Source organism: Falco cherrug, chromosome 2 (genome assembly GCF_023634085.1).
Source record: "Falco cherrug isolate bFalChe1 chromosome 2, bFalChe1.pri, whole genome shotgun sequence".
NCBI classification, from domain to species: Eukaryota; Metazoa; Chordata; class Aves; order Falconiformes; family Falconidae; genus Falco; species Falco cherrug.
Genome location: NC_073698.1, coordinates 76,164,368 through 76,452,725, shown reverse-complemented (window position 1 = coordinate 76,452,725; position 288,358 = coordinate 76,164,368). Strand labels below are relative to the sequence as shown.

Genomic DNA, 288,358 nt, shown 5'->3' with positions numbered 1-288,358 from the left:
AAGAAGGGAGGATGGGTGTATGTAAGAGGCTAGGAACGTGCATGTCACAGCATTGTTCGTGTGTTACCTTAACTTTGATGCTTTCAAAGGCATTTTGTGAGATCCCTGCTGGATGGTGAGTTGTTTGTGTGTTTCCTTGCATGTCTGCTGCCTTGGGATTTTGATGAATTCAAACCATTTGAACCTGGTGGATTATCAAGTTTATTAACGATAAAGGTGGATCAAAGTCCAGACTAACAGAGACTGCAACCTCAACTTTGGTATTTAAATTTATGGGAATGTATAGAGCCAATAAAATCTTTGCCTGCTCATTCAGAAAATATCTTGAATTTCATTTGAAGAGCAAAATACATCATATTTCAGTGTTAAATCCCAGTCATGCTGATCAGAAGCCTGAAGAGCTTGACCAGTTTGACCACTCACTCCTCAAGATCCTCCAGCTTTCAGGCAATAGCAAAGTAGCTTGAAGCCCTCGGTCAGATAAAGCAGGCGTGATCTGGCAAAGTACCAACCTCACAAAAAAACTTCATGTGTCTGCTCATCAAGCCTCACACCTCTAGATGAAGTGCACAAAAAGCCCTCCATAGCTGATGCAGCCCTTGTTCAAGCTTTCTGGAGGTCATAGGAGAGTTAGATGCACATGCCGTGCTTAACTTCAGTGGGTCGGTCGCTGCTGTATGTGGAGTTCCCTTTGCTGCTTGTGGGCAGAGCCTCTCACTGGCCAACAGCTAGAGAAGAGTTGCTTGGGAATGTTTCAACAAAAAGTATTTTGTCAGAGCTGCTGAATAAAAATTTCTCAAGAAGGACTTGTCTTTGACTAATTTCTCTCCTTGAAAAAGCTATTGAAAAAAATAGGAGTTGTCTAAATGTCTCCCTTTGTACTTTCAAAGGAAAACTGGGAGGAGGAGATTCTCTTTAAAAGCACCTTTCATTTTGTAATACAAATAAGCAATGTTTTAAAAAGCTGAAATAAAAATGAAAAAAATATTTTAAAGTTATTAAATTAAATCTTTTTTCATTTGTTTTGTTGTTTTTCTTTTTTTAATTTCAGAAAGATACTTGACATTTTCACTATTTGTCCTGACATCAATGGATTATTTGTTTTACTAATTCAAGATAGGAAAATATTCAAAATCTTGAAAATTTCCCATGGGATAGAAAAAAAAATATACTCCTCAGCTCTGCTAGTAATCACAACACGAAAAGACAATCATGACTTTATGTCTGAACATGTTCTTTTGGGATGGCAGGCGTGAAGGAGGTAAACATTACTGTTGGTGGATGCTTCAGGAAAACCAGATCTGTGCTGGAGCATATGGGAGGCAGATAAACCAGGCTGCAGGATGACAGGTCGTGTGGATTCTGTGAGGCGATTCCCTGGGATAAAAAGGTCTTACTGTAATAGTGTAAAACGGACAATTTGCTAAGCCCCTCAAAAAGTTATTTCTTAAGGCAGAAAAGACAGTCCCCTTTGCTGGTGGCTGCCTCTAATATTACTATTTAATTATAATCATGACAGTATTGCAAAGTGCTCCCATGGCAAGGTATGACTGACGTGTTTCTAGTGGGGTGGGAGAGAAAGGGATGGGAGCAGGATGGGTAGCCCAGACATCAAAACAGTGACTCCCCTAGTCCAGCTGCCCTAAAGCCTGGCAGCTCCCACCTGCTGCCCTGGGCGTTTATCCCCTCAACTCTCTCTTCCCAAAGCTCCTCTGGCCCTGTGCCTGCTTGAGGCTTCCCAAGCATCCTTCCACATCCAGCTCACTTACCTCCAGCCTTGCAGATGGGAAGCCCCCACCCTGTCCCAGCAGTCTTCAGCCCTGTGCAGCCTCCCCGCTTCAGAGCTGCCCAAGCCCTCCCTCCCACCAGCACCCACCTCACCCCAAACTACTGTCCCACAGCCCCAGCCCCTTCCCCTGACTCCCTTTTCCAAACCCCTCTTCCCCTAGCTCCCCATGCCCATTTTTTGTACAGAAACCCACCTCCCCACCTCCAAACTTTCCCTATCCCTGAAGTCTGTCCCGTCTTCCATCTGGCCTGAAATGCAGCAGATGATTAAAATTAACATAATTAATCCCATTCTCTCCATGCTAACGGAGACAAGTGCAGGCACTAATTTGTGGTCCTACCCCTTGATGTAATGCTCACTCTTGGCCCGCAGCCCACACGTACTTCCACTGGAGGGCTTTTCTCCTTTTGGTCCCTTTCCCCGTCCCAGAGTCCCACCAGAGACCCTTGGACCCCCAGTGTATGCAAGATTAGGCCCCATCCCACGGGACACAGCCTGCTGGCTGCCCTGGGGCTGCCTTGGCTGGCCAAACCTGCCTCCTTGCTTCCTCATGGAGCTGCCTGGGCTCCTGGCAGAGATTTCCAAAATCCAGACAGGAGCTGCAGCTCAAACTCCACCTGGATCGAGCCTTGAGGGAAAAGAAAGCGGACATGTCTGGGAAAAAGGAGCTTTATGGTAATTCTGCAGCAGGCAACCAGACTTTTAGGATGAGAGCCGGTTTTCTAGAGGCTTGAAAAGTGATGGGGAGCCCAATATCCATGGGCAGCAGCATGTGCAAACACAGCAAGAAGAGGACGAGACTAGTCCTAATCTGCCTGGTCAGATCTGCATCTCACACCAGATTGACACTGTCCAGGACAACAAATCGCAACATATTCTTCACTCTGATTCATGACCTGGGGCTGGCAGTGCCCATAAATTCAGGGGTGAGGGGTTCCTTGGGGAATGCGTGGAAAAGCAACACTTCTCCCGAGCACCCCGATGGCAGGGGTGGGTGCCTCGGGTAGGTGGCCTGAGGGACAATGGGCAGCATCCTCAGCCCTCCCATCAGAGTATTTCCCGCTCAGTTTTGGTAATGTACCAGCTCCGACATTGCACAGGCATCACATCCACAAGTTCTGACTTGGGCATCTCCAGGACCTGCCAAGAACACCATGAGGGCATGCATACAAGAGACAGGAGAAAATTAAACAAAATAAAGACCAGGGGAGACTCAAATGCTCCAAACACTAACAAACAGAGGTGAGAAACATTGCTGCTCTCATCCAAAGCAGAGCAAACAGGCACAGAGTGGTGAAATTGGGCTGTCGCTGAGCAAGCGAGGATGGGGCTGCCAGGCGGAATGGTCAAACAGGGGGACACCAGAAAGCTGTGTCTGCAGCACCCCCTCCTCAGGTGTCTGGCAGGGCCATGGCCCATAGGGAGGGATGAGGATGGGCTGCCTGCATGCCTCAGGCAAACCATCTAAGACCTTTGGGCTCAGTTTATTGTTTGGTAAAACGAAGGTGATAATATCTGCCTCACAGGGGAGTTGTGAGGCTTATTAACATTTTGTCTAGTGCTTTGAGATCCACCGAGTGAAAGTCCTTTATGACTATTTTATTGTTATTGTATGAAGATCAAAGTAAGAGCTCTAATCTAATGCCATCCCTTTTATGTTTATACCACCCACTTGTATCCAGAAGACAGCCTGACTGCAGAGTCTCTCTTCAGCCTCTTGGTCTTTCAAGGCTGCAAGTGTTTGTTTGTCGGTGAGGTTTTCCAGGGTAACTGGCTGCTAGTCAGTCATGATCTGAACCTTGTAAAAGAATGAGGGCAGACACAAAATTGCATCATTGTTTAGCAGGGCTGGAAGTAAACCATTGAGCTCAGTATTTTCTCTAGTTTTGTGCTATGTTAAATAGATAGGTGTGGCAGGCCAAGAATGTACAGTACCAAGGCAGTGTTCTATTTGAAATAATTTTTAATGTATTGGTGTTCATCCCTTGGCCCTTTTATTGTGCATGGGAGGTGTTCTTGTAATTACATATACATATACAAGTATACATGTGTGTTTTTAAGCCACAAAGATCTGTAAGTCAGAACAGAAGACAGCAAATGGGTAATTCATGGGTTTTCCTTACCGTCTTTGAAGGAGCTAGTGTCAGAATTGTGATCTAATCGTACAGGGATATTTTTTTTTCCTGTAAGGGAAAGCTACTGCTGGGAATCTCAATTTATTAAGTGTATGTACTTGTTTCTTCTTGGACATCAATTTTAGAAAGTGCCTTAATGTGTGAACTGTACACAAAGGGTCCAAGATGTTGAAGGGTGACAGTAAGTGCTCTGTTGACAGGAGACTGTGTGGTCCAATTATTACTAGGAGGAAAAAAAAAAGCAAAAGCAAAAGCAAAAAAAAAAAAAAAAAAAGTATGCAACTTCATGTCCAAACCTGAATGAAAAGGAGGAAAAACATGAGCTCTATAGAACAAGTCATATTCCTGTTCTTGGAAGAAGACCAAACCCCATGGCAGATATGTTTATTTTAATACTTTTATTGTGTTATATATTACTCTAAAACCTGTTCATTTGAAGTTCAGTACCAGAGGGTACAGCTCCTGCAAGCAACCTAATTCTCCACTTGTGCAGCGATTCACACCTGCCTGGGTATGGAATGTAGTGCTGTCTGGGTAATGGAGTTTTCTGTTTAGTGACTGAACTGAAAAGGGGGAACAACAAGGATTTAAGAAAGTAAGTTGTCCCACGGTGGAAATGTCTCGATTCTTGGCAAATCAAAGAGCAGCGTGTTTTATTTTGGATCACTCTCAAAAGATTCTCTGGAGCCAAAACTAAATGTTTGGGGTGGAGGGGATGTTTTGTTTCAGGTTGCTTGCACTTTGTAGTAAGAAACAAAGGAAAACCAAACTGTTAAAACAACAACAAAAAGATTATTTTAAATGAACGAGTAATTGAGATGAAAACTCAGGAGTTTCACTTCAGAAGTGCTGAAACAATGTGTTTTGATGCTCTGGAAATGTCTCTCTTGCTGTTTTTTACCTCACCTAAACCTGGTTACTGAATTCAGCTCAAATTTTTGAAGTTTCTGACAGCCCAAGCCTGTGTTTTTGACTCATTTTTATTTGGCAGAGCAAGCAGAGCATGTGTTTGAGTACTTTTTATAAATAGAGAACTCAAATCATTCACAACTGTGGCATTTATCATGCAGTGATTCCACAGCCTCATCTATCATCAAACCAAGGCACTACTTTATGAAAAAGTGAAAATGTGCATATGTCCTGGTGAAAATAAATGAAAGTCTGAGGAACATAGGCACCTCCTGTGAAAATACTCAGGCAATCAAACCCCACATTTTCCCTTAGAAGAGTAAAGGGTAGGACTTTTTAAAAAAATATTTGTGCAGTTCAAATAAAAATGTATGCAGCAGATGAACTGCGACCATGGGGGCACTTCAAAGAGACATGAACGCCAAGGTAGGTGTGAAAAGGGATGTAATTGGAGAGAGATATTTTGTGATATGGGCTATTTCCAAATGATTACCGATCTACTTTCAGTGTCCCTGTCAGCTGCCATATGTGTGTATTATCTATTCATGTAGGTAAGTATATTTACATATATAAACTATTCAACAGCACCATTACCTGTTTTTAACCATTCAAAATGTTATTCTACTGCAAGAAAACCCAAACCTACATGACTTTCAGCTCTAAGACCATGACCTTGAAAGATTCTTGGGTGTACATTTTTGAACCAGCGTTCAACGTCAGTAAATCTTGCACTAATACCCTTAGACTCATAGCATTTATCTGTCTTTTGAGGGTCAGACTTTCCAAAGTCCTGAGCATTTGCCTACCTCTCCTATCCCAAAAACGCCTTCCCCTGACTTCAAAGGCACAAGAGACAGGCCAAAACAAATTGTTCTCAAAAATCCCACCTTCATCTATTTAGCTGCTCTCCCTGCCCCATCTGAGCATCTCCTGTTACCCTGGGCAGCAGCACACACCAGCTGCAGGTAGCACAGTCCTAACTTGTACAGTAAATGAGGAAAACTACACACTGCTGCCTTGGTGTGCATGCAGAATTTCAGCAAGTCATTGGTTAGAATGACAGCAATTTTTAAAGATGATTGTGGGATTACATCACAGAAACTATTCCCCTCTGGGCTGGGTGGCACTGCTGCATTATAGGTGAGAAATTATCTTTTTTTGGTTCTTCCTGAAGTAAGGAGTCTAATAGATTTGTCAGCAGGCAATGTCCTGGGACTGCATTATCCGTAACAGGAATGCAAGCTCATTTTTTCTGCAGTTCAGCAATGGGGTTTGATTCTTTTTTTCCCCAGGGTAGCCTTTTTATGTGCTAAAAATGCCTCATCATGGCAAAACACAAAACAAGACCTTCCTTAAAATCCCACCCCCTCTCCTGGGGTGTTTGCCTCATCCAGCTCTTTGGAGATCAGTGTGACTCATGTAGGCTATATCAACATACTTCATATCCCTCCCCCTGCCTCCCCCCACCCCTCCCCCCTTCCTCCCCCCTTAATTTTCACTGCTTGACGAGAGAGGAAAATGTTTGTGAAATAGTGCAGGGTGGCAGCTCTCTAAAAAAGAGCTTGTGGAAAGCTGACACTGCCATGGTATTTCCTATCCCAGGGGCAGGGATGCATGCCCAGCATTAATGCACCTTCCAATCCAGCACCAGAGCATTGCCCAAGCCCATATCCAGTATCCACCAAAACCTATCCGCCAAGGGGCAGGTGCTAGCCTGGGAATACATTTGGCCTGAACTTTGCCTATGTCCCTGCTCTCTGAAGTCCCCGTTATGGGGGGCTCCTGCAGTTCATGCCCCCAGGCTGACAGTCAGCCCTGCTATAGCAGACATGAGAACCCAACAGTGTCTTCCTCGCTAGGGTGTTTCAGCCTGTGTCTGCTTACTGACACGTGCCCTGAGTAGCTTTAGTGAGAAGAGGCTTAGCCATGGCCCCTCTGGAAACCGGGACGCTTCCACCACAGATGGTGCCTCAGCAGTGCCTTGGGAGCTTCACGTGTGTCCTCTGGGTGGCTAGCGCTCAGCTTGCGGCGGCACAGTTGGCAGCTGAGCCACAGTTCCTGGCTGTGCGCGTGCTCTTGGCCCACTGTGAAGGTACAGCGAGCCACCAGGATGGACATGAAGGAAACTCTGGCCTATCCAAATAAGTGTCCTAACCACAGGGACAGAGCTGTGGGGACACTTTCTCCCTCATCCTCTTTGTAGACCTTCTCTACTTTTGCTAAGAGAATTTATCCCTGTTGCAGAGAGTTCTGGAAAACCAGCCCTGCTTGGCAAATAAAATCTCATTACATTCCTGTTCAGAAGCAATCCATCCTTCCTTGCCTGTATGCTGTCCTGCAGGCACAGAGCTGCCCCTGTCAGCTGCACCCCACTCCTCTCCTTCCTAACAGCCTTGTGTATACAAAGCAGGGTCTCAGGGGGCTTTGACCAAGTTTTAAATTAACAGAATTTTTGCAGCTTTTGAATATATAAAAAAATAATAAAAAATATTTTTTTTAAATTTACAGAAAAACTTAATTTAGTTTCTAAGAAAGTAACCTCTTGATGGTATTAATTTGCTATACCCAGTGCTCTTGAGAAAGGCTTGTCGTCATGTTTGGTAGCAACTGTCACATTAGTGACTACATTGCAGGGTGGGTGCCTCGGCTCCCTTCCATTCACTTACCAGTTACTCATAAAAGTCCCCTATGTATCTTGTGTTGTTTTCCTGTTCCCCCCACTCCAAGCTAATAAATTCTGCTCACTTGAAGATCAGGCCATCCAAGGCAAGCTCTGTGTGTTTATACATAACTGTGTGTCTTTGTACCTCTGAAAATCTCTTCTACTACAGCAATGATTTTCTTCACGATGCACAAGTTCCTTTGCAGAAAAAAGCCAAAACCAAACCATCCTGATTTGCTTTCCCTCTGTCCACCAGATCCAAACTCTTTGTGCTTCCCTCCCCTTGCCTAGGGGATAGATAACCAGTACACCAGTGGACTCTGGCTCACCCAGTTGCACCCTGTCCCACTGGTGTGTCTCAGCAGCACCAGTGGAATTATGCTGCTTCTGCAACTGGCCTGATGTGATTTTCCAAGGCCCAGTACACATGAATTAATTCTGAAAGGCCAGGTCCTCAACAGAGGGAAATCAAAGTAAATCTGCAGTTGCTAATCACAGATAAGATAGTGTTGTGAACTAGCTGAAGTTTACACCATATATTTCTTGGGATTGTCAGCTGTTTGAATTGAGAGGCATTAAGACATTGAGAGGCATTAAGCACCTTCTGTGGAGATGCTCTGGATTTCGGTTACTGGTGGGATGCAGGACCTCAAATCTGTCCTGACTGAACCAAAATGAGCATTCATGATGTACACATAGGAGAAGTTAGTGGGGTTTTTGCCTTGTACAGTCAGACATGTTATAATTGTATTTTTCATTTTACTCTCAAAATAGAATTAGAGCCAAATTTTCCTATCCTTTACTAACTTCTAGTGTAAGCTAGATTTACATTAGCTGAAATTCATGTGAGAACAATGTGGAGTTATAATTCTACACCAAATTAAGTATAGACACTAATGGGTAGATTGTAGTAATACATATGTAGCAATAATAGAGAAGGAAATAGAAATGAAACTTGAGCTTTAGTCCCAGACCCACACCCCTATAACTTTCCTCACTCTAATTTTATTCCACTCAGCTTTAAGATAATGGAAGAGCTGAAATGCAAAGATCAGAGTTAAATCCAGACTTTGCAATAACTCACAGCATCTGGTCCCCCTGTTCCTTCCTGGATTGCTCTTTCTGTCATTCTCCAAGCATCAAGCTGACGATTTGCAGTGCCACTGCTATTCGACTACATGACCCCTTTTTCATCTCCACACTTCAGCAAGCTCATTTTTCTTAATTTAGCCAATGAATGAAGTAGCCCTAAATCACAAAAGGGAAATAAGAGAAAGTGCTTAACTGGATCTAAGAAAAATGCTGGCAGACTCCTCCCTGGAAAAACAAAATAAATTTCTTTATTTTCAGTCTAAATTTTATCATATACTTTCTCAGACTAAGAAAACCTCCCTTACTAGGTTTACAGTTTCCACATTGTGCAACAGAGTTTGCTCTGACTCATCTGTACAAATCAGTAATTTCTGGATCAAGGTCCCATTTTTGCAGATTAAGTTGCAGGGAAGAAATTTCTAAGTGCTAGAAACAGTCATTCCAGACTTCTAGTCAATCAATCCCTGCAGACGGTCAGCTAGAGTTGGTGCTTTTGCCTGCAGTAGATGTGTTAGGTGCATTCATGCTTCTGAGTTTCTCCAGGTAAACTCTTCTCTCCATTCTCACCAAGCCCTGCAGTGAGGCATTCCCCAGTGTTGTGTAAGAACCCACCACCCTCTGCCTCGTGCCTGCGTCCTGTCAAACCTGCCTGGTGGCTCCTAGCTCCTGTATGCTCGGCATCACTGGTCTCTGATACACTAAAGGGTCCTAAACTAACCACTCATTCTTGACACAGAAGCTGTTTGCACATGCTTGATGATCCTTGTTACCCTCCTGTGTGTCCTTTCTTGTCCCAGTATGGCCTTTTTTGAGAGGGGCAGCAGGACTGCACACAGTATTCAAGGCAAGGACACACCAGGATTTTATACTGCGTAGTAGTGACAGTGGTTTGGTTCTTCCTTTCCCTAGGCATGGAGCTGACATTTCTGTAGCACTCTTGCCCCAGGACTCCATTCCTGGATGCTCACAGGTGACTCAGAGCCCAGCATTGCATGTTTAAAGTTTAGAACTTCTTTTCCCCAGGGTGACATCACTTTACAGTATTGACATTCATCTGCCATTCTTATCTTCAGCTTAATTTCCTTCTGTAAGGTATGAATGAATTCCTACCTCTTAGGATTCAACAGTGTTCGCCATCATGATGCTAGTAAGCATCTTTAGAAACGGACTGGTAGTAATGCATTCTTAGTATTATAATTAATCCCTTCTATTGCCTAACATCAAATGCAGAGAAGTATACTACTTTCAAAGCCAGAATTTAAAAGAAACCTAACCAATGACCATTTGAGAACTGTGGAAGAAAAGCAAATAATTAAAAGCAATTGATGCCATCCCAGCTCCTTGCCTGTGAGCAAAGCAAATTATACACAGCACACCATTTTCTTCTGCTTTGAAAATGTGTGCACAGGGGTGGAAAAAATCACTCTAGAATTCTCAGGGTCATTAGGTCATGTTGAAAAAAGGGTGTAATTGTGTTAATATTTTTTAAATATTTTTCTCATCTTTCTCTTTCATGTGAATTTTTAAAATTTTTATTTTAAAAGTAATCATTTTTCAATTTTTGGAATCTTTCTGTTACCTCTGTATCCAGCAAGAGGAAAAAAAAAATGCGTTTTAAATTGCAAGTGACAGTTTTTTCCTCTACAGAAAGTTGCTGATGGTTATATCAAAACTACACATCCAAAAAATTCTCAACTTACTCAAAAGATGCATCTTGGAATGAAGGTGTAGAAGAACTGAAAGCAATTTAGGGCACTCATAAGCAAAAGTAGGCCAAAGTCATTGCTCACAAAATGTGTGCATGGTGATGGATGGGGTAAAGATCAAGGCTAGGAGTTTTTCAAAGCAAAATATCAGATTCCTCAGCAGAAGGACAAAGTTCAGTGTGTGAGGAAATTGGAGCTCCCTTTTGCTAAGGGAAATGGAGAAGATGCATCAAAATAATCAGCTGCAAAAGTATTTCATAGTCCATCCTTGACTTTGGCAATAAATGCAGGATATTATCTTTTCCTCCCAAAGATATATGTGTGACCAAGAAACTGGTTCCAGCATTATTATAGCCAAATGAAACAGAAAGAGCAATTAACAGAGATGAACGTGCTGCTTACTAAAAAGGATTTCAAAGGTAGCACAAGTATTTTCCTTTAGAAAGGGGAAAAACTGAGCAGAAAAATTCACTTCAAACCACACAAGTAACCTGCTTTTGAAACCTTACCTTGCTGGGTTCAGCCCTGCTCCTACAGCACAGTGAGCAGGATGGGGAGCCACGCCAGGCACTCACTGGGCTCATGGTTTGCCCAACTTGCCCCCCACCAGCCCAGCCGGCCAGTCCGTGACAGGAAGGTGTTTGGAGAAAGCAGGAGCCAAAACTGTCCAAACCGTGGTTTGCAGCAGGAAATGTCCCAGAAGGAAAAGCCGAGCAGCTCCGTGGACACAACATGAGAGCCAGAGTCGGGGGCAGAACGGCGCAGCATGGGGAGCGCCGGCCGGCCGGTGGGAAAGCCGGGCATGATAAGGGAGGCACATCAAGAAACCCCAATGTATAGCTACATGATGAGTCAGGCTGAAGAGAGAAAGGCTTGAGATCGAAGGGGAAGAGAAGTGTCTACAAGTGCTCCTGTCTGGATCTACCTGCACGGTACAAATTTATTAAAGCCTAGGCAGCATTTCTGGCTGAAAATATCATGTCTGCCTCTCTTGCCTCATCTTTAAATTCAGTTTTCTTAGACAGGTTTGGCTGGCTGTTTTAATCCCCCTTCTTTTTTTTTTTCTTTTTTTTTTTTTTTTTTTTTTTGACTGGGGCATTGAAGCTCCAAGGAGTTTACTTACAGTCACTGTGGGAAATCTTGAAGGGAGAATAAAAGCATCCCAACTTTTCCCAGGGCGGATGGGCAATGGCCAGAGAAACATCATTTGGTCACAAGGCAGGAGGGAAAGCTGATGGCTGTGGGCAACCGCAGGAGGATGGGAGCAGTGGTTCGAGAGAGCAAGTAATGGCATGTGCAACAAACAATGATGAAACATGGCTGAAATAAATAGTTAGGGCCAGATTCTTGCCCTTCTTTCCTCAAGTCAGCAAAGTTTAGCCGGCTTTACAGCAAAGCCAAGTGGGGCTGAGAAATCAGGTTCAGTGTCATCCAGTTTTAACTACCCCAAGTGCCTGCAAAGTGTACACAAGGTTAAACAAAATTTACCGTAACTCATATTTTAAGTGTCTCTGAACTTGGCCGCCCACACAGGAAACAGCTTGGAGCAGGTGGTCAGCAAAGCCTGCGGGTCACGGCTGGCTCCACTCAGGGTACTTGTGGGTTACTGACTCACTGCCGAATTATGAGCCCAAACAAAAGGCTTTAAGATAAATTCTAAGTCAAGAAATTGAAGAAGACAAGGTGAAGGAAAAGATGATCCCAGCCTCTGCCCTAAATGCATGTGATGCATGAGGATTTGGTAAAAAGCAAAATAAACCAAGGGGCTGTTGTGCTGGGGTTTGCTCCTCCTGCTTGCCCGAGCACCTGAAGGAGAAATCATGGGATCGTGACAAGAAATGGCAGGTGAGGGAAAAGCTATTCTCCATGTGTCGTGCTGCTTCTAGCCTGCTAGTAAAGCAACCCCCTGTATTTTAGAGGATATTACAACCATCTCATTGGGCTGAAACTGTTTGCTTGAACATATTAAAACCATTGAAATTCTTACCGACTCCTAGATTAAAGTCTTGTAAATACTGCCAGAAGTTACTCCCAATGCCAATATATTTTTTTTTTTTTCCTCTGTAGCTTTTTGGAACCAAAAAGTTTACAACTGTGGGAGAAAATCCTGCCAAACTGGAAAAACTTTGCTGCTTGTTTATCAGCCATGTCACATGCTGAAGTTTTATGTATTACTTTCAAGGTGCTTCATATCATTAAAATGGGTGCTTTCATTTCAGATACTATTAAAAATTACAGACATGGAGGTAAAAGAGAAGACTCTGGCTTTAGATAATAATATGTCTTTCATCCCTCCCATGCTCTGGTTTTGCTGCGAATGCTGTGCAGGGGGTGATTTTAGGCAGTTCACCGTGCAGTGGCAAGAACAGATTTGCACAGTGACTCCTAGCTCTGAACTTCCCATGCTCCCTGCCACATCTATAAAGCATACTGCATGACAGCAGAATTCGGTGGCTTATCTGGCAGCAAAAAGGGACCCCACTCAGGCATGTCCTCCTGGGCTGGTTCACAACCCTCTCTGGAAGGAAGAAAGGGCAAGCAGGAGGCTTGCGGGGAGCAGAGGCAGAGGAGGAGGTGAGCACAGCAACACTATATGCATTTATTTACTTCATTATTTCTCCCAGGCATCCCTGTGTGGTGGGGGTGGTTCTTTCATTTGAGGCCCTGCCATTTTCTTACCTGACTGCAAGGTCTTCCATCACTCCAGAAGTCCCCCACGAAGGGGCCAAGGGGACATAGCCAGCTCCAGCCCCTGACCAGCAGTGACACTAATTTACTTTCTGTTTGCTCTACTGGCAGATCTCCTTCCTCTCACCACCCCGCCTGCAGCATTCATTTTTTGACCTCCGATTTATTTGATGCATAAACCCCTGCACCAACAGTGCTTTTAATTTCTGTTGAAAAAGAGGAAAAAACAGTCACATTTCCTAAAAGAGTTTTCATTCAGAGAGCACAGATCACATCATGAGTTTGCATGCTGTAAACTAGGTCTGTCTAGATGACTCACAGTGGTTGCCAGCAGACATACCTGTATAAACACACACCCTGAAGTACTATAAATTAGTCTAGTTGTCTAATTCACTCACTGAGTGCCTAACACTGCTGGTAAAATATGTGCTGGCTTTGCTAGCAGAGAGGATATCGTAAGGTCTGACCTGAAGCCAGTTTAACTCAATGAGCTTTAGGTCTGGGTTTAGATGGTGAGGAATGCTCCAAGATAGCTCCCATTCAGCAGAGGACATCAAACTGCTGGAGCAGCTCTTTTCATGCTTCAAGGGGGTGTGTGGGGGGTTGGTGGTTAAATACCTGCTAACATCAAGGTCTATATGGTTAGCTAACGATGCTAAAAGCCAGGACCCTCCTTCCCAGATTCCCTGGTTTTGTGTTGCAGTCCTGGCCCCGGGTGTGTGCCATAAACTTTTGCCGGTGTAACAGCACAGTCTATAGGTTTGAACCCACATATACATTTTTATACCAGGGTTCTGTGTGAGCTGACCTATACCACAAAAACTATTGCATCTACAGTAAGAGCTTTGGCTGGTATTTGAAGTATTATGAAGAATTGCTGCTACTGTAAAGTTTCTGTGGCAGATCAGGACCACAGAATCATTTATTAAAACTAAAAATGTAGGAAGCTTAGTGCTGATCTGTACTGAGGAACCCCTGCTGCTCTGTGTTACGTGGGTGAAAAAAATAGTAGTCTTTCTGTTTTGGAAAGAGCAGTATATTTCCAAATATTCATACTCTGTGGTTCACCTTCCTTCAGCTGCACAATGTGTTTTAAGTCACAAAGATATAATAATGCAGTTCTGCAGAAATCTCTTTTCTGATTGATTTGTGCATGCTACAATACAACAGGAAAATTTCAAATGCTCTTTCTAAACTCTCCAATCACCAACTATAAAATACCCATCCATGCAGTGCTTCCCAAGAATATTTCACGTGATATATCCTCAGGAAAAAGCCAACTACTCAGAAGCCTGTGTGCATCAGGAATTCAGTGGTCTTTTACATCTTATTGGAGTTTAACTTGTTTGGGTTTTAGTTTCACTACCTTAGAAACAATTGTTGTGACTGTGCTTTTCATTGCAAGTAGCTGGCAGAGCTAGGAAATGGTCACCAGGCAGATTTCAGAAATACAGATTTCCACCCACACTTAGGCCATTTTTCAAGACATCCGTTTGATTCTATTTACCTGCGTGTGTTCCTTTCAGTCAGTGGAAATAGCCCGCTCTCTCAGCGAGGTGGGCTTGGTTGTGGTTACACGCTGGTCTGGTCGCAAGCAGCCTGAGCAGCCTACAGAGCTTCGAATGAGCTTTCAGGCAGCGAGCTTGCATGGTGGAGCAATTTTGCCACTGCAGCGTGAGGCTTGAGGATCTACTTGACACTTCTGAAGTGCACTTCTGGGTCCCAAAGAGTTGTGCGCTGCCTGCTAGAGCCAGCCCAATGCTGGTACACAGCTGAACGCTTTAATTGTGCAGGAACTTCTCTTCATCCCACTGTAGCAGCTGTGATAAGGCTCCTCTTGCCTAATTTGGCCCTCTAACAGGGAGGCATGCAGTTATCCCTCCCAGCTTTGGCAGCTTTTCTGCAGCCTTCTTCCAGAGGTGGGCATTTCCCTCCCTTCACTGTCCAGGGAGCCGAGGTAATTAGCTGAGACTACAAGTCTGAAGTTGGGTGAAATTAAACCTTCCTTGTGTGAATTCTGAGTCTGCAGTGCCCTAAGTGGTTCCAGCATTGGGACCCTTCAGCTTTTACTATATCTTTATTCCACAGCAATATCCAGATTGAAAACACATTGGAAGGATTGTTTGGGGCATATGGTAGTGTCAGATCTGTTCTGTGAGTTTCTGAAATTTGGTATTCCCATGTTTGTAAGACAAGACAGCAGTCTCTGCATTAAGTTTTGGCTTTGATAGTTCGATGCTGTCTCTGAAGCAGATGGGTATTCAGTTCCATATGTCATCCAGCACTTTGTTTTGGAAACACTGCGGGGGGGTCAGGCGTTGCTGGGGGAGAAGCAGCAACTTTTGTCAGATTTTAGGCTGGTTCATTGACCATCACTAGAAAGTGGACAGACATTGAACAGTTTTGTGTGTGGGTCCAAACACAGAAACTACCGCAATATAGCTTCCAAGTATATCTGCAGTTAAAAAATTAATCTGATTTTTTTTTTAATTGAAAATATTAGTGTTTTAAAATAATAAAATCTTCTGAGGTGTTTATGTCAGTTTTGCCACATTGCGTATATCAGAGGTATTTAAAGGCTGCATGACTGATGCTTTCTCTTGGAGATATCCTCATTGTCACCTCCTTCCATTATAGTTTTAAAAAAATGTAAAACCAAGTTTTTTTAAAGGGCTTTAACTACAACAGGGGGTTTGTTTCTGGGTTAGGTGAGAGAGTTTATTATACAAAATACATGGTTTTACTTGTCACACCAAAATCTCTCCAGCAAATTTTCTTGCCATATAAATTAAATCTTTCCCTATTCAGTGTATTGCCACAGAAAGGAGAAATTTTGTTCCATCTTCAGCCAAAAGGACACCTGTGGAGTCATGTACTTGGTCCCCGCAGCTTGCATCATCTTTTTTTTGGTGCACTTTTCTCTCTGGCATGTGGCTGCCCCACACAGCTGTACCTCCTGCCCTGCCGTGGGGACAACTGGGCTCCTGGTCAATCAGCACCAAAAGTGCCACAACTTGTGGCTAGATGGGTTTGGATGAGTCCCCCCCGAATGTGCCTTTTCTGACAGTGGGAGCTGGCTTCTGAGCCTCCCCAGCATCCATGCAGTGGCAGCGAGGGACAGCTGGGAACCACAGTCCTGGCAGACGTCCCAGGCTCAGCCCTACCTCTCAACCTGTCAGCCCAGCATCAGCTAATGGAGCTGTAATGGGCTCGTTGTGGGGTTGTGTGAGGTCCAGCAGCAACCTTCAGACCTTAATGTGAGCCCACCAAAGCTGCTTATAAAGCGGCTGGGTATTAAAGGGAGGAAGGCAACTGGAGCACCTAGCCAGATATCCACCCTTGCACATGGAGATCATCACAGGGGAGAACTAGAGGCCTTTAGAAGTTAACTTATAACCCTGCAAGTAAAGAAGTTGTTGTGGTTTAACCCCAGCTGGTAATTAAGCCCCACGCAGCCACTCACTCACTCCCCCCTCACCCGAAGGGATGGGAGGAGAATTGGAAAGGAATGTAAAACTCAAGGCTTGAGATAAGAAAAATTTAATAAATTAAACAGAATAAAAAAGAAGGAATAATAACAATGACAATAACAGTTATAATGAAAAGAGGGAGGGAAAAATAAAATCCAGAGGGAAAGGAACACAGGGGGCACAATGCTCACCGCCCACTGACCGATGCCCAGCCAGTCCCCCAGCGGCGATCTGCCAGCCCCGGCCAACCCTCCAGGCAGATATACCAGGCATGGCATCCCACGGCATGGAATACCTCTTTGGCTCGTTTGGGTCAGCCATCCTGGCTACCCCCTCCTGATTCCTTGTGCCCTCCAGCCTTTTCGCTAACAAGGCCTGAGAAACTGAAAAGTCTCATATCAAAGCCAAAACACAGCACCACACTAGCTCCTAAGAAGATAATTAACTCCATCCCAGCTGAAACCAGGACAGAAGTCCATACATATCTATTTTAAACCAATACCTTTGGAATAACATTGGGTGGTTTCATCACGTTTCATTTTTTGAAGACTAGCAAAGGATTTTGTAAATACCCGCAGACATGCACATGCGCACACAAGCACACACATTTCTTTTAATCATTAATCCAGACAAACTAAAGATTATGTTGTTGCATTAAAGGCTAATGTGATGAAAAGACCAAGGCATTTAACCAAGTGCAAAATTCATCCTACTTACAACAAGAAATTTTTCTCTCTCCAGGGAAACCTCTGTACAGAAAACGTGGCTTTTTAGTGAAAGTTATTGGTGTCTGTTTAGTATTCTGGACCATGAGAAAATATTGTTGTTGTTGTTTTGGCACATTAATAGCATGCAGTGCGACACCACTTCATTTTTTTTAACAGCTTGAACTTTGGCAGACAGCCCCATGCAGGAGTGGATTACCTCTCTGCTTTAATGTGATAGTTCATTAGCCGATATGGTCATGTAATTGGCGAGGATAGTAGAAAAATTTTAAGAACTTCCTAGCTGCTGTATGCTCAGTTCACCTCCTATCAAGCACTGGGAACCCAGACCCACCGCAGCCTCTGAGACACTCAGTTAATTACTCTCTGTCTTGGGGCAATTATTCCTGCCTCAGCTTCCTCCTCGCAGAGGTTAAGCAGTGTCTGATGAATGTGGAGGGAGAGTTTAAAAAATCACAGCCCTGAGCATGCAAAGATCAACTGTGTGAGACTTCTTAAGCTGCGTTGTAAAGATGGAGCTAGCAAAGTGCATGTAAAAGAGAAATCCCTTCAACACAAGCAGCTGCCCGTGACCATCACTGTGCACGTAACATCATAAAAACCTCCGAGGCAGCTCTCAGAGCAGGCTGCTTTGCAGGGATTGCTCTGCCTTACACTCACATGCATCTTGAAATACTTAGACGGAGCGATTTAGTAAGCAGCTTCATACCACACAGTATTTCACTGGCAATCAAGTACACCTATATTCCTACCCTCCAATAAATTGCAGAGAGCTAAATTTGGAATTCCTTCTCAGGGGATTTGGAGAAAAGAAATGCATTACAGATGAATGCTTTCAATAGTTTCCACAGATTCATTCTAAAGCTAAAAATCACCTGTTTGCTTTTCCTAAGGTGCTTTTCCCTTACAGCTGAGATTTGCAACTGATGATATCCTTATAGTGAGTGACAGTATGAAACTCTTTATTTCCAGTAGTAAGGAAATTATGTATTATATTACTTAAAAGAGGCATGGTGTATTCTGGTCTTGGAAGTTCATATTCATCTGTAAGTTTTACAGGAACGAGGTTGTCAGAAGCACTGAACACTCCTGGCCCACTCGTGAAGTCATTACAAATACTTGTAGTTATCAGAGTGTGATGACAGCTTGCTCTCAGGAAAACCTGAATTACAGGAGCCATGCAGCAGATGTGGAAAGCTTGGTCAACATCATCACAATCGTCTGTAAAGGAAGGAATGCTGCAGTAGGCTGATGATTATTTTTAAGTTCTAAACCTGGGATCTGTGGAAGCTAGGGGAGGAATCTTCACCAAATCATCCTCACACCTATTTTGTGTGATGTCTCAGAATAACTGGAGTTTCAGAAACAGTTTCTAGAACGGAAAACTCTTCTATAAAATTGCAGTGTTACTTTTAGGGATAAACACCTCTCATTTGGGACTTCTCTGGCTCAGAAGTATTTTTACCAGGAGGTATGGTGGTTGCTAAAGGAAAAGCAGAGACAGACCCCTCTAAAAGTTTCCGTGTATGGAGCTATAGTTGAACGCAGACATCTTTGGTGAGGAGGGCTCTGGCAGCACTGAAAATTAGACCAAGTACGTAGGGGTGAGTGATGTCACTCAGCACTGTGAAACCTGCTGCCCTTCTGCATTTCCAGACCTTTTGGTACCATCTTGTTATCCCCACCATTGGGGAGGATAGAGCAATTCTGTTCATTTAGACTGACTGAAAAACACATCACTGTGTGACACAAATCCACTAAGCAGGGAGTCAAAACTAGCTTACTAAGAAGTTAAAGGTGTCCATGGTGGTTCTGGAAGTACCTTTCACTAAGACATTGTGAAAAACACATGGGTTTCAGAAGGTATTGCCAATTTCCTAACTAGAAGCAGTGAAAGTCCACTGTTTTATTTCAGATTAGAGGCTGCAGTTGTGGTAGTGCTTGCTCTGTGCTTTCAAAAATGCATAGTCTGTATGAGAGGCATGCAATGTATAAGTAGTAATATGTGTCCAGAGTTCAAGAGAAAGAATATCGATAGGATGTTTATATACACCCCAACCTTGATTCATTACAGCTGAAATGGCAGAAGAATAGGTTTTCATAATTTATATGTTAACAGCTGGTGTAAATTCACTGTTAAGGGCTAGCCTGCCTGGGAAATTTTGCCCTAGCAGCTATGCCAGGGTAGCTTCCTTTGTGGACTCTATTCTGGAATAAAAAATCATTTTACTTCTTAATAACACTTGTACTCACAAAATGGAAATACTATTCTGGAATAAGGGAATGTTTATTCTGGAGTAGCACCCATATAGGGAGTCACACAGAATGGCAACAGAATACCAGTTCTGTCCAGAATATTTACTCTGGTTGATTTTTTTCCCCAAGGAGAGATCCTTGTGACAACCTTGTAAGGGTTGAGCATGCTGGATGCAGAAGGCATGTCTAGGGTAGGAACAGATTTAGAGTAGCTCGTAAAGAGCCATGTTTTAGGATTTTGGAAAAATGTCTTCTTAAAAATGTTGAAATTTGGGGGAAGTTCCATTATTGCAATTCTATGATTCTATGATTCAAAGAAACACAAGACCTTTAAAATGAGTGGAAAACACAAAACACTCTGCAAAGCAAAGCTGCCTTTTTAGACACTTACTAGTAACACTGGTGCATTGACTATTTATGTTGAGTGCTGATGTAGATTCATAGAATCACAGAACCATGGAACGGTTTGGGTTGGAAGGGGCCTTAAAGATGACCTAGTCCCAAGCCCCCTGCCATGGGAAGGGACACCTGCCACCAGACCAGGTTGCTCAAAGCCCCATCCAGCCTGGCCTTCGCATAGACAAGATAATTTTTACTCTCTCTGTCCAAAATGTATATAAGAGATTGCCATATTTCTGGTATTTTCTCAGAAGGTGGATAACAACCCCATAGCTCATCTGGCAGGATCCAAGTCACAAATGATAGCCCAACAAAACACTGGGGTTTTGGAGGTCTACTGAAGGAAGGAAGCAGCTTGTGGCCTGTCCTTGGTCTGCAAAAATAAATTTTTGATCAGAATCAAGGTTACAGTTTGATGGACAACCCAGATATGAGGCTTGTCTATAAAACACAAACACAGAGATCCAGCAGTTGAAAATGTTAAGACAGAGACTCCTTTTTACAGCTGCGCTTTCTGTTTTAATGCATTCTGTACAAAACCTTTTCATATGTCTGCAAGAGAAAATGCCTACTTTAAATGATTAGGGTGCTGTCCTCAGGGGAAGTTAAAGTTGTCCATGGTAACAAAATAAATAATGGAGTAAAAAATGGGTCACGCTTTATTACAGCATTTCGTGATAACACAGATCTTTTTTTGAAGTGTTAAACTGTGTCTTTTATTTAGTAAAGCATACCAGCCAACACTGGCATTCGGCAATCTGCAATTTATTAGCCATGATCCTCTTTCATCAGAAGTCATTCTAAATAAAATTGCGGCTGCTTTTTATTTACCGTAACTCATTGTTTTCACTAAGAATGATGATCTGGCAGGTGAAAGTGAACAGCAGAGAAAACTGTCAGAGATTTTTCAGGCGGGGCAGTTGCACTGGTGGGAATGTCATGGGGCAATGGCAAACATGTGGAGGGGCAGCAAGGACCCTGCGTGTGCTGGAGGTCACATGTGCTCCCAATGTGGGCAGCAGTGACAGAGACCTCTTTCCAGCAGTGAGTTTTGCTCTCCAGTACAGTGCCTCCTCAGCGGCCTGGAGAACCTGCCAGAGGACAGCAATGAGCCTAGCACTGACTTTCATAAGAGCAATTCATGAGGCAGGTACGAGAGTAGGTTCAAGTTTACGGCAAAAGCTGATGCCTGCTGGATTGTGTTGAACAGCTGAACTTCTCCTCTTGAGATGTAAAAGCTGTTGCTGGGAGCAGGGTAGAGGCTTAGCATTCCTGAAGCTATCTTTAATTAGCACCTCATTTTCTGGGAAATGGACTCTCTGGGGTATACTTTATGTAAAGGACAGAGCACCCACTTGCAACGTGCCTTGACAACCACTCCAGGGAATTGTTTTAAAATTGTCCCTTTATATTTCCAGCTTGAGGTTACATTTCTCTGAGGCATGTGGAAGGAGAAAATCATAATCAGCTTCGAGCTGCCCAGAATGATCCCAGCCTGCAAGGGAGTCTCCTGACAGTCAGCAGAGTCTGTTACTCCTTGTTTTGACTTTTTAAATTCCCTGCTGAAAAGTTGAGCCTGACAAAGATACAGGCACATCCTACCTCCTGTGTCTTTTCATCTGTGCTATCCCTGGAAGACCTTACATCCAACTTTCCCAATTTTCAAAAATCTACCCAGTCAGGTACCTTTCTCTATCATCTATGCTTTATGATGAGTGTAAGGGATATTATCTTTTTTTCTTCAAGTCCACAAGGAGGAAGGTGAGCAACATGTAAGAGGTGCATTAAGTCTCAATCTAGCTGCCATGCAAGTGGGGCAGCTGCAGAGTCATGAACACACCATGTGCCTCTTGTAACACCTTTGGTGGAGGTGCATGAAGGGTGTAAGTTCCTTGTCCTGGCCCTCTCTGAGTGAATGACACATCTAAACACCAACCTAACATACCATCACTCTTCCAGTCTCCAGCCTTCAGTTATCCTCATTTGTAATGTGGAAACATGTATTCAGCATCATCTGGAAGTGGTAGATGTAGCCCCTGGTCCAGCAAGCTTTCTGTCTAAATGATACCTCAGCAGTATAATCTGAACATCCAGCAAAGGAGTAAGATGTACAATGAAGACAAATGGAGCCTTTGATAAAGTCATGGCAAGGATTTTAATGTATTTTTCCTCTCTTCTCGGGTTACGTCTTTTGCAGACAGACACAATCTGGTTTGCCCATGCTCTAAGCTATGTATGCACAAGCCAACTGTGCACTGGAAACCACATGGCCATGATTAGTGTAGCGCTGTGCCCAAGCTAATAAACTGGGCTCTGAGGCAGGATATATTAAGTTGGGCTCACTGCCACCGTAATATGTCTACCTGGCATCCATCTGGTACAACATGCAGGCAAGGCATAGCTCCCTTTTCCTTCAAAAGATCATGTAGCTGCACCCTCAGTTATGTCCCTAGTGCCTGGGGGTTAGCTCTGGAGGAAGGTGCATGCTGGAGGAAGGAAATGAAATGGCAATGTCCCTCACCTGCCAGGCAAGGGTGAGGAGGAAACTCTATGGATGGTGGTCAGCTGGAAAGAAATGAGGGGAGATTAGAAGGAAGACACAGTAGGAACAGTCAGGACACGCAAAGGCAAACAGAGAAACAAAGGCTTCATTCATCCAGCTGTGGTAGATTTTATGGTGGTATAAGCCCAAAGTCCACCTGGTGACTGAACATGTTGAGACCACAAGAATTCATCACTCAGACTCAGCCAGGTATGACCATCCTGAGTAGAAGACACCTCTCACATTGCTGTCCACATTGCTTAGCCAAACACCAAAAAATATTTGCAGGATTTTTTTAACTGCTCCCTTCTTGGGTCCCACCCAGAGTAGCACCCCTCACTCATGTCCCAGTCCTCTTTGTACTGGTTACTGGGAGGCTCCATGGTCAGAGGTGCCTCTGACATCTGAGCATCACAGACTCATGGAATGCTTTGGATTGGAAGGGAACTTCAGACATCATCTAGTCCAACACACCCACCCCACCCCACCCCCCGTTGTAGGCAGGGTCATCTTTCACTAGACGAGTAACAGTAAGCTTAGCACCAAATAAATCTGACTGAAGAAGAGGAATGGAAGTTAGTATGGGGAATTCTTCCAGCAATTTCCTCCAGCCACGGAGGTTTGTGAGATTTCGTGTGAGAAAATTGCCAAATGAAATGTCAGACCTGTTGTGTTGGATAACTCCGGAGTTGTAGGAAAAGAAAATTTGTCTAGACCACAAACTCTGGAAGCGGAAGCCACAAAGATTTTGGTCTTCCTTTTCATTCCCCCTCTCATCCTCACAGTTTCAGTCCATCTCGTACAGCTGCTTCCCATTTCTTTCCCTCCTGTTTCTCTTGAGAACTTGCCTCATGACTATAACGTGTTTGATGGAGAAGGTCTGGCTACTTTCCAGACTGAGTCACCTCAAAGGGCAACTTCTGAGGCACCTCCACTCTCAGGTGCAGAGCATCCACTCAGTACCTCTCTGGTGAGCTAAGGAACAAGGCACGGTACAGCAGAGGTCAAATGTATTCCCTATGGATTGCTGTAAACAGCTATTTTATTTTGCTGCTACCACTAGACCACCCTAAAGCCTCCTAAGCTTCTTTGAGACAAGAAGTCCTCATTTTAGAAATAGATCCAGGGAATCGTATTAAGTCCTGGATCAAGCTGGGGTGGGCAGGAAGGCTGAGTTTTGGCCTGTTGTAGACAGAGGGCTCGCCTGAAATTTTTGAGCTGAAGCTGGACACTGCCACAAGATGGGAGGGGGGAGCAAGAGGCTGAGGTCCTCGAAGGCCCTCCTCTGGGGAGCTGTAATAGATTCCTGCACATTCAGTTAGTGGGATGGAGAGTAGATTAAAAACAGATTATTGTCACTGTAGCTCATGCTGAGCAGAATCTTCACTCTGCTCAAGATGTTGCTCAGATGTGAGCCAGGGTGGCCCTTTACCTTCCCAGAAGTGATTCAGGGGAGCAGTACCTGTCCCATCAGAACGCGTTTAGCCTGCAAATGCTCACACCATTTTTGCAAGGGTGGATCCCTGGGAACATGTGAGGCTACAGTTAGTTAAGAAGAATTGTGTTTATCCATTATTCTTTTTTTCTCCCTGACTGCTGTGTTGCTTTTAATCCGTACTAGAAATTAGTAATTTCCTTAAGCAAAATGTTCAAGGTCATTTGCATCATGACCATGCAAATATGTGCGTAAACATCCTGCTTTCTAACAATACTTTCTTCTTTGATGGAGTTTGGTTGTGAAATACTGACCTTTATTGTATTTGTGTTTGCCTCTTAACTCATTCAGCAGGACACAGAAAGAAACAGGCTGCACAAACCCTACTCATACACAAAGCACAGCAGCAGCAGTAACAACAGAAGACCGCTAAGACAAGAACATATATGATGGGAAGCTTTTCTGTCCAGACATGGGGGATGGATGGAGTATGGTATGGTAACTCAGGGAGTCTGTCAAAGCTTTAGGGGGGAACAGGAAGCCAAGCAAGATGGGCAGCAATCTGCTTCACTGCTAGCTTGCAAAAAGTCCTGTCAGGCTGCTTCCCATTCAGCCTCGGAAAAGTAATTTCCTCTCTTTTTGCCTCCAATCCCTCCATAAAATTGTGGGAGAGCTCTTCCTTCTTTCTAACTGTTCCATTTTCTTATACGGCAACTTCCTGTAGACACTGGGCCCCAAATTGCACCTGAGGATGCTGGCCTCTGTTGTTGTACAAGCAAACAAGATGGAAGAAAAACCTGGAAACAAAGGACTCATATTAATTGGTGCTATAAATTGCCCTAGTTCTTTTGACTGAATTCATGTTGAATATGCTCCTGTCAGCCTAAAGGCAGAGAAAGAAGTGATGCCACAAATAAAGACAGGGTTTGGAGAAACAGGGCCTTGTGAAGAATAACTAACCATAAGTAGGATCCTGGCAATGCAAAATTAAGGATATGACCCAGGCAACAGCTAGAACGATTTGCCAGACAGAGGAAACAGACTTCCAGGAACTCAGAGGACATGGAAATGAGGAAGAGTATAGACTGAAAAATGCAGATACTTGAAGAAAGAGAGAACATTAGACCACAAGGCACAAAGCTGGTGCTGAGAACCAGGAGGTGATTGAGAGGACAAAGCACACTTGTCTATACAAAAGATCTGACCTTAGAGATTTGTATCAAAATTGACTGGCACAAGCCAAAAATGTTCTCTGCCTCTCATGCACTCTTAGTCATTTTTGGACTAGGTAGGCAGGGAGTGGAAAAGGATATACATATATGAATGTATATTTATACTACACATATATACTCATGGTAGGACCTTTATGTTGCACAGAACAGACCATTTCTGGGCACTTCTCCATATTTAAAAATACGTTCTGGCAATTCAAGTGAATAACACCCAGCCACTTCCACTTTGGCCCGACAACTGCCTTTCTTTTCTTGATTTTGTATGTCTCCCTGTAACAATGTGCTAAGCAGAGCTCAGGGGCTTGCCAAAGCAAGCCTCCTCACCATGGTGCCCTCCAGACCCCCGAAGGCTAGCTCTGATGAACTCTTGGAGGAAGCAAATTCCAGAAGCCAGAGTTCACCCCTGGAGCAGGCACACAGACAGGAACACTCTGCTGCTGCAGAGATTTCAGATACATGGTTTCTGGCCCCTGTCTAGGACACACACTGTGTGTTGGTATATAAGTGATATAGTTGCGCTTTGTATTAGATAACCTTCCTTTTTTATGTAAATAGCTTTCTGGTTGCAGAACAGATCTTTCAAAGGCAAAGTACAGTATAATGAGGTTTTCTGGAGTTCACGGATAATGTGAACCAAAGCCTTGGGGAAGTAGAAAGCTGCCCACCCTGTAATCTCTCTGCAGTGCTCACTTAAAGGGATACATTTGAGGGGACTGCACAGGGAAAGGAGGCCAAAAAATAAGACAGAGAACAGGGTGAAAGAAGAAATATAAACAAGGCTGGAAAAGTGAAGAACATAAAAATGATACTGAATGCAAAACTATGTCACCAAATACACAGTAGTGACGGTAACTGAATCTCCCAGACTGAGAGAAGGGCACAGCGAACTGCAGTCCTGGAGACTGGCTAGAGGGTGCCCTGCTCTGTTCCCGTCACCTGGGGCCAGAGGGCACATTCAGCCTCTGGACTTGATCCTGCTGCCGTTGATACTGCAAAACCTGTGGAGTTTTCTCTGGAGAAGCAGCTGTAAGCCAGACAAGTGTGTTAGAACACCACAAATGACGCAATGTGAAAATGTTTAAGTGAATGAATATCACTTTTCTTGACTGGGCCATTTTTTGCTGCTAAGCAGAAAAATATGGTTTTCTTCTTTGTCCAAGTGTTGTGTTTTCACCCTTGCTTATCAATACTACATTGAAAAACAAAATAAACAGACAACCAAGGTGAACACTGCATTTCTAGGTTGCTTTCCAAGGAAATAATACCTGTTCAGCCACATGATCTCTCGTTGTTCCCCTCTAGCAACTACTAGAGAGGTAGCCACTTTCAATCAAAATTTTAATGGCAAGTAGAATCACCGCAGATTACCAGGAAAGGCAGGTAGAGCTCAGCACTGTCTGTCCTGGGAGACAGAGGCTGGCCAGGCATCTTGCCTACCTGTGAAGCCCAAACACCACAGGCTCTGGTGCAGCCACTGCCACCAGCTGTCCCTTGTGCAGCCCACAGCAGGGGACATGGGAGGAACAGGAGGAGTAGGGCACCTGGGAGGAAGCTGAGGGCATTGAATCTGGGGACAGGAGACAAAGTGGTGTGTGAAGGTGAGGAAGCTTAGAGGACATAGAGGGAAAAGCTGATGATGGAGGAGGAGGGAAAGATGGAGAGCTGGGGAAGATATGTGTGCTGTACTGGAGAAATGATGAGAAACCTGGCGTGACAGCTGGACGGAAGATGCATTCAGCAAAAGGCCTCACAGAATGCACAACCATAATAAATAGTTATGGAGTAACTTCTTATTTTCAGGTCAGTAAGGGAAAGGAGGCACACAGCTGGGCTTAATGGAAAGACTCTGCCTTCCTGGGGTCAAATAAGCAGTTTCTTTGGACCAAAGCTGAAGGTCTGGATCTGCACCTGCCCTCACCAGTAGTTCTGTTGTAAGGGAGTTACAAGCACCAGCTCCAAACTCCAGGTTAGCAGGAGAGGTGCTGTTTACAGGAGTGTGGGTGTATCCTCCACCTGGGGATGCCTTGGTCCCTAAAATCTGTGGCAGCTTCAAGGAATCTGTGAGGGGATTTCCTTAACTCAGCCCCTTCCCTCCTCCCTTAAACACCTTCCTCTTTTACAAAACGCAGCAAAAGTATTTAATTTTTCAGGTCCTGCAAGTTCTGGGGAGCAACATATAGCATTTGGCACTGCTCAGATTGTTAAGACCAGTCAGAGGCTCAAAGAAGATGACTTGTGCTGAGAGTACTGGAATGACTGAGCCTATCTATGGAAAAGTCTAGTTAGCAATAATTAAAGTCACAGTCATTTAAAAAGAAACTGGCCCTAGGGCTACAACAGCTAAGCACTTGCTTTAGGCAGCGGATTCAGTGCACAGAACTTTTAGGAGGAGGCTCCACAGGTGACAGTCATGCAGTGGCAGCCCTGGCCTCCACCACCAAAAGAGAGAGACTGAGGTAGCTCAGGATAGATGGGGACATCATTAGCCAAGTGGGAAAGCCATGAGCTGTAGTCAGATAACTGCATTTAACTGATTCTGTCCTGAAAGCCTAAAACCTGTTGGCTTTCCACTGCTTTGTCACTACGAAAAAATAACCAACCAGGTAGGGCTGTCTAAGGCCAGTCATGAAAGGACACACTAGTCAGTAGTTCATTCTCTGCCGTGATGGTGAAATGCCAACAATAAATTGCAAAAATGCAAAATAAATTCGTAAGTCTGCACTGGTGATTCCACTAGGAATTTTCTAATTTAGAGGAGTTAAGGAGGGAGTCTTTACAGCTTACAATTGCAGGGGAACAGGAATGGTTTACAGCAACTGCACTTCTGCCTGCAGTTTAAACATAACATGATGGCTGCCTAGGAATAAAAGCAAAACAAGAACTGTTCAAAACAATTTAACACCATTTCAGCAATGACTACTCCGCACTGGTGACAGCTTTCATAAAGTTTCACTGTGAGAGAAGTGCATGGTTTCCCAGGAGCTCCGGGCATCTAAAAAAATGTTTTGGCACTTAGGAGGCTGCCTTCATTTCAGTAATTGTTTCAAGAGTTCAAACACAAGCCTCCCTCTGGCCTTTAGCTAATCACTTCTTTTTCTGCGGAGGCTTACTTAATCATCTTGTAAAACATTTGAAGTCACATGCAACTGTTAGGTGTTAGGACTGTTGTGTACTGACTGTGGCTCCTTTGGACACCACGGTTTCTGTATGCTGAGAGCAGGCAGTGCTACAGGAGATGCTCACTCTGTAACGCTCTTTTCCTGAGAGCCACCATAGGAAAGAAGTTTAGCTGCAACAGTCATGCTCAAATAACATTAAATATCTGACTAGGTCCACAAGACAAGGCAATGTAAGAATTCTGATGGAGATTTCATCCTTATCCAACTACTTAGTGTCCTGAAAGTTAAGGTGACTGTATTTGCATTCCCTCAGGAATATGTGCAGACCATCAGGTTGGGAGCCATTTGTATTCTATTACACACCTGTAAATATTAAAATGCTCCAAGTCTTCCAACAGTAGATGTTCTTGGGTCTCCAACGGATATCTATGTACCCCTGCATAAGATGTAGGGTAAGGAAAAGGTAGGTTGCTTTTGGAGAATTCATGTTTCTCATACTGATGGAACATATTGAAGATGCAGTTTTAATTAGATCCTTATAAACACAGGTATAATTAAAAACTTAAACTATCAAGGATAATCTATGTGCTTTTAACCTGACCTTATAGATCTCTAGTATCACAGAAGACACATACCTACACATCTCCATAGATGAAATAATTTGTTATACTGCCAATGAGGCTGTGATAACTCTGCAGTCAACTCTGCCCCTACAATATTTTCCTCTACTGTAAACATTACGTATATAACATTAAAAATCAATTACTTGACAGGTAATACTTGACACTTTCCAGGTGAATAGGAATTATTTCCTGTACAAGGCAGGAGTATTTTGCTGTTCTTATCTAAGTTGTGGAGGAACCAAGGCAGAACAGTTAAAGGACTTGCAAGTTAGCACAGTGGGTGCTGTTTTCTGTCTGGTAAAAAATGCAGATGAGACATAAACTTCCAGATTTTAACCATTGTCCTGTGACAGGCATCCTTTTGGGTCTACCCCAAAGTTTGCTGAGGGATCCAGGGGATGGCAGCTGACCGAGAGCTGGCCTGCTCACAGGCCACGTAAGGAAATGCAGAGCAGATCAAAAAGCAGGAACAGAGAGTGCAAGTTTTTACTGATATTCAAAACAAGTTGCATGCAGCATTTCCAGTGTGTTTTCTGCCTTCAGTCTAGTCCTCGAAACTTTTTGAACTCTGCAGTAAATTCATGGAGGCTTTTATTCAACTTCCTCTTCCCTGAGCGCCTGGGAATAAACACCACTTACCTTGGTAGATCTCAAACTCCCAGCAGACCAGCAAGCCTGGGCAGCTTTCAGGGGAGCAGAGAAGGCTTTGGCACTGGCGTTGGGAAAGCCGGGCTCTGCCCTTAGCCATGTGGGGAACTTCTCCCAAGCAATTGCTTCAGCTCCAACATGGGGAGAATGAAACAGATGTTTCTGTGCTTTAGCATGTACTGGTGAAGACTGAAATCTTTTGAATACCAGACTCTCCAGAGGAGTCCTCTTTCCTGTGTCTTAATTTTTACTGTTGTGGTCTTTTTATTCCATCTATATTTAGTCGGAGAAGGGATTTAAAGGAATGTAAATAAGTTGAATGTATGTCTGTAAACATATGAACGAACTTGGCAGTCCACTGTCAAGTCATCTGTTAAAGGTGTTGACATGATCATACTATATTTTGACAGATTTAGGAGCCTGCCTGGTTTCCCGCTCTTACTTCTCTGTCTCACACACACACACATATACAGACTCATTCACATTTTAAAACCAATCTAACCAGGCAGGCACTGTATTTGGCTATACAACAGACAAACTGAAACTTCTTTTAGATCTTGGGCACCTTAAGTTAACCAGTTACTGTTACATAGATAGACAGATGGATCGACAAATAATGTACTTGTAGGTTACCACATGGGTAACATTCATTTTCTTTTGACATCTGCAAATAGCTCAACCTTGCAGGCTGACAAGATAGTCACAAGTGGAGTCAATAAGGATACTGCTTCTGTGTCTTACAGCTTTGTCACCCTGAATAGCTTCTGAAAGCTGTGAGGACAGCAGTTGGAGTCCCCAGAAGACAGTGCTCTTGCTTGTCTGCCAAAAGGCAGTCTATCAAAAGGAAAAACATCTTGGGCTGGGACCTCTGGAGTGCATATGCTGTCTAATATATCCTTGAGAGGAAGTATAGTCAATTCTCTGCAAACGGTCATCCATCCTACTAGCCAATAATATCAGGTGCTGAAAAAGTCCCTCCATATAAATTATCCCATATTATCTAGCCGTCTCTTGGATTGGTGAGTAAAACAGCAGGATGTTTGCCAGCTGTTTTAACAAGTTTCCCTGAGCAGCAGCAGTATCCACGTAATCAGCCTTAAACAGTGCAGTGGCCACAGTGAAAAAAAGCAAGGGTTTTGGTTTTTTTTGGAGAAAGCAAGTTTTACCCAGAAATGAAGATTATTTACTGAATTCTCCTGAAATGAGAAGACAACTGGTCTCAAAAGCCGTTTCCCCGCCTCTTTTCCCTCTGCCCCTTTTAAACAAATTGTTTTTCTGGAGTATTTTGTGAGCAGGTATGTTCACTGGCAGCAGACTCTACAGCCTGCTGGCTTCTGACCCGCACAGCCACCCTGGGGGGACCCTGGCCCCCAGCCAGCTTGCTGAGCCATGCTCCTGCAGCAGGTCCACCTCGCTGCCCTGGGGATGTGCTCAGAGACCTGCCCGCTGTGGAGACAGCCAGCCTGTTCCAGGGAATGGCTGCAGGGCAGCTGCTCTGCCCAGAAGGACCATTTCCATTGTGCTGGCAGCGATGGCTTTGAAGACTGAGCTCTTGCTGCTTTTCAGGGATGTGGTTTTCCTCCATTCATAAAAAGTATGGAAATGCTCAGTGATGTCTACTAGTGCAGAGTAAGGTGTGAGCACAGTAGACAGAGGCTGGTTTGGTGGGGTTAGCGGCTTAATTTATATGTGTGTGTGTGTGTGCGTGTTTATGTAGATATATAAATTTATATATATATATGATTTTAATAAGGAATAGCCCTCATTTGAAGGGGGATAGTTTGGGTTGTTTTCAAGCTGCTCCACAGCACCTAGTAAAAAAAAGCTGAGTGGGAGCAAGACAATAGGTATTTTCCTCAAACCTTTTTGACCTCAGTGGTTGAATTGTTGGGTTCGGTTTGTTTTCTTTTTAATGCAGGAGAACCGTGAATTTCCAGCTCTTCTGTGCTGATCCCATGAGGTCCAAGTAATTATGACATTGTCTGTGAAGCCGCTGTTTAGCTTTCACTTTTGATTGCTGAAGACCAGAGGTGACATTTCAGAGGTGACAAGCTGCTCAGTCTGATGGGAGAAAAGGCAAGAGGTACCTTCAGCTCCCTTTAACCATCCATTGCATTGCAACCAGCTGCCATGCCCTGCTGCTTGCTCTATCCATCTTCACGCATGCCCCGGACACCAGCTGAAGCAGACAGAGCCTCTTTAGCATTAAATCAAGCCTGTGGTTTGCAGGCACGTTATTTGCAAACGCGGCCAGTGACCAGCTCGTGCGTAATGTCAGAGGTGGAGTATTTGGATGATGCCTTTTTCTGGAGGAAGCGGGGAATGCTCTGGGAAGCCCCTGTGGAATGAGTGACATGGGCCACCTCTGCAGCCATCTGCAGCCACGCAGCTGGCTCCGGTGCTTGCTGACTGGGAAAATGTAGGGAAGGAGGAGGGGAGAAATGCAAAGAAAAACTGTCACTGAAAACTTTACCATCTGGCTTTAAAAAGATGAACATACAATGTTGTTTTTTTAACTGACAAGCAGAGAAACTTGAGGGGGATTCTTTTTTTTTTCCCTCATTTTACATTGGTGTCTTTGACACGGTCTCCCAAACTCCCTTGTCCTACCTCACTCCCCTTGCTTGCCGATGCAGAGCCATTAGAGGCTTATAATGGAAATGTTTTTGTATCTATGTAGTGGAAAACACCCGTTTAAACCGGATGTTTGAGATCAGAAGGACTGACCCAGAATCTGCACTGGGGCAGACATGAAAGCATGAAAATTTCATTCACAAAGGTTTTCTGGGACCAGTTCTCTTCTGCCTAAGCGGAGTCACGCACATGCTGGCTCAGACGCTCCCACAGCATTTCCAGAGTGGAGTCAATTGCTTTTAAAGTTATGCAGGGCTACATCCTTAATGGACAGAGGCCATGAGCACGACTGGGAATAATTACCAGCTGAATAAGATGTTCATCTGCAAGGGGTGCACTTTTGCCAGCTACTACCCTTGGACAGCCCAAGGAGTGAGAGGCACAGTCAATCCCACGCCTACTTGTTTTCCTTCCCTTCATCGCCACAGTTTCAACTGATTTTGATTACTCTGGCGCCATATAAATGAAAACATTTCATAGACATATAATCATCCGTCACTGTGAAGAAAGGAAAAATGCTTGTGTACTGTATGTTTATAAATATGCTTAATGAAAAAAGGGATAGCCCTACCCTTCCCAGCCTCATGCGGCTGTAGCCAGCATAGTTGCATGTCATGTCGGAAAAGCCGGTTGCTGCTTACACCCCAACACGGTTCCTGGCACGGCTGCGAAGCTGGCGGTGCCACAGAGGGGTGCGTAGCCCTGCCCTTTCCCTCCCACCAGGTTATGAAGGTTAGTGCCCAGAGAGAGGTAAGTGATGCGAGCTGTCAGGAGGCAGGAGCACACAGCCTGTGCCCATGGACCGCAGCTGAAACACAGCACCGGAGGGAGCAAAGGGAAGGGTGAAGATGGGGAGGGGGGAAGGAGGAAAATAAGTTGCAGGCACAGTCTGCTGCAACTTTCTCAGTCCCTGGAAAGGACCTGACTCGGCTCCCACTGGATCAGGGGACTTCAGCATTGCCAGGTGAGAGACATGAGCAGTCATTGCTAGAAGTGGTACAACAGCCCGCATGCCGCTCTCTGTCTCACAGGAGCATCACACAAACTGTATGCAAATGCTTGTCAGGAAGGTTTTCTGACTTTTTGGCAATGGACTTTCTTTACCTATTCATTCAATTTTTACTACGGGGAGTGTTTGGTTTGCCTCTGTTTTGAGGAGTGCACTGCTTATCACATCAGGCTAAATGCAACTCCGTACAAGAATGACATGTCCTAAATGCAACCTTTAAAAAGGCCAGATCATCTTCTGTGAAAAGAAAATAAATGTGAAAAAATGTCATGAAAAATTGCCACTAGGATCTATCTATTGAGCTCTTTTGACCCTTATTCTTTACATGTCAGATCTGCTGGTAGGTTTCTGTTTGACTCTAGCTTGGACCCATGAACACAGGCATGCTGTTGGCCTTTTCCAAACTGAGCTGCAGTTCGTAGAAATCATTCACATCAAGCTTTTTTCCCTTTGAAGGTCTTGTGAGCAGTGAGTGGGGATGAGTAAAAATTAAACTGATAAAGTGGACAAATTAAATGGATAAAATATTGTGGCAAAATGTCATGCCAGGTGCTTGTGGAAGTGGATGCTGCTGCAGGAGCAATTAAATTGCACCACACAGTGTGCACTTGCAAGACTGTAGTGGGCAGGGAAGGAGAGAGATCAGATTATCAAAGGCTCCTTCTAAGTTGTTACCCCTTGGCAGGAATATCATGCAATAGCTGAGAGATGCAAGCATAATCATTACTCTGAGCATAGTGAGTTCCTGTTTCTAAGGCACAGGCAGCTTGTAATTCACATTTTTATTCCCTCTTTTTTTTCAATGCTATGTAGCTGACACAACATTTCAGTTTTTGTGACCCTGTTGTAAAAGTAACTGTTTCATGTTGCACTGGAAGCACCACATTATGAAGAAGAGAAAATTATTTTTTCAAAGAATGCTCAATAATTTATTTTTTTTGCATCATGATGGAGGATGGCTTTAAAAGATTTTTCTCTGCAGACATGCTTCGAAGTCTGTCCTGTGGCTTTTGGCAGCTGTCTTGCCATATCTGAAGATTTCAGATGTGGGACCAACACCACAGCAAGAACTTCAGTCTGATGTAGGCTGTAGAGCAGCATCCTGCCTTCCAAAGTGGAGAATGACCCTTTTCTCTTGAAGCCAGGACACCCAGTCATGGTAACTGTCCCCTGGGTGTAGGCTGGCCAACAACACAGACTAGCTATGTGGGGGGAAGGGCTGACTAGGTTGTGTCTCCTGAATATATAAATATAAGCAGGACCATAACCTATATCAACACCTGGGACCAGTGTTTCAAGCACTCCTGCTCTTCAAAACTTCCAGTGGTGGTGAGTTTGCAGCCTTCTTAGGCAGTTTATTCTAGAATTTATTATTATTCTAAGCTACAGAAAGTTTTTCCTCATGTTTAGCTGAAGTCTCCCTATCTGCAGTTGAAGACTGAGGTCCTGTCTACCTGCAGTGAATACAGAGCACAGCTTACTCCCTTCTTAGTTGTTAGCCTGTGACAGGTTTGAAGACAAGTATCAGCTCTCCCTTAAGAGGCTGGGAAACAACCCCATCTGAATCTGTCCTACAGACTACATTTTTTCAAGGACTTCTTCATTGGTGTCTCCAGTTTGCCCACATTCTTGAGCTATGGTGATCTGTGGATGGCACAGTGCTCCCACTGGGGTTTTGTCAGTACTGACTCAAACAGAAAGATTACGTTGTGTGACATGCTCATGACACTCAGCAGTTGCTTTTCCTGTAGCCACATCACATGTTTGCACCATGTGGACTACAAGCCCTGTATCTTCCTCTGCAGAATTTTTGTGAAGCCAGTGTTTCTCCAGCCAGTATTTGTGTATCTGGTTATTGCTAAATATATGACCTTGAACTTGCATTGACTGGATGTCACCCTCTTTGTTCACACTGTTGCTCATTGGGTTAAGATCATTTTGCATTTTAGGCTTGTCTTCCAAAGTGTTTGTGGTTTCCGCTGTTCCAGTAGCATAGTAAGAGTGCAGTGTCTTTCTTTTCCCAAAAAGTTAATACAAGGGCATCACACCTGATGCTTGTTTTCTTTGCCCTTGTTAGCGGCTCCTCCACACCATCTTACCTTCCATCTGCTTATAGGCAAATGGATCAGGAAAGCATCAGATATCCTGGAGCTGTCTCCTCTCTTTTCCAGTCTTCTGGGAACTTATCTATTACCTTAGGTTCTCAAGGGTAGTTGCTAACAGCCCTGGGATAGCTTCAGCCAGCTGCCAAACTATCCTAGGATTCAATTCCAACCAGCATATGTGGTGTTGAAATACCCAAGGACACATCTCCACTGATACTTCAATGTGAACCAGGAGCGTGCTTTTGAAGCAAACCTCCTGCCTGTTCCCCTAGCAGAGCTTTGGCTCACACCATGGAGCTCTCACAGGACACATGAACAGGGTGACTTTCAAATGAAACTAAAATGCAAGGTGCATTCTGGCCCCAGTCAGTGTATGGGCCAAACTTGCCAACTGGAGGCAAACCCCCCTGAGATACGTCTGATGTAGAGGTCAAGCCCTCAGCCATTCCCTGGTACTATTAGTTCTTGCAGTTCCTTTCTATGTACGCTTGAACACTTGCCTCCCTGTCAACAATAGCACTGTGTAAGCCAGCTCCCCATCGCTGACCATTTCCATAAAGACTTACATGAAAGATGTAATACACCTTGTGGTTTCCTTGGGATCTGTTATCAGGTTTCCCTCCGCAGTGAACAGCAGACTGGCTCCTTCCTTGGAGGACGAGTGTTAGACTACTGCTTGTTTGACACACACGCATGTGCATACAATCTCCATGCAACTGTGAAAACACCCCCACTTCTCTGAACAGGCATCTGGCTGTGATTAAGGTACAGTTTAACCCTATGAAAGATCCCTTCTTCCCTCTTTCCATCATTAAATACAGGGAGTCTGAAGGTATCTGAAAGGGTCATCATCTGCACGTGTTTCTTAAAGAATTGAGAAGGGATAAAAATACCTTTCCGGCACTGATGTAGAAGTAAGCACAGACTTGTTAAAACCACACCTCTGTTCCCAGGAAAGTCATTCTCATCTGGTGACTAATGTTAAATAGTGCTGAAGTAAGTGGGCTGAGCAGGTAACTTAAAGCAGACCATAACTTAATAAAAACAGATAAATGAATATTGACTTTTATTTAGGATACAGACAAAAGTGGGTTTTCTCACATATTCCTCAACTGAGACAATTTCAGGGCTGCTGTCCAGGCTCTGATATCAAGACATAACTGGCTAACTGCTACCCTCTGGAATTGCTATTTGAGGTTTTTCTTACAATATTATGTCATTGTCCATGGCATATTTCAATACCACATAAAGTACGTGCATTATGCATTATTAACAAATGATACAGAAATACACAAAGCTCTAAGTAATACAGAAGGAAATCTGTTGTTGATCACCTCTACTCCACTTCGATGCAGATTGTTTTAATATTTTATTTAATTAGCATTTACTGTGTCTCCCATACAACAGATGTCTTTCCACTGAATGCCACAGAAATGTCTGAACAAAAGAAAAATGAAGCTAAAGTAATGGAATAGCTTCTATTTTGCATGCATGTATTAGGTATAAGGTCTTTTTTCAAAGGTTCGTATGTTCAACCTCACAGTAAATTTATTCTCCGTCTTGAAAGGGAATAAAGGAATATCCTACTTTGTACAAGCAAATAAAAGTAAATTAATAGATAAAATTCCAGTGTTTTACAGTAATTGTCTCCTACTTTGTAGCAGCACAGATCAATTTGCATTTGGGGGGAACTTCTGTCTGTAGTCATTCTTCACACTTCTGGCTGCCAGGGAACCAAGGCAGGATTTTCATTGTGCTTCACATCTGATCTTCAAGGGTGTGCATCAGCTTGTCCTGCACTGCCTTTTGGAAGAAGACAGAACTGAAGTGCCCTTTGCTTAAAATCGTAACATTCTCAAAAGGTCTAAATAGAACAGAAAACAAGCTCAGGTATTTATTAAAGGCAGGCAGAGAAAGCAAACTTAAAGCATAAGAGCTGGCATATCTTTGGCCTGTTCAGCCATCAAGAGTTAAATTCCTGAAAGCTGGTTCATTCTCGGAGCAGCTAGAGTGCAGCCACTTTGATGTTGAGTTCTCTGCTCTCTTGCGGACTTCCTCAACAAATTACCACCACTTTCTGTGCCACTTTCTGTGTCATTGTCAAAGCCTGAAGGAAGGATCACTAATGTCTTACATACCATTTAAGTTGCAAACTGTTCCATAGCAAAAGCTTGCTAAACTGTGGTAGAGCGTATAAACCCCAGAGGCTGACAGTACAGTTTCTAGGAACAAACGGTTTCAGAAATGCACACTGCTACTTCACTGATGTTCCCTCTTTTTTACTCCCTTACCTAGTCTGACTCTGAGGTACATTCCTTGATCTCTGTGTCTCTGTTGTCCCCCTCCTACCACCCCTTGCAGGTGCATGAGTGTACTTTTCTATGTCTTGACACTTTTTTCTGCACTCTATATCACAATCAGGTCAGAAGGCAACATTAACCCCTCTGTCATGCTCTCCTTCTAAAAGTAGCATGGCTTTTAGGTTGAATATATGTAGTGTCCATCTCAGAAAGTCATCCTTCCTATGCATCTGGAGCTCCTAAAGTGTTCCAGTAGCTCACAAGTGGTTGGGAACACAAGAGATCCCTCACTGGGAGCAGGCAGTGCCTCCGGAGCAGCTTCTGTTGTCAGTCTCCTGAACAGTGAGGCATTTGCACAAGCTATTTACTTGCTGGACAAGAACATATGTATATATATATTTGTGTGTGTGTATGTGTGTGCATGCATGTGCACACGTGTGTGTGTATATATATATTTATATAAAAGACTTATATAACTTTGTGTAACTATGTTAACTTTGGTAGAGTGTATCAGATAGTAAAAGCCAACCTCTGCACCACGAGTAAATTAGAATGGACTCTGTAGACAAAGCTTTGTGATGAGTACAGGGAAGGGCTTTCAGAGAGCTCAGAAGGGAAGCTTAGCTACAACACTTCCAAGCCTGCCATATCCAGAGGCTGCCCTCTCCTTGGCCTGCCTGCATGAATGGAAGATTTCTCACACCCTCAGTGAGAAGTTACTCAGACATAACTTCTCAGTGGTTTTTCATTAACTGTCTTAAAGGGAAACAGGACAAAATAGTACGTAAGAGCTGATGTGCTCCTGCTTAGCTGACGTGTTACCCTTTCTCAGACTCCGCAGAGAAAGAAATGAAGCCAAACCAGGTGACAGCTGCTCTTCAGATTTTAAAGCAATTGAAATAATCTGTAACCACTTTCAGTGGAAGTCCTAGGATTCACTGTAAGGCGCAAAGGTTCCTTTCCCTTGAATGCCCGTGTTAACACTTTTTTTGTTCTTAGCAGCTTTCACAGTCATAAGACTTTGAAGTCAGATAAATGTACAGATAAGGTGATAGTTCTTTTTTAAAGGGACAGAGCAAAATAAAGGGTGTGTAAATGCTCTCCAGCAGGACGGCTCTGGGAAGGATTAAGTTGCAGCCCCAGCATGCCTGAAGCTTCGTACAATCTCAAACTCTGCGTAGCTAGCTTTAAGCAAATAAGCCATTGCTAGCTCTCAAAGACAAAATAAATAAACCTAAACAAAATGTGCTTATTTTAAGACTATGGTTCAAAAACCAAGGGCTCCCTTCTGGTGACATTCTTTCCATTGAATTCAGTAGGCATTAGAGCAGGCCTTCAGATGTCTGAAATGGTGATTTCTGTTGATATCTCAGTAAGAAGTCTCCTTTCATGAGTTTCCTTCTGCTGGCATTTTATCCATCTGTGTGGTCTGTTCTGAAGCTTGATGTGCCGTGCTGCTGCAATCAGAGGAGATCCAAGGATTCCCCAAATGCTTTCCCTTGAGGGCACTTGGCATGAGGCTTTGCCAGGGAAGAAGCACCTTTGAACACTGTTCAGTTGTGTGTTTTCAGAGATGAACAGGCAGGAAGTAGCATTCCAAGGTTCAGTCTGGGAAAGATATCCCTGTCCCATTCACTGCCGTTTCTCAAACAGACCGCCCCACACCTCCAGCCAAGGGCTGTTCTGTTACACTGCAGGGCAAGAAACTCAGATGATACGAATTGAGAGTGAAATGTATTTTACCATTGATCCACTGGCAAATTGGCCCAGAAAGAAGTCAATGCCAGCTTGTTTCAAGGCATTTGCTCCTGGAAAGAGCAAGATCATTCTGCTGTTAATGGTGAGTAATGTGGAGCAAAGAGAAACAGAGCTCCATGCTAGCCAAAAGTTTCCACCAGTTAACCTATTGATTGCAGCAGGATTTGGAAAGATTTCTTCCTCGGTGATCCCACCTTTCATTCCAGGTCTTTGTTCCACATCACTTTTTTCAGTTAGGTCCTGGCAGGCTGGGAGACATCATAAACCCTCCAGCAAGATGGAAATCAGCACCAACATTTGCCTTGAACGTTCACTAAATCTAAACCAGGAGGAACTACTTATTAAATAGTAATATCTGCAGTAGTTATTGGGAAAGCATTCTCTGTTGCCATGATTTATATTTCAATGATATTGGGCATTAAAACATTGGAAACAGGGACTTCAAAAACTCTGATAGGTTAGTGTACACTATGACCAAGAGTTTCAGAAGCAGATAATGGTGCAGAGCGCCTTCATCTTCTAATAGCTTCTATGGACCAAATTAAGGGGACTTAATCTGCAGAAAGGACTAGACTTCTTAATGCCAAATATTTCCATGGGCTCATGGTGGGAGTAAGGAAAATTGCTAGCAGTTGCAAACAATTTTCACCATCAAGTCTAAAGGAGACTTTCTAACTGAAGGGTTATTTCAGTAAGGTCACCTTCCCTACCAAACCAAAGAGAGTTGCTTGTTTTTCCTACAGGTGTACTAAGTTCACAGCGCTAAACCTCTGTCAACATAAAAAGCAGTTTTGCATATTGTTGCTTTCTGTGTTGTGTTATGATCTTTTTTATGTATATGCTTGCAGCCTGGGATAAGAGGGCTCTGGTATGGTGTTTCAGGGAAGGTTTTCCTTATATATTTCTAGGACTGCTGCATAAAAGCTTGCAGATATAAAAGTGAAATTCTGTTCTCAGTAACTAAACATATAATAATGCAATTCCACTGAAAGCTGTGGCGTTTTCCTGTATTTAGCTATTGAACAAAGAGTAAAATTTAACAGACTGGGTTGAACATGATTCAGTGTTTGTAAAATCAGAATGAAGACTTTTCATTTGCAAGTTTCCCTCCCATTCTGGTGTCTGCCTCTTTATTGCTATGTACTACCTTGAGGCTACAGGGAATCTTGTACTGCTGTCACTGCAGCTTTGTAGGTTGGCCAGCACATGACAAGCTTATTAGTGGTATGAACAGCACTGTTACTAATGACTGGACCTCTCATCAACTCACACTCTCATTCTACGATTCACGAGCACTTCTTTCCTTTAGGAGCAAACCTTAAATGAAAGTCACATTACAGTCAACTTCCATTAACTTTCTACAGGGTACCTCATCCCGCTAACAAACATACGTACACTTAATACATCTTTTTCAAAGACTAAGAAAAATAGTGCATTGATTGTGGCACCACCAGCACTTCTGCATTACCACATATACTGATATTGGGTGAAGTACTGGCACAATATAGAATGATCCACAAAAAAAGCAGGACTGAAGCTCCTCCTTATGGAGCAACCTCACTACACCCCCCCTTGCTTTCAGCCTTTTTATCTGTTATATGAATGAGTAAAGGTGTGGATGCTTCGTGGGCGGGAAGATTGTAGTCTCTGTGAAAACAGATGCATTCTTTGCCTGCTCAAGAGGTTTTTCTCATCACAAAAATATGCCCAATGCACCAGCCACTGGATGTTTAGGAAAGCCTTCAGTCACTTTCAGTGGGGCTGGATTAGACCCAGTCGTGCCTGTCACTGAACAGCCACACATGTCACTGAACAGCCAAGCTGTCTGCAGGCCAGTAGGTGAAGGTCATAAGATACAGATACTCTCATAGCCACAGCAAATTTTTTTGTAGTCAAAAGAGAGTATAGGTCTGGGATGGTTTTTTGCCAGCCATTGCCCTGACAGGGCCCACCAGGATGTTTGTAGCAGATGTAATGGGGGAGATGTGCTCTGGCTGACAAAAGGAACTCAAACATTGTTTTGCAGGATGTGCCCAACATAGCAATTAAGATATCCAAGCATTCTATGTTGAGGATAAGGGGAAAAAACCAGACTGTGCCATGAGGAGTGCATATGGAAGAAAAAACAAGTAGGTTCAGCATGGAAAAACGAGGTAAACTACACATCTGACCACTTTTTCTTTTGTTAAGCTGTTTCGTAGGAAGTTGTCATAGAATTAAACCTTTCCTTCAAAAAGTCCGTGACAATAACTTCTTTGCACTGGTTCAGGGCAAATTGTCACTTCCACTCTGTTTCATTTGAGGCTGGATGAACAGCAGCACTCCTCTGCTTTATTTAGTGGTAAAGGTTCGCTTATGTGTTGCTACATCCCTTTTTCATGAATGTCTGGTTCTATTTTCTCTAAGACTCTACCTGCCCTCATTGCAATTCCTGCACGACCTGTCCATTTCCCTGATCAGATTCATCCCTCTTTGAATTTATCTCTGACTTACCATTTTTTCCTAGTGTCTCCCTCTCACTCTTCCCTTCTCCTCTTGACTTTTCTCATGTTGTGAACTTGCTGTTGCAAATGGATGCTCCTCAATCTGTTTACCCTTTTGCATAACAGCCATCTTTCCTCTGTGCTGCCTTTTACACCCAAAAGGTCCTCCCAGTTTCTGCTTATTAAGTATCTTCTCTGTTCCTAATCACAATTATGCAAAATGAGTGTACTAATCATGATCAGACAGGGCAGGGGGTGACAGTTAAATATTGTTAAGAATGACTTTTAATAAACACATATAGAGAAATTTGATGGGCATTTTGCGGCCAGGTTCCTTTAGTAGCTGGGTACCTGAATCATTTGTACAGCATTTGGAAAATATTCCCCGGGAATCTGCTGTTTAGAGGACCCACACTGAGTGGGCATCCATCCATCTTTCATACTGGATCAGACCGAAGCTCAGTGCAGAGGCAGTCACAGACTGTTTTGGCAGAGGATGGTAACCAGGTGCAACTCGAGGCCACCAGCTGGTTCACTCAAAGCCAACTAATGTCATAGCACCATACTGGGAAGATGTTGGCATAGCCATAAAAACAGCAGCCTTCCCTGAGAACCTGTTACCAGCTTCAGACTTAATGTATTTATCATTCGCAATGTGCTGATATTCTTATACTGAGAGCATCCTGTCATAAATGTTAAAGACTTTTCAGAGTAATTAGACAGAATAAGGTAGTTTTGCTAGAACCTCATGTGAAATACAGATGCCAAGCACTATCCTCCAAGCCCAGAGAGGAGTAGCAGATAAGTAATTTGAAATTTTATCATTAAATTGCCTGAATTACTTCTCTTTCTAATGTAGCTACTTATTAAGTGGATATTTAATTTCTCATTTTTGACATTTACAGGAAAACAATTAGTTGCTTTGAAAAATATCACCAAGTACATCCTAAAAAGTAAACAGTGGAACAATACTTCATTGCGATACCTAGGCAATCTTACCAGTGTGCCTAAAAACACATCACAAAAGAGATGGAAAACATTGCAAAATTTCCCCCCACTTTTGACTAATCCCACTGATTCCAGTAAAACAACTCACATGAACAAATAAAAGCATGTAGTACCTGTTTCACTGTTTGCTTTGTGACTTTATTGACAAAAGTTCAAATTGAGTCCTTACAGATTTAATCCAAGTTCAATTCTTGCCACTGGTTAGTGTCAGGGTATTATTTGGCTGCCTCAAACTGTTTCTCCGTTTATGTTCATCCAAACGAGGTTTTGCTGATGCAGATATTGAGATGAAGTGGTGACACTTATCAGTGTAAAGTGTGGGCTGGGACTCTGGCTGGAATTTGCTCCCCAGTAGATGAGGAAAAAGAAGATAAAAGAGTCAATAGGGTGGGGAGTTGCTGGTTTTTGCCACTGTGCATCACCTCTATTTAGACACAGCTCACTTTGTCCCCAGGGAGTAGCATATCCCTGGCACTCGCTGATTTTCAGAGAGTTTAGGGACCTGCAGGACAGATCTGAATTGGGGCTGGCCTGCAACATTTTTAAATTTTTCCAGAAAATTTAAAATACTCAGAAGTTTAATGTGAGCTACTATGTGCAAACATCTTTATGTGCTTATCTTATGATTGTTGAGACCCTTCCTTCTACCCTCCTTCCCCACAAGTTTCTTGTTATTTCTTTTTTTCCCACTTTTCTGCCTATTCTTGCACTGGCCACAAGCATTTGACTCATTTTAATCCACCAGCAAAATGTTGATGAAAAACCCTCCAAACTGTTACTGAAAATAGGTAACTGGAAATAAATAAAACAGCTCTTGTATCCAGGGAGAAAAAGGACCAGAAGTCATGGAGCGATACTGGTCAGGTTTCTGCACCAGAGCACTCTGCAGCAGCACTGATGTAGCATTTTTGGTAGGGCTGCAAAACAGGAAGAACAGAAGGAAACAGTTCATTTAGGTCAGTCCTTTTTTTAGCTTGGTTATTTAATCTGGGTCAATTTTGAAATAAAAAACCTAAAGCATTTTATTTTGAAACTGCCAGAGTGAAACATTTGGGTGGTGTTTTAAAATGTTTCCGTGCTCTCCTCTGACATGGCTCTGTCTCCTGACAGCCTCGATCCACAGGCAGCTCCAGTTCCTCTGAAATGGCATCTTTTGGTGGATTTTCTCCTTCACATTTGTTCTAATTATTATTGTCATAATTCTTACACCTCATTCACAAGGTTATGAGAGACCACCATAAACCAGAGCTCCCTGCTGATGGCAAATGAGCACCAGCAGCCTCAGCTTACTACAATACTAGTTTGCTGTACTCTAACTCATGCTTTGCTATTCCACAGTGATTTCGCAGGACTGCCTGGCCCATGATGTTCCCAGCCTCTCAACATTAACTCAATAAGTGGTTCAGACTCAAGGTTTCTGATGCTACCGTTCAATAGCATTCACCTTTGACACACAGCAAAAGTCCAGGTTGGCAGCTGGCAATTTTTTCTTTTCAAAGGCTGAAAACTTGAGGTCTCTTTCTGGCACTGATGGAAAGAGAAAGACTCGTGCAGGTGTTGGGAGCTTGAAGCCTTCACTTTGGCTTCCAGAAAAGTGGGAAGCAAGGGGGGGCATTGTGGGAAAGTACAAATTACGTATTGAGCAAAATACACAGGCAGCTTCTAAACTCCTCTCAGTTTCCTCTCTGCAAGTTCTGTGCCAAAGCTTTAGCACATAAAGCTGTGGCAGGGAGAACCTGGGTCATGGGTTTTTTTAGTATGTTGAGGGTTGGTGAGAAGGTGCTGTGAAGAGCAGTGTGGTGTGCTGTTACCCATACTGGATTGTGCAAGATTTGGGGTTTGCCCTTGCCTGCTAGCCTCAAGGAGCCTCTCACTGTGAGCATTTGCTTTGCTTTAATCTTGCTCTGTCCCATGGCTGGGACACGTGGATGTAAAGGAACAGCATTGTCCTGGTATTCTGCTTTGGCTCACCTCAGTCCATGTAACACTTGTTCATTCCTGCTCAAGTTTGAACCCAGTCACCCTTGTCTGAGGCTGGCCAGGCACACCATGCATTTCACCCTGTGCAGCCCAGGCTTTGCTCGTGGTGGAGCAGAGCAGTGGACTGCCTCTAACATGCAGATTATGCCCCAGGGTCAAACACATCCTGCTGCATTGAGATATATGGTGTCTGTCTGGAAGATCTCAAGGGATTAAAGCCAGCCTAAATTGAAAGGAGGATGAAAACTGAGATGCTGCTATCAGTGGAGGGAAGGAAGCCATTGTTTACTTACAGCCGGTCACTTGTAGGGCAGATGGAGAGACTACATGCCTCCCTACATTGTTGTGTCAAACCTCAAACTGTAAACCTGACCTCCCAACACCTCCTAAGAGTGGTCAAAATAGTCCCTAAATCATTCTGAGTTGGGCCTCTCAGTAGCTTGTGGGATTTCTGCGAGGTAGCTGGTCTCTGGTGCATGCCTTGGTGGGTCAGGTGATTACTGTGCTCTGCAAGGGGAAATAGTCAGTTTAGGTGTAGAGACTGATAAGTCTTAGTGCTCAGGTCTTTCCCTGTGTTAATTTATCATTCCTATTGGTGATACCTGAAGTATTTACTCCTAAACACTGAACTTCTATTGAGGATTTGATAGGAGTGTTAGCATTTTTTTCTGAAATTTTGGCAACCTTCTGAGATTCCAAATGGGATCTGTTGACCAAGACTCCAGAGTTCATACATGCTTAGTGTCAGTGCTTGTTTACTGGAGGTCATATTCCAGCTGACAGGGCCATGCTTTGCAGTACTGATGAAGGAAATATATTCCTCAGTACAACTAAATCTTTCAGCCCTACCCCATGCACTAAATTAAACAAATGACAACTGTCACGGTAATTTGATCTTTCCATTGTCATATGGTCACTTGTTAATTTGTTTCATGATGTGTCAGCTTCTAGAACTAAGACTGGTATTACTCGCTGAAAGTTAACCATTATCTTATTCATTAGAAGGGAAAGGATGTCTAAGTACCAGTGATGAGTAGTGGTCTTTTCTACTACTTTTCTACTTTTCTATGGGCCTCTGTTCGCAGTAACTACAGGACAGCTCTAAAGAAAAATTTGAGGCTGGCATTAACAGTGGTGCAGCTTACATAGAAACACTTGGATGCCCTTCTTGGGGCCTGAATTGTGAAATGATCCAGTTTATTCCTCTGCTCTGAGCAATGCCAGCTATGCTAACAGTACATTTTGACATAGATTTATTGTAAGGCTGTAGGAACAGCTGATGTGCACCCAGCATAAAATGGCACTGTGGTACATATAGGGCATTGCCAGCAACACTTGCCCACTTTATTAGGATTCGTGGCTTCTCTGCTGGGCGTAGCAGTGGCCTGGGAGAAGAGTCCATCTATTCTCCCACTTGAGTGTAGCACAGACACACATAGCAGTCTTTCCTTGAAAATCCCAGGTGGTTAGACCTTAATAAAGCATATTGCCATGTACTATTTGCAGCTGACTGTTGGCAGAGCAGAGACCAGAGTGGCAGGCTACATGTCGAAACACTCAAGCTTTTCCCTTGCATCATCTGCCGTAGCTATGAGATGACAAAACCAGCCCAACTGTTGCTTGTCACATAGCATAGCTATGCCACAGCCTTCATGGCAGATGACTGAGGTGAAGGCACTAACATAGCTGACATTCGCGGTGCGTGGGCATGTGGTGCTGCCGGGTGCTGCCCAGAGCACTGCGGGCACTCATGGCAGATGCTGTAGCTGTCTGGGTGTCCGTCCCAGCCCTGGCAGCTATCCTGCCCCAGCCCACTGAGTACTAGAAAAAGAGAAGTAAAATGCAGCACAAATAGTGATTTAAGGCTATAATTACAGCTGCCTTCTGAAGCAGCCGGGGACTAGAGCTCCTGCAGGGAAGGGTGTCTTTCTGGGACTCTAAGACATAGGGTCAGAAATAAGGGGGGGGGGGGGGGGGGGGCGGGTGTTGTGTTACCCTGCCACAGCAGTGAGCTTGAGCAAGCACACTTCTGCAGCAGCCTGGTCCACCAAAATATGTTGGCTTTGTCTCAGACCTCTGATGTGACTTAAAGTCTTCACAATACATCCTGCCTTTGGGACAGGGCAGATATGTGATCACAGGTAACTCAGCGCATTACACATCTCTTTTGTGTCCCTGATTTTAAAATCTCTTTTTTTAAGCGGTGATCTGTCTGAAATTTGGGGTCTTGGCTTACACTCAGGTGAATGTGCTGTAAGAGTTCTGCTTCTGCTCTCTGACCTGGCAAGTTAAACTTGTATAATTGGGTTTCTGGGGCAGTTACCCTGAGAAAGTGAAGCTGAAATTAGATTATGTGCTGTCCGAACGTATGGCCGGTTGCTTGACTTCCAGGCACGTCGTGCCGTATGGCACAACCCACCCGACAGGCAGTTGGAGAAAAAATGGAGCCAACATCTGCTCCCGGCTCAGCCACCCGCCGGTACGTTGCCGTGTCACTTAGTCTCCAGACCTGGCCCGGCTTCGGGCTGTCCCCCCGTTCCGAGGGAGCGCTGCGCCCCGGGCTGCGGGCTCGTCCCGCCGGGCCGAGCTCCCCCTGCCGGCACCGGCCCCGCAGCGCCCGCCCGGGGTACCCAACCCACCCGCGACACCCATCCCACCCGGGGCACCCACCCCACCCGGGGCATCCATCCCACCCAGGGCACCCATCCCATCCGGGGTACCCATCCTGCCCCCGCCCAGGGCACTCATCCCACCCAGAGCACCCATCTCACCCCCATCCAGGGCACCCATCCCGCCCGGGGCACCCATCCCACCCCCATCCGGGGCACACATCCCAGCCGGGGCACCCATCCCGTCCCCAGCCGGGGCACCCAACCTGCCCGGGGCACCCATCCCGCCCGGTGCCAGGCAGGCTCCCCTCAGGAGCATCCCATCTCCCAAGCAAGTGCCCTAAGGGGGTCGGTGTTGCTGTCAGGTTTTGTCTTTGGCAGATGCTCGTTGAATTGTTTACGTGGGAGTGGAAGGAGTCCAGCTCTGGGAGCGGGAAGAGGTTTATTCCGGAATGGCCAAAAACTTTGTCTGGTTGCGGTAGGCTCTGGAAGAACTGGTGAGCAAAATAGCCAAGCTTTGAGTTACTGGCCTGATTCAAGCACAGCAAGGGTTTGAGCCAGGCTCAGTGTCTCATAGCAAAGTGTCCTAACCTTCCTCTTCTTGCTGCTCAGAACTGCTCTGTTTTCCTCTGGAAATTCATTTGGGAAAAATTCCCAATTTCCTAGGTAATATGTGTCACTAGAACCGCCACATGTTTTTGCATCTTGAGAAGCTTCTGTTTCAGCAGACTGACATTTTCTGAGGAAAACCTACTACACACACACACACACACGTACACAGAGCTCCCTGCTAACTCTAGGAGGAAGCCAGGGTGCCCAGGAAGATTGCATTTATGCTGGAAATGCAGGCACCATCAGGAAAAGGGATTCCACTTCCATAGTTGCAGTAAACAGAAAAAGTCCAAACGCATTAAGCACGTAGTTTTGTCTGGGTATCCCTGCCCCTCAGTGTGGGAGGTGCTTCTGCAGAGCCCCACAGAAGTCTGGCATCAGTCAGCACAAGTGGTATCTGTGTGCCAGGGGGGTTGACTGCAAGCTCCTTGCAGGAGGAACTGTGTGTGGTTACGTATTTGCGCTCCACCTACCAGTATTTTTTACAATATCGCTAAGGCTTCTTGCTTTTCTTCCAAGGGCGCTCTTTCACGGTGGTAGTCACTCAGAGGGTGCAGGGAAGGTCTCATTCTGCCTCAGCCCTGCTGTCAGTGCAGAATTTCTATTGCCATGGGTTTTTTGGCAATGGTTACATGGGTTTCAGCATGCTGAACCCCAGGCTGTACAGGTGTGAGGCATCCTGTGGTTTGCAGTGAGGTGGGAAAGGGCTGCTGCTCACTGTTCAGAAGAGAGGATAAGGAGACAAAAACTGGCACAGCAGCCACTTCTCTGTTCTGTAGTAAGTGACTTTTCTCCCCTCTTTCTGCATTGTCACAGCCAGAGCCAGAACTGCCAGTTGATTAGTAGGCTTAGGACCCCTTTTTTTTTTTTATTTTTGTTTATTTTATTTCCTTCTTTTGGGGAGGGAGAAGGAAAGGAAATAATTTTGGACGAAACCAACTTCTCAGCACCTCAAGAGATGCTGAGCTACATATTGAGGATTTTACTCAGATTTTCTCTTAGGTAGGGATCCTTCTGATGGGAATAGGAGTTGTGCCAAAGAAGGAGTACTGATTTGACCCTATGGAAGTAATTAACAAACCTTTCCTGTCGGCTCAGCAACTAGGGACCTTCAACAACTGCTTAGAGGGTGCCATCACATAGGTTCAAAATAATGTTGGGGGATTTTTTCATCTTCCCCGACCATTTCTTTCTCTTTTTGTAATTATTTTTTTTAAACCCTCTTTATAGTGTTCTTTCCCCAGCCAGTGGTCTTTCCTACAGCTGATTCCTGATGTTTTACAGGATGAGTTACACATCCTGCCTTAGCAGCAGACTAATACCCAGGTTTGAATTACTATTGAATAAGCAGCAATGAAATCTCTATCAAAATAATCAGTAGTTCCAAAAACCACAAACAACAAAACAAGCAGAGTTGAACTAACTCAGCAAGACCATTTGTAGCATCAGGGACGGTGAGTCATTTTTTTTTTCCTTCCCTCATCAGACTCCATCGCTGCCTCTCGCAGCCCCAGGGAGGGCAGGTGGAGTGGGTAGGGCATGACTTCAGAAAGTTAAAAAAAAAAAAAAAAAAAAGGTCGACATCACTCAGGTCACATGACACAGAGGGACCAATGGAGGCAAGTTCTGGAAAGGGGAACAGTTAAATTTGTAATTTTGGTTGTGTGAAACACTTCTTTGGGCCTCATAAACAACCACAGAACCACAAGTTGGGTACAGAGGCAGTCACACAAGAGCGGGTCCGGGATATTGGTCAGCAGGCAGGGCAAATCGTTTTGACTGCAAACCACAGAGTTTCGTAGAGTGGTAAGCATCATCAACCACAACCGATCCGCTATTTTTTTTTTCTTTTTAAGAAACAATTTCGGAGTTCTTTTAGCAAAAGAACCTTATAATCCGCTTTGTGCAGCTCCTGAGGCACCAGGATGAAACAGAGCATGATGGCTGGGAGGAGGGTGTTAGCAATGACCATTCTTCATTTTTCACTCCCCAAGGTAGAAGAAATCATATATTCCTTCATTGTAAAGAGAGAGTGAGTTTTAAAGAGGAAACAATGGCTTCAAACAGCATATTTGAGTCACTTCCTTCTTACCAGCACTTCTTGAGAGGTAAGTGCCATTCAGACTTTCTAAATATACTTTTTACTTTCCCATACTTAAGAAAATGCATGCCTGGAGAGTATCTTGGGACATTCTTGTAGTACACGCTTTTTCCCACTTCAGTTTTCTTTGAGGCGCTCTCATCGAAGCTAATATCTGAGCTTGCAGGAATACCATCTCATTACTTATCGGTCCGTTAAAGAGATTATAACAAGGATTCATTTAAGCTGTTCAAACAGCCATTGCATGCTTGTGAATTTTCTCTTCATAAATCAAAGTGTGCTAGAATAACTGACACGAATTACCGCAGATACAGTAGCAGTAGCACAAGCCCCTTCTGATTCTCTTTGGCAGAATTATGATTTTTTGAGCCACTGCCATGAAAAATGACAGCCAACAGCGTACAACACATATTACAGGCTGAAGCACAGGGAGTGAGCAGCAAGCTGGTGCATACAGCCAGCAGAGCGTGATGCTGTCTCACTTATGCTAGACCATCAGCCTGGGTAAAGGCACGTTCAACGGGGAGAAGTCAGGAAAAAGCTTAGAAACCTGCTTAAAGTTAGTTGCAACTCACATGGCTCAGGAAAAGGAGCGGCGTGGACAAACTCTGTTTCTGTTGATGCCGCGCAGGTCTCATGACTGAGAATTACTGGCTGCAGCCACCCTGAGAGAAATGAAGCAGTCCTGTAAGGGCTGAGGGGGGGAATTGAAGGGGCTTCACCCAGCAATCTGTCTGTTTTCACCAGTGACCAAGTGTGCTTAGAGGCTCCTTCTAACATTCTCACAACCCCCCGTGGAGCTAATGGTTTAGTCATGGGTTATTCATACAAGTAAGCCAGGGACTGGCACAAGAATCTCGTCCTCTTCCTTGTAGCTACCTTCCTAAATAGCTCATGCTACAGCATGAACTTTTCCCCTTTCCACGCAAGCCCTCTGACCGCTCAAGCCCTTTTTGCAGCAGGGCTGTGCCCGTGCAGATGACAAGGCACACAAAGCCCGTCACAGACCGCTCATCGAGCTTGGCCAGGGCTGCAGAGAGCAGCACTTCATAACTCTTTATAGTTACAGACTACAGTTTCCCGGCCTCGCTGGCGGTGTCGGTGTGAGTCATGAGTTATTCGTATTAATAAGCGGGCTGGGGAATGCGGAAGGCTCGTCCCAGCTGCTGTGTCACAACAAGCAGCAGCTCCGCCGGCTCCCTGACGCTCCTGCAGATCAGCGCTCTCCGAGCGGGATGTGAGCGGAGGGCAGCCTGCCGAAACGCTGGCCGGCTCGCCTGCCTTGCTTCAGTTCTTCCCTTGCCCTGTGTCAAAAAGTTTTTCTACATCTGTCTCTCCTGGCACCAGAGGGGAGCTGAGTCGCAGCGGGCTGTGTGAGTCACTCGGGCTCGCAGCACCTTCTAGCCTGGGCAAGGGAGATGCTGAAGGGTGAGCAAGAAGTGGCTAACTGCTCTGCACCACTCGCAGCTGGCATTTCCTCAGCACCCCTACCAAGCAAAGGAAGCAATACTGCTAGAATAACAAGAAGGATCTTCCTGCATTTCCTCAGCCTTTTTTCTTTTTTTTTTCTTTTTTTTTTTCTTTTTTTCCTTTGTTTTTTTTTTAGCTCACCCATTTATTTACTGTTTAATCTGTAGCACAGGAAGACATCTTGAGGAAATTTTGTGCTTCTGATGAAATAACAGAGTCAACCTCATAGGGCAGTGCTTGCAAGTGCCAGAGCACAGCCAGTCTGTGGGATGGGATGGGGACAGCAGAGGCCATACCAAAGGCAGGAGCCCAGAGAGCCTGAGGGCAGTTAGTTGGAGACCAAAGACCAATTTCTCCAGAAAAGAAGGAGTTCCACTAAAGCCAGTTAATCCAGAAAGTGATTTATCTCAATGTTCCAGAATGGGTTTTATTATCCTCCTTATTACTGATCTTATTATTGTCATTAATATTTCTATAGTACCAGTATTCTGTATTTCTTTGGACTAGGCTAGAAGTCTGGCTAGGCTAGAAGTCACACATGATACTTTAAGATCTCCATCCAGTTTTGGCAACCCAGGTACAGATCCTGGTATGTACCCAGCACATGCAAGATAAAACTCCCTCTGTACAGTGCTAGAAAAGCTTGGGCAACAGTGCTTTGCTTGAGTTATAAAGCAAATGTTTAATCGTTGCGAAAGAATATTGTGTTTGAATGTGGAAGCCTGTGACAGTTTTCCAGCAGTTCCCTTTTTGTTCCTTTCTTTACTCAAATGAACTTCGCACAGTTTCAAAATCCTGGGTGCAGCAGAAGTAATGCTTGGGCCTCAGAGCAAGAAAAATAATCATCCCTAGGGTCCGTTATTCTCACCCATATTTCTCAATAGTGTTTAAATAGACTGGTCATTCGAAATGTCCAAAACCATCTCTTTTCTTTTTTTCCCGCCAAAATGTATTGCACTTTCTCTCTTAACTGAAATCGTGAAGTAAAGGGAAAAATAACAAGTTGTTTTCTACCGTGGATTTCGCTTTATCAGTCCGTGCAGTTCTGTAAGAAGGAAATCCATAACTCTTTTTTAGCCTGATACTATGTGAAAATTGGGAAAAAAGAGGGGAGTGGGGAAGCAGAACCATTGTTCCAGCCCCTGCGAGCAGTGACAGACACAGAAAGCCTGACATATTAATTGAATGTGGTACACCACAAAGGATATGGCCCTTTTTCTATCACACCACACCAGGTCCTGGCTTCTGCCACTAGGTAAAGAAATGAGGATTATACTGAAACCTCCAGTGGTGTGCTCTGCATACTGAACACATTCAAATACTTACTGGCTCTGCTTTTAATGACAGCCTCATTTTCCTAATGGCCTCTTTCAGTTTACAGTCTGGGCTTGGTGTTAGGAGTAGAGGGCAGGAACATTTCTAAGTGTCTTGCTGCACTGCAACCCGCAGAAAAACATCACTCCATCTCTTACTCAAATCTAGGACTGTATCAGCAAGGCTGTAGTTAAAACTTTTATTCTAGGAAGTTTCATAGTATAAGGACAGATTGCTGCTTATATTGAGGGTTCAGTGCAGGTTCACGTGTATTGGCCTGGTCAACACTGTGATGCCTTTTGGACAGGGGGGCCAAACTGAGACCTGTTGGAGAGTCTTGTATTAAAGAGTGCATGTATCCTTTTTAATTACTAGTAATTACATTATATAGTCCCACCCCGTAACATCTCTTAACTTCTTAAGGGTGTTAGACTACCCTGTAAGGTTTCCTAATAATTCTGCCTACAAAGCAAGACAGAACAACTAATCTTTTTGCAGTGTTTTTATGGAGCTCTAAATAACATGAAGCATAATATTTTCCAGGAGGGCACTTTGTCCTCATTTTTCCTTCTGCTGCAAGGTCTAATTATTACAATATGCAAAGAAGGTTAATTCTGGTTTTGCCTTTATTGTATTTTTTATTAATTAGTGAAGGCAATGAAGACTTGTGGAGCAACGCTTTGTTGGTTTCTTATCAAATGGAAATAAACACCAGCAGAGCACTTTTACAACATAGAAAAATACGCTGTGCATACTTTCTTCATAGTTCTAACAGGCCAAGTAGTGCCCAGACATTGTGGGCTTCCTCCTTTGCAAATGCTAAATAAAACTGTAGCAAGAAGTTCTTACTGCTCTGGAGGACATCCCTGCCTGAACCTGTGAACTACACCTAAGCATACTGCTTCTCTTTGAAAGTTAATGGCTCTGGCTTGCCTTGTGATGGGAATTGTGGTGGTAGATACCTAAAGTCCCTGGTGCTGTATGTGAGCGGAGGAGTGAAGTGATCAGAGGCTCCCTGTAACCAAAGTCTACATCTACTGTCTCACGCTCTCGGCACATGAGACCTCCCTAGGACTAAACATTTATCTGCAGAGGGTGCTGAGTGAGGAGCAGGGTAGCAAGCTGGTAATTATATTAGTGGTCCAGAACTGGTGACATTAGCAGAAGTGGTCATATACTAGAAGTAACTCTGCCAAAGACACGTTTCTCTCGGAGACACGTGGTACCCAATCCTGCCACATATTTTCATTCACTAGCCCTGTAGAAGAAACCTATCTTATCACGATAGCATAAACTACATCATCACTGCATAGAGGAGAAAGTTTTCCAGCACCTTTGCAGACTGCCTGAACTGTAACAAAGAGTTAATTTGTGTCAGCATTATAAATTACTAACTGCATCTTGTGAATAGGAAATTGAACTAAAGCTCATAAAAACCTTGGCTTACTAGAAGAAAAAGCTTGCACAATGCCTGATTTACACAGCCTTCTCTCTCTTTGAGCCTTTTTTCATTTAAAAGCCTTGAAAAACATTGCAAGACCTGAACACAGGAATTCCTGTGAAGCAAGGGGTAAAGTATCTGACAGAGATGAATACACTGCTTTGGTAAGATCAAGAGATTTTATCTTGGGCCAAAATATTAAACCGAGTGTTTAACCAGTCACACTCAGTGTACTGATGTGTTGTGATGACAGCCTTAGCAAGGACTTAGGGTTATGGCTGGCTTGCAGATTGCCCAGACTGATTTACCCTTTATCATGTGGCTGTTAATAAGAGATTGTTGGATGGCAGCTCTGCCTCAGACTGTGTTTTACCACAAGAGCCAAACTCCAGTTCTGATGTAGCTCTCTGGTGGGAAATGAAAGCATCTTCCCCACACTGCCAGTGCATGCAATACGAATAGAAAATAAATTGCATTTTTTTCATGACAAGAAGATAATTAAGGTTTAGTTTGACTGCTAAGGCGTGACCCCAAAAGAAGTCAGCTTACCTTTAAATGCATGTGAAGGCCAGTTACATTGGCAAGTTTATAACAGCAATTTATGAACCCCTGAAGACTTTTACTTCAGAACACAGAATAAGTATCTGCATCATCCTCCTATTCAAGAGGGGAGACTTATACCCAAACCAAGAGTGGAAAAGAAATTACTGTTCTTGGATTTAGAAATAGACATACTTGCTTTTAACAACTAAACAGAAGCCATCCTAAGGAAATGGCAAAGGTATTTTTTTTGTAAAAAACAATGAGGTTGTTCCACTGACAGGAGAAACTCTACTGACTTGGACACTGCCACAGGCAGAGGGGATGTGCTGGGTCCCGGTGGTCTCTGCTGCACCTCCTAAGCAGTGCCTGGAGGGCTGGGCAGGGGTCTTAGCCTGAGGTCTTCTTGTGCTGTCATGGAGCACAAGGGCGAAATGCAGAGTGGGCTCGGGAGCTAAGGGGGAATGCCACTGCCAGGGGAAGTCAGGGTGGCCTTGTGCTCCACAGAAACTGCTGGTTGCAGTGCCTCACTGAGTGATAATTGGAAGTTGTAGGAGGCTGCCACAGAGTACCTGACTGGCCCTGGTGTAGGAGGAGGGCTGCACTATGCAGCTGTAACAGCCTCCATCAGCAGCTTGTGCTGCTTGTGCCAAAATGCATAGGTGCCTGCTGGGCTTCTGGGCAAGGGCAGCAGAATGCGTCCAGATGCCCTGGCAGGAGGGCAAGGGAGAAGTAGCTCTGGCTCTGAGTAAGAGGATGGATTGAAGCTGGCTGCAGAAGGACCACCTGCTCTTTGAATCTAAATCCCACCTGGTATCTCCATCTTCTCAGTGTCCGCACAGGCCTCCTGGATGCATGGCGCAAGTTTAAATTAGGGTGTGCAGCATTTTGGGTCGGGTGGCTGCCATGACCATCAGGCTACACACAGAGACAGCACACTGTAGCATGTGGTGGGCAAGCTCAGGCCAGGCCATGCAACCCCTTCACTGGAGGGGAATGAGCCTGAAGGATTTTCTGTGTTCCTGCACATTACAGTGTGCAAGGATATGTCTGCACAGATTTTGTTTTGTGTTTTTTTTTATTTACTTGTGTTCTCTGTTTGTTTGGGTTTTTTCCTAAAACAAGTCTGACAGTCAGCTCACCCACTCACTCCTATTCCTTTATCTGTGCTTAGTCCATGGGGCAAGGTACAGTGGAGATTCTTTTAAACAGTGGCTGATTACAGCCTCAAATTCATTGTCATAAAATACCATTGAAACCAAGAGTTTAACAGGATGCTTAAAACAGCTGGGTCTGTATATACATAACAGTTTCTTAATATGTACCAGTCAGGTAAAGAAAAAGCAGCTTTGGAAGGGTTAAGTTCTCCTTTTGTCTCTCACTGCTGTATTTCAGAGCATAAACAGACCTCTGTTAAAGCTTGGAAAGAAAGCTTCCCATGTAAGCATGTCTGTCATCTGCAAAATGAGTTGTGGCTTCCTCCACGACATCTGGTACTGGCCACGGAGAGAGACACGCCACTGGCTATCTGAATCACTGGTCTGAGAGAAGGACAAGAAAACATTACACTACATCATTACCTCTTCTCTCATCTTAAGAGAACGGATAATATTTGTGTAGACTTGAGTCAACTTCCCAAATAGTAGATGAGTAGTAGGGATATCTCCCCTCCGAAGTGTATTAGTGAACTGTATGGGATGACAACAGTGGTGGTGTTTGGAGCAGTAGAGCACCTACAAAAGTCTACAGTATGTTGGTGAAGTCCCTGCATGCATCAGCACACCCACAGTGATATTGAATGCAAGACACATCATTCTTCCTGCTGGTGGAAAGGAGACTAGAAATTATATATACGGATTCCCAATGTAATCATTTTTCAAAATAAATACCTTTTCTTCCACTTAGGTCCCAGTAAAGTAAGGCCTGGGCTTATGACCAAGATACATTTTAGTCCAAAACATCAAATTCTGTATGAAGAGGTATTCAGACAATTGAAATAGGAAAGAAAAAAAAGAGCATAGGAGAGCTGACTGTGAAAGCAAGGAGGTAGAGAATGACAGTAGCTGCTACCTGGTAGAGTTTCCAATTCATCCTTAATACTGTCCGCAGGGCTCACCACTTCTGCTTGCAAATGAAACTCAGTGAAATTGGGCAGTTTCACTTCATGAAGATCTGTGAGAACGTTTTCTACAGCTTTGATCTATCTGGGGTTTTTTTCAGCCTGTGCTTTTTGTTTTGAGTTTCTGATTCCAGTGAACCCAAAAGCAGTCCGAGTCAGGGTCTTGGGGCTTTTTCTTTTGCCTTCTCAGTATTTTGTCTTGCAGTGTGTTTTCTGTTGTCTGTTTTCATGCTAAAGCTATGATTTTGAGATGTGCTCAGAAGCTGCCCTTAGGTAGGGTTTTGACTGTAAGTTGAAAGGCTCTCCTCTCTTACAAATTGTTCCATGAATGCAGTGCGAGGAAACTTGAAATCTGTCAAGTTTTATGTGATTTGCCATAAACATTTCACTTGGCTATACTTAGGGCAATCCCTGCAATGCTTGTCAAATCAGCAACCTCAGAAGACATTGACCCAGCCCTTCAAGTGTCTTTTTCTGGTCTTTAAAAGAGAAGGATGACCATTTGCAAAATACCTTGTGTGTTCGGGCCAAAGTGGCACACCGTGTTCGGGGCGAAGTGGCACACCATGGGACTGAGCGTCTGTTTCCTTTGTGACAGATGTTTTGCACCTTCTTATGCCAAGTACCACCTGCACCTCTCATAAGTCCATTTTCTAGCCAGTTTTATGGCATACACCTGCGCCGTGCCAACCAGATGCATGCCTCAGAGGTATCAGGGCAATTAGAGAAGCCTTGAACAAGCACCAAAGGATGCAGAGCTCCATAAGTGTTGCTAAAGTACCCTGCAGTCACCCACTTTGGCAAAGGCAAGCGCTGCAAGCATGCTGAGTGGGGGCTGAGAGTGGGGTGTCACAGCCTCTGCGGTGGGCAGACCAGCCTCCGTGCCTGTCAGCACTCAGGTCGCTATTTATACTTGCCGTAGTGTCAAAGGGTAGTGAAAGCCAAGCTGGCACATCAAGATGAAGGCTTTCATCTCTCTAGCAAGGATAACACAGATGCAATCACATGGGTGTAAGTCACCACCAGCCAACCCCTGGAAGATGTCGGCATACACCGTGGTGGTGCGCGGGGGCGGGACACATACCTCTGGGTTTTCACTACCGTTACTATATGAGCTAGGTAGATTTAAGCTGGCACTGCCTTACTCTCACGTGCCTGCAGGCATGCTTCCCCTTTTCTCTCTAGACATGACCAGGAGCACAAAGCATGCTCCAGAGCCGATGTTTAGGATAATATCATGGCTCCACCCAGACAGGGACAAAATGGCTATCAACTGCAGTGGGGATGTGACTGTCCTTTGAGAACAAGAAACCTGAGAGAAAAACATGAAGTTAAGAGTAGGACAGATGACCCCTGAATAATAGTGTTGACACGAGGGCTAAAAGAAACATAGCATTAAGGTGCAAGTGTAATTCATGCAATGCCAAGTAGCAGAACTATGGCTTGAGAATGAAAGTTTTTGTCTCTTTTACGTAGGAAATATTGGTGTAGGACGGTTATTTATGGCATATTTTGCAAGGTTGTAGAAGGAACTTGGGGTGGGCTGGGATTTTTCCTCTGGTTGGCAGTTGATTTGTACTTGGTTTATACATCATGGGTGTACACATCACCCAATGGACAAGTGAGGTGTATTTCCTCAGTAAACAGTGAGGACAGACTCTAAAGAAGCACTCTTTAGCATGTACCATCTCCTGGTCATATATGGAAGGACAGAGAAGGACAGGACTTCCATGAGTGCAATCGCAGCTTTGGAAAGCAACCCTGAAAGCACTTTCCCAGTAAGAGGCGATGAGGAGCAGGCCTCACCTGCACAGCCAGTCTCCTCACGGCACGGCTGCCATGGCTGCTGACCATCTGTCCATGTTGCACATCATCCAGAGCAGGCTACCGATATGAGACTACATGCTACGCCCAATTCATAGGAAGAGCAATTTATTTTATGCGCCAGTTACTAGATAATATCAGACTTCTGTAAAATGCTTCTGTTTTTCAGGACTTATACGTAAATGAGCTTTGGCTTTTGCATAGGCTGGGTGTAGCAGGATTCATATCTGGAAGATACACTTGAGTTAAGACTTTGTTAACCCCATTTGCACAGGGGGTCGTAGAATCAGTTACTGCAATGTAGAGTGGTTTAATTGCTCCTATATATATTGACCAAACACTTTGCAAAGACATTCAATACCACTTTGTCCATCACACCTCTGTGGACTTGGAGGCAGGGAGCTGTGGAGGTTACTTCATGCAGAGTCCTAGTCAGACCTACATCCACCAGATCACTCCGCACACTTCTAGACCAACCTGATTCCTGTGTTGTTGCCACCATTTAATCTGAACCCAAGCTGTGCGGGCAGATAGCATGTGGGAAGCGTTCTGCTTATGACTCCAGCTAGGGAAAAGGGGTGAGCCTGTAGGTAGGTTGCCCTCTTGCTAGAGAACGGACAGCACAGCGAGCCACCATGTGCCATGCACCCCACATGCTTTCTAAGTACCTCTACTAATGCAGCCTGGAGAGATGGCCACCACTGAAAGGAAAAAAGACACCTTAGCCTCTTCACCAGTTGGTTCTCTCTTTAGTTTCTGCACCAAGCCTGTAAAAAGTGATAATGTATGGTGTTAAAAGCACACATATTTTTTACACTAAGCATAAAATAAGTTGCATATTGAAATTAAGATTCAGGCCTTATATATGAACAGGAACTTATTCTGGCTGTGCCTCCCTGCATTGGAGAAAATGGTTTTCTTTTCAAAATGAAACAGGGTGTTTCAAGTACACTATGTTGGCGTATTGTGGAAACTAAAGTATGTGAATGGCTTGCCTAAGTAAATAGAAAAAGTGATAGGATAAACTTTTTGAGTTCAAAAGTGATGAATCACTTAAATTTTAGTGTAACAATCAGAACTTTTATTATTGTGTAGTTTTTCTACACAATCTTCCTAATAGGGGTTGCAATGGAAATAGTCATTTTTTTATAATTTCATACACAGTCCAAACAACTTTTGAGGAATGATATTATTTTGTACTGATATTTTTAGGTGCATCTATTTTATGCTATGCAGCAGAAAAGCTACATTACCTTTTCTAAACAACATTAGCTGTTTCTAAACCAAACAGCCTCTTTTCTTTACTGTGTAGGATTAATCTTTACCAGTATGAACGCTAAGTACATTCCCATTTGGGAGAGTGCTCTGCTGTAACTAGACATGTACCAACAGGTACGGTTCCCCTGTGGGGTGAAGTTATGTCATTAGAGAGATGTCTACATGAGGAAAGATGTTTTAGGTTCACATTTTACTGAGGCAATTAAAGCAGCCTAGTATTTTGTGTACATTGTATCCAATCTAAGAGCCAACGAAACCAGTGGAAAGACCTGGCTGACGTCTTTGGGCATGGGATGAGACCTGTGATGGCTGTTCTCCTCCAGGTAAAGGTGTTAACAACCTCAAGCTCTGTCACTGATGGCCTAGGTCAGCGGTCCCTTTACGCACAGCTGCCCTTACACTTTTGTACACATGAAATACGGAGGGGTGAGGCTGGCTCCCCTTCCGTGCCACAACCTGCCTTTTGCTTCAGAGCTGCATCCTGGCCCTTTCTGCCCCATTTTACCATGCTCACAAGAGCTGCGGAATAAAAAATGGCATTGTGCAAGTTAGAGATCACATTTCCAGCCAGGTGCTGATGGGCTGACTCCTTTTTACAGGCTGGCTAGGGAAGTTCCCTCGCGCTCCTTCTTCTAACAGCTCCATGATTCCGGCACGTCCCCTATGCACATGGAGAAGGGCGAAGCAGCTCCCGAGGCCCATGTCCTCCAGGTTTCACTGTGTAACTGCTTTGACTAAACCACACCAGCTGGACATCAAAAGCACTATTTAAACAGAAGCAGTTGGAGTTTTTTCAGGCTGTTTCATCTCCCCTTTCAGCCTTCAGAAAAGTCCACTCTAACCAGAAGGATTAGGAAATACAACAGACCCCCGCTGCATCTGAGGGGGTCAGCCAGTATGGGACCAGCTCGGGGCAGCGGGTGGACAACTCAGTCTGCCTGCTGCTTTCATGACATCCTGCAAAGGGCATCAGGGAGCCAGGGCTGTTCCTGTTCTCCACTTGGGTCTGGGGATAATCAGACAGGTTTGATTATCCATACGGCTGGGAGACAGCTTCCCCCCTGGGCATCTCCACCCCATTCTCCGCTCTGGTCAGAAGTGAGAGCAAATCTTCACATTTTGGTCCACCGTACCTATGGGTAAATAGGAGCTCCTTCCATGGCAGCAGTGTGGTTTGGCTTCACCACCCTGGGCCAGCTAAAATAGGTAGACGGAGGTGAAAGGGTCTTCCTCAGTAAACAGTTTTTCAACACCATTTTCCTCTGCAGCTTATGAATTATTCTCTCCCTGTCAAACATGCTCTCATTTATTCTTTGCTAATCTCTTCAGCAAACACTGCTTAGTCTCCAGCTTGTTCATGAGCAAATCCTGGTATATGCCAGAGTCCCCACAGGAGTGACTTCCCTGCATGGGTCACACAGCTGCTGACTGAGCAGCACACATGGCTAACCAAGGCAACAGGAGGTACCAGCTCCGTAGGTTTTCTTCCAGCACATGACTTAAGTCAGTGACTGAGCATTCCTGCCTAAAACTGTAGCCTTCTCTGAAGGTTCAGGCTAATACAACCTGCTTTCACAGAGGTTCTGGTAAAAAAACATCCAAAACATGGTTTAACAGGAGTTTGTTGTCAGATTTCAACTTGTTTTCAAGGAAAATCTTTTCACTGTTCCTTAACTTGTTTTCTGTCTCAAGTCCCTCACTTGTTAAGGTCTGAGCCCCTTTTCTGGCAAGGCATTGCTAGATTATTTTTATTTCCCTGCAGAAAATGCAGGCAACATTAAAGCATCCCTTATTTGAAACTGCAGTTCAAAGAATGAATGAAATGAGAATTAGAAAAATAACCTGTATAAAAACATTAGCTGTCCTATTTTAGGAGATAATTAGCTGTAGCAAAGTTTCCCTCACTTATTTTTCCTTGGTGAGAAAACAAACTACCTTGTCATTGAGGTTTTTAGAAAATGCTGCTGTTTGCAAGATTTGCCACAAACAAATTAACCCAAACATTTCTAGTGTATGACTTACATTGCTAATTTTACTGTTAGTTTTCATTTCTGCATCTGAAGACCAAAATGCTTCCAGTTATCATATAGTGAAGGAAAAATAAACAAACCAGAACAGTGGATCACAAATTTGAGTGCCAAGAAGTATGCACACAAAAAAAAATCCATACCAAATGTTTCTTACCAAAACCCAGTGGAGAAGGCAGAGTGAGAAAGGAAGAGACCAAGATGGGGAAGAAGTCTTTTATTGTGTGTCAGAAGTGGCATGTCTGACATAGCCCTTCAATCAGAAAAGCTACTTTTCCTTAGCAGACCTTTGGGATATAGTACTGTTTCCACTGGGTACTGAATTTTCCTGCTTGAACAGGGCATACTCCCAGTCAATTGTAGCTGACACGATTTCAGGGGATCAGTGGGTGATGGAGACACCAAGCCCAGCTGCTGACATTTGAGACACAGGTGCTTGGAGCTGCCTTTGCCAGTGAGCCAGCCAGAGCCAGAATAATGCAATATAGGCAGCTTCCACAGGTTCTGCCCCAAGAATAATCCACTGGCATTTGTTTGGAGTATTTTAGAAGCTCGTTGTTTGAGCTAAGTCCCCCGTTTTTCATAATGTCATCTTGCTGCCTTATTAAATTACCAACCTTTTCTTCACTGGTGTCTTCCAACTGTGGTTAGAATTAGATGGATACAGGTGGCCAAAAGAAACCATGCTTCTGTGCCTAGCACCTGGTATCACCCTCCTTTGATCATGATGTCTGCAGACGCATCCCTTTTCAGTTTATATAGAAAGTCAGAAAGGGATGGAAGGACTGGCTTCTTCTGGTGCTGGTATGCAATTCTACTCTTTAATTTCTAACCTTTCAGACAGACCTGAGACAACACATATCTGTGGTCCTTTCTATATGTTGTGAATACACCTACAAGGTTTCTGATTTTTTTTTTCCAAAATCTTAGGTTTAAAACACTGTGCATAGGGTGCCATGGGATCAACAGGTGTGTGTTTCTTTGGGTTCTTGCTTTTGTTTTTCCAGCCTCTCCTGGAAGGCTTCTGCACAAGACTTAGCCTGCTAGTTTAATTTTAGTCATGCAATGAAATCAGTGCAAAGCTCAAAGGTGATGTGTGCTGGGTGTGGGAGGGAGAGCAGAGGTAGGAAAAAGAGAAGTATTTCTAGACTAGTTTCTTAGCCTCTTACTTTTTCATGTTTAGCATACACTAATAGATATGAAACTTAGTAGGCAGCTTGTGTCAGAGTTCTGATGGAAGTTGTGATGTGGTAGATAAAAAGTGATGAGGATATAAAGCTAAAGGGTTGGTTCCAGTACTAAAAATTATACCTGCAAGATTTTTCCTACGGTAGCATTCATTACCTTTCAGTGTGCCTTACAATAAATAAATAGTACTGGTCATGCTGGCTTGTGTTCTGCAGGGGATAGCAGCACAGCACAGGGTATGTCTACCACCAAACCAGAAGCCCTTTGCAGCATTAGTAGTTAGTTTCTTTGTGAGACTCAGTGTTGGATCTCTGTGTTACTATGCCTGAGCCCTATGCAACTTTAGAATGCTAACACAAGACTTTTTTAGTGTTGTTTATTTGGGAGATAGTTGAAACTGGATCACACCAAGACTTGTCTCAAGCCACAGCAGATGCTAATGATGTGATCAGTGACATCATAAATGTTCTTGTCGTGTCGTTAAGGAATTGTTGGGGAAGCACTTAGATAGGGATGGACTGAGATCTGCCTCAAATACTGTGAGTAGTTATGCTCTGTATATTAACTCTATTGAATCCAAATGCTCTCATCATGTTGTTAATGTGGGCTTTCCCCACAACCAGTGTAATGTGGTAAAAAGCTCTCATGCTACTGTGACTGCGGGAAACCTCTCATGAGAATTTGTCATGTTCTTTTCTGGGTAAGCCTTGCTTCACTGGGAAATTTCAAAAAGCTCATTTAGGTTGTTTGATTGAAAGTGTGCAAAACCACTAAAAACCTTCTCCATGGAAATGTTTGGCTTATGGTAAAACTTCAGATGGAAGCAGCCATCTGAATTCAAGGCAAGCCTAGCCTGATGCATTTAAAAAGCCAAGATGCGCTGTCCCAGGGACAACTACTGAAGGCTAATTTCCTCCAGACATAGGTTTTGTGGCTGCATTCTCAAATATCTAGTGAGGCTTTAATCTGATCGAAAGTTTTTCTCTTCTTGAGGAATATCTAAAATCTTTCTTGGGTGCTCGTCAGCTGGGAGCACTGGCAGAGCCTCTCTGCTACTGCCATGTTTCATGAAAGCCAAAGGAACTTAAGACCGCTTCTGTTCTATGAAGTTCAGTTAAAGTTGGCCCACAAACCATAAGACTAGGGGAAGTCCAGAGAGAAGGGGAGCAATCACATAAGCACTGCCTCTGCAGAAAAGCAGGCTGATAAAGCAGCTTTGCAGTTCAGTGTGGCGTGCATTAGGCCAAAGTGACACACAAAGATAGCCAAAAACATTCAGAAGCTGCTTAAACTACTCTGGGAATACATGTTCCTCATCTTCATTGATGAGGAAACAGTGAAGAGTGGTCATATCAAAAGTCCAGGGGAGACAGAAGTGGAAACAGAAACAGAACCTCAATTTTTTTGACTTAGAGTTCTGGGCCCAGCAATCTAAAAAAAGATCTTGTTTTCTTTGAATTTCAAATCTGATCAAGGCAACGTTTTCATTGGAAACTTACCTTAACATTACACTCATTATTTCAGGGCCTGGATATTGTACAACTCCAGCTGCAACTGGGCAGTCCATTTCAAATAGCAAAGCATAAAGAAAATCCAGGAAAAAATGTTTCCAATTACTTGTGAGCAGCAGGCAAATTTGAAAATATTGAGCTACTTGTGGGCAGTATGGGAATGGGAAAAGAAATAAGACTAGCTGATGAACAATTTATGATATAAGACTTGTTCAGCATGTTAGAATTTCAGATTCAGGAGGAGTGGTGCAGTAGGGTTTTCTCCAGCCTGGCTTAGCAGCATCTTGGCAGTAGCTGATGCTATGCTCCTCCTTGTGCCGGGAAAGCAGGGGGGATGGCCATGGGCAGGGAGGGCAGAAGCAGGGTACAGTTCAATCCCACCAACACACGTGGAAACATCAATGCTTGGAGACTCCCTAAAATCCTCCTCGGGTCCAGCAAAGCTGGTGGTTGGTGTTGCCAGGCAGGGAGATGTAAGAAGAAGAAACGATGCATCCATTTAGAAATGTTCCTTCTTCTTTTTTTTTTTTTCCCCCAGAAAATATTTCAAAAGGAAAGCTTCATTTCTCTGCAAATTTAATTTGAGAGCTGTATTTGTTTTCTGCTTTCTCTAGTGTTGATCTGCCACAGCACTGAGCAGGGCCAGAAAAGCTTGCAGGTTAGAAAAATCTGCTGTCAAGCCAGCTTTGGCACTGGCACGGGCTCTACCTTTGCTGGCAGAGGCTAACCTTTGGCCAGGCAATTATCAGTCTAGGGGCAGAACATGTTTTGCTTTTCCCATATCTAACTTCTCAGCAGAAACCCAGGCTGGTACCTTGCTTGTTTGCAGGCACAGCAGGCTTCTCTATAGGATAGCCCAAGTAACCCTGAAAAACAAAATGTGGTTCTTGAGGAGTCTGAGCAGCAAATCTTGGTGAAGCGGTTTTGCAAATGCTGGGGCAAAACCAGGCAGTAACAGCATTAGGAGCCCTGCCTCTGCCACAGGCTCTGGAGCTGACAGTTGTAAGGACAGTCTTTTCTGGTAGAATCTCCATTCAACCAGTCCTGCACTGTGCCTTCACTCTAGCCTGTGCAGGATGACTGCGTAGCAAAGAAACCATGCTATCCACATCTCTGTGGCCATCGTGCCATGGAACATCAGTGGCTGCTGCACCGACCAGAGAGAAGGTGAGCAGCTTGGATGCTTCCTGGTGCCTAAACGTAGCACAACCACTTCCTTAGTAACTGCTTTTAGGTGGAATAATAAAAAGCAAGCAAGATGGAAGCGCAGCCTTTCCTCTGACATGACCAAGCTTGCACCGCATGCTTCTTGTTTTGCTCATCAGCAGAGGGCTGCAGGAAGGAGATAGGTCTGTCCCTGCCCAGGGTGCACCTGAGGCCGCCCTCCCCGCAGCAGAGAGCCGAGTGGTCCTGGATCAGCCAGAAGGACCCATGCTACCCTTCGCCTCGAAGTTACGGGGAAGCTGTCAGCCTAAGCGGAGGCATCCTGTTTGTTGAAAAACAAGTGACAGTTGAAGAAGGGTTGCAAGAGCGAGCAAACCGCAGGCCCTGCGCGGGGCTGATAACAGTCCTGCGCTGCTTTTGCAGCAGTTCCGTCCCTGCCGAGCGCCGGCGGGGGGGACGGTGGTGCTTTCCTGTTTCGCGCTTTTTCCCGCCACTGTTTCTTGCTGTTGAGTTCTGCTGCATTTTTTCAGTAACTTGCTGGTTTCTCAAAAGGGCCCTCCCTTGCTATAAACAGCGTGCTGGGGGCAGCCGGGTGCCTGCTCCCACCAAGGGGGGACCGCAGGCACCCACGGGGCTGAGCAGGGGGACGGGACCTGGTGTTCAAGAAGGTGGCTGCAAATAAGGGCTCTTAAAAGTGTGTACCTGTCACGGCTTGGGGTTTTGTAGGTTTGCACCCACGCCTGCTTCCCTGCCAGCACTCCTCAGCCTGAAATCTCAAAGCACTTTATGAGGCTTTGTTTAACCCTATGTTCAGAGCACTTCTGGAGGAGACCAGGACTGGTAACACAAAGGGAAAAGCATTTTTGGGCTCAGAGGCCTGCAGTTAGGCAAATAGATCTGTATTTAAATCTCAGTGCAATGCAGATTTAGACCCCTCCGTTCCGCAACTGCACCTGACTTTATTGCCATGGCCACCGCTGGCTCCCTTGGGCCTGACGGAAACTCTCTTGCGGTGGTGAAGTGTATGCGTGCGTGCATGTGTGGTTTCTGTTTGCAGCATGAGAAGCCTTGACTTTGTGTATAACTATGTAAATGATACTATTCACCCCTTCAAAGCTAAGCACAACATGTGTGAGGCTTAGAAAGCTCAAGCTAACAGATGCACAAGCTACAAAATTGTTGGACACGTGTACCTCCCTCTGTGAGAAGCTGGTATGTTCACTGGGCTTCCCATGTCAGGTTTACTCTGTTTTGAACATCTTACCCTAAGGTTCAGGCATTAAAATAAATGCCTTTCCACCCCTCTCTCTGGACAGAATGTTGGGGCTAGCAGAAAAAGAGTTTTCTGTCTTCAACCAAGAATGTTATTTTTCTTGAACTTTGCATAAAATTCATTGGTATGATCAGAGCGCTCTTGCTCTAGAAAGATATCTCAGGACATGCTTGTTTGAAACAGCTTGACCAGCATTCTTATCAGCATCAGTTACATAATCCTGATAATTTTTTTTTTTTTCATTTGCTAACAGATGGGCTTCTAGTAAGAAATTTTATTTCAGGGAAAAAATATGTTGGAAAATTGCTTCAATAAAATGTCAATTCCCTTTGCTTTTAAATAATAGTAATAACAACAACAACAATAAAATGTAGATAGCATTTTAATTTAAAATGTTGCCCAGACTACTAGCTTTTGAGTTTCATGGTTTTCCCTGTGACTTTGTACTCTTTCTTTTTACTAACAAATTCCACTGCTGTGCTAGGAGCCATACAAATGTAGGGGAAAGCCCCCTGAAGAATTTGCAACCAAGAAACAAAACTAAAGATAGGTGAAGGGTATGGGCTTACTGGACCAGTACTGTTGAAACTTTGTTTTAAGAAGCATGAAATGAAACAAAAAGATAAAAATGGTTTTGGCAAAAGCTGATGTCAGTCACACAAATGTGTGGAGGAAGTTAGAGAGCCCTCTGTAAGGCAAGGCTGTCTGAAGTCACCTCGCTCTCCTCAAATTACTCTTCACCCATGCTTTCATTTCTCTCCTAGCTGCAACAGAAGTGCTCAAACGTTGCTGGGTTGTTTGTCTTTTTTGTCCCTGCCTCTGTCGCTGTCGCAGCCGGGATCCCTCCGGCCCTCCCAGGGCTCTGTGTTGTGTGGGGTCCCTCCCCAGGCACATGTGTGCTCCTCTCCCCTCTGCTCCTTCCCAGCACAAGTGCAAGAGATTTCCTGGCCCCGGCTCCTTTCAAGAACTCCGCTCGCAGTAAGGGCATCACAACGTGTCCTCCTCTGCAGCCACCTCCTGCCCCATCACCCACTCTGTTATCCAGCCAGCACTGCCCGCTGGTCGCTTCCCCTCTCCCATCTGCTAACATGATTTCTGGGACTGCACACCCCCTATCTTCCACCCTGCATGGACCACAGGAATGTTTGAAATTTTTCTTTGCCTCCTAAGTGGGAAACCCCCAAGAAATCTTTCTGCAGAGCTAAGACATTAGAAAACCATTGATATTCACATGCTAGCAAGCATTTAGACTGGGATCTTCAAAAGAATCTAGGCAAGCCACTGCCAATAGGCTTCCGAGTAACTCGCACATCCCACTCCTTCAGCCCCTCCAAGTCTCAGGGCTTGCTGCGGTGTCTCAGCATAGTGAGCTGTGATGAGAAAGTGGAATTGGGATTCATGAGAAACTGCTGCTGGATCAAATTTACCTACTTCAGTTTGTTTAGTGCTTCAGGCTATTTTTTAAGTGACAGACAATGAAGAAAGTATGCTTTCCTACGTCATTTATTGGTAAGTAAGGGAAACATATATGACCTACTATATTTAGTAGCCCATCTGTATTGATTTCTCTTTTTAAAAGACTCTTTTAGGGTACAAAATCTTCTTTCCATTTTCAGACTTTCCTTGCCACAAAGCATACCTAGAGAACAGGCAAATAGTGAGCTGCCGCTTTGGCTGTTGGAGCCAATTAGCAAAACTTGTTACAAACAGCTGTTCTAGCCAGCGTGGTGGTTTCCAAGGGCTTGTTTTCCAAGTCTTTGAATATGGAGTCAGGAGGTGAAAAACAAGCTGGCAGTTCACCACTCTCATTCCCCTTCCCACCCCATGCACCCCCAGGTGACGGAGGATCCCCCAGAGACCAGGGTCCCACAGAGATCAGCACCCAGCTGCTGTGAACACACCAGGCCACTGTTCCAGGCGGTCCGGCCAGCCCGTGACCAGGGTTAGGGCATTGCTGCCCTCGCTTAATAGAGACACTGTTGCTTCATAAGTTGTGGCGGAGTTTTATTTTGCTGGAATAAAAAGATAGCACTTTGGTGTGTGGCTTGCTTTTGCTGAAGCCTTTTGTGCCCCCCTCAACAATAAAGAGTGGAGAAACTTCCAGGTTATCCAGACAAAGCTTTTTACAAGGCAGAGTTTAAGGATTGCAGGGTACTTGCTCTGATGGGGTTTGAATGCTGTGGTAATAAGGATTCTTTCCATCCCTTCCCTTAGGTCATTCACTGGAGAATTTATGGTTAGGGATTTTTCCTTAGCATTCAGCAAGTTTCTCTTCTTTTCATCTAAGTTGCCTAGTTACTATATATTATTACAGCTTATGAATGTGTGTTTGCAGTACACAATATAAAGATATATATGCACATGTGTGTATGTATAGATGTGTCCATACGCTATGTGCATGCACATTGCATTTTATTTACTTTACACCCTAAATAGTACCTCTCCTGTGTTTTACACCCTCTAAGTGTTTGCAGGATGTGCTGACCACGCCATGTACTCATTACTTGTCCAAGGACAAGCTCTCCAAGCTGTCCTCATAAAGCTGTTCCTTGAGCCTCCTGGCTACACACTCCTCAAATCCCCTGCCCACTCTGCACCAAGAGGCTGCCGCAGCCCACTGCCTGGGTCTGCCAGGAAGGTGGCTGCAGCTGACGCCCTGCTCACGTCTCTCACACTATGTCTTGCCAGCATGTGTGACAGTGTCCCACTGTGCCACTTGCAGGGGGAGTGTGCAGAGGCGCAGGGGGCAATGGTTTTGCAGCCCGTAGCTGCAGGGGTGAGCCAGGAGGAGAAAGCAGCTTCTTCTGTAGCCCCACAAGGGCAGCTACATGAGCCAGGAGCCTTGAAGACTGGGCTTCAGGTATTTAGTTACTAAATTACTAAGTTACTAAATCCCTAATAATATTAGTATTATTAATATTTTACTATAAAATCTTATTATTATTAAATACTATTAATAATAGTATTTAGTAACCTAGGTTACTAAATCCCTAATACTAATCCCTACTAGGACCTTGAAGACTGGCCCATATCAGCCCTGTAACAAAGCCGGCAGCTGTCCTCTGCATAAATCCCAAAAAGGAACTTGCTCTGGGGAGGATGTCCTTCTCCCCAGGGCTGGTTCAGAGCATCCTCTGAGGTGATGTGACCCTTCTGCTTCAGGCCCATACTCCTCTGTGTGGACATGGATGGAGCAAGAAGTCTGGAGCACCTGCTCCAGCACTAGGACGGAGCATGCATGAGGGTGAGGAGGAGGCAGGGCTGGGAGGTGGGAAGGAAAGGTCTGAGATGAGTTGAGACAGGGCAAAAAGCACTCGCAGCAGGCTGCCCTCTGGGAGGAACTCCCATCGTCCACCCCAAATAAAGCCCCAAATACTCTGGTTTACATACCTCTTCCCTTCACCCCTTCCTTTGAATTTGCAGCTACCCTCCCAAAATCAGAGCAGGTAACAATCCCTTCATTCTGAACTGAGACTAGTTCTCCTCGCTGAGCGGGGTGCTGCGTAAGAGCAGATGAAAGAAAGCATCCCTGCCTCAGACAGTTTCTCAGCTTAAAAATAAAGAAACCAGAGACAACAAATGGATGTGCTGGCAGCTGAGACAGGCTGGCAGGGTAGCCAGTGCTCCGACATGGCAGCAGCTTGCACCAAGTTTTTGTAAGTACCACAGCAAAGGAGGACTCGGAGGAGGATAGTGGGACAGTACTGCAGGTGTGCAACAAAGTGAGGGCAGCAGCGGGAAAGGGTAGAGGCATTTGTTTGAAAACATCTCCTAAGTGGTTGAGTAACAGCACAGGGCACCACAGGCCCTTGCATTCAGCCCTTTGATCCTAAAAGGCAGGTGATAAGCAGGGTGGGGCGGCTTCAAGCCTGTCTTTATTCTGTCAAGGGAGCACCACAGGTATGCGGCTGCGCTGCTCACTGCCTGGTCCACATGGGGATCAGAGGAAGCGCGTGGCAGGTGCTGTGGAGCTGATAGATGGTGCAAGTGTTCCTCTCCCCATTCCCCCGCTGGCACTGGGGTAATCCCGGGCTGTGCCTTTGGTGATGAACCTGCCAGGTGTGCATGTGAATCACAACCCTCCCAAGCAGATGTGAATAGTCGCTGGCTTCTCCCAAGGGGAGGCAGTGCAGAGTGGTCCTTCCTGGGTGCTACAAGCTGGCACTTGGTACCCCTCTGCCCAGGTTTCCAAAGGAGCCTGCTGGTGTCTTTATCTGTTGCCAACATCAGTTTGCTTTGCTTTTACTTACCCTTTCTATTCTATCAATGGAAGAAGCTGCTCCTTAGAAGACAACTATAGTCAGGAGGTTTGACTTTATGGCTGTGATTAGCTTTGATTTCATCTTGTAGTTACCAGAAGCGTGACTGGATGCCGTTTACCCCAATGAGTTTCATAGAAAGCGAAGCTGCAAAAAGTATTAGGTTTTCTCTTGTGGGATGGCAAAAGCCACGTACACCACTAATTCCACCACAACCATTCCTTGGTTGCTGATGATAGGCAGGCTGGAGGTAAATGGGGTACCCTGCTGGGCCACAGATAGGGCTAGCTGACCTCATTTTTTCCAACAGCATTTCAGATTTATTTTGCCATATCCCCAACACATCCTTTTTGCATTGGACAGAACAGTAGAGAAGTGAATGGGTGCCACCCTTCATCTTCCAAAATTATCATCCGTGCTGGGGGAGAGGAGCGTGGTGCGGGAGGGTGGACTAGAGAGCTGATGGTGTATGGGAAGAAGCTCGCATCTGCACTTGTGGATGGGCCTTCCCTGGATGGAGCAGTTTGGGGCTTTTTGTTGATTTTTTTAGTCTTCTTCCTAGAAAGTGTTTCTTTACTAAAATGCAGTAACAGAGCTAAGGCTGGAAAAAAGCATGACAAATTTTAAAATGTTGAAGTTCAACCAAAGCCTGCTTTAGGCATGAGATTGCCGTCCTCTGTTTTGGCTGGGGCACACAGTTCAGACTGCAGTTTTATTTCATACAAAAATACCATCCTGAAAGGATTACTAGATTTAACTACTTATCTGCAGTGTCCTGAGGGAGCTTCACCTCCAGCCTCCTCACTCCGAGGTCTCCACAAAGCTCTCCCTCTCCTGCCTGATTCAGCACAAACTCTCATACTCTGAGAGGGAGGTTCAGCTTCAGTACTTCAAGTTGTAAAGCTCAGGTCAGAGCTTCCAATTTAAGCTGTAGGAAAAAAAAATACAGTTTGTGTTTTACATTTCTGACCCTCAATAGACGAGTTCCTTAGGTGTGACCTGTGAACACCTATCAGTAGATTTTAAAGCAGACTATGGTGGATTGTTGTCTATTCCCTAATTTGCAATACAAATGCCTTTCTTCTGATAAGGGTTTTAACTCAATGACCACAAAAGCCATTATTTGTTAACCTGACCTACTGTCAAAAATAGGTTGGTTTCCCTTACAGGACTATCTAAAGGATGTCACTATTACACATCTCTTTAACATCTTGCTGTCCCAGAATATTTTGTTTTCTTCACAGAAAGCCATACCACAGACGGCATGTATTAATGACTGACCTGACAGAGCCATTCCACAGGGATTTCATTAAAATTCAAGAGGTATCACCTCTTCTGGAGAATTCAGACCATCAGTTTAAATGGAGATTAATCCCTCCTAGACTGTGGTTATCCCTGGTTTTCTGGATGCAAATCCGCCCCTAAAAGGCAGTAGTTTAGGATGAAGGGTATTTGTCAGCTGCTACAGTCAGCTCTTCTAAATCAGATGTTTTGGTAAAGGCCAGGCCTCAAATGAATGGACCCCCCTGTTTTTTTAAGATTACTGAACTTCGTTGCACTGCTTGGGAAGCCACAAAGGCTGTACCAGTGATGGCAAACCTGGAAGTCCAAACCTTCTACGGTTTGGATCAGATGAAGCAGAGGCAGCAAGTGTACATCCCTCCACAGAGAGCCCGGCTAATAATTGGTATGTCTTTAAAAGAGAGAGGGCAGTTCATTTACCCATTCCTTGTCATTTTAGGAGCAAACTGTGGGTGAGAGAGGAGCCAGGAAGGGTCTTGCTTGAGGGGAGGCCGTTGCTGGATAAGCCTTGAGCTGTGCTGCCTAGTGGGCACGGAAAACCCATGGTAGACTTGGGCATCAACTAAAGGATCAAACATGGCTCACATCCTTGTCAGCTCTCAGTGCAACAGGAGGGTACAGAGTGCTGCTCATGCTGTCCTTATCAGGTTTGCAAAGCCGAGTCACTCACTCTAGATGCACTGTGTGGTTGGTGCTGGTGGGCTGGATGCATGGCTTCCTAGAAACCGGAGGGCAAAGTCTGCTTATTGTGTGCTTGGTGTATGCCTCTGGGTAGTCAAGAGCTTTTTTACGCAGTGCTAGAGAATCTATTTCAAAAAGTCCCTGAAATACAAGTGCCTGAATTCTATGAATTACCCTGAATCAGCCTCTGGCAAGCTTGCTACTGAGTAAATCAGGAAATGCGCAGAGTTGTGCAGCCTGCTTGTGCGCTTTGGGGTTTGTGTAGGCTGTGAGTAACTAACGCGGGCACTGAGGGTGGCTCTGCCAAGGGGATTTCGGAGCAATCCCTGCTGCTGTCTGGATATGCCTTATGGAGGGTAAGAAGCAGGGGGCAGGGAGGCACTGATATGTTGATATGATGGCACCGCTGGAGTAGATTAAAGTTTCTCCTCTTGTGTAAGAGGAAGCTGCCAGGGAGCAGCCTCATTTGCCGTGAGGACAGGTGCATTTGCTTTGTGTGGGAGATGCTGTTGTGAGCTCTCCTTTTCATGTGCCTTCACTAAAGTGAAACGATACAGCTGATAGAGAGGAGGGTCAAATGTTTGTAGATGGAAAAAAGGCATAAAAGATGTGAAGACAGATAGCTGTAAAACTAAATGCTGTTATTCCTACTTTAAAACAAACAAACAAAAAGTCTCTCTGACCTCTATGAAACAGTTTTCCTACTATGCTGAATTAGCTATCTTTTCTTATCAGTATGAAATAATTCCTTCCCTAATGCAAACAGTATGCTTGCCATAAGAACAACAAATAGCTGTGAAGCTCACACTGTAGAAATTTCTCAAGGATCAGCAATACCAACATGACTCCTCTCCTTATGAATTTGCCCCTGCCTTTTCAGGTCAAGTCTTCAAATTCAGCTCTTCAGATTCCGCATTTAGAGCAGAAAAAAAGCAAGCAATTAAACCAGAGCTGTAAGAAAGCAAATAGTAGCGCGTGGGCAAGGGGGCTTGGGCAAAGCTGCTCCTCTGGATGAGTTCCCGCTTGGGGCAGATGTGGCAGAGATGATCACAGAGAAGGAGAAATACAAGGAGAATCAGAGAGGGTTTTGTAGGGGCAAAGGGAATCATGAGGGATAGGAGGAAAAATGAGGGAAAAGGCCTGTTTTAGAGAAAAGGGAGTCCCAGCAGAAGACAGGAAATAGAAATGGAAAAGGTGGGAGGAAAGGAGGAGAGAATCCACTGAAGAAGGATGCCTTGGGACAGGCAAGGAGTTGGGGCACACCTTTCCCCTCATATCTCCAACACAAAAATCCCCCTCTGGGCTTTTGCATTTTTGAAATGTGAAGCAGGTTCATGTGCTCCTGACAGCAAAGAAAAGAGTCTCCCACAAGTTTCCTCCTACTGCAGCTCTGCTGCTACACGGGAAGTTTGGTCTTTTCTGCGAACATGTGACTTGGTGAGCTTTAAAACCTAAGACCCCAGCTATGGGGTTTGCATGTTTATACAGTCAGGAGACTAGTTCCTATTATTTTCCCACTCTGATGCCGCAGCTTTCTAGTGAGCACAAAAAGCTGGCGTCCCTTATTTGACAAAAGGATTAGCTACAGCTCTGAGTCTACTTCCCTAGGCACAGAGCAGCAGAAAGCAAGCTGAGTGTCCTTGCCCTTGCTGTAGCACCCCTTTGAGCACAGGCTGGGGTGACTCCTGCCAAAAGCAACCGTTGTGCTGGCTCAAGTTTGGGGATGTTTTTGCTCAGTCTTCAGGAGTGAATTAACAGTATAGTGTCATGGAAGGTATTCAGAATGCCAGCATGTTATTTCTTAATTGCATTCAAGAAAACAGAACTGTTATACATATTTTTAACGAAAAACGTACACACAAAAACCCCCACCTTTCTGCTACAAAATCCCATATCCCTGATAGGGGATAAGGATGGTTACACAGCTAGTGATGTTTACTGAAGTAGTGCAGAAAAGCCCCAATTCAGAATTTGTGCACGGCCCCCTTAATCCAGTAGCACCTGCCAAAGGACATCCAATAACCCACTCTTTAGCTGGGAGGGCACACACAAAAGAGAGCAGAGGGTGCAGGACTCGTGTTACAGGCCAGCTGCTCACTAGGATCGTTAGGCTTCTGGAGGAAAAAGGGTCCAGATCACTTTTGTGGCTTCCAGCAGAGTTTATTTAAAAGCTGGGAGGGGATGGGCGGAAGCTGTATGTGTAAGTGCTAAAGAAGTAGTAGTTTATAAGCAAGCTGAGAAGAATGTCTAGACTTCGATTTTATGCATCTTGATCATTGGTATTAACATGAGATTTTAAATGTTAGATAGTATTTATTCACTATGTACAATTCGTCCTTCCATGGGAAACAGGCTACAGCTGACAGTGGTAGAAGGTTATGGTGCAGCTCTGAAGTGATACACAATATTTAGTCTGCTTAGGGGCACAACTTTGCATTTCCACAGGTTCCCAAGGGAATTAGGAATCCATCTTCCTGTTACTTTTAGTGAGGCTTAGGTGCCAATCTTGCTCCACGGCCTTTCTGAATCTAAGGCTGGGATGGAGTCTCAGCTCCAAAGGGACCCTGCATTGCCACCTGCCCACAGAGGACTCGACCCAGTCAGTATCAATGGAAGTGCTGTGGAAGGAGAACAGAAGATGGGTTTATGAGAAAAATCTTTTATTCTTGTCAGATCCCAGCTTGAAACAAGTGTGGCTTTGACTGCTTTAGATTTTAGCCACAATTGCAGATACAATAAGGCTGGAAGTATTTTGTGCAGTCTCTGATTAAAAAAGCAAGGGCCTCATAACATGGAAGCATAACCATACCAGGTCCAGCCAAAAATCCATCTGGTCCCTTATCTTCTCCCCGAGAAAGGCAACTCGCAGGTACTTAAAGAAACTATATAACAAACATAGCAAGCATGATGCGATTTCCCTGACTTGGGTAGGGGCTTTTTCTGCCATAAACTTGCATAGTTGTTTTCAAAACTTTTTATATCCCCAGCTGACTGTAACTTAAATAATGCATTGTGTGAAAGTTATAAACCCCTGTGATAGGTGGTGCTCAGGATTGGCATGGGTAGATTAAATAGCTGGTATTTTTCTTCAGCTTTGTCAGTCCTCCATCATTTTTCTTAAGGTACTTACGGTTCTATTCCTCTAATAAATTGAAGAGGGCTTGGATGGATGTGTCCTCTTTGGAGATATGAATATATAATGGATTTTTATGTAGCGCAATAAAAAAATTGAGTCCATTTTTTTAGTAGAAAAGCTTTCTTTTTGGAAACTAGCTTCTTAGAAATGGTAGTTGCATAAGAAATGGAGGTTTCAAGGGTCCTAAAGACTCTCTAGCTTCAAATAAACATGCAAGTGATTGTTTTCTATGACAATATAATGCTAAAAATATACCAAATATATCTATTAAATCTTTTATTTGTATGTCTTCAATGAAGTGTTCCTTTTAAAAGAAAAATAATGAGTCATAGGCTTGGTGGGGGTGTTCTTTTCATTTACTGTGGAAGTCTAAATAGCTATTTTTCTTCCACTTATTCCTTCCTCACAAACACCAAATTCAGTGATAGGAGGTTACCAGCTTTTCTCTTCCTCCTATTTGCCTCAGACTTCACACTGAAGAAGTTTAGAAAGCTATAGTCTCAGAGACAGAGATGCATGTTTGCTTTAGTGAATCTGTAACTCTTCAAAATCAAGGAAGTTTAGCAAATTGGCAGAATAGTAAAAGAAAAAAAAAAGGCAAATGGGAGAAAAAAATTAAGAACTCATTCAATAGATTGCACTCAACAAAGAGGGGAAAAGTCTGGAAAGGGGAGGTAAAACTTTAAGATAGAAATTGTTTTTTTAAGCTAGTGTTGAGAGTGCCCAGATGTTCTGTTTCAACACATTTCAGATGTTTTGTAAAATTTTTCTCTATTTTTGTCTGCTTGTAATCACCTGAAAATCAGTATGCTCTTCAGTGAAAGGATACACCCAATTTAAACCACTTGAAGTATGTTTTTTAAAAAGTAATCTAATCTATTGATTGCACTAAAGAGAAGGGGGAAAAATTTCAAGGAAAGATTACTAAAACATCCCAATGAAAATGGTTTGCCTGAGGTTAGAAGCAAATGATCTCCAGTACATGTTCTCCTTGCAGTTTTTAGTAGAGGCATCATTTCAGTCTGTAATTCCCATCACTGAGCACCTGGTAACTTTAAAAGGAAAAATACCTCTGGACAGAGATAGGGTCAGCGTAATGGCACCATATCCTGTAGAAAACATAGACAAAGGTAGATTGATTTCTATTTATGCTAATAGCTTGAATAGAAATATTAATCTGAACTTCAAAATTTAGTATAGTAAATACCAAAGGGAGCAACAAAATCACTTGGCTGAGAAATATGTTTCTTTAAATATTTTATTTGTTGTAACACTTCATGATAAACACACTTTACATTTATTTCACAGGCCAATGCTTGAACACGAATAATAGTGTCTTTCATACCTTGGTCTTCCTCTAGGGTAGAGAGCACAGCTGCCAGATATGGCAAATAACTTCACATCTCACAGCTTGAGGCCAAAGAATGGGGTTTTTACGCAGGCTGTCAGGTAACAGTGCTGTGCCAGTGTGGGACCTACCAGCAAATGTGGAAAGGTCTGTCTCTGTCTGGAAAACGCTCCTGTGCTTTCTCCTGGCCAGGCCAGGGTGTGTTGCTCCCTAACACGGGGACAAGTCCTGCTGGGGACAGCAGTTTTGTGAGTAGGGACATGCAGATTCTTCCTTGCTGGTACCTCAGTCCTGGTGTTTCTCCGCTGAGTTTCTGACCAGTCCAAATGGGTCTGCACTAAGTAACTGCACATGCATACAGGTGGACTAGCAAAATTTTCTTTGAGTTTTAACAACAAAATTGTTGTGAAACAATTGGACCCTGGTCCAGCCAAACTGGCATAGGCTTAAGGATGCCATACTATTTTTCCTCCCATAGATCAAGTTTCCACTTGATACTTTTCTACATTCTTTAGGGCAAACAGTAAAACCACTGATAATTGCCTGTTATTCAATGCACACACGACCAACTTTCCCTCTGAGAGCCATACATCTGCCTCTCCATTACCATCATGAGATTTATATTGTCTTGGACCAGTGGCTCTTTTTATGTACATGTCTGTTTGATGTCCTATGACAGCGAAATTTCATCTTGCCCTCTAAGCTGGTCCTGTTCAAAACCATTAATTATCATGCCATAATTACTAGGGCCTGTTCATTTGGTTTAACAGCATGTGCTCACTTGCTATTTAGAGTATACACTAATTATGTTATTACTTTGTCAAGAACAGGTACTGGGATAGATGAAGTGAGTCTGTGCTGGGTGTCCAAGGGGATGCTCAGGAAAAGGTGGAGTCTGGGAGGAGTAGGGATTGCAAAGGCTGTGGCAAGGCACCACTGGCTTCTCGCAGCTGGGTCTGTGGGCAGGGAGCTCTAGCAGAGATGTGGTAGAGGTGGATGCTGGAGCAGGGTGAGAAACAGCCAACAATCTGCTTATTTCTGTGCAAAAGGATTCATTCCTTTTCCCCCAGCTGCTTTGGAGATGGGGACAGATAAGCTTAAGAGACTGTCCTCTATGCAGCTGGAAAGGGCTTAAAAGGGCTGTCAGGCAAGCCTTATCTCACAGTGCTGGTAAACCCAAGCAAGGTAGACAGACAAGGAGTGGCAAGTGGGGACACACCACCTCCTATTTTACGAAGGGGAACCGAGACAGGGGGAATAACCGTCTTGCACAAAGTCATATGGGAAGTTCGTGCAAAGCAGAGAGTTAAAGCCAAGCTGCGTGAGGAGGGCTTTCTGAAGAAACAGCATAAGTGGTCAAGTCCAACTCTTTTTTTTTTTTTAATTCCATTTCAGGAATTAACTGTAAAAACTGTAACAAAAATCCATGTATTTAATATACAATTTAATAGCATATTTATTTCTTTCTACCAAAGTAAGAAAAAAAAAATGCTTGGAAAAAAAAATATTTGGCCTTGAATGAAACTTTCAATTAGATCCCAAAACTTTCCTCATATTTTCAGTGACACAAGGTGTTACTGGGACTCAGGTGCTGTTGTCAGCAGCAGAGCAAAGGGGTGATACAGGACATGCACTCTGGAGTTCAGGGCTGCAGACTCATGCACAAGACCCAGAAAATACTTTTTGCAAACCCTGACTCAATGGCTTGGTGACTCCTGCCCTGTCAGGAATTAAGTGTACAGCTCAGTATTTCACACTTGTCTTTTTGTTTGGTTTTCCAATGAGCAGCTGAGGTGCAGGCAGCAGTCTGCATATACAAGGTTAGCCATAAAAAAAAATTAATCATTAGGAATCATGAAGAGGCTTCACTTGCTTTGTTTTTAAAAGCCCAGAGTGGATGTTTTCTTCTTGGCCTCGTCATGTTTTCATAGCCACTTGGAAACTCAGCCCTAGCATCATCTGCAGTGACCCAAGCTCCCCTGCTGCCAGTGTAGGATAGTATCCTACTCTGCCTTCTTGATTGCTTTGTCCTGTGTAGTTTTAAGTGACTCAGGCTACGGTGCTTCCTACCACTTCCCTTGGGAGACAAGTTTGCAGTCTAAATAGGCTATATGGTAGCAAATTTTCCTCCTATTCAGCTTAATTTCTTTCCCCTCAGTTTCATCCCATAATGCCTATTCCAGACAGAGGAAATGTTGTTGGAGCAGAGGGAAGCAGCCAGAAGAGCTGGCAGGACTTGCGTCGGCACCCCTTGGTGATGGAAAGTGTGACTACCTTTTGTAACACAGGTGCATTACTTGGGTGTGATGATAGGTCCTGTGCTGCTCCTGGATACTGAGGGCTGTGACCGAATGTCAGAGAGCGAGCAAGAGCCAAACGCCTCTGTTACCCTCTCCAGCATCACTGTAAGAAAATAATATGGAGAAAAGCCAGGGCTTTCCCTACCACAGTCTTATTTCCTCTCCTTCCAAGAGTTTCTTTCCACAGGATCACAGAATTGGTTGGAAGGGGCTTCTGGACATTACCTAGTCCAACCCCCTGCTAAATCAGGTTCACCTAGAGCAGGTTGCACAGGATCATGTCGAGGTGGGTTTTGAATGTCTCCAGAGAAGGATATTCCACAACCTCTCTGGGCAGCCTGTTCCAGGGCTCTGTCACCCTCAGAGTAGTTTCTCTTCATATTCATATGGAACCTCCTGTGTTGCAGTTTGTGCCCACTGCCCCTTGTCCTGTCTCTGGGCACCATCAAAAAGAGCCTGGCCCCATCCTCTCTACAAGTGCCCCTAAGATATTTGTATGCATCAATAAGACCCCCTCTCAGTCTTCTCCAGGCTAAACAGGCCCAGCTCTCTCAGCCTTTCCTCATAAGGGAGAAGCCCTCAGTCCCCTCATCATATTCCTAGCCCTCTGCTGGACCCTCTCCAGTAGTTCCCCATCTCTCTTGAACTGGGGCACCCAGCACTCCAGATGGGGCCCCACCAGGGCAGAGCAGAGGGGCAGGATCACCTCCCTCGACCTGCTGGCCACGCTGCTCCTAATGCCCCCCAGGATCCCACTGGCCTTCTAGGCCCCAAGGGCCCACCGCTGGCTCAGGGGCAACCCACTGTCCACCAGAACTCCCAGGTCCTTCTCCGCAGAGCTGCCTCCCAGCAGATCACCCCCAGCCTGTGCTGGTGAATGGGGTTGCTCCTCCCTGGTGCAAGACCTTACACTTGCCTTTGTTAGAGTAGGTTCCTCTCCACCCAGCTCTCCAGCCTGTCCAGGTCTAGCTGAGTGTAAGCACAGCCTTCTGGTGTGTCAGCCACTCCTCCTAGTTTTGTGTCATCAACAAACTTGCTAAGGGTACACTCCATCCCTTCATCCCTTTTCCTTTAGTCAGGCAAACGGAAACAACTTCAGATCTGTGGTGTGCATTGACCTCCTGGTTTTAATTGCCTTCCCACCATGAAGAGGTTTCTCATTCCTCACAATTCCAATCACAGCATCACCCTGTCCTCTGTCTTCCCAAGCACATCACCTAATCCCTTCCCTAAACTGTACATTCTGCTTTACTAATACAAAAAAGTTAGTCTAGGTCACTTGTACAGGTTTCTAAGATTATTTAGCTTGGGGGAGGGGAAAGGAAAGGGTTTCTTTTCCTTCAGTTCTGTACTTGGCAGATTTCTGGTTTAAAAAAAAAAAAAAAGAGAGAAACTGCCTGAACTGAAAGGAGGAAGGGGAAATCTTGCTTACAGGTGGTTCTAAAAACAGTAGTTTTGAAGTAGGTTTCCTGAAAATTGTGTATTATGTGCAGAAAGCCTGTTGTGTACTGTAAAGGTGTTATTGCTATTGGATGGACGTGACCTCAGTCAGTGGCTTCATCACTCACAAATAATGCAAGTTTTTCAACAATCAGCAATTAATTTAATTTCGTATGTAATACATTAGAATCTGTATGCATATATTTTATTTCCATATTGCTATTACACAGCAAGGAAAGCAGCAAAACCCCTTACCCCCATTTTAAATTAAATTCTCAGGCCTCGTTTTCCAGTGCTGGTGACAAAGCCACATGGCCATGGAGTAGGAAAGGAGGGGACTGCGCAGATACATGGCTCTAGCCAGATCATACAGTTTACAGGTTTCTGAGAAACTGGCAGGGCAACTACAGCTCGCTGGGTCCCCTCCGAGGGGCTTAACATAAAGACTCGAGGGACCCATGTAAAGATCTCACATAGGTCTTTGGAAATTGCCGTGCAGGGGAACACGCACCCTGCAGAGTGAACTTCTCGTTGCTGACCTCCCCTGCTGCGAGGGAAGAGCGAGGTCCACTTTTCACAGAGTGCATGCTCATGTGCCCATGTTTTGGGTAAATGCACTGCTGGCTGCCTACAGCTTTGTGCTACCGCTTAACCACCCCTGGCTGCCCGCCCCACCTCGGGCCAGCATCAACTGGTGTAGAAATTGGCCGGCTGCGGCTCCTGGTGCCTGCACATCTCCCCAGCCCTGGCACAGGGGCAGCAACTCCTTGCAGAGGGACATGGAAGAGAGTTGAGGACTTTAAATCCTAGAATTGATATGGGTTTTCTGGAATCCTCCTAAATCACTAGGTGAACAAATGGGCTTTTGTTTTTCTGCCCTTTGTTTTTTGTTTGGTTGTTTTTTTTTCACGAGAGCATGGAAGTGGACCAAGGAGGGCACAGAGCATGAGAAACCGTTCTGCCCTTGTGCCCACAAGAGAAAAGAGGTCATCCTGGTAGCCGATAAAAGTCTCCATGCAAAGCCCAAGCTGGAACAGGCAGTAAAATCAGGTTTTTAACTTTAGACATCTTCAGCTTAAGAGAAGTATTCTGTTTCAAAGGCTTAACATGGTGGAAACTGTCTCAGGTAGAAACAGAAAGATGAAAGATACAAAGTTGTGTTCAACTAGTTCAGCTAGTTCAGCTGTGTTGAAGGGAGAATGTGGGTCGAGGGGAAGGAGAGTAACCTGCTAAAACAAAACCACGTTTTTCAAGCTGCTTTACGAACTGGAGGCTGTGCAATGACATGTTCCTTGTACCAAAGCAAGTTTGCTGTGTTGTCTAGTCTGGTCTAGGGAAGGATTTACACAGCTAGGAGTGCTGAGGTTGTGCAGTAGCTTCGTTCCAACACTTCGTTGCCAGTGTCAAGGCATGACTTCTGAGCATGATGTCAGGACACAGCTGCACATCGTATTTGTGGACACATGCACCCCTAAAATGCCCACAGGTACCAGACAAGTAGTGTGAAGAGGAACTGCCTTTTAGAACTGAGACATGGGATAAATAACCATGTTATCTCCGTGTCCAGTAAATAACCCAGCAGGTATTTATTGTAAAATGTGAGGATTTATTTTATTTTCTTCCTTTTTTTTTTTCAGATGTGTAGACTAATTAAATTACTCAGAGAGGGGGGAAAAATCAGTTTGATCTGACTTCAATTTGGCTGAAGTCTGGAACTAAAAATGTGGTGCTTTGAAAGACAGAATAAGCAGTTTCCTGAGTCATAAATTGAGTCACACAGACCCCTAATGGTGTTTCCAGGACTGCAGACAAGCTGTTGCTCTTAAGACAAAAAGTAAACCCTTTAAAAATAAACTAGAGTTTGTGGCAGATTTCCAGGGAGATTTGTAATGTCCTGTGAGAGTCACTTCAAAGGTACAGATCCTGCCCCTGTGAGCCTGCATCTTTACATGAAGCAGGCAAAGGAAAGCTCTGGCGATGTGCAGAAATGGGAGCTACATGATAGTAACAGTGAGTTTGCATCCAGGGAAGCCCAACAGCAGAGTACTTTACTGCAAGCCTGCAGCACGCTTGAAAACAAAAAATTAGCTGCCACTGCAAACACAAACCCTTGCACGTTTGCTTGTGCATGTAGTAATACAACCAAGAAAAACATCCCTATACCTTAATCTGGCTCATTCTCTCAGAGGCTTTTCAACAACAGACTGCTACCTGTCTGTCCAGCAGCCATTCCCGAATAAATAGAGAGCCCACACTAAACAAGGAGAAGAACCGTTATGGCTCAGTGTGGATAGTGTAAGGCACCCGAGCCTAATCCAGCAAATGTTTTAGGAATGACCGAGTGCCACAAACTGTCTGCTAGATCAGGGAGCTCCTTTGTGGAACAAGTGGGCTGCTTCATATCCTAACTGTGAATTTGTTTGCTGGCAGTCCCAGAGGAGAATGGGCTGCTGTGTGTTCTGCAGCGTCTCCTCTTATCTCTGAAGCTGGTCCCTTACAAAAGGAGATGCATTGTGGGGAATGGAGAGTGGGAGAATTGTTTGCTTTTTCTCCTTTATGGATTAACTGAGGATCTTAGTCTCCACAGCTATTGGTGAGTCACTCTTCACAAGCAATAAATTCACACAGCCACAAAAATGCTGCTTTATATTAATGCTTTGGTGCCATTGTTGATGATTTCTTACTGCAACCTGTGCCAACACCGCAAACATTCAAACATGGGAGCTTCCAAGCCAGCTGATGGAAAATATTTAAGATAAGAAGAAAAAATTTGCCAGAATGAACCCAGAGGCTCCATATTTAATTAAAAAAAAAACCCACACCATACCCAAAACACCCAACCCTAGAGGAGCTATCTTACACCTTTGACTTATCTATATTTTCTGAAGTAGATTTGGTCTTTGGCATTGGCTGCAATTCTTTGCTGGTCATCATAATTAAACTGTAGGCGTTTGGGCAGGAGAGACTGTCTCTATGATACAGAAGTAGTCCACCACCTCATTCTGATTTCAGGTATGACACATGCATTTTCCTTGAGATTATGGTAAGAATTTAGTCTGTGGAGGATGCTCCAAAACAGCACCTGAAGTACTGTCCTTTGTGCTGCCTCATGCTCTGATGTGTGTCCTGTGGCACAAGGGATCTTTAAGTCTTGCAGCTGGTTCCCAAACAAGGATGTCTGTAGACCTCCCCAACCATGCGCTGCCTGTTACACCATGCTGTACTTTACTGGGTGTCTGTCCCATGGTCCTTTCTGACCTCCCTCTTACACTTTCACCACCACCACCACCCCATACCCTCCTTCCTTTCAGCCCACAGTGATTATCCAGCAGGTCTGGTCTGATTATACACACATCTCTTAGAGTACCTACTGTGTCAGAGTATCAAGTGTCAAGTGCAGCTTGCCTTGGTTTTGTGCCTGGAAATAGAAATCCCAACCATACTGTAAGGGGTTTCATTTTACTTTCTTGAATACAGTACACCACACTTTGGCAAGGGAGAACACATTTAGAGAAGAATAGACTATACACATGCATGTGGACCTGTCATAAAATTCATTTTAGTTTCCAGCTGAAATTACCCCTGCTAAAAAGATCTCGTTACCATGTGGTCTGACAGCATAAAACCCTGTAGAAGAAAAAGGCCACCACTGTGAGGCTGGGGGGTGGAAAATGACTGTAGATAAACCAGACCCATGTTTGCTCTGTTTTCACCAAACCCCTCCTGACTGATGCTGAAAATCCCATCTACTGTGTGGCCTGGGGTATGGGGAGTGATCACAAGGTCCCACTGCTGGTATTGCTTGTATGGGCTTGGGGCATCCCGTGTAAGCATATGCCTGGCCTTGCCCGATGTGGTGTATGTAGTTCAACCCAGGGTCATAGGAGTGGCTCTCTGGCAGCTTTCACACAAGATGAGAAAACTTTGGGAAAAAAGCCAGAAAAGGAATTTGTTCCCAGGAGGCCCTATGGTTGCTGCTGTAGAGGAGGACAGAGCCAGGGACCTGGGTCACCGGTGCAGCCTTAATCAACTATGCGTTTGGTTTTTACAAGCTGGATCAAGGATGCAGGAGGTGAAGGCGCAGGGAGGTGCAGGCTGCCCCCTTCCAAACCCCTGCAAACCCGGGGGGCAGCGGCCGCAGCCGGCCCCAGGGCTGTGCGCAGGCACCTTCTGCCCTCTGGTGTGCAGCGCCAGCCAAGGTCATGGGCAGCCCCGGGGCTGGGGACAGGCTGCCACCCTGCAAGGGATGGGATGCCCCTTGGGATCCCCCTTCCCGGCAGCGGGCCACTGGCTCTGGCCAAAAAGCGGGCATTTCCCCAGGTGGCCGTGGTGGCTGTGCGGTAGGTAACTGGCCATAGCACCCAGCGATACAGCCTGGCAGAAAGCCCAGCCCAGAAAGCCCCGCAGCGAGGAGCGGCAGCAGTGTGCAATGGCTCAGCTGAACTTGCTGGCACCTAAAGCCTGAGTTTGCAAAGGCGTTTAGGAAACTGTCCCAAAGATTTTTTTATTTTTTTTTGGTTTGGAGTTTCGGCTGTATTTATGAGTCTGTCCCTAAATGCTTTGCTTAAATAAGTGCAGACACTTGGGGTATTTCAAGACGAACTTGTCAGTTCCTCTGTTTCAGTGCAGGACACCTCTTCTGGCTTTGCAGTTACTCTCTGAAACACTTCTTGTGCTTTCAGGAGGAAGATGTGCTTTTTCCTCTGCGATCACTTTTCCAAGGCTTTCAGATTATTTAGGACAGAAACAATGTCCAAAGCAAAGCTGGGGAGGATTTCCTGAACACTTTAGGACATTCTTTCCACACATGTCAAAAAAAAAAGAAAAGTTTGGTTTCTTCTCAGGTATGTTAACATACCAAATTAGGCCCTCCATTATTTCCATGTCCATCTATGTCCCATAAACAGGATGTGACTGGAGTTCAGCATCCCCCAGTTTCACTCCCAAGCTGGCCATGCTGCTTTGGGTGCAGCTAACAGCAGAGCCATGGCCCTGGAACTTACAAGCAAAGTTTTCATGTATATTCCTACCATCGGTGATGTCATGCAGCAGCACTTTTTCACAAGGGTCGGGTTTTTTCCCTGCCCTTTTTTTTTTTTTTTTTTTCAAGAAAAAGAAATGGATGAGTCATGTCTTACAGGCAGCTCTTTCCCTTCTTGTTCACTCATCATCAAAGTGCAAATCATGGCTCAACTATGTGCAGTTGTAAATTGGTTTGGCATAGTTATGTCTATATCCACCGAGTTTCCCACTTGTGGGAGTCTCCCATTACCCTTTCTCCTCTCTGACTCACTTGCATGTGTACCAGTGATTTCACTAGCAGCTGTCTCACTGCTCTAAAAGGTCTAAACTGGGATATATGTATATATTCCCTGAATTAGGTATCTATCCCACTGCTATTTTGGCATTGTGTGCATAACCTAGGATACACCTCAGTCCATTGACATTTCACTCTTTTTAATATTAAGCTTGGGTGCAGTAACGGCTTTTGCAGACAGGAAAAGTGATTAGGACACACATTTCCAAAGAAGTGTGTGGAGCATTAGCCATGCAGTTCCTATTGACTCTAAAGGAGGGTTCATATCTAAAGCCTTGTGCAATTGCCTGGGAAGCTTTAGGGTAATTTATTACATTGTCTACTGGTTAAGAAGTTAAGTTACTGTTTTACTGGTAGCCATAATCACCATAATGAAGTTAAGCCTTAGAAAAAGAAGGTCAGAAAACAAAAGTGTCTTCTAGTTATTACACTAATGCTATGAAATCAGTTTGCACAGCTGCTGAAAAAACCTTTGCATGTGTGATAGATAATAACTATTTCAGATTTACATCAGTCCTGCATGCCTGGAAGTTGTGCTCTGGACCTGCGTGCTAGAAGACTGCAAGTTCCCAAAAATGCACAGGGAAAGGTGACTGTTGCTCTGGAAGGCTTGTAAAGCAACAAGATGTATGGGATGAGGCTCATCTCACCAAACTATCTAAGCTCAAGTTAGTCTGTTCTCTCTTCCCTAGTTAATGCAGGGGGGAGAGAGGGAGAGAGGCACCTCCATATAGGGCTTGTTCCCATCACAAGATAAGTCTCTAAGATAAGTAGGTTGAATCACCCTCTGGCAGTGCCTTTCTAACCTCCAGTGACTATAAAGGGAGAATAGTTTAGACTGGCTTAGACAAGACAAAGCTAAAATTAGGTGAGACGTATCCCATCCCTGAGCTTTGCACCCAGACATATTGCTGTACAACAGCATGACTGGGGAACCTGAGACCTGTAGATTAGGATTGCTGACTGTTTAGTTTCCATGCTCTGTCGTCCCTGGGCTACCATCTTGCTCTAATGGAAAGAGATCCCTACCCCACGGAGGTCACGGGAGTCTTTACTAAATCTGAATTGAGCCTATGGTGCTCCTTGGTAAGTTGCATGTGCGATTGCTCTTTCAACAGGGGAGCTATGAAATGCAGCAAAACAGGATTTGAATAGGGTGATCATAAGGATTTTTACCAGCGCCTTCCCCTGGCTTTTAAAAAAAGGAAACTTTGGCAAGGATGCAAAACCCTTGAAGATGGGTCCACCTTCTTTCTCTCTAATCTTATCTATCTCTTCTGCCCTGCAGGCAAAATGCATGGGATTCCACAGACTGACAGTTCCTCCTTAGTTCTAGGAAAGTACTTAGTTATCTCAATCACTTCATAATTGACTCACTTCCACTACTCCAAGGAGATAGAGTTGGAGTGCTAAATCCTGAGGAGTATAGCTGGGCAGCAAAAACTTGCCAGTTTCTGAACCTGTGCTTCCAGGAAACCTATCTCTGTCCACTGCTTGGCTTTCTGACTTTTGTCCCCTCATTACTGGCTATTATCTTTTGGACTGGCGCCCTTCAAACTGCAGAATTGCTGTCTGCATGCAACGTTGGTTACAATTTGGACAGTTTGTTTTACAAACAAAAAGTGGCATTGGAAATACATCCTGTTCAGTGCCAACAGTCCTAGACACCATCTTGTTTGCATACATTTTTCCCCTGCTTTCATAGAACAGCTGCCATCAACAGGAGCATCACTGGTATATGATGAGTGAGCTGTCAGCATGTTGTCATCTGTGTTTGCCAAAACGCTTATCTGAAATGAACACAATTCTTGGGCCTCCAGAACTGGGCTGGAGCTGTCACGAGCTCGGGATAGCCCATGAGCTCCCCAACACTTCCCATGTTGGGGGGGGGGGGGGGGGGGGGGGGGCGGGCTGGAGCTGCCATGAGACTGACCTGCATTAAAGGATTTGGCATCTCTGCCTTAACCCCAGGCCAAAGCTCCCTGTATGGAGCTGTGCAAACAGTACCATCTACTTGTAAATCAGCTCAGTGCGACAAGCTCATTCACACAGTTAGAAAACCGTTTCTCTGCACTTGCTGGTTTTTAAATGTTACAGAACAAAGCACAGCTGTCATTGTATCGTGGGAACTGTAGGATTTTTTAAATCGAAGGAAGTTCAGAACTATTTATAAGACGACAGCATTTCTAGTGATGAAATATGTGTACAGCCAATCAAAAAGTAGTATCATCTGAATTCTCATAAACAGGCATTCTCATTTTTTATATGGTTTTAGAATTTTTCCTGTTTTAGGAAACCCTAGAAAAAAAGGAATGGATTTACCATCAATTAATCAACACACTATAAAAATATCTAGTCATATCTATATAATTAATCATAGTGGACTATAGCAATTAACCATACAACTCTGTAAACTATGTATTTTCACGCTAAATTTTTAAAAATTATTTCTGTAGTTGGCTGGTGGCTGTTCTTTTAACTTTGACATTGTAATAGGAAGAGATATAGCATAATTTCAAATTTATTTTTATGTGCATATTGCGATGATTGTGGTAGCTATTTGAGGAGTCAGCCGATTGCTACAAAGTACAGTCTGAAATCACCTTATTTTCTCCAGTAACATAGGTATGAGCAGTGCTGACCTGGAAACTGCCTGGTTGGTTTATGCATTCTCTTATCCTATAATGGCTTTAGCCCCTCTCCTCCCATGCCAGATCCTGTTTGCAGAGGAAATACCAGAGAAGTAACTAAGAAATTAATTCACACCACATTTTGAAAATGAAGCAAACTGTCTTGCCCTGATGTCCACGGAGAGTACCCACAAGAAGATGTTAGTCTGGAACTGCTTGTGCACTGTAAACGCACGTTCTTAATTACATTGAAGTTCTTAAAGTCTGAAGCATGTTTAAAGTAAGACAATGGCAGAGGTTTAAAAAGATAATCGCAGAGTTACCTACAATTTTTTGGTGCTTTCCAGTTCACCCTTGACTTTGCGATATGATCTCATAAACCAGACCCAAAATGCATTTCCATTAGTGCAAGCTCATTAACAGGGTGACTACAGTGTATATATTAATAGCCTACTGGCTGCCAGGGAGACTGACCAACCACTTGTGCCTGTCCATAGAAAACAGAAGATTTTTTTGTGGCCAGCCATTTCTTTTGAAGGCAAGGAAGAAATCTGAGTCATCTGGATTTCCTTGATCAGTCCATCTCAGTGAGTAGTACAGGGCAAATTTTGTAAAGCTTATGGATTTCATACCCAAAACAGTCTGTGTTAAATAATTATTTTAGACTCCAGATTATTTTAATTTTCTTTGATTTATAAAAATAAAAAGATCCTTTAATGCTTAATGAGAGTAGATAAAGCTTTCTTAGTACTTTTGAAAATGATTAAAAGGCTTTTGGATGCACCCTCCTTTGTTATAGGAAATCCGTGGAATTTACTCAGCTTTTACCCAGATACATCAGAACAAAATTTTGGCTGAAGTTCTACTTGCTTTCCAGGTCAAGACGAAGGGTTTTGCGGTGTCTTTACAAGCTAAATCCCTCTCCCTTAGCTGCTGCCTCTGTCCTACACGACACCCTAGCAGCTAGGGAGAGGTGAAATGCTCAGACTGGCTGCTTCCTGAATTAAACACTGGCAGGAGAAGGCTTTCAGGGAAGGATTGCTGTCTCTGACAGCTGCTGGACATCCTGATTTATAAGCACGCTTGCCTACTTGGCCAGTCTTGCCATGAGCAGAGAAGTGTGTAGGGACAGTGGCATGTGTAGGTTGGAGATATTGAGTTTCTTGGTCAGGAAACAGGCTCCCTTCTGGACATCTCTGCTCAGCATTTTAATGCAGCTTTACAGACTGGGAGAAGACTCTATGGGAGGTTCTGGTGGTGGCTAAGGGGGGTGACATGTAGGAAGCTGTGGCTTCTCTTTTAAGAAGGGACTTGGTCCTTGGTGTGCATCATCTGCTGAGGATTGCTCCTCTGAGCACGACTGAGCTGACATCGGTGGTGCTAAGATGCACCACCTTACCTTCTTTCTGAACTGAGTGGGAAGGACTGCAGTCGGGGGCCTTGAGGGGGTTTCTGCTAGGAGTAGGTGCTGGTGTTGGAGCCAGTTATTTGTTTGCTGTAATCCTGTTTGTTTACAAACACTGTGCGAAGCCTTGTTTCCCTGAACACGGCAAGAATCAAACAGATGATGGTCTCTTTGATGGTGGCTCCAAACCTCTCTCAGCCCAACCGATGCTGAAAGCCCTCACGGGTTTTTCTTTGCAGCACCATGCTATCACTCTGTCTCCTGTAGTGCCTACTCTGTCAGCTTTGGGCTCCTCTTGTATCAGCCCTCAAGGAACTGACTGCCGTCTTCATGTTTATCCCAAATGAAAGGTTACTCCCAAGTTCTTTGGGGAACAAAGTTCCTGACTGCTGGGTGCGGAGCCCTGCTTAGACCTGCTGCTGCACAGCTCTACGTTGGCTTTTCCCTGGCTGAAGTTAGCTCTGGCCAGGGGAACCATAGGTCCATGTTAATTGGCACGGGGCTATATGTTCCCCACCAAGGGGCTCAGGATGCCTCTCAAATCCTTCCAGGCCAGAGCAGGTTCATGTCCAGGCTGCCCTGAGCAGGAGCAGAGGATCAGGGTCTGTCTGCATATGGGTCGTGCAGACATTCTCCTCAGTTATGCCAAAAAGCAAGTGATTTTGCAAACAACTTAAGAAAATTTCTTGAGCAGCAGTGTCTTCTTTGTTTTCACTAAATGGAGTTATTTGCTGGCAATTATTTCAGACCGGAATAGCTGGAGACTGCAGAGTTGTATTTGCATTTTTGTTCGAGTGCCTGCACATGTACTGCACACTGTGTTCCTTGTGAGGCAGTCATTTATTGTCCAAAAAGCTTTGCTTTCCACATCCAAGCATTAAAGCAGGAACGTCACAGGCTGACCTAGGTCTGGAGAACAAAAACTGAATGGCTGCGCTAGTGTAGATCTGCACTTTACTATTATTAAATTATTATATTATGCAAACAAGCCCTAAACCTTCTATAAAATGTTTGGGTTTTCCCTCTTCTTTATTGCTTTCCCTTAAGACTGCATGCCAATCAGTCTGAAATCTCATCTTAGTTGGACACCAGAAAGCTGCCCCTGTGGTCCCTAAAGGATATTCCCTGCCTCATACGTCTGAAGGTGAATTTCCCACTCAGCATCTTATTGTGAGGCTTTCAGGAGCTGCTGAGCTACTGTTCATGGAGGCTGTTCAGGAATCAAAGATAATTCATGTTTCAGTTATTCCCTGACATCGCCTTTAACAAGAAGTACTTTACAAGCCTGACCCTGGGCTCATGGTTTGAGCAGGTACAGGTCATGGAGCTCTATGCAAAATACTGGTTTCTGAAACAAAATGCCTAACTAGAGTGCCACCTACTCATTGTCTAGGAAACCCACAGTAGAAAAGTCTCCTGAAGGCTGTGGTTATGTGTGTTTTTTCTATTACCTAGCACAGAAAATGCAATGTAATTTGTATCAAATAGCATTGGCTGGTGGCAGCCAGTGCCAGTATTAAAGGCAGCAAGAAATGATCCAGAAAGAAGGCCTTCAGCTAGGGCTTATCCAAGAGACTCTTCCATGGGCTCTGAAACCAAGCTGAGACCAGCAAGAGCCTAGCAAGCTGGAAATCAAAAATCCAAAGTGTGATAGGAAGATTAAATCGAGAGCAAAGTCTAGCAAAAAGTCATTTATAAGCAAATGGGAGCAGTGGTCGCAGCATGTGTTAGAGTGCGAGCACTCCTTGCTTTGGTTTGGTTTTGATTTGTTTTGAGGGGACAGTCCAGCAGAAATTTTCAGCTTGCCCTTAAGGCAGTGCGTTCTCAGCTGCATTGGGTCCCCAAACCTTTTTTAAATTCACGTCTTTCAAAGAAAGGGAGTGGGGATTCCCTCCTCCGGTGTGGAAGTTTCCGAAGGCAATCCCCCACCCCTTGGTCATTAGCTGGTGATGCACTCACCAGGCTGGATGTCAGGACTTGGTATTTTTCTGGAAGAAGTCAGCTCCTAACCTGAGCTCCCACATCCAGAAATAAACATTTATATTGATGTGCATCCAAAGCACATTCCTACGACATCAAATCAGTGCCTTCCAGCATCGTCCTGACAAAGCATGGCATTTACAGCTCCCCAGTGAAATGTGGAGAAGGATTGTGGCATGGGGGTGTCGTCTGAGCAGCATCACATCGCTCAGCCCGGCAGGGTGGCGCTGGGACGGGTGACAGCAGAGGTGCTCAGTCTGCTCATTTTCCAGGAGGATAACCTCAAAACCCATCAACTAAACCACAGCAACTTCAGCCTTCAACCATTTTCCCCCTCCCCTCTCTCTGCAGCTCCCATATTCCTGAGGTTTAACAGTTTTAGATGAGGGTTGGTTTCACTGTTGCTGTTTTGGGTTTGTTTTTTTACCGTCTTTTGCTCTTTCCTTTGGGAGCCCGCAGCAGGACAAATTTGTGGGCAGCCAAGCCAGACGGCGGGTTGCAGGGGCTGCTGTACGGCATGCCAGCCGTCCCTGCCCTGTGCACAGCTGCCCTCTGAAACAGTATGGACACAGGCTGCAGCCATGGAGCAGACTAAAAGGGATTTAATTCCATCTTTGGGCAGCGGTTCACCGAACAAAGACCTGACTGTGCCTGGCGTGGCCCCTCAGCAGGGAACCTGTGGGACAGCCAGCCCGGGCTAAAAACTTGCCAGTCTGGCACTGTTTGAAGTGCAAAGCCCCACGAAGGCCAGGAGCAGTGGGCAGGGTCACTTTGTCATAGTGGTGCATCAAGGCAGATGCTGTGGGACCTCTGCCATTGAGCCTGGTTTACCTGCGGTTATCACCGGTCTTCAAAAAATGTTAATTCTGTAGGAATAATTGCTTCTCTCTCAAGCACACTTGACTAGCCAAAACTGTGGCAAGCAGCTTGCAGATTACTGCAGGTTATTCCCAGCACAGAGAAATCACCCATCATCTATCATTACCTCAACCCATTTGTTTTCACTGCCTTCAGTCTGTCTTACCCGTGACAGAATTCTAAAAGTAATCCAAGGTTTTACAGGTTTTTTGATTTATTTTATTTGTATTTTTTGAGATTTCTGACAGCTGAAATCAGGTTTGGCTGAGCAGTTGCAGTCTCTTCTCATGGCAGGACCAGTTGCACTATATCTCCCCATGCCTGGTGCATCTCCTAGCACTGTCCCTGACAGGGACAGAGCAGCACTGACAGCACCTGGAGGATGCCTCTACATTTCTTTTGCTTCTCCCACCAGGAGAACAGCATTTTTTGCACCCAGAAGTGCTGATCCCACCTTCTGTTTCCCTGGGGAAAAACAGAGCAAAAAGCAGCAGGATGTAAGGCAGCCAGTCTGGGGACTTCACACACATCATTTGCTATGGGCTGCAAGCTCCTGCTCTCTGTGCTGGGGATGGTGCTGGGGGCAGGAGGAGAAAAGTCCGTGTGCCCGCGATACAGCCATCAAAGTATTCAGGCCGGTCCTGGTTTTCCCATCTCCCTGGTGCAGGCTGTGATAAACCTATGCTGGCTTTCTGACCTCTCCCTCTGGATGAGGTGTCCTGATGGAGTCTTTCCATGGGCTGGAGCAGACTTCTGCACAGAGCTTGCTTGTACTTACAAGGTAGCAGAGCAAATAAACTCTGTTGGTACAAAGCTACGTCTGTGAATTTTTCCTCTCTTTAGGCTTTTTCTTCTCTTCCTGCATTTTTTCCTCCTCCTTTCTATGAATGCATTGTGGCTGTCTTGAAGCAAGCTGGCCAAAAGGGCCCTCCACGGCCAGGTCTTTTCTAACAAAATCTGAGGCTCAGCACTCGCTGCCACCTGGTAGCCTACATCATTTCAACACACACACTCTCAGTAGAAAAGACTAATCAGTGGCACAGAAGTATGTATTTGCTTCCCTGCTAATTGGAGTACTTTTATTCTGTGCATGTATCTTAGCCTCATGCTATAGAATATACAAAATCTAAGACACTAGCTACCCCCTGTTTAAATGTCATGCAGCTCCACAACATTGGGATGAGTAACCAAAATGAATCTTGAATCTTCCCCACCCAGGCTGCATCACATGTGAGCCTCATTAAAAGCATTTAAGCAGGCAGTCAGTCACGAGAGAAAATAAAACTAAATGAATGGCAACAACCACACTGGAGAGAATTATGCACGCTAATAATGGTGTCAGCACTTGCTGCTGGAGCACTATTAATGTGCAAAAGCATTGTCTGTGCTCGATTAGAACATAATCCTGTCCCAGCCAGGGGTCCCAGCTAGTGCCATTGGCAGCGCCCTTGCCGGGGCCCAGATGTGCTGGCCTGGGGCTGCGCTGCAGGACCCCGCTCCCTCTTGCAGCTCTCCTCTGGGATGGGGGAAGGGGAGACAGCAAGCGGTAGAAGTGGGACATTTTATTTTGGGTGTTGGAGTCAACGGTTAGCACATCACATACAATTCCAGTTTGGTACCCTCTGTGACTTGCGCTGTGCATGGGAGGGGATTGCATCGAGCATGTGCAGAGCACATGGTCACAGTGATGGAGGGGACCTCAGTTCCTTCAAAAACATCCCCTCCGGAGGCTGGTGCCAAGCTGGTGGTCACTGACAAGGTCCTCCCTGCTGGAGCTGAGCAGTGGGGCCACCCGCGAGGGACAGGTCCCAGAGGCTCTGGGCTGTGCAGGCACACATCTGTGAGCATTAATTCTGCTGGCATTGCTTTTTGTCCTCACCTAGCTCTCCAGGTCATGTCCAGAGAGTAGATGATGTCTGATCTAAATAAATACGCTGGAGAGGCTGAGTTTCCTGCCTCCTTCTCCCCCTCCTAGCACATCTGTGCCGGAAGAAACCTAATTTAAGCCCTGTGTGTCTGGCACAAACAAGCAGGAGCTCCAAGCCTTTGGAAAGGGCGGACTATTCTTGCTTTCTTAATACTTTCTTGATTCTTGCTCTTCCTTGTGGTTTCAGGTCTCACTGCAAGGTGGGTAACTGCCATGCATTGAAATGATTTTGGGGTTGTATGCTGGAGTATTCTCTGAGTTGAACTCTGCTGTGTGCAGCTTAATGCCATGCCATTTTGGCTTTGTTTATTCATTCATCAGCTGAGAGAATCCCTCCAGCCTATGCATCCATCGGTGAGCTTGCCGTGGTTTGAGGTGGATTTACCTCAATCTGCAGAATGTGTAGCAATGCATTGGTGACTCATAAAGGGCTCGGTCCTGCAAAAGCATGTGTTTAAGCACATGTTTAACTTCCAGCATGTTATTATGTCTCACAGGAGTCAATGGGACGACTCACTTTCCTAAAGTCAGGCTTGTTCTTAAGCACTGTTGAGGGCTGGAGTCAGAGAGCTCAACATCTCACAGGAGCGAGCCCATAATGATTTTCTTTTCTTGCCTGCGTAAGTCACATTCCTGAAAACACGCTCTAAAAGATCAAATTCTGCTACTGTTGAATAGCACATATTCACAGATAGTCTGGTTTTAATCAATCGGTGGATAACTTTGAGCAGATAAGATCCCTCTTCCTATAACTCAATGCCCCATGTGTAAAGTAGAGATAATGATACTTGCCTTGTTTGCAGAACACTTAAAGATTTACTGAGAATTCACTCCAGAAAAGTTCTGTATGTGGCTCTGAATAAATCAATATTAACACATTCTCACCCCAGTGAATGCAGAATAGGGGCTGGGAAGGTATTTTTGGGTTTTATACAGTTGCTGGCTCTCAGCTGTAGGCAATCTTTTCAAAAGAAGACTGGAGAGAGAGACCAAAGTTTTGCAGCCTATCTTTTAGTACAAGAGTTGCAGCTTTAGGGGAGTATGTTCTCACTTCCCTACATGTATATGTGTTAAGGTCGTTACAAGGTGCCTAAGCAGCAAAATTTAGGCTTGGTGTAAGGGAGAAACTTTCGTGCTTGTGACGCACCTTTTCCCAGGAGAGTAAAATCTGTAAGTCATAGCATTCCTGCCACTCCTGGAGGCAGATCTTTCCCCATAAAGTTTAGATTTCCTTGTGGCTTGGAGTCAATGGAATGTATTTCCTACCTTCACTGAATGAGGCAGGATGACATTGTGCCATGTGCCAGCTGCCAGGATGGAAACACATTGACATGTCCTAGCTAAGGATCTAGCTCTTTACACTTAATTGTAATAGATTTTAAGTAAAAGAAAAAAACTACCTATGGTATATACTTTGAATACAGTGTTGGAAGGATGACATTGTCTCTGTGTGTACTCATGAGTAGGCTGTTGACATTTTCCAGTAAAATTCACCTTCACCTTTTCTAATGACACCCACATCATATTGTTTAACCTTTTGGCTACGTTTAATCCTAAAGTTTCTGAAGTACTCACATTTCACTTGTTATTTCTGAGTTTTCAGTTATTAGCATATGGATAATTCTGGGTTTCCAACCCTGCAGATTTAATGTTGATTGACTCTTAAACCTGTAAGTCCAGTTTCTGCATTTTCCACATCTTTGTGTTTTCATTTCAGTAGAGATTTTGTCTGCCATGTAAAACAAAGTGATTATTCTATCCAAATCTTTGGAAAATTCTGTTCTTTGGCACAGTGTTGTGTTGTCTGATACTTTTTTTTTTTTTTAAGTTTTAAATTTCTGGAAGGGAAACCCTTCCTATGAGGAGACTTGAGTTTCCATCAGTCATGAGAAAAACTGTTCCCTCTGGAATATTAGAGGTAAGCTTGGAAGACAACATTAAACAGAAATAAAATTCCAGATTGCTTCATTTTGAATTTGAGCCCTGCTTCTTTGGAGGGGTTATTGTTTCCAGAAAACACCTTGTTTTTTAAATTTTCTTGGCTTTTTCAAGTTTAGTGCATTGATTATAGTAGCCAAGACTTTTGGATATTCAGTGGATGAGAGAAATGTACAGCATCTGTCAACAGATATACATGTGTGTGTTATACAGGACATAAAACGTTTGTGTTGCACTGCTATAAATGCAAAGCAATCCTGAAATGTTGCAACACTGGCTTTCCTTCTTGGTTGTTTTGCTTTGACCAAGAGAGGGTTGGGGATTCTTGCAGAAAGCTGTTTTGCAGATAACTTGTGAGACATATTTAGAAAAGTTTCATGTAAGCTTTCTGCCACTTTCATGGTTTGGATGAGCCTACCTTCTCCCTACAGCTTCTGAACTCTGCTTCTTCATCCTTAATGTGTAGTTCAGGCATATGCTAGTTCATTCAGATTTCCTTTCAATGATTCTGCAAATTATGTTCTGACCTTTCTTAGGGCTAACCTTAATTCCCCTGATCCCTGAGCTGCAGGCAAAAGTTTCTGTTCTGATAAAGAGGCAGTGAGGTGTAGCTATCAGTGACTGTGCTGTCTAAATGAACAAATACTGAAGCTTGCATTCTGCTTACAAGGAGTGACAGGGTTATGAATTACTCTTGGGGATAGGTGCCTCTAAATAAACATTTCCTAATGCCACCAGGGTCTTGATTTTGTTGCCTACGCATAGAAATCTGGTGCCATTTGAGGTGCCCTGGTGTTTTCCAGATGGCCTCCAGTTTCTGCTTAGCATGGCTCCCCTGTGGTGTGGGTCCCCCATTGGTCACTTAGGATGTCTGCTGTCACCAGGTGGACATCCTGGACTCCTTAAGGCATCTCAAAGGACACTAGATTCCTAGTGGGGGTATCTAAATCCACTTCTAGTAGTCCAACACAACTATCTGCTCTCAGCCAAAGACTTCCCAGAGATACGAGATTTAGGGAAAGAGCTGTCCTCAAGCAAAAGAACATTTCTTGTAGTAAATTGCTCGAGAACAGGGTTTGTGGCATAGGAAAATGCCAGCTAGCTTTACTTCCCCGGGTATCATGGGGCATTTCATGCTGTTTAAGAACAGCTTTGCTCTCTTCAGCTCTGAAGTCACTGCAAAATATCAAACAATATAGAGAGGGCACTGTCTGGCTTCCTTTATGCAACTGATTCCTAAATATTTGCTTTGGAAGAAAACAGCCTTGTTGTTTAGTATAAATGAAAATGTAATTTACTTCTCCTTTGATCAAACTGAAGCCAGTCACATGACAGGAGTGCCGCTAACGCACGCCGTGTATCTGCTTTTGTCTATCCCCACTAGGCAAGCAGAGATTGCTTTCAGTAGCGAGGCATCCTAGCGCTTGGGCGTGGTACAGAGGAGGGTTCAAGTAATGAGCAAGCTCTCATTTCTCTCAGAAGACCTGGCAGAAGGCCCCGTCTGTTCTTTAATTACATTTCAACAGCTGTTTTTTATATATTTGTGTTTCCTTATTCAAACGTGGCTTATGAAAAAAAAAAAAGGAAAGAAAAAAAGCAAATGATGAGCATGCTTTTAACCAAGAAACACAAAACTCTGCAACACAAGAAGCTGTCATGGACTAGCCAAAATCTTTCCAAGAAAAATTATTTCCTTCCCAGACCCACGTCAGTGTTCATGCCACTATGGATGAGGTGGAAAGAAAACAGAGCACATTGGGACTAGATTAAGAGCAAAGGCTATAATCCGTATAGACTTGCAAAGAGTCAAACATCATTAGTTATCAGTCAGTCATCCTGAGAGAGAAGTTAACAGCCCCACATGATGGTACCCACAGGGTGAATGGAGAGGAACAGCTTTCCAGGTCGTTCCAGGGAACCTTCATCCATAAACAGCAGCTCCCAGACCTCAGCTGTAGAGCTATGCTTGGTTTCAGGGGAGTGATTTGCAGTACTCTCACCTACACATGCACACACATCTTCCCAGACATCTGCTTCCAGCTCAGGAAAGCCATGGTGGGAAGGAGAGCTATGGCTGTGAATATCGCCTCTGCTCACAGGGACTACTCCAGCCACCAGGGTCCACGTGCCATTTCCCCTCAAGGCTGATGCCAGCTCATCCACCAAGAGGTGTGAAGACCCCTCCAGAAGATTCCTTCAAGATTGGTCATGGGGGCACAAAACTTCTATTAGTTTAGCTGATATGAGCTAAGGGGAAAGTTTCTCAGCTGTGATGTGATGATCTTCTTTGTTCCAGCAAGGGTAAAACTGAAAGAGTTCATGCAAAACCCAGTGCACAGAGGCAGACTTTTCCATTACTGATAAGGAAAAGGAAGGTCCCTGGGCAAACTTAAACTCTAAGCTAAAGAGCAGGACTGCTCTTTATAGTTTCACTGGTGCATGAGAAGTTGTCTTCTCCTGTACCTTATGTCTGTCTTGCCCCTTCTTCACTGCCCAAAGTTGTACAAACAGGTATGTTGGTATGACACCAAAGGGTCATCTTGTCTCCAGCAATGGTCAATAACAAGTGGTTACAGAAGGTATGCAGGGCTTGGCGATCATGGCCCTAGCTTCTAGAAGGCAGCAGTGTAGGGATTGCTTAGACTGGAAATTGCATATAGACTATTGTGCTTAGCAGACAGTAACAGGCCTTTACTTCTATGGGTTCATCAAGCATGTTCTTTGTGAACATGTTTAAACTCCTTTGATTTCACTTCTGATTTGGCCTCTACAGCATCTTGTGGTGTAAGTTCCATGACTGAATTAAAAGCCATGTGAAAAAGTCCTTCCTTAGCTCATTACAAAAAACCTACCTGATATTTTTATGTTCTTGTGGGGCGAGAAATATTGAATAATTTTTGTCTTTACCTTCTTCCCTCTATTTATGCTTTTATACTTTTTCTACCAAGACAAACACATGCAGAGTCTTTTCTGGTCACCAAGAGCAGGAGAAAATGGAATGCAAAAACATCTGGAATACGAGTGGCTACATGCCATCTAGTTAAAGCAAGATGGTTGTCCATAACTATTTGTGTACACGTCTGTGTAAAGGGAAATCATAAAAACAAGAAGGCTCTGTTATCCTTGTTGGTTAATGAAGACAGAGCAAAGAAACAATCTATATAAACTCCAGTAAGACTAGATAGGCAAAACAGGAGGACTAAAAGTCCTAGCCTCTGTTTCCAAAAAGGCTAGCTGTGGAACAAGTTTAGGACCAAGACAGCCAAGTCCAGACTAGATGTTTTCTACTGAGGAATGTGGTGGATAATAATAAAGTCCATTAGACGTGGCTTTCAGCCCAAAGGGGATAATAAATGCAAGATTACAGTTGTCTCCTGAAAACAAATCTACAACTGTGCTCAGAAACATAGGTGTTAATGAAATGCATCAAAACTAAAAATATCTCAGAAACAAATGTGCCAAAGCATCACAATCAGCTGGTGAAAAATAAGTACAGGCATTAAAATCAAGTGCATCTCTTGCAGGAGGTAGGCGAGTAACTCATCTTCAAAAAGGCCTAATATAAAATCTTTCAGAAACATTTGCCTCTGGTTTTGTTTAAAGGGATATGCTTAAGCACCGTTAACTTACAGTTCTTTGCTTTTGTTTGCACAAGTGAAAGCAACATATGTTATTTTATGAACTGCCAGACATCATGGCAGAGAAACAAGCTCTTCCCCCACGGTGCAGGGTGGAAGGGGTTCCAGTGCTTACCAGTGTCACCAAAAGTACTGTTGAAAAAAGATTAAGGGAAGGACAAGCACCTTTAAAGGCATTTTCTTACTCATTCAGTGCACAAATCCCACTCCAACTCCAAATACCTAGAACCTGAAATGCTGCAACCTAGAGAAAGGGTCTCAAGGAGGTGAGGGTGCAGGTCTCAGCATTCATAAGGTATCTCGGTGCTATAGCTGCTATAGTTCATCTTGGGTGTTTCCAGATAATTTTTATAACAGATTGTTCATCCCTGCAAAAATATCCAAATATCCAGAGCAGATTTGGATCTGAACATTGTAAACTGTTCATTCAAAATAATTCTAATGGATTGCTTTTGCTAACTTAGCATGACACCAACCTTTGGACTTTCTTTCAGTTCTCATTCCTTTTTAGCTTATTTGTGGAAACTTATAATTAGATTTTCCTTTTCCTCCTTCTCCCCCTACCCCGGCCGATAAAGTGCCATAAATCCTGGACATCATCCATGAGTGCAGTCATTTATGAATTTTGCTATTTTTTGCACATTGCACCATATGTAAGACAAACTAACTTAGAGGCACAGTTTCTTATTCCTGGCATGCAGGAGAGTCACTGAGAGATATCATATGGTCTCCTGGCAAAAGTACAAAGTGGCTCTTGTTGTTTGATCTACTGTCTTAAACTTAAATGCAAAATCTGATAATTGGGTCAGGCAGGAGAAGAACCTTACTAATAAAGCTCTTTTCATTTCCTTTTCCTATATTTCCTCTTTTCATCTTTTCTTTCTCTCTTTCTTGGTTGGTCTGAGGAGCTGGAATCAGCTGTTAGCAAAAGGGTTAGGAGTGGAGCTCAGCTTATGGAATTTCATCTTCTTCCCCAAATCCCCTTCTGTCTATCATCCTTCAGCGTATGCAGTTCTCTCGGCTGCCCTGCCAGCGGATTTGCTTGCTCTCCTGGACTTGCTATGAATGTTTTCTCAGAACTGGATCAGTCTTTATAGAGCCTGAATTACTGAATGTGTGGTAAACATTGTCCAAAATCTAGGAATCTCTTTTTCATCTAGGAATCTCTTTCATGCTATTTTTAACAAAGCCAGAAGTTTGCACTCAGGAGGATACACAAGCTAAATGGACACTGAACTTTCTTTACAAGCTGAACGTCTCCATCATATAGGAAGCTGAGACCTGAGCACTCACTCAGCTGAGTGATTTTTTAAGCAGCAATAGAGCACTTTTGTTCTCTGCTAGGAAAAGCACAGCAGGAACATTCCATGGCCAGTTTAATGAATGGAATTAGATACTTAATAGCTGCCCGTGTAATTAGATTGGCTGTACTTTCCCTCCATGATTTTGCCTAAATTTCATCAAAAAATATAAAACTTGAATTTAGAAAAATCAGCCGATGCACTTTGAAAAAGCCCTTGAGCTTCCTGAAGCACCCAAATGCCTGCGCCCCCACTGCCTCTGCAACAAGCAGGCATCCAGCACGCGAGGGCTGTGCCTGCAGCTTCTTCTGCTGGGTGGCCGCTGCTGCCGGCCCGTCAGCCTGGCACGACTGCCACAGAAGGGCTTTTAGATCACACAGGAGAGGGCTGCAGCAGCGGGCGGGTGTTGGCCAGGAGTGCCTGAGCAAGAGCATTTTAATTGATTGCTGAGCCCCAGCTGTGGCAGGCTTAGCACACAGGAAGCCCAGCAGGGCTTCCAGACCTATGGAAATGATCAGGTTTACTACAATACAAACTCTCGTTCGCCTTACTACACTCTTGGGCCCACAAATTTCCTCCACATCTCCCTACTGGGAGGCTTAGGAGCTTTTTTCAAAGCAGAAGAACACAAGGAGAAATTTTTCTCCTCAAGTATTGACCACAAACACAGAAGCTCCTCAGTTATAATCAGGAAAAAGACTCCAAAAGCTGTTTCTCCCTAGCCAGTTAGGTACAGAGCAGGAGAGGTTTTGTGGGTGTAGCTGTGCCTGCTTTCAAAACCATCTTGACTGGTGTATTTATGGGAGCAACTGCCCAGCTGAAGTCCTTACAAATTAAACTGGCTTGCTGGTTAAGAATTCCTAAATAATTCCTTGCTCAGGACAGAAACTCAGCTGATAAAAAAAAAAAAAAAAACACCCACAAAACACAGCAAAACCCTTTAGAAAACACATACTAAGTAACATGTATTGAAAGAGGATATTTTTAACAAAGATCAGGTGCGCTACATTTTCACTGTGCATTCCAAGTTCAGCCTTAAACGCTGTATCTTTATCTGTAGAAGGGACACTTGAGCAGCTGGGCAATTTCATAGAAGAAAACATCAGAGCCAGCAATACAGAATATGTGAGCAGACATAAAATTAAAAAGCTGTAAGGGACCCTCAAGATATGTGCTGAAAATGGAATTCATTAAGAGTATCAGATTTTTCAATTGTTAAATAAGAGGGCAGAATAATAGTGCAAGGGGCTCAGAGTAATTTTTACTTGTTCCCAAAACATTTTTTTCCTGCATTTCTCCTTTGGAGAAGATTAAACAAACTCATATGGCGAGGCGATAAGAACACAAGCAAGGACTGTCAGCAGAGCTTCTGGGTTATTTTTACTTTTGGCAGACATGAGAGGTCTCAGCTCCTAGTCCGTTTTGTGTGATGACTTAGACCTTTTGCAGGTTTGAATATTTGAGCCGGGGGCCAGCTTACAGTGTCAATTTTCCTCATGTATCAGCATGACAGGCAGCTGTGTTGATCCACTGTCAAACCTCAGCCTCACACACTACTGAACATGGACAGGTTGGTCAGGTGTCCTACATTATTTGTCTTTATTGGCCCGCATTTTACACCCTAAGTTGTTTTCGTTCCTACTGTTATTGTCATTAATTACTTCACATCCCATCTAAAGTAACGTACGCTCCAGGTGATGAGCCGTGTGCATGCCGGTAACAAGCAGCTGCCTTGCAACGTGACTTTTTAGTCATTTTACAGTTGTTTCCAAACTGGCCACTATGAGAAATGAATGAATTCGCGAGGGTAGCAGAAGATGCTGGTGTTGCTTTGCGAATTCCCCCATCCCTTTCTTTGACAATTATCTTGTCTTTCGTCATCTGGGGGTTTTGCACTATCATTAACCTCTCCTCAGTTTGGAAAGAACTACTTCAGGTTAAAATAGCTGTAACGCTATTGGCAATAAGAGCAGCATATTACCAAAGCAAATGGATCCGTACTAACAGCAGTGCACATCTATAGGCAAGAAAAATCACCGATGAGCTCTGGCCAGACCCAGCAGGCAGTCCTGGAGATCCTTGAGGACAAGGCTGTAGACCACAGCACACTTTTGGGGGCTGCTTTCCCCAGGACATGCCCCCCTCTCTTTGCAGCACAGCTCCCCAGGTGTTGTGGGATGCCCAGAGTCCCCCGTACCTAAGCATCAACTGCTTGCTTTTTTCCTCCACAGCTGCAGCGTGGGACCTTATGGCTCAAGGGAGCCTTTGTGGACACCATGGGCTGGAGCAGGACAGTGGCTTCTCTCTCCCTCTGTCACATAGACATCAGTGACCCAAGCCCACAGTCTCTCTGGGTGTTCACTGAATTGAAAAGTCCCTGGGCAGCAAGCCAGAAGGGCAATGCTGCCATGGCCCCTTCCACCCAGCAGCAGTAAGCTGGGCTGCAACCCCTGCACCAGTGGCTACAGGGAGAGAAAGAAAAAGAGACAATAAGAATTCTTAGCCATACAAAGTCTGCCAGGAATTGCATGGCTTCAATTATAACTGTTTTGTGTTGCTGGGTTTGTTTTCGTATAATTTTTTATTATTATTATTATTATTCCAGATGAACTGGTTCAATATTTAATTCTACCCAGAACTTCCTTTGTTTGGTTCCTTCAGACTGGCTGAAGATTGCCCAAACTTTTCACTTGCATGTGTTTACAAGTTGACTTTAAAAAAAAAAGTTTTACTTGAAAGGGCAGAAGCAGTAACAGTGTTGTTTTAGTTCAAAAATAAATGTGAACAAAACTACTCCTGACAGTTAACAAATATGAAATACACTTGACTTCTAGGCTATTAAACAAGAGCAGCAAAATGTTCCCAGCATTGCTTAATGCAATTACTTGATTAGAGAAAGGCATTTCATTTCCTAACCACTACAAGAATAAGCAATATAGCTGTCAATAATTTTGCAGTGAGGGCTGAGGGCTGGTGGTCAGCCTTAGACCACATCTTTGCATGGTCATTAACACATATCCATCAGTGCACCCAGCAAAGCCTTAAGATTCTTCAGGGATTTCAGCAGTATGCGAATGACCTTTTCCTTCATCAGTTTCCAGGATGTTTTTCATTACTGAATATGCAGCACATCATAATGTTTTACATCAATCCTCCATTTAAGTCATATCATGTTATTTTGAGACAGCCTACGATCTTGGCTGCCTTTTGCATTACAGAGTTGATGTTTAAGGGGGGTGGTTCCTTCTCAGAAAGCACCATCAATGGGCTCCAAGACCTACAAGTGCTTGTACAAAATGTATACTCTATCAGGAGAAAGAGGGCTTTGTCTTTTCTGTGACTAGTGTTGCAGAAGGGGACTAAGGGAGAAGTTGTTGTTGATGAGATGGCTTTGTGCTCAGCTCGTGGGGCGACATCCATCCATTTCCAACTCACTTAAATAGTTCTGAGGGCAAAACTGACCCCATTCTGAAAAGACAGCTTTTTATCCCCCACAGTGTTTGTTAGCGGGTAGGGGTGGACTTTCACTGGCATTTTATTGTGATCAGGATTGCACCTTTGAAGGTCATCTGCCAGTCATCCCCCACCATGTTGTGGTGTGTATCATGGATGGGGTCTCAGCAAGCATGAGCAGGGCCCCTTTCTGCTGAAATAAAACTGAAAGGCAGGTTCCAGGGCAGTCGGGTACGTGCCTTGGCTGCTGAAGGGCCCAGGCCAGCCTCAAGCGAACACCTCTAAAGCACAAGTAGTGTGTCTGTCAGGTCTGCGGCACCAATAGTTTCTATCTACAGGCCTACCCCTGTTGCTCAGCGCTACTTGTGATGTGAACATAGAGTGTGCATGTCCCAAGCTAAAGAACTGTTGGAGCAGCGTATGATGGCATGCCACGACACAAATATCCCTCCTTTTTCTTTCAGTCACAGCACATGCAGCCCAGTCTACCACAGGAGGTACGTGCTGGTACCCCCAGGGTGAGGGTCATCTCTGCCATGAAGAGCCAAAGCCCATGTGCCTCCAAAACCATGCACAATGAAATCAGTGACACCCCTTTGATTAAAACTCGGCTTCACAGGCAACTATGGGGTGGTGGGGCCGGGTAGTCTGTAGTCAGAAGGAGCTGTTCACATTTCTGTGCTCCCTATGGCCTGAAAGGCAGGAGCATTTTTGTTTCCATAAAAGATGGAATAGTTTCCCTCATCCATCAGTCTTACTTGAGTCATATTTATAAATACATTCTGTCTCTGTTACTAAAGGAGATGTCTTGACCATGTGTTCAAAATTATAAGTGTGAACTCATAGTGTTCTGTTGTACATAAATATTGTCTGCCACACTGTCATTCCTCGGCTTTATACTGATGCCTTTAAACTCATTTATGGTATAAATAATAATGCTTCCTTTTAGGGGGTTAGTTCCTGGGTTGAGAAAGACACCACGCATGGATTTATTGAGAGGATGGAACAGAATTAAAGGCAGGTTTTTCCTCATCCCCTCTCAGTCTCTCTCTCGGTCACACAATGCAGGAGGAAATGGCCAGATCTGCTGTAAACTCCCCGCATTGCTGAACTCTATCATGACTGAAGTCACTCAGTCAAGGCAGCTGGACTTACAAATTCTGGGGTTAATTTATAGCTGTTAAAAAAAAAAAACAACACAACAAAAAAACCACCAGCAAACCCAAAAATCAAAAAAAGAAGAGAGAAAACATTGTGGAAAAAATATAAACCTAAAAGATATTAATTTAAGCTAGTGCAAAATATTTTTGTTCAACCTGAATGCAAATATTTCACTTTGGGTTTGGTTTAGCATTGTTTCATAATGTTTTATTCCTATTTTTTTTAATATAGACCTGTCTTTAAACAAGCAAACAAATAAAAATAACCAAAATGAAGAGTCAAAATATTAATTTTAAAAATATCTTAGCACAATTAAAACAAAATCTCATTTAGAAAATGTCAAAATGAAATTTTGCTTCAAACCAGTTTCCCTATTTTTCTGGACTGGATCTATATGTAAATTTTATTCATATTCATATTCATGAACTGTAGTTCCTCCCCTGAAATATCAACTTTCACTGGAAAAAAAATGTCAACTCCTCTCAGAACTTTTCCATGATGATTTCAGAATTGGGGGTATTTCCTGCATTTCTTCATCCTGCTGCACATTGCCACTGAGAAGACCAATTTTTTCCCTTTGCTGTCTCTGTCAGGTATTAAGGTTTTGAGTCAACTCCCCTTCAGACACTTTTCAAGTAGAGCTTTTCTTGGCCAAGCCAATGTACATGAAACAGTTTAGCTTTTGCTAGGAATTGGGAGGTTTCCAATGCTAGGAGTACTTCATGCATTTTGGAGAGATGTGAAATGGAGAAGGCATTTGTTTGCAGATTATTAGTAATACACTTGCTAGCATAGTTTGTAAGATTATTAGCATGCAGCTGCATGCAGGAAGCCAGCATCCATCACCAGAGAGTTAGTGGTACTACAGCTGACTTTTCTGCCCGTGCTTTTCATTCTCCTGCCTCTCTCTTGTCAGTGACTGAATTATTACAAATTGGGTTCAGATCCAGCGTGACACAAGGAAATTGGGAGCAGCTCTGTTGCATTCAGCGTGCTGACAGAGCGGGTGCTAACGAGCGTGGAGGGGGGTTGTGCAACCATTCGGCATGGAAAGGCAAAATCCCCTCTGCTGGAACAGCAGGAAAATCCCCACCACTGTAACTGCTCAGCCCCCAATCAGCCTCTGGTGTGGCCCAGCGCATGCACCCCTTACCTTACCACACACAGGAGTTCCTTTCTAATTTTACTTCAAAAGGATTTTGAGCATATGTATTGCCATAGTTGGGGAAAACAGAATCCAGAAATGCGTTCCTTGATGTGTTATTCATTCTACTTGGTGTATCAAGGGCAAGATTCTCCCTTCTTTCTGATCCTGAGCATAGATCAAAAGGAAAAAAAGATCCTGTATTTGTTGTTTGCATTTTCAGGATCCAGCTTTTATACACACACATCTACAAGAGTAATGCTTGCAACCTGTAGCTGAGAAAACTTCTGTGTGTTTGTAGTAGTTTGCAAACAAATTAACACGACATTCATTTCTCTAGCAAAGTGATGTTTGTAATTGCAGTTCTGGCTACAAAATGCTACCGCGCTGAGCTGAGTGGCCTGCTGAGGCTGGACGGTAGTCTTCACATTTGGTACTCCAGAGTCAGGTATTGCTCTGGTAGCAAAGTGTCTCATTTTTTATCCATCCAGTTCCTCGACCTGCAAGTAATTTACTTGCATGAGTAGTTTGTCCGACTTTGCTCTCATACACAGGGTTTTATGTGACACTCCTACCTTGCATTCATCACCAAGCGCCACACTTCATGTGAAACTAGTGGGGAGTCTAGGCTTGGGCAGTATTTTTTCCACTAAATCTTTCTACATGTTCTGCAGTTCTACACCATAGACTTCAGTGTCTCTTTTTCTGTCTTTCTGGGTGTGTATAAATATATATACATGTATGTGTGCTTGTGTAAGGTTGTGTACACAAAACCAACTGTGTCCAATGCAATCCCTTTTTCATCTGAAACGCTAAAACACAACTGCAACAAATATTTTTATGTTGTATAAGAGGAAACTATGCCCTAGGAGCTTGAATTCCACATTTCTGCATCTAACACGTTTTCTCAGCCATTTCAACTGCAAATATGAAATGTGTCATGCTAGCGAATGTGAGGAGAGATGTTTACTTCCCAAATCCCGTACCTAAATATTGCCCTTTGCAACACCACAGTGATGGTGCATTAGAAGCACTGGAATGTAAAGCTGGTTGTAACCAGTGGAGAGTGGAAAACCATTCCTTTGGTGGGGGGAAGCATTTTGATTTTTTTTTTTTAATGGTATTTTTCTGAAGGAACAGCCCCTTGGTTTCTGAAGCTGCAGGTCTTTCTGGCAGTGCCGCTCGGCTCTGTAACATTCACCTGGCCCCCCACCCTGAGCAGTGGCTGTGCAGGGAGACCTCTCTGCTCCCCAAGCAGCCTGCAGAACAGCTCTTCGGAAAAGCTGTGCCTAGTGTGCCCACCTGTTCACCCCTTTCAAGCCCAGCCCATTCCAATTTAGGCAGCTTTAATCTCTGCCTTTCAACTGGCAGGCCCATGGGGGTATCTCCAGCCACGGGGTGAAAGCCTTGTCCATGCTGCCTGCCCTGATGCCCACAAGAAACCCAGGCGAGGAAGGATGGCACACTGCTGGCCTCAAGTGTTGGCATCTCCTTGCCCCCTCTTTGGCCACCCTGTCCCCCCACAGCCCCTGTAGCCCCCCTGTGCCTCCTTGTCCCACCACAGCCACCAGGCTAGGGGAGGCTGAGTGCTCACCCCGGCTCAGGCTGCTGTACTACAAATATATACATCTAGGAGGGAGGTTGCCATTTTAAGAGGAGGAAGGAGGAAAAAAGCTATCGCTTTAGGTAGCATTAAGTGGAGCAAGTAAGGAGAGAAAGAGTAGGGGGGGTGAGGGGAGAGAAGACGAACTGGAAAGCTCACATGAGGCAATGCAACTGGATGTCAGAGCAAGGGCTTTGATGTTGGTGGAGGAGATTAAATGTCCACATAAAGGATTGGACTCGGGTGGTCTGTGCTGTTTCCTCTCACGTGCGCGGCGGTGTGACAATTGCTTTTCAAACATTAGAAACTTACCACCTTCTAAACCAGAACTTTAAAAAAAGAAAAAAGAAAAAAAAAGACATCAAAGAGGGAGGGCATCTGGGCAGGGTCCGAGCACAACACGGGTTCATGTGTTACACAGTCCCACAGCTTCCCAGCGATGGAGTGGATGGCACTTCTGGAGATGAAGCAGAAACATAGCTGCAGTGTCAGGCAGAGGAAAATGCCACTGTTGAGTCCCTTGCACAGTGACATGTCCTGAAAGGGAAGGTCACCAGCAGTGAGTTATTATTCCCAAATCCCCCTTGCTGGGCTCCCAGGCTTTTACCAGCACACACTCCTGAAATGACAGAGGAGTTGCTAGAAACCAGAGTGACCCAGGAACAGCATCATGCGTGTACATTCTCACCTGGGCTCCCCTTCACAGGACAGCACCTTCCAGCACAGCAGTAAAGAGCTTTCCAGATATTAAGCACATTCTTAAGCCATATCGCCTCTGAAAAACCCTAACACATTATTAGTTTTCAGATTTAAGTGCTTTGATAAGTTTCAGCCAGAGGTCCCGACAGTTTCTGTGCAAGTCGCGAGATGCAAACCATGACCTTGTGAACCACTTTCCATAAAAGAGGATACTTTAGATTATTATTATCATTATAGCTGGGTGCACATAGTTAAGAAAGTTAACTTTGTAGTCAGGGGCAATCAAAAGTCCTTACTGCTTACAGTTTAACAAAATATACAGAAATTTAGGGAGCGTACAGCACTAATGTTTTGCCCATTTGGTGTCATTCCCTTAAGCGAAAGCTTAAAACATAGTCTCGTGCTTCAGCGTGCTAAATATAGCCTAAAGAAATGCATGGATGTAAATGGGAAATTTTTGATTTATGTTAATGGGCTTTGGATCAAGCCTAAAAATAAGAAAGAATGTACCACAAGTGACAAACTGCAAACTCTCTTAACTAGGGTACTGGAGGCTGAGGCTTTTGCCAATGAAGTTGAAGTTTGAACTTGCAGTAATTTGGTTAATGTGGTTTCATGCATTTTCTGCTGCAGTCAACATTTTTATTCTGCTCTGATTATTTGGTGCATTTGCAATTTTTAAAGACTTAGGTAGGGGTTTTTTCATTGAATAATTACAGAATAGTGTTTACTGTTATTCCCCCAAACATTTCTTACTGCAGTTATTTATTCTGTTCTTTTTTCTTCTGTGCAAATTTTCTGTGATCTGTAATTTTCTGTAAAGATCAGTAACATTAACATTGACATATATTTTGATAGAGACAAAAAGAGGAAGTATTTCCATTCAGAAAGGTAATCTGGCTGATGTTTAATATATATTAAATAAAATAAATTTAAAAAAAAGAAAAAATTCCTGCAATCTAAACTGAACTGTGGAATACAGCCAGACACTCCAGGCTTTATCAGGAAAACGTATATGCACTAAGCATGCCACATGCACAGCATTTAAAAAGAGTACACTAAAATTGTGCCTGAAAAAATTGCATTGATACGTATACACCTCATCTACTTTAGGTTAATAAACTCACTTGAAAATATAACTCGTGATTTATTTTTACTCTATTTTCTATGTAATAACAGTCCTGGTTACTAGGCTTTCGCTCCCTACGTGGCCCTAAGCCCCTATTTTCAGTCTCTATTTGCTCTGCTTAGACCATAAGACTTCAATGGTGAGGAGTTTCTCTTCACTAAAACAGAAAGCAAGTAAATGAGATGGTGAAAGTGAAATTGCTTCATTTATGGTAAAAGTATTATGGACAAGTGAGTGGAGTGTCATTACTGTGGTAATTAGTTCACATTTTTGTCACCCTTAGAAGGAAAATTTGCAAATCTCCCTAACAATAATGCAAGGAGCAAAGGCTTGGTCATAGTTGCAAGGAAAATATTTGAGTCTATTTGACGTATGAACTCTAAAGCTTTTCTCTCTCTCTTTTTCTGGTATTTCTAGAATGGATAAGATAATTGTATTGCATGGTTCAAAATACCAAACATAAATCAAAGGATTTAGCATAGTTTTGTGGGACACAGAGACAGTCTTAGCTTACTAAGCTTAAGTTACAGCATATGTTTTTCATTAAAGAACCCAATCCCTGATCTTCATAAAAAAACACCAAAAATCATTGTCTATAACAAAACATCAAACAATAAAATTATCATTAGGTTTCTAGACTATTACGAAATGAGAATCCTTACATTAATCTTACTGTTATTTGGTTTTAGTAAAGTGACCTTCAAAAAGAGTTGGGGTGAATAAAGCAGCGAGGCATTTGCAGCAGAGCAGACAGTCTGACATTTAAGAGAATTCTCCAGTTTTACTGTAATCAACATAACATCACACATGCAGAAGCAATGATTTTAAAAGTCTGGGAGATAAAAAGGTCTGTTGCTCAGGGGAAAGACCTTGAAAACATTTAAGAAAATGTCCAAACCATAACAGAAAACATATAGGATCATCTTGAGACAGGGAAGTCATCGAATAAAAGCATATTGACGGAAATGATTTGTAAAGAGCATACAGGTAGAGGCATGTCAGCTTCGAGGCACCTCTGTGAATAAAAATAATTCCTTTACAAGTCACCTGCAAGCAACAGGCTCTGAGGATTTTCCCAAATGAAACTTATAAAATACAAAAAGGAGCTACTTCTAGGTGGAGATGCTGCAGGGTGGGGAAGGAGGAATCAATTATCCAATGCACAGGAGCGTGCAGTGGCAAGGCTGAGCCCACGCATCAGCTCTTGTCCTGCTCACCAAGGAAGTGAGGAGACAAGGAGGCTCAGGTACCAAACCTGGATGGCAGCAAGTGCTGCCAGGAAAATGGAAAGTTTTAAAAAGCCACACGGCAGCTGTGGTGGTGGCTCTTCCCTCTTGTAATAAGCCTGGGAGGACCAAGGGGCCCAGGTGGGCAGAGGGGAGGATGCCAAGAAGGGGGATGAGTGCCACCCCCATGCCCAAGGGCAAAAGCAAAGCCCACAGACCTGGTCCCCCGCAAAGGCCCCAGGCAGGGTGCATCGGCACCTCTGAACTTAGGGCAAACAACTTCCACTGCACTGCCTTTGGTTTTAATTCTAACTTATTATTTGGTGCTTCTGATTATTTTCAGTTACTAATGGATACATACAATAAAATACAGTTATTTGTGGTGTTTAGAAATCTCTAATTCAGAACACGTTTAACAAGGACATTCAAGGACAGGCAAATACTTAACACATGGCAGACCACATGTTATTTTTTCCTTTCATCTGAAGATTTGGAGCCTAAGCTAGACTGGGTCCTACTATTATTAATTGTATCTCAGATCATTAAAGCACATTCAGCACATACATTGACTTTCTCAGACACCCTTTCCAGGCACCCATGCTACCCTGGGCACACCCAGCCATTTGGTGTTGGGTGGGATAGCAGGGAAAGCCAAGAGGAGTCTTCTGGGAGTGAACTCCCTGGATAGGAATGCTCTGCTGCCCACCACCTCCAGCTGGGGGACACACTGTAGGGACAGTGACATACGTGAACATGGCCAAGGAGATTTAGCATATACACACCATGGTAGACAGATGGCTTTGTTGCCGGCAGCTGAGATTTCATCCATCTACATAAGCCAGGCAAATGTACTCATGGAAGAGTCCTCCAGACTAAATGTGTGGTGCAAGGTTTTACTAGCGCTTCAACACAAATCTTGAAGAAACCATAAATTTGCAATGCGACATTGCACCAGGCTTTCAGGGCCCCTGCCCCTGCCCCTGACTTCTCCCTGTAGGCTACTGAGTAATTTATTCCTCTTCAGGTTAAAAAACTCCCACGTTCCACCTCAGATGTGGTTGCACCTATTTGGTGCTTCCAAATCCTCTGTGATCAGAAACGCTCAACAAAATTCTTTGGGATGAAAAGAGCTACATAAAAGACAATTAGTATTGTGTATACTGCTAAAGTAGGGTCAAAGGATCTTTACATTTGCAAAGGCAAAAGATATTGAAAACTCCACTTATATTGGCCTCAGTTTTTTTCTTTTGATTGCATGTTTGTAGGACATAAAGCAATAACGAACTTGCATACCAATATAAAATTTGCATGTGGGAAGAAGCAAAGTTGAACAAAATATGCAAGAATTTACAGCAGTGTTTTGGAGCCAATATTATTACAATATACAGTTCCAGAAAAGTTCAGCACTGTCAGCTTTTTTTTTAATTTATTCATGAATTTGGGAAAGAAGATGGACATGTACAGCTTCATTCCAGGCTGAGGAAACGAGGGCTCAGACTATGAAGGAATCGCTTTTTTTCCCTCTCCATTCAACAAAAATCTGTTGGATCCAAAGTACAATATGAGTGCAAAAGAGATTATTGGCTCCTGGGTTTTCTTGTTCAGGGTTGGGGTTTTTTCCCACTGGTACAGCTAAATAAGAATAATTTTCCAAACAGAATTTTAATCCTAAATGATTTAATAATAAAATCTAATTGCTTAGATAATAGACAGAACATGAACCAAATTCAGCCTTGGTATGTACAAACTTGCCTTGCTTAATTCTACCTACCTGCTGAAAGGACTGGGTTTGGCTGCACTTTTTTTTCCCCCATCATTATATTAAAAGCTGGTGTCGAGTCAATCTGAAAAGCTGCATTATGCCAGTGAGGAGCAAATTCCAAATTTTTACCTCATTCTTCTCCATACTTAAAAAGGGCTGAGAATGGTGCTACACACACGCTTTTCAAAAAACATCTCCTAGCCTGAAAACAGCACAAAGAGAGTTTCAGTTTTGTGATGTGGACGAACCCTACTTCCCTTCACACACTCTAGAAGCATTTGCTTTCAAAAGCATCTCAGCTTTTTGTTTAGTTCCTACCATCTAATGCTGTAAAGCATGATAAAATGCTGAACATCTCCTGGAAGGTGCATGACTTTTGCCTTCTATGGAGGTCTCGGGGATTTCTGGGGTAACTGGCATCCTGCCTGTGGCTCTTTGCTGTTCCAGGCATCCAGGTAAACAAGGAAAAAGATACAGTATGTGTGATAGCACCCATGAAAGCATCCTGGTCATGTGAGTAAGTAAACCAGTGCCTGAAATGAACCCTCCACTTAAATTCTATTCAAGAAATGTGTCTTTGACTTTTAGGGGTACAGAGGGTGCTGGGGTTTTTTTTGCAACTGTTTAGCCAAATAGCATTAAAAGAGCATCCCAAACAAAAGAATAGGAAGGAAGAGAGGAAACCTCACTTCAGTTTAGATTTTGCCAGTGCAGCACGCTGTACAAGCCTGGCAAAGGGACACAAAGCAACAGCCCCTGGAGGCAGGAGCAGGCAGGAGCTGCCCAGGACAGAGGTGTGCATCTGAGCCTTGTCCCCCTCGCCCCAGGCCAGGGTGTCAGCGCAGCGCACGTCTTGGTGTACACCACTGTTCCCACAGTGGCCCACATCCATAGGAAACTCCTGCTCCCTCAGTGATGGGAACTGGTTCTTGGTCTGCCCATCAAAGCTTCAGCTCTGCTTTTGGGTTTCCTGCCTTCCCGTGGTGTCCACTGCAGACGTAATATTTAAATTCAATTTATTATATCTTCTCAACTTTGAAATACGAAGGAGAGGGGAGGCAGGAGAAGAGAGGAAACCATATGTTCAGAAGACTGAATCAAAGTGAAAGTGGTGTGTGTGCACGCATCAGAGGAGGCTAAGTTTGGCCTGATGTTTTCTATTTTGACTATTGGAAAATTTTGGTTGAGATGTGGGCTTGGTGTGACATCTGTTTAGCTTTGGGGAGCATGTACATGTTCGTGAGTATGTGCGTGTGTGTGGCAGGGACTGATGTCTTCCTTTGTACGAAGCTGCACAGCATCATATGGTGATATAAAACATGAACACCCACTTAGAAAATTCATGCAGAGTCTTCTGGGGTATTTCATCTCTCTTTATTCTGGTGGGTTTAACTCATAGGGCACATGCACAGCCAACACAGTGTCTAGGCAAGCTCTACACCAGTGATGTCTCACGAACCATTGGTCCAAAACTGAATTTTTTTTAAAGCTCCTTTATGAGGAATCCATCCTAACACATTCATCCAGGCTCCAAACAGATATTACAACAGGCATCGAAGGATGGTGCTCCAGCTAATGTAGCTTCCTATCCCAGTCTGCTACTTACCCTAAAAGCCACAATACAGGGCAGAGGTACCAAAGTCTTATAGTTCCCCATCTGAGTCACCCCTGGAAATCAGGCCACCAATTTTCTCTTCTGTTGCGAAATGAGACAACCACGCGAGGGGGTTTGTTGTTGTTGTTTTTTCTACCTTCTCCATATGAACAGTCCCAATATTTGTTTATAAAATAGGGGGGTGGAGAGCTAACAAGCCTATTTAAGCAGAATTTATAGAAAGTTGTGTACAGCTTTGCTGAAAACAGAGCCCAATACTTCAAGCGTAATCAAGTGCCTGCAAACCAGCTTTTCCAGCACTGCTGGCAATAATTAGCCATTCAGACTGCACTAAAAGCTGCCTGAAGGCGGAGAGACATCGCTAGTTCATGGAGTTGATTTAAAAAAAATCGGTCAATATTTCTTTGCCGCTGTTTTGCTTTAATTTCATTCCATTTTCTGTGGCATCTCTGTACAACCTGGAAATTTGTGGTGCCTGAAGAGCAACACTCAGTGTTTGTCAGTTTTTCAGGCAGTAAAGCATTTGACATTAGTGTAGTTTCTATTTTTGTGTAAAATCCCAAACATCTGTTCCACAGGAGATGGGTTTGCTACCAAGCACTACTGTTAGATTTCTCGCCAACAAGTTTCATTGCTTCATGTGGTTTGTGTTTTTGTTCTTTAAACAGTTAATTATGTTTTATTCTTTCTTCCATAAAAGCTAAATTTAGCCAAGATCTTCTCTAATCTGAAACATTTTATGGAAATGACAGTGTTGTTAAAGAAAGCATTCTGGGTAGATATTACAAATGTATAAAATAAGTGAGCATAGTGTCCTTTACATCATATCTCTGTTCACCACTCCATCTTTGATGAGTACAGGCAAAGGCTGTTATAAATGGAGATCAAGTAGCCTACTACACATACACGTGTGTACTCACACACTCACACATGCACAAATGGACACACACACACATACACACAGTGGTTTATATGCTGCTGTCAGCAACCCGTTCCCAATTCACTGAGTTCAAAGAGGGGGATCACAACCCAGCTGATGGGATTTGTAAGAAAATTTTGTAGTATCTTAAAAGAGCAGGGCTGGAAGACACCTCAAGAGGTCACTCCATCCATTCCCTGTCCCTAGAAAGATCAGCCTCATCTATATTATTGCTGATGAGTGTTTTTATAACTAGTCCATGGAGACATCTTGTACGGGAGACCGCACAGCTGATCTCTGCTGTAGTGAGGGTTTGCTGCTGCCTTGCAGCCACCTGCATGCTTTGTGAGCACCCTGGAGTGTATCCCAGTAGCTGTGGGGCATGGAGCAGTGCTAGCAGGATGGAAGCCTCTAATCTGAGCAGGCAGAGCAATCCTAAACATATACAGCATATCTCTGATGCCAGATGATCAGCTAAGAGAGGGAGGACTTTTGCCATTCATTCAAGTGGTGTCAGGATTTCAGCCAAAATTTACCTATGGTAAACATAGAGACATGAAATGCAAGGACAAACTTATGAAATATTGCCAAGAACACTGACAGTCTTACTCATCTGTCCCTGAACTTTTATCAAACCAAAAGATAAAGTCTGTTTACAAGAAAACTGCTGAGAAATGTGTCTGTGGTGAGTGTTCTTAAAACAGGCCACCAGTTTTCCCAAACATTCAGCATCCATATCTTAAGCTGACTCCTACATCTTTTATATGTTTTCTTTTTTCCCCTCTATGTATGGATACAATTTAATGCCCCCATCATTTCTACGATGATGAAATAGGTAGCAACCGCTTTTGGCAAATGAAATGTGGGTCCCTATACTTCGGCTCCATCAAGGTGCCAGTTCTTCCTCTTTATGCTCCCTTCCATTGAATTGCTGCCTTGTTGGTCAGACCACACAGCACTACATTCAAGAAACAGAAACTCGAGTGCTCTCATTACAAATCTTCAAGTACTTTTCATACCAACCTCCAGCAAAATATAATTGTGGAATATTTGTATGGAAAACTGTGGGAAGCTTGTGGCTATGTATAACCTGAAAACCCTGTGTGGACAAGGAACTGTGCTCAGCCAGAGTGGATCCTCCTGCTGCCATCCTGCACGTGAGAGCAGGGAGGTTTTATCTGGCTGTCTGGTTTGATAGCCATAGATTTCTGAACTGCTCCACCTTGCACTGAGCATGGGGTGTTTCCCCGTAAGGGAAATCAAACAACCCCCTTACTAGATTTGCATGGCAGTGCAGTGGCCGTTACCTGCTGCTGCTGCTCTACGGGATGCCCCACCACCTCCTAGCAAGGAAGGAGCTCAGAAAATTTGTGTGGCATTTGCATGGACTAGCAGAGAAAGGTGTGCCTCTCAGGCACTGAGCCTGCTGAACACGGCCTGCCCTTGTCTGCTGGAGAAAGCAAAATCCTTACGGTGGTCACAGCAACAGCAGAATGCAGCACATGAAAAGCAGGCAGGGTTGTGCTGGATGTGGGCACCATGTTTTCCCACCCATACTGGATTTTGCACAAATGTTCACAGCAAACTCATGAGGAGAGCTAGAGGGAAAAAGAAAAAAAAGGAAAAAAAAAAAAAGGAGGGCTAAACTTGCTTGGAGCAAAAGAACCAGGGAAAAGCTCATCAAACTGGCAGCTAAAGCTTTGTCTCCCTTCCGTGACTCATGGTGGGGTCTAGCCGTGCTGCAGACCCCCCTGACAGGTGGCTCAGAGGTGACCTGTGCCAGGCAGGATGCTCACGTCACATACACAGCCCCCAGCAGGCAGCCCCTGCAGATGGGGGAATCGAGCCCAGACATGGGACATTTTACTCATTCAGGGGCATTTCAGAGGCTACAGCCCGAGAGGTGTCTTTCTGGGGCCTGTGGAACTCTGTAAAGATCAGTGCTGACACTGGTTCACTCTCTTGGTGGTCATTTTTTTTTATACCATTATTACTGTTTTGACAAGGAAGGATCATGTGCTCTGTGCGGGTTTTTTTTTACTTTCATCTTTCACTGATTCTTCAGAGATTCGGCAGCTTTACCCATCTGCCTTCAGCTCTACAGCCCTCAGCCATCACTCAGACTTTGCTGAAAGACTCCAAGATTTCAGGGGCAAGGGTTTTTAGTGCAGGGGAGTCATTGTCAGTCTCCCCTAGCAGGCACCCTTTAAACATCTAGCAATACTAACTGTTGTTCTGCATGGAGCGTCGCCTGTATTGCGGAATGCCAAGTGCCTAATGAAGAATTACCATCAAAATGTGCACCAGCTTCTGAGCAGGGGCTGCACTGCCCGTGTCTAGTGCAGCAGGGAAAGGAGAGGGGCTAGAGGCAGGGAAATATTTTCTTTTTTCTAATCCATATATAGCCTTTGTAACATTTTGTTGCTCTGAGCGGTTACGTCTGTGTCACAGGTACCAGTGACAGTTTCTGGAGGCAGAATTCAGGTCCATGGCACACTTGACACCAGAGCGCATCCTCCTGTGTGTTTCAATGTGACTGCCCTCACGTCAGGCAGTATTATAGCCTCTTAATACCACCTGGTTCCCTTACTTGAAGAGAGATATCAGCAGTAAATACTACTCAGAGAGAAAAGAGATATCCAGGCAACTGTGGATATCACGGTGTGTTTCATGGTTATGGAGGTAGTTAAACAATTTGGAATACGTATCTTTCACATCCAGGAATTAGGTGTTCCCTGCATCCCTTCTGCATGTATGCTATACATACTTATGTCCAGGTTACACCTTGTACTGGGGAAATGAAAATGGACAGAAGTGCTATGGAAATATGCACCAGCAGCCTGTGTTTTCTAAAGAGATAAAATATTCCTCTGTGCTCCTCCATTACTTTGCATGCATTTGCAAACATCCAGCCTCTGTCTTCCTGGGAATTGTGTGACACATTCTTCTGAATTTCCTGTTCAGTGCTATCAAGCTTTAGCCTCAGAAATACCTGTCACTTCCTGGATCTAATTTCTTTTTGGCTATAAAATAGACCACCCAATCGGAGACGGAAATATTGTTATCTCCATGATAATTGTTAAATGATTTTTTGCAGTGCTCAGGCTCCACTGGAAAGGAGCCAGATGTGTGGTGGGATACAAACCACTAAGAAGTGAACAAAGACCACTAAATTCTACAGGCAACTCATCATCAATGTACAAAAACACAGAGCAGGCTGCCTTTCCCACCACGTGAAGCTGTGGCTGGAACTCAGCAAAACAATTTGAACAACTCTGCAGAGTTCCTCATCTTTCACTCAGTCCCTAGCTACTTATCACTGCCTTGCCCTTGCACAGCAGATTTCCTTGTAAAATTGGCATTAACCAATCCTTCCAATGTGCTCTAAACTTTTCTTGACCACCTCTTCACATCACCTTTTATTGCCAGGCTCTGCCTTGCTTTTATCTGCCATCAGAACCCCGTTGAAGTCATTGGATTTCTGTGTTGCAGATAAGCTTGCCATTGTTTTAAACCCGTGTCCCGGCACAGAGTTCTGCAAATCCCTTTTTATACAAAGAGTTCAACACCATCCCCGCTTGAGGCTTTGCAGAAGGCGGTCCTGGCACGTGGCTGGGCTGGGAAACAGCTTCCCAGGGGTCCTCCCCAGCATGGGCAGGGGTCTTGGCTGCAGGAGCTGCTGCCTCACCTTCACATTGCCAGCCACAGCATGCTGCCGCCTCGCATCCTGTTTTCATTCTCACCACTGCTGGTGAACAAGCACCAAATTTGTGGATCCTTCTTCATCAAGCCTGCAGTGCTGAAATGCTACTAGTATAGCATATATATGGCCTCCTATAGTTTTCTGCTTCACACTCTTTAGATGGCAGGAAAGCAGTAATCAGTCCCCAAGGGAAATGACAGCATAAGCAAAAGGGTGCTGTTCCTCGCTGCTCTCACCTAATCTAATTCAGGGCAAATTATAACAGCAGTTTGCACCACCTAATGCCAGGAACCATTTTAACACAATTCTGATGGCAGTCAAGGTGTTTAGGGCACAGCTGGATGAAAAGACCTTCCTCCCCACACACATGCATAGGCACACGGCTTCCATTGAAATGAAATTTCCAGTGAAATATTTCATAAAATGAAAATAAACATAAAATGCCACTCATACTTAGATACTGTTTAACCTTAAACCACAGAAAATACTATCACAAAATTAATTTCAAAATATTTCAAACAGGAAAGTATTCTTTTCCCTCGAGAAATGAGGAAACACAATTACAACTATCAAAATTTCAAACTATTTTCAAAGTATTTTCAAGGAAAATTATCTGAAGCAGATCCTTTTTGTCATTAAAAGATCAAGTTTGATAAATCAGCATGGGAAAAAAAATGTCGCATTGAAATATTGACATCTGACTCCAGTACGGATCGTCATTCTCGCTGTATCCACTATAAGTTAGGAACTGCTGACTCTTCCTGAATCATAAAATGGAAGACCAGCAAGAGTATGACAAATAATAAGGGTTTTTTTAAAAAAAGAAGCCACATATGAAACCAGAGTCATTCAAATACATATGTGTCGACTCCAGAATGCTGTCTGTTACCTTAAATCTGATGTCGTTCAGCAAATTTCCAATGTTTCCATAATCTCTTCTGTTTTGCAGCATATTTTTTTCAAAAATCTGTGAAGGATAGACTTCTACTTTTCCTTCTTGCTGCTCCAGGCTCCAAAGGCTGACGCAGGGGCTTATCACCCCAGATCCCAGTAGAAAATATATTTAACTTTCCTGCTTTGGGCAAGTGATCTATGAGTAGGGAGAGGGCAGCAGTCAAAAGCTAAAGGTGGCTTGCTCTTCTCATGAGCCTATAATAACTTCTAGAAAGGAATATGCCTTTTTTTCTCCAATACAAAATGGGAAAAAATAGAAAAGCACTCAGGCCTTTGCTACCTGTGCTGGTCTGGAGTAATAATATTTCTGAGTGTCCTTCTGTGAGTTTGGGGTTTGAAATACTAAACTGAGATAAAGACTTGAAAGATGCTTTGTTTTCATACTGACTTTTGATCAGGTTAGTGAGGAAGCCCTTCAGTTTATACTGTTTCTTCCACATCTACATTTATAATTCAAGAGGAGAGAAATGGCTTTTGGAAAGGATGAGACCAGTGGCATCCAACATCCCTGTTCTGGCTGACAGGAACAGTAAGAGACACATGCAAAATCAGGTATTTTCAGAAAGGTGAATTGGTTCTTGGTAGAACGACTGTAACTGTTCTGTCAGTGCCAGCTATGTAAAAAAAAAATAAAATTGGAGGACACAGAAAATACTCTGGTTTGGTTTGACTCAAAGCAGACTATTGAGAATTTTGGCAAATCACTTTAAAATTTAATTAGAACCAAGAAAAAACCTAAGAGTAATGGTTTCAGCTGCCAAGGCTTTTAGAACAATTTCAAAATAAAATTAAATGCAAAGTATTGTTTCCAGTAAAAATATTTGAATAAAAATTTCATTCTGAAAACAGTTGTAAAGCATTTCATTTTCATAGTTTTCGCTCTTCCTTGAGCAAAATAAGTTAAAAAATAGGCATAAAATCACGAAATGTTGTTTTAGCCTATATCTGCATTACTTCAGTGGGAAAAAAAAATACTTTGGCCATAACATTTTATCCAGCTTTATAAAGCAGGGTTTTTTCAGTCTGTTTTCTTTTACGCATCCACCCACCCTATAATTTGTTGCCTACTTTTCCTGCTCTTTCTTCCCCATCAGTATTACTGTGGGCTATATAATACGGCGTAATCAATGGCACACGAGCAGTGCTGGTAAGTGAGAGGAGGAATCCCATTTACTGACGGATCATACATCTGACACTACCGTTCAAGTGGCTGCTTTCACGTCTTTGCAATTGTTGTGTCAGAAAATCAATTCATGACTTCAGCAAAATCTTGACACTTTCTCCCATCTACAGAGGGGACCATTAATAATTCATGACTTCTTTTTCAAAACTCATTTATTCTGAAGCTAAACACCCCACAAAAAGCTCATTGCTGAATCTGCCGACATTCTTCTATTGCTCTTCTTTTGAAGTTAAAATAAGTCATAACAGGGTTGCAGGTATTTTTCATGGTCAAATCTCAGGAGAGGATTGGTGATCAATAATTCTGAGGGTGGAGATTTTTTCGTAGTGTGGGACTCTGTTCTGTGCCATGTATGCAGAGTCAAGTCAGCTAATACCGTAATTGCGTAAACAGGATGGTCTTGGTGAAGTTAATTTCCTGTAGCGGCTTCTAGATACTGTGACAAGGCTGAGGGTGTATAAGAAATGTTCTCATATTCTTGACACATGAAAGATAAAAATGGCAGGCTCTCTTGAGGTAAATATGGATATAAATAGCTGAAGAAGCATTTGTGCACCAGAAAGCTTCTTGATTTTCCCCCATTTTTGCAGCTGATACAATAAAAGTACTTACTTCTCCCTGCAAACTCTTTAACATAAATTATCCATAAAATATCTATTAAAAGAACACTTTTAGAGGAGAATTGGTCTGCTCCTCAACTTACATTTCTTTGGTGTTTTGTAGTAATTCTTCTTTGAAGGAAGGAGAAAAAGACTCTTCGAGAACAGAAGCAAAACAGTGTTTAACATGTGAAGTATTCTGGAACACATAAAAGTTAGGGATTTGACCTTCAAAGTTATCCATGATGGGATTACCTATATCAAAGCAGAGATCACAAGCAAGTAAGCTCATATCCTCTATAAGGAATGAAAATATTTCCAGTAGTGTCCCCCATGCACTATCTATCCAGGTCAGAGTTTTCAAGCCTAAGTAATTAAACAGTAGATTTCTGAAGTTGTGATTTTTGAGTGTAATAAATGCTCATCAGTTCCTCAGATGATTTTATTAGAGCAATGAAGTCTTCTTTTATTTAGTTATCTAACAGAATATGGACGGTTTGAACGTTTTGACCACAGTAATTAATTTAACCTGCTGTTGCCACCCAGCCCTGGCGTTTATTAGAACTGGTGACTTACTGTAAAGATAAAAAGCTGTATAAACTACAATTAATCTCCAGAAACAGGTTCTGTCTTTTTGTCTTCCTGCTTCAGACTCATCCATATATAAATGCACAGCATTCCTGGGTTTCAGACAGGGTAGGTAACTTAGTATGGAGAAAGGAGATGCTCCAGCGACCTCTCCCAGTTCAGCGATATGTATGCACATAAAGCACTTCTGCAGACTCCCCTCTTTCTGCAGTTCCACATGTGCTATTGTCTCCAGCTGACAGAAACAGGCTTTTCATACCTACCGGATGTTCTAAATTTAAATACTATCAGTCTACTGTAAATAATAATGAAATACTTTACTCTGACAACATTGGAGGCAGCATACAGATTCAAGTTTTAGACAACACTACATGTAAAATGCCTTTCCTTTTATAGCAGAATATATTTAGAGTCTTTTAAGCTCAGCTCCTGAACTGAGTATGATGCATCTAGTCATCCAGCCCAATCAACAGCAGAATCACAACTTCATGTCAGTGCAATACATTGTTAACTGATATGTCAGAAAATCAATTAATTACTTTTAAGTAGCAGTTAAGAGTATCCACACAATACTGCCATGTGAATTATTAAAGAAAGCAAGGTTGAGTTTTCTCCGCAATTCAAACCCAGCCTTAGAAGAAAGTGCAAAATGCTGCTTCTGCCCTGAAGCTTAATCAACATTATTGGGCAGGCAACAGGAACCAAAAGAGTGGTGGAGGATACAAAATGGGAAGGATGCTGCCTCCCAGAGCAAAGTCACCAACAATCTGTAATGGCTACAGCTGTTAAGAAGCCTCAACAATAAACCCTTTCTTCTTTGGAGGTACAACAACCTCCAAATGGGAATAATGGTAGACATGGTTCTGAGAAACTAGCAAGCAAAGCAGAAAGAAGTGCAGAAAGGACCTTCAGTATCTTTCTATAGCTTCACCAAGGGACCTGCTCAGACTTTGTGCACCCCTGTCACTGTCTGTTATAGATTTTTGCCTGGGACTCTCCCCTGGCCTGCCAAAGGGAAACATAGACTTAGTGGGACATCATCATGATGAAGCTTTCTGCTTTCTTCATGGCTTCATCTGTCAAAGATGTTACATGGGTGAATAAATCAGTGAAGGTGGAGGCATGACTGTGAGGCGGGATTTGGCTTCAGCTTCTGATTCTCTCTTTTCTTGTGGTGGGGAAACTTCATGCAGTTGGGTCTGGAGGGCTCCAGTAGGTCTTGTTAGTGTGAGTGCATCTGGAAGGTTATCCCATCAGTGCCACCATCAGGTAGGCTGTGCAGGCTGTGTTGTGGTCCATGCTCTGCAGGGTGGGAGCATGCCCTGGAGTAATGGAAAGCTGACAGCATTTGTTGTGGCATTCCTTTCACATCTGGAAAAAGTGTGATGCTCTTGGTTCAGCTTAGCCACAACAAAGTGTCCCATCCAAGTTTGTGAAAGACGACCCTTGCTCTTCTCCCTCCCACCCCTCTCTTCTCCCTCTTCCAGAAGCTGTGGGAAGTGGAGTGGGGCAGAGCAACCCCATGCTCAGCTCGGGTTTTCTGGGGTTTGTCCTCTCCACCACCATAGCCAGGGAGCTCCTGTTGGGTGGCATGCTGGAGGGGAGAATGCAGCAATGTGCCTGTAGAGCTGGGGTGCTACCACCACCCAAACACCTCAGCGCAGAGAGGGTTCAGGCTCCACATCACTGCAGCAGTGGCTACAGTGTGGTCATGGTAGTATGCTTCCTTGGGGTTTCAGTCCTACCTTTAAGCCACTCACCAAACTTCCAACAGCACTTGAGGCCTGACAGGTTGCTAAATGGAGACCTGGGAAAGATTTTGCTCCAAAAGCTAATGGTGTATCTGTGGTGTCTGTTTTTCCTTGTCTGCATGGCCTGTAGGAATTCTGACTTTGCAGGGTTCAGACACAGATGTTCTATGCTTGGTGCTTTCCAGGCAGCTCCTTGGCACTGGAGAAGTCTAATAAGTTACTCAAAATTCATGACCTATACTTGTCAGGGCCCTCTCTGATGGTACATTCTTTAGCTCCCCAGGTCACATCTGTCCTTCTGGCTAAAATGAGGAACGGTAGGTAATTTTACACACACACACACACACTTTTTCTGTTCTTTCTTTTTTTTTTTTTTTTTTTGTCAGAAAATATCAGTTCATCAAAACTAAAGCTTTTCACAAAAACATATATACTGGTTTTAACTGGAAAACTTCCTTCAGCTTCTGGGGTGGGATGTCAGGTCAAACTAGAGACTGCCTCTGCAGCCCTGCCTGGATATGGGAGGCTCCAGTCCTGTCCCTACTCCAGCTGTACTCAGTTATTCCTGCAGATGGGACCTGCTCCAACAGAAGCCAGGAGAGCCAGCTGCTCGGTGGCTAGCACTGTGCAACCTTCACCTCCTGGGTATGACTCAGCCTGGCCACCCAGGCAAGCCCCCTACCTGCTGGGAAGTTTTGAAGGTTTGAAGACCCACATAGGAGGAAAGTTTTGTAAAGTATCACACTCAGACAGGACATGAGCTTCCAGCTATCCCTGCATCAGTCTCTTGGCAAACCTCAAGCAACAAAGAGGTGCAAGGTCTTCAAGGTGGTGACAGAGATGTTGGCGGCTTGTTGAAATCTGCATGAGAACAGCTCTGCCAGGCTTCTAGGTGTGGTTTCCTTTGGCATTTTAGTATTTTAGCCATGTGCCCAATGCTGTTTCCAGTCCTGTATTTCAAACCAGGTTAGTCTACACCATTCTGAGTCCATGGGCTAGCTTCTGTGCTGGGACAAGGCCAGGGAAAGGAGGGAAGCTGAGCTGACAGAAAATGTGTCGGTTCTGCAGTGATTCCAGCTGAGTCGGGCTGAGAAAGTCTCACATAATGAGCTTAAATTTTGTCTAAAGCATATAGATGGGTGGCTCAGGATGGGGGTGGTAATAGACACTGTCACCTCTTCCCTGTGGCCATGTAATTACAGCCTAGGGTAGCTCTCAGCAGAAGAGAGAGAGATGAAAACTGCTCATCAGTGCAGATACAGCTGCTGCAGACAGCAGGGCAGAGCTGCTGGCACTTGGGGTGGATGGAGAGTTGGCATTTGGCTACCGCCCGGGCTAGCTGGGTTGGCCTCATTGCTTGGCCAGGTCATTGCAAAGCTCCCTTTCCTGGCCAGCACCGACCTGAGACCTTGTGCTTCCTTGAGACTGCAAACCTGCAGCAGAGCTCAGCATGGGGATGGCCATGCAAAGCAGAAAAACACCAAGCGCCGCACAGAGTGTGCACTGCTGCCACCTCAGAGGCTGCCCATTGCGATCGGCATCACGCATCGAGCCATGCAACGGTCGATGCTGGCAGGGGGAGGCAGCTGCCTGACGGCTGTGCCCCCAGAACAGCAAGTCAGCAAGCGTATTCCCAGGTTGCAAGGCTCTGTCTTTTTCTAAAAGCAGCATTTTCAAAACTCTTTGACTTTATTTAAAGGAGACAGTGATGGAAGGACAGCTCATGTCAAAAAAAAAGAAAAGAGAAAAAAAAAGATAAACATGCTTTTGATCGCTTTCAAATGTCTAGTAGGCAGCTCCAAAACAAATGAAATTTTAGCTGTTGTTCCAAATGTCTCACAGAGTTTGGTTTCGCTGGAGAACGCATCCAGTTTCAGCATGGTAAAAGTGCACATAAATATTATCCCTATCCAGAAAAGCTCTGGCATTTGAATTTTCCCAGTAGCCATGTGTATTTTTCAGTGAAATCCACCCTTGTTCATAAGTTTGGCAATCCCCCCAGAGATGGGGGCAAATGCCCATGACATCCCACTTCCAGAAAAACAACCTGCTTCAGAAAAGGGTTGCTAAATGCTCTGCAAAGAGGATGTAGTGCTTCAAAGCTAGTTAAAGATGGTGCTGCATGTTGAAAACAGGACGTGTACTCCATCCTGTTTCATTCTTACTTGCCTCTTCGGTTTTTTTTTTTGGTCTGCGTTATGCTTTTTTAAAAATATGTCAGTCACTTAGTTCAGAGAACCCTAAAAATACTTCTGTTCATAAAGTGAAACTCTCTGTGCTTTATTGGGTAATCTCGCTGTACAGCCTTAAAAAAAAAGATTGACAAAGGCTGGATGTTAAGACGGGAAAGGAACATCAGATTCCATTCCTTTCCTTCTGTGTTTTTTTACATAGCATAGGCCACAGAAGACCATGGTTTCTATAGGGAGCCCAGACCCTTGTGTTTGAGGAATGTAAGTTTATCAAAGCATTGCAAGGTACATAAAGGGACATGTGTGGGAACACCATCGTTTCACAGTGTCTTGCATATTCAACAAAATAAAGGCTTTTTTCTTAACATAAAGCTGGTTTGGACAGGTGTCCTGCAGTATGTGTGAGGATGTTACGAGCAATATATAAGAAGACAAAATGCTACATAACTTCAGGAAACCTGCTTTTGTTGACAGGTTGTTCTTACAGTTTTGGAAAACTGTATGGCTAACATCCCTTCAGTCTGAAAACAGAAGCCATTAATCGCTTTTACATTTCATATTACCTGCTAATGGGACACCACCAAGTGCAGCAGTATTCCCAGCTACTTCCATTTTATTTCAGACTGATGTTTACTTTTGCTTTACAAGACAGATTATAAAGCTCCCCAAGGACTAATCTTAAAATCTGGGCAGATTACTGAGATTAAAAAGTTACCACAGTCCTGACTTCCAGATGATCTGAACACCAAAAGCTTCGCTGAAAGTCTGTGAGATTTGTAGGTCTCCAGTACCTCCAGAAAAACAGATGTCCATTTTTTAAATTAATGCCTTGCCAAAATGTCTGTCTTCCTTAAATACATATTGGGTTACAACTTACTGCTGGAGCAACACTTACAGTATACATGTACAAATCAAGAATACCTCTTTCCTTTGATCTCATAACCTCCTCTCTGCCCCCTGCCACCCCCAGGCTAACAGTGTAGCATATGGCTGAAAAGTGGCCACGGGGACAGTGAGTGCAGCTGATGCAATAAAAATTTAGCTGGGGTTTTATTTGCATGTTTATTTGCCCATCTTTGCAATGCTGAACACACACACACTGTGAGTAAAAAGTATTCATCTGAAAGGACCAATAGATTTTTCCTATAATTCCAAATTAACTGAACTGAACTAAGTGGTAAAGAAAGTATTTTACAATCTCTTCAGTTCTCTGTCAACTAACGTATTATATTAGGGAAGAAAAGAATGAAACCAAAATCCATCTCATAGTTTAGTTTTCCCTGGAGATCCATTCTTTCTGATGTCAACATACATTTATCTCGCGTAGCTGCATCATTCCTTATCTTTATGTAAATGTCCACAAGGTGCTCGTATGCTGATAGATGGGCACCAACCAATAGGAAAAGAAAGGTGAAAACTGATAATAATAAATAAATAAATAAATAAACCAAACATGAGAGAGCTGAAGGCTAGAGGTCTTACATTTCAAAAGCTCAAACTTAACACTGTATGGAGGGATGGAAAGAAGGAACCTTTTCTGTAGAGTTAGCATCTGAAGATAGCAGCTAGCGGGGGTGCTTTATCTGCCCTGTAACAGAGGGGCTATTGCATCTCCACCGAACCACTGTTGGCACAGCCCAGGAAACATCTTGCTGTGCAGTTGATGAAACATTTGCCTGAGGTCTCTCACGGTCCTCCTGTGGCAGTTGAATAATGTCATAACCCAGGATTGTGTAAGAGTTGCTAGAGCAGTAGAGACTGTGCTGTTTTATTTCATGTCACTGGGCTTTCTCTTGGGCTTTCCTCTTTCCCTTCTTTTCCTTGGGAAAAGGGGTACGTCTCTTGCATAGCTCTCTGCTTTACTCAGACAGAGTTAAGACAAAGTTCAAATGAAAGGAAAACAACATACCACTTCTTGTTTTCCTGTTCAGTACAAGAACAACAGCCAAACAGCCCCAAACAGTTTCTGGATTAGCCGTTCCCAGAAGTATATTTTATTTCATTGTCCCTTTTATAACAGCTGTGGTGCAAGAGTTCCTGTGATTCCACAGGAACTGGAACCTGCTCTTGCAGACTGACAGCTCTGGTTGATCCTGGAATAGCTTAAGCACACACACAGGTTTCCTCATAAGCAATGTTGCATGTGTTGAAGTGTTTTTAGGGCCTGTAAGTTTGTGGCCATATGCTGACAAGTGAGATTTTAGCATTTTTATAGAATATAATATTTAAAACACTAACAGTGGTCTCTATTTGAAATGTGAAATTTGGCCAGCAGCAAATCCCTAGTAAATCTCACAGCCTTTTTTTTCCACATGCATTCCCTGATTTCATTAGAAACATCCCATCCTGGAATCTAGAAAACACAAACCAAAAAAACCAAACAAAACCCCCCATATCAGCTATGCATCTGGCAATGTTTCTTTCTGTCTTCCCTGATAGAACTGCTCCTACTTGATTTTGTTTCTTATCACTGTCTATGACCATCTCTCCATTTTCTAGAGGGAGAAATGGATGACAAAAGATGAGGTGAAAAAGTACAGGGAATATATTTGTTACCCTAGCCAATTCACCTCCTTAAATTGAAAAAAAAGGGAGGGAAGGTATCACCATGCAGGTCACTAAGTGCACAGGGGTTTTACACTGCTGTGGTATAAGAGATGCTGTGTAAATCTCCTTTGCAAGCTAGGTCCTGGTCATCTTCCGACTGCCTTTTTCACTTGTTCAGTGACTACAGAATTTTGGCATGCTTTGCAAAACAGCTGGACTAAACTTTGGTGTCTGGCTTAACACTTTTGAAAATCTCTCTACCTGTCTATCCATCCTTTCCTCTATTCATCCATATATCTATTCATCTATGAATTCCTATGAAATTGCTGAATTTCACACTTGGTGACGAATGTGACAGGCTCATATATATATATATATATATATATATCACTTGTACACTTGTATACTTCTAGGAAGGATGATTTCCTCTTAAACACCAGAGAACTGAGAAGTATATCATTTCACCTACTGAAGAAATTTCAACTTTTGCAGATACTGACTGATATTTACAGATTTATCAGGACACAGTGGCTGACTTCTGTACCACTTCTCATCCAAAATTCCCATCCCAGGGATGTCAGTGGAATTATTCCCATGTCCAGGGAGAAAGAAGTTCTGTCCTGTGTATCTACAGGAAAAAAAAATCCCCTCTTCATAGTCAGAGGCATTCTTATACCACTGTCTGGTGTTAGTGACTATAAAATACTCTGAGCAGGGGAAGTCTGCAGAAAGAATCGTTATCCATACCATTACTCTTATTTACTGGTAGTAGACCCTTGCACCTTTGAAACAGTGCATCAGCTGAAACAACAGGAACAATCCCAACCCGGTTTCTAACAGAAAAACTCTGAACTTAAATCTTCATCCACTTCCACTCCAATTGGGCAGAGAAAAATCATCGGAGAAGCTAAATGAAAATTACTAGCCTATAAATGCCTGAGGCAAAAAAAAAAAAAAAAAAAAAAAAAAAAGACAGGGGGGGAAAGGGAGGTAAGGAGGGAGGGAGAGGAGAGAGAGAAAGATGGGAAGTCTCATGTGAATTTGGTTAGTGGAAGAAAAAAAACCACGTACTAAGTATGGCTGCATGTCATTTTTCAATTTGCTCATGTTAAATAATGATCTCTAGGGCAGGGAAAGAGTAGAGTGAAAAGGAAGAGCTCTCCCTTCATCTTGTTTAGTTTCTGCTGGTCTTTTGCAGTGTCTGGCCACTGCCTGGCTATCATATAAACTTAAACATGAACCACGGGCAGTTTGGTATGTCTTCTCCTCTATCCTGGACCATGTACCTGATGAGGAAAAACAGAGCAGCCACTGGCTTTTTTGGTAAAGACTTCTTTATCTTCCTTTTAAAAAGTTTTTCTTTGTATTGTCATGAAATAGAAATATTGATTGTAAAGTAATAGAAAAGAAAATAGAAAGAAATAGAAAGTGTCGGGTGAAACAACTCTTTAAAGTAATATAATTTCTGTTGGAGCAAAACAGTGAAATCTCTCACTATGTGCATGGGTGTGCATTAACTTCCACAAGACAGTTGAATATGTACGGGGGCTTTCGCTAGTCTGGTAAGTGTGTTGCAAGCCTTTTTAACTGAATCCGTTTCTTCAGAGGAAATACTTCAAAACAGTTTTTATTTCAAATGCTTGGGATATGGGTGCCACCAGTGGGTGGAAGGTGATGCCCATCCAATGGCACTTAATGTTTGATGGTTTGCAGCTCTGCAATAGCAAAGTGATCACAGAGGACCAGGTAGTGCAAATAGTCTTTGTCAATTGATTTGAATCCCAGGGTTATGATCACTGGTGATGCTCTTTGATACAAACTAAAGGCTCAGTCTATATGTTGCAAGAGATTTTAATGCCTCAAAAACTACAATGAAGTAAAAATTTTCCCATCAGAGTGTCAAAGATAACTTTTTATCACGAGAATATTTTAGATAAAATAATAGGAATGTTAACAAAACATTGATATATTGTATAGACTCTGCCATGTTCAATTTTGCCATGTATCTGTAGACAATAAGACTGCGTTTTCCAGCACCCTTTGTAGCTCTTGCACAAACAGTTTGCCATAGAGAAAGACATCATATTTTTTAATATTTGGCATACTGCAAAATCTGTTTATTTTCTATAATCCTGGGGCTAGCTTTGTTCTTAGTGACTCTTTTACTGCTAAATATTTACTAAACTAAACATACTGGTATCTCTGTGCAAAAGCGTTTAAAGCAAGTTTTTAAATATTTTTTATGGGTTTGATTTTAAAAGATCCAGTGAAGATGAAAGAATAAAAGTTGGGAATGAAGAAATGAAGAACTAGTATTTTTCATTGCCACTCAAAGATTCCTTCACTTTTCCTCTCCCACCACATGTTTTAGCAAGTCTAAAAATGGCACCTTCCTCAGGGGGCTGCTGTTAATATTAACTGCAGCGGAGTTTCCATTTGCAGTTAGATGAAGGGACAAATTTTCTCCTGATTTATAGCCCATGAACCACTTGCAATTTGAATTCTACTTGTCCTAAATCAGTGCTGAACTGAGAGGAGCACCATTTGTTTCTGTTGCAGAGCGCTTGGGAAGGTGGCATTGAATCATTTTGCAATATACCTAAGTGGTAGATAAAGCCTGACACTGAGGACTTACCATCCCAGCACTAAAAGGTGATGAGCAGGCTGTGACTGCCAGAGGAGCAGCCATGTGCCGTGCCCCTGGGACAAGTCTGGCCTTTCCCTGGTTTGCTTCCGCAGAGCTTCACACAGTGCAAGCGCTGAAAAAGCCTGCCACGCGGCTGGGTGATTTATTAGGCTTTTCAAAAGCAAGCAAAACAGCGAGACATTATTTTTCTGACATGTCCGGGGTATTATGACACGTGCCTAGAATATATCTTGGTGTTTGTGCAATACTTTCTGCTTTGCAAGGTACAGGGATTCTCGGTGGCTGTCTTTTTCATAGCATCTGAGAAATTACCATCTTAATTTCACGCTTATTTAAGAGCATGGAATAAAAAGTGATTTACAGAATAATCTCAGAATCACAGGAGGGCTGAGGTTGGAAGGGACCTCTGAAGAGCAGCTGGTCCAATCCCCCTGCTCAAGCAGGGCCACCTGAAGCTGGCTGCCCAGGACAAATGTGACTGTCAAGTTAGAAACATTTGCTGTATTTTAGATTCTGCTTTTAACAGATGCATGTAATTCTTGCTCTGTAGGACACCAAAGATACGCTACATAAACAGAATGTTAAATGGATGTCATGAGTGGTGGTTTGTGTAGTGCATAAACCAAATGATCAACCTTTGTTTCATATCGTCTTGCATAGATTTGATTTAGTGGTGATATTTCACACCTAAAAGTCATGCAAGAATGCTTTGTGTTGGCTAAGAAAGGCTCAAACATATTGCTACATAAGTCTGTTGCCTAACAAAGCTAAAACCAAGGCATTTACAGTCCCTAATTTCATAATTGTGCAAATGAACTAGAGGAAAATCAGATTAAAATGTACTGTTGTCTTTAAAATGAACTTGCCAATTTATAGGTAGCACATTGTGCCGCTGGGTATCATGTGCAACATCTATAACTGGGAAACAGTAGATGAATATGATCTTAAGCTAATCTTGCTAAGCTTTGTTCACTCTACAGCAAATTTCCTTTTAAAAGAGTTATGTATTGTAGCTAGTATTCAGGGAGCCATTTATTATGGCTTGCTGGAAAGGATATTTCATGGTCTTGAATATTCTATAAGGTTAGAGCATATTTCAGGGCAGATTTGTAACGAGACTGAAGTTAAAGGTCTGGAATTACAGCTTTTCTGCTCAACTACCCGAACACAAACCAGGGCCTGCAGCTAGAACTGACCAAGCAGAGAACCAGGCTCACAGAGGACTTTGTAGCTCAGAGGAGATGTAAGGCATCGGGTTTTGTTGAGCCCTGCTAGATCTTTCTCCTACTGCATGGCGCTTCGAGGTCACGGGAGGACAGCCTTAAGGTGGTCCAAGCCTGGCATCACTGCCTGGGGACAAGGAGGCATCAGAGAGGAAGAGGCAAGGGACAGCAGGCTGCCTCAGCAACCCTGCTTAGGACATGCAGGGACACCTGACGCACCTCGGCTGATCCCTCCCTCTCCCTGGACCACACTCCGTTGCCTCGCTGGCACACAGATCTCATCTTGGACAAATGGGAAGTGAGGCTTTGATATGAAGTTGCACCCCATTATGACCTGGGTGAGATCTGTGGCTGAGATCAAAGGCAGTAGATGACATACCTGCCAAATTAAAAACACTTGAGAAAAAAAACACCCAAGAGCAGTAGCCATGATTTCCATGAAAACAAAGTAACACTTCTGTCACAGTTATTTACACCTGCTTAAAGTCCAGTTAGTGGTGGTGACAGATGCCAAACCAACGTCCCGGAAGTGCTGCCTTCTGCCTGGGTGGGAGCAGCCACCGGCTCCAGGCCTGCCCACGAGTCCTGCAGCAGGGCAGCCCTGGGGTGTCCACCTTGGCCCAACCTGGTGCTCGTGGTGGACCCGCTGCCTGGGTCACACAGGTGACTGGGCCTGTCGAAGTGCCCCGCGAATCTCCCACCGCGCACTTGCACACTGGTTTTCTTCCAAGGGAAGGCAAAGTGTGGGCAGGGAGGTGGTTGGTGCCCTTCACACCCCTGTCACACCTGCAGTGCTTGCAGTGTGGGGGTGGCCTTTGACATTGTCTCTGTTTTAGTGGCTGCCAGAGGGAAGTTCTCCATGATTAATGAAGAGAGGCTGTTCCTCCACGCCCAGCAGAGCCCAGGTACCCTGCAGTGGTCATGCAAGAGATCAGTCCAGTCATGTCCTAGGACTTGTAGAGAGGGAGCCCTGTGACTTCTCTAGGAATCATAGAACCATAGAATGGTTTGAGCTGGAAGGGACCTTAAAGACCATCTAGTTCCATGGGCAGGGACACCTGCCACCAGACCAGGTTGCTCAAAGCCCCATCCAGCCTGGCCTCGGACACCTCCAGGGATGGGGCATCCACAGCTTCTCTGGGCAACCTGTTCCGGCGCCTCACCACCCTCACAGTGAAGGATTTCTTTCTAATATCTAATCTAAATCTAAAGCCATTACCCCTTGTCCTATCACTCATGATCTTGTAAAAAGTCCCTCTCCAGCTTTCTCCCAAGATCCCCTGCCCTCACTTGTGGAGAGATGATCTCTTTTTTCCCCCTACAAGTTAGGCAGTCATTTTGCCCTATCCCCCCAAATGCGGTGAACCTCCGGTATCCTACAAAAGGTGCCCACACAGACCGAAGTTTTGGTCTAATATTGATTGACACTGGACATGGGCTAGGGTTTGCCCAGCGTGAACTGGTGTGAGCCCACCACTCTGAGCAGAGGCATACTGTCATACCTTGCCTGGAAGCTACTTTTTAAAGCAGAAATTTACACTAGGGTTAAATTAGGATTTACAGAGAGCTGAAGGAACTGCTGCAGTTTAAACAGAGACAATGCTGAAAAGGCAGATAATTCTTCAGTCTCAATGAAAGTGACACTGAGACACAGAGTGACACTGAGAGTGATGCTGAGACTAACGAATGAGCTGTCTTTCCTAAAAATTAAAAATGAGCTCATCTCTTAGTACTGCTGTGCTAGGTTATCCAGACCTGTTTTGGGTTATCCTTGGGGCTCTGAGGATGGGTCTGGTGCCACCAGAAGATCCTTAAATTGGCCTGTGAAACAGCAAAACGTAAGAGCTCAGAGTAGCTGTCATGGACAAGAATGTCTTGGAAAGTCCTTGTTTAACTGACTGACACAGATGGTTCCTGCATTTGCGTCACTTAGGAGTCCCTTAAACTAATCAAATTGTGGAACTTCCCTAAAATAATCAAATTGTAACATAGTTTTATGGGTTAAATAGTAAATGTATTACCAAAAGAAAGCAACATTGAAAAAAAGATATAAAAAAAGAATGAAACAATTTGGAAAATATACTTGTCCTTAGACTAACAAAAATAAAATCCAGGGGAAAAAAACATGCCATGGAGACTACCACAAAGAATACCTTCTGAGTAATTTTGGTGCCTTTTGGCTCTGGGGAGGGCATGTTTTGAAAGGAGTGCCGAATCTGGCCTGTGGACCTCCTGCTTCCCCTGCTTGTGCCACTGCAGGATTAGTCATGTAATATTACAGTGAAAGGCAATATACCTAGCTGTACCTGTCACTTACAAACCCCAGGGCAACCTAGAGAAGACATACAGGGAAAGATCCCAAGACAGAGTTTAATCTATTATATGCAGGCATCACTGTCGGTTGGTTGGCACAGGCATTGCTTTGGCAATGAGACCAGCTAGGCATCGGGTCCTTTCCCTAAAGAATCACTAAAATCAAGTAACATTCAGCATCTATGTGTCCTGAGCACCTGATACTGAAGCATCATTAACACAGAGAGGTCTTACAGCGCTGGATGTGTGCATTCTATGTAAAGGAAGTCACACACACACACTTGTACTAGATTTTTCTAGTAAATTCTTATTATCAAACCAAAAGAATTAGAACCTTACACAGAGCTAGAACTAGTCCTAGTGCAGTCTGCTCTTTCCTAGGCCTTGTCCCATAAGCACATGCTCAGCCTAAAACTGTAAATGCGTCTTACTGGGCAAAATGCAGCAGTCTGTGTGGCAAATGGTGGTGGTACCATAGAGGTGGCTTTTTAGTTGGAGTTTTTATTAATAATCAGGATCAAAATTATCCAAATATTTTTCTCTTCATATGACTGTCATTAAGGTCTATATCTAGAGAGTCTGACAACGTGTCTCGCTGAAAGCTTTCTAATTGCTAACCCACACATCCCACAGTTGATGAACTGGCCTGTACAGGGAGGCTGCTCCCTGCTGGGTACACCAGCACACCCAGGCTCAGACCTGCTAAGCACAGGAAGTCAGGCGCAGGTGGGATGTTAAGCAGAGAAGAAACTATTTAGGAGATTAACTTGTGGCTTCATCTGTGGCTGTGAGAACGCATTAGTGGTGCGAAACGTGGTTAGTAGCCTTCACATCTCAGGCTTTTCTTCCTCCAGTCCCAGTTCAATCAAGGGATGTTGCGGTGAAAGTGCCAAGCATGATCCCCCTAACAGCTCAGAAGCAAAACTCTCCTGCATTAAGTCTTTGCTGTGCTGAGGAGGGTTAAATATGAAGTGTGCTGGCCAGTGGAGAGCAGACACATGTGGAACAGGCTCAGCTACCAGCTGAAGGCACTTGCAGAGCCTCAGGCAGCTGAGATCTCTGAGAGATGCTGGGAGAAGCCTAGCTCAGGGCAAGGAACAGCTTCTAGACAAATCTCTGTCTGTGCTTCCTATAGAAACGAGGTATCTGGGATTTACTCCTAATCGCATTGAGATTCAAGATGTTTCATGTTTCAAGAAGTTTCATGTTAGCTGTTGGTAAGGGAACTCTCTGGGTCAGGAAGGCAGCATCTGCTCCCCAGAGAATCCCCCTCTGATGACAGCAACTGCTGCTGAGGCTCACACAGCAAGGGTACCATCTGCCTTTCCTGGAGGGCTATGGAAGTATGAAAGTAAACTAGTTGTATTTCACACCATGTGCTGTATTTGAAGTAGCAAACTGGATTTGAGACCGAACTGCAGTTTCTGTCTCATCCAGTCAAATTAAACCTGAACCCTGAGCTGCAACAGCCTCTCTCTGCATCTCCTCTGCAGCCTCTCTGGGAAAGAAACCCCAGTCATTCCTTTGCTGCCAGTTTGCTGGCCAGCTGCTAGAAATGCTCTGCAAACTCACTGTGTGGAGCACTCCCACGTGGGCAATGAACAAGCTACCAGCATTTACCCTGTCACCTCTAAACGGCTGATGGAACAAGGGGGAAGGGAGAGAGAGATGAAGGGCAGGAAAAGAGAAGGAGCAGGGAAGCTGTCCCTTCAAAGAGTACCTTTCCTAATACTATCACCTGCTGATACCAGCATCACCATGTCATGCTGGGAGTAACATCATCATTTTCCTCTGAAAGCTTCCTGTTTCATCATTCTAGTCTGTCGCATTTCTAAATGGTGAAAGTAACATAGGAAGAAGAAGAAGAATGCAGTTAGCATCCTCATTTCTCCCAGCTGTTAATTCCAGACCAAAGTGTTGCAAGACCACAGCTTTCCTTCTGCCAAGTTTGGGAGGGAGGGTTCCTTCTCTGGTAACTATCTTTCTCCCTTTCTCTTCTGCTGTCAGGAGCTCCTTTTCCTTAGGATCAAAACATCTCCATATCGTGTTGACATGAACAATGACTCTATTACACAGAGAGATAATGGAAGGACATCTTGGGATTTAAAGATCTTTCTGTCCTAATTTCACCGTCTTAAATTTGAGCCAAAATTAGTTTTGATATCTTTTCTTTATTTGCTTAAAAACAATGTTTGTGTCATAAAACTCCCCTGTTATTGAAGTTTTTTACTGGCAGAGTGAGAGTCTCCCTGTCAAGAGGCCATGGATGATGTCCCAGAACTTCCCAGGTCAGCAGTACAGTGCAATGAGGGTGCCTAGGGAAGGAGCTTTGTCCAGAGAACACACCCAGGCTTTCAATCTCCTGCTTATGACCCTGTAGGAACTTTTGCAATCATTTATAATTCATACATAATTTTGACTGAAACCCAAGGAAACTAAGAAAGGTGAACCCATACCAAGTAATTTGGATCAGTTGCAGTTTCAATGCTACCATTACATTTTACATATTAGCACCAGGGGTATAGTGAATTATTTTTCCTAGACTGAGTACATGCAGTGATCTGAATCTGTCTGGTCAGTCACTGCTAACTGCAGAAGCAAAGTCCAGGGCAAAAGAGGGAAATCTACCTGCACAGCTCCTGGCATCAATCAAAATATCATCAGGGCTTCTCCAAAATGAATTGAGCTGTCCAGAGCACTCAGGACCAGCTGACAGCTGAGCTGCAGTTCCTACTCTGGCGGCATGCCCTCACCCTCAGAGGGGCTGGAGCAAGGAACAAAATAGTTATATTAATTCTATGCCATCCGCAGAATCCTTACGCCAGAGTTGTTCCCTACTGTCCAGGTGGGTCAGATTTACTCCTCCTTTTAAATGTTCTGGAACCAAAGGTCCTGGGCTTTTTTCTTTTTTTACTTTTTCCCCATTTGTTGGTACAAGGCATCTGTAGTGTTCTTACCGGAGCAGAAGATCAAAAGCTCAAATGTTACAATTAGTGCTGGAGGTTGTTATGATGTGAACCTGAGTACATAAAATGCCACAGAAAATACTAGGTGTGGGTGATGTTATCTGCATTAAGCTAGGCATGTAATGAGCATAGTATAATGGCACACAATGTGTATTTTTTTAAGCACTTATACCAGATGGCAGCTTTTCAACAATTTCCATTCCCTTCTCCACCCCATACTCCCAAGTATTTCAAGTAATTGGCTTCTCCTCTAGGGATTAGCCACAGCAGAATTACATTAAATGACTAATTTTCCTCGCTTAGACTTCCCCCTACCTCTTTTAATTTGGAACTATGCAGAGAAAGAAATCATCCAAAAGCTCTGAGTGTTTGTGTGTGTCTGTTTTCTACAGCCCTCTAGAATGGCCTTGAAATCATCTGGGCTTCTAGGTCATGCGGTACATCCCAGCGCTTTTTGGCTTCGCTTCTACTACTTCTTAAACTTTCCCCTCCAAGGTGCTTGTCAAGCTCTGACTTGAAAAGTTCAAGCGATGTTGAGTCTGCAGCTTCCCTGGGAGCATATTCTCCTGCCTATTTGATCTTGGGATCAGCGTTGCCCCTGCTCTTAAAATTGAACTCATTTTACTTCAGTTGGCATCTGTTATTTCTTCTCTTATCATTTTTAACTAATGGAAACAGACCTTCCCCTTCCTCTTCATAGCTGTCTTTTATGTACTTGTAAACCGCAGTCATGCTGTCCCCTTGGCTTCCCTTTTGCCCCAAATTATATGTATGCATTCAATTCCTTTAATCTCTCCTTATAGGTAGTTCCTTCCAGACCTTTAATCGCTGTAGTTGCCCTTCTCTGTAGTCTCTCTCATTCATTGATACACAGCCAGTAACAGAGTGGCCAGGACTAAACCCATTGCTTTCCCTTGGATTTGAGCACTGAGAAAATAAGACTGGATGCTCTCTTGGCTCTAGATGTGACTCCTCTGATTCTGCACCTCCAGATAGCCTATCCCTGCTTATCGTGCACCAAGGACTCAAACTTCACTTTGAGGAAGGCAAAATGCATTGCATCCTAACCACACAGTGATGCATTTCACGTCTGGTCCACAAGTATGGGGAGTGTACACAAGGCAAACCACCAAAAGGTATTTTTGCAGTAGAAACTTTAACCCAGTCTCCGTCCTACCCACAAGTTTATCAGCAGCTGCGTAAGACCAAGGAGAAAACTGTGTCATTAGTAATATTCTAGTATTTATAAAGCCAGATCGGGGTGCTTCTTGTGAAGCAGAGAAGAGAGGCACTCCCTGCCCTGTGCCTGTTCCTGCGGCCCCTGGCTCTGAGTGCTAGCGGCAAGTAAACGCCACACACCTGCCCACTGACACACACTTGCAGCAGGTGAGCGCAAGAATGAACCCAGCCTTGGCTTTGGCCCTTAACAAACCTCCCAGCAAAGATGAGCCAGCCTGACTAAGCAGGACAAGGGAGTGGGGGTATCAATGCAGGCTTCTGCTTCAGTAACTTCATGATGACTAAATCTCCTCCTTGAGAAAATAGGGGAGAAGGGTGCTGTGGAGAAATGTCTCCAGCGGTGGTGGCACTGGTGAGGTGTTGCATCGGTCACACAACTGGGTGCACTGTTTTGCTGGGCACTGAAATTGCATCCATGCCAGTAGAAAGAGTCAGCTGAATCGCATTTCACCACTCATCCTTTTGGGGCTCTGACCAGACTGAGCTCCTTCTTCAGCTGTTGGTTTGACTCATGCTTTCAACCAGCAAAACCCTAGGAGGACCTGCAAAGCTGGGGTTAATGCTGGATGCAAATTCACAGTTTAGCCTCTCCTGAAAATTGTCCTTCCCCAGGTGTACCCCGCTCCCTGCCCATTGCTGCCACCAGTTGATAGTCTGAGTCAAGAGAGATGCAGTCTTCTGGGTTGCAGTTTCTGAACGATGAGGGAGGTGAAATGGTAAAGGGTGGCTCTCTTCATATGTAGGTCCGTGTTCTTTATCATCTATGTCTCTGATAACATGCCAACTATTCAAGCAAATCATTCTCCACATCCTCAAAATAGGAGTCATGTCTACCTTCTAAAATATTTTGAGTGACAAGAGCATGGATTGGTCTGCCCTATTTGAGAAGAAAAAGGCTCTCAGCTTCGGCCCAAGAACAAGACAGGGTTTTGACCATTGTTATCACATGGAGCTCCTAAGGGGGATGGAGAGTCCTTGGAAAAGTTTTTAGTGGTAAACTCAAGTCACAAGTACTTAGATGCCCAGGTTAAAGATATTGAATGAATATGTGTTATTTCATCTTTCCTCACAACCCCTCTGCTTTTCATGTACTCAGCTGCAGCCAGTTTCTCTGCTTCCAGAGTGAATAACCTTGTACCAGTTAACAGAGATCAAAGGCAGGATCCCTGGAGGGGCTTAGGCACTTCCCCCTCCCTGAAACAGAGGGAAGTTACACACCATACACCTGTGTAGTCCTGGCCACAGTTCCTGTGCATCACGCTGGCCATCTCACAGAGATTCTTAGTGGCATCATAGGTGCACCTTACACACCACCATGAAATATGAGTATCTCATTGTGTGAGAGAGATCACTGCAGGAAATAAGGAGATTCTTGTCTTTTTCTTCACTGGCTGCTGCTTTTCTCTGTGCAATGTTTCATCATTCCAGTACCCCAAAAAATAGTTTAATATATCACTATAGCATATTTTTTTTTTGAGATCAGTCAGTGGCATCACACATGATGGTAACTGCTATGCAATAAATATTTGCAGGGGCAATTCAGAAGCCTGATCCTACAAATTTAATTCAGAGAAATTAACTCACTGATTCATCACTAGTAGAAGCAAGGCACGCTTACTCCACTGTAAACATCTTTAAGAGGGTCTTAATATATGTATTAAATGAATTCAGGTGCAAGAAGTAGGAGCTGACCCACTGAATAATGCCACGTTAAACCCAGCTGCTCCAAACAATTAAGCACATGTATAATCACATTCCCCAAAGAGATTTCTATTGCATTCGGCAGAAACACCACTAAGGATGAGGCTGGGCATGTTTCTAAGCGTTGGCAGGATCAGGGTCTGTAACCAGTTCTCTCGGCTTGTGCTTATATGACATGTACACAGATCTGTTAAGGTCTGCATTTTTTTCTCCTTTTAACAAAATGTTTTCTCCCGTCTTGCACAAATTCAGACCCTTGCAAACAAGCAGCCATTGCTGCCTGCTTGGCCAGGGAATGTTTACCTGTGCAGTAGGAACTTGTTGTGTTCAGGCTCTAATTCACCCTTTGCAGTTTAGGCTGTTTAAAATTCATCCCTAAATTGTTGCTCCCTCTCTCACATTTCCGAAGCTTTTGCTTAACTGTATTATGTAAAAAGCTCGGTGCTTTTGTGGTCGAGTAATCCTGTACGACAGACGCAAGGCATGGTAGATAGAGATTCACTTGTGGTTTGTTTACAGCTGTAATAAATTGATGTCAAAATACAGATGTAAGTAGTGCTGAATGTGAATTGCTAAAGTTAGAACACCAGTTGCGATTCCCATTTCAAAAGGATTCCTGCACAAAAGACTGACTACCCGATTGCAAGTCTTATTAGCATTAGGGATGATAAAAGGTCTTACCATGGGACAAGAAACACCCTGCATAGTTTCTTTACTTTGCCTTATCACTGGTATTCCTGCAAGCTGCTTAACTCATTAATTCCTATTCTTCCAGAGTACCTGCACAAGATATAGCAAGGGGATAGTAAATTTCCATGCGAGTTTCTCTCTTTGTTATGCAAAAATAAAATAAGGAAATTGTAAGGAAGACAATAAATTTAATTAGCTAAACAAACTAAAAACAACAACAAAAACCCCAAATACTACCCACACGTAGTTAGTGTTAACGGGCTTGTAAAATATATAGCTCGATCTCTGTCAGAATACCCCCACCACAGTATTTTCCCTATCTACCCTCTCTTACTTAACTCCTTACCTTACAAAAGCATGGCTTCTGTGTAGCTAAAAAAGAATATTGTCACCTTCAGTCTAGATTAACGTCCTTCATCTCAGCATTGATAATGTTTGCTAAGTTATAGAAAACTGTAAGCATATAGTATTTTCTGGGTCTTTTGTTAAATCGTGGGATTTTGTATCTTTCTGACTCTCCATGTGTGTATTAGATCAGGTTTATTTTGTACTTATAATAAGGAGTTCAGATTAAGACGGGATGCAAAGTATCAAGTGAAAATCAGCCCAGAATATTCATGGATTTAAATATAAATACTCCCTACCTCTTGACTTAAAAAAAAAAAAAAAAAAAAACCACACCAAAAACAAAACAAAAAAAAATACAAACACTATATGCGTGGTTTTACATTTTGGGCTATGTATGTAGATGTATGTACATAAGTAAAATAATTTTTCTTATCTCTACCATGCCTGTAAAATTATCAGCCACTAATATACCCCAGATGGCTTTTAAGCTGTAGCTCATTAGAGCTGTTTGCCTGCATTTTTTCCCCCTGTTTAAAACAGAAGGAAACCTCTCCCTAACAATTTAAATTCGGGATAATTTCATACAAGAAAGAAGTAACCGTGTAAAAGACGGAGTAAATAAATAAATAAATAAATAAGTAGAAGAAAACCACACACAAACCACAGAAACTTGGTGTGGAATAGCTTTCTGCACCAAACTCGGCTGTTCAGAAGCGAACCGGGCTGCAGGTGCGGCGGGAGGGCGGGCTGAGCACTCTGCCCCGGCCAGCCCCGGACCCCGCCCGGGCTGCCCCGCTCAGCGCTCCGGGGGGGCGGCACCTCAAACCGGCACCGCGTCTTTGGCGGAGGGGAAGGGGACAAGAGGGAGGGTGGTGCGAAGCTGTAACCCTACGGCGAGACAGCCCCGGGCCGGCACCGCCTCACCGGTCCCCCCGCGGGGGACAGCGGGGCGGAGGGGGCAGCCGGAGCCGAGCCCCCCGCAGAGGGGCAGGCGCTGCTGGGTCGCGCTGGAGGGGTGCGAGGAGCCCGCACCTGGCGCTCGTACTGCGGGTGTGGTGCAAGGCGGCTGCGCCGCTCCCTGAACTCGGCGCGCTGGCGGGTCTCTGCACAGGGAGCCCTGCCCCGCATCGCCGCGGGGGCGACAGGAGCCGCTTCTCTCACCCAGGGCACTTTCAGTTTAATCGCCTGTACACCAGGTAGCGTAAATGGCAGGCACTCGCCCTCTGCTCCGGTCCCCGCAGTTCGCGGCGTGCCAAACCGACAGTTATTTTCCCAGCTTCGGAGAGTTTTCAAAGCAGGTGTCGGCAAAACCGAGGATCACCTCTGCTCTGTCCTCGCCCCGCCCGGCGCGCCCCGGGTGGGAGACAGCCGCCGAGCGAGGCGGCTCCCCCCGCAGAGCTGCATCCCAGGGGATGCGGCCGTCGCGCTCCCCCGAGGGACAGCAGCCCCCAGCGCGCTCTGGCGGGGACGGACCGTGCCGGCCGCCGCGGCCCGAGCAGGCAGCGCCCGCACGCGCTCCCCGGGGGGTCGCCCCGCGGCGCTCCCCGGTTCCCCTCCGCCGGGCCGACGGCGGGCAGCGGGCCCCCTCTACCGGCTCCACCGCGGAGCTGCGCCGAGGGGCCGCCGCCGCCTTGCGCAAGGCCCGGCGGCGGGCGGCAGCCGCGGCCCGCTCCCCGCGGCGGGAGTTGGTCCCGGCGGGGTCCCCTCCGCGGCCACCGCCGCCCCACGCACTCCCGCCCGCCCCGCCGCAGCTGCTGTCACTCTCCTTCAAAGCCCGCCCAGCCCCGGGAGAGCGCGGCCGGCCGCAGCCACTGAGCTGGCGGGGGCGGCCGCGGCGGCGTCCCGGGGGTGGCCGTGGCGGGGCACGTCCGTTCTGGTGGGGAGAGGAGACGCGAGCGAACGAGCGGTGTGTAACATCAAGGAGGGAACCCCAAGCCCGTGCCGAGAGCGCGGCGGGGACGGGCGGCGGCGAGTCGGGATCGCCCCGTTCCCAGCCTGGGCTACGCCAGCGGCAAGCCCGCAACATTCGCGACCAGCACCAAAAAATAAAAGAAGAAAGAAAAGCACCAAAACTAAGTAAAAAACAACCAACCCCAACTCAGCCCGAAAGAACAGCCACGCCTCCACCCAGCATCCTCGCTGCGGTTCCGCGGGTGCCGGAGGCCCGCTGCTGCCCGTGCGGCGCTGCCCGCCCGCCGGCCCGGTCTCGCTGTCGGCGGTGCTGCCGCCATGCCTGGCCTGTAGCTGGGCTGTGCCGGGGCGGGGGGAACGTCCTCCGGGTGGGGGCCCGGCGGCTGTCCCGACATGTCGAGCTGCGATGGGCGCCCCTCGGGCCGCGTCCTTGTCCACCGGGGGCGGGAAGCTGCGGGGCGGGCAGGGGACGCCAGCCCGGGGGCAGCTGCCTCGGCGGCCGCGGGTGCAGGCGTACCCCTTCCGCGGGGAGGAACCACCCCGGAGCCAACGCTGCCGGGAGCTCGCCCGGGGGGCGCGGGGCTGCCCGGAGGGGTTGCGCGGCCAGCGGCAGAGGTGTGCCGGGGCGGCGCTGCGGACACCTTGCGGGCACCAGCCGCCTCTCGGGGCCGTAAGTGACGGGCAAACGGGACCTGCACCGGAGGCCGGCAGAGCCGGGGGCCGGGTCGCGCCGCTCCGCCTGCCCTAACCACCACCCCCCGGGAACCGGCAGGCGCGGAGCACCCTGCACGTGGCTGCAGTGGGCTCGGGGAGCGGCGGCCCGCGGCTCCCGTGGGTGCGCCCGCGCGGTTGCGGTGTCCGCGGCGTCCCGCCGACCCGGCGCTCACCCCCCGCGCCCCACAGTAGCGGCGGCGGCGGGCGCGCCAATTCCAGGAGCCCCTGGCCCGCGGCCGCGCCCCGGCTGCTCCCGGAAAGAGCTGTGATTGGCCGGCGCCCTCCCCGTATGCAAAGCAGCCGGGGGAATGACATTCCTCCGCACTCCGCCCGCCGCAGCCAACTCGCTCCCGGCCACCTCCATTCATACCGGCGGTGGCGGCGGGCGCGGGGCGGCGGGGCGCCGGGCGGGCGGCGCGGACCCAGCGCGGCGGGGCGCGGAGTGGAGCGGCAGGGCCCGACCCGGCCCGGCCCGGCGGAGCGGCGGTGCCCCGGCGCCGTGGGCGGCCGGCTGGCCGGCCGGCAGGAAGCCCGCGTTCCCTGCGGCTCACGTGAAGACCCGAGAGCTCTCCGCTGTGGAAATGCGCTTTCGCTGAGCGGTCGTCTGGGCTGGAGGCTGTCACTGACCCCGGCTGGCAACTTCGGGGGCTTGATCCGCCCCGGTTCCTTCCGTCTCTCTCCGTAGGGGTCAACGGCTCCTCCACCCCTGCCCGCCACCACCTCCTTTTTTCGGAAGGAAAGCTTTCACCCGTTCAAAAGTAGTGGTTTCCGAGGTTTTTTTCTTAATCTTTTTTAAAGAAAAAAACAAACTGTTGCTGGTGGGTTGCTTTTGGCTTTCAGTGGCGTGCGTGTGCGTGGGGGCTCTCCGCGCAGGCTGGCAGTGTCCATCCCGCTGGCTGGAGGCGGCCGAGGGAAAAGCCATGTTTCCGAAAGCGGGCTTCCACCTGCTGCGGTTAAAATATTGTTAAGCAGCCGGTTCCTGTGGCCGAATTAGAGGAAGACTGCCTCAGATACTGGGGGGGGGGGGGGGGGCGAAAGAAAGAAAAAAAAATTGGCAATGACTGCCGAAGTTGTTGCAGACTGTTGGTCTGACTGCTGAGGAGGACGTGAGTGAGAGAGAGAGAGCGCTGTTGCACACACAAAACCACAGAGAGAACCCGCAATTTAACCAACATCCCCAAACCCAACTTTTCAGCTGTGGACCTTTTAGCCTCAGAGCTTGCGATCGGCTGCGACCTTTCTTTAAATTGATGAAAGACGTTATATCAAAGACAAGTACAAAGCGATGTAAAGCTTGAATGCCATGCACTGAGCTTTCCTTTTTGCTTTTCTTTTTTTCTTTTTGCGCAAGAATGATTGAAAGGTTGTGACATGAGTACTCTTAGAGCAACGCGAACCAAACTACTGAAGCTGATTTTCAAGGCTGCTTAAAAAAAAAATCTTGCAGACAACATTAATGGATTCCTGTTGTGTTTAAATTCTCTACAGATTGTATTGTAAATATTTTATGAAGTACGGTACATATGTGTGTGCGTGCGTGTGTGTACGTGAATATAATATATATGCACACAAACGTAGCCAGCTGACCTTTGATCAGAAAGTCTAGCTCGCGTACTGCCTTCTCTGAAGACTGACCCCGCATTCCCCTCTCTTAAAGAGCGATTTTTGCCCACGGAAGACGCTGATGTATTTTGTTTTCTCTTGGGACTGTAGAGAAATCACCTGGAAGAAACTGATAGGCAACTGACTCTCTCGGAAGCTCAGGCTTTGCATGTGTTCCCGACTGCGTCTTGTGTTTGACTTGTCTATTATTTTTTTTTTTTCCACGGTGCTTGGGAGTTTGGAAGGAGCTTTCCACCCGCCCCCCCCCCCCCCCCCCGATAACCTTTTGCGTCACGGCCGCAGATTAGATGCACAGGCGTCGCGGTACAGCCCCGCACCGACGACCCTTCGGCCTTTCGGATTAACGTGATCTGTTCCGCCGCGCCAGGAAGCCAAGAGTTAAGTCTCGGCGTGCTCGCTATCTCAGCCGCCTTCAGCAAAAAATTAACTTTGGGGACTGGCGTAGAAACAAGTTTCCCCCGGGTCCTCAGCTTGTATCCGTTTATGTTGGTCCCCAGAGAGCAGATCGCTGAAGAGTTACGCTCGTTTCGCTGTTTTGTAAAAACTCTGTGGAGGTCTTTCACTCAAAAGGCTTGTTGTGATGCGTATCCCCGTAGATACCAGCACCAGCCGCCGCTTCACGCCGCCCTCCACCACGCTGAGCCCGGGGAAGATGACCGAGCCGCTGCCGCTGCCCGGCGCCGAGCACAGCGGGGCCCTGCCGGGGAAGCTGCGCAGCGCCGACCGCAGCATGGTGGAGGTCCTGGCGGATCACCCCGGGGAGCTGGTGCGCACCGACAGCCCCAACTTCCTCTGCTCCGTGCTGCCCACCCACTGGCGCTGCAACAAGACGCTGCCCATCGCCTTCAAGGTACGTCTGCCGGCTCCCGAAGATCGCGCTTCTGGGGGCAGGGGCGGCGGGCGGGCAGGGCAGGGCAGGCGGGGGGCACGGGGCGCCCAACCCCAGGCTCGGACCCGCACCCGGACCGGGACCCGGCTGGAAGACCTCCTTCCTTCCATCCATCCTTCCTTCCATCCTTCCTCCCGCGGTCGCTGCCATTGGCGACAGCGTGGGAAGGCGCGGGGCGAGCGGGGGAGCGGCGGCAGCAGCAGGGGCATACGAGGGGCTGGGCAGGGTACCCCCGGTTGCTGCCTCCCTCTTCGACCCATTCATAACTGGCAGCGAGCGGCGGCTCTGCTCAAGGGGGGGGGGGGGGAAGAAAAAGAAAAAGGAAAGGCCAGACCCGCGGAGTTTGGCTGCCCTGGGGACCAGATGCCGGTGCAGCCCGATGCGGGCGGATGCAGGCGTCCGGGAGCTGAGGGAGCCCCTGGCTCCCCCAGAAGCAGCCCGGGCAGCCCCCCTGCAGGCAGCCCCCCGGCGCGGCGCCCTCCGGGGCTGCCACCGGGTAACACACGCCCGCCGCCGCCGAGGGGCCCGCTGCGAGCGCCCGGCAGCACCGGCCGGCCCCGCTCGGGAGGTGCGCGCTTCCCCCCGCCAGGCTGCCGGGGCTTTGCGCAAAAACCACATCTTTCGGTTTTTTTGGCTGCTTTTTCTTCTTGTAATAGTAAACGTCGGGGCCTAGCCTGGGCAGACCCTGCGGCCGCTTGGGCTTCTCCTGTTTCCAGAGCCCCTTGCTAAATCTATACTTGGTAGCCCAAGAAAAACCAGGGCAAAGGATGGGGGCGGGGGGCATAGTCCAGCTTCCCCCTCTCCGCCACGGCGGGGCTGCGGGGCTGAGCCGCGTACCCCGGCCGGCTGCGGGCGCGGAAGGGCAGGGGGGGCTTATTGCCCCCCGGGCATGGCCCTGCTTTCCCGTTACCCGGCTTCCAGTAAGATTCACCCCTCCACAGCCTGCCCGGTTACGCTCCTCTTTTTTGACTTGGGTCTGTCGCTAACTTCTTGCATGCGCTGGTTTTCCTGCTGATGTAGATACGCTTCCGAGCAGGGAAAGGGAAAGGTAATTACTCTCGTTATCCTTCTCTCCAAGGCGGGAGCCGCAGAGACATGCAGCTCCCGAGCAGCCCCGGGCTTAGAGCGAGGATCGGGGTTTGTAAAGTTCGTGCTTTCTTTTGCGGTCACTGCTGAACACCGACCGCCTCGGTGCAACTTTTTTAAGGCGACCAGAATCGAGTCTTCCCGATGGCGTCCTGGGGGAGGAGAACCGAGGGAGAAGGGGATCAGTTCGGGTCCCAGAGCTTTGGGAAACCCTGCTGAGGAGACGGTTTAGGGAAAAGTTTTATTATGTCTGGAGAGTCTTGGTTTATGCATTGATGAGTCTGGGGAAAGGGAGGAACTAATCGGCAGGGCCATTTCCTAAATTCACACATTTAGATTAATTATACAGTCACCTACGCGCCGGGGAAGTGCTGCTAATTACCCGGGAAGCTTTCCTCCTGGAAGGCTGAGTTACGGTGCGGGACACGGAAAACCGTCCCCGCCCCGCCGGGGAGGGAGATCGGAGAAGTCCCCAGACGCGGCCGGTGTTTCTGCCGGGGGTCCCCTGCGGCCGAAGGCCACCACGCGGTTCCCCCCTGCCCCTGCCACGCGTGGCCGTGCCTGGGGCGCGCTCCCGACCCCGGCCATCTCCCGGCGGGGAACGTGGGGGGGGGACACGGACAAGAGCCGGCTTTTCCCGCTCCCGCCCGGCCGCCCCAGCCGCCGGCGGAAAGCCGTGCCGCCGCCCGGCCCCGGCTCGCCCCGGTGCCGAGACGCCGGGAGCCGCGGGGTCCGGCAGCGCCCCGCGCCCCTCGCCCGCGGAAAGCAACCCCGGGGGGGCTTTGGGGAGACACCCAGCGCCGCTCCCGCTGCGCGCTGCCCCCGCCTGCAGCTGGGCAACCCTCCGCTTTCACTGGCAAACCCACTCCCAACTTCTGCAAACACAGGGGTCAGGTTCTCCAAACAGACGAAAGCAAGCGCTTGTGACACCGAGATAATTTCACCTAGCAATACGCAAGCAGAAAAAAACCAACAAAACAAAACAAAAAAACCCAAATCCCCAAACCAGGGGAGGGTTTCCTTGCGAGCTCCTGCAACGGTGGGCTGGGAGGCACCTGCTTCCTGGGGCGCTCGGGGCTCCTCGTCCCCCTCAAAACGCTCCCGCCATGGACCGCTGAGAAATGAGTCCTGAGAAATAGTTTGCCACACATCAAACAATCATCTCACTGGTTTTATACTGAATATTGGATATTCGCAAAGGCGTTTTTCAAAGTCGTAATTTTTAAGATCATTTGGACCGGGAGCTAGAAAACTCGGTTCAGATCATTCCTGTGCTGCCCATGTCTTACTTGTATCTGACAAAAAAGCACGGAGCTTTATCAAGTATTTGCTAACAACCATTACATCAATAAAAAGAGAGAGAGTTTTCTTTTCACGTTTCCTTAGAAAAAATCACTCATGATGTTTGATCTTTAGGACCAGGGTTTTATTACAAACCAAAATGATAATTTCCGTGCATATATTTTTTCCCCCTAAAGTACAGAATGATTCAGAGTAACTGAGAAATTAATACATAACAACTCTAATAAGGTGCCATATAGATTCATTGTCCAAACACTTTCAAGAAAGAATCTAAATCTTAATTTAAAAGGCTAATTTTGTTTGATTGATGCGGCAAAAGTAGGTAATTTAGATACCCGGTAGAGCTGCAACTCTGACACTCTTCTCCCTCTCTGGAAATACGAATTTTTAAGAGCTAAAGAGTACAACAAAGTACTAGATAATGCCAGTCAGCAAGTCCCAACTTATCTGTTTAGTCTTTTTTCTAATGTAAATGTTTGTATTTCTGTTTCTATTGTCTGTGACTTTTAACTCTAGTTTCTTTTCTGGGCTGTGTAATTTTTATACTTGTTTCTAGTATTTTCTTCATGTGTCTTATCGCTGAGGCTGCCTCCAGTGTAATTTGAAAACGGTAATTTAAAATATTTGTCCTGTAAGAGACAACTGACCCTGGATTCACGAAGGTTTTTCATCCCTTAAAATGCTAGGATGCATTTCCTTAAACGAACATGCAAATGTTTGCATCGCAGGGAGGTGAGGGTAATGCCCCGATTTTCCCCTTTCCCTTTCTTGTGCCTTTAATTTATGTGCATGCATTAAGGTTTTACGGTAACTTTTTAAGAAGTGGGTGAGTGCATTGGGTTCACAGTTGCTGGTCTTGTGAGCCAGCATGCCTCATGACACAATGCTGTATGAGGAGAAGATTTCCTAGCTTAAACACTTCAAGCAGGGACTAATTTATGCCAAGATCAGGGAAATCTGAAAAGCGCAACGCTGAATGTAGCACAGGCCACAGAAATGCATTACGGCACACAGAGGGGAACAAAAACCCAAAAGCCTGGGCTGCAGAGGAATGGGAAAGAGGAAGTTGAAATTGATACATACAGAGGGAATTTTGACACAGTGATTTTAATTTTGCATGTGGAAGTGAAAATAAGGGTTATCGGTAACAAATGGGAGAGTACTGAAGTGAGAAATGCAGCCTCCTGTAGAAGGAAAAGCTATGAAATACCTGAGACCCAAGACCTCTCTCTCGTATTGTGGAAGGTAGCAATGGTTTGGGGAATAAGCATCAGCACAGATCAAGTAAAGGAGCTGCTGATCCTGTTTGGGAAGAACAAGTGTGATTAGAAACTAATAGAAATAAGACTGGGCCGTGGCAAGTTTCAGCTAATTATAACTGCATGGACATAAGCTAGAAAATGCTAAGAGGAAGGAAAAATATCGAGCTGCAGCTCAGAGGACATGATGCAGGACTGCTTCCTCTTAGAATGTGTAAAAGGGGAAATACAGGCTAGCGAGAATTTTTTTCTCTCTTTTTTTCTTTTTTTTTTTTGGTAGTAGTCCTGAGGTCATTACTGTAGACTTCACTGGGGGAGCAGCAACAGGATCTAAAAAAAGTATGACAGGGGACCTAATTCAAGCTCTTACTTTTGCCAGAGTAAATCAAGACATGCATCAGATATCCTATCCATTCAATTGTAGCATGATGAAATTGTTTTGAGAATTCAGTCCTGCTCAAGAAGATAAGATAAAATTAAATTTTTCATCGTTTATCCAATGTGACCATTATAGATACAAGTCAGAAAATTTAAGTTTATAAATCTGTAAATTTCTCAGCACATTGCGTCAAAAATGCAGTGCATCCAGTGTTCCTAAATATTTGTTTCATAGGTGCTAGCACCAAGGTGCTACAGTACAAACATTTCGGACCAGGTGAAAGCTTTTGAGCGATCGCAGATTTCATTAGTTCAGATTGCGATTTCCATCCATCAGGTTGTGGGTGATGTCTTAAGTCAATAATTTGCTTTCACGCTTCTAAAGGAAAAAAATAAATTGTTCAGTAAATTGTGATTAAACATTCGACTGAGGCCTGACTGCTTTTCCATTTTTTCCAAATTTTCCATTTTCCAAATTACTCTGAATTTATGCTTGGGCAACTCTGTTCAGAGCCATGGGAGCAAAAGACAGGGAACTGGTGCAGTGGTGGGGACTCTGACCCTGCGTGTCCATGAGATGGTTGGCTTAGTTTTGTTTTCCCTGGAATTTTACATTTCCATCACTGTGCTGACTCTATTGTAGCTTAAAAGTAAAGTCACTGATGTAAATCAGACCAGCATTGGTTCCTGCTACTTGAATTTATTAATTGATAGTTACAGAAGTATATTTTGGAAAGCTTATTTCACATATTGTTTGTGTCAGAGTACACATTCTGCTGTGTGTTTCAGAGATGCATCAATGCAAAAACTTTTCTATAGCTCTGCAAAATAGGAATGGAAGCAATTCCTGTTTTCACCAAAGAGCTTCTTAGGTTACATAGATTTTTGCTGTTGCTGCTTTTTCCTATTTTATCATGTTACTTGTTGATCTTCTGTGCCCCAAATTAAATGTTGTGCAAGGAAGCTGAGGCTTCTGCTCCTTGATTTTGTAGGTGGTGGCCTTGGGAGATGTGCCCGATGGGACGCTGGTAACGGTGATGGCTGGAAATGATGAAAACTACTCTGCAGAACTCAGAAATGCCACAGCCGCCATGAAAAATCAAGTAGCAAGGTTCAACGACCTCAGATTCGTGGGTAGAAGTGGAAGAGGTATGTGTTTGTTCTCAACTGCACTTCAGTCACGTTCACCTGTTATGTCAAGTTCTGGTTATGTGGAGGGATTTTGAAGACAGCATCTATCAAGGTCTCTGCAGCATGGAATGCTGCAAGATCTGGCATAGGCCGATTCCAAAGGCACGGATTTAGCTATACATTTTTCCTTGTTTTATTCTAGCCCATCCTCCATGTTACTGCAATTTTTAAATGGTGAAATCTCATCTGAAGAAAACCCAATCAAAACAAAACACAAGGACGGCAAGTCACATTTTGACTCTGGAAGCCGCACTGTCAAATTTAGAACAGCACAATATTGCCCATGTTTGTGTTTAAATAGCATATTTTCAATTTAAAATAGGAATTCTCAGCTTGTGTAAAGACTCATGACCATCTTGGGGCTCCCAGGCACTTTCTTCTAAAGCAGGTGTCTGTAACAGAGTGACTCAATCTAAAATTACAGGCAATTCCTGCAGAGATCTAAAACTTTTCTGGGTTCATCATGACCTGATGAAGGCACAGGGCACTTTTTCTGACCTTTGCTTCTCCGAAATAGATGTAGAACAATATGCCGTTGTTCTGTTATTTAATGTGCTCCTGCGAAGTGGATAGGCTAGACCAGAAAAGAACAGATGAGCTTAATATCTGACGCGCTGTATCTCTGTGAGAAACATTAATTACTAGTACGTAAATAAAAAGGCCTTATGAGTATAAATAGCAAATAAGAGTCAAAGTTGTCTTAGACTAGAACTATATAAAACCTGTTAGGAAGCTGCAAATAGTACCTGACACGTGCAGCTCATGCCGCATGTGAGTGGGCAGGTATATAAAACGTGACCCAAAAGCCCATAAAATCAACAGAAGGACCCTTCACAACTTCAGTCTTTGGCTCTGGTCCATAATCTCAAACCCCACAGACTGCAAGCAATCACATTTACCTTTCCATTACAAGAAAATTTTAAGCGCCTCTCTTACATTACTGCCCTCGTTTCTGTGAGAGGGATCCTTTTGTGTGGGCTGTTGGAGGGGGGTGTCAGACAAACCCACAGAAGAGAAGCTGGTGAGCTGTTGCTCAGAAGTTCAGAAAAAAGATCAGCCATTCTCTTTTAAGGTCAAGAATGAAATACTGTGACATCTTCCATGTGACTTCGTATGATATTTACTTACATATTTTTCTTCCGTTTCATTCATATCTTTAAGTAAAATTGAAATGTAACATTATGGTGTTACATAGCACAGCAGTGCTATTTAGGGACGATTCAGTGCTGTGACACTCACAAATCAAAATTAGAGTGTCTACTGCACTTCAGTAGGTTTCTGCATACTACCCGTTCGAGCAATTGTGCGATGGTGTTTCTCTGAACCAGACTGAGTACTCAGGGGTCACTGTCCCTTCCTCAATGTTTTTCCGCTCCCTCTCTCCTCATGTGAGCATCTGAGCCACGTCCTGATGCGTGGCTGCATGCACAGCTTTTACAAATGTGAATGGAGTTATAAGCGTGCTTCAGGAGAGTTAAAAAGGTGATCCACTTCTGCTAGCTTGCTCTCAAAATGTTTCATTCCAAATGGGAGATGGGTCAGGCTTCAGACTGAGGCAGTTATCCTGATTATACACAACAGCCTTTATTCACCTTTGAAGTGACATGCATCTGTAGATATTTTTCCAGTATAAATACGGTCAGCAATTGTGGAAGAGCATTGTCCTATTGAAACATATGTGCAAGCAGTAAATACATTTTAAGAATAAAATACCAGTCCAGTCCCTCTGTATCCTGCAGCATTTTTAGCTGAGGATACAGAGGGAGATGTCTTTTAAATCATGTTGTTTGGGCTGTCTTCAGAATGCACTTGGTGGAAAACACCCGCAGCTGAGAATGTAGCTTCGTAATGCTAGCAAAGAATAATAATAGGGTAATGCAGAGAAAATTATATCCATTTACTGAAAACATGAGAGATGCTGTAATGTCTAAAAGTATCAGTCATTAAACATGTTCATTTGTTATATTAAAGGTACCACCTTTTCAGTAAATGGAATTTGCATTATGATTCAGAGATGACTGTTTAGAAGATTCAAATGAATAGCTGGCAAAGTGGCGGAGAAGCTAATAAAAACAAACCTGTAGTTCAGTTCCTGGCCATGGTAATGAAGCTAGAAATCATAACAGTGAACTGTGTGAGTTTCAAGGTCAAAATCCAGCAGCTGAGAGAGAACAGTCCCTATTCATACAGAAAAGCTTGGCAGGGAGCATTGTTGAGCCCCTTACCCTGCTCTAAGCAGTTGCTAGTAGCCCGTCACTTGCACACAGACATAAACCTTGTACGTCATATGATATTCAGGTGCTTGGGATCCTTTAAGCAATGGAGTGATTTGGGAACGCTGCATGCTATTAGTCAGTCTTCGAGGTTAAATCTCATCACTTCCATTGGTTGTCCATCTTTGGAGCGAGTGACTAACGTATGCTTTTGTTTACTCCTCGAACAGGGGATTGTTTTCCAAAGGTGGGGATTGTATGCATTTGCTATGGGATTTCTGAGGTGCTGTTCTGTTGAATTTGTATAAAGCCTAAAGCATAAGGTAGCTGCTTCAAAGGGCATTGCTTCCTTTGATACTTTGCTAGAGGAAAATTAACCGAAACTTTGTGTGCTGTGTAATATTTGAGTAAGTTCAGTTGCCAGCGCTGATAAAGCGATGACAGGAGTATTATGTGAACAGCAATTGAAAGTTCATGTTGGGTACGGTCAGAATGGCCGCTCTTTGTGCACCTCGGGTGGTTTAAAATCCCTGCCGGAGAGTAAGGAACAACTTCAACCGGAGACAGTTCCCTGTGCATCGGGGTTCGTCTGGGTGTAACCATCCCCACTAAAAGCCTTGCCGAACCAATGGCAAGCCACCACTCTCTCCCTTCTAAGACAGTAGGAAATTGTCATGCTTGACATTCTTAATAAATAGTTTAAATTTTCTTCTGTGGGGTTTAAATGAAATGTAGCATGACAGTCTGGTGGCTGTTTCAAATGTAAGACTGTTGTCCACATTTTCATCTCAGTGAATAAGGGCTCTTAACCAGTCTCTCACATTGACTGTGAGACAGTTAGGGCGATTCCCCCTGGTTGGAGGTCTGAGCCTGCCTGTCGGTCAGAGCAGGCGCACCAACCAAATATTGGCCAAAACTTAAAGAACTGAACTCTGTTCCAGCGTTTGTTTCAAATCTAACAGCAAGCAGCTGCCCCGTGTTGCTCTGCCTGTGCCTGTCATTCAGAATTACAAAAAAAAAAAAAAAAAAGAAGAAAAGCACTTGATTTTCTTGACACCCAGAATGGGAGCTGAGAACATTGCAGGTCACTTGAAACATCGAGATGTTGTATAAAAACAATTTGGCTCACTTTCCCGAACAAAACAGATTTACATTGGAGTTGGCTGTGCTCCAAAGTTACTATTCCTCACCCTAGTTTGAGAATGCTACTGGGAAAACCTGCCCGTCTGGCTTGTAAGCCCAACTAATTTCTGAAAGAAAAATGTAGTTTAAAACTTCAGCCAATCTCAGCCCCCCTTGCCTCATTACCTAGTTAAAAAAAAAATCTTTATTTTTCTCCATCCATTCATAAACACTTCAAACTTCAAAATGCTACTACTGCAAAGTACCCTGTTTTCTTAATGTATAACAAACTAGTTTAGGTTACTATGATGAAATAAATCTGGTGCAAAAAGCCTGACACCATAGAAGTTCATTGGATAAAATTAAAAATAAATAGTTATTTTGGAGAGGGAAAGCTTCATGGCTCAGTAAGCATTACATATTTTCCTCATGGAATCATTAATCCAGTAACTATCTTCTTGGTAGAGTGTAACACTAAAAAATCCCCAACAAATAAACATGTTTTCCAGATGAAAATTATTATTAATAGGTTATCATAATAGTAGCTAATGGGGAAGTGACTTGGCTTGCTGCAGAAGATCTCAATCTAAAGCTGAGAGCTGGAGCTGGAACTTCATGAGAGTTTTCCAGCAAGGTCTTTTTAAAACCTGTGTCTTGGAAAGGGCTGAAAATTAAGCCTGTGTACGTATTTCCTACTAGCTATCAGGGTTACAGCCATGAATAACCTTTGCGGTAGTTTTCAGTTTCCAAAGACCGAAGGAAGTACTCCTTTTTCACAGGTGTAGCTGGTAGGAGAACATGAGAGAGAGAGATTACCAAGCATAATCAGAAGTTTCTGCCATCAGGACTCTTCCTTCTGGGTGTAATTTTGGGGAAGAAAATTCAGTTTAAGTTGGAATCTCAAAAACACTTAAATCCCAGGCCTGGATTCTGAGTCCAATTATTTTTATTGGTCTTCTGAAGTCAGAATTTTGCTCCTTCTGTGCAGCTTCAGCTTGTGGTTGCCTTATTTGAGCTCTTTGTTAAAAATGGTTATATTTTTTACTTAAACGAGTTCAAAATTATAAAAGTATGTGCAAAACAGAGGAGGATGCTATTCAACAGGATCGTAAAATCAGTATTAAGCAGCCGGCCGGGTCCTGGTCCAAGCCATTGGAATGCTTCAGGGGACGTGGTATCAGATACTGGAGTAACAATGAGCCACGCTTGCCAGACAGGATGAAAATAGAAGAAATCCAACAGCAATCAGAACTGGAAAAAAACCCAACGAATCGATTGCTAGAGTTTAAAAACAACCGCTTATTTGCACTTTGGATTGATAAGTATGCAGCGCTAGCAGGATGCTGCAGCCAGTGGGAGGGCGGTTTGGCCGTACAGGAACGGGCAGCTCCTCTGAGCCCTCCTGCAGCCCTTCTGTCACGCCGGGCAGGGCAGGGCTGGCACAGCCCTCAGCCTGGGAAAGCTGGGCATCTGGAATGCTGCTTGCCCGGGGCTGCCGCTGCCAGTCCTGCTGCCCGCATTTGCCACAGGACTCTTCTCCCTCCAGTCCAGTCCGAATGGTCAATTTTTCTAAAAGACAGAGGCCAGAAGCAGTGATTTTATTTTTAAGTGACTTAGGGTTGCTTTAGTTGTGTCATCAGTTTCGAGAGTTCTGTGCAAACCGAGTAGCCACGGGAGTAGTCAGCATGCAGACTCCCCGCGCCAGTATGGAGGAGCCAATGCCTATTTCAAGCCAAATAGCTGGGGTCGGCGTTAGATCGTTAGATCGATCAGCAAACCCAGCCCTTTTGAGACGGCGGCTGATTCGGTGCTGGCCTTTGGCAGGGACATAGCGGCAGGAGGAGGGGAGGGGACAAGTCTTTCTCATTACACCAGTGCTGCCCGAGCACTCGCTACGTGCAGCCGGGTTTGCATGAATTGCTGATTGTGTAAGAAAGTATACATATGATGCAGCTCTGCGCCGGGGTTTGACTCGAAAAACATCATGTGGTCCGTGAGGCTGAGCATGACTGCGGCTGGCTTTGCCAGCTCCCAAACACTCTCTGCTGGGTTACTTAAAATTTTGTCTAGGCGAAAAAACTCGCGATCAGAAAGCATCAACAGGAGAAAAATAATGGCAGAGCGATTTGGAGAACTTCCTGTCTCCGGGAGCATTACTGCTGTAAACAGTGGCCATGCCAAGTGCTGAACCACTGCCCTCAGTCCAATAACAATAAATCTATTTTTTGGTTCTGCAGAGCTCTGCTTGTACATTTTTGAAACTCAGGCTAACAACGAGGATGAGGCAGACACTATCCTCTGAGCGTTTTCTTTTTTTTTTTTTCTTTTTTTTTTATTGCCATGACAAAAGGAGTTGGGTTTACCAGGATACTGCTCAGGGAAAACAAAGTACCTCCCTAGATGAAAAGGTTACATACTTTCAAGAGATCTGTTTGCCCTTCAGCTTTTTTTTGCACACACACCACCACCCACCCACCCCATGTTGTTTTCCTTTTTATTCTGGTGTGCTCTCCTTCAGAGGCTTCTTGAGTTCTGGCAAAAAGTATTCATTTTTGTGTGTACCTATGTACTTATATATCAATATATATACCTGTATTACAAGTCAAATAACAGCTGCTCTTTTGTCATCAAAATAAAGTCATGCTGAGAGTTGAATTAGGACCCTGGCTCCCAGGCTGGCTAGTGAACTTCAGGTGACTGTCCCATGGCGTGCAGTTCCTGTCAGCTCACTCAGGGTTAGCAGAAGTGAGGATACTGCAGATCAGTGGCTTACAAGTGCTGTCAGGAGAGTCTTTTCCAGCAGTCATGTGCATAAACCCTCATCAGTCTGAATCAGTCTCTGTTCCCTTCTAAAAACCCTTTAGCAGCAGTAAAAAAATATACATTTTTTTCTATTACCTTAATGCTGTATGACTCTCCACCCCTCTTGCTCCTATCCTACTTCTCTACTGCTTTTCCCAGCATATTATTTCAACACAGTTTTCTTAGCCACTTCAAATCGTCGTCATTCCCTTCATCTCTGCCCTGCATCAATCTGTCTCTTGTCTTCCTGCCTCTATTGATGCTATCCCTGCCCATCCCCTTTCAGAGCTGCTGCCTCTCAGCACAGGTTGGGATTCCTATGTGAGTCTTTATCACAGGAGCAGCTTTTGTCTTCAAAGTGTTCTGGTAGGAACTATCTTAGATTCTTTCCACCCTTTTCTACTTCCCCCAGAGGATGGGGAGCTACTTGCTGTGTGGTGCTGGGGAGTGGGCAGGGTGCGGGGGAGAGGGAGGAGGTTCTGGAGACCAAGGCGAGGAAGAGGGAAGCAGCTGCTTTGAAGGCTTGATGCCATAAGAGCTCTTCAGTGGGGCGGTGCATGGAGCAGTGTGTATGCACATCAGTTCCCTGAAGTTCAGGGAGGAACTGAGGGAAATGCTTTGGCAAGGTCACAAAGTTTCCACAGGCTAGACTTTATGCACCACAACTCTAAGGCCGCAGAGGTTGCTCTACATTTGAAAGTTGTCTCTGGTGGAACTTGGCAGGTTCCAAGTTCGTAATGGCAGTGTTATCTCCCCCATCACTGACTGCATGGATATCCATCGAGTGACCCCAGACCTCTTCTGAGCTCTGAAATCAATGTGCATTGCATTAGCGTAATGACAGCATGGAGGAGTCCTGCCTCTAAGAAAATGAACTCAGGGTAAGCAGTCCCAGTGCACACTCCCACGCTCAGCTAGCTGCTGAAGAAGTGACTTGTCAGGTTGTCTGTTGGTATTCACCTGCTTTAGGCTACTGCCGGTGGAAGTCCCTCACTTGCTAAAATGGCCCTGATGATCATAGAAGTGTTCCTTGCCTTTCATATTCAGAGCAGTGTGTTGCTCTTCCAGTGAACCCACACCTTCCTTGTTCCCTGTACCTGGTGCCTCTGCCTGCAGCCATGCTGAGAGGTCATTATCTTCGTCGCTCTGTAAGGCAAGGAGCATGTTTGTTCCCAGCTCCTGCACCGTGCCAGAGCACTGTGGTGTGCCAGCACCTGGCTGGACAGGTAGCCAGGATTGGGCTGGTCCCAAATGAAAGCCAGGGCTGGGAAAAGAGAGAGGGACTGAGACAAAATCCGGGTCTTAAAGGGCTTTTTTTTAGGTTCACAGGACAATGCACGATGAAATGAAGGTGCTTCAGAATAGGATCTGCCAAAACCAACGGCACCCATTACACCAAGGTTTTCCTGGTCTGATGATTAAGCAACGGATGAGAACACAGCTTTGAGGGGTGAAGAAATGATGGGTTCAAACACAGAAGTAGTCCTTGGAGAAGAGGGTGGCATGAGGTGCTCCCCTCACCCCAAATGCTGCAGCCACCAGCCCTGAATATCACGCAGGCACCACCTTTCTGCCTGAAGGACCTCTTCTCCCAGAGGACCTCCAGCCACTGGGGCCACCACTGCTGAGGACTCTGCCACCCCACTGCAGCCATCTGGCTATGGTGCCCTTTGGGGAGCACAAAGCATATGTCTGAGGCATGTCCTATGAAGCAGGGGCCTTCCCTGGGAAAATGCCCTAATGCTGAAAGCAGGAGCAGGGGCCACCATGAGAGGCCATCAGTGGGTGAGCCCCAGGCAGCAGCCCCCCAACCAAACCTCCATGAGGAGAAGGGGCAGAGGAGGGCTGAGGCTGTGGGTCAGAGCCAACTGACCACGCTGAGATGCTCCTTCCAAGAGGCCGAGCTTGTGGCCACGAAGACATGGGGCTGTTTGGCAGGGGAAGCCCCCTCAGATACCCACTGCAGCTGCTGCTAGGCACCACCTGGATGGGGAGGGGGGAGGAGTGAGGGGTGTAATTTTGGACTTAAGCATTTAAATCAAACCTGAATCCCACTTCAGGCAGCTAAATCCTCTTGTGAATCTGGGCCTTAACTTTTTCATGTCTCTCTCATCGCCCGTAAAATGCAGGTGATAATTTCTACCTCAAAAAGCTTATTAATGGTTTGAAATTATAGCTGGGTTAAGGACTATTATTAGGCTTAAGGATCCCAAGGCATTTTCTGTGAGAAGATGGTAGCTTTGCATTTAAGTAATTTTGGTTTGAACTGTTCTATTTCGTGTTTCTGTTGCTGTTTTTCCCTTTCTCTGAGTCGCTCAGCAGTGACACAGCAGTCTGCTGAATGATCGTTTCTTTGTTCTACTCTAGAGCTGGGTGCACTTTGTGGAGGTTAAATAATTTCTAAACATTTCAGCCCAAGCTCCAACATAGAGAAGCACTTCATTTAAGACTAAAATGATATTGCACTGGGAAAAAAAAAAATCAAAATTCCTTAATATGTAGTAAGTAGGTCACAGCTTGAAAGCAGAGGTTTTGGGGTAGCCCACTCATAGGAGCATCAGAGATTTCCATTAAAGTCATCTTTGGGGAAAAAATAATTCCACCCTCTCAAAATCTGTCTTCAAACATCATTGACATGTAGGTTTGTATAAATTGCTTATATACATTTCAAGTCTTAAAAATATTTTAACAATAAGCATTGCATTTTACCACTCAAACTGTAATCTTGTACAGCCACTTTGCTGCAGAGGCCAGACACCCCATAGCATCTTGTTCTTCCTGCGCTGTAATTATTGTCTCCACCCAAGTTCATAAGAATTTTATATTGGTTACTGCAGCAACTCCACTTATAGTTAGAGGCTGCTTGGCTTTTCCATTAAAAGGTCGACCCCCCCCCCCCCCCCCCCCATTCTAGTCTTTTAATGCTTTAATCCATATTGCAAACTTGATCTGCAGGCTTTCAGTCTAAGAATGCATCCCACCCCCAAAATTCAGTTAAAGCAGGTTACTTGGGTTGTCTTTCAGAACAGAATGGAAAACCACTTTTTATTTAAATATTGTCAAACACTGTTGTAACTCTGGTGCACAGACTGACACACACACATAGATGTGCCACCTCCCTCACAAAACCCAAATTTTTTGGTGATATTTACACAGGACTTGGACCTGAGGATACTAGAATATAAATAATGTTCCTGTCAGCTACATTCCTACCACAGCTTGATAATCTCTCTGCTGAAATTAAACAACATCACAATATAGGGGTATTCCTGGTGGTTTTGTGTGTTTGTGGATTGTTGATGTTGGCATACAAAAGTGGCTAATGTCTATGTTAACTACTGGGTGTCATCCTAAACTGACTGTCTAAGGACACCCTGTCTTCAGAGACCTTTTTCTTGCCACCTCCAGCCCAAATCTCTTGACCCTATGCTTTTTCTCCTCAGTTAGTTAATTTATGTCCTTTCCCATAAGATCACAGTTATTCTCCTTCCTGTCTTCTGCTGCAGCTTGCTCCCTGATAAATGGCCATGACCATTTAGTACATGCACCTGGTATCTCCTGCTACGCAACTGCCACAGGTTGTTTTTTTTCTCTAAACAGAATAAACCGTGGTTTTCTGGCATCACTGCTGAAGCACATTCACAGCAAAAATTACATGAAGTTAGTAGAAGTAGTAACTTGAGGGAAAGAACCCAGAGGAATCCAATTGAGACTGATGCCTTGTGCTGATCATTTTAGATATGAACCTTTCAAATGAGTGCATTTCAAATCCAAGTTGCTTAAGCAGAGAAAGGCCATCAGGTGCCTCAGAGGCAAACAGTGGGGCAGCAGCAACAGTGGCGGCTGCACTTCTACACACATTGTCAGGCTGTCAGGGAAGGGATTAGCACAGAGGCCCTTGCAAGTCTGGAGGAGACAGTGGACGGTATCATCATGACAGCACATGGGACTGGGAAGTGAAACCACTCATCAGTGCAGAAGTGAAACCGGCTGCACACACTCTTGTCAAATTAAAATGTAAACATCTGACCAAAAAGAGAGAGAAAAATTGTGGCTGTTTTAGTGAGCTGAGTCCCACCCTTGCAGTGCTTGAGAATGTGAGCAATCCCTGCTTGTGCAATAGAGAATCACTCATCTGAGGGATTCAGATCAAATACTGAAGGTGTTAGCTGGTACAGTAATGGATAGAAAGCAGCATTCAAGCAAATATGTGATTTTTGGACTGACGGTGACATGTTTCTGGGATGGCGGGGGCTGGTATTTTTTGTTTCTGAACATAGGAAGATGTTCTTTTTTTCCGACTAAAGGGATTTGAATGCTGGTGCCACTGTAGTAGCACAGCAAAGGGGGTGGGAAAGCAACTTTAGGACTGCTACCTGCATGAGCATTCTCCAGTGCAAAGGGAAACTTGGTGTAGCATGGCTGGTATACCTGATGACAAGGGGCATGTACAAAACATCGCTGTGCATCACCAGGATGTGTCTGCTGGAATAGCTGCTGAGGGCCTGAGTCAGCTTTGTTTTAACAGCTGTAAGTTACACTGACTATAGAACCAGCTTCTGCATCTGTTTGCTTAAATATTTCATGTCCATGGCTTGCAGACTTAGGGTTACGTTTTTGACTTGTAAAATAGGAAGATTGTCAGGGACAATTTCCAGAAGAGTGTCAGGGACTATCCTTATCACACAGATAATGAGCTTAAGGTAAAATTCAATTTTAGTGTCTGCTTAGGTTGACAGCATCTCTATTAATGTTACTTGACTTCAGTTATGTAATTTTGGTTGCTTAATATAGTTCCTGTGTTGCCCTAGGTTAAATGTACATATGCTTCACCGAAATAATGCCTTGAAATGATTCCACCCCAGACACAACCTTCTTCTAGCCTTCTAGCTCTGGGAATCCCCAGAACTGCAGCAGGAGATGCAAGTGGCTCTGCTGCTCTCCACCGCAGCATTTGACTTGTTAGCTGAACAAAAACTTGGAGAATGGGTAGGGAGGAAAAGATAGTCGAGTGCACATCTTGGTTAAGATCTTGCTGCAGAGAGCTGGGAAGGAAAAGGAAGGGGAGAAGCCAGTGCCAGCTGTGCTCCCACAGCAGTGAGTTGCTTTTCCACAACTTATTGCAAAGACAATTCAATAGCTCATAGCTGGGTCTAAGTTTGCAGCAGGGCTGCTTTTGGCTGTTTGCATGACAACCTGGCCCCATATAAATCCAGAACAAAACAGCTATTGATTTAATGTGATGGAGATTTCATTCTGAGTAAGTAGATGCTATGTAAACACAGATATAAGAACTTCCTGGAGTGAGACACTCAACAGAAATGTTCAGAAGTATACCTTTATGCTGACCCAGGCTGGTTTGGCAGGAGGCAAGTGGGTGTATTTCCCAAATCTCTGGCTCGACATATACTTACACCTGCAAAACTTCCATATAAATACACAAACAGATCTGTTGCCCATGCAACTGATTTGCATGGGCAGTTCTTGAATTTTTTTGGGCAATCACCCCAGTATGCTGACATAAGCCCATGCTGACATTTATCTGTTTGGACCCTTGGTTTGTGGCAGTCAGAATTTGTAAACCATTTACAGCATGGTATCAGATGAGGTGAGTAACAGATTTTTTCTCATATTTAAATTCAGCGGTATCTGTGGTGCTGATGGTAAACAAATTATGTTATTTTTTGATGCCACTTACTTCAGCTGTGGTTTTTTTTTCTGATGAAATAGCCACTGGACCAAACAGAAAAGGCAAAGTTATATTCTGATTGCATGAAACTGTCACTGTGAGTAGGAGAAAAAAGTCACCATCTGAGCAATGAATTTGGACTTGTGCAGGTTTTTTGCAATTGTATATGCAACTTGAACACTTACAAAAATATTTAATTCATATGAGGAGCAGCAGCTAGCTAATGCAAGGTCAAATTATGTTGGCCCTATTGATCACATTTGGAATGTTCAGGGGCTTATGTGATAAGAATGGCAAAATTTGGCCCCAGTGTATAATAGTTGACATTTGAGAATGAATATGTGAGCGTGTGCATATTACAACCTGCCCAGAGATACAGTCAGATATGTTATTAAAATGCAGTAGACATCTTCACTTTGGCAGATACCCAGGAAGATGTTGTGAGAAATTGTAAAGATGTATAAAATTGATCATTTAGCATGGTTTAATAAAAGTAAGTACATAAGCACTAAAAAGTAGAAGCTGGATGAAAAAAAAAAGTATCATAATCTTCCTTGCTAGAACCTGGAAGTCTGTCACTAATATAATAGAAATGCCTGTAATATAATTTGTATTGCATTTGTGTATTACATTTCATATTTTTCCATTTATACCTTTTGTCCTTGTCAGCACAAGCATTCTTGGCTCCTTTCCCTTTTTTCTTCTTCTTTTTATCTAATAATTTACTGTAACAATTTAAAAAAACCCAAACAACTCTAATGACATATCTGTGATCATCAGAATAAATCCCCAAACCAAAAGACAGTAATTGTAACCCATCATCTGTTGGCTTTGCTTCCCCCTCCTCCCCGCCCCCCCCCCGGGCAAACTTCTGAAGCTTTAACTCCATTTTTTTCTGTTCTCATTTGGATGAACCTTCATCAGTGGAATCGACGTCTTTTTGCCTGAGAAAGAGGTGGATTAAAATGAAGTGATAGGTTCAAGATGTGGCCTCTCTTCCCTAAAGCGTGTCTGTTCTCATTTCCCTTTGCATCTGCCCATGCAGCCACTTACATTTTAAGTGTGTCTTCCCACCCCCAGACCCATCTGGTCATGACACCACTCAGGGATGACTAAAGCAGCACACAGGAACTTCATGTGACCATGTTGTCACTTGGGATTCATTTTTTCCGCCTTGGTTCCTCTCAAACATTCCCAGGGGCTGTAGCTTACAAGCCTATTGCTCCCTCTAGAGCCCTTCAGTACTTTCTGGGGGACCACTTAAATAACCTCTCATCATGCTAGATGTGACCTTCCCGCTCATTTTGCTTCCAGCCTCTGGCAGATGGGATGCAGACTGAATCCAGACTTTAAAGTCCTGTATTCCAGTGTAGAGCATTGGCACAACACCTTCAGATGCTCGGGTCTTGGAGGCTGACCTGCACCTTTTGCTGGTCCATGGACAGTATTGCTGAGCAGGCACTTTGTGCTTCCTCTAAAGTTCTTGCAGCTTTGCACAGCATCAGGGGATCTCATGAGCAATCTCGTGAAGTCATGAACTGGGGACAACTGGTTTAATACATCTGACTTCAGCTGTCAAATCAGCAGTGACTCTTCAGGGCACTTTTGATAGTAGGATGTCTAGCAAACCCATCAAGAGTCTCTGTGTATCATTTCAAAAGTCAGTATTGTATTTTGACCAGACATGCTACTGTTCCCACTACTTTTTCTAGGAGGGTTCTGACCTTAATGCCCTTGCAAAAATAAATATTACCAAGCAGTTTTTCCTACCCTAGTTGTGAGGGAAGACTCAATGGAAGCAGTGAGTCTTGTGCTCTGCCCTTACGCATATGAGGACATGCTTGATGTCTGTGGGAAGGGTTTCCAAAGGCAGTGCCCTGTCCCACATCTGGAGAATGTAATCCTTGCGCTCAGGAGGTGCTATGTGCCTAATATTAGGCACTGCCAGGGATAGTTACAGAGAGAGCAACAGTCTCTGAAGTGACTCTTGCACCCTAGCGAGGCACAGCTTGATGCTGACATCACCTGTCAGCCTTTCCACCATCAGCAAAGACTCCCATGATGACGCAGTAGCGATTGGCTTCAGTATACTGAGGCATGTATCATAGACCCAAACCAATTTGTGTATGGTTTTCTGCAGATTTATGGGACTGTTTATCCCAGAGGGTCCTAGACTTTGATGTTAGCTAATGGAGCGCTACATGCTCACTTGCTGTGACTGCTAGGATGTCATCAAATTGTCATCATGACTACAGGAGACATCCAAACCAAACCAGTGTTTCAGAATGCCTTCTTGGGGTGTTTGGCCCCTCTCTATGGTCACTAGAGAGGTCAGTCCATCACTTAGGCTGTCTGACTCAGTTTTGGTGGCACCCACCCCTTTCTGAGCGGAGCAGAGACACTAAGTGCTCAGTATAGGTCTTCTACTGATAGTTAGGAGGTACACTTAGGCATCAGAAATCACGGCATCTGATACAGGCTCCAGTGCTAGGGAGTCCGAACACAGCTTCCATTGACTAATCTGGAATTATTTCCACTGTTTTAGTCTGCTGTGTGTTGCATATGTATGTGTGTGTATCTGCACAGGCTTGTGTCTAAGTGTATTGTGCAAGTGTATGTTGGTAATAAAAATCTGTATCATGGTTGTATCATAATACATAAAAGCAAGGAGTAGACATTTATAGGCCTGCTGTCATCCCAAAGCAGGAATACCCATAAAATACAGATTTCACTAACAATACCTCCAATCTAAATCTACCTTTGTCAAGCAGACATGTAAACGATGAATAACGTAGAAGCTATGAATAAAAGTGATAAAACCACTTAATAAAGCTAAATGTAAATGAAACAGAATAACCAGAGAAAAAACACAGCCGGAATTATCGGTAAGCAGCAATGAGTGACACATAGGTTTATGGTTATATAGTCCTGTGGTTAACCAGTATGTGGTTAATGAATAGTCTTCTGTCAACAAGAAGTAAGCTAAGTATCTTCCTGCTTTTGCCAGCTTGTGTCACAACCTTATATAGGCTCTGAGACCTAGTCTGTTCTGTAGAAAATTTTGAAAGTAACTTCACCTCCTTCTTCTTCTTTATCCTGGCCTTGTAGACTGGTAATGTGGCCCCATTTTACTACATTTCACTATTGTTATAATTTTTTTTTCTGTGTTTCTTTTCTGTCTGGAAAATCCACAAGAGCCTTCTAAAGAAGTAAATTGACTACATATTCTAGCAGAACAGCAGGAGCACCCTACCTAATGCATGAGCAGTTGTCAAAAAAACCCAAAAAACCCAAATGAGAAGTAAGATGGAAACACTGCAGATTAGTAAAGAGAATAAAGTATTATTTTCAAAGTCTCCTTCAGTCTTAGTGAAATGGGTGTTGTTTATAAAGATACAGGGAAACTATTCTTGGAAAGAAGGAAGATCTACAGGTGCCTCTCTGATATTTCTTAAGTCTACTGCTGTGGGTGACAAAGTTTTTTGGAAGGAACTTTATTGAACTTCATTACTGATGCCTCATAGAAAGATCTGTTGTGCTGGCAAAGAAAGAGTAATAAAGCTGTAAAGCTTTACTATAAAAGTTGGTATTTAAAGAATGTCAAGAACACAGCCATCCTTGGTCTGGATAGATGCAGGACCCAAGAGTTGAGGGATAAAGGCCCTGAGATAGGAATCTGAAATGACTTTTTCTTCTGCTGCAATTCTTTCGATCTCAGGGACTGCTTTCTAGTGAGGATGTGGAGGTGGGAAGAGACTGGCCTGGCATTTGTGAGGCTTGCGTTTCAGCTTCTGCTTTGTCAGGGCTGTGATTCAGGATTACACTCGGATTTAGTTGCAGGAGCCAAAGTAGTTAGCATCGCTGGCCACAGGCTTCCTGTGAAATCGTGGCCAAGACACTTTATCTCCCCACAGTTCCTCATCTGTAGAGTGGGGAGAATACCTCTCTAATTCACAGGGATGTGATGAGGCCAGTTTCCAGTAACAGCTATGTGTGTGCGCGCGCTGTGATGTTGTTGCAGACCATTAGCACCAAAGTAGGAACTGCATTAAGAGAAGTATTGAATTGCAAGTGAGTGTGCATAAGGAGGGGGGAATATTGCTGTTGGAGGCAGGCACTTATATTTACATTTATATTTTAATTTAACATTATTTATGTAGATAAATGAAGCAAACAATAAAAATGGGAAGCCTTAGAAGACAAGAAACGCAGCAGTTAGAAGGGCTGGAGCCAAGTGGTAAAATGAAGCAGGCAGATTTGTATGGGAAAGCTCACACAGCATGTACCCAAAGGAGGAGAACCTCAATTTTCTTTCAACAGTTCCTGGTTATCTAACTCGGGGTGATGTCCTTTGATGTCTCTTACTGATAACAAAGATTCCTGTCAGTATCTGAGTCCTTCATGATGCTGAGATAACTATGCTAAACCTGCTGACAGGCACCATTTTTATTGTTGTCCAGGCCAAAGCCACAACAAATGCATATATTTGTTCTTATCAAAGATGCAGAATGTTACTTTTGTTATTTAAAAAATGCCTGAAGTAAATACTGGCATTGGCCAAAAGCAAATCCAGGGGTGGCAGGATCTGAAGGCATTGCAGTCACGAGAGGATACAAAACCCTCCCCAGCATCCAACAAAATGAGTGCTTTTCCCAACTTAGAGCCATGGCATGCATGTAAATTTTGAAAAGGCCTTCACAGTTTTCTTACTGAATAATGGAGAAACTAAGCATAATGCTCTGCTATGTCTTCATAAAAAGTTTTAATTCCCTGTGGACAAGCTGTAGGGATTTTTTTATTTTTTCCATTCCCTTGTTTCTTGGCATTGCAGTAGCAGATTATTTTTAAAGGGTTCTGGTTTGCAATATGGAATTGATCTAATGCTAGCTTCAACCACAAAGCGCGGGATTTTATGATCTGCCTAGGGGATCTGAGCACCCAGTTCTCTTTAATTTAAACAAGCTCTGTGCATCAGACTCCTGTGGCAGTTTTGGAAGAGTTAGCCACAATTTCTAGCCCTCTCTGAACTAACACCTTTTAGAAAGTACAGATAACCTACCAGTAGTCATGTAGATCAGATAAACTCTAACTGTTATGGGTAACCTCCTTTTTTTTTTACAAACAAAATGTAGATCATTTAAATATAAATTAATTTTTTTTCCCTGAAAGCTTTGAGCAGTTGCCACAGAGGGAATGCATCCAGCAATAGGCAGTTGTGAGGTTATATACCCCGCTCTGAGCACGTACGTCTCTTCAGATACAGACAGCTAAAGTGTTTGATTGCCATTTGGTGTGTTTGAGCACCATCTGAAATGAGGAGTACACCTTTTCTCAACACATACATATGCTCAATAACATTTTTTTCCTGTTGCAGGAAAAAGCTTCACGCTGACTATCACGGTCTTCACAAATCCGCCACAAGTAGCCACATACCACAGAGCCATCAAGATAACAGTGGACGGACCTCGCGAACCCAGAAGTAAGTGAACTAATGACAGCACTTGCAGAAGGCCAAGTTGATGGTTTAGTACAGGGATTCATCACCAGCCTCATGAAATGCAGCAATAACCAATGCATGTGGAGCAGTGGGTATGTTTTAATCCAAGGTTGTCCTATGAATGTTTTTAATTATGTCTTCCCAAAGCCTTACTTTTCATGGGTGTCCAGCTGGTTGAGAATATGACTTGCATTGCATTTCAAGTATCTATCCAGGGATGACTTGGATCATACCCAAAAGCTGACAGAAGGGATGCTGGTAAAAGGTGGGCAGTGTATACGTTACACATCATTTCTTGCTAGTCTTGCCTTTCGGATGTTAAGAGGATTTTAAAGCATTGGAAACCAATATGTCATTGATCTAACTTTTCAAGCTCAGTCACACTGCAAAAATAAATAAATGCCTGAAAGAGGACACCTGGGTGCTGCCTTGCGGAGTTCATATGGAGTACCTTGTGCTGTTGTATAGCTTAGGAGCACCCATTTTCACAGACAGCCAATCTTTCCTATTTTTTCCCCTTTCTTTTTATCAGAATTAAGTACAAGGAGGAGCTGAACAGTTTTGATATCTCCAGAAGAATACCCGCAGCTTTCACACAGGCAGTTGTTCTGTTTGGGTGGCAAGGGCAGGCTGTTTTGTCTGTAGGGTGAAGCAAGGGTGGAACAGATCTGCAGGTACAGATGCTTCTGCAGCACATGCGCTGCCTGTTACCAGAGGCAATCATTAACCTCAGTCACTAGCCCAAATGGGGCATTTTCATATTTTTATCAAAATGCCCTGATGTAAATTGAGGTTTGTGGTTAGTTTCTTGCACTCCTCCTGCATGCTTGGCAGAAGTCCTGGCTGTTGCTTAAGTGGAATCGTCTGGGGAGAAGAGAGCAGCAGGATTCAAACACCCACTAGAGAATGAGACTTGCAGCTCTGGGTTTCTTATACTTTGAAACTTCAACTAAAATAGCTTAGAAAACTCATGTCTTGCTGTGCAGTTTCTTCTTGAGCCTGCATTTGTCTGAGTTGCATAACGATGCTGCATGCATTTAGTGAAAAAATCTGACCTATATTTTTTGGATTTGAGGCCAGACTTTAAAACAAATACTGCTGTCCGGGTAAGGCTTCTTATTTAGCTTGAATTTTTTTTTTAAATTTTTTTTTTAATTGTGGTTGATTTGTCCCTGAAAAATGTCCCTGGTAAACCAGACAGCTGTGCACATAAAAAAAAAAGATATTTGTATATGCAAGTTCCAGATTTGCATATGCAATTACCTGGGCATGTTCATAGTTTGCAGACAACAAATAAGCTTTAGGGTTTTTAATGTGAGTCTGCTAGAATGGTAAGAAACAAAATCATCTTGCAGGCATATCTACTGTTTTAAATCAATTCTTCAGTTGGTATAATAGTTAATATTTAATAAGATTCTACATTTTAAAAAGGAAGTAGAGATATAATACATACTAAAGTAACATACATATCTTTCCAACTCAAATGTATGTAAAAGCTTCCTTGTAAATAATTTCACTTTATTGTAGGCAAATCAGTTGCATAGTGGAGGAGGCTTTATGCGTGTCAGGAGGAGAGGTCAGACATCCCCCTCAGTAGGAATGCACAGCTCCTTTTATCGCTAAGTCATTCGTGAGGCAGCGTAGAAGGGATTATGCTCCTTTCATTTTTAAGTGGGCTGCAAAGTCCTTCAGTTTGACTTCCCACCAAGGGTTTCTGAATCACAGCGGCTGTTGCAATCAGTCTGGTATCTCTTTTCCTCTTCATGCCTTGGACTGAGATATGGATTGGCCTGATGAGATACACTGCAGGCTGTGAAGGAAAAGAAGTGCATTCTCCATTCTGAGACAGTTCTGGCCGGTTTGGGCTGTACATTTATTTTTCTACACTCTCACTAGGTGGGTGTATCCTATTTTGCATCAGTTCAATTAAATCAGTTACATGTGTAGCCTGTATAAAAATAGATTGCAGAGCTGTTACCTGCACAAACTCACATACAAGATTTGCAGTTAGACGTATCAAAACATGCGTGCTGTGTACTGAAGGGATTTAACATGATATTGGCCTTTTTGTATTGAGACTAGAATCGATTAGAGTGTTTCTAGTTTCAGTAATCAATATTTAGGAACGTTCATACTTACAGATCCATGACTTACTCACTCACTTGAGCTGAATGAATTACAGAAATACTGAGATGTATTTTCTAAGATATCCCAATTCAAAAGAAATCTGTGGAAGATAGTAATGGGAACAAAATTAGATACTGCTGTCTTAGAGAGACCTATAAAAAACATGCTGAAGTCCAACACTAACTCCAGCAACAGGTTTTGATTCATTTACTCTATAATGGTTCTGAGACAGTATGAATTCTAGTGAGTGAATTCCCTGTGAAAAATGCTGGAAGGTAGTGTCATTTCTGAGGATGGAGGCCGTCTGAGACAAGAGTCAGAACTTCACACCAGGACGATTTTTAGTGAACTTTACAGGATATAGAAAGACCTTTTTAAAAAACCTCTAAGACTGATTAACCTCAGAAATAACAGAACCATTTTATTTTGTCTTCAGAGAATGTCAGATCAAGAGAAATGTCTGAGCCAGAATTAGATGAGTTCTCGAAGTGGAGTTTTTTTAAAGGCAAAATGACAGCCTCCTATCTGGGCATACCTGGGGAAAAAGCTTCAAAAAGTAATACAAAGCAGGATTTTAAATAATTTTTGGAAAACAGAAAAATACTCCAGCCAAAGGCTCCAAAAGGAAAAATGCAAAGCAGAGACTTTTTGGCTTACTAGGGTGTGTGGAGATGTCATGATAGGTGACGCTAACACAGCGTGTATTATCACACGTGCCACCTTCACTCTGCACAAAGGCCTGCAGACTTCGGGTTCTTGCATGTCCCATTGTACGTCTGGATGTGGTTACTGTGATGGCCCGGTCTTTGCCTAGCAGCGTATTTGCCTATGTAACTACCAGATTTGCATTTACAATTGTGATACTTACTCATGAGCAAGATTTACACCATTGTCCTTTTTTTGCTGTTGAGTTTCTGGCTGTGACTATCCAGATGATATTTCTCATCATATTGTCATGGCTTGTAGAGAGAGCCAAAGTACTTAAGAATCTGGCTGCTCTTCCACTGCTTTCATTATGTATTTTAAAAATCTCTTCTGAACTTCTCATTTTTATTCTTCAGTTCTGAATAAATGCTTATTTTCAATTTTTTTTCATAAAAAGAAATAATACTGCACTGTCAGGGAGAAGGGCAAGATGACCTAACCCATCATTTTCTTCTCCAACTTCTATGATTCTATGATTCATAAAGCAATTTATGTTTTTATGAGCTAAGTCCATGGGGAAAATCATTAGCAGTAACCAGATCAAGAGTAGTGCTCCTGATGAAAATACTTTTGGTTAGGAAACTTGGTAGAAATAGTATGACTCTTAAATTAAATATTTCCCTTAGGCCATTTGACCTACTGTGTACGTCTGCTGAAAAATTAGGTTTTTCTTCTTTTGACTGCTTCTTTCTGTTTTTCTCATTTAATTGTTTTAACCTACATAGCTCTGAAAAATTCACTAATGGATCAGGTGCCTGAAAATGGTGCAAAATGAAAAGGTTACATGGATTTAGTTCCAGTGGGCCTGAGATGTCCAAGGTTAAGCTGGGCATTAAATGCGATTATCCTGCATTGGATATGTGGTTTTCCCAAATACTTTTTTGGCATCCTTGTATCAACAGGCAGGATGCTGAGAAGCAGAAAGAGAATAATATTGCTGAGCAGTATTTGGGCAGAAGCTTAAAAAGTTGCTGGCCCAGGAAGCACCTTTTTAGGAATGGAAATTTCCTTTTGCCACCTGGCAAAGCTAGCAGAGGCAGGGGTGGGATGGGGGTGGCAGGTGCACCTTTGATCAACCACAGTTAAGGACATCCTCAGATCCTGATCTAAGGTGATCCCATCCCACCTGTAAGGTTCAAGGAAAGCCCGTGGCCTATAGCTGTTCTGAAGGAAATCATCAAATGCCCCCTTGGCTGGCCTGAGGTCTTTCTTAGGGAATCCCAAAGGGCTGGTGGTGTTAAGTGCACCTGATCCGCTTATCCTCTCCCCTGCCCTGTCCACCCTTTGCCCACAGACTTAGAGCAGCTTCTGGGAGGAGAGTCAGCAGAGTCCATGAGGGGCCAGCGTTCCCCATCCCACGGCAGAAGCGAGGAAGACTCTGCACATCAGGCTGGCGAGGGATGATTCCTCTAAGGGTTTCACATTACTTTCACCCTCAGTCTTTCATGCAAGGAAAAGCCAAACCGTTCTCAAAAATCCCTTTTCATCTCAGTAAGTTGCAATAATACTAAAGGCCTTCATTTCTTCTTTGCTTTCTTCTGCAAGTGCCTCCATCTGTTGGAATAACACGTACCATCAAACAGTTTAGAAACCATGAAAAAATGAATCATCTTGTTATTGGAAGAGGCCCACTATAGAAATTTCAATGATGGTTTATCAGGTCCTTCCATTCACCTGGAGACTTACAGTGCCTAAAGGTTACTTAGCAGAAAACCTGTAGGGGGAAAGGTGGTGCTTCCAAGTTGGTTGTCCACATAACAGAAATGCAGCTGGGACTCTTTCTTCCTTTGCTAGCACTAGCTGTGTGCTCCGCAGCACACCACCCTCTCAGTATCACAACCCAACTTTGCTAATCACTTTTTAAAAAATCTTGGCTAAGGTACTTGCCTCTGAGAGCTTCCAACCTAAATAGACCATGTACAGACAAAAGAAAGGGATGGGCTGCAAGAAAAGCCAACGGCTGTGCAGTGCCAGGTCTGTGCCTCTGTTTTTGTGTCCCCGCGTCCTATTGTCTGGGTGATAGTGACGTGGGTAGACTAGTGCTTATATTATGAGTGCACTCTGGGGACATTTGTAGTTGGCTTGTGCAACAGCTATATGCATGAGGGCGGCAGCTGGGGGAAGTTACAAAATATCACTAGCTCAAATTCACACAATGTGACTTAATGTGTTGCTGTCTTTAAATGGGTATGGGTAGGTAGGGGATCACTGTTGGTTTTCTTTGTGTGTGTGTGTCTCATCGAAGGGTGGACAAAGAAGAGCAATTGAATCCATTTCAATAAAATAAAGCTGTATATTATTGCGAGGGCATGCCTGCAGACCAAAGGAGATGTTTCTGAACAGGCAGAACAGTCCTAGCAGCCCCCCGGGCAGCCAGGCTAGCTCTGCAGTCCCCCAGAGCGGCAAGGGAACAACAGCCAAAAACATATGCCCTGTGGTTGGGCATGTCCCTCCCCCGCTGTGAAAGCTGTGCATGCCACCAGCCCATTTTTCATAATGAAAGTACACGAGCAAAAGAGCAGAGAGCAGTTTGTCCCTTTGTGACTTGTGTTTTCTGAAGAAAAGTGAAGAGTGAGGGGGAAATTGGCCTGTTTCCATTATGCACAGACTTTCACACAACCGGCCTGAATTACTCCAGTGATACAGCCAGCACTGGGCCTTCTGGCTTAGTGCAGGACCATATAGCACAGGAGCATCACATAGCAGAGGACCACCTGACACTGGATGATAAAAGTTGGGCTGCAGAATGGAACCAGAGGTTGTGTGTCTGGATGCAGTCAGCTCTGTAGAGCATCCATGAGCAGATCTGCAGCTTTTGGGTCCCCTGTGTCCCAGAAAGACCTCTCTGTGCCCCACATCCCAGCTGCTTAGCAAACCCCTTCTCCTCTGTGAGGACATGGTGGAGCAGCACCCATGGGGCAGGGGCAGCTCTGCACTGGGGTTGGCCCCCTCACAGTGTCTGGCAGGGCTAGCACAGCACCAGCCTGTTCTCCAAGGTCTGAGTCCCCTTGCCTGGCCACCCAAGGGGGCTTTCACTAGCAGCAGGAACCTGAAGCAAAGCCCATACTCTCAAGCAGTTGGTTTCTGAGTGGAAATCATACAGACATACCAGCAGGCATGCTGCCCACGAGCTGAAAAGACCGGTAAAAGCAAAGAACAGTAACTGTCTTTGCTAGCAAAGATTCCTCAGTGGAGAGAAGGTCCAGGCAAGACCTACCTCACACGGACTTTAACTGGCTAGCAGCTACCTGCAGCTCCTAAAAACAGTGCTGGCAGTTCTCCATCAGATGTGCAAAAGGATTATGAAATGTATATGAATGCTTGCCACTCCCTGGCCTAACAGTGATAGGGAGGATGCTTTTTTCCTGCTCAATAGGTAGGATCTGGATAGGTTTTTAATATTAGCATTCTTGAGGTTTCATGGTGCAGATGCTTCTTTTCTATAAGGAAAAGATGGAACGTGATTATTTTCCCTGGCATTTTTCAGTCTCGCTGCTGAGTCCATTAGGAGAGTTGATGTTGGGTGGTGTGAGGCAGGGAATTTGCTATTTTAGCTCAATAAAATTGTCAAATACGTGCAATATGATATCTTGTATCAAGACTGGTTTTCTGGGAGTGCAGTAGCTCATATATATTTGCTTGCCTGGTTATTTGGCTGGTTTTTTAAAGATACACAGAAGTGTTGACAGGACAACTCCTTCCTCTGATAAAGCAGGTAAACAGGAAACTAGAGCTGCTGTGGTGTGGGCTAGGAACAGTGGTAAGGCTGGCCCAGTCCTATAGAAATTATTTCAACTCTGTTTTTGAGTCACTTAATCCCACACAGCTCTTATTCCGGCCCCCTTGAATTAGTGTGATTTTAAATCGAGAACAGGTAGGTAGTTATTTTTCATGTCTTTCACTTTTTTTGTCTTTGTCAACTTTTCGGGTTTTTTGCACTTCATATTATTTCATTGCCTAGTGGTTGAACGGCTACAAAGACTGTGGTAAATACTTTTAAGTGTTTACCTATATTTGCATGGTGGGATTTTTGAGGGGTATGCAGCCTCGGTCTAGCTCGGCTGAAATCAGTAAGCAAGTACTCTGTAACTCTGACAAACACCGTAGTAGGTGAAGGTACATTACTTCTGAAAATGCTTCCTAAGCAGATAGTAGGTCTGACTTTCTCCTGTCAACTGCTCTTACTTACAAAGAATGTGTAGCTGTTAAGATAGGTGAACAAGTTGTTTGGGGTGGGGTTTTTTTTCGGGGGGTTGCACATTTTCCAGAGAAATATGGAAGAAGACTGTATAGATGTTACTTGTACTTTGTGTGCGTGGGTATGTAAAGAAAAGCATTAATATGCAGTGCCTTGGCAAGTAGGTTGGACGTAGGGGATGTGACTCTACACTGGTCCCCACCAAAGATCCTAATTCACTGATGCCAAGTATCTTTCCAGTGAAGTTAGTTGGTGGTGCTCTGAATCAAGGATTTCTGAGTCTGGTTCTTCCTCTGCCCTGTTTCTTCAGCAAGGAAGGACTTTAGAATGGCAGCCATTAAACATGAGTGAACAAAAGGTTTGATGCAGCTGCTGGAGCTTTGCGTGAGCTGGGGATGGATGGGCTGGTGGCTGAAACCCCACAATGGAGCTGCCTACTGTGGGTTTAAGGATGTTATATAGCCCCTGCCCTTCCTAGAAGGAGGCTAGCTAGCACAGCTGGACTGTTGGAGCATCGGTCAGCAGTCCTGCTGTCCCTCCAGGGCTGGCCACTGAAAGCCTACTGCACTGCTGGCAGACAAGAAAGTTCCCTTCAGGGATGTGCTGGAAAACAGCAGGAGCTGACTGCACACAACCTCTGCAACCCACTTCCTTCACGCTGCTCTCCACAGGAGGTAGGAGAGAGGGTCTTCTCTTCCTCAGGCTCCTAAGGGAGCTGGAAGAAGGAGGAGGGAAACTTTCACCCTGCATGGAGTGGTCAGACACTCATACTCACCAAACAAGCTTTTAGCAGTGCAGGACCTTTTCTGAAGCCTCTGTTTTTGAGGAGTTGCCTTACTTACGGGTTTACCAAAACAATGCATGTCTAAGAGAAAGGCTGGATGAAGCTGTGCAGCACTTTCAGTGAACAGCCTGGTTTTCTTATTGGAATATACCTGGAAGGGGTGAAAATCCATCTGCTCTGCAGTCCCTCCTGGCTTTGCCTGGCCTTGGTTATCAGAAGGTGCAGCAGTTTCCTCCTTGCAGGCCCATACAAAAACACCGCGGCTTTTGCTCATTCCCTGTCACTCGTGAAGAACACAAAAAAGGCTTTTGCTCTGCATCTCCATTTGTGCCCTTGCTCTTTGCTCATCTGCTGTAACTGGGAATTGTAATGAGTAAATGCATTTTCTATTAGTGTTAATGATAAATCTTGGTCAGACTGTTTCTATGTTAGTGCTGCACAGATCTGTGCAAAGCGTGAGGGAGAGCAATGGTTGGGAGAGGCCATCTCAGTTCTGCTTCTGAATCGTAAGGGAGGGAGTTGTCTGTTGCATGAGAGCACAATGCGCTTGTTAATGACCGAAACACATCCTAAAGAGAGGGAAGGATGGAAACATCTCCCTTGCCTTCTTTAATTGTGGAACAGATAAGGAGCACACTATAAAAATGGGAGAAGACACAAGACAGAACTTAACCAGCATAAATGAAAAGTTGATATATTTCTTTTGTTTTAATAGTATCTGACCTTTATTCTTCCTTTGCAGAGTGTTGTAGTTTGAGTCCATTAGCACAACATGCACCAAGGCCAACTTCTGAAGGCTGACCAGTCCAGAAAAGCCAGGCTGTGTCATAACCTTAGCACATAAAGCTGCAGAAATTTTAGGCGACAGTGTTGATTTAATTATTAAGGATTCTGTTTGTCTGAGTCTGTCGGCCTCTCCTACCTACACCCTGCGTTATGGTTTGTTCTTCATTACCTGCTCTACCTATCTTCGCAATCTAGCCGCAAACAGTTTTGGTTGACCACACCACTTCCCTCTTGAAAGTTAATACTGTTTGACTCATTCTGTACTGCTAACACCAAGCCAAAGAAAACAAGCCAAAGAATAACCTGCTTGTATGCAGTTTGGAAACTTCTCAGAGGCCCTGCTTTCAAAATGCTATACAGTAGCTTACTATATCTCTCTGCAGCTGCAAAGAAAACGAGGAAAGCAAAAAGTGGTTCAAGAACCTAAAATAAAGACTAGGCAGAGCCACATGAAATTTATGAGCTTTCAGTGAACTGCAGTCCTGTGTAGGCACAATGGAGCGTTAGTACAGAGGAGGGACTCTAAGTAACCTACAGATTAAAGTACCCAAACCCTCATTTCTTTGGAAAACCAGGTATTTTCGATTATTGTGTAGAAACACCAGTCACCAGACTTGGTAAAAGCAAAGGTCTTTAGTTCAAGGGAAATGCGTAGCCTGACTATATACTTTTTTTGCACAGGAGCAAAGTTTTTTACAAGTTGTCAAAGTCTGAATGGTCAGTATCCATGGGGAGTAAATTTACTTTCATGTTGCCAAATTCCCCTGGTTTACATAAACAATGAGGCACAGCACCTGACATTTAAGTTGCAGGTCCCTTGTTCAGCTCATTTTACTGTCTAGAGATATTTCAGCGGACTGATGAAATGGGTTTCTGTCTAAGCTATTCCTCTGGCCTCCAATACCGTGATGTTCGTGCAACTCACTTTCCTGTTCATTTGTCCTCTCAGGGGCACTGCAAAGGTGGCATAAGTTGTCATCCCTCGCTTTTCCCACTCAGGCTGAGGGAGGTGGTCCAGATTCATCCCACCTAAGCTCACACATTTCATTAAGGTGCCTGAATTAGGAGCCTGGTCCCCTGTATTCAGCAGAGAGACAACCTTCTCCCAAGAACTGCTCAAATGGTGGCTCAGTCCTTGCTGCCTGAGCTTTGTGTTTCTGCAGCTTTTCTTTGGACAGAGGTGTCTTTCTGTGCTTGTATTTTTCTTGGTTGTTTGCTGAGCTGTTGGTTGGCTGGTTGTGTCTCATTCTGCACCTACTCTTTCATATATATCTTCAACTATGATGTCTCAGCCCATGGCTAGAGGGTATTCTTATGGTGGTTTGTACATGTGGGAAGATGCAAACTACAAAGAAACAAAAGAGGGTTTTGGCAATGCAATGCTTAAGTTGGGAGTCATTCAAACTTTGTCAAGGAGTCAGGATTTTTAAAGTGTATATACATTGACATGGGGGCAAGGGAAAAGAAAGCAAAGGGTATAATTTTGCAGACTAATTTAACTTTCATAAACAACTTCTTCCCTCCAAACTCCTAACACTCGGTTCCCTTACTTTTACTTTGCTCTGATGACCTAATTTCTGGGGTGAACCCACAGAATAATTGCACTTGCACAACAGAAGTAGAGGACACACATATGTCAGATTCATCATAAGTTTTGGTGGATGCATAGCAAGCAAAATAATTGTGTTTTTAGTGGGAAGTTCGTGCATTGCTATTTGTTAGTACAGCCCAGGCCTCACCAGCAGAGCTGGGGGGAGAGGAAGCATATTTTCTGCCTTGCAAAAATTGTCAAGATTGCTTTTCCTGGCTGTGGTACCTCAGGCAAGACGTGAAGCTTTTCACATGTTCGTCAGGAGTCAGGGAGAGAGCTGGAAGGACCCAGCCCAGAGGAGCCTGCGGTCTTGCAGTCAACATGCCAGCTGAGGCGAGGGAGACCTGCAGCTTCTGCTTGTCCCTTTTGCTGTGGATGTTCCCTGCTGGAGCTCTCCCATTGCAGCTGGATAGAGAATCACTGGCAAAAAGGGCTCGCAGCCTGAAATTAGGGCACTCACCTGGAAAATAGGAAACCACATTCTTTTTCTAGTATAAGCCAGGCAAGAGTGGCTGGATCTGGAACCTCTCACCTGCTCTCTTTTGTTCTGGGGCAGGACTCTCTTCCATTGCAGATTTTGCTCTACCTATAGTGTCTGTTTGTGTGAAGTTTTTTAAAAAGTGCTGATTTTAAAAAGATGTATGAAAAAATATATTGCCAAAATATTGTTTAATTACTGATAAAAAACAGGAAAAAAATGCACCAGCTGCTCAGCATGCATGTTGATACAGTAGGGTGAATAACACCCCAACAGAGGTGCAAGAAGCTGCCTGGGGTTCCCCCCAGGCAAAACTGGGGGTTACCAGAGAGCAGGGAACCTGCCATGTAAATCTTTGCTCACCTTGTTGGTATCACTGGACACCTGTTCAACATACAGCCAAATTGGATCCCCTGATGGAAAAAATTAAATACTCAGCAAAGGTTCATACCTGAAACATCTAGTCTGTCTGCAGTTACTCGGAGTAACAGGCAGATTTTTCCATAGAGACACAAAAAGGGTGAGGTTTGCCAGGGAGCTGAAAGGAGAAGCACATCTGGAAGGGCTTCCCAGAGTCTGTCTGTGCTTGGTGTTGCTTGGCATTCAGCTTCTGAAGAGCGGCTGAATATCAGCCTGGTCATTGAGCCGCATAATATTCAGCCTCACTCACACATTTCCCACCACCTCGTGCCTATGGTCAAGTCGGATCTGATGAGCAGTACTGATTCTGCTGGTAATTACAGACACTGCACAAAACCATTGAGCATAATGTCTTGTCTACCATGATGCTCCTTCTGTCTGGAAAGAAGGCTCACATTGTACAGTGCTTTATAAAAACAGCAAAAAAATGTAATTGCTGATGAGTCTACTCAAAGCTCTGACTACCATCACCATTATTTTCCTCACAACAGCAATAATAATACAAAATATCCTACAGTGTGTCCAGTTCCTTTTTTAAGAACTCATTACATTATATTTTTAACACTGTACAAGAGGTTGGTAAAATCTGACGCTATCCCATACTGATCCTTCTAATGCCTGAGAGTGATAGAAGTCTTTTCCAAGTGACGGAGGCTAGAGAGGAAACCACTCTATGGATTTATTTTCAAGCATGATTTCCTAGAGCCCTGTGGGCTGCCATGTAACAATGGTTAGTGCCTTACGCATGTGCACGCATCTCTGGAGGATGAGGTCAGGTCTGTTTGAAAACACAACAAATGGTGTCCTGGAAAAGTTATACTAGCTCTTTCTGTGCAGATAGGAAGTCAGGGAAAAAGAGCGTGCAAAGTATTTTATATCTGGGATATCTGGCACATAGAAAAACATTACTGGCTTATGCACTTAAGGCACTATTTCTGTCACTAGCAAAAAAAGCTTTTTTTGTGAGCAGGACAGCTGACCTTCAAGCATTTCAATTTCCCAGCTTGGTAGTAATATAGAAGCACTATAATTCACTTTTTCTTACAAGAATATATCATTTTTTGCGTTAAAGATAGTGTCCTCACTTCCTAGAATAATGTGAAAGAGTATGTTTTCTTCTCATCCTTCACTATGAACAAAATAAAATAATTAGATTTATTTTAGCTCCATGGCACAAAACAATGTTTACCACTTTATTAACGGGACACAATGAAACATGGCTTATTTTCTACCCCACTAGAGCTGGAGCCAAACCAAAGTCCTGAACACAAACAGCCCTGAAAAGAGGAGATGCTTATATCGAGGTCCAACGTGGTTCCAAAGCAGCCAGTTTTCATTAATCCAAAGCATTGCGTCTCATCAGTCACTCCATACTTCAGCAAAGTCTGACCACATGCTGTAGTTCCTGTGTATAATCCACTTTTTGGATGTGAAAGTTTCCACGTCCACCTGGGAAAAATGGGGGGCAGAGGAGAGAAGGGGAGGTATTCTGTTCCCCTCAGGGAGAAAGGGCTCCACTTAATTAAACTTTGCTTATACTATCTCCATGCAAGTACAACCTGCTGATTTGGGGCTGAAAATTTGTGGATAATACACACAAAAACCTGTGGCATGTCTTCTCAGGTCTGGGATCCTCTAACCGGGATGCCCAGCAGCTGTGAGCCAGCAAGTCTCCATCATTGTCCCCCAAGCCCAAACCTTTTGCAAAGTGTTAGTACCTTCCGATGCACCAGGTCCTAATAGTCAGATTTGCGAGTGATTGTAAGCAAGCAACAGAAGAGTGTAGTCATCCTGTGATTGGATTAAAAGAGAGAAAAAAGCCCATTAATACATTCCAGCAGTGTTTACTTGTAAAACGGTCCTGGGTACCCACAGGAATTTCAGTAGTTTCGGCTGGCAGAATGAGAGTAGCAATGCCTTTCCTTAGCCTCTGTTTTACCTGCTTCTCCCCTTCTGAACCTGAAAGGCATCTTGTAACACTTTTAAAAACTAGGTTAAAAGGAAGGTAATGGGAGACCTGTTTCTTTTTCTGTGCCTGGAAGCAGCCTGCAGCGCTGCTGTCTTCTCCATGGGGCCAGCTGCGGTGTGAAACCCACAGTGAGCGACTGTTCCCAATGAGTGCCCAACATGCACAGAAACGAGGGCTGCTGGGGCACTTTGTTCTTGTTTCCACATCCAGAGCCCCAACCACGTGGCCATGGGCCAAGCTGAGTGCTCCACAGTCTCTTAAAGTCTATAAAACTGCATTTCCCTCCCATTAAGAAAGAAAGCACTTTCATGTTGCATTGCTGTAAAAGTATCGGAAAAGCTCGTTTCCTCTGCCCTCCTTGTTTAATACTCTGCATAAAAAAAAAATCACCTGGCCTCACTGAAACAGTATTTGAAAGGGATAAGGAAAAAAAGTCCAAAAGCCCCCAAATTCTATGTTTTAGCCAAGCAGGCTGGATGTCCTGTTTATTCCAGTGTCTCAAACACTGACCATGCAACCCAAGGGAAAAAAATGCTGTTCTTTTCTTTCCTCTGCTAGTACCTGCAAACTGATGCTTGTCAAAACCTATGGAGACATGGGGAGGGAAAGAGGACAGTGGTGATGTCTCATGGCAATCTGTCTCTCTCTTCAAACTCTGGGCCAAAGTCTTCTTCACTCAACAAGTGGATGTTTGATTGACTTCCACAAAATCCCATCTGATTTGCAAAAGTGGCAGATCCTTGTGGCCAAACTGCCGGCTCAGTGGAGCCGTACCAGTTTCCAAGTGCCTTCCTGCCATTATTTTTTTTCATCCTGCATCACACAGCTCTCCTGGAAAGAGGAAGCCTGGGCTTGTGGTCACTGCGCTGAGCCGGGAGGCGAGCGTCTGCCACAGGGTCACTGCCTGACCACGGGCAAGTCACCTCAATTCTCTGTCATTCAGTTTTCCACATATAAAAGGGGGATAATAACAGTCCTGGGCTTTACAGGGGTGAACTGAGGATAACTTGCCTGCTCTTAAAGCAAGGTATTTAGAGGGTAACTTCAAAGTAAAGCTAATAAACACAAAAATACAAGTCACCCTAGCAAAGCTCTGCCTGTGCATTTATAGTGGCTTGGGAAAACCATTTATATTTGCTACATTTTTCTGACACAGTTCTTCACTTACCTGCTGCAGACCTTTGTGCAAAACAGGTTCTCTCTTGCTGCCTGAAGCAGTCAGCAATGGAGAAAAGGTTAAATAGCTCTTCTGATTGGGGAGAAAAAAGAAAGAGCCACTTTTGGAACAACATCTTGAGGTGACAATTGCCTGGCATGGATTCTAGGTAGTTCCCACCAAAAACTGCGATGCATGGATGAAAACAACAGTAGAGTTCCCCTGAGAAGGAACCTGTTGATGCTAGTCTTTCTTCCCTGAGTGCATTGACACGAGTGGAATTTCCACAAGTCCAAGATCTTGGGTGTGCCAATGCACCACTGGTACCCCCAGGCTATGGAGGAGGCCCTGTGCAGGAGGCTGCTAGCTGAGCCAGCCCCCTTCAATGCCCAAAATTCAGCAGGATGGTCTGGGGCAGCACAGGGGTGGGGTGGGGGTGGCGTCCAGGAGTTTCACTTGGTGGATGTGCAGTGCAAAGACAGGCAGATGTACCCCCCTCAGCTCGGGGAGCTGGCTGGGAATGGGGTGCCCTGCAGTGACCTCGGGAGGATGCGGTGCCTGGGTTAATTTGTCCTGCTCGCTGTCTGCTCGCTGGTTTGTTCAGAGCGAGCTCGGGTTTGCCTGCCCTGCCCCGCATCATGTGCCAGCTCGACACAAATTTAGTGCCTGAGCTAGGCTCAAAGCAGGAAAGTTAATTCCTGCCTCGGTGGCCTTTAATGCAGCCCTTGTCCTGTTGGTTGCAGAGGAACTGCTCGCCTCCGTGTGAGGCTGCTAGCACATGGGCGTGCGCTGCTGGGATGCTTGGCTTCGCACCAGGCAGGCAAAACTCAGGATGCTAGGAGGGCAGCACCAGGGAGGTAGGAGGAGAAGGTAGGGTAGCAGCAGGTCAAACCTGGCATTGGTGCGCTCACTTAAAAACAGAAGATGTCTGAGCTGAATTTTAAATTAGAACTAAATTACAGCGGGGGGTGGGGGTGGGGTGGATTTGGAAGGATCTGGCTCTTGGCTCTGCAAGCCCTGGGTTCAGCCTGCCGAAGCTTAAAATAATCCAAATGTATGAGGTATTTTACACATCTTGTATGACTCCGCATGTTTGCGTTCAAGTCCAGGGTCAGGAGCCCAAGGCTTGAGGCAGCATCCAGCTTTGCACTGCCGACAAATAAAGTGTTTGCTCTTGACTAACCAGAATGTCAGATAAAAGTCTTTTTCATCTTTGCTTCTCTCCTCCCCTCCATTTTTTTTTTCAGAAGCCCTAATGGGTGTCTCTAATGATGAAACTGCTACTATATAACATGTCTTTTTATATTGTAATTTTTTTCCCTCCCTTTTGGGATAATTTACAGCACAGTGTGGAATCTGAGACAGTTCAAGCTGTGCCAAAGGGTCTGGCAACAGGAAGAAATGCCGAGCCACTGTGATTTGGAACCATAATAAAAGTTCTAAAATTTAATTTTAGAAATGCAGCTACTGGGAATTGCTCTTAAATGCACATTTTCCTTTTAGTGCATAAAATGGTCCTGTGTCTTGATTGAGCTGGTAGGGTGGCTTGAAAGAGTACTCTGTAGAGTAAAGGGCATACAGAGCTCTTCAGAGATCTTTTACTGCTTGTTTAACTGATACTCAAAATTGGAAGCTGGATGTTTATGAATGTTTATGTATTAAATACTACAGGGATGTGTGGAATAAGGCACAGTGGATTGTTTTCAAGAGTTTTGTGCTAGTCTGTTTCACTGCTGTAGCCATGAGTTGAGAGAGGACTCACCATAGGAACAGCACTGGCCACTTCCATGCGGGGAGGATGGAAATGCAAAAAAAAGCTGCAGGAGGCAACTTTTCATGACAAGAAAATGACAATCAGGAGCAGATAGCAGACTATGGTTTTCAGCAGAAACCAAGGATAATGCCATCTTCTTCAAGAGAACAAGTAGAAAAAAAGGTGTTTGACCTCTGGGCAAGAGATTTGATACGCATTCCCATCAGGGTAACCACGTCCTGTGGGAAGAAGGGGAAGGGATAAGCCACAAAGATTCACGAGGCAGCTGATTTCCTGAGACAAATGCAATGTGCAGAAATGGGATTGGGTTTGAGGAAAAATGAGGGATGATGACATCCATCGCTCCACAAGAAGGTCTCCAAGCAGAAGGTATAAAAATGAGATTTTTGGAGCTGGGGATACTACTCCATTGACTAAATACAGGTGGGGTCACCTCACAGACTCATTGCAGTCAGTATCTTGCCCTCCATTTGGAGACTTTGAAAAGACAGCTTGTGTGCCAGTGACAGTCTGCTCTTGGGCTTTCTGCTGAAGGGCTGTTTTCTGTGATCTTTAGAAAGAAAAAGCTCTGTTGGGGGATGGGGGAAAATTACAAAGGGAAGTTTTGATTCTGCCTGGTTGGGAACGTGGCTGAAGCATCCCTTTTAAGACATTCCACCAAACACAAGTCCGCTAGGGAGGTTTTCACTTCAGCCCCGAAGTGTGGTGTCAGCAGCCTTCCAGGATAAGTTACCCCACTTGGAAGGATATCTCAAAAGACTGGAAACCAATAGACACAAAAGTAGCTTGCTAAGTCGTGACAATGGGTTAGCTCTAAAGAGGGTGGAAAAAGGATTGAAATTTTGTGCTTTCGTGATGCCTACTGGAGAGCAAGGGCTCCAGCAGATGAGACATCCCTCTTCTATGGTTTGTGTGCTGTCTTTGTGGTAACAGGTTGACACACAAAGGACCCGGGTGCAGAAAGCAGCCACAGGCAAGAGTTAGAAATGCATTACCTCAGTCGTTGCATACCGTTCCCTGCTGCTAGCTAAGGCTTATCTCGAAAGCAGTCCTGCCATGATGTCTCTGCCTTTCCAGCTGAATCTGGACATGCCCCGATGCTGCGCTGGAGCTGGGCCTCTCCAGCACCTTCCCTGTCCCCTTCCAGCCCTGGTGCGCCATAGCACCAGGACTTCATGCTGCACTCCAAGGGCTGCCCTGGGGAGTGCTGGACCCTCTAACTCCCATGTGGCCATGACCAAGTCTGCTGTGCACTGGCGGACGCTGTAATGTCAGTATCTACACTCTTATAGTCAGATGTCTGGTAGGATCTCATGTTTCTGAAGGTCCTCATGCCACTAAGAGTTGCCACTACTCCAGTTTCAATTCTGCCAGCTTCTGGTGTTTCTTTCCCATTTCTGTCTATAAATCCATTGCAAAAGGATCCAAAAATGTGATTTTTTGGGGGGTTGGTTTTTTTATAGCCCCATAGTACCTAATTATGGTACCTTATGACAATCTGGAATTTAATTCTTGAGGAAGTTATTCCAGTGCAGGTTTAGCACAGGAGCCACTTGATGTTTCCTCCTTTTATGAATCCCCACAGACAGACCTCCTTTTAGAAATGCCTTCTCTCCCAGTGCGAGGTGTAAGAAGGCACTAGTATTTTCAGTGGATCTGGTTCTTCAGATTAGGCCGTATCTTGGCCTGCCCCATGATACGGTTACAATGGGTGACTTGCCTGTGTCTCCTGTTTTTGCAGGGAGGTGGTTTCAGTTTAATTTCAGATGGCCGCTAGCTGGTTAGGTACTTTGCCAGTGGATGAGGGGTTTAAAAAAAAGAAAAAAAAATTTGAAAAAGAAAGTAAGTCAACAGACCTCATGTATCAGTGAGATTTTCTGATCTTTTTCCCCCCCCTCCCACAATAGGACATCGTCAGAAAATAGATGAGCAGACAAAGCCCGGGAGCTTGTCCTTTTCAGAGCGCCTGAGTGAACTGGAGCAGTTGCGTCGTACGGCCATGAGGGTCAGCCCACACCACCCAGCCCCCACACCCAACCCACGAGCCTCCTTGAACCACACCACTGCTTTTAACCCTCAGCCTCAGAGTCAGATTCAGGGTAAGTACCTGAAATCCTCTCCCCACTCGCCCACCTCCACCCCACCAGCCTGCAGAGCATGGGGGCTTGCAGGTGCTGCCCCCCTGTCCCTCCATCTCTTCTAGACTCTCCTTGGCCACCTTTAACGAGTGAGAGCCTTTAACGAGTGAAAGGAGGGGCTTCCTAACATATGTCTTTATTTCTAAAGGCCTGACAGATTTTAAGGGGACTATAAGTATGTCTTGTGTTCCCGGTGTCAGTACAGCTCACAGTGTTTGTTAACCTCACCTGTGCTAGAACTGTGACATCTTGAAAGCCATTTCTTTCTTGCAAAGATGCATTATGCCAGGCCTTTTTCTATGTGTAGGTGTGTTTCCTGATGGATATTTATCATTGTGTGCTTGAATGACAAATACCGTCAACGTCTTGCTTTGAGCTTTTCCAGGAAGGCAGCAGCAAAGAAAGCTTTGCAAAGTGCTTTGTCCCCTGAAGACAATCTCTTAGTGCTAAGACATTAATATGGGAAGGCTGGTTTGAGCGTATTTCTGTGGCTGATGGTTATCCAGTGGGTTTTATTTGAATGAAAACCTGCAAAATAGTGACTCTATAGTCTGATTTCTTCCAAGGCTCAGGCTCAGATGATGACAGTGAAACCACGTCGTCTAGCTTGAAATCTTGTCTGCCACTGCTAAAGCTGAGTCTGTCCCTGCTAAAACCAACTCTGCTCCTAGGATCAGCTGAGACTCAGTGAGCAGCGGATCAGGGCACTAAACTGGCAGCTGATGAACATTCTGCAAAATGCTTATCAAAATGCAGATTCATAGTGAGATGCACCTAAAGGGAGGGTGCGGGACAGATTAGTTTTAGCGAGCGCTGTTCTGAAAGGAGATTTCCTCTGTTCCAGACAGAATGAAATGGCCCTAGTCGAGGGTCTCTGCTGGGGGTTTGGAGAGACGTAGTTATCGCAAATCAGAATAAGTTCTTTTTTTCAGCATTTGTTTTTAAGACCAGGGTACTCTTGTTGCATGCAGAAAAGGTTATCACTTACCTAAGGCAAATGCTTGTTACATCCTTTTATTCCCAGGGCTAGGAAGGTCTTTGGCTTAGTGAAATCTACTGCAAATCTGTCGTTGACTTTGCTGTGAGCAGAAGCAGGCATTTTTGAGAAGCATGGGAAATAAATCAACACATGGTCTGTGCCATGCTGTAAAAAGAGGTGGGCAAAAAGACAGTTGGAAGGACTACCCAGCTCCTTCCCTCCCTGGAGCCATGCCAGGTCAGCTCAGGTGAAGGATCCAGCCGTGCACCTCTCCCAGCCCCTGGCAGTCCCCTCACTTAGCTTTCTGATTTGCAGAGCAAACCACATTGTGTTTCTGTTGCGCACAGCTCCATTCCTATAAAAGTAAACGCACATATTATTATGGCTACTCAGCAGCCAGTGGCTATGTGGGTGGAGGTATCAGTCACAGACCTGCATTCTTCAGCTTCTCGGGAACACTATATGCTTAGCAGAGTATCAGGTTTAACGTTGAGTATCCCTCTTCCCTAGTTCCCTGTGAAAGTCCCTTGCTCGTACAACTTCAGAGAGAGAGGCTTTTCACGCTCGGCTGGGGATTCAGCTGCTCCCTCCAGAAATAGTTTTAGTATGTTGTTCTGCTTTGGTCTTTGCAAACAAGATTTTAATGCATTTCACCTGTGGACGTAGCTCAGAAAATGATAGCAATCAAACTGCTAATGATTCCTCAATGATACCTTGCTGTTCATCTATTGTGTTGCTTTCTCCCTGTTCCCCTTTCCCTCTGCCTCCAAAATGTGCACATTATCCAATGAGCAACTTGTTGAGGCTTGCAGTTGCTATCAGTAAAATAAGCCCCAGACTGAAGCCTCCCTGATTTGGGTCTCTCTCTGCTGCAGACACTTTGTATGTTTTAAGGCTTGTCTTTTCAGGGTCATGCTATCACAGTGGGGGAAAGGGCTAGGGTGGGAAAGAGCTCTGCACCATCATTTTTTCTTCAGTGTTCTAAGTATGATTGGTTTTTGGGCTGATCTCCTGTGTCACCTCTAGGGAGCTGGGATATTTAATTTTTTTTCTATTTTTAATAAACAGTGCTATATTTCAGAACATAAGCCTCCAAAAATAAAACACTTCTGACCAGCCCCATAGTGTTGCTATACCGATCCACACATCTTTGCATCCTGAAACACTTCTGTTTAAACCTCACTGAAGTGCGCACAGACTGTTTTTTATATAGGCATAAAATAAGACATAAACCCCCATACACTGCTAACTTCCAAGCAGTGGCATTAAACTTTGCTTTAACTCACCCCAGTATGAATCACAGGCTACTCCTCTACTCATCCAAGTCCAATTATCTTTTTTAAAAAAACAAAACTAACTCAAAATAGACATCTCAGACTAGTTTGTGGATTTAAAGGGGCAGGTTGCCATGCCACTAAACCACTGTTTATTTGTTGAGGTTTTAATCTATAAAAGGATTGAGGTTAATTTTAACTTCCTATTTTACCAAGTCTTGAATTTGAACATAAAGCTGCTTGTGTCATGGATACAAGTCCAAGCAAGTTAAGAGACCATAAATTGCTATAATCGAGTTTTATGCTTCTTTCATATCACAAGGAGGGAGAAAGTACACCTGTTCATTTAAACAATCTAACCATAGCCAATTCACAGACCAAAGGGGAGAAAAAAGCTTCCACCACATCACACATGGTTTAAGTTGAAAGATTACTTTGTGCCAGTACCAAGATTATAATGTCAAAGGATTTGACCTACATGCACAGAGTAAGGATATTCAGTTAAAGTTCCAAAGCCAGCCAACACTTCAACCTTAACTCACCCCTTCCTTTGTACAGCAGGGAAAAGAAAATAGACAGAGCCATGCGAGCTGTGCTGAGGTGCTGTTTACAAAAGTTTAGGCAAGACCCTTGATGAGTATTTAAGTTTATATATACAATAACTATAAATATCTCTATATATATCTTTTGGTTGAGTTTCTTCTGACACCAGCCTGAACCAGATACTAAATGCATAATGACTAATTTTACAGTGGTTAGTGTTAACCAGAGTAGGTAGATCTGTAATTCCAGAGTTTTAGATAAATACAAATCTATATAATTTCTTTACAGTATAACTTTCAGGGCCAATAGAAATATTTTAAATGTGTCAGTCATTCTGACATATTCTTTTGGTGGCATTATTGTTGAGTTAATAAATTGCATAAATTTCTAACTAGTGAGGTTAAGAATATAATCCCAAAACACGTGCAATTAAATAACTTCAGGTGTTTTTTTCTCCAAATTAGCCCAAACAATGTTTCTAACTGGTCATTTATTAATTACCTATAGATTAAAAATTTAAATAAAATAAATCTATTTCTCCTGTCTAGGGAAAACAAATGATCCTTGTAATCACTTTAAGCTACATGCTTCTGGTTCTTTTTATGCTCTTATGGCCTTAAAAATATCTGAGTTTGCTCACTTGCTTTTTTTTTTCCTTCTTTTTTTAAATTTTGTAACCTTATATGTTAAGTTTCAGCTGGGACCACGCTTTTATGACCAAGTCTAAAATCCCTGGAAACAAGAGGCTGTCATAAAATTGCTGACAGATCTTTAAGCGAAGCAGCAGAATTAGCACCAATAGCAAAGCAAGAGAGATCATTTAAAGATCAGCTCTTTGAATTAGGACAAAACATAACGACTGAGAAATTATTTTGTTACAAGCCAGCCTTTTGTCTTCCTCCAGGTGCAATATGCTTTGTTTAAGAGACATTTCAAGGTCCTTGCTATCGTAATCTTGTTCCACCAAAACCAGCCCAAGTTTATCAGGGTTCCCATGAACCAGTGAAATGCAGGAGCAGAGTCAAGGGCAGCATTTAAGCCTGGGGAATTAAAATTGCTTTTTTCCTACTACAGCTGTATCCTGCCCCGATTTTTAGTATTTCCACTTTTAAATCAGCTTAATAGGCCATAGGTTAATAGAGTTAGAAGCATTCACAGAGCAGCGTTTCAGAGTGGGCTTCAATGGGGCTGTCATTCTGTCTCCACATTTTGCTGCTGCAAAATGCAGTTTTCAGGCTCTTTCGAGAATCCGGATTGATGTGCCCGTAGCTCCCTGCCAAAACAGATAAACAGGCTTTCAAGATTAGGGACTCGCCAACTCTTTCCATTGTGCAATACGCTAAATGCTGGTATTTTTATGTTCTCGTTGGACACGTCTATGTCTCCCCATCTTTCCTTAACCCAGCGTGCTTGCAGAGCGAGTATGTGGCATTTAACAATGTATCATCCATTTCCACTTGATTAACCACCTGACCTCTCCATCCCAAAATATACTCCCCAGTATGTTGACCGACTGCTGCCTGAGCTTGGCACCCTTCCTATCGGCCCCGCTCCTGCCTCCCCCGGCTGGCGGAGTAGCAGGGTGTGAGTTGCGCCAGTACGCCGGCAGGCAGCGTGGGCAGCGTGGGCAGCACAGGAGCTGGCAGCAGGTACATCATTTCCAATCAGCATGGCTGGAGCTGCCAAGCTCCGCGGCTCCGGCACTTCTTCTGGCTGTGCGGGAGCCTTCCTCCCCAGCCCCAGAGTACAGTTTCCCCATCACAAGCCAGGTCACGCATGTTTTGCTAGTGGCCAGAGGAGATCCCCTGTGTTGGAGCTCCCTTCCATCACCCCTCTCCTGCCCTGGCTATCGTGGCAAATCCATGCCAGGAGCCTGGTCTGGGCAATGGGAAGAGATGCTCTTTCTCCTTTCCCTTCCTTTCAATGCCAGTAGCCACCAAACAGCTCCTGTGTGGGGAAAAGGAAGGAGGTGAGCCACCTCAGTGGTGTGGACCCAGAGCTTGAGTTCCACAGCCACCAGGCGATTACAGGAAGTTTGTTGAAATAGTGTTGTTTTCCCAAAATATTTTGAAAACCAAATCTGTTTAGCTGGAAGGGTTTCAACTGGCTCTATCAAAAAAGACATTTTATAGAGAGAAATGTCTTTTTACTGAAAGTACAATATGTTTCTTTGATTCACGGTTATCGCTCAGCAGATAATGCTTTTATACAATGCTATGAGTAACCTTCACAGTTTTTCTTTTTAAGGGGTACAGTGTCATTAGCAGCAGACTCACCCCGCTGTCTATTTATTGTGTCATAAACCAGCTCGCATCCGAAGAGATGAGCACATGAGCATGTGAACTGGATTAGCATACGTGAAACAATTCTTCTTTCATTCAGTCTAATAGAAGTCCACTCTTGGGAAAAATCCCTCCTTTTTCACACCCCTTATTAAAAAATACATATAAACCTCCTATTTAAGGCTGTCTGAATCCATCTGTAACTCTGCAGGCACAAGTTTTTGTCCAGAGTTGCTTGCGCTGGCCAAACTGGAGCATGTCTTAGGAAGTTTGCTCTAAAGCATAAACTAAAAAGGAGCAGCACAAATGTGACTCTTGCTATCTGCAGAAGCACAAAAGGAAGTTGTGTAACATTTCTGGTGAAGTAAGACTTCTCATTTTGCTCTGAAACGAACATCCCTAATACGTGCATCTTGGAGGACGTTTGTGAGGTTATAGTATATACAGGATATATTGTGTAGACTAGAAAATATCAGTCTGGTAAAGACATACACAAGATGTGCATCATATAACTAAATAATCTGTGGCTTCATAGTGTCCATTTTTTCTTGGCTCCAGCTCTCAACATCATTTTTCACTCAGTCATTTCATCCCATGTGGAAATAAGCTCCTTATAGTAAGAGGCATGTCTTCCATTTGATTTGTAAAGTTTATAATCCCATTTGGGTCCTCTCCAAATACTAATTTTGACAGGAATAAAATTTTGTTACCATGACATGTTATCTCTGCCAAGACTTTGCTTATCTTCAGGGCTGGTTCTGCTGTGACACATGAGGGGGGTGGTGATACCCAGCAGCAGATACCTTCTTGTTTCCATCAGGAACAAGAGTGGTCCTGAGGAATTCCCTCCATCTGGCACTGAAAACGTCTTCTCTTCCCTCCTCCCCTGTCAGAAATAAGCCATGAATTTTGCCATTTTGAGATACTGTAGGTGGGACACTGTATTAAAAGCAGTATAGAAAGCCTTAGAAAAATCTCATCTGAGGTCCAGATGAAGTAATGGTCACCCAGTGTTCAAGAAAAAATTAAGTGGCAGTGGTTGCAAAGGGGGGCTGTTAGTATGACAAGAGGAAACCTTACTTTAAAGACAAGGTTAGCAGAGCCAGGTTTATTCAGCATGTCAAAACAGATACTGGGAGGAAGATAATTAGAGTCAATAAAAAGCAGAGAGACTCAACACTGGGGAGGAGGGAGAACCATTTGGGCTGACGGACAGTGTCGGCTCAAGAACAAGTGGTTATTCTGTAAACTGTCAATGAATTTAGGCTGGAAATTAGAAGATGGTTCCTAGGTATCAAAGCATCCCTGGCAGCCTTCCAAGGGGGCTATCAGAGGCAGCAAGGCATAATTTAAGATGGATCTTGCTATGTTATGTAAGTGCAGAACACAAGATGTGGTTGGGCTGCAGGGCCCAGGAGATGATCTCCTGGCCTATATTGTCTTCCATTAGATCAATTCTCTGCACCTGTATCTTCACTGAGGTGAAACAAGGGACATTTCATTCTCCAGGACAGGCAAGGGGATGATGAGGGATCTTCTCAACTCTTTACTCTGTGGCATGTCAGTGACAAGGTAAAACCTTTGCCTGCAAATTCCCAGTGCACTTCTTACTCCCACATGGACCATCAGCTCTTCAGCAGTTCTCTGTATAAATCCCACCTGGAATGCAGGCTTGGCTTTCTTTCCAGCACCTGTGCCGGAGATATGGCACTTTGCCTGCTAAGGGGAAGACATTTCCCATTTGAGAGTGGCAGGAATCTATCCTGCTGCCCCCTCCATGCACCTTGAGGATTCATCCCCTTCAGCCACAGATTTGTGCCTTCTCCATCTGTTCCCACTTGGGGCAGAGCAAGGTGAGGAAGCCAGTTCCTCAACACCTGCCCGCATTGCAGGCAGCATGCCCTGCTCCAGGGCACAAGCCTTGCTCAAGAGCCTCCCCTGCCTCCTCACACCTTCAGCTCTAGAAAAAAAAGAAAAAAAAAAAGAAAAAGAGGGCTTGAAATCGTTTAGCTTTTTCATCGACTCAAGGCACTAATGGAAAGAGTTATGTAATGGTGTTTAATCCAGAAGATTTCCAAGTGTCGATATATTTAAAAGATACCAATCTTCGTATTCCAATTGCCTGGCACTTCCTGAGGTTAAAAAAACAGTAGATAAAGCAACAAATATGTACTCAGTCCCCAAATAATATCTCCACTCACACAAATTTTTCTTTTCCCTTTTGTCCTCCATACACAACATCCTAAAGGATGACTTTATCTAAAGAAAAGGAAATCTTAGTTTTAAAGCAGAAATAAAGAAGATTAGAGATCTGTATTTTGTTCTAAGTTTTGTCAAAGCCGTATGCGTATCTTTTGGCAAGCCATTTAGAGCCTGATTTTTCAGAGTATTTAGGAAAACTTTGCACTACAGAAAGGTGTCTTAGCAAGATTTTTGATAGCACCCAAGCACCTAAGCCACAGAGAAATCAGTGACAGCTATGGAGATGCCTTTGGAAATCCCTCTAGCTGTCTAGCTGAATCTTCAGGCAGCTATAAAATTTGGCAGCTCGTGCCCAGACACAGTGTTATTTTTCATTAATCAGTCCATGTCTTTTACCACATGAGAACAACGCTGAGCTGATGGATACTGCTAAGAGAAACAGAATTTGCAGGTAGGGACAAGTATTCCTAGATCAGTTTTTAACTTGCACAGTGATCCTCTCTGGTTTGCTTTGTTTTGTCATCTTCCACACAGTATGCCAGAGTCCCTTCTCCGTTTTGTCATTGCAAAAGTGGAGCTGCTCTCTGACCCAACGCAGGAATCTTGTGCCCGCAATTGATGCTACCAGTCTAGTGTTAGTGCTCTCGGTGGTCACTGTGATCGTCAGAGAAAAGAATTAATTACTCCGCCTCACTTCTTGCTCCTTTAGCTCTGTCATGGTAAAGCAGTACTGGAGTCACCCCTCTGAGGTGGAGTTGCTGTCTGCTCTTCTCTCCTTCTCATTTCTGGGGCAACTGAGAAAGCTCAGCATCTTTCAGGATGGCAGCTTAAATGCATTCTACCTGAGGGGATATTTCTATCTACTGCTGAGATTAGCTGGGTCACTGGGCTCTCTTACTTTTCCATGGAAACACCTTATTCTGGCTCACTGCTCCTCTTGCCCAGCGCTAAATCTCACCTATGGCATCAGTGTGCTGGAGATGTCTAAAGCAAATGTCCCTGCCTGCCCCTGAGGCAGGTGCTTCCACCATCCTGAATGCTGGATGGCAACACACGGCCATGTGTTTGAAAGCATTTCAGCATTTGAGACAGCTACTCCTTTGCCGTTGGGTTATTCCTTTCTGGCCCTTGAAGCATATTCTTGGCCTTTGAATGGCCCAATTGTGAGGAAGATTAAAAGTGCTGATTGCAAAACTCCGGTAAATAAAATCTCTCTCAGTTCTTTACTGACAAACCCAGTTTCTTTCCATAGCATTCTCCTCTTTAATCCCCTCTTGGCAGAACACCACATGTTTTGATACCACAGCTCAAATTACCTTCCATGGTAAATAAAACAAACAAAAAATAAATAAGAGCTCCTTACCCTAAAAACAAACACCCACTGAAACCAGCTTATTATTCAGCCGATGCTGCCTATTTGCCAGAAGATACCACTGATTTTGTAATTGCATGTATTCTTTTCCCTCAAATACTGAATTGAGCCTCTCCAGGCTTGAAATGCTGAGGGGTTAGAGCAGAGGGACCACAGACACCCATATTCTTTGCCATCTAGAAGACGAAGAAAGGGGAAACAAGGAGACTAGCACGTGAGTTAGTATTCAAAAATTTCTTCTGAGGTGAAACCCCCACGTCTATACAGAGAATACATGGTGTGGGATGGTGCAGACAGCTAGGTTTGGATGGAGTGAAATCAGTGCCTCTAGCTCCACAAGAGGCTGCAGCAGCTACCTGTGCCCATAGCAGCTGAGGAGCTTTGCATTCAGGAGGACTGGCACAGTCTCTACTTTCTCCACCAGTGGGATTTATCCATAGGGCGGGGGGCTCCTTTCGAAGCATCAAGTGCAAACATGCCCTCTTCTCTTCTGCTGCCATGCCTTTAACAAGATGTTGCGTCAAGCAGAGCTTCTCTAATGATCCCATGTAGTTAGAGGGTTCACATGGCTCCTTTTACATGACTGAGTACACAGCACACCCTTAGCAAACTTATAAATAAGTTTTCCATGTGTATTCAGTATATTATGACCCCAATAAATGGTGATTGTTCACATGCAAAGAACAATGGGCTTGGATGTGCTCAGTAAAACCATCGGTTATGTGGGGAAGAGCACATTATGCAGTCAAATAGAGGATTGTCTCTGATCATTTTCCTTCTATTTATACAACTCTTCTCTTAAAAGCATTGAAAAACTAAAGCATATGAGATAGACCCATTTTAAAAACTGTGATTTTCCTGTCAGGGTCAGCTTGATTTCCAACAATAAATGTCCAGATCTGTTTCTGGTTTATCTGTGTTGGGCAAGATAGTCAATCAAAGATCAGTGATGCTGAGAACTTCCAGGATTTGGTGCTCAACTCCAGGCACTTTCAGGGAGGCTGGATATCTGCAAAAAGAGATGTTCTGAATGTCTTTGATTAGATACCCCAAAATGGAACTGGATCATTAGGCACACTTTAGAATATAGACCATTGTAGTCTGCATCCTCCACATTTTTAAATAATAACAAGTATCAGAGCTTTTAGATATGACTTGGCCAGTTTAGGTTCCCTTAGTTTCTGGCAGATCAAATTCAAGTGATCGTTACCAACAAGAAATGATGAAACCGAAAGTCCATCAGGAGAAGCTGCTGTAAAACTGCTACATCCTTTGGCCTGTAGGAAAGACAACATTTTGTCAAAAGCCATTCTTCATGTTTTTAGTGTAGTGGTGATTTACAGCTAGCTGAGCAAGTAGCGTTTATGATGACTTCAGTTCTCATTGCATAAGGTTACTGAAGTGTATTTAATTTTAAAAAATCCCAAGTCCAAACAGTGATCCTCATTCTGAAGGAAAGCATGTGAATAACTGCTCAAAAGAATAGTCTCTTTGATATTCTTGAGACCTATATATGTGAGCAATTTTACATGCAAAACCATTTGCAAATTCAAACTTAGTATTAATTATTTCATGGGAGAAGGTATCCACCAGAAAACAGTGCTGCTCTGCCATACATTATAAAAGCGAGCACTTGTGTTAACTTGAAAAGGAACCACAGAAAGGGAGGGAGACATTTCAAGTGAGTGTAAACCAAGATTTGCCAACTAACGCTCACCTAGATACAAATGGATCGCTAGCGTATTGCCATTTTTACCCCTCCTCTGCAGATACTTTTTTGAAAAGCTCTTTTTCAGCTTCCTTTAGCTTTTAAGCATGTACCTAGGTGTTTGTGCCAGGTTCTCATGCTGATGGTGCTCCCCAGCCTCTACCCTTGCAAGACCTCTCCCATTGCCTGGCCAGCAGATCAGCCCCGCAGGTGGATGTGGCAGGGGACCAGCTGGGGACCTGCAGGAGTCAGCCCTGGCCCAGGGAAGCCTCCTGCCAGTCCCCATTCGCTTGGCAAGGGACGGCGAGCGCTGCCCATCTGTGCTATGGAATGCTGGAGCCCTGTGCGCTCCCCGAGGACTGAGGAGGTGGAGAAGGGAGAAGGGCTTGCAGGTGGGATCAAGGGCAGCTAAAATTGAGCTGCCAGGATATAGGGAGAAACCGGGCGGAGCAGGGTTCACCAGATGCCTCAGGCACAGAGCAGGGCCTGGCTGCCACCAGCGCATCTGTGGGTCACCCATGGGTGACCGAGCCTGAGGTGGTGGGGTGCCACATGGGATCTCTCCACACATGTGCCAGAGCCTGGGGGAGGAGCAGGAGGCCACCAGCACTGCCCTGTCTTGCCCTTACTGGAGTGACTAAGGTGGCCAGACATAGAGCAGGGACCAGGCTAAAGCAGGTGAGAGAAGCAAAAGCAGAGAGATGACAGAGTGAAAACAGGTTTTCCTGGAAAAGTGAAGGAAATATATCCATGGGAAAAAAAAAAAAAAAAAAAAAAAAAAAAAAGAAAAAAATAAAAAAGACAGAAAGAAAGAAAAACAGCTGTGCTAATTCTTGTGCTTGTTTGATCATGTTCAGAGCCTCCCTTGGAAGGGAATGGTTTTGTTTCATGAGGGTGGTGCATATTGAGTACGTGTCCATGTGATTTTTGTATTTGTACATTAAACATTTCCCCAAGATGTAATTCCTTCCCTCCTGCACTTGGAATAAAGTAACTTTACAAGAAGGACTGCCTCTAAACAGCAAGCAAAAGAGGACTGTTGGGGCAAGATAGGGCAAATGTAAATGTGTCTGAGCTAGCTGCTCCACCCAGCCTCTCATCTTGAAGTTTCCAATAACTGAAACAGGCAAGGTCTGATCTGCACAGACGGTCTGCAGGCATCTGCCCAAGAAGCTGACGGTTGGCTGGTACATCCTCATCTGATTTATGTTGTGTGTGTGTTAAGCCTTAAATTGTTGAGTCTCTGGCTGGCTGCAGTGGTATTACTGGATGGTTGGTGTATGTTTTCAGCTCACAGAGCTGGCTCTGATACTGGGGTTGCTGGCACTGAATCAATTCCAATCTCACACCTGTCTGAGACAATGAAGGCCTTGTTGCACACATCTCCACCAAAGGCTGTCATACAATTTATTTTTCACATTTGAAGAAGAAGGGAAAAAAAATAAAGGGGAGGACTGAGGAAATACTGTCTCCTCACAAGACACGTTCCCCATGCTCAGATGTAGCATGTCCCTCTTTTCTTTATGGGAAAATATATTTACAAAACAAAGCCAATGGAGTGCTTATGGAAAGTATAGCTTAATCCTGGCACTTAAATGTGACTAGGGCTTGGTCTCCAGGATCTTGCTTTGTAGTACCATGCCTGGTGGATTAAGCATGGGAGATAGGCATCTAGTTTGTCACACTCTTACTAGAAAGTTTACCTCCAGCTTGGTTAGTGCTACTAACAGCTTCTTATCAGTGTCCCTAGCACCTGTGCCATTTACCTAGCATTTTGGGACCATTTCTTGAGATCTCAGAGGTTGTGAAAGGTGCTGGGCTCAGATACCAGCCTGGCTGAGATCCCTCTGCTTCCTGGCACTGAAGCAGCTCATTCTGGGTGGAGGATCAGCCTGGCTCCAGACACCATTCATTCCCGAGCTGAAGACAGGAGTCTGATCTTTGTCCTGGTTGCCCATCTTTGCCCTTGTGGTCTCCCTTCATCCATTCGTCCTCCTCCAGTTCTGTTGCGCAGATGTCTTAGATGTCATCCTCTGGAAACTGTAATGTTTTAGACCCTTTGCCTGCCCTTTCTGCTGCTCCTTTCTGAGAGCAGGTGGCAGAGGGAGGCAGGGGCTGCAGACCTGTCCCGTGCAGGTTTTCTTCCATTTACTATGTTAACAGCAATTTTTCACCAACTCAGACAGAGGGCATGTGGCCGAGCATTTCCTTGGAGCAGGAGTTCACTCCCTACTGCAGAAACAGCCTGAAAATGCAAAGTGGCCTTCCAGACTGTCCCCACATATCTGTTTGCCATGTAACAGCAAAGAATAACAGCCTCCTGAGTCGGCTCCTGAACTGCTGCGGTGCTGTTAGTGACTGCATCCACCTGTCCAGGTGAATGGCTGGTTGTGCAGCTCAGTGGCTTTCCCATGTCCTCTTTCTATACTTTCTAGCCTGATCTCCTCCATTTTCGCCAGAGCCGTCACTGGTGGCATCGCTGGGGATGTGCAGATGGGAGTAGCTAGATGCAGGGCTGTGTGAGAGGAGCAGCATGAAATGCAACCCAGCGTTGTGTTCTCATTCCTCCTCATCTTGACTCTTACTGCAGTCTCCGTTCTTCGCCCCCAAACATCTTTCAAGGAGGAAAGTAGGAAGGAAAAAAGCAGAGTGTGAGGCGCTGCAACCCTGTTCATAACCAGTGGGTTTTGAAAGGCGCGGAATCAGACCGAAAGACAGCTCTTCAGCCAGTGTAAGTTGGCCTTGCTCTACTAGCTAGGCCAGCTGAGGCTCTGCCCTTGCACCTTGTCAGGGTGGTCTTGAGCACAGAAATAAATTATTAACTATGTAATGAGTGAATATAAAGACAAATGGTAAAGTATAATTCTGTTGGTACTTGCATGCCTTTGTTAAGAACACAGAAAAAGGCCCTGCGGTGATGAAATGCAGACGGGAGCGTGATGTTATCTTGCACCTATAAACCTTGCTCTGAGTCCACTGGTGGCCACTATCCAGAACTTCTGAGTTCAGACACACTGGTTTGTACTGAGGAGAAATGGTGCTTTCAGTCTTCAGTAAACAGCATTTTTGCCGCAGGGCCCAAATCCTTCAAACATTTGCCTAGGTAATTGTCTGTTTTTGCCTTCTAGTGTCTCATCATCAGCTTATCTGTAAGTTCAGACTGGCTAAATGAGCATGTGAGGATGGGGGAAGAGCTGCTGGAGGACGGGGGAATAAACCATTCCATATTTAATTCACTGGCAGGAGAGACTAATGTGAGTGTAGCTTAGCGATCATTTTAGGATCGCGTTGGGGAAAAAATGAGTAACACAGCATATTAATTTAAACAGATTAAAGAGCTGCACAAATAAATGAAGGGGTGGCGGTAGTGTTTTGTTTCTTTGGCAGTCCCAAAATATCAGCAACTACAAAACAACAACAGAAAATATATAATTTCTGGTTGAATTTAAATGAATCGTTTCAAATAGTTGCCAATTTTTAAAATTGTGAAAATGAAGACTTAAAAATATTTCAGTTAGGGCAATTTCTAAATTTTCTTTTTCTCCCTGACCAAGCCAACAACCTATAACTTATAATAACCTTGTTTCTTGCCATCACATTGGATTTTTACATTAATGTAGGTACCTTGTTTGGTCTTAATCTTACTTAAATACTTATTTAACATTTGCTTGCATATCACAATTATGTTTACCCTTTCTCAAATGGAAAAAAGTTCCTTTTGCTTATAATGATGACTTGTGATCTTACTTTCCATGCCACATTTGTCTAAAACTGCTCAGTTCAGCACATTCAGTGGGGTTTAGCTGTGTTTGGCTACGTTTCTAAAAAGTTTTTTATGTGTCAGTGTTTTATATGTTTGTAACTGCTAACAGAGGACAATAATTTTACATTATATTTTTGAGCAGGCGGGCTAGTCACAGGGTGTAATTTCAAAAGAGGTTATAGCAAGCTAGACTTTTCAAGCCGTTCAGAAGTGTTTAGCATATTAAAGGTTAACTTTTAAGATATTAAAGGTTAACTTTTAGTCAGAAAGTGAAACAAAACTGTTGTTTGTATGAAACATCACACATTTACTATTCCAAAAAGAAATCTTCCTCAGTCTGGCAACACAAAAGCTGTTTGTCAGTTAATACTGGGAATTACTTTATTTCTTCCACACTGGGACATTTTGCAACATTTGACATGTGTTGACACTTCTTTTCTATACTGGATTACAGTTTTCCTTCAACACTGTTATTCCTTACTCCACCCATTCTGGTAGCACCTACCTGCACACAAACCAGAGATTTTGATTGGGATGTGGGTACACAAACTTTGAGGCCACAGTGCGTGTTTCGGAGCAGCCTGGTTGTCCCAGGTCTTCTGCAGGAAGAGCTCCAGGAGAAGGGGCAGGGAGGTGTACGGGAGTTGGGGCGCCAGCAGTCTTCCCCCGGGTCTCCTCCAGGCATTGCCACCATGGGTGGCACAGGTGCCTCCATCTCCTCCATGGATGGCACAGGCGTATCCTCCCTGTTTGGGGCAGACCCCTCCCCAACCCCCCTGAGGAAAAGCGTGCATCCAGGGCATTGCTGCCTGAACCCTGCATGTGCAAAGCCTTGCACCTTCTTATTCAGGGGTGTCATTTTTGACACCTTGCTTTGGAAGTACTACAGAGGGTCTTCAGCCTTGCAACAGTTTCTCTGTGGGTTGATTTGCTGAGCTTCTGCTCGGCATCTTCAGTAGCATTAAAGAGAGAAGCACTTTTAACTTCAAAGCTCATGCTGCCTGCATCTTTTGCCCTTCAGATTTAGATCTGGCTTGCTCTGAAATCAATCATTATAACATTTAAATATGGCCAGCAGAGCAAACACGCAAGCAGAGCTGGACCTAGTGTATGTCTTGTCTTGAGCACTCCTGCTCCCACAACTGTGGCAAAAGGTTGAGCAAGGAGATGAGTACCTTCCTTTTAATCCTGCTTCCCCTGGCTATATTCCTCCAGCCTCTCGGATTCAGAGGGGAGTCAGGGGAGATGTCTTGCTGCCACCCGCCAGGGCCATAGGTCGGGTGGAATCGGTGATGGCTGCAGCGCAGCAGGATGCTGCATTCCTCGGCTACACAGCAAGTGCCAAGGGATTTCGTAAAGGAAGCAAAGCATTTCTTAAACAGTATTTTAGATGTATTTCTGGACTGAATGCCCCTGACAACCCAGTGAGCTGGGGCTTTCAGCACATACTTCTGGGCTTGACTCATTTTCCATTTCGGTTTTGCAGATCTCCTCAAAACCAGCTTGACAGTTTAGAGAAGCAGATCATTTAATAGAGTTTTCAACAAGTCTGTTTTAGTTTAGTACTATAATGAGCAACAGTTTCTTAGTTACCTCCTTTTTAAAAAAATCTGTGCATCGTTCTAAGTCAAACTGACTTTACAAATATATGTTCACATGAAGAAGACCTTACTTCACCTTGTAAATCAAAGCTGCACTTCGGAGAGAGGTTTCATACCACTGGGCTCAGTATCATTTTTCTCAAGGTGACCTCAGTTGTTAAAGTATGAAGGTTGTATTTGATATGTCACTTACTTTCTCTAAGTCAATAAAATGAACCAGTGTGTCTTTAGATCATCAGAGATCTGCTTATTACCAAAAGTTGTTTTAATCCTGATTTGTGTTAGAATTTAAAAGAATCCAAGCAGATGTCATTTGCCATCCTGAATAAGGTTTTGGAGGGTGACACTCCACTGTGTGTGCAGAGTGCCCCTGGGTGAATTCTACTTTATTAGTTTATAGGCTTTCTTCTGAACACTTGGGATGAGATCATGAAAGTGTAAATGGCTGTTATCTTCAAAGGCCTCTTTTATACTGACAAAACTCCACCTTACTGACTTGTATTAATAATCTATTGCAATCCTAATTAGTTCACATCAAGGTCAGTGTTTTGTGGTGGATAAAATGACTATCAGCTCCAGAGAGTAAGTTTTTTCTTCCACTGTTTTCATGTTGAAAAACAGGAGGAAGCATTGAAAGTGTAAAAGAAGAGATTGATGAGGACTTTTTGTTTATCTGTAGGCTAAAGGACTTTAATATGGAGTAATTAGTTCACATCACCAGGAGCAACCTGTAAGATACCTGAGGCCATGCTATAGTCATCCCTTTATCACCGTGTCTCCCAGTGGACTGCAGAGACTTCCTCATTCAATTCTGCTCTTTTTTTAAATCGTTTTCCGGTGGGAATAACCCATCCAAGAAACTTTCAGCCCCATATTTAATTGTCTTGAAATGTAGACGCAAAGCTAGGAAATGTTCTACTGTGACATGAACTCATGACTGCTGCCTTGAACACCCTAAGGCAGAGTCCCACACAGGCAATGGCTCTAGGGCTGGGCACCAGGGTATCAGCCATCCCCTCCCAGCATCAGCCCAGCAGGGTCAGAACCAGCCCAGCAGGGTCAGGTGCAGCCCACAGGCATGGAGGGTATTGCCCTAGAGAGGAAGGCACAAGTAATCTTGTGTCTGTGAACAGTGATCCAATGTGACTTCCAGGTCCTGGCCCAGGAAATATCTTTCCACTTCCTTTGGTCTTGCTCCACCCCATGAAAGAGAAACTCTGGAGGTGTAATCAGGCTGGGATTCATTTCACCTAACTTTAGGCATCTGTGTTCTGTGTGCCTCTGTCTGACACAGTCGTCCGGTATCTTTGCAATCAGGGAGAGAAACAGCTGTTCACTGGCCATGATTCACCCGCCTGGCTTGGCTTAGATGTCTCACATAGGATGAAATGACTTGCACCCCACAAGTGTCTGTGTTGCGCTGTTGGCAATGAAGTCTAGAGTCTAGACAAGTAGCTCAGAGGTAGACACCTACATTGTAGATCTCTCAGGTGGGATGAACCTTCCCCCAAGAGCCAGGACACCGGGAGGCAGCATTACACTTTGTACACAATTAACAACCACATTCTGCATCTGTGTTTCCAGGGTGTGATATACCTGCCCAAGGCAGGTTGGAAGCAGCTGCTTTCACCAGCAGCAGGTTAGTGAGATGGGCTAATTGACCTGCTTCTCAGTGAGCACTGTACCCCACCTGAGCCCTACACTTCAGGTAGACTGCTTTCAGGATGTGAGCTAACTAGCACAAAGTAGATACATCACCCCCAAGCTGTTTTTACAGGTGAACTTTCCCTGCTGGGGTGACATCAGGTAATTCGCATGTGCTCTGACTCAGCCGAGCACTGAGCTCTGTGCCCCGAGTGCTCTGGTGAACTGAAGCCTTGATTTCTGCATGCATCGGTTCTCCAAATGCAATACCGTTCCTCAGGGGGCAGCGTGAGGATCAAGGAATTAATTATCTGGGAGGCATTTACATACCTAGAGTGATTCAGTGAAAGTCAAAGAGAAGAGCAGTAGCTTTGACCTAGAACAGCAGAAGGGAGAAGCTGGGGAGGTGACAAGCGGGACAGGAACAGGTGCTCTGTTGTCCAGCAGGGTTTGTCATACGAACTGTGGCAGCAGGTCAGGGAAAATTGCCACAGTCCCCATGCAATTCCCCTCCAGACTTGGAGAGATGTGATTTCTAGGTTTGGATTTACAAAGATGGGTAAAGCAGCAGTAACTCCCCCAATAGGTCCCTGAGCAGGTCACCACAGACCGTACACCCTCCCAGCAGCAGCACACAACCTGCTCTCTCCCTAGCACCTCTGAAGCTAGGGGAACCTCAGTGCCATGCAGCAAGTAGACAAGTGTATGTGTGTGTACATGTGTGTGGGCACGTACACATGTGTACGTGCTTGTACCGGCATCCTTGCGCCCGAGCCATGGGGCTGTCTGCTTCGCGCCACCTCCCAGGCTGGGCACAACAGGACGAAGGGTGAGGTCTGCTCACCGCCGACATCTGCGCGGTATCTGTCCCTGGTTTCCACACTGTTTCAGCTTGTGCTTTAGCGGTACGCTTAGAGATAGGAGAGAACACTGCAGCGGCATCAAGTCTGGCGGCCCATCTCCTCCAGGGGAGCCAAACGAGTGGAAGGTCAAGGTTGCATTCTTTTACTTCATTCCTTGTTGATGCAGAGAGGGAGGGAAGAGGAGGACGGGTGGTGGAATGGAGTCTCCCTCTTGAACAAATAGCTGCAGCTCTCCAGGGTGACTCATACCTCTGGAGACAAAGAACAATGCATCCTTAATTTGCAAAACTCAGCTTTCCAACTTCTGCGTGTCACTGGCATCCAGAGACTTTGCAGTTTGCCTATAATGAAATGCCCATGTTCAAAGCAGCAGTGACGCCAGCCCAGAAGGAGTGTGCTTACTCAGGAGGAGACATGGTTTATATTTCATTTGAGCAGCTTATGTACTAACCTGCTAGGGCAACACATAGGCTGATTGTGAAATCAGAATTTTCACACTCCAGTATTTGGAGTTGTCTGCACTTCCTGATTCTGGCACCAAGTTAACAATGAGACCTGAGAGGTATTTTAGGGGACCCCCACACCACAGCCAGTTGCCATTACTAAAATGTTACTTTCTTTATGGCACACTGTGCATATATGGTTCTGCCAGTCCAGGCAGCTCATTCAGGCAGCTTTGAACTTGAAGGAATAAACACGCTTCTCCACCTTCTGTCCCCAAAATATACACAGCTAGAACAGGTGTTTTCTCCTGCTGCCTTTGGTATCATCTCCAGGTATCTATCACTGGTGCACAGACTTTCTTAACATGGACAAGAAGAGAGTGAAGGAAATTCAAACTGTAAGGATGCACTCATTTGGTTTTCTCCCTTACTTGACATCTATTTCTAAAGAAAAGCTAGCAAAAAATCTTCCTATGAGAATTCCAGTCTTTCACTACTGTCAGCATCGGAGGACTGATAGGCACTGGCAGATCTGCATCATTTTCATCCTTAAGACCCTTTCTAGTGCAGTGCTGGAAAGAAATGAGCTTACACAGGAGATGAGTCAGGGGTAGATGATGCACAAAAACTGAATGCAAAGTACTGAATGAACAGCAGAAATGGTGCTCTGCACCCCAGCACCTAATCACATCACTCCCTGGCTGAGGTTTTCCATGGTCTTCTTTACTATACACTCAGTCCTTCTCAGGGCCTAGTACCCTCCTGTATGCACATACAGCACCTAGCATGCTTTGGGAAGTTCTGCATCAACTTTAAGCACCACAGCTAGAACAAACAGCCTCAGCAACTGTTTTTTGAAAGGTTTCTGCTTGAGGCTGATGTTTTTCTTCTTTATTCTCAAGAGTATGATGTCTCAGTGTGGAGGAGCTCCCTCATTCTCTTATCCCACAGGAGGTGTTTTTTCTAGAGGCTCAAATGCCTCTAGAACTTCTCTAGCCTCTGCAATACTCCACAAAACCACAGTAATATTGAAATAAAATGAAAGCAAACATTGAGGCAGGAGGTCACAGCCAAAGTATTCTCTCTTCCAGAGAATAGCTGGGGATTTGGGTGGCTCTTCCATCCACCCGCCTACCTTAAAAGTTTCCAGACATGCAACATATCTGTCACTGTTGTTCTCAACCAGAATAAGTCCCGTCACCTGTTAGCAATCTAAAAGGGGCTTATCAAGGCAACGGAGAGGAGTGAATGCTCATCTCCTATAAATTTCCAGTGGATATTAGAAGGCTGTGAAAAACTTTCCCTGGAGGCAAATCAGAGCTCGCACCCACCTCTGTGAAACCTGCAGGTCTCCCAGCTGTTGTGCTGGGAGGTGGCTTTGTGGTGTGACAGTGGTTTCCACAGCCTGGCACATGGAGGAAAACCACCCTGCAGGGTGAAGTAGCTGCTGGTGGAATTTTACAGTTTGCTCTGTAATTTTCCAGCTCCTCATGTTCCAGCGCTAAGAGGTATGAGAATACCAGCCTTGTACTGCTGCTGCCACTGCCAGTGATGAACTTGTCCTTTGGAAAGTCCCCCTTATTTAAGCTACTGACTAATTCTTTCAGCTGCCGGGAGATGACACACCTTTTCATGGTGGTGCATTAGGCTGAGGATTTGCTGGGTCCCAAGAGAGGGAGGGAGATTGAGTCATTTCAGATGTCTTGCTTCAGAGAGAGAGTAGGTCAGACTCATGCAGGACCATATCATGGTCCCTTGCCCTCCTCACACCTTCACCTGAAGCTGCTGGGGCTAGAAGGTAATGGGAGAAAGCAAGTGGGAAGAAGAGGCATACACAGGCACGTAAGAGATGTTGACAAAGAGGGGGAGGAGGAAAGACTAAATGGAAGTTTTTAAGCAGGCGGCATCTCTCTCCTGAGTGCAAAACTACATGGAGTATTTCTGTGCTTATAGTCCATTTCCTCTATTAAGCAAGACACCTCTCTGAATGAACAAGTCTAATCAAGACCATTCCTGCCTTACACTCAAAGGAAGGGAAAGTCACACTGTAAAAACTGTTTCCCTTTGGAAAGATTAGCAAATGGGGAGAGCAGGGGGTGGGGGGGGGGGAGGGGGGGCATGGACAAATCCCAGACTCAGAAAAGCCTTTCAAAGCAGTTAAGGATCCAACTCTCTCCTTGTCTGCCTCTGAGTTTGACACCAGTAAACTAATCCCAACTTTCATTCACCCCATGTCTTTTGCCAGTTGCTGCCTTTAAAGTGCTTGCCAGGACGGTGGAGGAATTGCAAAGCTCGATGCTATGTGACTTTCAGGGTTTGTTGCGTATGACTGACAGAATTTTTTGCAACTTGAGAAAAAAAGTCTGGCAATAGCAGTGGCTATTTCGCAATTCATCTTGCTATGCCGAGGATGGGGGGGCAGTTACTGACATAGATGGTGTCTAATTAGCTACTTGAGGTACTCGGGGGATACTCCTGTGTCTCCCCTGACCCTGGCTTGGGAAAAATCACCTGTAGAAGGTAGTTTGTGCAGATAATTCTACTTTCAAGCAGGCAGGTGTCATTTCTGAGGCAGAGGGGAGAGGGAGGAGAGAGGACGCGCAGGCAGTCCATAAGTGCAGCTTGGCAGAAAGGGGAAGGTGGAAAGGCGGGCAGGCCGGCTGAGTCAAAGGCATACCTGCTCCCTCCCAGGCCACTGCCAGCTCCACCGCCATCCCTCCTCGCGCCACGGCGTACTGACTCACATCCTGCTGCTCCTTTCTGAAGCTTCCAGGAACATGCTGTATCATACTGAGATTTGGCCACGCAGCGCCTCTTGGCTGGGAGCAGGCAGCAATGTCTGACCTGCAGTGACACACAGAGAACCGTCTCCCTCTGCACGCCAAGGGCATAACACACATTCAGAGGTGTGCGAGAGCCAGCCCGGCGCAAGCCATGCGCATCCACATGAGCATTTTTCCTTTCAGCTCATAGGTACAGTGGGACCCGTTATTCAATTTGAATTCAAAGCTTAAAGCTTTTACTATGGCTAAAAAAATTTCTTTTCTGATCAGAATATAAAATCTTGCAGGGGATTTCTTTTAGACAGGTTGGTATGGATTGTTATACTTGTTATATAGAAACAATGAGGTGACAGACATTTTTCTACCATCTCAAGCAACGTCCTGACCTGGTACTATAAATCATTGTAGTCCCACTGAAACGTGCTGATTTATACCTTCCAAGTGCCTGACAGCTTCACGGTGTTTTCTTCTGGAGGGAGAGGAGGGTGGTGTTTTGCATTTTACAGTGTGTGCCCTCTCTGAAAGAGAGTCACATAGAAATAGCACCCCAGGACTTCATGTTTATTATGTCCCAGTGATTTCTATGTCCTGCACACTCACAATCAGTTTTTCAGACAGAAGGATGTTCTGTGCCAGCCCAGGAGATAACACTGTGGTTTTGACTGAGGTCTTGACCCATCAGCTTGCGCTCTGAGCACGAAGGGAGTTCTTCTCTGTTTGTGTTTGACTATCAGTAATGACTTTGGAAGCCAAAATATGCCCGGTGTCACACTAGGACAACTCCATTGTCCAGCAGGTGTTTGTTAGCCCTGCTTAACCGTGCCGGTTCTGCTGAGCAAGGGTACCTTCGGGTCTGGGTGTATACATCTCTTCGGACATACTAAGCCCAAAACCTAGCATTGTACCAGCAACTGAGATGAAAATTAACTGTATCCCGGCCAAAACTATGACGGATAACCGCGGAGCCCGGAGCTGCCCCTAAGGGAGATGCTACTCCCGCGCAGTGCCTGCGCAGAGCGGAGCTGCGGTTCGCGCCGGCGGCGTCCCGGGTGGCAGCGACTCTCCGGTGTTAGGCAAGGTCGCACGGAGGGCCGTGACGGCGCCGGGAGGGCTCCGCCGGGCCGGGTGTTCCCCGCGGGTCCCGAGGGCCGCCGCGCTCCCCGCCGGCGCTGGGGCCCGGCAGCCGCCGGCCGTGCTGGGCCGCCCCGGGACGCGCCGCCGGCCGCCGCCGTTGCCCGGTCTGCACCGCCACCTACTGATGCGCGGGGCCCGCCGCGCCGCTCGGCGCAGCAGCCGCCGGCCGCCTCCCAGGCTTTCCATTTTCCACGGCGAAAACGGCTGGCAAAATGCTAAATACCGGGACCAGAGGGAGCGTCATGCAACGGGGAGACGGGCCTTTTCTCTTTCCAGCGAGTCTCTAACCGAGGCTCGTTTCATTAAACTATTAAACATTATGCAACATTTGTACAGCTTAATTACAACTTTTTAAAACAAGCCGAACGCAACCTTTCTGCGGCAATAAAACATGACGAGGCATGAAAGATGGTTCAATACTTTCTGCTTAATAGCTCGTTAGGCATGAGGCTAGAGGCCGAGAGCTCGTGACTACACAGCAAGGTGTGAATTATTGCACCATAATTCTCGCCCTGGAGTGCTTTATTGCAATTAATAACTGTTTTCATGTTTTAAATACATTTTCTCACACCATAAAAAGCAGAAATGGAAAGTACTTGCTAATGGGAGAAATACCAGGGAGGATTGGGCACAGATCGCCAACTGGAGCAACTTCTTTGGTTTCATGCTATTTTGATCTGCTTTTAGATGATTTTGGAATCCTGTTTGGCTTTAAAACTGTGTGGATCCGAAACCCTGTTATTTCCCTTTGTTGAAGCAGCTCTCCCTGCAAAGCTCTTCACAGACATTCTGAGTTGGGAAGCAGCTCCCCTTTATTTGCAACATATTTGCACCAAATTAACTTCAGCCACACAAAGCCACACATTCAGTTCCCCATACCAAGCCACTAACTTCTGAGGTGTGTACCTCTTTATTTTGAAAGAGGAAAGGGATGGACTCAGAAAGAGCTTGTGGCCTTTTTCTGTAGCCTAGTCCTGTGGCAAATTCCCATTCCAGCTTAATTTTGGGTAACCTGAAAGCTGAAGAAAAGCAGATAGCACAAAAATAAAATGCTGTTGGAGGCCCCTGATCCAGACCCTACTGAAGCTGCTGGAAATGCAAACCTTGCCTTTACTGGGAGCTGACTCTGCCTTTTGATACTGAAATGGTGCCATAAACATGCTATCCCAGTCCACTTGTTATTAAAAAACTGTAAAGGTGATGCCTGGGGTTAGTCAGCACAACCTGCTTTAATATGTGTATGTAGTATAATGCACTGTATTAACATCACTGAAGAGACTGCAACTTGTTAAGCAGTCTGATGTCAAAAAGCCAATCTTTAAGAGCAAATACAGGGGTTGGGAATACAGGTACCAAGACAGAAAATTGATTGGTAGCTTGAACTTTCACTTAAGAAAGACTTAATGGGATGAGGAGATTAATAATGGGGGTCTCTCGGGCTGTCTGTCACTGTTTCAAGTACCCCAGAGGTTAGTAATAACAGCAAATGGATGAGGCAGGTCAGGTACCTCGGTAGTCTCTTTCGGGATGTTTCTAGACATGTACTTGGTCCATTATCCGGTTTCTAGTCGGGACACAGCACAAAGCTAATTCTAGTAGCACTAAAAGAAAGAAAAGATATTTAAATGTAGTCTTGTCAGTGTTTGGCAAATCCATGACAAGGTCTTGCTTCCTCTTCTGCCACTGCAGCGGCTGCTGCACCTTCTCTGCATCTTCTTACTGTTGTTCATGTGTTTATTGCACTTGGAGCTGACTTATGGACCAGGATCCTATGTGTGCTGGGCAAGGTACAGAATAGAACCGGGTCTCTTGTCCTGAAGAGCTAGCAATGTAAGAAACAGGAGGAAAGTGGCGGACAGAGCTGCCCCGCTATGCAATGATAGTTTGTAACAGGAGGAAACAGACAGTAACGTTCTCTCCTTTCAGCCTGAAAAACAAGGATGGGTGGCAGCACCCCCTTCACACATACCCAGATTGCTCTGAAGACAGACTTTTCGCCTCTTCTCTGTACTGCTGAGACCTAAGGACAGAGCACCTGAAAGCAGGTGATAAAACACTTCCAGCCAAAGGGGTTCAATGGCTTCTGCAGTGGCAGTGTTGAACAGAGCCCTTGGGAAGAGAGGTGACAGAGGGGAGGCTCTGTCATCTGTGGCATCAGCTTTGGCAGAGCACACTGAGGGCTCCCCGGGCAGGAGGACTAGCCGGGGGAATTTCCATTCCTGGGCTGGGATGCCTCCAGCGCATGCATCACAATTCTAGTACTCGTCTGCATTGCTGAACTGAAATCAATGGGATTGTGTGCTGAAATAAGGGAGAATGATTTAATTAACCCCGTTTCAGAATTGAAACTCACAGTGTCGTGTCATTACAATGCTTACTCTGTTGATGCTTTTTGGTATTTATCCTAATGCTAACCCTGGAGACTGAATTCCCTCATCTGTCTCCCTGTCATCTTTCATACACACTGACCATACATTAACAATGAGATGATGTTGTAATTCAGAATAAGACAGGCTTTGTGCCTATGTCTTTGTTTGTTTCTACTGAAGTCCATTTAATGCAATTGGATGTTGCTTTTAAAACAGCATGAGTCAACTGAACTTATTTTTAAGGAAGCCTGCCTGAAAAAACATTAAATATTAATAATATCTGGATTTGAATATGTTACTCAGCAGAAAAATTGTTACAAGACTTTAGTTCATTCTGCAAGTGGCTTCATTAGTTATTTTTTAAATGCTTGGAGTTTTGTATAAATCTTCCCTTCTAAACAGATGAAACAAACAAAATGCAAAACTCATCTCCATAAAGCACAACAAAATAATAATTTCCAGATGAGCTTTCTGATGGAAGATCAAAGTCCTTCATCTCAGACTTGGGAAATTTCCCTTCCATGCTGGTATCAGTTTTATCTGAATGCATGCAGTTCATCCCACATTTGTTTTTTCAAAAAGGCAGTTAGCTAGATGAAGCTGCAGGAAAAAGCTCTTGGAGCTGAAGAAAGTAGAAAAGATTTTACTAAAAATAATTTTAAAAATTCTGGGTAGGTAAGGGGGGAGGAATCTTTCCCACTTTGACTTATAAAAAAATTAAGACATTTCAATACAATGAAAAATGCCAGCTTAATATGCGAAGATGAAATGAGCAGAAAAGAGTTGTTTCTGTATTGGTGCAACTGGTTTGGACAAACTCCCTGCTGTGCATCTGTGATTTCAAATGTCAGCAAAAGTAGTCATGTGGCTAGAAAATAATAGGTGTTTCTTCCGTAAATGTTTTATGCATCTGTGCATTTTGAGATTTTGCTTCCAAGAAGAGCAGTTTCTACAGAAATCTTCTACTGGTAGGGTGCCTGCATTTTCATCTTAGCAGTGCCATAGAGTCGGTGTAAGGCTTTTTGTTTCTGAAGTTCAGCCACTGCTAGTAGATGTACCCATCATTCTGAATTGTATTTCTGTATTTTAGTCTATACAAAATAGATGTACAAAATACCTGTTCATTTCATTAAGTCTAGGATTTTCAAAAGACTGAGGAAGTCAAATTCCCCAGTCCTATTCATCCACTTAGGAGGCTGCCTTCTGGAGGACCCTAGTTTCATTCTCCATATCTCTCTCTCTCTCACACACACACACACACATTTTCATCTTGTTTTTTTCTCTCTACTTACACGCTTGCAGAGAAACACTCATGGTTCCATATTTTTATCTTCTTGGTACCTTACACAACATGCCTTTTTGGCTAAAAGGGCTGTGAACACACAGCCCAAAATACTAATGCATCTCTGTATTGAATAATCTTTCACTTTGGAAAGCTTAATCTGCTTTTCCCTGACTGCTTTTACCTGCCCATCATCAATGTGAAATATCAAAAAGCTTCACAAGAAAAAAATCAACCGAACAAAACTCACAGATGCACAAATAATATTTTAGAAAGCAATTCATCTGAAGGTCTCATGACAAAGGGGATTATGGAACTGAAATGTAATTATCTTGGCATTTAAGTTTCTATTTCCACCATGTAGTTTCGTTCAGATATTTGATTGCAAAGTTTTATCATTCAAAACAGCCTATAGGTCTTTTTTTCATTGCAGACACAAGGCAAGTACAGCCATCTCCACCATGGTCCTACGACCAGTCCTACCAGTACCTGGGCTCCATTGCCACCCCCTCCGTGCACCCTGCCACGCCAATATCACCCGGCAGGGCTAGCGGCATGACATCCCTCACCGCAGAGCTTTCAAGCCGGCTGTCAAGTAAGTACCTAAAAGTTAGTCCCCCCACACTGAGCCTCATCAAAGCCTCAAGGCTGGCTCCAATGCAAACCGGTTGCAATGTCCCAAGGTGCTGCCGCAGCTTTTCTCCAGTTGCAGCGTAGCCTACTGTGGGCCCTGTGCAGCAAGCCTTTTCTCCAACACTTTGCTGGGATTTGTGCAAAGAGTAAAGAAATACAGTTTGGAGCCCAACATATTGTCAAAAAAGAAGAAAAAAGAGGAGAAAGCAGCACTTTGAAGATGTATGGAACTATAAAAATAGTTTGGAGTGCTGAAGAGCTGTCGTATCTGCCAAGAAATGAATGCCACAGATATTTCAGTTCTGTTTCCTTCCCTTGCTCTAAATTCAGACCAGAGCACAGCAGGTTATGGGTGGACACACTGACTGCAGGATGGTGGAGTCTGACATTTTAAGTGTTGCGCTGGATTGTCTTGTTACATCTTCATCAAATTGTACTGCAGAGCTTTACAAGCCAGCATAAAAATATAGCATGGAAGTGAAAGCTACCCCCCTGGTTTCCACCATACTCGACTGACCATCTGCTGACTCTAACCCACACATATTGAACCAATATGTGTGTGTTCAATAACAGGAATTTTCTTAAAATGAATGAGAGCCATATAATTCAAATTTGCATATAGCTTTTTCAAAAATATCTTCTTTGGCCGCACATATTGCTCTCATTTGAGTACTCAGGGCTTCTTCTAAGATCAGAGAGAATCACTTGAACGTGCTCCAGCCTGTTCTATTGTTGTCATATAGAGACTGCTTTGAAAGACTCACAGGGACAATGCCCACAAAAGTAAATTATTTGTTAGGTCTGGGTGCTAATTACATCTTAGAGATAGCTGAAAATACAGGAAACCTTTCAGAAGAGAAAAAAAGGAAATTCCTTCTTTTAAAAAAGTCTATAAAAATTCTCATTCTTTATTTATACTTTTCTTTTTAAATTAAAAATTCCTTTTTACTTTCTCCCCTGTGTTTCCCTCCCTTTGCACTCCTTTCTACTGACAAAATGCAGAAACAGAGAAAACAGAGAAGGATGAAAAAAGATCTTCATAGCAACCAGATAATTTCAAGTAAAGCAAATTATTTCATCAAGATTTTTACTTAGAAAAGTTATTTTTCTTGACATAATTGTTTGAAATCAATATTTACCAGCTATTTTGATTTTCAAACCTATACAGGGGTGCCTGATGCATGTGTACTTGTGGGTGTGGATATGTGAATCAGACTGAATGGAGATGTTAATCACATTTTACCTTTACCAGTGTGGCAACTGAGGTTACACTTAGAGTGAAGGCACTTGGTATTGAAATGAGCTATTTTTTTGTATTGCTGTAGCACCCAAATGTCGTCATTGTGTACCAGGGCCCTTATTATGCTGTGCGCAGTATGAGCACCAAAGTCTTCCATGGGGGCTGCCCCCAGGAGCTCAGTCTAACAGGAGATAGCCATGTATGTATGGAGTAACTGCATCCTGTGTTTCTTTTGTGGCGCATGGTGAGTGTGGAGGTAGAGGACCGGTCCTAGGGCTTGTTAGTGCTTGTTGTGCCCACGGTCAAAGTGATTTACCTTGGGGCAGCTGTAGTTTCTCCGTGATTTCCGAAGGAACCTAGAAGAGCTTCATTCACATGTCAGCATTCATTCTTTCCTGTCTTAATTCTGTACATGGGGGCTGACCTCTACCCATCTTAAATGTGTTTTATAATGCTTCCAAAATATTGCCCCTATATTAAATGTCTTCCGGTATTCCTATAAAAATCTTCCACAATATTTTCTCCCCATTCCCATTACTGTCACACATATTTGCTGTCTATCTGAGGAATTCCTCCTTGTCAGAACAGAAAGCAAATCTGAGGGTTTATTTAGGCCCTACCACCTAAAGACACAGTGCCTCAAAAGAAAAAGCAAAGGTATGGGACATACTTGAAACACATTGTCATTAAGTCTCATTATTCTGCTTTTTGCCAAACTAGGCAGAAGAAACCTTCATCTCATAAGTGATGTGTCCAGGCAGTTTCAAGAAGTTTGATTTCTTTCTCAGGAATGAGGTGTGAAAGTACCATTTAAGATCCAGCAGTTTGTCAGATGCCATCTTCAACCTTAGCTCCTCTGAAGCTCCTGCCATCCCATACTATAGTGTATCTTTGCCATGTTAAATCTAAAGGTGCTGGGGTCTAGGGCAAGGAAATATGTTCAGGAGTTCCATTAATCTTCCAGAAAAGAATGGAAGGAAAACAAAAAAGAAGCATACAGCATGCATAAGAGCTTTTCTAAGAAATTTACAGAAATTCATCAAAGTGTGCTGGTTGTGTCATTGATGAGCTTTCAGAACTTGGTGCTGGAGTGTGTCTGCTCTCGCTTTAAATCCGGTCAGAGCCAAGAGCTTTGTTTTCTTTCTGCTGCTTCTCATGAGTATTTCCTTCAGCGCATGGCTCCTCTTCTGCAGACTCCACGCCTTGTCTGACAAAGAAGTTGTCTTCTGGAAAGATATTTTCTTAATTATTATTGTTGTTATTTTAATCATGCATAGCTGCCAACTCTAGGGACTGACACCTTCCATTAATCTGAGTCATGATGAAGATCCTGCCTAAAGAGGCCATTATCTACTCTGCTTGTTTAATCCAGGAAGGATTTAACACCAGGGAAGGAGATGATGGGACCAGACATACTTGCCCTGATGTCAGACAAAGCAAAGCAGATTTTGACTGTCTTATAAAACATTTCACTTAACAGAATGAGAAAGGCTTCTAGCACACACAAAAAAAAAACCAGAAAAAAGGCCAACCCCCAAATACATCATTTTGCTTTAAAAAGGCAGTACTGTTGTTGTCCTTTTTTACATACTCATTAGGGCCAAGATTTTCAGAAGTTAGTAACAATTATGTAGACGTTATATGAGGCCCCAGATACGAAGACCTTAAATGAACCTGATTTATCTTGAGTTTGGTAGTGTTGGGAGTCAATGGGGAACTGCTCTTTTCAGTGCTGAGAGCACGTTCGTGTACCGGAAGGACAGTCTCTGCACCATGGAGCTTCCCATTTGAGTCAGAAAATGAAACTGGGGGCATGGAGAGACTATGCAGCAGCTGGACAGCTTATATTTAGGTACCATCAGTGCCCCTGGTGAGTCAAGTGATGCTGGGCAAGGAGCTTGAGATCGTGTCCCTCTTCCCCATCCACCTGCTGAGGATGAGGACACTCTGAAGTGTAAATTAGTGCTGTAAGGTCTCTAAGAGTGGACACATACACATACAAAACAGGGCGAGAGCTTGGCACTCCTCTTTAATTGCTGCTTTTCTAAAATTAATCCAGAACAACCAGATCTATGAGCATTACAATGACTGCATTAGAGAGCAAGTGAGGGATAGGGCTGTTCTGGCCATGTCAGTTGACCATAGATCACAGTTGGTTATTGCCTTGAACAGGTGAGCCTCCGTTCTGCCAGCTCAACAGTTCTCTGTCTCCCTTCCCCACCACCCAGGTGCTTCTGACTTGACACCATTCAGTGACCCCCGGGTGGGAATCGACCGCTCCTTCTCCGCGCTCCCCTCCATCTCTGACCCTCGGATGCACTACCCAGGAGCCTTCACCTACACGCCGACACCCGTCAGTTCAGGGATAGGAATCGGTATGTCTGCCATGTCCACAGCCACAAGATACCACACTTACCTCCCACCTCCCTACCCTGGCTCATCGCAGGCCCAGGGCAGCCCGTTCCAGACCAGCTCGCCCTCCTACCACCTCTACTACGGAACCTCCGCTGGCTCCTATCAGTTCTCCATGATCTCAGGGGGAGATCGGTCCCCCCCACGCATCCACCCACCCTGCACCAACGCCTCCACAGGATCAACGCTCCTCAACCCCAACCTCCCCAACCAAAGTGATGTGGTCGAGGCAGAAGGGAGCCACAGCAACTCCCCCACTAACATGGCGACCACAGCGAGGCTAGAGGAAGCAGTGTGGCGACCATACTGAATGAATTTTAAGTAGTTATGGATCAGGACTAATGTGCTTTTCATTTCCTGGTGCCCATAGGTATCCCATAAACACCTGTCTTACTTATGGGCCCTGCCATGTTCACACATCACTTTCAGAAGCAAACCCTCCAGAAGTCAGCGCTCCCAGGAGTGGTGGCGTGTATTAGCCAGCCCCTGGCAAAGCGATGTTGCTCCAGCAAAGCATCCCTCACAGGGGGCTGAGCTTCTAGAAAGGAGGACACCTGAGATGGTGGTCCGGAGGGAGTGAGGGTGGGTAGAAAGGTACCTAGTCTGTTTCCAGGCCTGTGGCTTTCTAACGTGCCTGGGCTTGAAGGTCTCCACAGCCCTAAAGAGAGTTTTGGTTCAATTCTATTTTTAAGACTTAAAACCTAAAAAAATCTTAGTGAGTTTACTGCATCTTATGGACATATTAACTGTAAGGAAGTATAGGAAGATTCCCAGAGGGAAACTGTGAACGCTTCTGTTTTAGCAATGCTGTGAATGAGAGGTTTTATATGTTGGACTTCATTCTTTCATTCTTTTTTTTTTTTAAAAAAACCATGTTGTATATTCCAAAGAATATGGAATTTTTTATTGCTGGGGGTTTTTGTGTTGTTTAGGGTTTGGGGTTTTTTTGTTTTTTAGGATGCAGCTCATCCTGCTTTGCATCTAATTTGTTTTATTTCTCTTGGCACCTTATAAATTGCGAAAAAAAAAAAAGATTTTGCTTTTTTTTTGTTTTAATCATGCTTGCTTCTTTCTTGCTTTGTCAACTGAAAGAATCAGCCCCCTTTTCAATGAGTTAATTTAACTTTTTTCTCTTGGACTTTTTTTTATAATACAACGGCTACAGCCTTGGGTCATTTTCAACTACTGTACTACTTTGATGAGTTCATTGATATTTATGCTTGATATTTAGACTTTTCTTATTTGTTGATACTATTATTATTTAAATATGCCTATATTAAAAAAGATCAGCAATTGCCTTTTTTGGTAGCAGCCAAAGTCAAATTTATCACATTGAAAAACGCTGGAATAACGATGGGTAAAGTGACTTCCTAATTACCTAGAAATATTGTTTACAATTGTCTCACTCTCATTTTAATCAGCTAAGTGAGCTCAGATGCTCAAAGGCTTTAGGTGCCCAGCTCCCACTGAAATGATTTAGGCACCTAAATCCCTGTGAACTTCTGTACTCTTCCACACAGTGGAGTCACCTCTCCCTACTCCTTCCTCACTTCTCCTACATCACCAGTGGTGAACCCCAGGATCAGTAATCAGGATGTACATATTCCATAAGGCAGACTCAAGTTTCTCTAACTAAATACATCCCCATATGGCCCCATTCTGCTCCCGAGCTTGCCTAGGCTTCCTCACAGTGCCAGTGGAGGCCTCCTAGTCTTTCAAAAGTGAAAGCCAACAGGCAGTTAGCATGGCAAGGATGAAGTCCTGGCTCTGATGGAATCTGTGTGAGATTTGCTCCCAGCTCAGCAGAGCCGAGATTTCTGCACAGTACAAAAGCCATGTCCCAGTCTGCTGGAAAATAGATCAGCTCATGCATCACAACTAGAACTGAAGAGGGTTTTCAAGCTCCTCTGGAAAGCAGGCTAGCAAAGAAGGGGCCTTAACAGTTCTGTCACCATCTTCTGAGGGAAGCGGAAGGGTATTTAAAACTGGTGCATACAATATTCTGTCCTGTAGCAAATATACAAGGCTTATACTAACAGCATGTTTAATACAGAGTTGTCATGGTTGCCCATCGTTACAGCACAAACATATCAGATGTCACTGTAAAGTTTATGGCACTATTTTATTTGAGGGTTTGGTCTGAATGCAGTTGTTGTACTACTCATTAATTACAAACTGCTGATGTTGACATGTGTGCGTTCCAAATTAGCTGATTATTATTTAATGTACCTCTTAAATGAGCAAAACAATTGCAGGTCAACTCAGAGAGTATTTGAAAGCAGGACTTCAGATCAGTGTTTGATGTTTAAAAAAAGTTAAAAGGATTCAAATTAAAAAGATCCTTGGCTGCAGGCAGCAAAACAGCTGGACTTATTTAAAACAATTTGTTTTTCAAGTTTTCTTTTTTTTTTATATGATTTTGCTTCTTTGTTTAAGTCAGATGCAGTAGCACTTTGGTATTGAAAAGTTACAAATTGAAGAATTTACATTGACAATAAGGTCATTTTTGTGCAGAAAAAAGGGAGTGTTTCAAGAGATCTCAGCAAAATTGCAAAATGTTTCTGTTAAAATACATGCATAGCCTTGTGCTTTTCATTTAATATAATATTCTTCATAATTCTCTAGAGTTTGCTCTGAACAAAAAAGGCATAAACCATCAAAATTCTATCAGAACAGTTAAAAATACATTTTGGAAGTATGGAGACCTTGCTGAATATGGAAATACAGAGACCCTACCTGCTGTGACATTTACGTAGTTGGAATCTCACCTCTTCAGTAGCCTAAAAAAAAGTCCTTCATCACTGAACAGTAGCTCTGTTGCAGAATCCACCTTACACATTCTCTGGTACTGTGCAATTAAAATCATCATTTACTACAGCTCTCACATCTGCCTTGTGACTGGACCACCCAAGTGCATAGTACTGTGAGCATGAAGCTAGAACTGAGGGAGAGGAGAGGACCGCAGAGGGGCCAGATGCCTCACCGCAGAGGGCAGGGCTGCCATGGCCGGGTGACTTCGGCCCAGTGGCAGAAGTGAGGTTGATGTGGTTAGTACACGCACGGGCCTGTTGCCGCAGCCTGCTTTCTGCTAAAGCCCTTTGCCCCTTTTATCCCATAGTATACTACACACTTTTGAAACTAAAAGGTCAGGTATTCACAAGAATGGGGAGCTGGCATCTCTTAGCCTGGAGATTAGATCCCACAGTGAACATTTCTTATGTCTACACATCTACTTTCTTTACACTTATCCTAAAGGTGAAGTTTAATTTTACTCTCTCTGGTGTGAACAGGATGAGAAACTGGTCACCACACGCTTATCCTGTGACTTTACTGACATGTAACAAAACCTGGGATTTCCCAGTGTCTTACTTGGGATAACTGCCAGCAATTAAACATTTGAATCGAACCTTTTTGTGTATGTCGTGCACAGTGCAAAGCAGCACCCTCTTCAGAGGAAAAGCTAAGTTCATTATCCCTCACAATTAGTCTGTTTAATCTCTGTGGGTTTCAGTGTATTCACACAAGTGCTTGTAAGAAACCACAGTCCACTCAAATCTATATTTTTGTAGCCATTCCCTGTCCCAGTAAGGACAGCAAAGATCTTCAAGGCTGTAAAAATGCTCTCATGTCAATCCTCTTGCATCTTGAGAGCACTTAAGAGACAGGAGGAGGACATTTGGATAAAACATTTCCCTCATTCACATGTCTCCAAATTACAGTATATATTTATATTTTGAATATATATATAATATATATATATTTATATAGATTTATCATCCTGGTAGCTGAATGGAATAAAAAAAAAAACTATTGCGCTTCTGTTCACAAGTTGCAGTCAGCAGAGTGCCTTAGATACCTTCCCCTACAGAAATACAGTTAATGGCAGTCCTTACTATCCACTTGTGTGTTCCTCTCACATGATACAACTCATTGTCCAGATGCAGCTGTACCAAAAAACTTCAAAGTAAATACATGGCTCGGCACTCATTTGCTCTAAGGCCCATTACTTTGCTCTCAAACAACATTTATGCTCACTCAAGAGTTCCTGCTACACTCCTATACTGATGTACAGGAGCTTTAGTGCAAGGGGGAGTCAAATGCAGAGTGCATCCCTGCTATGAAGGATTTGATTTGTAGAATTATGCCAAATTTATCTGCTGGAAAGGAGAAAAACCCTTTCTTCTAAATGGCCCACAGTCTTTGCCAGAGTGTTCTGAACTGCCTGCACTCTTGAAACATTCATCACTGCTTTCTGGGTGACCTATTCCATTGATGTATTTGAAGATTCAGGAGAAGTGGATCATTTTTATATTTGAGCAAAACACTTGCTTGTTTTCCTGCATCATAACATTTTTGTATTTTATTTTTGTTAACCTTGCTTGGTCAGTACCAATCACTTGGCATATTTCTCCTTGTCCTAAGAGGGTTGCATCAACAGAGTTACTTGTATTTATGTATGTAAATAGATTTCAAAAGCTTCATAGCAAAATATTTAGTGCTTGTAATTACTCTGCATTTTTTTCATTTTTCTGTGTTTTTAATGAACTTACCTTTGTGTTTGCTTAAATACTGTAGTGAGACTTATTTCTTTCCAAATTAGTTATTTTAGGCTTCAAGATTAACAACATTTTATTCACTTTTGTAAACAGTTATAGCATGGTCTCTATTCAACATTCTTCACTTTTTTGTGGTAGGGGAGAAATGAATGTGCAAAAATCTGTGGGTTACTTGTGGTATTCTGGGTTTGACAGTTACACCTTTCTTTAAAACAAAACCTAAACTTTCAGTCTGAGGTGGCTGTATGGTAAGTCTGAGGGGAGGACACAGCGGAGATGCACTCCTATCAGAATAGCATCAAAGTGTGTTTGTTCAGCATTTACTGGCTATGTTTACAAAACAGATGCTGCAGCATCCTGCAACAGTCACATTTTCCCTTGACACTGTCATGCTGAACATTTCCAGAAGGGGAAACTACCAGGTTCTGGAAGTTTGCTTTTTTGTTTTTGATTGCAGGGGATTCTTCTTTGGGGATGGGAGGGTGGGGGGGAAGGGAGCTGCTGTATTTTGGAACCCGGTAGGAAAAGAGAATAGAGTAGATTTTTTTCCCCCACTACAGGAAGTCTCTAGATACCACGTCAGAGTAGACTCTTGCTGTACATAGGAATGGCTGTGTCCAGCACCATGGGAGGATTCATTACAACTAGCACACAGAGCAGCTGGACTGCTGCGTTAGTTCTAATGAAGACTTTCTTTCTTTCGTTCTTTTCTTTCTTTCTTTCTTTCTTTCTTTCTTTGTACCACAGTTTCCTCTGTAAAGTCAATATCATAATTAGTGTGAATGATAAATAAAATGTTTGACAAGTATGCACATTGGCCTGGTGCGTTCTTTCATCAAGGAGAAAACAACTCTCAGAGAAAGAGGAACCATCAGAAAAAAGGTATTGACTGTATATCACTCACAACATCAGTAATATGTTTACATATTTTTTTTTTAAACTGATTTCTTTCTTTTTTAACAAAAACAAAACAAAACAACAACAACAACAACAATGGGGCATTTTCCTGCTGTGGAGTGACCTGGCAAAAGGCCTTCAATCCTATAGGACTGAAATGAGACTTTGCAGGTATAGAAGCCTAGTAATTGTATTATATGTCTAGTTTCTTGATGAAATTTAAGTATTTCAAGGTCATCTACAGCTCTTACTTTTCTTCCTTAATCCTTTGTTTCTTGGATTGGATCCTTTTTGATATTGATGAGTTGAACCTTAATTCAGGAACACCAAAACAGATAGTTTGAGGTCATATTACTTATGAGATACATCGGTTGTTTTTCTCTTTAAATAAATAATGAAGCAGCAGTGTTAATGAAACATTAATATTGGGGGAAGAAAGCTTTCAAAATGAGAAAAAAACTGAGAGTCAATATTGAAAGTTCAGTCTGAAAGCCTCTGTATCTATGCATATGTAGATACATATATAAACTTCTAATATTGGCCTTACAAAACATATTGCATTATATTAAAGAAGCTTTCAGTAATACCCTTTGCACAATAATGTACATATACAAAGATGAACTTGCATCTAGTACTCCCAGAGAAGTGAAAAAAAGCAAACGATTAAAGGTATATTTTTTTTCTGACAACCTGTCAGGTAGCACTCCATCTCTCAAATGGTAATTCATATTATCTTTTTAAAATTAGGGCCAAGACACTGAGAGAAAAAAGTTACTAAATTCCAGGTACTTCTTCAGTGTTTAGAATTGCTAACACACACCTCTGACATGGTTACCCGTTACACCGCTCAGTATGACCATCTGACATTTCTTTCTGGCACAAACACATGTTATTCTAACGATACTATATTTTTGCAAGAGACTACCCTACAGATTCTTCTCCTTACTCTATGAAACCTAAGAGCACTTCTTTAGAGGTGGCTGATGAAGTAGAGCACATAGTTATTTTGTTTCTTACTATAACACAACAGGAAAAGAAGCTACAAATAGCAGTAGTCAAAACAAAACAAAAAATATTACACTCAAGGGCATCTCAACAGAAATATTTGTTGCTAGATTTTGAAGACTACGTAGAGGACATACCAGCAGAGTTCTCATTTTGTATAGGAGGGTAAGGCATCAGACTGCCATGGCCATTCTAACTGTATGCACATATTCCACTGCTGCTGAGGCTGCCTGCCCTTGTGAGAAAGGCCATGTCTTTCCTACTTGACAGCAGCAGTTCAGACATTTGTGGAGGCCAGATGGACTGAGTTGAGTCATAGAATCATAGAATCATTTAGGTTGGAAAAGACCTTTGAGATCATCAAGTCCAACCATTAACCCAAGATTGCCAAATTCATCACTAAACCATGTTGCTAAGCACCACATCTATGTGTTTTTTAAATGCCTACAGGGATGGTGATTCCACCACTTCCCTAGGCAGCCTGTTCCAATGCTTGACCACCCTTTTAGTGAAGATTTTTTTCCTAATACCCAATCTAAACCTCACCTGGCATAACTTGATGCCATTTCCTCTTGTCCCGTTTCTAGTTATCTGGGAGAAAAAACCTACCCCCAGTGCTTACAACCTCCTCTCAGGTAGCTGTAGAGAGCAGTAAGATCCCTCCTGCATCTCCTCTTCTCCGGATTAAACAACCCCAGTTCCCTCAGCCACTCCTTGTAAGACTTCTCTAGACCTCTCACCAGCTCTGTTGCCCTTCTCTGGACATGCTCAAGCACCTCTACATCCCTCTTGAAGTGAGGGGCAAAAGTCCCTTCTAGCCCCAAGCCCACCAGCTTTCACAGTGGTTGTGCCATTCCAGATCAGTGGCACCTGTTCTCTGCGGAGTGAAGAGAGGAAGCACGGACAGCTGCCTTCTCCTGCCCCTCTGCCTTCCTCCCTGCTCAGGGGAGCCTGGCAAAGGGAGGAACCGAGAGCTCAGAAGCAGGCAGTGTGCAGTCACGGCAGCTATCTGGGATCCCTGGGTGCTCAAAGTGGCTCCATCACGCCTGTTTTGGCAGCTGAGAAAGGCCAGCTCAATCCCTCCCCCTCTGGCTGCTTGAGAGGGAGGAAGAGGAAAGGCCAAAGAAGGTGATGAAGACTAAGGCTGGAGGCTGCTGTTTGTGAGAGGAGAGGCTGGCAAGGGTGCATGCAAAAGGTTGTTGACTTCTTGTTTGCACCTCACACTTTGACTGACAGCTTTAATGACCTTTAATTATGAAGGCCATTGTCATGGGTGTTCTCCCACACTGCTTTGTTTGACTTGTGCAATGAGGAAACAGCCATAAGCCAGGCTCCAGACCAAAAGCAGCTTATTAAATCAAATCAGCCCACAAGGCACCATATAACTCAACACAGATGTCCTGGAAAGACAACGCAGGTGTCTTACCTTTGGTGTACATGGCTTTTTTCCCTCTTTTCAGTGGCTTGTTTCACGAGACAACAGGCTTGGATTAGTGGTGCGGTGTACTGTGCCCAGAAGTGATATCCCTTTTTCTGACCAGGCATGGAAATGCCGGTTACTGGCCCAGCATGTGTGGCCACAGAACAGACAATAAACTCTGTATTCTCTGCTCTGAGACAGAGCTTGTTCACAGCATTCATAGCTTAGAAGCCTATCACCACTGCAGCCGCTCTGATACTGGAAGACCTGGTAATGGCACTGTGGTTTCCAGACATGACTAAAATATGACTCAGTCCAGAACTGCAAATGGGCCAAAAATACAATTTTTCCATGGCCCCATATCTCTTTACAACACTGGGCTTCTTACAGGTCTGTAAGATGATTTGGGAACATGTCTCGACTATCACTTGAGACACGTCCTTCTCCTCCCTGGAACACAGCACCTTTCTTCACTGTTTACCGTCACTGAGGACTCACAATAACTTTGCCACTGGGATGCCCCGTGGAGCAGAACTTTTAACATAGGCATGATCTCAGGGAAGGAATGTCCGAATTACAGCTCATCCCAACTTTTGCCTGCTGGGGGAGGGAAGTACAGTGTAGATAAAAGCATGTTTAACCCCGAGGAGAAGGAAAATAAAAGCTCAGAAGCTACAGGTCTTCATTGGAATGTCTAGCTACTGAATTAGGAAGCTTGTTTTCTGGTTTTAAGTTACAGGGACACCTAGAAGTCTCCCAGACTGGATTAGTCAGCACGAGTCACTGTCTGGGAATTGTTTGGGTTTGCAGGAGGAGGATAAAACAATTTAGAAAGAAAATCTAATACACAGATTTAAAACATAGCCTGCTTTCAGAGCAGGGAGGGGTTAGGTCTGATTTGTAGGCTTTATAAAACGCTGGTTCCTAAGAGTAGGCAGGCTGTCAAAAGAGAGAGAACCTGTTCCCTGCTGATGCAGAATTGCTTCCTGTAGCATGTAAAAAGTGCCTCTGGCTGTTTTACTTTCAAATGCCCCAAACACAGGAACATCTGCAGCTTTTCTGGGGAAGCTTAGATGGCAATCTTACTATTACCTGCTGCTACACCTGACATGTCCTGTAAGCAAAGAGAGTCTGTATTCAGGGCAGCCTGCAGTTCGGTTCCTCAGGAGGTCTCTGACACCTGAGTGCTTCCTGCACAGGTTTATGCCTGCTGGCAGCTTAGTCCCATTTCCCCTGTTTCCTCACACCAGAATCCCTCAGGACCAAGACCGCCCACCCAGATGGCAGCTCTGGCTGCTGTCTGCAGGGATACCACAGGTGCAAGGGTGCAGGTTTCCCAGCCTAGCAGCTCAGAAGGTACATGCCTGAGAGGCACTGAATCCTATGCCACAGAGCCCATCCCAGGTATTCCAGTGTCCTCCAAGAGCAACAACTGCTCAGCTTTTTTATATGGTCTTCAAAGGAGCCCAGTGATCAAACTGCATTATGTCTTTGCATCAGGTGGGCATCACAGGCATAGAAGTCTTTTGAAATTGGCTGAAAATCAGCTAATTTTCACTGAAATAGTAAAATTCCTATGTGAAGTCCCTGTGGCAAACTTCACCCTCTTAAGTCTGTCATAAAGAGTTGCTCTGAAACAAGGCAATATGGGTTATTTTACATTGGCAATGTTTCTTGTTTCACTATTGGTGTGTAAAACAGTAGCTAAATTTGCGGTGGGGGAAAGTCACTGTCCCCCTCCCTTTCTTTTTCTATTCTGCTCCCTCCTCTAACACATGCATCTCTGATATTTCTCCAGCTTCCTGCAGAACTAGGAGCCTGGTGATGTCAGTCCAACATATGTAACTTCGGGGGATGTATGATCACAACCAGCCAAATGCCAGTGTGTCCATCCCATGGGTGTTATTATTTTGGGGCTGGATGAGAGGACGAACAGTTGTTCTGTTTTGGAAAGGAAAGTCACATTTCCAAAACTTTCTGCACATGGCAAACAACTGTCCATGTGACAGATGACTGAAATAATGTTCAGTAGTATCCTTTTGAAAATGCTGAAACCAAAATGATCTTGGTTGCCAAAGGCTGGAGCCTGCCAGCTTAGCTGGGAATCATGGGCTTTCCAAGCTCCTCACTCTGTAGAAAGCAGGCAATGCTACTGATCAGCTGCAATGGTGACATAGTTGGGGTGACTCAGCATGTTGCATCACAGTTTATCAGAAATCTTTCAGCCAGCCCTAGGTATGAGTAGTCAAAGCAAGCTCTTCCTACACAGGCATTCTGGCTACTTTTCAGTGCTGTCAGGACTGTGGCTGTGATCCCATGGGCTCACTTGGGTGACCTCGCAGACCTAAGGTGTTAAAGGGGCAAATATTTTGGCTTGTAGTTCTGCCTTTCCAAATGTGGTCCCTTTAGTTTGACTTGATTAGGAAGATCACTTTGCAATGTCCTGTATACTTCCTAACCTCCCTGGTTCTGTAAGTATATCACCTGTTGGGAAATATTTGTGCCCTTTCTCAGTGACCTGTAGCCAAGCTTAACATTTTCTGCTTTCTAAAGTCTTACATGCACCTTAATTCTCCATAAGACACAAAATGTTTGAGCTGCACTTCTCTTAGTTATCCCAAGGGTAAAGTTAATAAATGAGGAGTGAATCCAGCAAAGCTTTACTTATAAACAGAGCATAAGAGACTTTAAAGGCTGGCAGGCTACCCTGTTTCAATGAGTAGCCTATAGCTGAATTGGTATTTGACTTCAGCTGCTGTCTCCAGAACAAATGCCTGCCAGTGTTCTTCCTCACACTTACAGGGGTGCCACCTTCTTATTTATGTTTGCTTGCACTCTTTCCTCAAAGATCATATCAGTCCATAGCCAGCAAACAGAGAGGACATGAGATGGGGAAGGAATGAAAGGAAGAAAAATTATGAAAATCATGAAGTATGATTTGGAAGATAAAGCTGCAAGGATGTAGTCACTTTACAAAGCCTATCTGTTCTCCATGTATTTCTCAGGCAATGGTCTTTGGGGCAATCTTCGTTGCCATGTCTCCATTGCTGCCTGTTGCACAGCAGGTGACTATTCTTTGACTCTCCAATGTCTGCTTATCGGATTTTAAAGTCTTAAGATGCATCATTCATCCACACCTTGCCAAAGCATATATACAGTTACATGGTATAGTCAAGAAGTTTCCAGGTGGTTCCAGCCAGCGTGGTTGCATTAAAGATGACAAAGGAGTCACTCATTGCTGAGGCCCCTCTTTGAGGGTGGTGAATTTTGCCACTTCTCAGGGCTTTAAATACAACAGTATACTGAGACAAGAATGGGTGGAAGAAAGCCTTTCAGTCATTTCTGTGAAGGATACTTTTGTGCCCTGTTTGCAGCAGTATCTACAGGCATATTGATATTTGCCTCCCACAAGAAGCTTGGTGGTTTCTGTAACACAGCTACACATGAGGGAAGAGTGAGTTGTGTTTGGTCTTTTTTCCTGGGGGAGAAGAGGGGTGAGTGGGAGGTCAAATTTATCCCAAATCTTTAAATAAGCAAAATTATATTTCCTGTCTGTTATCCCTCCCACCTGGATTTTGCAACTACGAAAGAGAAAAAAGCTGTAACACAAAAACCAAGTTCTGTTAAAGAGAATGAGGTTTTTCATTGTCTATTAAAGGGGAGCAAGAACAGTCCCCAAACAGTGGTTTCTCCTTTCAGTGAGGAAACTGTAAATAGCTGAAAAAAGGGGAAAAGTTCTGAAGGCTTTGTTTCTATCCTTGATAAAACAAACATATGTTAGAGCTAAACCATCCTAGAGAGCAGTTTCTCCTGTGAGGCTAATGGAGATGGATGCTGCAGGGAAGAGAATAACCTAATCTTCTCACAGTGATTGCTCAGCATCTGTCAGAATTAAAACTCCTCAAGTGTCTCTTTTCTCATTTGTACTACCACTCACAGACACTGTGAAGCTTTATGATGCAGCACTCTCAGCTGCTGGTAATAACCCACCATTAGAAACTAACAAGGCAACTAACACAAGCAACTCCCACAACTTGCTTTATCTCTGTGTCAGTTGTTACCCTTTTCCTGTCCCTCAGAATGTCTCTCTCTCCATTTGTCCTGTTCAGCTGTGCTCTTCCATCACCTCTGGTTCGTATCCACCCCTGTGCAGTCTCATCAGATGTGTCTCTCTCCTTCAGACGAGTCCATGGGCTGTACAGACACCTGAGAGCATGATGAGGGGGTAAGGCCCTGCTGCTGCAACAAGATGTGCCCCATGCTGTGTGCCATTTGTAAATGTAGACTTAGGTTTGCTGAGGGACATTATCTTTGTACAGAATGTTCTTGACCAAGGACCTGTCATTGGGTTCTTCACTTGCTGATGGCTGTAGCAAAATCCCTTCCTTCCTGTACCTTGGTTTCCTCATCTGCAAATGGGTAGTGACACTGATTTTCTTTGAGAAGCACTTTGAGCTCCATTGATGAAAAGGTTCATGGAGAGAAGGTTGTTGTTATTGTTGTCTGTAGTTTAAAAACATGCTCATAAATCATCTTTCAGGGATGGTGAAGCAGGTTTCATTGGCTCTGGAGCTGGGTGACTGAACAGAGAAGAATTTCCTTCTTTGGCATTTTCCCCTAGTTTTAATAACTTTGAACTCTTGCTTTAGATCTTGTTTACATTAGGCTGGTTTAGTAACTGTGTGTCTCCCTCCAGCAATTGTCTCCTTCTTCCCCACCTTCCTCAGGTATTTGGTTTAGGTACCAAACATCTGACTCAGGTCTTCCTGGAGAATGGCTGAGCTGGGGTGGATGGAAGAAGGAATTATTTTTCCCTGTTGGTGAGTAGAGGGACATAACATGGAAAAGAGGCGGAGGCCGTGACTGTCATGGACACGGGCCCTGGGAACATAAAAATCTAGGCTGCTACCACACCCATTTGGCCTCTTGAAAAGTTAAACACAAACTGTACGGATGGCTTGTGCTAAAAATGTTCGGGCCAGAGAAATGTAATGGGTGCTTCCAAGCTTTGCAAGCTACGAGGCTGCAATGCCTGCCTGTCAGAGCAGGCAGGGGAATGGAAGCTTCTTTGAAAGCAGCGGGTCGCTGACAGCTAGCACTGCCTCCGGTTAGTTAAACATGTGCCTTTACCACGGTGCGGCCCACAGAACGCAATCCCCACCAGAACAACACAGCTGCTGCTGCTTCGGTTTGCTCCCGAGAGGCTCCGACCGGCGAGGAGCCTGCTCAGAGCCCGGCCCAGCAGTCCCGCCACGGCAAGGCCTCTGCGCCCCGCCCCGCGCTGAGCCCCCGCCATTTCGGGGCAGGCAGCGCCCCACGCTGCAGGGAGGAGGCTTCCCGCCACCCCGAGCCGAGCCGTGCCCGGCCCCGCCGCCGGCGGCTGCCCCGCCGCCCGCTCGGTCCCCGGAGGCCCCCGCCCGGCCGCGGCCCGGGGCTGGGGGAGCCCTCCGCTCACAGCCGGGGCAGCGGCCGCTAGAGGGCCATCGCCGCCAGCCGAGGCCGGGCTGGCGCCGCCGGGAGCGCGGCCGGCCGAGCTGCTGGCGACCGGCTGCCCCGGGGAGCTGGCGGCCAGAGGGTCCCTCGGGGCCGCTGAGGGGCCGGGGCCGCAGGCGGCGCGGTGCGCGGCGGGGTAGCCGGGGTGGGCCAGCGCTGCGCTGAGCGAGCGGAGGGCAGGTCCCGGGCGGCTCCTGGCAAGGGCGCAGGCGGCTGGCAGCAGTGCCTCCCCCCAGGCGGGAGCGGGGCTGCTGCGGGGCGAAACGCGTGTCGCCGCCGGCCCCTGCCGAGGAGGGCGAGAGGACGGGCGGTAGGTGAGGAGTGCCTCAGGGGCGCTGTCTGCTGTGGCCCGCTAAGGTGCCCGGCAGCCGGGGCTCCGGCGCCCAGCGCTGCTGCCTCAGCCCGTCCTCACCGCGCCTGGCGTTTCCGCGCCCGGCAGCCAGCTGCGTGGGGAAGCAAAGCTTCACCGAACCCGAGCCGTACTCTCCCTGGGTGTTAGCAGGGCCCTGCGTCCCTGGACGAGATTTTCCCCAAACCTGGTAGCCTTTAACCTCCCCAACGTCTCGACCCTCTGCGCGGCCGGGACGAGCTTTGTGATCAGTGGGGCTGGGAGGCTTTACCATTTATTCTTAGGCTGCCCTTCCAAAGGGTGATCACCCTCCCTGGGGAGCTGCAGCGTGACAACCTCTCAGAGCAACAAGCGGCTGGAATTAAACAAGGATGAGTAATTATCAGACATTCAGTCTAACAGTAGTTGAAAGCCGAGCCCCCCACAACAGGGCTGTGGTATTTGCTGGGAATCTGAAAGCTGTTTGATAACGCTGTTAAATCAATAAAGGGAGAGGGGAGAGTTTGTTTGGCGTTCGCGAGTTTAGTGGATACTTTCTTGGTTCACATGGTTCTGGGTTTAAACTGGAAAGGTCATTGTGTGGGGCAGTAACTGGGTGCCAGGCCTGAGGGAGCGCGGCCGGCGGGCGGGAGGCCTGGCTGTGCGCTCCGGCTGGCGGTACAGCCTGCGTAGCCCTTCAGCTCAACGAGGCCGCAACCAGGCGCTACCGGGAGGAATGCACATACATTAGCAGGAGCTGTAGGAAGGATAACACCATGCTTTTCCTCCTGACAGAAGGCAAGTTTTTAAAAGCTGTTGCCCTTGCCTGCAAGACATTTTCGCTTACTGCGTTCATTGCTGCTGGATGAGATTTTCAAGGCCAACCCAAGGATGACTGTAGTTTTATATCTCCTGTAAAAATGAATGGAATACATCCATCTGGCTTTTCTTTCCAAGTTTCAGCCACGGGTCCTTTCCTCTCCTCTTTGTCAGGGAAAAAGTCTTGTTGGCCACTCTGCCACCGCGTGGGGGACTTGAGCAGTATGATTCAAGGGAAGGATGGCCTGGAGCAGCCCAAAACGCAGCGTTGCAAGGAGTAGGGGCAGTGACATCTGAGGATGAAAAGCGTTGGGCATACAGCTGAGATGGATTATTTTAAAGCTTCTGACAATTGCAGATCTCTAAATCTGAAGGAAATAAAATTTCTTAACATAGTTTTCCTATGACAGGCTTTTCTGATTAACTGAATCCAAACCTGGCAGGAAGGTAAACAATATTGTATCTCTGGGCTTGAGACTTGTAATTACAGTCCATTCAGAGAGAAATCCTGACCTTTCCAGACAGATGAGCTAGCTGCAAATGCACCGATCAGACAACCAGACAGATCCATAAATTCTTATGGGGAATGAATTTCAAGAAGTCTTGATCAAAACTGTCAGGAGCCGTAAATGCATCCAGATGGGATATAGCTCAGAAGAACTTCCCATTGCCACATCAGAGACCTGGAAGCTTGGAAAATGTTGAAAGTTGACTGTAATATGAGGTTCAAAGCTAATAGGCTGGATTGTCTGCTGTATTGTGTTATGGCTGTAATCTCAGCAATGCATCAGGCGCCCTGGCTGGCTGATAGGAAGACTTCAGCTCCTGAGGCAGGCCAATTCCTGCTCCTTCAACAGTATGCAGAATATTAGTACTTATTCCTTGCCTTCCATTCTTTCACATCCACACTTTTGGAGTGCCAGATACTTTGTCATCCTGGATCTATGAGATGGCTTCAGCCCTGTGACAGCATGTTTCCAGTCACATCTGATGACCTGTCCCTGAGATTTATGGCTTTTTTCAGTAGAATCCAAACTGATCCAAAATTTATAAGAAGGAACCGGATAACAAACCAGATGTGTTTCTCTGCTTTATTGATACTGTATCATCTATATGTTTGGTTTCACTTGAAGAATAAATGAATTACCACTTCACTGTGACCACAGCAGATAGAAAAGAGGTTCACTGGAGTATTCCTCTTGGCAAAACCCAGGACCTGTAAATGTCAGGCAGTTTTTACAAACAATCCGGCAAGCAGTCTTTTTGATAAAACTTTGGCCTAGATCTGAACATACCCCTTTATCCCATTCTACAAGTTCAGACACTGAGGTTGGGTTGTATCTCTAAGAAAAGAGGCTAATCAACAGGAGCGACTCAGTGACAATATTGATTTCTGATTAGCATTCCCAGAAGAACAGGGGAGTATTTTGCAGATCAAAATAAAGAATTCTGATTTTGACACTGTCAGGCACTAACGGGCTTGAGTGTCCTTGCCCAGCCTCCCCTGGGCCTGCTCCCACCATTGCCCATGGGCCAGGAGCCCCATTTCAATACTGGCCTGGGCTCCCAGTCCTGCCTCAGCTGTGCTTGTAGGCGTGCTCATCTCTAGCCTTGCTGCTGGCCCTGCATTGAACCTGGCCCTGGCTCTCTCCCTCACTGTGATGGAGGCTGTTGATGGACCCTGCTACCAGTCCCAGGCTCTGCCTCCTGTCTTCAGACCTTGCAGGACAGTGTCTGCCACTAAGGGCACTGCCTGCAGTGGGATCACCCTTTTCTCCTGGCTCCCTATTCCCGGGGGATCATCTGGCTTTTGTTGCTTCCTGACAGATACCTTGAATAACAAAACCCATAACTAATAATTTAAAAAGTCCAGCAAACAACATTTTATGTCAACAAGAAGCATTTGTGTCCAAGACCAGTTATCTTTCATGGTATGCATATGTGGGGGTTTTTTCACTGAAAATGCACCACAATTAGCGCTAATGGGCTCTGCTGTTGATTGCTTCTTCAGAGAGGTCAACAGCTCACCAGATGTGGAAGTTAAACTGTTCATAACAGGGCCAGCCCTTCCAAGGCAGAGTAACGGTACTGAGTGAGGGAAGTTGCTACTGCTGTTGACCAGGTTCTTTCATCTCAGGAGCTTGCTCATCTCCGGAATCATCAAGCGTTTCCTCTCCCAAGGGCTAAAATTCAATTTAAAATAAGATTGATGAAATCCTGAAGAAGTTAATATAACTACGTGGTGAAAATCATAACATCGTAATGAAAGAAGCTTGTGATCTTAATACAACATGGTTTGGCAGGTTGGAGTGGGAAATGGAGGTAATACCCACATATCCCAAATTACGTGCCAATGTTTACGTAGTACACTAGAAAGACCCACGAGTTTAGCCTGTAATACTCAGAGCAACCTAAGTAAAACAAGCACTCTGAGATCTTCCCACCCCATTTCCCAAAAGCCGTGCTTTGCCATTTGGTTTGAAGGAGTATGCCAGAGCTAGCCATCAGTGTTGTTTCTGATAAACATTTCACTAAGGAAAGGCAGGAGCTACTATGTCTGTTCCTGGGTGACCTGGCAGGGTGGCTACAGAAAAAAATTAAGAAACCTCTGGGGGTTTTTACTGAACCCGTTATGACCCTTGTCTGAAACTCTGGTACAGAACTAATCCTCTGAAGCAGCATGCCGGAACCCTGCTAGCCAGTACCACAAGGTAGACTGCATTTCCTTTGGTCCATTACACTGGGATGATGAATTTCATTGCCGTGCTTAACTTCTAACACTAACCAGTTCCAAACATAGGCATAGTTTGACTGGTTGTGGGTGCACGAAAGTTGCTGTGTGTCCTTTGACTTGGTCCAGGCCTTGAAAAAGAAGCTGTAGGGTAAAGTATAAAACAAGTCCATTTTATCAAGTCCACATATTTTCACAGGAGAATATATTTTTTATGGTAGGAAAAAAAATAACAGGCAAAGATTTATATACCTAGTGCATCCTGAAATTCCTTCTCTCTTTCACTTAGATATGCCTGTCTTCAACATAGAGTAAACTAGGTATCACAGAATTGTTAATGGATTTATTTTCCTTGCTGTCCTGAGAATTAGATATGCACGAACCATAATTTTAAGTGCTGTGAGTTCAGACAACTGCATAATAACCAGGAGCAACTCTTACTACTGGCCAGAGCCGTACAAGATGCAGGCCTGGGCAGCTTCTTCGTCATGAGGTTCCAGAAGTGCTGAGGTTTCTACATGGAAATGCTGCTGACCTGAGCTATCTGCCCAGCAGTGAAAATAGCCCCTGGTTTTGCAGTCCTGTTTGTTTGCAAATATGTTGTCAGAAGATTTTTTTTTTCCTTTTGACAATTCTCAGCCTTGCTTTAGCAAGTGGCCTAAAAGAGAGAACAGTGGTCTTGCCACCCCAAGAAAATAAAAAAAAATAAAAAGTACTTTACTGACTTCTGGTAGAGAAGAGGGGAGATAAATGAAAGGAACCGACGGGCAGGCCTGAGACATGTTTACTTTGCACATATTATTTTATTACATTTGGGAGGCATTTCTGGTAAAAAGAGGAGCATAATTAAGCAGAGGAATGTTTGTAATTGTAACTAGGAATAGAAGTCTGAGCCAAGGAGCTACATTCAGTGACCCTGGGGTGAGGTTGGTCACCATCACCAGGCCAATAGCTTCCAGAACTGGAATGCAAAACTTCTAGCCTCCAAAAAAAAAAAAAACCCAAACCAACCCCAAAACAAAAACAACAAACCAAAACCAAAATGGCAGAGAGGCAAAAGAAAAAGTCTTTGATTACAAGTTTTCTTTAGAGAGTAAACTAGGGCAGAATCCATTCAGGAGTGTTCTCCAAAGTGAGAGGCAAGAATGGGGTGAAGGGTTTCCTGGATGCAGAGGGACCGGGGTAATCTGAGATGTTGTATGCAGTCTTGCTGAAGAGCCGGAAAAATAGAAATTGTTGCCAACACTAGCTTGGAGAGTGAGGACTGGCAAGAGGGAATAGTAAGGGAGGCCACAGCCAGAATCAGACCTTGCTGCTCAGCAAGATTTGACCAACCCAAGCTGGAAGTGGGATGTTACTGCAGGAGGTAGGGAAGGAACTGAGAGCCGAGCTAACCAGCTTCCCAGAAAAAAGATGACTGTCAAATAGTAATACACTAGGAGTTAAATATTGCCTGCTCTGCTGTTTATCTACCTTCCTTTTTCTTCCATTAAGAAAACATTGCTTATTAAGTCAACTGAGTCATGTTTGCAAATGAAGAACATTGGCTTGCTGAGCACCAGAAAGCTTAGTTTTACTTTTCCCAAACTTCTGGATGGGCATGTGGGTTTAGAAGTGACCCCTAGGATTTGAACTCAGTCCTTGTTGCCAGTCAAGTCCGGACAGAAGGGTTATACAAGTAAGTGAAGTTTATTCGGTCTTTCCCTGCCCAAGGCTTCAAACAGCAACTTCAGCTTCTTTTTTACATCTAGGCTATGTGAGATCCTGTCAAAACAATTCACTAGTCTCTTTCTTGTGGTTTCCTCAGCCAAAAGCACAGCAAAACTGTCCATACTCAGCTCTGACCGCTTGCCCATGATTTGGTTTCAAGAAACTGCCAGCAAACAGGAGGCAGTGTCATGCTGAAATGTCGGCTTACCTGAGACCTGGCACAAGTGATCAACAAAAGGCTGACAAAGAAGCCATGGGAACCATCTGGAACAGGGCCAGATAGGGTACTATTTACTCAGTATGAATGAACTTTGGGTGAGGAGGTGTTGGGCTGTAGGCATTCTTCAGAGTGAAGCTACCAGGTGTCCTTCTCAGGGAGGACTGGTCAAATGCATCCTTTCAGGATGGCTTAGTATTTTCTCATTCAGTAAGATCAATCCTCTCCACCAGCAGTGGACTTGCAACACATTGTACATGGGCTGGAAAAAAAACCCAACAATTTTTATAGTGAAGGTACAGGAAAAGAGAGCTGCTCTTTGTTCCCAGCATGCTCTCAGCCCTCTCACTGCGCCTGAGGAACCTCACTTGGATTCCAGGCTCAGCAGTGCTTTCCCTGCAGGAAAGCTGTGGTTTGTGAAGCAGAGAAACCCCAACAGTCAGTGGGGGAACCCAATAAGTGGGCATATGGAGTTAGCTACATTAACTGCATTGTAGTGGGCAGCGCAGCCCTGTGCCAGGACCGAAAGGCAGCCTTCTGCCCAGTCAAATGGCAGTGCTTGCTCCAAGCTGCTTCTGTGTCCCCAGTGTGGTTCTGGGACTCCTTTTCCCCATGTTACACTGCCTGGATGTTGAAGTACAGGCCAGGGTATACTGTGAAGTTCAGCCACCATTCTGCTACTAAGAATGCCCCTTGTAGCCTTTCCTCCGGCGCCAGATTCCTCTGACACACAGGAGGAAAGTTCTTGGCTATCACTCCCTGCAAGCTGAGGCAAGCTCTTGAACCAGCGGTGTATCACTCCCACTCCACCTTTGTCTGCCACCAGTCAAGTGATTTAGCCCTGTATCTCAGATTCACCCAGGCTGGTTTCACCCCTATCTCACATTTGGATTTAGTCCCCAGGAGACACATAATGAAGTTTGGAGGCTTTGCTATTTATTCAGTTCCTCACTGTTTGCTGTGCTGACAGCTGGCGTCACTGCCGTGTTTGAAATCTTGGCTCCTGAAGTAGTAGCCCTGTTTCTTTTCTGCACCTTGACAATGTGAATGCAGGAGATTGCCTCTGTGCTGCTGTTAGCAGTGTCTGTGCTTAATCCCAAAGTTTGCATACACATTTGAAATTCTCCTGTTCAAGCAGCGATAGCACTCAGCTGATGTGTTTGCTCGGGCAGAGAAAAGGCTTCAGACATTGGTGAATCTTATTATTAGAGTGGCACAAAGCAACCCATGGAAAACAAAAAGGCTCGTCACCAAATGTCAAAATGCAGATCGCTAAAGTGAAATTGGATGTGGAATTTATTCTCTGGGTAGTGAAGAAAGGCCAAGGATTTATAAGGCAGGGGCTGGGATGTTTTGTTCAATCAGAGAAATTGTGCGTGAAGGGGGTTTGACAAGCTCTGCAGACAGAGGCTTTGGTACCCAGAAGATCCTGTTTGACCACAATGGCAACCCATGTGTTGGTTAATATTCTTACCACTGCAATTATTTCAAATGGCTTTCTAGCAGCTGCTTCTCCAGCCATGCCTGCAAAACCACGGACTCCAACAGGTAAGGTCTGCTTTAGTGCAGGATCCCAGTGCTGTTCTGTGGTACATCTCGGTAGGATACCAGTCTCCTATTACGGCTGTAATTGCTAAGTGTGCTGGTTGGAAGGATGAGTTGACACACCTAAGTAAAAAGAATGACGAGAAGATTTTTTATTATGGTAGGAATTACTAAGATAAAAGGCAAGATATTCTCAGCTGGAGTAACTCTCATAGCTCCACTGAAGAAATTGACTTGCCAAAGATGTTGCATTCCTTTTAATAAACCCTTTTTATTATTTAATATTTTTTCTTTTCAATTAAATAATGTAATTATTTATTATACTTTAATAATATAATTATCTAATTACATTTATTTATAATTATTGATTCATAATCCCTTTTTATTTTGTGTATTAAAGCTGTGTACTTTACAGCAAACTCTACCATTGAGCTGAACTGTACTAGAGATCTGCATTTTCAGTAAGTGCCAGGCTACCTTTTTGAGTTAAACAGATGTAAAAAGAAAAATTAGTGTTAATCCAGCCAAACTGTGTGTACAGTTTTACACACAACACTAAAGAAGAACATAATGCTGCTTTTTTTTTTTCCCCAACCAAGCTCAGAATCAGATGTCATTGGAGATCCCTGTAGCAGATGAACAAGAAAGGATCCTGAAATTTTTGTTGTTTTATGAAGCACAGAAAAGTGCCATTCCCATAGCAGACCCTAAAATCAGTGGAATGAAAGCTAACTGCCAGAAAGTAATTGGTGTGGAAATTTGCAAATCTGCTACTGGTTCTGCAGAGGCAAGGTGTTGTATATAGCTGATTCTGTGTATGTCTTTTTCTATAATGTATGTAAAAGCTGGCGAACAAGAAGTGCTAGGTACCTTTTTGAATGGGGTAAGAATCTTCCTTGTTTCCTTGACTTTTGTTTTTAAATCTGTTTTTCTAAGGAAGGGGTACCTGTATGTTTGTTTGTGTGTTATGGGAACATTTTTTGGGAAGGAAAGTTGAAACAAGAAAATCGTCTCTGCTGAAAGGTCTTATAAGCATGCAAGTTTTCAGAGTGCTGGAGATATTTCTCTATGACAAAATTTAAAAATGGAGAGGAGAGCAAGCTGTAAAAAAACTTACTGCAAGCAATATGTCGTTGCAGATGCTTTTTTAATATTTTAAGGGCACCTGATTTGTTAATGTTCGTTCTGTATGTTTTACTTGTAATACTTGTAATTTACTTGCCATGTCATTCAGCACTTGTGACACAGCATGAGTCAAATATTGGAGAGATAATGATCATATCTTCAGGGCAGAGGTCATGTGGTCATGTTTCAGTATAACTGGAAGCAAAAACACACTCAGGGAGGTGGAGGGATTTGAATAAGAAACAAACCCACAAGCCACAGAATTTCCATTTACTTCTATTTGGACCAGTGATCTTTTGCTTTTAAATCTTAGAAGAGGCTAAATAATTTCTTTTACTAACACTTGTAGGTTATGTTCCAGCTTCAGAGGGTGAATGCTATATAAACTGATTCGTGTACACCATAGCATCATGCTATAAACAAGTTTCCTCACTATATTTTGGTATGCCAGATCTACCATCGGCCTGGTTAAACAAGCATCTCACTTCAATCATAAACTTAATATAGGTTCAATATTTGTCCATAGTTCTCCCATAAAACTTCCACAAAATAACAGGGAATCCGTTTTAACTTAATGAGAGCTGGAAGTGTGCAAATGGGAACAAAGAACAGGATTTATGTGCGTAGCTGACAAACTTGTTATTAACTGGACATGTTTAAATGAAGAACATAAGCCCGTGAGCACTGAATGCTGCTCCAAATCATGGCATGAACGTTCTGCTATAAGAACCAGCGTTAAATTATAGTAGTCCATAAACAACATAAATTCTGTGCAACAAAACCATGCAGCTAATCCCAAACAAAGAAGAGAGAGATTTGCAGCTTTCCCAGGTCAAATTTGGTAGATATCTCAGCACAATAGAATTTTTTCTGAATTTTAGACCTTGTCTGTAGGCATCTAAAAACCCTCTCCACTCTGCAGTCAGCTGAATTAGACTGTGGCGACACTTGTCACTGCCAGAGCTGCCACAGTGCGTGGTCGGATTTTCTATCAGAGGTGTATCTTGTGAGTGGGCAGCTCTGTCTGAATCAATCTGGGTTTATGCTTGTGTAACCCACGTCATCTGACCTAGGTATTTCTGTACCAGGACAATTTCAAAGATCCCATCAGAGCATAGAATTGCTTTCCCGGAGACTCAGGACAGCCACGTGTATCTTGAAAGGCAGCTTTTGCGTAAGTGGGAGAAATGGGTGAGGTTTTACAAGTAGCAATGCAACAGGTTCAGCACAGAATAATATAGTTAACCTCCCCCCAGGCTCTACTTTCTGTTCATTGCCCTCCAATTTAGAGTTTGCTTTGCAGTACACTGTGGGCAGGTTTCTGTCAGGTACATCTATGTTGTTTCAAAAGCTGCATTTTAAGTAATATTGTTTGTGAAATTGGACAATTGCATACTCACTGAGTAGACCATTTACACCCATGTGATGTACTGGTAAGTAAATAGTGAGTACACTCCACAGTCTAGCAAATTTGAAAAGTTGGTTATATACTATTGCATTATTTGCTTCTTGTTCCCAGCTTTGGTCCCCTTTGAGTTATCTTCAGGGAAAGGGAAAGTTGTAACTCTTTCCTAAACCGGAACTTTCATCTCCTCAAGGACTCTTTGAGGATTTGGGTAAAATGTTCTCATTAAACTAACTTCAGGATAGAAACCAAGCATCTTGTTTGTGCAGTTTCTGTAAAGCCTGAAGCATGCCAAAACAGGGAGCACCACCTGAAACCACTGCAGGAGAGTAACTCAGCAGGTGCTGTGTGGCACTGAGATTGAGTATCCTTCTCTCTCGGTATCTTTGAAATTTGAAATCTCAGACATACCAAGCATATGTTGGGTCTGGAAATCTCATCAAAAAAACTCTGCTAGGCACACAGGTATATAACAAGGACCACCGAGCTTTCCAAGTCTGAGCTCTCTTCACCCAGCCAGCAACAAGCACGTATGTTCTGGGACTGCTTACGCTGGCTTTGCTAGACTTTTATTCCAGCAGACATTATTTTTACCCTTTGTCTGTCATTCAGAAGCATTTTGTGCCTTTGTGCATAACATTGTGTCTAGATAATTGTGACATCTCTTAAAAAGGAGTTTAAGCTCTAAATATTTGCCTCTGTATGTCTGATTGGTTTTTCTTCAGTCTTTTGTTGTCTGCTGTGTATCTTGGTGGTTCTGGCTGAAGGTGGCAAGGCAGTGTTCATCCACTTGCTAACCCAGGTTGGTGTGGCCACGCTTCTCTAGGCAGAGAGGGGTAGGGATGCATTTGCCCAGCACACACCTGATACTGCTCTTCTCAGGTCCACTGTCCGCAAACAAACGTGTTGACTGAGCACCTCAAATATAAGTATGCACTTCACTGCCTTTTTCCTGGCTACCCTGTTGCCTACTGTTCCTGAGTTAGGGCTGTGACCCTTCCTAATGCCTGCAAAAAAGTTACGTGCTTGGAAACTTACCTGAGCAGGGAGCTACCTACATAAGCAATAATTAAAATACAGAGCAAGTGCCTCAGACTGAAAATAAGCCTTCTGTGCTGGTGTCTCAGGCAAATGAATGCCCCAGTCTCAAGCTGTAACTCCTTATCTGTAATTAGGCACTTACAGATCTGGTGTTGCTGTTAAAAACCACAAGGCTTTTATTGCTTGTGCATAGCAGTAGCTAGTGGTTTGAGTACTTGTTCAAGAAGAGAGTTTCCACAGTCACATGTCTGTTATCTGAGCCACAACGGTGTTTGAATCTCTAGAAAGCATCCACCTACCAAGATCTCTGTCAGTCTTAACTGTCGTACCAGTAGTAAAATGTTCATTGTACTGTCAAGAAGTCAAAGCGTCTTCCTATCCACATTAGAAAGTCTCAACAACTCAGATGTTCATACTCTAACCAGGGACAGAAGTGATGCGAGAGGTGAAGCTGACCTTTGAGGGACACATGGCAATGCTATGTTTATGGAAAGCTGAGCTATGGGAAGAGCCAGCTCTGATAATTTTCCTCATGGATGCATCTTGTTAAGTGACAGATCATGCTGAAGTGTGCAGAAAACAGAATCATCGTCTTCCAGAACAGCTTCTAACTGTGTTCCCTTTTTGCATTTCAGCTTACGCCAACACTATGGAAAGAAAGCTGAAATGGTGAGAACAGGCAGCTCTGTGTTTTCTCACATTTGTTACTCTAGTTGTTGTCTAATACCCATATAACTGTCATCATTATTCAGTAAAACAATGCTATGTTTTGTGTTTCTTGGATTGCCGGTGTTCTCAATTTCTAGGGGCTGCTTCACTGACATCGTCCTACTTTTGTACTGTTTTGGACAGGAAGATATAAATGGAAGTCCATCTGATCCTCCATCTGAACTGAGCAAGGACCTCATGGAAATAAACCCTTTACATAGGAAGAACTTCTGGAAGCCTTCAATGCTAACCTCCCGGAATATTAAGAAAGGTGGGACTTAAGAAGTGATGCTGTACCTTGTCTAGCTAGGCACTGGGTCACTTTGGTACCATAGCTAGTGTTGTAGAAGGTGCTAGGAGTGCCTGACTAAAAGAATGTCTACTGTAAACCATAGCTTTCTTACTGAAGCACTTTCCCCTAACATATACCCACAGGTTTGAGACATCAATCCATATATCCAAATGATTGAGACATCAATCAGTCCCTAGGGCCATCCAAACACTTGATTCATGCCAATCGTGCCAGGTGTTGGTGAGGCCCACCGTAAAGAGGGATCTGTCTGGGCCATGAAAACCACTGAACAGTAACCAGAGAGTAGACATTTTAGCCGTTATCAAGTTGAATCAGATCTGACCTCACATTGCCAAAGAGAACAGATGCACAGATCCCCAGGTACTTATAAAAAAGTCTCTCTCAGGAAAGCTCTCTGGTGGTTGGAGTTGGTGTGTGAGGGACCTCACTTCAACACAGTTTGCCTCATGTCTCTGGACTAGAAGTATTTTCCTTGTGCCTCTTTCAGTTCTGTGGATATGAAATGAGAATAACACCTTTCTTTTTGTGACAAGGGTGTTGTGGCTGTAAGTGTACTTCTGAGGCATTCAAACAGCAGCAACAGAAGTGAGATAGGAAGCTGGCTAGAGATTAAGTGTTTTGACATCTTTTGGCATGAAATCTTTTAAGATTATTTTTTTAAAGACATCTCATTTTTAACTGGCTTTCAGACCTTTTAAAATGTCAACTTTACAAATGAGATGTTTTTAATCCAGTTATATTATTTTGACTAATCACCTGTTAGATTTTATAATGTAATTGCATTACAATTCAGGGGAGAAGGGTGTTCCATTTACAACTTCTCCCACTCCTATTTTGGTCATGTAATTTCTTACAAAGTTAAAGTATCATACCTGAACACTTTTTGAGTGTGCGTTTGTGTGTAAAACATTGCTATATGCAGTACAAAACTTGCTTATTTCTCAGAAGGTTTACCTCTTTTTAAATTTTTTGTTCTTTCACCTTCTCCTTTTCTACTTCTCTTTTGTTCTTGTCCCTTCTAGTTCCTGCACTTTGGATTTATATTCCCAGTAGTAGATATATAAATCAGTAATTTAGTACCTAACTAGCAGTTCATAGCCCTGAGTGAGAGTGAGAATCACAAGTCACATTTTTCTTTTTTTATGATTTGTAACTAATTACTAGCCATCTGCTAGAACAGAAAACCAGGCAAAACAGAGGAAGGAACACTTACCTCTTTGATCTGTCACACTTTTAAAGTCAGTTAATTCTTCCAAAGGTCTCATTCATGATTTTTGCAGCTGCAATTAATAGTGGTAACTGTATTTCACTTCAGCATTGTATAACTCACGTTTGATGTACTGGAAGATTTAAAAAGCCAAGCAACAAACTAAAAACTATTGTCTATTTCAAAGTGGGCAGAGTAATGTTTTGGAGCTTGTTACATCTTGGTCCCTCTTTTTGCACACTGAGTACCCCTCAGTCCTGCCCGAAGCTGCCCTTGGGTGGGATCTCCTGATTCTGCCTCTCACAGTGGGGTTCAAGCACAACATGAGCCATTCACCTCACATGCTTATCACACTGTAGGGACAACTGAATTTGTGTCCCCTCTGATCTACTATTCTGTGGGCCCTGGGAGAGCTTCTATCTCAAGATGTGCACTCAGCCGCAGCTGGCATAAGACCTGAGTGAGCAGCTCATCTGCAGGCCCCAGGTAAAGATTCTATGTTGCTTACACCAGGGGCAAGAAAGCCACTCTTTGAATAAGGAAAATGAGGATGGAGACTAAAGCATTCCAGTGCCTTCCCACATTTATCTAGAAACAACTCAACTTGGTGAGAACCACCTTGCTGTGGTATTAGGGGTTTGTCTACATGATACAAGCAGGCAATTGTGGATACCCTGAGAAACAGGGTACTCTAACCTGGACAGTGTCATCTTGGTGAAGAAAATCAGGCTAACTTATAGGCACTTCGGACAGCTGAACCAGGTTAGAGTGCTGTCACGCAAGCCTGTGGAGCCAAGGTGATTAATTGTCTTCATGAGGATGCAGGAACATGAGTAGCTGCTATGGCTGCTCTCACCTCTGCAGCAGCTGTGGTTCAGCAGGCTGTTTTATCAGTTCATTGGTGCAGTTATCTGGCTTTGCCTTTGCTACATTTCCCAAGGCACAAGCTTTATCTAGAATGATATGGGAGAGGGAGGAAGGAGGTGGGGAGAGGCCTTCAGTGTAGCTCAAATTACATCCACAGTGATGTCAGCTCTATCAGAGGAGATTTTGCTGATACCAGCAGAGGAGCAAGCTTCAGGAGGACTATCAGTAGGATACTGATAGTAGGAGTACCTACTGATACAAGAATGGTAGGACTTTCCATCCACATTACAAAGTATTTTAATGAATGCCCTTACTGTAGGGACATATGACCTTGCAGCCTGTTAGCTCAGGCATCCTTTGGCAGAGAGGGGCTTGTAACACTCTACCTGCTACAGTACAGTCATGTGTAAAGCACACGGAGCCTGTACGGTGGATCAGTGGATTTGACATGCAGCATCCTCTTTGCAACCTGTGTAAGGTCCAACTCTCTGTAGCCTCTAGCAAGAGTATGGATTTATTACCTGGAGCAACTGACAACTATTTCAGTATCCTACAATGGAGTGAGCTGGAAGATCTGATCTGTGAATACTCCTATAGGCAAAGGAGCAGCAGAGTTTTCACCTCTAGAGGCCCCTTGTCGTCACTGTAACCCTCAAATTCCACTTAAGAGGAGTGAAACTTTTAGTAGCTTGATGCTGATCCTAATGTTTTCAAAATGAAGAACAAGAAGTTGGATGAAAGCAACTTTTCAAAAGTTTTCCAACAAAAGAAGATACGGGTTTAGTTTACATGTTGTTTTACTTTTCAATCTTGAGTTGAAAACCAAAGTTTGGTATTCAGTGGTGGTCTTTTCTTCTCCAGCACTTCTACCTCTCATTTTTCTTCTTCCATCACTGAAAAAAAAATAAAAAAATAAAAGGGAAGGGAACGATAGAAGGAAGAAACCCAAGAAAAACAACTGCCTTCAGTTTTTGAGAAGGAACATTTATTTTTCTTTCAGTTCATTGGTTTGATTTAATCAAAAAGTTGAACAATTTTCAAGTTTTGAAATAAGACTTGTTTCCCTTAGTTAATTTCTAGAAGAGATTTTTCTGTTTGCATTCTGCTCATCAATAAAAACATCTTAATCAGCAGGAGTCCAGTTTAGACCAGGACCTGGAAAAACCTTGCTCCTTTACTTCTTTGCCATTTGCTAGTGAAGGAAAACTGAGTGCCGGTCTGAGCCATGCCTTAGCAACCAGCTTGATTTATTCCATTGCTCATGAGCAGGGCCTGCATTTGAGTCTTTGTCGCATGAGACCACTAAGAGTAGTTCAGGGGTATGATGCCAGATAAGGCTGCTGACAGGAGAACGTAGCAGTGTGCTGTGTGACAAACCTCTGCTCTCCCATCCCTGTCAGGTGTTCAGGATCTTTCAGCAGGAAACTCAGTCTGGAGGGTAGCAGCTCCCTTGCGTTGTCAGTAAAGTCATGGTGAGTGTCCACAAAACCACTATGAACCTTAAAGTAGCTTTTAACGGTCCATGGGGGCCATCTGGGTGGCTGGCAGCTATTGGGTGATACCAGCACTTGGAGTGGCTAGTTGGGAGGGACGTTTGCTAACCTAGTCAAGGCTGTGGACAGCTTCTGTTGACTTGAACTTCCAGGGTCACGCCTCAGCTTAGCAGTTGATTACTGGTTCTTGACAGCTTAGAAATAGCCTTCCTAATAACCTAGAAAAAATCTGCTTTTAAACTAAACTTCAACCAGTTATAAGGGGCTTGTGAAATTTAGATATTTGCTTATACTCAAAAAAATAGCATGTTGATACAGATGAGGAATACTAGTTTGCTATCATGAGGTCTATTTTTTCTGTGTTTGGAAGCTGTTTTAAATATATATAATGCATTGAATACATTACAGTTAGTTACCCTGCATTTGATTTTATTTCAGCTTGCTTTTGGAAATACTGTGTTGAGCGCACATAGTGTTTGACCTTCAAGTTGATGGGTCATACTGAAGAGTAGGATACTGAAGCTGAGAAAGAAACTTTCAAACCTTGAAGACTTTTCTACACAAGCAGTTGAAAAGCAATTAAAAAAATAACTGTCTTACCATATTTGCCTTGCATATAATAGATGCTTAAAAGGGACATATAACAGATTTTATTTGAAATGATAATAAAACCATTTTTTGTACAAGCAAAACCACAGAGACTTCTTGTGCTAATAAGCATTTGGAAATCAGTAGCTCTATCTCCACAAACATGTCTTTAAATAGTGGAACATGATCTCTGCCCTGGCATGGGATCAAACACTACAAACCTGTGTCTAAATACAACATCTTCCTGCATGTCAAGGCCACTCAGACAGCTGGTGGTACTGTTAACACCACAGCTTGCTTTCTCTCTCCCTTTATCGCATCTAATTTGTTCTCCAGAACACTGTTTAAAGAAAATCTTTCCATGGTCTCAATAACTCAAATGCGGACAGAGGTATTTTCTTAAAATGTGTTTTAGGAAGGGTGAGGCTCAGACACTCCACATGCTTAGAAGATAGGGATTCATTTCCTGTGGGATCGTGCAGACACTTTAGCTCACCCTGCCCCAGGACAAAAGAAGTTACTGCAATTTTCTGATATGCTGGGTCGTTTCTATGACTTCTCTACCAACATCTCGTCCCTGTGTTGCCAGATATACACAAACACCAACCATAATGTGCTGGTTTAGGTAGCATCATGTGTGCCCAACAATCCATTGTGGACGGCTGGAGCAATGAACTTCTTTTGCATGAGTTAAGAGGAATAAGGAAACCACAGATCATTAGGTTTCAAAAACTATCAGTGGCCACAAGCATTTAATCAAATATCCTTCCAAGCAATGTCAGATTTTAAGGGAAAAACACACCTCTGGTGAGTTCCTGAGGCTTTTTTTCCCTTCACCTGACAGTACTGGAAGTACAGGCATGTGATTCTGATGAAGCCTGAGAAAAAGAGGACAGGGTGCAGGGGGATGGTTGAATGATCTAGAAGCAAAAAGAAGTTTCATGGTGTCTACAAACCATAAACATGTACGTAACACAGAGCCTGGTATGGCTTTTGCCCTTTTTGCTCAGTAAGAATGAATGGTGATGAGCTGCTGCTGAGCCCAGGAAGTCCAGCTCCTGAGCTGCAGCCAGCCCTGGACAGAGACATGGGTGCTAGTTTGGATTTGGAAAGCAGGCAGGGCCAGGCCACAGGGTAGTTGTTACCGTGGGCCCAGGGAAAGGAACCCAGTGTGGGACCTTATGGAATAAAAGGGTGATACTTATTCTAAACAGCACATATTTTACTCACTTGCGGTGTCCCATGGGTCATCTGCACCCAGACACCCACCCAGACAAACTGTGTGAGGGGACAGGCCAGTGCCACCAGCTGTGAGGTCCAGGAACAGCTCTTGGTTTCTTCACTGGTGACACAAACTGTTTTCTGGATGTGCCTTTTGTAATGTTCAGGGGTTTGTCAGGATCTTTAAGTCAAAGGCAAAATTCCTGTTTCCTATTCTTCTGTTGTTTTATCAGGATGTTTTACAGCACCCCTCTTGTTCCTCCTCATCTCTTTACTTGAGCTTGAGGCTTCAGTTTGTTCTTTGCCTCCTTGCTATCAGGTCCTTTGAATGAATTTACTTGTACAATGTCCTGTAGCGATCAACCTATGAATTTTTTAACCCTGTTTTTTGTATTTCTTCTAGTGCTTTCACACGTATTTTCATTAATCTTCACCAACTTCAAGACTTGTTACAAATACTCTGAGCTGTGCCAAAGACCACTAGCTCTCACCAATGTCGAGACATGATTTGGAGATAGGTACTTTCCCCCACAACCAGCGTGGCCACCCTGTTTCTAGGAGATAGAAACGAGCCATATGGATGTGAACCACACATTGCTACGTGCTCTCAAGGCCAGAGGATAGCCTAGGCTCTCTTGTTGTTTATTGATGATAAACAGCCATAACTGTATTTATGGTGAGAAGAGAGAGCCAGGAGCCATCTTCTGCATTTGGATTTCTGCAAGAGCTGCTGAGCAGTCTGGGCAGTCCCTGGCTGTTTTGGATCACCCCAGTTGGATCTTGCCAAGACAGAACAGTTACAAATGTGGCCAGCCCCAAAGCAGCATGGATGTGGGACAGTTGTAGGTGACTTGGCAGTCAAGGATCACATGCTGGCCCTTTGGTATTTTATTATAACAGGCACAGCCAGTATGTATTGCTCCCAAGATCTCACTGCAGGTCTGAAACATGTATGATTCCTCCAAAACAAGTGAAAGTTGGGTTAAATTTTGCCTTGTATTTCTTAAAATCTCGGTCACTGTTACAATGCAGCTTACCAGGAAATTTTCAAGGAAATAAAAGACAGAACACTGCTCAAATTACTTATGAATTTGTATATTTTCTATTTAAATTTGTAAGGCATATGAAAAGAGTATACAGATTTAATTTTTAATATGTAATATATATGTATGTATGTATTTGAAACAGTTAGTAATATGTGATGAGTGTTCAGTTACCAACCCCAATATGAGAGTTCACAGTTGAGAGTGAGAGGGGAAAGGTATTTTGTCCGTTTTCTCTAAAGCCGAAGTAAAACTACATTTAACACTGCTTACAAATAATTGTGATGACAACACATTTGCATCAGAACTGTGTAGTGTGTGAGATGAAGACACCACAAACACAATATATCTGACACTTGACTATTACTATTAAGTAATGCTTTGTTAGAAAGCAGGTGCATGTTTGACATGGGCAAGGATGAATGACTGGTCTTATTATAGCGTCTTTTCGTGGCAGGAGGTGCTGTAAAGGCTATTTTTAGCCATTTTCACATCTATTATGTACACACAGGCAAAATCCATCAGAATGAAACTTCCAGGTGACCCTATGACTGAAGCATTGCTCCTGTGTGCTTGCTGAGGGCCTGCTCAGCAGAAAGCGGCTGTGGACATCTCTTTTCGTAGTCCACACAGCTCTAATAGTGCGCTCCCTGATGCCAGGCTAGGGGGTCTTTCTCACCAGTACTGACCACCTTGAACACAGACTCACGCAAGGCTGGAGGGTTTCATCTAATCCATGCCCTGCCTAAGGCAGGAGGTAGGTCTGTGTTGTTCCTGGAAGATACCTGTCTGGATCAGCTGTAAAGCTCCCAGCAGTGAAGTCCTAACAGCTGCCCTGGGAAAGCTAATATGCTGGAGCTTAATTAGGAAAAGGAAGTATAGAGGGACTGTTTCTTTCCTCTTTGCTTTCCAAAACCAAATGAGAGTCATGGAAGCATGAGAAAGAGAATCTACATCAGTATCTGGGGGCAGATGTTCACCCATTTCTTCTGTCTCCAGTGACAACCAAGCCTCTCCCTCCTCCCTTGTCAAGTTTCTATTGTCTGATAGTCCATACACCAGTGATAGTCTGTGTTCCTCTCTTTGGGAGCGCCGAGAGGGAAGTTTGATGGGTTATGCAGCCCTGAGAGAGAAGGCAGGAATTTTTTAAAATTTATTTTTTTATATCAAAGCAGACTCATGCAATGTAAAAAGGAGTTGTTCTTCATTGACCTGTCCTGCAGGTCTCTAGCATGGAGGAAACGGCCTCCGGGACATAAGCTGTGGTCCCACCTACAGGCTGGCCTCTCTCCTGGGTTAACCAGGGCACTGTATGGGCACCAGCTGCTGGCTTGTGGCCCTCCGAGGCTTGCAGAGAAGCAAACAAACCCTCCTGGTAACTGTGAAGTTTGGCAACAACTGTGAAACAGAGATCAGAGGCAGCAATAACGACAGGTTAAATGTGTGTTAGAAACAGGGCTATTTCTTCTCAAATTTCAGTAATTTAGCATAAGTCACTAGTCTGTAATATTGCTATAATCATGTGACCTACACTGTTCCCCTAACTTCAATAAATGCTTTAATATTGACTGATGCCTTTCTTTAACTTGTAATGCACAACAGACATTCATGTGTGCAGACATCTGTACAGACACACAAACATATACATACATAATTTAAGAACGAGCAAATAATGCTATACAATCATTATAAAAGAAGTATTGGCCAATAGCAGAACTTAAAATTACACTGCAGAATGTATGGTGGCTTTTGCTTTTTCCATCTTGGCTGGTGCCCATCTAAATCTCAGAAGCTATAAAGAACGGAGGCATCTTCTGTTTACTTCATTCTCTTTGCAACATCCAAATAGGCATATTCAATTTCTTGATCAGCAGGACAAGTATTTGTAAATTCATCTCTTGCATATGCATTGTTCAAGTATCTTGAAATCCCTGTCATTTCAGGTGGAAAATCAAAATTTCTGTATTTTTTTGCAACAACCTTTTATTAAAAGAAAAAAGAAAAATACCATTACACACATGATCTGCAAAAAAACCCAAATCTACTCTTTATGCACATTTTTAATTTTCAATGTGTAAGTCTGTTGTTATATGCCACACAAGGGGAAAGGAGAAGGAAAGACACGCAAAAAAAAGAGAAGATATGGGATGAAGAAAGCTAGCTAACAAGCTAACTCACTTTAAAGGATTTATTTGTTATAAATTTTCAGCTAGAGCTATGCAGAGCTATGTGGACCAGTAGACCACACCTGGAAGAGACACAGCTTAAAACGGCAAAGGAGCTAGCATAAACCAGAATTAACAGAATAATCTTACAGTAACAAACTGGCCCACACTTTCACTGAAACAGAAAGGAAAAACTTGAATTAAAATACTAAATTTCAGATGGCTAGGGAAAACAACTATTGGGCAATACCTAATCCCTCCCCGCTGGCCAGTAAGGACAGTGTGATGTTCATCCTCTATCATCCTTTGTACGTTCACCTGAAATAAGGTGATTCTCCCTGTATTGGTTCTGCTGACCCTTGCTCCCTCTTGAGCTTCGCTGTGCCTGAGCTTTACATGGACGTGGGAAAGGGCTCATTCCCTTGCTGCTCTCTGGAACAGGTTCAGCTAGAACATCTCTGGGGAGTTTTCACTTGTGGAGTTCTCAGAAAGCAATTCAATCCACTCTTCCTCTGGCAAAATAGTTGTCAAAAAGGAAACATTCTGAAGTGACCTTGTTTGTTTGAAAACCAATAAATTTCCAGCATGGCCATTTCTCTTCCAGAGCCTGGTTAGCTCCAGAGTAGCCCAGGGACAGGCTGTGACAACACCCGGACACCTCAGTTACCAGGACTGTCAGATGTATGTGGATGCTGCACAGGCCTGCCGGGCTGGGAGCCTTGGCTGGAAGGCAGCGGGCGGTGGTTACCCTGCCAGTATTATTGGTACTAGTGGTGATATTCGGCAAAGCAAGAGTTGGATGAAAGGTGAGGAAGACAGATCTTAATTTCAGCTTTTGCTGGATTCTTGAATTGGCATGGAAAAAATAATTTAACCTTGCCGGTCCATGGTCATGAGCACTTTGTAAATGAAATGCAAATGAAAACACTTCTCAACAGCACTAGTATAGGAACCTGTTTCATACTTGCGAGAGGCCTAGAGAGTGCAGTCACAGCCCAGACATGAAATCAGATATTCTGGGCCCAGAGCCACCAATATGAGGATCTGCCTAGCTGTGCTGTAATGAAACGGCCTTGCTCATTAGCATTCAATGTCCCTACACAGCTGCTGTGTGGCCTCAGAACAGATACAGCATCCTTTGCTTTTTAGAAAAGGACTTAAGCCTCTGTGCCACCCTGCTCTTTGGGAAGCTAAAAAGCAAATGCAAACCTTGATTATATGGAGCTTTGGTAGGAGGTTGCAATCCGCTAAGGTGAGCTCATCTCCATCCAGGAACTTCCGGCTGGAAACAGTGATCTCCTCAGTGCTGTAAGCATCGATTTCATCAGGCAAGGGGCTATTTAAATAGTTGTCCAGCTTCCTCAGGGCTTTAAGCAAAGATTTTTCCAAATCTAAGTTAAGACAATAAAAAGGTCATTTAAGTCTCTACCAAGGTCTCTCTGACACCAAGCAGAAAGGCAATTCCTGCATCTTGTCTCCTGGCACCAACCCAGCTTGCAAACACCTTGCCATGCCAGTTCCTGCAATTCCTTTATCCTAGGCTTATAATGTAATGCTGGGATAAGAGCTTTAAGTAGCTAAAGGGAGTTCTGAGAAAAAACAGACTGGAGCTGTGTTACCAAAAAGGGCTCCTCAGACACCTCTGTGGAGCGTGCTTTTGCAGAGTGGCCCAGCAGAGTCACTCCATCTTCACATCGACTCCTGCCTTGGGAGCCACGGAGCAAGTGCTTGCCCACAGGTAGGACAGTAAGGCTGGGAGTGATGACAGCAAACCAGTGGGATGCCACTTTGGGGTGTATGGGAAACTCTGGAAAGAGGTGAGTTAAGGCATGGTGGTAGTGAGGGTCCTGCTCTAGAAAGACTTGCCATGGGGCTAGAGTCCTCATTATTTATGGAAATGGTGTAGAAAGGCCAGATCTCAGTTCAAGTGGGCTGTGCTTTTGGCAGAGCTGTGTGGAAGGCATAGCCTTACAGGCTTGAGAGCTGAAGAAACAAGGAGGAGCTGCACCTGGTGCTCCCATGCTGACAGTAGTAGCTGTGTAAACTAACTTTGGGAATCCTCAAATAAGAGAGTGAATAGGCCAGACTTCCACAGTCTTTACGCTCTGGAAAATGACTGTTTAACCTAAGCTGTAAATGAGGTATCTCCAGCACAGTGTACTAGAATTGTACAGCTCTAATTTCCCCCAATAGCTACCAGGGCTGAAAAAAGGACTGCAGCACGTACTTTCATTAGCATCTTTTCTTGGGTTCTTTATGAATGCAGAGAATTTTGCAAACACATCATTTCCTGCAGAGTTTGACTCAGGGTGGTTCGGTGCAAGTTTGGGATACCTGAGGAGTTAAGAGAAACAAAAAGAAGTTACATGACTAGCCTTTATTTTCGTCTCCACTAACATACATGATTTACAGTGCAGCGTCACAATACGCAGCCACATAGGACTACAAATGACTTAGTAATTAATTTTAAACCATACCTAAACCATGTGGATGATTACCTTTTCCTGAGGGAGATGGGAGATGACTGTAAGGCTGCAAACACTGCCCAAACAGCCCAGCGCCTCTCCCAGGCCTCCTCCACTGGAGGTGAGGCTGTGTGGAGCATGGCTTCTGCCGTGAGAAGGAATGGAGGGAAAGTCCCTACTCACACTAGCCGCTGCTCCTCCCAGCCTCCTCACCTGGACCCCTCGTGCATCAGCAAGCTCAGAGCAGCCAGTCCAGTAGCTGCTGCTGCCAGGGGCAAATAGGAAGGGAAAAGTGGAGGGGGGGAGCTGCTTGCCCAGTTTAAGTCAGGTTCAGCTGCTTGAGAAGGGAGCACTGCCAAGGGGGCTGCTGTCCTGGGGGAGAGAAGGTGTGTGGGTGGGGGACATGATGCTGCTGATGGTGGGACAGCAGGGTTTGGGGTGAGGTGGGAATTGCTGCTGGGGCGGGGAAGGACAAGTCCAAAACTCAGACCCTGGTGTGCACCAAGATGTCCCACCTGGCCACTCAAAATGAGCCCCGCTATGTCTGCCATGTGGGAGGCTTTATCTGCCCTTTTCTTCCAACTACCTGCTCCCAGTAAGTGTAATTATTTGTATAGTGTGAAGAGGGAAACCTTGAACAAACACAAGTGGCGGAAAAGAGGTCAGGTTTCTGCAGTGGCACACAGGCTTCTTCTGCACATGCTTGCTGCAGTGGCGCGGATTTCGTGCCTTGGGAACAACTGCGGTGGCACAGCAGTGATCTCGGGGCAAAGGCAAGATCAGCAGGAGGAGTGCCACCGGCATCTCAGAGCCACCCCAGGGCCACCCCTGGCATGGTGCTGGGCTTCAGCACCATTTCACACCAGCCAGAGTTACCCATGCAAGCTCCACTGCGGTGGCCGTACCAGCCCCCGTGAGCCTCCCAACATGCAATTACAGCACGTGCAGCTCGCTGCGGGCATGACCTGCCGAAGCCGAGGGGGTTCGGTCACTGACCCCTGTTGAGGGCTGTGAGGGGCTAAAAGCAAGAGAAGCAGCCAGAAATACAGTACCGGGGCGGTGCTAGCTTTTCTTCCAAGAACTCCTCGATCTTATTGACATCAGTTTTCACTTCACCATCAAATGTCATGAAGGGGGGGTTTGTTCCTGGGGCAAGGTTCTGCAGGTCAGCAGGCTTTCTGATAAGAGGAAAGAGATGGGGTTAATCCGAACAGGAACCACATTTGAAATTTCTACACTTAATCGCAATGAACTCTTTCACCTTTAAAATGGCAGGCTGCTCTTCGTTACAAAATAAAACTTAGCCAGCTGCTTCACACTGGTGGTGTGAAAATTCGCGAACCCATATCTGAATGTGCTCTGAAATGCTTAAAAAAACCCGTAAAATCTTCTGTGATATGTTACAGAGACCTACTGAAAAACAGGTTAAAATCCCAACTGCTTCAAAGGAGTTAGTCCACTTTATACTAGTGAACCCTAAAGAGAAATCAGGCATCAGATTGTTAATGTAATGCCAAGCCATGGTGCACATTTCAAATCTATCAGAAGAGAATCACCCTCTAAAATCACCATTTTGGAAAAGTTGTTCTGAAAAGGAGAATTCTGTTTACAATCTCACCTTTTCAAATCCACGGTTGTGACATTAAATATGACACCTTTTAGCCACAGAATCATAAAGAGACGCTGAGAGAACGGGCAATTTCCAATACTTTCCCCATCACTGCCAGCCTACAATTAAAAAAAAAAAAAAAAGTATACATACATCTGTGATGCTAGCAAAATTTGACAGCAGATGCAGTAGGAAAGGAGAAAACCCAGATCTGCTATGAGCACCTATAGCATATTAGTCATCTCTTCTAATACTTATTTTCCTGCAAAATTTCTTTATTATCCTCCTCCAAACATGCACACAGATATGATGAAGAATCCTGTCATTTTGGAGATGTAGTTTTTCATTAAAATGTATAATTAATATTGCCATAAGTTAGAAAATAAAACTGAAATCACAGCAGTCCTTCCAAAGGAAATAGTCTCCACCTCATTTATCAATGCGAACATTAATCTACCTAAGTCACTGCAAGATTAAAACACATTAAATCAGTTTACGATCAGAGGAAACAAAGAAAGATTACCAGCATAAGTTGAGATGTAACATCTAAAGCACTTAAGGGCATAAACAGAATATATCAAATAAGACTCTCAAACTAAGCAACGGTGAGGGCCACAGAGAAGGAGGGAAGTTCGGCAGTAGCCTTGCTCCAGCTGAACCCACGGGTCTTAGAGCTTTGCTGATCTGAGGGCTAATGAAGCAGAAGTGCCCCAGCCCCCTGGATAATCCTCCTTGTTACAGACACCAGGCTCCCACTTTTAAGACTGAACTGCGGCCGTATCCAAGTCACATAACCTCTCTTTCTGTGTGCCCCTGTAATAAAGGTCTTTCCTTTTTGGCTAAACAAATCATCAGGTGTCAGTGTAAAGCACATGACGTGCAACTCGCTGTGTGCATGGCCATAGAAGTGTTACTCCACATACCTTGCATTGCATTTTGTTAAGAGGCTTCATAACAAGGAGGTGAAGTCTTGCATAGCTGCTAAGTTTGGCTTACACAACACTGTTGGAAGAGACCAGAGGCCTAATTTTTAAGCCTTTCATACGATTCTCCTTAAGCAGTTTTAAAACTTAGATTAAACGTAAGGGCACAGAGGTAAAAAAAAACCCAAACCAACAGATGTATAATTTACTTAGTTAATAGGTTAGTTCATTTAGGTTTCCAGACCTTATAACCAAACAACACATGTTAATGAAACCAGTCCTGCTTGCTCTTTCACCTTCCTTGACACTATCAAATGAATCTCAAATACAGTAAAAAGTCCTCCACAAACACACACTGCTGTTGGACCGCTTTACAGTGCTCACCTTCACAAAGAGCTCTATGTCTGGAAACGAGCACCTGGTCTGGAGCAGGCAGGTTTCTGCCACGGAGCTTGAGGGACGCATGAGGAGGGACGCTCCTGTGGTTTGAGAAACCGTCTTATCCTGCCTATCAACCCGGAGGATTCTGCTCTGGTAACTCCCTGCTGCTTTCTGCTTCTGGTACTGCAACAACCACTGGCTTTGTTGGCAGTGAAATCCAGAATAGCCTATTGCCTTAAACACTACCAGGGGAAGAAAAATTTTAGAAATGCTAAAACAGCTGGACTGCTGTGTTAGAAAAGTCTTGTTTTGTAGGCGGCAAAAATGAAAGCTGGTCAAGAGCTACTATTGTATTTTTCCTCCTACTCGGGGCACTGCTTTCCAGTGCTGTACAGTTTACAGCAACAAGAAGATAAAAAACTACTGTGTGTTTCACAAAAATGAGACTAGAAATGCTGCTAGCATGTGCTTAAAACAGAACTAAATACATGACACCACCATTTTGTCTCATCCTGCCTCTTATGTCAAGTGTTACCCATCCCCCAAGGAAAAAAAGGGGGCTGAAGGGTATTACTGTGACCCCTTGGTGCCAGCAATGGGCACCCCCACCCTCTGCCAGGCTGCACTGAGGGGAGAAGCAGCAGCCAGGAGACGTTGTTTCAGATGTGCCGTGTCTGGAAGAGGCAGGCAGGTACATCTAGTGATGAGTTGGCTCCTGCCAGCTCCTTTCCAGCTGCCGTTTGCTCTCTGGCAGTGGGGGTGCTGCTGCCACCGCCCCCCAGCCCACTGCCCTCGCACCAGCTGTGCTGCCCACAGCCCACTGCCTGCCTGAGATGGGTGTCAGGGAAACACCTTGGGGACAGCAGCCCAACCTGGTACCACCCTGGGCTTTGGTGTCTTAAACAGCTTATTATAGAGGAATTTCAACCATTAAAAAAAGTCTGTGACGAAATAATCTTATAGTAACTGATTGCTATGGTCTGGGAAAGGAAGAACACGTGTCCAGAACATACATTCCTGTATCTGATTTGATATTTTTATTCAGGCTTTGACAGGAAAAAATAAATTACCTCAGCAGGATTCAGGTACCATTTGGAGAATATTCCAGGTAAGCTCTGTGGTCAAGAAGAGCTATGTGATCAAGAGTGACAGCAGAGTGAATTTTTCCTGATCAATTACTATCTTCTGCTGGCCATTAAATGCTAAAACTTTGATTCCCTCTAACTTCTGCTGTGGGAGCTAAGGAAACACAGCTGTTGCTTCATTTTGTCCCCCATCACCCTGGTGACAGTACAGTTCAGGGAGCTGGACACGGAGCCCCAGCCTGCTCTTCTGAGGAAATATCCATAGGTAGAGCCAGAGACCTGGGTCAGGAGAGACCCGTGACCATGACAAACACAGGCACGAAGCAGACACTCGGTCCCAGTTTGTCCCCAACTGGAATGACATATAGGCAACCAGGAAGGTGAGGGACTGGCAGCCCTGGAGATTTACAGAAGCAACCTCCTGTCCTGTCTTGTTTCTAAGTGCAAACATTTTAACGTCCATATCTGCTTGGGAGGAAAATTCACTACAGCACTACTGTTTTTCTGTTTTGCAATGGATAAAATAGCAAACAGTGAATATCTCAGCCTTTTACCTTCATGCCTCTCAGCCTGCTAGCAACCTTTCAAAAAACATTAAAAAAAAAATTGAACACCAAGGAATTGAATAAAACAGGATTAAGCATCACTGATGACAGCAATGCTCTGCCAACTGTAACAACTGAGATGATTGTTTATTTGGTACTTTTTGACTACTTCTGTGGGCTAGTTCTAATAATGTTAAACATGCCAATGAAGTCCAAAAGGCACCTGACCTTCACGTACTGTGCTGTCTCCCGTCCCATGCTGCCTACAAGGGACATTTAATAGTGTACTGCCATCTTAACTGTGTTCTGTGCAATGCTGGTGCCATGGTCTCTAGTGAAGTGCTGCAGTGTTTGCCCAGCTTTGCTGTCTCCAGTGGTTATGGTAAGCACTGGGCTTTTACAGCAGAAACTAAATTCACAGAGACTAGCATGTTTCCCCATTTACGATGTGGCCATGACCCTTCTCACAGGCCAAGGAGGAAATCTCCTGAGCAGTTTCCTTGTGAAACTACTGCTGCACTTCATCAATATAGTTCTAGTCTAAAAGCCCATGCTATCCAGGCTGTGTGGTACATCCCAACATCTAAGACGGGGCCACGTCCCCTAGGGTTGGTGTGCCTGGACCAAGAACAACAGGCAGATCTTTGGGAGTTACTCAGTCAAAAGCCTTGGCCGCTGAGGTCCTACAGTAAGGATGGCCACAGCCATTCAGGTAAGGACAACTGGGAAGCTGATGAACCACATCAAGCTTTAGGAAGCTGAAAACCATTTAGTCCCCAAGGGCTTGAGCTCTGGGTGAGAGGTGAAGGGAGGACAAATCTCTATAGACTTGCCACAGCAGGGCTGGTGGTGGATATCTCCAGGGTTCCTTCAGTTCTGCAGAGCTGGAGGCAAATGACAGTAGCCCACGCAGTAGCACAAGCAGTGATTAAACACTTCCCTACTGTAACAGTCACCGGCAGCCTGAAGTGACTGCAAAACCTTGAGCACCAAATCTGATTCAGACCTTGACATGGCTTGAACTGGCAGCTCAAAGATGCTATAGTTTCCTACAACCTTTGCTGAAAGCCCAGAACGCTGATATTTTGGCCTTCTGCAGAAAACAGGGTGAACACAGCTAACTGAACTGCCTTCAGATACCTCAGCTTGCATATTGGATTAGAGGAGACTATTCTGTTCTCCAAACTCAGCTCATCTAGTTTGGGGAGCTACAATTCCTACTGGACATAACAGCATCAGTGACACATGCCAAAGGTGCTTGTTCAAGTTTCCAAACAAAGAGTCTGCTGTGATGACACCAGCCACTCAAAAATCACAAGCTGGGACACTGAAATAGCTTTATAGCTGTGTATCGAGCAACACAATAGCTGAAGTATGCCGTCATCATGCGATAATGTACTTTCCAACAAAGCAAGGGTGTTTTTTTTACAGAGGTGAGACTGTGTGTCAACATCTTACTTTGCAGGGACATGACGCAGCAGTCGGGGAACCAAAAAAGACCGGCCTGTCCCATATTAAAACCCCCAGGAAGATAACGCAGCTAAGGGCATTGCAGCCTGGGAGCAAAACGCGCTGCATTTTCCTCCACAGGACTGCTCGGAGATGTGTAACTTTCAGCTGTGCTTGATACATGCACAGAATTTAATTAGTCTTCCTCACAAGATTCAGGGCGAAATCTTAACTCCAGTGAAGTCAGCCGAAGTCTTTTGCTGTTGATTCAACGGAGGATTGTGTTTCCAGACTGGTTATAATCTTAATAACCAGGCAAATGCTGGTGTAATTGTAGGCAATGCTGCAAGTTGGCCTCCACCTGCGATCGGTGTGACATTCTCTAAACATCCAGATCTTGTGGGTGAAGTGGGGCAAATCCCCAAAACACAAAGTTGTTTTTGACGCTTATCTGCTGCTTAAATAGATGGCTAGCCAGTGTCTTGAGTAAGTGGCATTTACGTTTTAATTGTGATTGGTCAGGAGGTCAATGTGCTTTTTCTAGTAATACTAGGATTTAATGAATTCATTAATCAAACAATTAAGACAGCCATAGCTGCAGAGGAGAAGAATGTCTGGCCGTGCAGAGACACTTCCATTCAGAGCCTTCAGAGCCCTGGGCAGCGATCGTATATTGTGACAGTATCAACCTATGACAGCTCTCCATAATCATGTGCCAATACTTAATGGGATTATTAGCCTACACTCTATTTTCATTCATTTTCCACTGTTCCACACTCTCTTTAGTCTTTTTTTATTGTTGTTGTTGTTGTTCTGGGTCTTACTCAAAGAGACTGGGAAAGGGAAAAGACCTCCACACCCTTCTTTCCACTGCTGCTTAAGCTCACAGGCAGGAGCACCACCATGCCTTAGGATAATTTCACAAGGCAGGGAGACCTTCTGCACAAGGTATTAAAGAAGGTCTCACAAGAACTATATTCAGTTTCTGGAGCTGCTGCTGCCACCTTGATTCAGTAGCTCTGCTTTTCTGAGTGGCCTTGAAGAGGTCACTTGCCTCCACACCCTCATCCATAGCAAAAGGATAATGACAGTGACTTTACCCGGGGGCCACACACCATATGCCATTCTTAAGCCAGTAGTTAGGGTCCTCCCTGAGCTGGAGTTGCTTTGCCCCTGGAGCTGTTGTAAGAATTTGTTTCGTACTGTTTCTGTCCAAACATCTCAGGAACCAGGTTTTTGAAGGTTCTTCTGCTGACCTCAAATGTCCTGTGCCTTCAAAATCACGATGAGTAGAATTTGTTTTTCCTGGACTTTTTGTTTTCTTTTGAAGGTTAGGCACAGAAGAATCATTTCAAAAGGAGCAGAGAAGGCTTTTTATTTGTTTTCATATAATTATATAATCCCTTTGAAGCTACAATAAAAAAGAGAACAAGGAGCATAACTTTTTTTTTTTTCCCCAAAAAAGCTGAACTCCAGTTCCATTTCTTTCTTTGACACAAGGGAGCTAAGTTACCTCCTTTCCCATATTTATGCTGGCGTAAGAGGCAGGTTTATCCAGCAAGTGGAGCAGAACCACTGCCTAGTGGGAGACAATGAACCGTCCAGCTGGGACCAACATCATGGATCTGCCCTTGCCTGTTCTGCTGAGCTAGCTGTCTCAGCCTGAACTGGGACTTTCCTCCAAGTTTCCATATTCGATCCTCAGCTACTAGGCAGTTTTTGTGTGCTCTTCATTCTCACACCACACCAACAACTCCCCTCTCCTATTTTACAACCCATTTGATCTCCTGTCAAAGAATAGGAACCACAGCAACTGTCTCAAAGCTACTGCCTGAAAAACTACAAGGAGTTCACAAGCTTGGGCTGCCTGTGGGCAGTAACTTTAAGTCTGGGTGCGACTTTCAAGACCAACAGCTATATTGCTTTAATTCCTTCTAGAGACTCATTTGTTCTGCACTGGCATGGATTAACTGAGCTCACTGCATTCCTAGCATCGACTCTTGCCCTCAACCAAGACCTGTAATGCCAGCCTGATGGCAGCAGCTGCTCTGAGTAGCTACTGCTGGCTCTGGACATGTAGTAGCAATGCAAGAAAGGGCCCTGTGGCAGACAGCTCTGTGTCCTGCCCTACGGCACTGCTGGGACTAGCCATTGAACTTGGCTGCACAATGGCCAAGGAGAAAGGGGAGGGGAGCTCCCAGTGCCTCCCCTCTCCTCCTCACCCCTGAGATGAAATCCCACTGCCCTCTGGTTTACCTTGAAGTGTCCAAGCCATTTTTTTAAGATAACAGGCAGGCAGACAGAGGGAAGTAGTGTGACAGCATTCCCATACTCCCACCAGCGCAAAGACCTCCTTCGGCCTTGGCAATCAGTTCTGAGAAGCATGTGGATTTGACTGTAGCTACACTCAAAAATGTCTATTTTCTAGACATAACTATGTTCTGTTAGTGTGCTATGACAGATACATTGTTTTAATTAAAAAACAACAACAAGCATCTCCTCTTTGAGGATACAAAATATGTTTTGAAATCTTGATGCCTGCTACAGTATTCATGCAGATTCCTGTAACACTGAAAAACCCTAAAATTGGCAATATTACTTCTGTCATGATTACAATAAAAATATAGTTACAAGTCATTCTGGTTCACTGAAGGCAACTATAATGCATTTAGTAACATACGAAGTTCTGTGCTAGGCACAGAAGCACCACAGGCATGTCATTTGGGTCAGCTCACGTTCAAACTTATGCTTTTTGCGAGGAGGAGACAGATTACCTGGAATTTTCTGTATCTAAACATTGTGTTCATTTTATGGCCTAAAGGGTAGTGCACGAACACCCAAGCACTGAATTTTAGAGAACTCTTTTGATGCCACCTACTGGACTTAAAATGGAAATCTTGACTTCTGCTGTTGGCTCCATGCGCAGTGGCAGCCTCAGAGGTTGGCACATACCAAGAGAGGTTCTGCCTTGGAGCCACCTCTGCAGCAAGACGCCTTGCTTTTTGCTAATGGCACTCTTGAGAGTACTTGAGATGCTAAAATTGTACTTCCAGGCTAAGTTTTAAGATAAAGCATCTGTAATTTAAAACACGTTTTAATGGAAAAATAAAAATTTTGCCACTTATTTTTCCAATCTTCTAAACAGTCATGTAGCTCTGTCTACCCGCTAATATCCAACCCTTAAAACAGATGCTTCCAGCTGCTGTCTAATTTCTCAGCCAAATAACAGAAATATTAATTTTTAAAATGTTTCTGGTGGTTGTGATTCCTGCACATAAATTGTATTTTTGGTACTTGCCAGGGTAGACTCTTGCTGTGTGTGTCATCCACAATAGTTAAGTTCAATGAGAAAGCTGTGTTAAGACTCTCCTTCAAGTAAAAAAAAAATGATTTCCCCTTACCTTTCACTCTTTAAGAGAAAAATAAGCACCTTGGTATTGAAAGTGTGACATAAGGATTTTTGTTATAAAAGAAAATTTGTTTTATTTTATATTAAGAAGTATTAGTAACATCTACCTTTTATTTTGTACAGTATTACAGGGTTCAGAAAACACCAAACATACTTAAAGGATTACAACTTTGAACAACCAAGTTCAGTAACACACTTTTCATCCTAAACCCTAATTAAGCTTTCAGGTTAAGGAGACAACAGTAAATGTAACTAGAAACACTCTGCTAAAAATAGCTTCTTTCTCCTTTTAAGGTGCTAAGACAAAAAAGCACACAGGGAAAGAAAGGAGCAAGTACACTAAAATGTTTCCTCTAAAGAATGAAGGGGTGGTTTGACTTTCACCATCCTCTCCTATGATGTCACTTGCAAGTCCCCTTTTTCCCGCTGAAGCTGGAATTCTGCCCCTGCTGACTCAAATGCAAATGGAGACAAACCCTGAGAGCTCTCCTTCCAATGCAAACAGTTTCTAGTAGTTGAGTAGCTGAGTCTTCAAACAGAAGAGTGTCCATGTTGAACTCCCGCCCTCTAGGAAGCATGGCCCTTTTCCACCTGAGCAGGAATGATCCTCTTCTCTACACACCACCCCCTACCTAAGAAGGACCAAGTTAGGGCTGCAAAGACTGCCACAAGTGCAGCCTCCAGCTACATCATAGACAAGTTCTTATTTTATATACCCCTCCTCAAGCAGGTGTTTGAGTGGTTCAAGGTACGGTCTCAGTTGTGAGACCACACAATGCAAGACTGAAAGGATCCCCATGACCACCCAACCAAAGGAGACCATGCCAATGTAAGATCTATTGCAACACAGGGCATGAAAAATTAGTAATCTGGATAGTCACCCAAAAAATGGACCCACAGGCCTCTGGTTGTCTTCCACTCTCTCCCACCTCTCGATCAAGTCACAATCAGTCAATGGATTTAGGCATGCCTGTAACTTTTAAACAAGTAAGCTGGCTCACCAACTGCAAATGGAAAGATGTGTCCATTAAGTTTTGTATCTACTAAATGCCCTCTTGAATGACAACCTGAAATTCAGCCAATTATGGTAGCTCAAGTGGATTTAATTTTGTTGTCAGAAGAAAGCACGCTTTCATTATAAGTCCTGTGCACTCAGTAAGGGAAGTGCAATGACAAAGTAGAGCACCACTTGACTTTACACCTTAATGATCCAGTCTGCAAACTGAGGCACTTTGAGAAGAGGGCATAATAAAAATGGTAAGGTGCCCAGATTAGCAAGCTGCATAAAACCTGAATACGGGTGCAGGCAGAACTGCAGGAAGGAAACTTGGAGGAGGAATTCACAACTCAATTTGTGTGCCCTTGGTTTAACTGTGGTGTGCTACTACCCCAGAGGGAAGAGCCTGGTTTTGTTACAGAAACATGAAGCCCTCTCCATCCACGCCAATGGATGCCATGTGCTACAGGGAGAGGCAGCTCTGAACAGAGCAGAATGTGATGTACCAAAAAGCACGTCTTCTAGAGCACCAGGGCAGCTGGAAGTGATTTGGTATGCTGGCTTTCCTGTTATTTTACTCCCCCTCTAAAAAAATAAAAATGCACACTGGCCCAGGAGGGAGCCTTGGAGGTCCTGTCTGGCATTTCAGTAAAACACAAGGACAAGTTTCAGTCAAAGATGCTGGAGAATTATCTAATGATAACAACCAGACCTGCAAATTGAGCCTGCAACCCAGGAGGCAGGAACAGTGGCAGCACCACCAGGGCTTTTTGGAACAGATTGAATACCCCACAAACTGATAACCCTGAGTTCTGGGACAATGGAAGAGTGGTAAAAATGGATACAAACTGTTACGTTTCACACAGAAGCTGGAAGCCACCTTGCATAGAGTCAGCCAGAAAAAACATGTCTCTGGTTAATAGAGACAGATATATGTATACACGGAGAGAGAGACATACTCCTTGAGGATCCACGATCTTGCTAGTCTCACTCACCCACTCACTTGGGATGACATGCTCTCTGGTAGCCCTGCTTTCTCCCAGTACAGCACTAAACAGCCCTGTAGAGTTGAGGCATCTAATTTAGGGGAGCTGAATCCCACCCTTGGAGACTACTTACCAGCTAGAGATAACTGCAGAAAAAAACCAGACTGGAGTGCATTATTCCCAGCGTGTCTGACCCAACTGCCTGAGGGAGTTGTAGGGAAAAGGTGATGTTTTAGGTTACAACAAAGCCGGCACTTCCATGGAGGCAGGGCTGTGTTCAAGCCACAGCACAAGACACTGTACATGGTCCTGAAGAGTTCTCTGCAAAAATCTGATCCTCCGCCTTCATGAAAGATGAAATCAAACTCAGTCAAGTGCTATTAACATGACAATGAAAATGAGGAACATATTTTACAACAGAGGGCAGGAAAATCTATTCTTATTTAAATTTGGAAAGCAAAGACTGAGCAAAGATTCAGTGCAAATAAAATTTTTCCCCTGATAGTTGGGGGTGATGCTGAAACAAAAACAAATGGGTGCAAACTGGCCGTGAATATTTCTAGATGACAGCTGGAGGGGTTCCTACTGACCACCACACCACAAGGTTTTGAACCATGTTTCCAGCAGGATTAGCAGATGTAGCAATACATACGTGCATATGTGACAGCACAAAAGGAAAAAAAAAATGTTTCAAGATGAGATTTGATCCTTTTCAGACAATGTGTGTAGCAAAATCTGGGGCAACAATGGAAGGGAAAGGTACTGCTCGGTAAACAGCAGCAGCTATCCCAAACAGAGTTTACACTAAAATAATTGAATGATCCCTTGGAAAAGGCAATAGATTATGTATATGGTATCTCTGACAGCAAGCTCCAGCCAGACACCAGAAAGGGTAGGATGCTGCTGGCAATGAAGAGAGTCCATATGTTAAGATTAGCCAGACAGCAAAAAGTAAATGGTGGCAGTGGTTATCCTCTTTTGAGGAAGAACAGGAGAGCAGTTAGCAGAAAATGGCATTTTATTTAAAGTGGCTTGAGCAATTCACTGCAAATCTAACTGCTGACACTTTATGTTTGATGGATACTTAAAACTAGGGATGGACACATGCTACTATGGGCCAGCATTCATCCACTGGTCAGGTACAACTGCCCAACTTATAGAATACAAGGAGCAACGCATGGATCCTGGGGATGGCAACTGAAAAAGCACTCTCCTCAGCCCAGCAGCCTCACACAGCACTGGCAAAAGGCAACAGAGGCTGAGCTGCAATGGGACACAAGTCTTGAGGCAGCTACAGGATCCAAATGCAACCCAGGATGGCTACAGCAGCAGCAGCATCCTCTCGGACAGTGAGGACATCCAAGCAGCTCAGGCCTAACCCAGTACAGGAGGTATCTCCGCCACCACCTGGCCTGATAGCGGATAATCAAAAGAAGGTACAGGCGTAATGGTACCAGAATGCCATCTAGCAGAACAACGGCAGCAATGGACAGGGCAAAAGTCTCCTACCTGTAAAAGCAATACCATCAAAGGGTGAGATGTTGATTCAAAGATGAGGATACTTGGAAGATTACAAGCCACCAAAAGATTGGTGATGAGGAGTGGTAACTTTCAGACAGGTCTAAGTTGCTAATTGCCTGGGCCAGACACCAGGAGGCTGCTCTGGTGCTTGGGGGTGGCTGCTGCTGGGGCACAGCATGCAGAGTCAATCCTCTTGACTAAAAGCCAGACCAACTGCTGAAACCCCCCAGCAGTTGTTGGTACCCATCAGATGTTAACACCCATCCATCCACAAAACTGGCTACACAGACGATATCTTAGGGTGTCGAGCTCCAGGGCACAGAGCAGCTGCCGTATCGATGCAAATATAGATGTATGGAAAAGGCGTGCCTAGGATCCTCAGGCAGGAGGATTTCTTAGCCCAGCTCTCTTTTTTTCCTCACAGAGACAGGGAAATGTAGACCTTTCTAGTAGCATCTAGGCACTAAAAAGTAAGTAGTGTACACATACAGAATGAGAAGACTGCTCCTAACCTAAACAACCCACAGAAAACATATATGTAGGCCATTAGCGGGGATGTGGGAACGCCAAAGGATTTTTGGAAGTCTTTTTATAAAAAGCTGCTTTTAGCTAGGCCAAAGTTAGGCCAAAAAGAGATGCCAAGGGAAGGAGAATTAAGGGAAATGAGTGTAGGTGCAAGGCAGTGAAAGGAATTAACTTCTCACCTGCACAGTTTCAACTGACCACAGAACACCATTAAACTGGTTTTTGTGTGACCACGGATTATAAAAAGTAGGCTAAAGGTTGAGTCTACCTGCGAACAGGATGACAATTTAGGGCTCTTCTAGCACTGAATGTGGGTTCAGGCTGAGCTCCTACCTGCAGAAATAATGAAGCCCTTGCTACCTCACATTTTAATATCTGAAGCTTGGGCAAGATTTAGGTCTCCTGACCCGGCCACCTATTAGCATTTCATAACATCTTCTAACAATTTCATTATTAAGGCTTTTCTCATTCTGTTAGGTTTCTGAAATGATACTATACTTTCTTTCATGCAGTCTTTGCATTAACTTACTATGATTACTTTGTTTCATTTCATTCACATATAATTCATATACTCAGTAAGGATCTTCGCTAGAAATGGTTCTTTGAATGCTCTTAGTCCTCAGTTCATGTTGAGGGATTAATAGTGTGTTGGAGTTTCTTTATGGGATATTTCCCTTGACCCTGTTTTTATGTAGTGAGCAGTGGCCACAGCTTAAAGGGGTTATATACATCTGGAAATTCTAATCCTCTCTAGATGACAGAAAGGAAAAGTAGTCTGAAGCTGTAATTTCCTCCGGTTTCAGGTCTCTCCCTCCCCTACATGCCAGCAGCCATTTCAGAGGAGAGAAAGCCTCCTTTATTCTAACTTTCACCGTATTATTTACTTACTCATGGTCTGCTGGGTAAGTAATTATTGCTGAAATTAATTACTTAGTAAGTAATTAAATGCTTTTGATGCATAGGAAGAAGTTTTCCTTCATTAAGAAGCAACTTTGTGGTAATAAACTTTTTACCTTTGTTCAGTTACTTTATAAATAATGAAAAACAAAAGGCCCAAGCTCACTCCTGTTACTTAGATGAAATACCCACTTACTTTTGATTTCAGTATCACAGTCTGCCCAGTACTTCTACCAAGCAGTGGGTCTGCCTGCACCCTGCCCTTCCAGTTCTGGCAAAGATTATAAATAAATGAACCATTAAATGATAATTCTGTAAAGCGAACAAAACACAAGAGAGCGCAGGTGAAAATTAGTGTGTGATGTCTTGTAACACACAGTGGCTGTGGTTTTACTTATATTCACTCCTATATACATTAAAGAGATTAAAGATTACACTTCTATGTGTATGCAGTCTTGTAAGAGTAAACCAGCTCTGCGATGTTACACACACTGCTGTTGCTGGCCTTGGGTCAGGTCCTTCACATTGTCACAGGTATTTTCAACTACAGCTGTGGCTCTCTACTGGGCAGTTAAAGGCAGTCAGTAGGTGCTTTTTAAAAAAATACCCTAAAATCAAATGAAATCACAAAGGAAAAGTGAAAATTACAGGTTTATTTTCTCAGATATCTTACAGCTATTTATACCAGGTCTTCAAATAAAGCTACAGTATTTAGCATAACCTGGGACCATGCTGAGCCTGGCTTCAGAGCAAAACCACTGGTAGCTCCTCATGATGGGATGGCAACTAATTAAACCTAGAGGATGCCTGCATCTAGCTGCCTGCCATCCACAGCATAATAAGTATGTGGTAATAATGCAAAAGCAATCAGCGACCAGGAATGCACTGCTTCGCGAGCTCACCAATAATTTGCTTAAATAATCAATCAATACTTTGAGTAACAAGGCCTGGCTATCCCAAGCTGAGCTGTCTGAAGGAGGCTCCTTACACAAGCAGATCCTCTCACACAGCACTGCAGGGAGAGGGAAAGGGAAATTGTATGCACCTGTGGCAACACCAGCATTTGGGGGGCATCAGAAAGAGGTTTCCCTGGGGCTGCTTCAGCTGCAAGGGGAGATCTTTGTCTCACACTCCAGCCGCAGCGATGCCCACCTGGGAAGTAGCCTGCGGTGCTTCCCGTGCCCCATCTCCTGCAGCCAGGCACCAAGGGATGGGGGGCAGCAAGCCCTGGTAGACAGCTGGGCAAAATTCAGCATTTTCCCAGGTTTCCATCTCCAGGTTGAAGTGTGGCAATCATGCACAGCCTTTTCTTCGTACATCCTAAACACTTTAAGGCAAAGTAAATGTCCTTTCTGCTGTATTTTTAGATGCCTAGCCACCAGCAACAATACATGAATATAGTAACCCTTTGTGGCACGTCACCTTTTTCCTTAAACAGCTTGGAAGATTATGTCAACAAATAGTACTTTATCCCATCATAATTATCAATGCATTATTATTTATATCTCTCTTATTTTACAGCGCTTACTCTAGATGACAGTGACAAGCAAGCTTCCAAGAACTGTGCATGGTAAGGAGAACAGAGGCAAGGCAAGGAAAATTAAATGTAAACATGAATAGGAAAATTAACTTGTGTCTAGCAAAAAAACTTTAGCTACAATTTAGCAGGGTTTAAATTAATTTTGCTCAATTTAGGAATATCATTCTCATACACAAGGTATTGTTATATTGCATGAATTATACTTGTTTTGCATCTCACTCAAAATAGCATTACTGTCAGCCACTTTTTGTTTACTTTTTTAGTACACAATGATAATGAATTATACGTGTATTACACACAGTGAATGAGACTTTTCAAAGCAATGTAAGTACTCAGGGCCATTCCTCCAAAACTAAAACCATTTTATTTTAATGGGAGATGTGACAAAATCTCCATTGCTTGTAAAAAATAAATAAAGTGGTTTATTCAGAAGAGGTTTCAAGCAAAGGCGAAGGGGAATGGCTGCAGAGGTGCCCCTGCTCCGCTCCCCCTGAAGTGAGGAGAGGGAATGCCATCATCTAGTTAAACACGGCAGAAATATGCCGGCTAATTAATAAAAATACACAGCTCTAATCCTTATCCATTCTTTAATTTTAAGATTCAAGATTATTTTCAAAAACTTGCCAGAAGTCTGAGAAAACCAAGAGCCTTTTAACTGAACACAGGTGAAAACAGAGGCTGGAAAATGCTGCCCAGTTACAGATCACTGGCTTTAATCTTACACCAACTAATTCAAAAACCAAATTTCCTTCTGCTGTGAATTCTGCCTCCAGAGTTCGTGCTGTCTGTGTTTGTGTTAATGGGAACATTACCAGGTCACAAGTGCACAAGCAGCAAAGCAAATGCTATTAGCTATTTATCCTGTTACAAGAATTATGTTTAAATACCTCAATGCTATTTCTAATCCGTATTTAATAACATGGCAAGATGCCAGCTGAACATTCTACGTGGAGACAAAAATCTTATATCCTTTTTAAATTCTTACAGGGAATTACTTCAACAAAAGAGCATTATATTCTCGAACACATTATAGGCCTGGGAAAAACAGATTAACTGGTATTTCAATGACACATCCTGTTTTACACTTCACCATATGATACTTAACTTGCAACACACAGCCGTGCTGTTTTAACTTAAATACAAAACCTACATGCATATATAAAATACCTGATTTGTGCTGTAACTGAATAAGTAAATAAATAAGAAATACCCAATAGATAAGGTATTTTATGCAGCTTCAGGGAGTAGGTCACTGAAGGCTTAAGAAAATAATTTGCCAATGATATTCTAAATGCTGATATTTAAATCAAGAGGTGAAAGTGAAAGATTATGAGTGTGTGTTTTTTCGCCCTCCAACAGTATGTGATATTTTGGTCCATATGGAAAATAATTCAAATTATTAGGTAAAATAGCGCATAAAAACCCTGTCAGCTCCAGTGGCAACTGGCAAAGATGTGGCCTGAGAGAGCAGTTAAAAACTGGACACAAGTACCAGCAAAAAACCGTCAGATTGACGGAGAGGGGGCTGAAGTCTATTCATTCCCTTCCCAAGGCAAATTCAAATTCAAGGCTGTTCTTCATCCTGCCCTCCCTACCACCTCACTTCCATTTACAGGCTTTGGGAAACTATGAGAAACATAGTATTGCTAATTAAAATACAATTTTTAAATAAAGCTATACCACACAAATCATACTGCAAACCAATCAGCTATAACATTGATATTTGTCAAAACAAGGACTGTCCCTGTTGTCTCATCCCCCTGGGGAGCCCCCAGCTCCTAGGGGTGCTCCGGGCAAAAAGGAGGCTGATGGTTTTGCTGAGGGGTTGGTAGTGTGTTCGTTTTTGCAGGCAGTATGGACCCCAAAATTTTTAAGTCTTTAGGGTACATCTGGATCCTATTCCAAGTTTCATCTGCCACCATTATGGAAAGAAATTTGATTTTTTTTACAAAACACTCAGGTTCTGTAATAGTTTTCAAAAATAATTTCAAAAGTGACTGCCAGGTAAATCTCAATGATTCTCCAAGACACAAATGAGAATTTTTCTGAAATTTGAGTAAATGTTTAACTTCTCTGTAACTACCCCATTTGAATAACCTGGGAAAGGGCATGCATTTGTGATGGGCATGCATCTGTGACTCCAGTCCTACTATAGTTTACTTTGTTCTGTAACAATTACATTTCTAGTTTATTTGGATATGCATGTATGTGCTAAAATTTCAGCATATGAAGCAGAAAAAAACAAGATGGGAAATACCACCTTTGCACCTCCACCAGTCTGCAAGGCTTCACAATAACCATCTCCCTGCCCATGGCACGTCCCTCAGCCGGCCAGTGCGCCAGCCCCAGGCTCTTCGCAGGGAGGACCCCCAACGGCAGTGTTGGTGGCAGGCTGTGCAAGCTGCCACCGTTTGTTTTGAGAAGCTAAATATTTTTACGAAGGAATTAAAACACTTTCTTTTAGTGCTGACAAGGCGGGTGTTATTGAAAGCAACTGGAATGGAGTCACTCAACTTTTTCAGGCTTTTATCAGTAAATAATCAGACATTGCAAATGGAAATGCATACAAGTCCTTATCACAGCGTGACATTTTATTATCTGAGTGAGAAAATAATCAGTAACCTTCACATGGCATTTACTTATGTTCTTTGGGCAAAGTCCGAGGAACATGCAATTTCTTACTTTTAAAGCAGTAGGTGTTTTTTGGGGAGACACAAGAGAGTACAGTCAGCAGCAGCACAGGAGTAAGTCTCTATGCTTCACTTCCCTTTCCATAAGATATGTATAATATTTCATTATATTTCACCTTACTCCCTTTACTACCTCTGAAGAAGAGGGCTCTGTCTCTTGCTAAAAAGTATACAGATACCACCAATTCAAAGTGACTTCACCACAGATATGCACCCTAAAAAATGCAGTCATAATAATAATTTCCATTATCACTTCTGCTTCACAATATTTAAACAAATTTCTACAAAAGAGCCATAAATATAATTTTGCATGGATCTATACGAAACTATAAGAAAGGCTGAAATGCAGAGTCTCTGGGATGGCTAACCCTGGCTGGTACCTGTCAAAGTAAAGAGCCTCAAAAGACAGAATTGTTTGTGTAAGCGGAGTGATCACAAAATTGCCTAATCCTCTTCCCGTGAACAGGGCAGCAAAGTGCTGGAGAGAACTGATTTCAAATGGAAGAAGACATGGAAGAAAAAGTTGGTTCAATAGTAAAGCTATCTAATAAATACAATTAAGACTTTTTTTAATCAACAAAAAAATGGTTTACTCTTAGGGGTGTTATTAAAACCAAAACTCAGATTCTCATGAGGACTGGGCATAATTTGTTATACCCATGCTGGGAAGGGGACACATCACCTTTTCATCTTTTTAATACCTACAACATTTTGGTTTCTCAAAGCACACTTACTCCACAAGTGATCCCAAAATCCATGGGAACCAGAGGCCACTGAATACCATTTAAAATCTACATACTGCTACAATAGGAAATAACAGCAAATACCTTGCCTAACCATAAGGTTGCCGGATATTCCTGGCTCCTTGGATTTTATCTTTCTGATGTTGTCTCACTTTGCAAGTAATTATTATATGTCAATAGTGTCAAAGAGAGAGCAGGAATAATTCTGTAACTCTGCGTCTGAGCAACTGGCTTGGGAGAGAGATGCACACTAATCCTCCGCTTATGGTCCAGGTAACATCTCAACCTCAATTGCTTGCATCCCACACCACTGCCCTAAGTACAGGGCTAACAATACAACTGCTACTGCCTCCTCCATTTTGGCAACCGTGCCTAAAAAAATATTTGTGAATGAATCTAGACCTAACACTGACAGGTGATATTTCCTCAAAAAAAGCTCTTAAGTTTTATTTAATGAAGACCATTTGCAAAATTTCATCTGAATTTATTAATAATGTAATTTTAATATAGTTATGCTTTTCAACTAATTGGCCAAATCCCTTTCCTTCTCTCATCCAGAAAATCATTCGCCACACTCCAATGTTTTGTATCTGTGAACGCTGTGAGTCCTATAGACTGGTTTGTTATTCATCTGTATACAAACATGAATCAAGCCCCAAATGAAACAGACAGCACGCAAATTCCCAGCACAGCTGCATGATAATCACTTCATGCAGCAATTATCAACATTTCTGAAGAAGGCTGCATCTCTCCCAACAGGACTTATGAAACGAAGGTTCACTTCAGACAAGCAGGGACCGAAGGCAGAAAGCAGACAAGGAAAACTTCCATCCTTTACCCTGGCCTGCGATGATCACAGGTAAGATCAGCTTTTTAATGAAGACAAAACTCAAGGGGCAGAGGCAGTACGGCTGAATTTGGGCAGCAGGCTGATCTCATCAGAAGTTCCTGCTCATTTCAGCCAGCAGGAAATCCAAGCTGTGTCCTGGGACTGAAGCAGGAAAGTGTCCCCTGTTTAGCGAAGGGCTTAAATAGCACGTGAGTTTAAGCCTGTGCTTAAAGTAAAACACATGGTGAGGTGCTTTACTGAAGCAGTGAGCTGAGAAGAAATAAAAAATAGGAAAAGGTCTAGGAATGTACCTTTGAAGGCATTTACTTTACTTCAACACTTTTTTTGCCTAAAACTAGCCTGCAAACTGCAGAGATCTGCAGCCACACTGAGAATAGATAGATGCTTAAGGCTCGTACAATACTATGTGCACATGCAGTTTTAAGACTTCCAAAGTATGGACAAAAAGGTTACTTCAAGAATTATGACTAGATTATATTAAAAAAAGGGCAACTCTATATTGCTGATTACTATTGGTTTGCATCTTTCTGGAACAAGACTTGGCCTGTCAGTTGTCAGAACCAACACTGGCATAAAAAGAGTACACTACTGCTCTGTCAAGCACCTCTCCAGGAGCAAAGCAGCAAAACTAATTCTGGTGTTGTTTTCAAAGCTATTCTTTAATCAGCAGCTCAAAGGATCCTTGTGGGTTTTTTAGCAGTCTAAGCTCTAAAAAGGTGACAACCTGAATGGCCAGAAAGGAAAGCCAGTAAAGTAAAGAGTAAAAAAAGTGAGAAGTAAAAATGAATAGGATTGCACATTCAAAAAATTTGCATAGCTCTTTCAGGAAAAAGATTGGCATCATTGCCTTTCAAACTAAAGTCTCCCAAGGACAGTTTTATTGAAGACTGCTGGAAGAGTACTCAGCCTCCAGAAAAACTGCTGCAGGTGCACCCAACATGCACAATAACCTGAAGAGTTATGAAAAGAATTTGTAATGCTAGTTCCTCTTAAGCTGCATTAGGGAACCTGAAATTACCATATTCCAGATGAAAAAAAGTAGCTGAGAAAGGGCAAATACCCATGGGAAAGGAGCCAGCTTCCTGCTTTGTACAATGCTCTTGGAAACAGAACCCCAAAATGTCTTTGAACAAACACACCTCTGCTGATTCACTACTTTTTGTACAGCTGAATGTAGTCAAAGAGTCAAAATCATCACCATACAAACAGCTAATTAACCAGCAGCCAGAAAAGCGGGGCTATGCTGGTTTTGCTGGGCAGCCCCACAAAGCTCAGTCCTGACCAGCTCCAGTTTGATTCTGGTTTCAGCAGAACCAGTCTACGCAGTGCCCATGCTCTACTCCAGGGGAGGGGCTTTCTCCTGAATGAGTTTTCCCCTGTTCTGGGGTAACTTTCATGACGACTCAATTATAAAAGCCAATTGGTCTCATAGCCAACTGTAAAACAAAATACCCGAAAGGACGGTGGAGGGAAACAACGTATTAAAAACATGATGGGATTTTAATGGCAGCAGTGAGGCACCTGAGAAAAAGTCCTACTTTCTGAAGAAGGTACATGAAGTAGAGTTCAGACAGCGAGGAGAAAGGAGCAGACGTGTTTCTGAGGGGAAATAAGGCATGGTTTTGACAGAAAGCAAAATGCAGCAGCACTGGTTAAGACAGGGGGAAAGAAAAGCTGTCTTCTACCATTGCCCAAACCATACCAAATGCTCGCTTGCCCATTTCATGACAATTTGTCCCTCTGTAGCATCACGCAAATCCAGTGTGCTCACCTTTGCCAAGCTCTGGGTAGTTCCCTTTGTCTGGATAAATATCCAGTAACTAAACCTCTCCTCAACCTCTTTTAATCCACAAATACGCCAGTAGTGTAACTCCACACATAAAAATCTTTACTTTCACTTTCCTGACATCATATAAATACTGGGCTCCTACAGTGAGTCTACACTAAAAAATGACAGTAAACACCTACTTGCATTTTGATACAGGATGTCAGCTATTCTACTTACAAACTATACCCATCTAACTGATTTACAGACTGATTGCACCGATGAGCAAAAATCAAGATCTTAAGCAGAAATACCTACTCAGTGATTATACTGTAAATGTTTTCATCAGGCATCAGGTACAGCACAGAGACCACTGAACGGGCATACAGTCTAGGAGGTTTTTTCCAGGGATCTGAGCTCCTGCTGCCCATGGGCTTCTTACCAACAACATTCAAAGCCCAGAAGTTCAGTTTATACTTCAAATTAAAGTTATATATAAACCACAGGCCCATCACATAATGGAAAAGAAGATTCTTTTCTGTGCTCTAGTATGAAGCACCCATTACCATTTAAGTTGGATACACTAACTGCGGTGTTTGGAGGCACAGCTGCAAACACTTGTTGTTCCTATGTCTCTACTCACAGCGAGGCTTTTTTTTTTTCTCATTTATTGGCACTTTGATAATTCAGCACAGCTCTAAGTACGTCAAGTCAGTCAAACACATCTCAGGAACGCTGCAAGGAAATTCTGTTTCAGTAAAGTAACCTTGGTCTCTGGTAGGGATAAAATAGCTCTCTGAATGAAGATAAATTACTTTGATTTAGAAACCAAGAATGTCACAAAACTGAACAAAGCCCATTACTTTTCATTGGATAAAATCTATTATCTTAAGCTCATGGTCAGCTTTTACTATATACCATTTAACCCAGAAACTAAGCAAGAAATGTTTTGCAAGATGAGCGATTTCAGAGAAGGCCTTGTGTTGGCTGTGTTCAGCACTTACAGATAAATCACTGTCCCTAGAAATCTTTAGAATGATGAAATCTGCAGTTGCAATTCTGGTGTTTAAGTTTCCTATCTGTAAGAAAATTTTACATTCATTGGTATGTAACCTTGGAGGTTTTATTTTGAATTTAGAAATGAACTCTTGAGTCCTACATAAATGTTTGAATTGCTTAACATTAACCAAAGAAGTTTAGTGAAAGTACCACTATATTCAAATGGTAGGATAAATCTATGACATTTACAGAAATTCTCTGACAAATAAAGGGCTTTTGCTACAGAAGAGGGAGGGAAAAAAAGCACACATATACCACTGACCTTAGAAAACCAGCTACCAAACTTCAACATCCACACAGTGTCCTACCCAAGGTGCCAGATATGCTTAAGTGAATTACCAAAGACCAACTGGAAAGCATATCTGGATGACCTTTGCAAACATCTGACTTTGAAACACCAAAAATATCAAGTATTACTATCTAAAGGAAATATATGACAGATGTTGTTTCATGGGAAAATGGAAATCAAGCAACTACCTAGTGAAACCCTCAAAGCAATTCTGATATGGTCTCGCTTTTATAGCCAAGGAGTCTTACGTAGTTCAGCTTCATTAAGTTCAGTTGCTCAAACAACCGTCTTAGTGTAGTCCATCTGATATCGAGCTGCTGATCCAGAAGGACATTATCTCCTACAGATGCTGCTTACCCTGCTAAGTGCTAGAGTATCTCAGATAGCATGAGGTCTCAACATTGGATCCTGGGTGTCTTTGAGTTCAAACCACATAGCACTTTGGCATAGCAACCCAAATCAGCTTAGAAGAACAACTGCTGGTATTCGTGCTTGTGGAGCTACCAGGAACTTTGCCACCCACCTCACAGTGGGAGGCACAAGGCGACAGGGTATTTGCAACATTCAAATACATATATGCAGAAATAAATGAACCAATGCAAAGCAGCAGGAAGCAGAAGAGAGAAAAAAAAACCCCAAAACCAAAACTAACAAACCCTCTAAAAACAAGCTATATCTGAAAAGTTTCTTTCTGATGATGATCCTCCTGTTTGTTATTCTTGAAACATTATTACTGAAAGACTACCAAGCACCTTTAGCATGGAAACTGTGAGGATCATTCAATCACTATCACTGTATTCTTGTGAGTTTTCTCCTACTATGGGACTTTAACATTTCTCCGTATATGTATTGTGCTATCAAATCATGGCACAGCCCTCCTGTCTCTAGCACTGTGCATCCAGGCACAGAAAACTGGTAGACAATCCCCACCTTGCCCACTTACAAATATGCCAGAAATCAACAGGCAGCTGAAATGAACAGAAATAGGCACAAAAAGAAGTTAGGAACAGGACAGACAACAATATCAGTATTTAAAACAGCCTAATCACTCCCCAGTTTGTAGTGGCACTGTAGAAGGGCAGAGTCTTAAACAGTGGTTTGAAGAAGGTCAGGGAGCTGATGGATAATATATTTACAAGGAAGTCCCCAGCTGCATGGGAGAAAGCACACAAGATGCTTGCTGAGAAATGCAGCAGATGGGTGAAAGAGGTCAGTGGCACTTGCAAAGTAGAGGTGAGTGTCAACATCTCAAAAGCACGTTAGAGCTAACAGGCAGGTACAGAGTAGTGATATAATGGAGCACAAGAGGCATGGTCACATGCATTAGAAACATCCATTTGAAGGGAAGTGTTTCAGGCTGCAAAAAAGTGTTTGCATTCAGCGTGGATCATCTCACTTCCTTAACCCTCAAGTTTTAGTCATTTCTCAGGAAAGAGCACCAAATCTGTGGACCACATGCTATGGTCTGATACAAACATTCAACAGTCCCCAAATGCCAGAGTTCATGCTGTCCCACACTGGAAACTGCTCTCCCTCTTTTTCCCCATCAAAATACATCAGCAGCTATTTAAGCACTGCATTATGTATGCGCTCCTAAAACCTACTTTAAGCCACCACAGAGAACTTCCATTCTCCTTCTTTTTGCCAAGAGAAGGGTAGAAAGATGGCAAGTGCGTCTTGAGGCAACAGCAAAAGCAGCATGAACATGAACTCTGCTGACACGAGGAAAGAGAAGTGCTCCTCATTTCCCAGCACGGCGGCCCTGGCACATTTTGGTGGATATGGAAATGCTGAGCTCTCCAGTAGGCATTTTTTTTTCTACCATTAAACTGGAGAAACTCATGCCAATCTCAAACTATAACACTAATCTGATCTCAACTAAAGAAAAACTAGTTCTAGGTGAGGTAAAATATTCAAGCCTTGTAAAACTTCTCCAATAAAATCATTAGAAAAGCAGCTGTATTATTTTCTAGGCATTCTTCAGTTACTAATGCTAAGTTGATCATAAAAATGCTCCTTCTTCTGCCTTTAATAATTCACAAATATTTTCAAAACCCATGCTTAATCCTAATATTTGAAGACTACACAGTCACAACAGATGCTGTTGTTATAGGCTGCTCTCTAATTCTGGCCACGTTGTTCTTCCATAAAGCATGCACTGAAGTGCAATAATGCACATGTAGCCTTTATGACTTCAGCCTCTGCCACTCTCCAGCATTCCCTGATGGATATAAGAGCATAAAACAAGAATTTAAGAAGTTACAAAAGTGTCTCTGCAAAGAGGGGCTGTTGATCTGTGAGCCAGAATGTCAGTGTATCACTTCTGCCAGGCTCAAGTTATAGGTCCTGCTGTTCGACACAAAATCACATTTTGGCTTCAGTCTTACCATCTCGCTGCCATACACCAACCTGACGTACAGAGTTGCTTTTGGACCACTGAATACATCCCAGCTTGCATGCTAAGGGGAGCAACTGGGGCACATTCACCAACATCAGCCGTTATCATTCATCTTTCCAGTATGACACTATGCAGTGTGTCCAACACTGCTATGTATAAGCCTCAGCGCATTCCTCAGCCTTTCCTACATAACAATAGTTCAAAGGAGGCTCAGCCTTGAAAAAAAGGAGTGTGTGCTGAGATGGGATAAACCAAGGTATGAACACTGCTTCGGCCCAAAGCCCTCTCACCCAGAAGGTTGCCAATAATTTTTTCTTTCACGGTTATTTCTGGCTGCTACAGAAGCAGCCTCAGTCAGCTCAGGAGATACAGTATGTGCACGGGAGTTATTGCCTGTAGTGGAGAAGGTCCCAAATGCCTTCTGCTTCCCTGTTTTAGTTCCCTAATTTTAGGCCTAGTCTGAAAAAAATATCCCACCGCGCTCCATACTTACTTAGTCCAGCAAGGTCAAAGAGGGAAGAAAACACCTTAGGATGGTTTATATGCACAGAAATTTCACATCTGGTATTTCATCTCTGTGGACTGATGCTGTTTCCATGCCAAGTTCCACTGATTTTGGTGGAATTCCAGGCACAAGCTAGAAAAGCCCTAAAGCTCTATACCATAAAATACCAGAAACTAGTTTTAAGACCATTACAATTTTTCTCTTTTTCATCCATTTCTTTGTAACCTAACTCTTCCCTGCCCAAAATATACAAAGCGGACAAGTACAAGGGATGCTACACTGCTGGGCAATTTACTGATTCTTTGAATCCAGCCTTGCCAAATTTTGGGGCAATTATCTAAGTGTTGACCATAGTGGCATAAGGTGTTCTCAAGGGATTTTAAAATCTTCAGAATGAAGCAAGAACAAGTCACAGCTAGCGATTCCAAACAGATGCCGCCGAGTACATCCCCACCCCTGCCCCAGGCCCACGGTGAGGAGAACACAAGCAGAAATTGCTCCTGAGACGACAGAAACAGAGATAGATCCCTGCACACCCTTCCCATTTAAACCTAGAGAAACCTCAAGTAACCCAGCACAGAATCCATGAGGGGAAACTATGGGGGAGACCACCCTGCAGGTCAGGTGTGTGCTTCTCGGGGTCCAGCAGCACCACCAGCCCCAGGGCCGAGGGGACAGGCAGCGCTGGCCTTCACCCAGCGCATGGGGAGCCCTGTCCCCTCCTGCCTGCTGCCTGCTGAAGGAGTGAGGAGCAAGAGGCAAGTTTATTTGGGGCATTAATAACGAAATCAGCTTTGCCTGCCACATTTAAATGCCACTCATCACATGAGCTGCACGGGGCTCCTGGAGGAAGGGAGGGTCGCGAACCCAGGTTTCCCCAGCAGCCGCTCACACCCTACCTTGACGAAGAGGGAGATGTCGTGTTCCTGCTTCTCCTCGTCCTCCTCTTCCTCCTCCACGGCGGCCGGCGAGCCCGTTTCGTCCTCCTCGTCCTCTGCCCGGCCCCGCACGCCGTTCAGGCTCCGACCTGCCGCGTCCCACTCGCCGCCCTCGGGGCCCGGGGACCCGCCGCGCTGCCCCTCCGCCGCCGCGCCGCCTTCCCCTGCCCCCGAGGCCGCGCCCCCCGCTCCTGCCCCCGCCGGGGCAGCGTCTCCCCGCTCCACCGCCTCCGCTCCGTCCTCGCCGTCGGGACCGTCCGGCGACCGGCGTCCGCCGTCGGCCTCCCCTCCGGGCGGCAACGCCACCTCTGCTTCCCCGCAGCTCTCGGGAGCCGCTTCGCTCCCCGACGGGGCCGCCACCTCCTCGGGGACTGTCCCCGCCGGGGCTGCCTCCCACACTGCATCTTCGGGGACTGTCCCCGCCGGGGCTGCCTCCCACACTGCATCTTCGGGGATTGTCCCCGCCGGGGCTCTCGCCGCAGCCTCCGCGGGGTCTCTCTCCTCTGGGCCCGCCTGCCTTTGCGCCTCTTCAGGGTCTCTCCCCGACGGAGCTGTCCCCGCAGCCTCTTCGGGGTTTCTCCCCTCTGGGGCTGCCTGCCTTAGCGCCTCTTCGGGTTCCTTCCCCGACAGAGCTGTCGCCGCAGCCTCCTCGGGGTCTCTCCCCTCTGGGACCGCCTGCCTTAGCGCCTCCTCGGGGTCTCCCCCCTCTGGGGCTGCCGCCGCAGCCTCTTCAAGGTCTGACCCCGCCGGGGCTTCCTCCCTCACTGCCTCTTCGGGGTCTGTCCCTGCCTCCTCTCTGTCTATCTTCGTAGGAGCTGCCTCCCTCACTGCCTCCTCGGGGTCTGGCCCCGCCGGCGCCGGCTCCGTTCCCGTCGGGGCCACGGCCGCGTCCTCGGAGTCTGTCCCCGCCGGGGCTGCTTCCTTGGGCTCCGTCCCCGTTGGGGCCACCGCCACGTCCTCGGGGTCTGCCCTCGCCACTGCGGAGCCCTCGGCTGCGTTTACCCCCGCGGCCGCTGCCACCAGTTGCCCTCCTGGCAGACACTCGGCCCCCGGGCTGCCCCCGCGGAGCTCTCGCTGCTCAGCCCCCGCCGGTGCCTGCCGCTCCGCTCCGGGCCCGCCCGGGGTCTCCGCCGCCCCCTCGGGTGCGCCGCCCCCCGTCCCGCCGCCGGCCCCGGGGGGCACCGCCGCAGCGGACAGCTCCTGCACAGCCGCCGACTCCCCGCTCAGCCGCGGCGCCTCGCCGGCGGGGGGCCCGTCCGGAGGCTCCGCCGCCCCCTCAGGGGACGCCCCGGGCTGCGGCTCCCCCCCAGCCGCCGCTTCCTCATCGCCTCCCTCCCGCGGGATGTCGCTCCCCTCCGGCGGCGGGGCGCCGGGCCGCCCCGGGCTCTCCGCCATGCCGGCCTCCCCCGAGGCCGCTGCCCAAGAGCGCAGCGGGGCGGGCGCGTCGGGCCGCCGGGACGTGCGGGAACCGGCGCAGCCGCCGCCGCCGGGATCAGCGCCGGGCACCGACGGGGGGGACGGCGGCGTCTGCGCACGCGCGTCCGTGTGTCCGTGCGGGGGGCGGCAGCCGCAGGTGCCCGCGCTCCTCCTTCCGCACCGCCCCCGCACGGGGTGAGCCCTGCGAGCCCCCCGCCCCAGACCCTCCGCCTCGGCGAACCTCCCCACACCGGTCCTGGCTGCAGCTGGCACGGGAGGCGGCGGCGAGGGCGTGACCGTGGCGGCACCGAGCGCTGCCAGGCCCCTCCTCGGCCCCCTCCTCCCCGCCCGCTGGCCAAAAGCTTGCCGCACGGCGCCAGCCGCCTCCCCCCCCGGGGCTGACCGGGCACGCCTGGCAGGCACCTGCCGCCTGCTGTGCCCGGGCCTCGCCTCACACCCCAAAGCTCCCCGAGCCCCGTTTCTGCCCTCGCTTTTCCCCTTTGCCGCTGCTCACTCAGGCACAGTGTTTCTAGCAGCCCCTCCAGGCACCCTGCTGCTGTCCCCGCCACCAGCCTGGCACCCACCAGCCCTGGGGCCGCTGGCAGGTGGGGGTGACAGCCACCCAAGGGCTGAGGGTTTGCTGGCCACTGGAACACGGAGAGGTGCGCCATTTCCCAATTCCAGGTTTACGAAGGGAACTACTAATACCCCCACTGCTGCTGACAGGCTGAAATTGGCAGAGCCCCAACAAGTTTTGCAGGATTTCTTAAAAATACAGGTGAACCTATGCCTGGTCTCAGCAGCCACAGAGTTTCTGAAACGTATTCTCAAGCTGTCACATTATTAAGAAGGAAAATGTAACCTTATCAACTTGCAGAAGTTGTAAGAGGGAAGATCCAAATGCTGCGTAACAAAACTCGATTCGCGTACTTCTAAGTACCTTTCCTTCATATGAGACCATGCCAAGTGCCATATGCCTCTGCGAGAGTTTGCATTCAAACCTGATGAGAAACACCATGTTCTGCGCAGAGCAGGCAGCTGGTGTGAAAGAAGTGGTAACTTTTAGTTTGGGTAAGGCAGCTGCTGGTTCATCCCGCAGGCCTTCTGTTCCAGATGAAAGACATTTTTTCACACTTCTGGTAAGTTCTCTGTCTTGTGGAGGCACTTTGCACACAAAAAAAGACGATCAGCAGGTTCTGGTGTGAGGATAAGCTTCAGTAGTTTTGCTTGTAGACAAGAAGTCAATTTCCAGGAGCTGCAGCCTGCTCTAGTTGCACTCTGCTCAGAAGTGATTTATCTGAAAGCATTACTTAGGCTATTTGAATGGAAAATATTCTAGTTTTCTAAGTACAGACAGAAAAGTGGATGGAAAAGTTAGCTGACAGGAGCAAGGTATGATATTTAAAACCCATGCAGTTAAACAGTTTTATGTGTGTGTATATAAAGACACTTTTTTATATTTGAGAGTGGAAAGAGTGGGGAAAAACTGAACACAGGGTTTTGAAATGGATGGGAAGGGAGAAGATGCAGCCAGAATCTTCCCTCAGATGGGAAATACTGCAGAATAAATCATCTTATCAGGTCAAATACGTGCTCTGATAAAAATAAACAAATAGGCAAATAAATAATCCTACAGCCATTTTCCATACAATTTATGCTCGTTTGGAGGTGTGTTGCCAGTGAGACACAAGAACGGGGCAGCTGTGGTCAGAAGGGATGTTTCTTGAAGATTTAGGAATGGCAGCTCAGCATCTGGCAGTGGAGGTCTTGCAGTTCATCCTAAGGCAATTATTTCACTTCTTTCTTACGGTTCTGGTATCAGTAGAATGATACATCTCAGTCATCTCTATTTCTACATAGATAATATTGGTTTCCTCATCGTAACCCTTGCTGAAGGGTTCTTAACCCTTAGCTTGAAGGTTGGCCGCATCCCCCAGATGCAATACAAGTCCCACCTTACAAAGCTTTCAGATACGAGACAGAGCTGTCTTCAACTGTACAGACCATCCACAAGCACTGCCGTGTTGCCTGCTGTCCAGCACTGGATAGGACGCTGGCTGGAAGGAAGAAGGCTCACCTCAGGTTTTCACAGTGGGAATAAAGAGCAAAGCAACATCCATGGCATGAAAGTGGTGGGAATTTTGCAGGAGGAACGATTGCAGGTCATAGACACAGCCACTGAAGTCAGCTGGCTGGGTTTATATGAATACTGCTTTTGGCTGTACCCCTTGGGAAGCCCCCTCCTCCTCCCAGTCCCCATGAGCTCAGTTGTGCTCAGCTCTGGTAGCTGATGGGCCCCGACAGCTGGGTTCCCTCTGCAGCCCCATGTGGCACAGCCTCCTCTGGCTCACTGGAGCTGCCTGTGCTTAAGTGCTTCTTCTTTTCAACTGTCCCTTGGATTTGCACCACTTTCTGTGTACACCTCCTTCAGGTATCAGTTTCAGGTTTTGCTCAGGTTGTGAGTTTGACATGGGACTTGCATCCTGCTGATCTGATGGAACTGCAAGATGATTGTCTCTCACCGGTACTTATTAATTGCAGAGCTTATTCATTAAAATCAGTATCTTATTTTTCTTCATATGCCTGTTCCCTGCTCTGTAGCTCTTAGTACAATACAAGTTGAGGATTTCAAGGCTGGCAAAAAAAATATTAAATATTTCAGTGATAAATACTGCCTGATGATTAACATTGGGCAATGTTTAAGTGTAACAAAAGATTAGCTCTTTAAATACTCATGAAAGTCTGACAAAGGCAGAGCAGAAAAGGGCCAACAGCTGACATAGCCAAGTTAATTATCTTTGTGGGATAGAGAAAAGTTTGACGTATACTGCTTGGTACAGTTACCATATTTATGGGGTAAAGATTGAATAGTTTTTGACAGATCTTGCTGAATTTTTCCTCAAGTATAGGAACTTTTCTAATTCTGCTCATGTTGAGACCTAGTGCTAGAACGACATGTGCAGGCACTGGGTTAATGTTACTGGTGCTCCAGCCATGAGGTTCCCACACAAGCAAGAGAGACCAAGTAGGAAGTCAGAGAGGTAGGGGACAGGGTAAAGAAGGATGGGGAGGGCACAGTTCAGAGGACAGCTGCCCACAGCCCAACATTGCTCCTTGTCACTCTTCAGCATCGTGATTTCACAAAGGCAGCTTT

At 44.5% G+C, this 288,358-nt stretch overlaps 2 protein-coding genes across 11 annotated transcripts; one reads left to right on the top strand and one right to left on the bottom strand.

The window, feature by feature from the left end:
- Positions 1–49,431: 49,431 nt before the first annotated feature.
- RUNX1 (RUNX family transcription factor 1) lies at positions 49,432–225,686 on the top strand. Of its 8 annotated transcripts, none has more exons than XM_055703222.1 (9): positions 49,569–49,734; positions 49,923–50,036; positions 132,065–132,189; positions 148,838–149,091; positions 154,148–154,304; positions 171,547–171,651; positions 189,565–189,756; positions 216,453–216,632; positions 220,139–225,686. In XM_055703222.1, exons 3-9 carry the CDS (start codon positions 132,102–132,104, stop codon positions 220,630–220,632), a joined length of 1,470 nt encoding a protein of 489 aa, XP_055559197.1. In that variant the 5' UTR covers positions 49,569–49,734; positions 49,923–50,036; positions 132,065–132,101; the 3' UTR covers positions 220,633–225,686. The 8 variants fall into 8 exon arrangements, with proteins under 8 accessions (XP_055559200.1, XP_055559199.1, XP_055559204.1 ...); XM_055703223.1 differs by having other exon boundaries at positions 49,571–49,734; positions 216,471–216,632; XM_055703225.1 differs by lacking the exon at positions 132,065–132,189 and having other exon boundaries at positions 49,432–49,734; positions 216,471–216,632.
- A 25,855-nt stretch (positions 225,687–251,541) lies between these two features.
- Positions 251,542–285,301, bottom strand: CLIC6 (chloride intracellular channel 6). 3 transcript variants are annotated; one of them, XM_055703175.1, is made up of 7 exons: positions 284,221–285,301; positions 283,750–284,178; positions 258,303–258,412; positions 257,737–257,862; positions 256,447–256,553; positions 255,429–255,610; positions 251,542–254,034 (listed from the first exon to the last, which is right to left on the bottom strand). In XM_055703175.1, exons 1-7 carry the CDS (start codon positions 285,181–285,183, stop codon positions 253,873–253,875), a joined length of 2,079 nt encoding a protein of 692 aa, XP_055559150.1. In that variant the 5' UTR covers positions 285,184–285,301; the 3' UTR covers positions 251,542–253,872. The 3 variants fall into 3 exon arrangements, with proteins under 3 accessions (XP_055559150.1, XP_055559149.1, XP_027660270.1); XM_055703174.1 differs by having other exon boundaries at positions 283,750–285,301; XM_027804469.2 differs by lacking the exons at positions 283,750–284,178; positions 284,221–285,301 and adding an exon at positions 259,601–260,180 and having other exon boundaries at positions 251,547–254,034.
- Between the last annotated feature and the right edge of the window lie 3,057 nt (positions 285,302–288,358).

Excerpts from the sequence above, each read along its gene's own strand:
- RUNX1 (XM_055703222.1), top strand. The coding sequence starts at position 132,102 with ATGAACCACGGGCAGTTTGGTATGTCTTCTCCTCTATCCTGGACCATG. Across the intron at positions 154,305-171,546 it reads CGTGGGTAGAAGTGGAAGAG|GAAAAAGCTTCACGCTGACT; the intron begins GTATGTGTTTGT and ends TTCCTGTTGCAG. Across the intron at positions 171,652-189,564 it reads CGGACCTCGCGAACCCAGAA|GACATCGTCAGAAAATAGAT; the intron begins GTAAGTGAACTA and ends CTCCCACAATAG.
- CLIC6 (XM_055703174.1), bottom strand. The coding sequence starts at position 285,183 with ATGGCGGAGAGCCCGGGGCGGCCCGGCGCCCCGCCGCCGGAGGGGAGC. Across the intron at positions 256,554-257,736 it reads GAAAAGCTAGCACCGCCCCG|GTATCCCAAACTTGCACCGA; the intron begins GTACTGTATTTC and ends TTAACTCCTCAG. Across the intron at positions 255,611-256,446 it reads AAGAAAAGATGCTAATGAAA|ATTTGGAAAAATCTTTGCTT; the intron begins GTACGTGCTGCA and ends GTCTTAACTTAG.